Source organism: Nyctibius grandis, chromosome 21 (genome assembly GCF_013368605.1).
Source record: "Nyctibius grandis isolate bNycGra1 chromosome 21, bNycGra1.pri, whole genome shotgun sequence".
NCBI lineage: Eukaryota > Metazoa > Chordata > Aves > Nyctibiiformes > Nyctibiidae > Nyctibius > Nyctibius grandis.
The window spans coordinates 8,082,701-8,285,659 of NC_090678.1; the positions used below are offsets into that span (position 1 = coordinate 8,082,701).

The window sequence follows — 202,959 nt, forward strand, 5'->3', positions numbered from 1 at the left end:
TACTCCTCCTGAGGCAAACGGGCCATTAGAGAAGCAGGTTTCCTGCTCCCCACGAAGGGACACTACCCCATACTACACAGAGCCTTCTGCTGCTGGTCTAATGAGACCACCGCTGCTGCCCAGCCCAGTCTCACCTCCACAGCATACACAACGGCGGTCACTGCCTCCTCTGTGACATTGTCCAGCCCGTGCTCGTATGCGGTTACGATCATCCTTCCTTCTAACTGGCCACGTGTAGGAAGCATCATGGTATGAGAACACAGCTTCAAATCATCATCCTCCTGAGGATCCTTTGCCACAAACTGCTGGGCTCCAGACAGCGGATTCTGAGGCTGGAACCGGTGCTGTTACGAACACAACATTAGAGCACAGAACATAAATACTCAGTCAGACCCTTTGGTTCATCTAGCCAAACATCCCTTCTCCAGTCGGAAAGCAAACACCTATAAAAACGTATCACAGTAGGACAAGCAGAGTGATATTTCTCCCCAGGACACTCTCCCAACCCCCAACAATTTGTGACTGAAGAAATTTCTGAGTCAGTCTTGGTGTCCTTTTATCAAACAGCCCATGAACTTGTCCAGCAGCACCCTAAGCCACCTGAAATTTGGGTATCCACAACATCCTGCAGCAAGAAATTCTACAGTGTAACACCACACCACACGAAGCGTCACCTCCTCTGGTTTGCTGTCCTTCCCACCTGCCAGATTAATTCGATTCTCCTGTAAGTCTCAAATGTGGTCAGTTGTTGCCCCTTGTATCTCTGTTCATACTATCCAGGCCAGTGATGATTTTATGGACTTTCACATCTCTCAGACACCTCCTTCTATGCTGAAGGGTTCTTGTCTATTTAGTCATTTCTTGTACAGAAGGGTGTATTTTTACTTACTAACTGTACAGTTTCCATCAAGATTAAAAACCACGATCCTGAGCTTATGTGATTCTTAAGTGATTCTTACATTTCTTTAAAGCTTTAAATTCAACAACTTAGACAAATTCCAGTTCTGAATTTCATACTCTAGTCTCCCCGTGCACTTTCAATACTCTTAGCAGAGCTGTGTTACTGAGCAGCCACCGATTCTGAGATGGATTATGGCTATTTTTCAGAACTGAGTCAGTTATTTAGAAAAAAAAACCAAACATCACAGAACAGGAATTCATACCAGAAGGTGGCAACCCCCATTTCCCAGGCCACATGCGTTCTGGCACAATTCCCTCGCTGTGCTGGTGTCTGAAGCTCTGAGTGCTCGTGGTGGCTCCTGGGAAGTCTCAGTCCCCAGGTAGAGTGAGGAAAAAAGCAGATGGGAATGACTGATCCTTGGGCCCAGGCATGCACTTGGCCCAGCCCCAACCAACAAGGGAACAACATGGCCCTGGCTCATCAAGTACTCCCACAACTCCCATCCCTCAGCTCTCCTAGAATGAAGACTGCTGCCAGGCCCTTAAGGGGCATCAAGCCAAACACATACTTTACATATAAACAATGAATATACAGCAAAGTGGAGTTCTCACATCTTAGTTTCAGGAAAGGAAGGGGGGCTGCTTTATTCAAAGGACAGTGTGGCATTTAACTCAGAGTGAAAAACCAATCCACCCACTAATGATGTGAAAGCAGGTTTCCCTCCCCGTAACTGTGAAGACTTATGCTTTCATTACAGGAAAGCTACATGCCTCTATGCCTGGAAAAAAAGACCTTCAAAATATAAGCAATGCTTAAGAGGAATGTGGCTGGGAGAGCAGAAGCCAACTGGAACGAACCTGTGGTCATTCACAGCTGTTATTCTGGCCAGTGAGGGAAACATCAAGAAATATCAAGGCACTTCCAAGTTCACACTACTCAGGAATTCCACTAGTAACAGACAAGCCCATTAATCATAACATACACTTCGTACAGTACTTGCTACCAAGCATTCCAGCAACACGTGTATAAACACACACTAGAAATGTGGTATAACGTAGGGGTATCCAAGTAAACCAAATTCCAAGACTTCCACTATATCATGACGTGCTTCTCAAACACTCCTTTAGTTGCGACTGAAAAGTGAAGTTTTACACAGCCACTGCCATCAGAATTCAGGTCGTGGCTGTGAGCACTGCAAAATACTTCAGCAGTTTCTAAATCCAATGAGCCTTCAGCTGGACTCACATCCCTTTGAAACACTAGTCTCTGAAGCACACACACAAAATGCCCAAGTAAGTGCCTAGAAGCACGGCAGGCACTTTGGCTGAGCCAAGCCAACCTCTCACAGTGTAAGAGCGAGAGGTTTCACATGGCCACCTTTCTCCCCCATCCCCAGCCATACGGTTGCCCCTTCTTCCTTTGCGCTGCCTCTGTCATTCATCCAACCACAAGGAATGCTGAACCAGCTGAATAAACCAGCAAGAAAAACTTGAGGTTTGGGGTCATTTTTGCTTGGTTAATTTTCTGCCTTGTCAGAGAACTGAACACTGACAACGTGCTCAGATCCACGATAAATCTGGCTCACTAAGACACAGACATTCTCCCTTTCAACAAACTGTGAAGGGGTGTGGTTAGCAGGTCAAGAGAGGTTCTCCTCCCCCTCTGCTCTGCCCTGGTGAGGCCGCATCTGGAATATTGTGTCCAGTTCTGGGCCCCTCAGTTCAAGGACAGGGAACTGCTAGAGAGAGTCCAGCGCAGAGCCACGAAGATGATTAAGGGGGTGGAACATCTCCCTTCTGAGGAGAGGCTGAGGGAGCTGGGTCTCTTTAGCTTAGAGAAGAGGAGACTGAGGGGTGACCTCATTAATGTTTATAAATATGTAAAGGGCAAGTGTCATGACGATGGAGCCAGGCTCTTCTCAGTGACATCCATTGACAGGACAAGGGGCAATGGGTGCAAGCTGGAACACAGGAGCTTCCACATAAATATGAGGAAAAACTTCTTTACGGTGAGGGTGACCAAACACTGGAACAGGCTGCCCAGAGAGGTTGTGGAGTCTCCTTCTCTGGAGACATTCAAAACCCACCTGGACACGTTCCTGTGTGATATGATCTAGGTAATCCTACTCCGGCAGGAGGATTGGACTAGATGATCTTTCGAGGTCCCTTCCAATCCCTGACATTCTGTGATTCTGTGGTTTGAACAGTCCTATCAAACCCTGCCCATGGAAGACAGTGCCCCATCCCGATCCTCCATCACACCAGGCCCCCTCCACGCTGGTCTGGCGGCACAGAAACAGCCGCAGAGCACACATGTGACAGCACCAGATGGATGTACAGAGCTGGATCTTGCACATTTCTCTGCCGCCTAACAGAAAACAGCATCTTTGCAAAACATGTTCAATTCTGAAACAACCTGACCCTCTAAAAACATCCCACCCAAGAAACATCTTACTTCTAACACTGCGGATTGCAGAGTCCTGCGGAGGGGATCATACAACCACAGAATTCTGCCCGGCTGCCTGAATAAATAGGAAATTACTTTTGCTTCAAGAATTCGTCAGATGTGTGAAGTGAACAAGACATTACAGAGAATGTGAAAGGTGAATGAGACTATGAAAGACCTGCCCAAGCGTTACTGCAGTGACCACAGAGCTAAAGCTACTCCTCGTTGGTTCCTGGAACACAAGCTTTTGCAACTTTGACATTTAGGTGTTCTTCCATGGATTCTCTGGTGTCTAACAAAGCCAGGTCACACCGTAGCCTTTCTTCCAAGAGGCTTCCACAAGAGAGGCAGCAGCCACTAACCCCCAGCTCTTGCCCCAATCCAGAACTCAAAAAAAATATGACATCCATCATCGCACACGTTGGACTTTCATCATCCCTGGTAGGAACAAAAACTGCATGCATGCTTCACCCCCAACAGAATGTCAGAGAGCCACAACCATTTGACCGTGGACACTTACATCAAACTTTTGTCGAACCGAAGAAATCTTTTTCTTTCCTTTGGGTTTTCCAGGTTTAGTTGCAGAGCCACCCGGCCATGGCAGAGATCCAGCACCTTCTACAAATTGAAAAGAAAAATAAAAAAGAAAACAAACAAACCCACTCGATAGGTGTTGCTGATTTAGGGCCAGGATGAAACTGTCCACACAGGGAAACCCTTAACATTTGGCCCTCAGCTAAGCCTTAACCCAAAATCAACAGCCATGGCCCAGAAGGGCTTCTCAGGGGTGAATGCTTTTGGCAGCCCTTCCCTTCCTCTGGCAACCTCCTGCTAGCTTGACTCACTCATGACCCATTACTTAAATAGAAATTTCTGTCCATACACCACACACAAACCCATGGCGGAAGGAGAGAGATGAGCACAGTCTCCAAGGAAAGCCACAAGGAAGGAACAGGCCATTTGTTTCACCAGGAAGATGACAGGAGCTTGCTCGGAGGGGGATTCTCCTCCCACCAACTCGTGGATCAGGTCAGATGCTAACCAGCAGGATCGAGCAGTCTGACTCATTACATCTGTCTTCACAGCTCCCCATCAGCTTTATCAAGCTTTGTCTGTGACCCTTGTGAAATATCACGGCTGATCGTTCTTGTTACAGAGGGGAAAGGGGTGGGGGGGAGAACTGCAAAGGAGCCCAGGAGCAGGATGACACCGACGTGAGCAGTGACCTTCTAACTGACCAGAACTGGCAAGCAGCTGAAAAAGAGATTACTGTGTAGTACCAATAAACACATACGTTTGGCCACATCACCTTGAGAAGACTGCTCAAAAGTCCACTGTATGCTGACAGCTACGCCTACAGTAGGCCAAACCACGTCCTGATAATCACACAGCCGTTGGCCAGGACAGCCTAGCAGATTTCCTGCTGACGGGTTTACAGGATCCGTGCACAATTCCGTCAGGAACATTGGGGCTTAAGACAACGTTGCGTTGGATGTGCACGCGCTTGCTGCCAGTGAACAAATGCAACCCAAAGACTGGACAGCCCTCTTGTGGCTACAGAGGCAACCCCTGCTTTGTGTCACCTGTATCCTTCTCCCTTGGTTTTGCACAGCAAGTGAGCACTCTTTTTCCTTTGGAGCAGAGCGTGCCCTGTGCCAGGGCCCCTGCCCACCTCCAGGGAGCTTGGATAACTCAGCTCTGAAGGTACTTCAGCCACCTCCGAAGCAGAGGCTGGAGCTCTGCTGCCAGGCGGGGCTGACAGCACGGCAACGTCTCAGATGTTCTCTGCCCACACCTGAGCCAGCATTCATCATTTCCTCCAGACATGGAGGAGAAGTGACTGTGGCCATCCCACGACTCGCCATCCACAACTTGGCCAGCCTCAGGCACATTCACTGTGTACTGACAAACAACCAGTTCTGGTTCTCTCCTGCTACCACAGGCTGCCACAGCCCAACAGCAGCTTCACACCAACCGGCGTGTTTACCTCCGGCTCTCACAACTATGCTTAATTTGCTGTAATCAGGAATTCATAAATACAGTTACACTACAGCCCTGTTACAGGGAACAAGGCGGCTGGATGTTCTTGGTTATGTGGAGCTTCCCACACTCATGGTTGAAGCACGAGCAGTGTGTCCTCTGCTGTGAAAAAAACCTTCTAAAACATGACTTTAAGGATCAGGCTAAACCAGAGGATTCAGGTGAAGTTTATGAATGGTCAGCTGCTAAGAAAGGGTTAGAAACAACCTACACACACACACACAGAGATGGCACATTCTCCTATTAAAAAAAAGTTTATTAAAAAGTTTAGCTACATCTCATCAATGACATGAAAACCAATAGTCTACAACAAACTCTGTTGTCAAAATCCATCGGTCAATTATAGGAAATTAAAAGATAATAAATAAGCCCTCTCCAAAAGTCATAAAGCTGGTGTCACTACTCATCACTACAACATCGCAGCAAAGGCCTAACAAGGGGGTGGGGGAATGCACCGTGGACAATCACGTGAAGGACCGCTCTTGCCCTTCATCGAGATCTCAGGACTTGCATCTTAGGACCCATCAACGTAACACTACTTCTCTCACGGGATGTTTTGCTCTTTACCAATGAGTCCTTCCTTCCTCCTCCTCCTCCTCTCCTCCATAGCAGGTCAGACCCCTTCTAGGCAGGGGGGATTAGGTGTGTTAAGGACAGACAGAAATTACCTGGCCCATTTCAAAGCTTTCAGTAAAAGCAATCTCTCTAGCTCATAACGTCACCCCACCCCAGACCCTTCCTCCTTGTCAGAAGTCTCATACAGCTCCTTCGCAGCCTTGCTTGCAAAAGCATCCTTAGCTCACTGTGTGACCGGCCGGCGGAGACGGAGAAAGCAAAAGACAGAAAAAGCAAACACCCCGCTTTTATCTGACAATGTATTACAGATGAATAGGTTATAGCAGAGTCTGAATTTTAAAAGTGCTTTATTTTAGAAGTTACTATGTTGCTTTTTAAACTAAATGGCAAATAAACTTTTAGGCTTTGACAGTAGACCCTGAAAGATGCAACTTAATCAAATCTCAGCCTGCAGATTTAACAAAAACTTAGCCAGACGTCACTTAGAGCAAGGGAAAGGTGAGGTGCTATGTCCTATTCTACACTATAAAGAGCCCAGAGCAGAATGTTTTTGGCTCCTTTTCCAGGTTTTCAGATTACCAAGCCTGCCTTGCACTAGATGAAGACAGCAAAATTTCCCTTAGTATTCTAAGAAAACCAGTACTCGTCTTCCTGGTGACAAATGACAAGGCTGGGTTGGCTCAGCTGTGAAAATTCAGAGATGTCAGCAGCTTTTATTTAATCTTGCTAGCAAGAGAATGAGATGTTAACAAGCCACAGCAATGGCTGCTGATATGTCTTTGAAGATGAGCAATAGATAAGAACGTTTTTCTAAGAGCTGCCGTGTCTCTGCAGTGAAGGTACCAGCCAGCCCAGACAGAGCGTGTCAGGTTTTCCTGACGTGCTGCACCAGCAACGCACAGGAGGAAAGGACAAAGATACAAACAGAGAAAGTCACGACAGAGAAAAGCAGCCAGGCACAGGGAACATGCATTTTCCCACCCTTTTTTATTTCATCTTTAGTTGTTTGTGGGGGTTTTTTTTTATCTGCTTGCAGGGTTTAATAAAATGAACTCTGATGATCCTCCTCTGTCAACAACTCACACTCCCATTTTATTCCTTTTCCTCCCTTTCCAGCTCTCTGGAGAGAAGTGGAACACAAGCAACCTGAGCCTGTCTCACAGTTGGCAGTCCTTCAAGCAAAGCTCGTGGGCAACCCTGATGTAATAAAATGCTCCTGCTATCCCAGCAAGAGCTCTAATTTGCTGAACCATCTCTTAGTTGGCTCCAGATTACTAGTAAATAAATTAAATCTTTACATCACTAACTCACGTGCTTGCAATTGTCTCTGTTTTATTGTTAACATTTAGCAAAGGAGGGAGGTAACAGTTGAAGTGAGATATGCATTAACTCAAGAAACCTTGCTAACTTGATTGCTTGCAATCGTCCAACAAACAAGATAAGCTTAGTGAGCAAGTCCATGCAAGGTTAAGAAAGGCTTTAAACTCCAATTCCTCCTGATGGAATTTTGTGGGGAAGAAAAACCCCAGACATAAAAATTAGAAAAGCATTCTGAAAATATTGGTAAAAAGAGAATACCAAAGAAAACAATTTTCTTGTAACGGGAAGTGTGCCACACTGCTCAGGCTGGTATAGTGAACCCAAAATCATCATTATGGCCCTCTTTAGTATTTTAGATAGCATGTTTCTGGGAAGTTCCTCTCTTCAGGCACTCTCACAGCTTCCCAGCTATGTTACAGCTGGGTGCCACTCGAGTACTTATGGGCATCTGTCTCCGTTTAGCCCGCACCCAGGGCTAAACAATAACCAGATGTTCTATCACCCAATGTCCCCTCCCCAGCCAAGAAAGGGAATTGGGAAAAGGAGGGAGACTCGTGGGCTGAAATTTAAACAGATTTAATAAAACAAGAAAAAAAACAATATCGATACTGATACAAAAGACACAAAACTATACTTAGCTCATAGAGTGACAGCAAGTCCCTCCAGAGATAGTAACTGTTGATAAGAGAGGAGAATGAGGGAGAGGAGAGCAGAGCAAAGAGCCCTCCCATCCCTATCCAGCTTTCCCCTTTATCGTGCACATGTCATTAATGTTACAGAACACACCTGTGGGCCACCCTGGGGCAGCTGCCCTGGCTTTCACTGCTGATGGCCTTGATCACCACACCACAGCTGGCCACAAACTGAAACAAAATGTAACAGAAAAGTGATTCTATAAATTTTATCCCCATGAAACCAGGACAGCATCTTTACAAACGTGGCTACCATCACCCGTTTTTAAAAAGGGCAGAGAAGTCAGATTTGGGATTGCTCAGGATCCTGCTGTGCCCTCCGTGGGAGCTCAGCAGGAATTAAAGCAACTGGTCGTTCTTCATATCAGAATAGATGGGAAATTCCCTCCCTCTCCACCACCAAGTCCTAAACATCTTGTGCCACACAGGCTGTTGAACTGGGATTTGAAGTTTGCATGACCAACAGCCTAAGCAGAGGAGAGGGGGAAATGGAAAGTGTTCTCACAAAGGGTCACATTCACCCAGTGTTCCCCTATAAGCCCAGGTGGAACCACTACTACCAGAGGCAGCAAGATTTGGATCAGATGAGTTTGTTTGCATCGCTCAACATATGTTATAATCACTCCTTAAAGGTTTCCTATTCTAAATGCCACTATATCAAGTACACTTTTAACACTGACCACACAATTTTTTTTAATGCAAAATAGCTTTTTAAAGATGGTTCTTTCCCCTTTGTCCCTCTCACATGAAGGTGGAAAGTACATGCATCAGTAACCCTTGTGATGGCGTGCCAAGCACAAGTGCATCAAGCACGCTTCTTTGAAGTTACTTGTTTCCATGACTCATGAAGTAAACACCTTCTACCAAAAAGACAGTGGTGGAGACAAAAGCCTGTTAGCTTTCCATCCTTACATGGGAAAAAAGAAAAAAAAAAACACTAGCAGGTGTCAGACTGGCATCTAGAGGGAGAAAAAGCAATCTAGACATAACATCTAGAATTCTGCTCATACTGCACTTTCCTGGGCTTGCATGTACAATCCCCTACACCACACAGAGCAGACTTGCACGTAAAAGTTGTATGTAATAGCTCTACCAGTCAGTGGCCCAGAAAGAGGTATCTCAGCACAGATTAGCTCCAAAGTCCTTGGCAGACTCTGCATTGATCTGAGGAGAGCAAAACAGAGACTCTAGAAGGGACCAGCAGTATGTACTGTCAACTGCAGAGCACTAAACCATGTCTTTAAGAACACACATATGATTAAACTGATTTTTTTCAAGCTGGCTTATGCACATCTGTGGAGACAGAGCCAACAAAAGCCTGCTTGAAAACACCGGAGCTGACCAGCTGGTCAGCCAGCACTCCATTTACATGCTGCCACCGATCTGCTGAAGCACTACAAAGAAGGGTTCTTCAAGGGCTCCTAAAGAGAGTAAGCTTCAATGGGACAAGAGAAGCCCTTGCAAGGACTTGAAATTAAAAAGGTCAGGTAGGAAATGACGAGCATACGGAAGACACCCGTGGAATGCCACACTGCTTTGTGCTGGGCTCGCACTTTTAACACATTTCTAGACAGCCTCGTGAAAGGGGGTACTGGGGAGCTGACAGAGCTCACTGACAAATCCCAGCTATTCAGGCCAGGGAAGGTGAAGCCTGACCGGACAGCTGCAGAAGAGCTGCACAGGACTAAGTGACTGGATAAAGAGACAAATGAAATTCAATACAGCTAAGCACAGAATGGTGCACACAGGAGTAAACAACCCCAACTTCAGTCACACAGCGACGGGCTCTAACCTGACCACTGCCACTCAGAAGCAAGACCTTTGGGCTACAACCTCAACACCGACATCAGCCCAGTGCTGAGCTCAGAGGACACAGACACTCTCTCCCTCCCCCTCCTAATCTAAAGTCAGCTACTTCAGGTAATATTCACTGGGGAATCACTGTTCTTGTGCTTTCTTTCTATAGCCCATATACTCTAAGTCAAAAGGCAAGGAGCAGCAAGATTTAGACACAAATCTTCTGAATTACACCAGTGCAGACTGCTAAAGAGGACAAGTCTGGGACTCAACACATGTTTGTAAAGCTCAAGAGCAAACAAAGCAAGTTTGGAGGTGGGGAAGGTCAGTATTTAATTAGCACAGCTGGTATAGTTAAGGACCAGCTACAACACAAAAAGCTGTGGGCATCCATAAATTTTGCACTTTTTCCTTCCCCCAGCTACATCAGGTACTCCAATAACAGGTATTGTCTCATCACAGAAAACTTGTGTATTGGCTTTGCATGGCAAGGTTTTGGTAGCGGGGGGGTGCTACAGGGGTGGCTTCTGTGAGAAGCTGCTAGAAGCTTCCCCTATGTCCGACAGAGCCAATGCCATCCAGCTCCAAGATGGGCTCGCCACTGGCCAAGGTCAAGCCCATCAGCGATGGCCGTAGTGCCTCTGGGATAACACAGTTAAGAAGGGGAAAAAAACGTACAACAGCAGCTGGAGAGAGGAGTGAGAACATGTGAGAGCAACAACTCTGCAGACACCAAGGTCAGTGAAGAAGGAGGGGGGAGGAGGTGCTCCAGGCACCAGAGCGGAGATTCCCCTGCAGCCCATGGTGAAGACCACGGTGAGGCAAGTGGAGCAGATATCCACCTGCAGCCCATGGAGGACCCCATGCTGGAGCCAGTGGATGCCTGAGGAGGGTGTAATGCTGTGGGGGACCCACACTGGAGCAGTCTGTTCCTGAAGGACTGCACCCCGTGGAAAGGACCCATGCTGGAGCAGTTTGTGAAGAACTGCAGCCTGTGGAAATGACTCACATTGGAGAAGTCTGTGAAGAACTGTCTCCCGTGGGAGGGACCCCACGCTGGAGCAGGGGAAAAGCATGAGGAGTCCTCCCCCGGAGGAGGAAGGAGCGGCAGAGATGTGTGATGAACTGACCGCAACCCCCATTCCCTGTCCCCCTGCGCCGCTCAAGGGGAGGAGGTAGAGAACGCCGGGAGTGAAGTTGAACCCAGGAAGAAGGGAGGGGTGGGGGAGAAGGTGTTTTTTTAGGATTTGGTTTTATTTCTCATTACCCTTCTCTCATTTGATTGGTAATAAACTAATTTCCCCAAGTCAAGCCTGTTTTGCTCATGACAGTAATTGATGAATGATCTCTCTCCCTGTCCTTATCTCAACCCATGAGCCTTTTGTTATATTTTCTCTCCCCTGTCCAGCTGAGGAGAGGAATGATGGAGCAGCTTGGTGGGCACCTGACATCCAGCCAGGGTCAACCTACCACAACTTGTCTCTCAGATCTCAGCTCATCAGAGCTGTAATAATTTTCCCTCCCTTACTACACAGCAGTTTCATATCTTGAACTGCAGCTCAACTGTCCTTCCCATCAGATCTCTGGACTGAGGGTTCTTTTGAAGACCAAACAAAATGTATCTTGCAAGCCTGACGACAGCCATTCTAAATGCTTACAAAGTTAGAAGGTTAACTATCTGCAGAAGGTTGGGTTAACTGGCCATGGCTCAATCAAGACTCACTGTTAAGCATTCACAGTAAGCATTTTTCTACCAGATACCGACCTGATTTCGAGATCAGTCAGGAAAATCCAGCTCCCCAAAATGATATCCCCAGCAGAGAGAAGAACAAAGAGCATCACCAAGTTCAGAAGAGAGAGGAAGTGGTAAGCAAAGCAGCATCTCCCTTTACACCTCAGCTCACAGCACACACCCAGTCCCGAAATCAAACAAGCTTATCACGCACAGCAATCCAGTGTTGGCCTCTCATCAAGCACACGCAGCTTATTTGTACAAGCATGCCTGCTGAAATCAGCTGGATCACCACTTTGCTACCCTTTTGCCTGTGCAGCAAAACAAATGTGAATATTAAGGCTCAGAAAATTGGAGTGCATTGTACAAAACCCACCAAACACACACGTGGCAAAGCGTTCCGACCCGATTGTTTTTAATGAGGCTTCTCGGGACTTACCTGGTGCAGAAACCAAGATCTGGCATCGGGTAAGAATAGCCAGGAGGAAATCGTTGTGAGAGTGGACTGCGTAAAGACAGACAGTTCATTAGCAACACATCAGAGCCCAGAGGCACTCGCTCAAAGCAATCTTCAAGTAGCTCACTGTGCCTTTCCGTGGTCCTGTTTTCCCCATGTGCTCAGCTACAGGGGCTTAACTTTCAATTTACATTTTTTGAGAGCTTTCTTACTAGATCCAGAACCTGCTACTACCATCCTAACAAAAAGGATACTACATGACATGGAGACAAGTTAGGTCACCTCTCAGTGTGCCACACACACAGATCTAGCCCTACAGAACGCAACACGAACATTTGGTGTGCCCAGCCAGCGAGAGGAGGCTCAGCTGTCCCTCCTGCCGTGCAGACTTCTGGTAGCAAGGCTTTTGGTTTTGCTAGAGAAGGACCAGTAAGAGCCAGCCCCAGGAAAGCGAAGTTAAGTCAAATAGTTTCTAGATAAAATGCAACTTTGTCGCAGAAGGGTTACTGGAACAGAAAGTGAGTAATTACACATTAGAAATAACAAAGATGAATGTCACAAGCCAGGGTTGGAGGTTTACAGGATCCCCTTTGGCCTTTGAACTCGAGCACCGACAAATTCCCTGCCCTTCCCCACAGGGATCGCCAAGGTGGAAGTCAGGAGTCCCCACAACGCTTTCAGCAACACCCATCAATGTTTGCAGACCCGTACAGAGGTGAATACGAAGGAATCTCACCCTCCAGTGCTCCAACCTGCCACCCTCAATGGGCAGGAAGGGGATCTGCCTACTGCATAACTCCTCCAATGAATTCGGGGTTTCCTTCCCCCACTTCAGCCACACCACCAGTTTAGTCCCAACCCAAGGGAGAATGCAGTATGGAAATGGGCCTCTACGGTGACATAACAAAGTGGTTTTGGTTGCTGTGACAGTGTATTTTACTTTTTTACCATATTTACAGAAGGCCAAATTGCCCATCAGTGTGGGGCCACAAAGGGACTTTCCCCTGCAGGCCAGGGCACCCCCCACCTCTTGCTATCAGAGCCCTGTGCCTTCTTATTTCCCCCACAGCGATTTCACTGCTCAGGAAGCATCGCGCAGCAGGGAGGAGCTCCCTTAGTTCTGGTGGGGCAAGGCATCACTAGGGACAACAGGAAAACAAACACAAGATGTCCTTTTACCATTGTCTTGTGTGAGAAGCCTGCGTGCTTCCAGGTCAAACTCCTCCTTACTGATCTTTTGCTTGAACCAGAGCTTCAAGTTGGCCCAGTACCTAGGGAAGATCAGGGAAGGTGCAGACACCAAACTAAAAGCGTTCTTCCGAAATCCACTGCTTTCCTCCGGCAGCGCAGAGGCCCGGGATCAGGCCAGGCTGAGGCCTCCGCACAGCCGCGGTACCAACGCGCGGCCCTCTGAAGGCCGGGAAAAGACACCACCCTCACAGGCCCGGCCCGGCCCCGCCGGCAGGACGCGCCCACCGCGGCTCGGCCCCACCGCCTCCCCATCGCACTCACTGCTTCACGTTCTCGCCCAGCGCCTCGCTCAGGCTCTTCTTGGCCGCCTCCAGCTCGCTCACATACGTCGCCATCACCGGAGAGAGGGGCAGCAAGGCCTCCCGCCTCCCTCCCGGAGCCGCAAAGCGCGGCGGCAGCCGTAAAGCGCGGAGGGCGCCCGTCACGTGACAGCCCGCCGGGGCGGCCGCCCGAGGGGGCGGTGGCCCCGCGCATGCGCAGAGGCGGCGGCAGTGCCGGAGCGGAGCGGGAGCGGAGCCGCAGCCATGCCGGGACTGCTGCTGGGCGACGAGGCGCCCAACTTCGAGGCGGAGACCACGCAGGGCCGCATCCGCTTCCACGACTTCCTGGGAGACTCGTGAGCACCGGGCGGGGGCTGCGGGACCGGGGGCGGGGGGGCCAGCTCCGCACCCCCGGCTGGGCGCCGGCCCTCGGCGGGGGGGTGTCAGGGCAGGGGGGGGCGGCTGTCCCCCCCCGGCGGCAGGCCGAGCCGGGCCTGGCTCCCGGCGGCGGGGGGTTCCTTCCAGGTGAGCAGGACGGTGAATTCTGGCCGCGAGCCCTGCGGGCCGTGGGTCAGTGCCACGGCGTGTGCCCGGCGTGAGGAGGCAGAGCCGGGCCGGGCCGGGCCGCCGGCTTGTTCCGAAAATGTTTTGGGTTTTTTTTCCCCGTCGAGCCGCATTGGCAGCCCCCGCGGGTGGGCGCTGGGGTCAGGGAGGCCGGCGCTGCGGTGTTCCGGGGGAGCGATGTTCCCTCCGAGCGGGCACAGCCGCCTCTCCCCATCGTCCCCCACGCCCTCCTGCGGGCTGCAGGGCGAGAGGGCGAGCGGAGCCCTCGAGGAGAGGGGAGAGGTGCTCTGAAAACAGCAGAGCCAGAAGGGCAAAGCCAGGCTTGCCAGAGCAGCGCTTAGTCCAGGCCAGACCCCGAGAGCGGCTCGTGTGTCACGTACGTCCCTTGTGAGCGAGCCCGAGCGTGCGAAGGTGTGCAGTCGAGCGGTGGCCAAGGGCTCCGGTCCCGTCTGAGCCCATCATGGAAAGCCACATGCCTTCGGGCGCTGCTTCCCACAAAGCCTGTTGCTCCATTTTTGGCACGAGCAGGAGGGTGCTGGCGCAGCGCCTCTGGGCCTCCCAGCAGCGCTTGGCAGGCTTGAATCAGCGTTTGTGTCCGCTTCTGTCAGCAGTGTGAATGTCGGCAGATGGGGGAAAAGGAACTCTCTCAGCAAGAAAACAAGCTGCAGGGCTCCTTAAAACTGTCTGTTCTAGCCTGACCACCCACATGGCACCTTTCTTAGCCAGCTTCTACTTGGCCTTTTTATTCAAGTAGTGTAGTTACTGTATACACAGACTTGTAGCACCAGTGGCCGGGTAGCTGCCCTGTAACTTCGTGGTGAGCCATGGCAATCGCACGGCTCTGGCAGAGCTGCAGGGTTCCCAAATCTCTAAGGCAGGCCCCTCCCCAGCTGCTGCGACGTGCGGCTGTATTTACTGAGTGCTGGGGGCCAAGTGAAGAGCAGTGCAGTAAGCCCTGTGAATGCTGAGCTCAGAAATGGTGCGACAAGTCCCTGGCAGGGAATTTTAAGTGCTGGGGGTGGCTTTGCGTTAGCCTCTGGAAACTCCTGAGAGCCGTTTTGCCATGAGCCCATCTTGCTGCTGCGCTGCATTGCTGCCTTTCTCTGTGCGATGGCTGCCTTACCTGTGAAGTGGGGTGACCAGTGTTTGCCTGGTTTGACGACTGCAAAATCCACTGATGGGAAGCGGTGGGCAAAAACGAGGTGGCAGTGTTGTTGTAAGTGTAGCTGTAATGTCATGTTAACTTCTGGTCTCCCCCATTAGTTGATTAATTCTTATTTTTTCACAGAATCACAGAATCACAGAATGTTAGGGATTGGAAGGGACCTCGAAAGATCATCTAGTCCAATGCCCCTGCCGGGGCAGGATTGCCTAGACCATATCACACAGGAACGCGTCCAGGCGGGTTTTGAATGTCTCCAGAGAAGGAGACTAATTTTTTCATTAAGTACATTAAGCACCTCATGGCAGCAGTTGGCTTAAGGTTTGGTCCTATCCCCTTCTTTTAAGTTGCATGATATTCATGGGTGTTTCTCCTCAGGGTGGTTGATGAGGTATACAGGATAGTGAATAGCCTTGTAAATCAGTAATGATCTCTGCAATAATGTGGCTGGCAGGTTGGCATCTACATCCCCTCACACGTGTGGTCTCTGGGGTACAGGGCATATACGTGGCTCCCCTAAACTTCCTCGTATGACATGGTGTCCACCTCCACATCAAGAACCATGGGCTATTCCAGCATCCTCTGTGGGATCCTGGAGGGAGAAGGGGAATGAGGTGCAGGGAGTTTCTCCAAACATCATGAATGGGGCTTATCTCATGAAGGCTTCTAGCAATAGGGAAGGAAGAGTTCCCAGGACAGGATTTCCACTTAGCAGCGAGATGAGCTGTTCCCGCAGTAGTCTCCGTGCGGTGCAATCTGTACGGCTTTTTTTCTGCAGTACAAACTGGAATGACATCTCGCCCTAACCCCACCTCCTGCTTGCTTCTTTCAGATGGGGCATCCTCTTCTCCCACCCGCGGGACTTCACACCCGTCTGCACCACAGAGCTTGGCCGGGCGGCGAAGCTGGCACCGGAGTTCCGCAAGCGCAACGTGAAGATGATCGCCCTCTCCATTGACAGCGTCCAAGACCACCTCTCCTGGAGCAAGGTATGGGGCATGGGGAGGTGCAGAGGGAGCTTGTGCTGCTGCCTTGCTCTGAAGGCCAGAGGAAAAGCCCACACAGAACAGAGCACAGGCTCGGAACTTCATATCTCGAATCCCAAAGCATGTAGGATAGGAGGTGCTGAAATTCAGAGCAGGAATGGGAAGGTCTGTTCCATCTTCATGGAGCACTCCACAGAGTCCAGGGCACTCTATGCACTGACACTCTGAAACAAAGGGAAAACAGTATTACTGCTCTCCTACCAATACCTGAAAGGGTAAAATGTATGTGAAGGTGGTGCCAAAAGCTCAGAGGAAGGCAGTCTATCCACAGACCTCAAAAAGTTCTGTAGTAAAACAGGAAAGGAGGCATCAGAAGTGAACAGGCAGTCTTCAAAGGGTGTGATTCATGCCCAGGCAGGGAAAAGAAGTCAGAGAACAAACGGGCATGTTAAACATAAAACCACAAATAGGAGACTGTTAAATATAAAACCATCATGAGAGAGCATTAAAAAAGATGGGAACGAAATATCTCGCTGAAGGAACATAAAAGGAGCTAATGAAAAACTTCAGACGCAGCCTCAGCAGTGGTGTGCTGCCAAGGAGCTTGACTCCAGGGCTCGTAGGTGGTAGGGGTGTAAAATAAGCATTTCAGACAGATATGGCCAGAGTGTAAATATCCCTGGGTGAATTACCTGCCTCTTTGCTCTTTAAAATTGGGAATGTTCTCACACATTTTCCAGGGGCGAGACATGCATGCAATAAGAGGTAGTAAAGACGAGAAATTTCCACACTCAACCATTGTTTCATGTCTGACTGGCTTTAGAAATTACCTAATTGCCTTATTGCTTAAATTGACCTTTGTACCTGAGCGGTGCATGGCCGATGTCCCACCACGCCACAGAAGGGCCAGGGAAAAACAGCGTACAAATCCCACACCAGTTAATGAGGTTTCTGTGCTGGTCAAACTGGCTGAAACCACCAGTCAAATTAGCAGATAACATCCCCTTAAATATAACGGAAGGTTTGGGTTTTGCTTTTGTAAGGGGATCTCATCTCCTGGTTGACTAAAGCCTTTTCAATAACTATAGGGTATTGCTGACTTTTACAAAGTCCTCGAATTTCCAAGAAGCTTTTGAAATAAATCAGCTTTGTGAAGGGCAGGCTCTTTTCTTCAGGGAGACAGGAGGAAGCAGTAAGTTGGGACACATGGGGTTCAGCGTACTCAGGTGATCTGGAAAAGAGAAGAACATTGAGCTGACTTTGCTGCTGCTATTGAATTATTCAGCACAACCTCAGGTAAAACCAGGAGAAGCTCCAAGAACAGCCTCTCAATGCTGTCTGATGGGAAGCAGAGAAGCACGTTTGGAAAACCTTCCAGAACAAGTGTGGAGAAAGGCAGTAGGCAGCGGTCCAGGCTGTGGTGAGCTTTCTGTCAGGCTGGGAGAGGCCTCAGAGACAGTGGTTTGGGAACGTCAGCTCAGCACCTGTCAAAAAGAAAAATGTGAAAGTCCTCCAGAGCAAGAGATTGAATTGGTGAGAACAAATCTGTAGCAGACTGGAGTCTCCCGTGCAGCCTGTGTTTGAAATTGCCCATCTCACAGACTACAGGGGAACAAGAAAAGGTGCAGAGGGGGAACAAAGCTGCCTGCAGATTTGGGCAGGTTTGCTTCAGTGCGGAGCAACTGGGGCTCTTCAGCCTGGGAAGAGGAGGACATCTCAGGCTGCAGCACCATGAGCGGTGCGGGGAGCATGGAGGAGCAATGAATGCAGCATGAGTGCATCGTGGAGGACATAAGACAGGACAGGGGTGTGATTGCTCTGTGCTTAGACCTCACCCATACATGTGATCCTTTTCCTTTGTCCTTGATGAAGCAGAGAAGAACTTCAGATGACGTGGAGAGCCAAAGAGCTGAACTAGGAAGGGGGGTGTTAAGGGCTGGCTGAATGCATGAGCTCCTTAAGCAGGGTTGGCTGGCATGTGCTGTGCATGTCAGAGGAGGTTTCAATGCTCTCTTTGGCCACCGATGAGTGAGTCAGGGGTGAATAAATCACTCCAGCGATGTCTGGTTTCAGCTGGGACTCTGGAAAGAAAAATAGTTCATAGGGAAGTGAGTGAGTCTTGGGTGTCTTGTTGCAAAACAGGGTGGGGTTTGTGAGGCGGTTTTGTACAGAGATCCCCCGGTCATGAGATTATGTGCATTTTGGAACGAGTTACAGTCCATAGGATTCAGGATACTGCTGCTCAGAACCCCTCTTCATTCTCCAGCCCCTGCTTTGAAGAGAGGGGGGGGGGGGGTGTCACTGTCTGCCCTTCATCTACAGCCTCCTGAGACTCTGTGGGGCATTCAGAAGCATTTTGCCTGGGCTGGCCTCCCTGGCTCTGATTTCCTTCCTCGCTCTGCTTTGACGAGGCAGGTCTGCAGGAGAACAGAACCGATTCCTTCCTTCCAAGGCACGCCTGACCACAACCTAGCCGAGATAAACAGCCCCTTTTTGCAGTGCAGTGCTGACTCAGAAAGCCCTGGGGAGAAAACAAGCGAAAAGAAAAGCTGGAAAGGAAACACCTTGCCACATGCATACCACTTGACCTGCTTGCAGCATCCTGAGCAGCTGGGGCAGGGTTACAGCCTCTTATGTTACCGCCGTCAGCCTAGGAGGGCTGAGGAGTGGTGCAGGGCCTGCGTGCTCTAGCTGCCTCTGGCATGCTCTGAGCAGCAGTGGGCAGTGCCAAGGGGTAGCATTTCCAACCCTGCCCTCCCCGAGTTCCCTCTGAGCAGGACCCAGCCTGTTCCTGCACATTCAAAGCCTGGGGAAGGCAGAGAGACTTGTATATTCAAATTATCAGCTCAGCTGATAATGCACCACAGTGGTGTGCAGCAGGCTTGCATCAGTGCTGGAGTCAGTTTTGTCCCCTTGTAGCATAAAAAGGATGGAAGGAACAGGCAGCTCTGTTCTGGGGCAGAAACCTTGGATTAAACTTGCTTTAATGCTGGCAGCTGCTCTGCTTGTGCTGCCTTGAGCAGGCTTCTCCCAGCCCTGCTGTGGCTCAGCGTGACCCGTACGGGTGGTACTGCAAACTGCAAGGATAACTTGAATGCTTTGGTCAAGGCCAGACCAGATTCATAGATACTCAAAATACAGTTTCCCTGTGAAGCAGGTCAAGTTTGGGCTAGTACAAACTTGGTCACAAGGGAGAGCCTGCACAGCTGTGGAAGGGGATGGCTTTCTGTCCCAGCTGTGCTTCAGAAAGGAGCGTGCAGTGTCCCAGCACCCGCACTCAGACTTTCGCTCTGTTTTCAAGAGCCTTTAGTTAAGTAAGATAGGAGCGACTGGCTGAATGGAGCTGGTTCCTTGCACAAGACCTGTGAAGTGTTTGACACTTGACCTTTGTTAGCTGTAGAGTTGCTGGTTTGCTCTGCCACTAGATCACTTGCTGGCAGAGGGTTGGAAGAGGGACACCTCTGTTCTCAGGGGAAGGTGGGTAAATCTCCCTGTGTCACTAGCATGGGCAGGACTTCCCTACTTCTCCGTACCCACTGCCTGGGCAAAGCAGCTGGTCCACGGGCAGTTCCAGAGGTGAGCAACAGGGTATGAGCATAGACAGCCTAACAACTAACCTCTAAGAACAAGGCAGGGTCTGGCCTGGCACGCAGGTTTCTGGCTTGTCATCTGGTTTCTGGAAGCAGAAAAATTTTATGGAAGGCCATGAGCCTCTAGCTGTGCTGTCCCAGCCTGAGACCTTGGGGCCAAGCAAGTCACAAGCTCCTGTAGAGCAGCTACTGAACATGTTTCTGCATGGCCCCTCTGCAGGAGCTTGCCCCACCCATGTAAAGCCTGCGTGGAGGTCTCACTGCCTGGCCTCTGTCTCCCAAGGTGGAACCCACAACAGGGAGCATGAGCGTGCCAATGGTTTTGTTTCTGCAGGACATCAATGCATACAACGGGGACCAACCTGAGGAGAAACTCCCCTTCCCCATCATTGCTGATGCGAACCGGGAGCTCGCTGTCAAGCTGGGCATGCTGGACCCAGATGAGCGGGACAAGGCTGGCATGCCCCTGACTGCTCGCGTGGTGAGTACCTGGCCCTGGAGCACTGCTGCACGGCAGCCTTCTCAGCAGTCAGCATCGCCTGCCATCCTGCCATGTGTCCGTGGGGCTGGGCTTGAAGATGGGGCAGCTTACCTGGATGGACATGACCATCTTCAGGAGCTAGGTTGACTTCCGTGGGCTAGATCTATGGGTTGTGCTGCAGGAAGAGGCTGGGGCAGCGCTGGCCTGTTGGCAACAGCTCCACCGTGCCGTTGCTGCCAGCTCATCCTGGTTGTGCCTGTCCAAACACAGAGGAGACAAAAGTGCTTGATCTGCTGGACTTTCCCTCTCCCCTCCCATGCTTGCACAGGTCAAGGGGAAGAAACGTTTCATGTAGCAAAACAAGCTGGCATTGGAAACAGGAGCTCCCAGAGCAAACACCATGTTTCCTGTGCCTGGGCATCACTTGTTGCTTTAGGAGATCCCCACCATGGCATCTCTTCTGTCCCAACACCTGCGATTGAGCAGGCCATCTCCCAGGAAAGGGAGGAGCAACAGGGCTGAGCAGATCCTGCAGGACAGTTGGACAAACATCTTCTGCCCAGCCCCTGACCCTGTCTCCCTGTCCTCAGGTGTTCGTTTTTGGCCCAGATAAGAAGCTGAAGCTCTCCATCCTGTACCCAGCCACCACCGGGAGAAACTTTGATGAGATCCTGAGAGTGGTGGACTCCCTGCAGCTGACAGCGTACAAGAAGGTCGCTACCCCTGTGGACTGGAAGGTGAGGAGGGGAGCAAAGCTCACAGCCAGGCATGAAAATGTACATTGAAATGTCAACTGGCCTCCGTTGGAGGGGGACCCATGGGATGGGGAAAGCTGCTGAGGTCCTGGGATACGAGTTAGATCCCAGCCCAGGCCCCAGAGCCGTTGTAGTCTGGAGTCAGCCATAGGAACCTCCCTTCCCTGCCCTCGGTCCCTGGTGCCAGCAAATACTGGGCTTGGCCCTTCTGGCTATCAGTACGTGAACTTTTGGCCAAGGCAGGTTGTGCCATTGTGGTCTGTGATAACGAAGGGCCTTACCAGGTGTCAGTGCACCAAAGTGCACTCAAAGCCAGCAAAGCAGTAAGCATGGGGCACCCCTCTCTGGGCCAGCTAGCTGCTCTCCTGCCTCTCAGCCAGGAAGGGCCAGTGTGGGCATGGTCCCACTTTGCCCAGCACGTACACAGCCCAGTCCCATCCTTGCAGAAAACTACTGGTTGAAGTTGCTTAGTTGCAGCTATTACTGTTCAGTGGCATTATTTAAAACTCCCCAAAACAGTTTGGGCAGCCAAGATAAAGCAGGAACAAGCAGCACAGTCTGGCTGCTTTAGCCAGTGTTCCCTCAGCCCAGCAGAGCTGCTCTGCTCCTGGACCTGTCCTGCCGCTGGCTTTGATAGCTGTTACTGGGGAAGCCTGCCTGTCTGGAGCCAGAGGACACACTCCTGCTGTTACAGGGTGTCCTGGTGAAGTCCTCCTGTGTTGTTATGAGGCAGGACCAGGCTCCCAGAGCATTGTCCCAAACACCTGCTCCATCTGGGCAGGAAGGCCCCATAGGCACAAGCCTCGGGGGTTGAGCAACTCGGGTTATTGGTGCACTTCACTGTCCCTCTGCTCCCCTCAACACCAGCATCCATGTGCTGAGCATACGACAAACTGCACCTTCACTTCCTGGGGCAGAGCAGGTCATGGAGGCAGCCTTGCCTGTGAAGACGCCTGTCTCCTGCAGCAGAAGGTCCCAGCAGCGTGGGGCCACCTCCCAGGGAAGCACACCTTCCCCTGGGGCTTAGCATGCCAAGGGGGAGCCAGCACCGCCTGTCCAGGGGCACCTGAGCAATAAGAATGGATGAGCAGCTTGGGCATGCTGTGCTCCCTCCTGCATTGTAGAGACGCACAAACTCCCCTGCCGTGACTCCCTGTTCCCATGGGAGTGCTGTGAGGAAGAGCTGGGCTGTGGGATCCCATTGGCAGGTCTGGCAGGCGGCCCAGCTCTCCCTTTCGACATCACCCACGCCTCCTGGCATAGCTCTCAGTCCTCACTGCTGGCTCCAAGGCAGAGCTGCAGGGGACATGCCTGGGGCACTGGGGCTGAGCGTTCATGGGGAGGCAGTGTTACCTGCATCCAAGCCTGCCAGCTCCTCTGCTGCTCTCACGGTTCCCATTTGCTCCCCAGCCTGGTGACAGTGTCATGGTCGTGCCCACCTTACCTGACGACGAAGCCAAGCAGCTCTTTCCCAAAGGAGTCTTCACGAAGGACCTGCCGTCGGGCAAGAAGTACCTGCGTTACACCCCGCAGCCAGAGTGAGCGGGTGTGCCCAGCTCCCACCTTCCTGACACTGCGTGATCAGCAGCCTCGTACCATCCCACTGATGGTGCATCACAATACTAAACCGATCCTCCCAATCCCTTTCATCCCCCACATCCCCTCAAAACTAAAACCCTGGGTGTTTTCTTGCCTTGAATCAGCCCCGCAAGGAAGAGGTTAGCAGACCAGTGGGGGCTCCAGGGCTCACACTGTGGAGTCTCTCCTGTTCAGCACCAGCCAAGCTTTTCCCGGAGGCATGGTGAGAAGTGTGGTGTCAGCAGCCAGGCCCCGGAGGGGTGTCCTGCTGGGCTCACACACCTCCCATCAGGGAGCTTCAGGGGCTCCGAACTGCTGCGTGCCTTTCTGAGCAGCCGTCACTAATGCATTAACACCTTTGTCGGGTCCCATGCGTAGGGGAGGAGCTGCAGAGCCAAATCTCTCACTACTGCTTTCTCATCTCTTGCTGGAAGTTGATTGTTTTCAAGTTTTATGGAAGAGGGAATAGAGCAAATAAATAAACTGATCTTCAGTACTACCTGCAGCATCCCTTGTCTGCCTCTGCTCGTGTCCGCGGCACCCTGCACCATTTACTTTGTTCCCTGTGGTCGTGCAGCTGGGATGTGCCCATGCTCCTGGGTGGGTGGCAGTGGCACAGCTTGCCCTTGTTCTTGCTGTGTAGATAAGGCACTTTGGAAACGCAGATTGTCTCAGGGCACGTAGGCTCAGACAAGGCAGGGGGGCCCAGGGCAGTTGTGCTGCCCCTGCTTTGCAGCAGAGCCTCGGTGGTGCAAAGGAGATATCTCAGGTACCACGTGGCTCAGGAACCATTCCTCAGCCCGGCCTGCCGTTAGCTGCGGGGTGGGGGGGTCCTACCCTGCTTCCCAGGGCATAAGCAGGCATGATACAAGTCATGCAAGCTCCTCCCTGCTCTCCTGCACCTACACCTCAGGGATTTGTCAAGAGGTGAGCGATGTTTTAATATAACGCTGGGACAGAAACTCGCTCACCGAATAGCTCATAGGCTGCCAGCATCTCTCGGTGCCCAGCGCAATCAGCAGCACTCAAAATGAGCAGCTGTTAAGGGAAGTGGCTGGCTCAGGGCACAAATGGGCCCCCACAGCAAGCAGGGACTAGTAGGGTTGATGCTCATGGTAAGCAACACAGCATACAATGAGATACCCTACAGCATCCTGCGAGCCCTAATCCTGGGGCACCACCCGCACCCACCTGGGATGTGGCCCGTCAGTCCTCGGACAACGTCCAGAGCCACCGGCTCCTCCTGCCACCCATTGCTGTCCTCCTTCACCCTGGGGTGCAGGCCAGGCCACCCCGCTGAGGACACCCTTCCTCAAACATGGCTGCATTTCAGAGAACTCCCTCTTTCATTACCAAATCAAAAAAAAAGTTTATATTAATACTTAAATGCCTTCAGGACCTATACAGTGAATATTTTTCCCCAAATGACTTTTAAATGAACCTTTGTTATGAAATTCTGCATTATCCCCATGTATTATTTTTACTAGAAGATAAAAACACCTGGTCTCTGGGTTGACTTTTGTTCCCCCTCTTTCACTCTGCAAGAAGTGGGAGGGGGATCTGCAATGTCAAAGGGGAAGCATCTCTTTTCTGGGTAGTTTTTCAGCCTTACCAAGCTTGGCAGCTTCCCTCGTTCCCCACGGCTGGGCTGCACAAGCTCCTGGGTTTCTTGCTGTTCCCTCGGCACACAGCCCTCGCCTTGATCTGGTTTCCAAGGGAAAAAGGGCTGCCTGCCCCCCGCCCAGAGCTCTCCAACCGACTGCCCGATTTTCTGGAAGCTTGAGGACACGGCCCCCACGGCGAGCTTTGGGCAAACAGGCTGCACTGAGCATCCCCAGGGAAGGGGCACTGCAGGGTGAGCTCAACCTCTCTGGGACACCAGAGAAGCCACCTGCAAGTCAGGACAAGGGGGAACGGGTCCCATCACCAGACCCAGGGGCTTAAAGCCGGCAGGGGCAGCTGCTGGTCCCACCGCTGAGCCAGCCTGACAGCCGAAAGCCCACGAATTCCTGCCTGCTCCCCCCGCGCCGCCATGGCCCCAGAGGTGCGAGCCAGCCCGAGGGACTCAAGCAAACACAGGGTTTGGTTCCAGTACAGCTCGAGTGGTTTTCTTTTAATCCCAGAGAAGTGAAATGCAACATTTGTTCGAGTTGGTAATAACATCCAGAGACAGAAGTCCAAGCCCCCTACTCGGTAAAGTCATTTGTGTTTAAGGCACTCTGCAAAACCAGCTTTCCTCTTCTCCTTCTGATTTTCCCCACGTGGCAGCAGAATACCTGGTTTGGTCTCTTCTCCATGGCGACGCCCGCACGTCCTGGCTCTTCTCACCATCTCCGGGAATTGGCAACAGCAAATCCAGCGGGAGCCGAACGGAGAAACGCCGGGAAGCCAGGCCAATAAATACGGACGGGCACGGGAGGGAGCGCACGGCCTGGAGCGGTGGCACAGAGGCTTCGATCTTCTGTGGGAAGGGGACGGGCACGGGGTGTCCTCCCTGCAGGCACCCACATGATCCCCCTTCCTTTCTCCCTCCTGGCTCCAAAAGGGGACGGGAGCGCGGGGGCCCGCCAGCATCCTTCCCCAGCGGCACTCCCAAACACGCGGCAGCACCCCAAAACGCAGGGGGCTGGGTGGGGGGGGGACCCAGCTGCCCCCACCGTGCAGCAGAAATGACCCCCTCGATTTCCAGCCATCAATAAATACCAATAAATAACTTAAATAAATAAATACATAAATAAATAGATAAATAAATAAATAAATAAGTGACCCGAGGACGGGGACGGAGGGGAAGGGGCACCCCGAGGCTCAGGGCAAGGGCAGCGTGCGGGTGGGCATTTCCATGACCTGCCCCTCCCTGAGATAACGGGGTGCTGGTGCGAAAGGGGGGCGCAGGGAAGGCATCCCGCGGGGCGGCTGGGCAACCGAGCCCGGGGGTCCGGGTGCTCGGCCCTGGTGTGGGCTCTGCAGCTGGGGCTCCCGCTCGGGATCCCCATCAGTACGGCTGCAGGCCACGGGGACGTGAGCCGGACCCGGCCTCGCACACGGGAGCTCTCACCCGCTGCCTCCCTCCCTTCCCCTTTCTTGAGCATCCTGAGCCCTGTACCCAGGCTTCACTGCTCAGGGCTACCGAGCTCGGGCAGGCGCTCACCCAGCACCTCCACTCAAGCGTGAACACGCACCCTTTGCAAACATGAAAAATGCCTGCAAAAAAAGGTTTTTTTGCAAACAATTTTTGCAAACTTTTTTTAACGGGGAAATGCCCACGAAGACAACCCACGTATCAAACCCAGTTAAGTGCATCAAATCCAGCTGTCGGTGAAGGAGCGGGCACGGCAGCCCGGAGGGGTGAACACAGGCATGGCCCCGGGGCTCAGCCAGAGCCTGCCTGCAGGCTGGGGCAGCCCTGGGAGCGCAGGGACATGGCTACAGTCAGGCACTGAGCCCAACACCGGCACCAGGCAGCACCAAGCAGCACCAAGCACCTCTCTGGGGACATCACAGACACGCATGGACAGAAACGGCACCCTCTGCTGTCTCAGTGTCACGGCAGACGATGTGCCGAGGCTCTGGCCAGCCAGCACATCCCAAAAGATGGCAATGAATTCCACAGCATCCCTGCACCAGCACCCCTGCTCCCCCAGCCAGCCGGCAGCACCGCACCAGCTCCCTGGTCTGAGGCTGGCACACAGCCCCCGAGCGCAGCCCCGGCCCTTCCCCGCGGGTTTTGGGGAGCTGGCTCGCGCAGACCCTCTGGACAGAGCATCCTCTCCCAGCAGGGAGCCCATCTCAGGGCTCCCCGTTTGTTGGGGAACCCCTTCCTCTGGCTTCTTAGCTCCAATGCTGCCAGAGACGTTTCTGTCCCCCTGGGTCAAAAGTATACATCCGCCTTATTTCAAACCAAAAGGTACTTACCCCTCCTCCTCCCCCAGACATTACGGAGAATTGTATTTAAAGTTTCTAACCCCTCTCCACACACGCTTTTTGAGAAACGAAACATCGGTGACACAAAAGCTGCCGTCAATCCCATACCAGGACAAAACCATGGGCAGAGTCTCACAAGAGCGGGACACCTTCCCACGCCAGCAAGCTCCCAGTAGAAATTTTGCTCCAGAAAACACAGCAAACCAAAGCTCAGAGCCCCCTCTCCCTCCAAACCTTTCCCACCGCAAGGCTGTAGCCCCCGGCGAAACCCAGACGTAGGCACCGAAAGCAGCAGGTTCCCAGCCTGCCACGAGGCCGAGCGGGAGGAGCAGGACCGCCGGCCCCGGCACGGGGAAGTGTGCGTCGAGGCGTCAAAATGCAACGCTCCCAAAGGAAAAACACAGAGAGAGATGAATCAGCAGCAAACACTACTGAGAATAATAAGTAGCACGGGGATTTCACAAGGATTTTTGGTCTAAGATGCCTGGGGAGCCCCTTCGCCGGCGGGGACTGGGGCGCACATCCCGCCCTGGAAAAGCACGAGCCGTGGCTGAGGCTTTGCAGAGCGATGCCGCGGAGATGTGCCAGCACACCGTGGGGAGCAAAGCCGCAGGCGTCCCGACGGCCGGGCCGAGGGCAGCGCTGCTCACGCCGCAGGAAAGGCTCTGCACCGCAGTGCCGAACACAGCGACCCTGCCCAGGCTCTCCTGGCAGCGGGACAGAAGATGGGACCCTCCCAGCGGGAATCACCCGCATCCCCAGGGCAGCACAAACCTCCTGCGGTGCGAAGGCAGGGGCGAAGGACGGAGTGGAGAAAGCAGCCAAAGCTGTAACCGTCTGCCCGGGAGCGACAGAGCACCTGGGGCACCAGCAGCGCAGCCACGGCTTTCACCTCTGCTGCACCCCGAGGGCAAGACGTCAAGAACCGCAGGTCGCAGCCCACAGCGCTGCCCTGCCCCACGGACCAGACAACGCCAGCCATCCAGGAGCGAGGAGAAAGGCAAATAAAGCCCCGTTATCCCCCAAGCACCTGCAGCAGCAGGAGGAAGCAAGCAGGCAGCACGCTCGCCTCCTCCTTCCCACACAAACCCTGGCCTGCCCCACGCAGCCTCTGCTCGCATCCCTGCCTCCGACCCATGGAGAGGAGACCCCCATCCCTGCAGAGCCCAGGCAGTTACCGTCCCCTCCCCGCCAGCACCAGCGTCCCCGCCGGTAGCTGCCCTGCTCCGTGGGTGGCTGAGGAGGAGGAGGGTCTTCACATGAGCCAGCATCTGCGTGGAAAATGAGCAAGCACCCACTTCTCACCAGGGAGTTATGTCTGCAGTGGAAGCGCACGAGGCTCAGGGTACCCCCGATCTGGTTTGGGTACCACGCCGTCGGCGAGCGCCTGGGCTGGGGGAACAGGCACCGCTCCCGATTTCTCGCTTGGCTGGGAATCGGTTTTGCTTCCATAAGAGAAGGGCCGGTGGGATTTGGAGGGGGAAGGTTGAGGAACTGCAATAATTTAGTGCACCTTAAAACGAAAGGACATCTAACCTGCCCTGAGATCTCACTCCAAGGCTGAAAAGAGCTATGGCATCTCCTACACTCACAACTACTCCAAACACACCCAGACGCATGCAAAACGTGTCCCGCTTCCCCTCGGCTGGGGAAAACCCCTCCCTCAGCACCCGGGCACTGCCAGCTCCCGCTCCGCTCCGGGCCCTCCTGCCCAGCCCCAGCGGGCAGGGCGAGGGGCCGATTATCGATCCGAAATGCATAGGTATAGACACCGCAGGGACACCGCGCCCCGGACGGAAGGGTCACCGCAGGAGCCCTCCGCGTCCGGCAGCCATGGTCTCCGCTTCTACCTCCAGCTGGGTGGAAAGCAGCATTTGCCACAGGCACGGTTCGATCGCACTCATGCTCCTTGCACTGCCCTGCAAGGAAAGCAAGTCGTTTAGGTCAGACAGCCTCTTTGCCAGCCACAAGCTCCTAGAAGTACTTGATTCTGCTTCCTGGGAGATCCTCCAGCTCAGCGATCCCTCTTCCGCACCTCCGCACCAGCCAGGCTCTCTTTCTGACTAAGGAGGAGCCACGTTTCCAGCCACAGCTACAAAGGCAGGAGAACCCAAGAGGTCTGCTTTGGCTCAGGAACCCCGTTCGTTTGCAGCAGGCTGGCAGCACCCAGGTCCTCGCGTGTGCTCCCCGGCGCTGCTCTACTTGGGAGGTATCACGACTATAGGCTGGCCTCGCTTGGGTCTCCACATGAGGACTTGGGCATCGTTGGCGTTGGGTTTCACTAGTGCGTTTGGTGGGATGGGCTCCATCCTGCTGAGGATCCGGGGCTGCTCCTGCTGAGTCCTTCCCACCAGCCGTGCCCGCTGCCCCAGCAGCTGCATGGGATCAACCTCAATGTCCACTCGCATCCTCCACTTTATAGTCTGCAAGATAATCTTTTCCTTGGTGGTGGTGTTCATGGCCACCAGCCACGTGGTAAAGCTCTGGTCCCTTTTAATCCTGGTCAGCAGCGGCACGTTACTGTTGCTCACAGGGACAGCCCACGTCACGCTGGGGTAGAAATTGTCATTCATGCTCACCGAGAACCTGGAGATCTTGTTAGTGGGCCCGACCAGGGTCACAGTTTCTGTGGTGTTTCCGTACCAGGGGTAGCTCACGCCATCCGAATCGCTGATGGCTTTTACTCTGCCTTCTCGCAGGTCGGGCAGCTCCCAGCTTGACCTAGCAAACGGGAAGAGAAAGGCCAGGTTAGCAGGGAAAAAAAGCAGCGACAGCACCCAGCAAGGGCCAGGGAGGGAGGGACACGGAGGCAAGCAGTTGGGGACCCTCTCCCTGCAGCAAGCTCTCAAGGACCTCCTTCAAGAACAAATTCTTCTTCACTTCCTTCACCGAGCCAGTCATGGCTAGCTGAAGCCTCAGTTCTGCCAGCAAAACACTATTTTAATTAACCTGCAACCAAACCAACTGGGCCAAAACTCATTGCTGAGTCTCTCTGGGGCCACCCTCTCCTTAATTCAGCTCCTGCACCAGAGAACAGCCTTCCCCATCCACCAGCTGCAGCACTGCGACCATGGCACCAGCCAAGCCCATCAGCAGCCCCCCCTGTCACAAGTCTACAATTTTTATGCCTCTAAAGACATGCACCTGCACAGAGACACGAACAATAATCAAACACCACAATTATGCCTGCCGCTGGTGCGATGAAAACCCTGCAATACGGCTGGGGGGGAAATTCCAGCCCAAATCTTGGCTGCCGACCATGTTAGCAACACCACTGACGACCATGGTAGCAACGCCGCGCGGCTACGGCAAGGGAGCCCATCGCCACGTGGCAATTATGAGCGGGGAGCTCTGGTGAAACCTCCTGCTGAGTCCGAGCTCTGGCTTCAAACGTATCTGGGCTCTGGAGCTGCCTGTAAGTGGCTGGGGACACCTGCCAGCCATCCCCCCAACAAGAGGTGACCTCTGCTCGATCCAATGTCCCCAAGTGCTCCAGTGCCATGCGCAAATGAATCTGCCACGATGTGAGGACGTGGGCAGGCAGCACGAGGACCCGCTGCTCCCCCGGTGCCCACACAGGCCGCCCTGCCTGCCACCCCGTGCCGAATGGACACCTCCAGCCCCCTCTCGCATCGCCCCTTTCAAGCAGCAGAATTCACAGTGACAGAGCCAACAGCTTTGCCCCTCGGTGTCCCCCCAAATCACCTGCACACTCAGCCTTGGGAAAACTTGCTTTGTAGCCGCCATTTCTGCCAAGCACAGCAATGCTTCTCCCTTGCAACACCAGCCAAGGGGATGAATCCCCCAGCACCGCTCACGACCCGGCCCCAAGACAAACGCTGTTCAGCAGGTGCAAAGCCCTTGAACAAGCGAGCGTCGGGGCACCGGGCTGGAGCAGGAGCTGGCTGCAGGACGAGAGGAGCTGGGTGCCCGGTCAGGGGCAGCTGCGGGGCCAGGTCTACCTGCTGCGGAGGAAAGGGGCAGAGAGGGTGCTGGGGTGAGGCCTGGGCATGGCTGTGGGTGCAGCACCAGGGGTGGGGGTGCCCCTGCCATAGCCAGTGCCCGCCGCAGGGCCTCTGCGCCCCCCGTCCCCATTCCTGCCCCAGCGCAGCTAGGGTGCCAAGCCCGGTGCGGGGTCCAGTCCCTCCACCCCACCCCACCCCGGTGCCAGGGTGTCGTGCCCGGTGCGGGGTCCCGTCCCCCCGCCCCGGCCCCGGTGCTCACACGCCGAGGTCGCTGTAGGTGTTGTAGAACTCCATGTGGTTGCAGGCCTGGATCCAGCCCACCACCCAGGTGTGCCGCCGGGCGATGGGCGGCATGAGGACGCGGGCCGAGGCGCGGAAGTAGGGCGTGCGGTACCGCAGCACCACCGGCGAGCTCTCCTCGATGGCGGTGGCCGCCGGCTCGATGGTGGCCGACACGTCCGACACCACGATCTGCTCCCGACGCACCCGCGCCTTGCAGGCCACGCTCTGCAGGCACCCCATCGCCGCCGCCGAGCCGCCGTCACCCGCCGCCGCCGAGCCGCGGGGCCGGGGGGGCGGCCCGTCCCCCCGCCGCGGCCGCTGCCGCCCGCCCGCCGCGCATCGCCGCCCGCGCACCGGCGCCCGCACCGGCGCCGGCAGGGCGAAGGCGCCGCCGCCGCGCCTCTTGAGGCCCTCGCCGGCTGCCGTACGCCGGCCGGGGCGGGCACGTGTGCGGGGGGCGGCGAAGGCGGGGCGCGCCCATGGATCCCCGCCCCGGGGCGCGGCGGGTGGGACCTCCCCGCCACCAGGGGGCGCCGCAGCTCCTCCCCGGGGCGGGGCGGGGGGCGTCCTGGCTCCATGGCAACCGGCTGCGTCACGGGGGGCGGCGGAAGAGGAAGCGGGGGGGCACCGGGGCCGCCTGGTACCGGGGTGAGGGGGGAGCGCTGGCGCGGGGTGCCCTTGGGGGGGTCCCGGGCACACACCGGGAGCGGGGAAGTGGGCCCCGGCGGTGCGGTAGCGGGAGGCGGGGGCGCCGGGCGGGGCCCGTACGGTGCGGGGGGGGGAGAAGCAGGCCCGGGCAGGGGATGGCACGCGGGGTCCCGGGACGCTCGCCCGGGTGCCGGTGCCAGAGCAGGCCTGGCAGCCGGTGACCGGCCCCCGCCTGTCCCAGGCCACCTCCTCTCGCCATGCCGAGCCCGCGGAGCAGCCGCGAGCGCCGCGCCGGCAGCAGCGGCAGCCGCCCGGAGTTCCTGTCCCTGGTGAGCCAGCGCAGCCCCGGCGCCCCGGACAGCCCCTCTCGCCGTAAGGAGTCGGGCAGCTCGGCGGCGGCCCCGCTGCCCGAGGAGGACTGCATGAAGCTGAACCCCTCCTTCCTGGGCATCGCCCTCCGCTCCCTGCTCGCCATCGACCTCTGGGCCTCCAAGCGCCTGGGCGTCTGCGCCAGAGAGGGCTCGGCCTGGGGCAGCGCACGCCCGCTGATGAAGGTCATCGAGGTTTCGGGGCACGGCATCCCCTGGCTGCTCGGCACCTTCTACGGGCTCTGCCAGAGCGACAGCTCAGCGACCAGGGAGGTGCTGCTCAACCTGCTCTTCGGTGAGGCCGGGGGCTCACCAAAGGGCTCTGCAGGCAGGGGCTGGCTGGAGCCGACTGGGGAGGATGGGACAGAGCTGGGTTAAATCTCGGCTTCCAACAGCTCCGAGAGAGCCAGCTGATTTCGAGGAATTGGGGGAGGCTCATCGGGAGTGCCTGGTACCAGGGGGAGTAGCCTTGCAGCAGGAGGGCATGGTGGCATGGGTATGGCTCATCTGTCACAGCTCCAACCACACACTGTGAAACCCCTTACAGCTAAACTGCTCCTGCAGTTACACAAAACTTCCAGGGAGCGGAACTCTCTTTTAGTTTTTCAGCTTATCAGAACTTCACGTTCCAGGTGCAGCTGTTCAGTGTTGAGACACCAGCCAGCTCCCTGAAAAGGTGCTCTGGCACACAGACACCTGCACCCTTAGGCTCCTTGCAGTCAGTACCTGCATGGATTGATCTGTATCAGCCAGTGAAGAAACTTGATTTAAAGCTTGCATTTTAATCTTGTGTTGTGTAATATTCCTCCTGTAGCATCCTATTAAGTATACTTAGATTCTTCATTTTTGCCCATTTAGAAGCTGTAGTAGCTCCAGAGCAACAGAGCTTTTCAGGTTCCTAGTTCTTACTTTTTTATTAAGTTGCAAATAATTAGTATCTCACACTTATCACTTGAATTGAAATTTGCTTGGTGGGAAACATATGGGTTTGTGCATCTTTTTCATCTAGCAGCACATGGTTAAATGACAGTCCCACAGCAGAACTGTGGGAAGGGACCTGGAGGCCTCTAACCTAACCTCTGCTCCAAGGAGGTCAGTCCCAGCACCAGGGGCTTGTCCAGCCCTCAGCACTCTGGGCCAGAGCCACCCACCTCTCTGGGGCCCTGTCCCAGGGTTGCAGCACCCACATGGGAAAGGAGTGTTCCCTAATGTCCAAGCTGGATCTCCCAAACCATATATAAAAAGAGAAAAAGCAATTGAACTAGGTTTACATGTGGAAAAAAAAATATTTGTTCTTAAATGATTAACCAAAGGGAATGAAGTGACGGAAAGATTTGGTGTCCAGAAACAACCCTTAGGACAAGCAGAAGTCAGTCTCTCATGAGACGTCCTTGTAAGAAGTAGCCCTGACTGTGAGCGCTGCGCTAGCTGAGCTAACGGGGACAGAGAAGGCACCCTCTGCCCTACATGAGAAGCTGCTCTTGCCAAATACTGGCTGAACACTTCTGTGACTTCTACCACAACAGCCTTTAGCCTTTTAGCAGCCTTTGCACTTGCTTTCTTAGCTAATGGCTTTGCTTTGATTCTTGCCTTGTTTTCCATGAAGGGGGGGGGGGGGTGAAACAAAACAAAAAAACCCCAAAACCAAGCCTTACTCACTCAGTTACTGTCTCCTAGCGTTGCTGCTGGATCTTGTGCTGGTGGCAGTGGTGAAAGGGCTCGTCAAGCGGCGGCGGCCCACCCACAACAAGATGGACATGTTTGTCACCATCTCGGTGGACAAGTACTCCTTTCCGTCAGGCCACGCCACCAGAGCCGCCCTCGTCTGCCGCTTCGTTCTGCACCACCTGGTGCTCGCCGTCCCACTGCGGGTCCTTGTGGTGCTCTGGGCTCTCATCGTCGGTGTTTCAAGGGTCATGCTGGGCAGGCACAACGTGACGGACGTGCTCTTTGGTTTGCTGCTGGGCTACGCGCTGTACGGCGTGGTGGAGTACTGCTGGCTGTCCCCGCTCAGCGCGCCTGCCCTCTTTGCGCTCTGGAGCCATTGATGGCTGGGTCCCTCTCAAAGGAAGGAGCACACACCTGGTTTTCTAAGCGCACACAGGGAGGGGATACTGGGACTTGAACTCACATCCTACACCCCATCTATCCAGCGAAGACTTTAACACTAGCGGTGCTGCAGGCTCTTGGGCCCACGCTTAGACATTTGGTGCTGTCTTGCCCTCCTGGTGGGTGGTCAGGCAGGGCGTGCACTGACCAAGCAGCTGCACTGACTGTTCTCCCATTAAAAACCAGTTTCTGCAGAGCCCAGGAAGGGCTCAGCACATTCATCTGGCAGCTCACTGCTGATACTGTGAATCGGCACGCCCTTGCTGGGCACTTGTTGCGTTAGCCTGTGGTGTACGTGGTAGCTGTGGCTTTGCAGAGATTGGTCTGCGATCACCCGTTTATCTGTATGCTGTAAATACACTGATTGTGTTGCTGTCGTAAGCATGCCCTGCACAGCCTGCTCCATGATGTCTGCCTGGCGGGGACTCACTGGGCTCTGTCCTCGGGTTTATAAAGAGCTCTGCCTTCCTAAGCAGTGTGTTTCTTCCCTATTGCTCTTGATTTAACCACTGCACTGAGACCAGATCTCAGCCAACAAGGACACAAGCACCTGGCTCCCAGTGCCGTGGGGAAAGAGCGGTGCAACTGGGGGTTTGGTCTATTCGTGCCACCTCCAAGAGAGGAAGTAACTGGGGAGGCAGCTCCCAGCAGCAGCCTGCTCCTGAAGCCCTTGTGCTCCTCCACAGCTCCTTTTCCCCCTCCACAGTTCCTTTTCCCCCTCCACAGGGTTTTCAGTCTCCCAGGGGGTACAGTACATTCACAGCAATTCATGTTTGTCAGCACATGACCAGTGCTGCTGGCAGCATACAGCAGAGTAAGCCCCTTCCCCGTAGCCCAGGCTAGCAGTACACCCTCACCCAGGCTGCTGAGCAGCCCCCGGACTGAGCCTTACCTGCGGCGCTTGCAGTGAGAGGCCCTGGCTCTGCCAACCACCGCTATGGCTCCCTGTGCTCGCTCTGAGGAGGCTGGCTCTCCTACCCTGGCACTGTTGGTCCTGGCAGCCTATTTTCCCCCAGAGGACTGCTTGTCCTTGGCAGGAGGGGACTGTGAAGAGCCTCTGTAATGAGATGGGGCTGAGCCAGAAGAGCGCAGGATCCACATCAAGAGGGACCACAGCCAGAGAGGGAGAGAAAGGAGGCTCTGGACTGAGCTTAAATAGTGCTCCAGGCATGTGGGTGGGGAGGATTGGGCTCAGGTGAGGCTGGTCATGGCTGTTAAGGTCTATTAGTGCACTCAGGCCCTGGAAAGCACAGATTAAGTCGTATTAGAACCAGGCAGTGTTTAAGTGTGCTGTTCCTCTGGGTGAAGTGTGCAGGAGCAGCCTGAGGGCCGCTGGTACAAGCTCCCCACCTCTGCCTGTCACCCACCGTCAGTTATACAGGGGCTGAAAGGAAAGCGATGACATGACAAGGTTCCCCCAGAGCTGAGCCCTGACCCACCGGCATGGTGAGCCAGTGAAGCTACCGGCTGTGGGTTTGCACTCCAGTGACCAAAAATAAAATCCCCTGGGTTGCACCACATGCCTGGCAGCCGGCTGGGCCAGTCCAGCCTGTGCACGGCAGCACTGGCCCACCCCGGCCAGCCCTCCTGGCCCAAGGCAGAGACAAGCTCTGCGGTGGCTGGGGGATCACAGGCAGACAGCACGCTCTGGTGCGGTCAGGGTTTGGGGTGATCAGGGCTTGTGAGCTGTGGCAAAACATCTTAGCTCTACTTTTTCCCAAACATGGGGTGCTTTTCATCCAAGTGGTTCTTACAGCCAGTGGAGTCTTCCTCTCCAGGCCACAGAGGAGTACGGCAGCAATTCTGCATCTGTGGTTTGTTCCCACATGTCCCCAAAGTTGCTCCCGGCTCACTTGCAGGACCACCCACGAGCTGCTTGGTGGCACCCACCAGCACCAGTGCACAGCCCTACTGGGTCACAGGCTGCCCTGCCGCCCTCTCACCTCTGCTCTGCTTCTCCCCACCTCTGCCAGCGAGACCTTTGGACTCTTGTGCTTGTCACTGCTCCTCCAAGCACAAGTGCCAGCTGGCTGATAGGAAGGAGGAGAGTGGTGCTTTCTGCTTGGCTTGTCCCACAGCACCTCTGCCCACTGTGGAAGCCCTGAGCAGACATGTCAGCATGCACTGCCCACCACACTGTCCATCCTGGGGGACTGTGGCTTTCCCGTGGACATCGACAAGCTGGTCTTGACCGAAATGCCATGGCTTGACCCCGGTGCACTCCCACAGTCCCCTGTGCCTGATGGCGTGGTTCAGCTGGGCCATGAGCCCAAGCACAGCGGGGGCAAAGTCCAGGGCTGTGCAGCGTCTCATAGCCATCAAGGGAGAAGGGCAAATTCGAAGGCAACCTGCACAGAGATTTCATAGGACAGCGGTGGGGTTGAGAGCTGGGAGAAGCCTCCTGGACCTATCGCCCTTGGGCAGTCTGCGCAGGGCTTGCAACAGAGCCAGAAGCCGGCTGAGAGCGGAGCAGGGAGGTAGCACTGCCAGCGCTGCCTACTCGCCATCCCCAGGCCGATCTCCCTGCCTGGTAAGAGACGCTTTTGATGCTTTTTGACAGGCACAGAGTGTGGGTTGGTAGCTCGGCACCTCTGCCCTGGGCAGAGAACAGCCCTTGCCAACAGCGAGGGACAGGAAGAGCTTTATTACACTCACTGCAAACATACCATGAGTTTTAGAAGGTTAAAACCATTCCAGCTGCAGAGCGTGGCCCCTCCGCAGCCCTGCGCCTTGCTCAGCTCTGGGGCAAAGCTCCCCAGACACAGGAGAGCAGATTTCCCCTGCAGCCCCAGGGGCTGTCTGGCTGAGAGTGTGCCAGCAGCCAGTGGCGTGCTCTGGAGCCGCCTGGTCTGTGCCTCCAGCTGCCGCGGACAGCCTTTTCCTAACCAATCCCACCGCCCCAGCACTGATGACACGCTAGCAGCGCAGTGCTCCTTGCACCGGGGTCCCGCTGGCCCCGAGACTCCCATGGCCCGGGAGGGAGCCGCGGCTATGGGGACACTGTGCTGACATGCCCAGCCCAGGCGCACTGGGGACATGGGCGATGTGGTGCCGAGTGCCACCGGAGCAGCCAGAGCCATGTGTGCCCCCTGGTACCAGCATAAACAGGGTTGGGCTGATCCTGGTAACCCCGGAGGTAAAAGTTCAGGGCAGTGTTTTTTTACCCGGCATGCACGCCACGGGGACCAGCTGCGTCCCTGCCTCTCCTGCAGCCCCATGTCCCTACAGTGTCCCTGCACGGGGGGGGTCCCAGCAAGGCGCCTGGGACGGCTCCTTACCCCGCTGTCCGAGGCTGTGGTGAGAGCCGCTGCCAGAAAAGCCGAGCAGGCAGCCGGGAGCCAGCCCGGTGCTGGCTTCCTCTCCCGGGCGCCATGGGAGGAGTGACAGTGACGGAGGGGGAGGCCCCGCTCGCCGCCGCCACGCACCATAAAGCCAGGCCGCCGTCCCGCGTCACGGGTCAGGGCAACCCGGTGGAGACCCTCGCACTGCTCCTGGCCTGCCGCCGGCCTTCCCCGGGCTCCTGCTCCCACAGCCGCAGGTCGGTTCAGGGCTCCCACCACGCAGCCGGCACCGGGGCAGCACGACAGGCGTCTCGCCGGGGAAGGGAGAGGGCAAAGGGCAGGCGGACGGGCCGTCGCCCACCTGGGAGGGAGCCATGGGTCCCCGCGGCAGGGCACGGCACACTGGCACACCTCCATCACCGGGACGGGGCGTGGGCAGGGAGATTTCGAGGCGCCCTGGCACTCAGGACCATTTCTCCCCCGTGGCGTCCAGAGGCAACACTGCGACGGTGCAGGTCCCTGCCGGGGGGGGACTGCAGTTGCCTCGCAGCCCCGGACAAACTTTTTGGGGGGCTGTCTCTCAGCTTGGGACCTCTTTGGTGCACAGTGCCAAAATTTGACACAGCTGCACCCCTCAGCCCCGCTCTCCAGCACCATCCCCAGGCAGAGACGCGGTGGTGGAGGGCAGCATGGCGAAGAGGGTGGCCATCATCGGCGGGGGCAGCAGCGGGCTGTGCGCCATCAAAGCCTGCCTGCAAGAGGGGCTGGAGCCCGTCTGCTTCGAGAGGACCGGGGACATCGGAGGGCTCTGGAGGTTTGAGGTAAACCCTGCCAGCCACGCGTCCTGCTGCAGGTCAGCACCGTGGCAGACGGGGATCAGTGGTGGCTGGTGGGGTGGCACGCAGCAGGCCATGGCGGGATCCTGGGGGTGAGGCTGAGGGCAGGGGCTCCACGCAAAGGGCCACCAAATCAGCCCAGGCCATCCCCCCCCATCACTGTGCCCGGCCAGCGCCGAGCCGTGCCCCACTCCCGCAGGAGCACCCCGAGGAGGGCCGCGCCAGCATCTACCGCTCCGTCATCATCAACACCTCCAAGGAGATGATGTGCTTCAGTGACTTCCCCATCCCCGACGACTTCCCCAACTACATGCACAACTCCAAGATCATGGAGTACTTCCGCATGTACGCCCAGCACTTCGACCTGCTCCACCACGTCCGCTTCAGGGTGAGAGCCTGGGGGCCCGGGGGGTGGTGGCAGTGGGGCCGGGGGGCGCAGGGTGCCTGACGCCCGCTCCCCCCGCACCCAGACCAGCGTGTGCCGCGTGTCCAAGCGCCCCGACTTCGCCGCCACGGGCCAGTGGGAGGTGGTGACGGAGAGCGAGGGGAAGCAGGAGGCGGCCGTCTTCGACGCCGTGCTGGTGTGCACCGGGCACCACACCGAGGCACACCTCCCGCTGAGCACCTTCCCAGGTACCGCCCCGCACCCCGGCAGGAGGAAAGACCCCAGAAAACACGGCCGTGGCAGTCCCTATTCTCCCTGATGCTCTTCCTCCTGGCCCCAGCATTTCCCTGTCTTGCTTTGACCCCAGGAGCGCTCCCAAGCTCCCCAGGAGGGGTCTGTAGGGAACAGGGAGCGTCCCCACTTCAGTTCTTGGGGAGGTGATCCTCCCGCCCAGCGCCAGCAAGCCAAGCATCCCTCCTCCCTGCCCACAGGAATTGAGAAGTTCAAGGGCCACTACCTCCACAGCCGAGACTACAAGGACGCTCGGGATTTCACAGACAAGACGGTGGTTGTCATCGGGATTGGGAATTCGGGGTCGGACCTGGCCGTGGAGATCAGCCAAACAGCCAAGCAAGTGAGCAGCAGGAGCGGGGTGCCGGTGGGCAGGGCAGCCCCCTGTGGGACACTGCGGCTCCACAAGGACCCCAGGACCAAGGCGCTGGCACAGCCGCTGCCCCGTCCTGGCACTCACTGCATTTGGCAGTGCCGGGAGCCGCCAACCCCACCCCCAGGCAGTGGTGGCAGTCAAGACTCGATCTCTATGGATACCCCGGTTTCCAGCCCCGAGCCCCCGGCTGGGGCTGCCCCTGCGGCTCTTCCCTCCCTCTCCCTGCTAGGTGCCGACCACCGGCTCCCTCTGCCATGCGGGTCTTCGCCCAGCGCCTGGGCAGCACGAAGAGGGGCGATCTCGGGGCAAGGACATGTCCCCCCCAGGGCAGCTCCCCAGACCGCCACAGCCTTCAGGAGGCAATGCTTACCTCCCTGCCCAGGTCTTCCTCAGCACCCGCCGGGGCGCGTGGATCTTCAACCGTGTTGGAGATCGGGGCTACCCCATTGACATCATCTTCACCACCCGCATGAAGACATTCCTGAAGAAGGTGCTGAGCACGTCCATGGTGTGCGACTACGCAGAGAAGCGGGTGAACGCCAGATTCGACCACTCGCACTACGGCCTGAAGCCAAAGCACAGGTGCCAGCAAATGCTCCCCCTGCCCAGGAGGGACCCTCCGCCTCCCCCAGTGTCCAGCCCTGCTCGGCCATTTCCACGCTCCCTGTGCCTAGGCTGCAGCCAAGGCACCAGCTCTGGAAACTCAGTTAAGAGCTGTGCTGTCCCTTGGCAATGCTCGAGGGAGCCGCCACTACCGCTTCCAGAGACCCTTGGTGGCACCAGTGCAGCAGTAGCTGCCAAGCATCACTGGGGGACCAGCCACACTGACAATGAGCATCCCTGGGGATGAGCATCCCCAGAGCAGGGAGCAGTGGCTGGAGCAGGACATGGAGCAGAGACACCCCAGCCCACTGCCCTGACAGCTCCTTGTCCCTTCCAGGATCATTGACCAGCACCCAACTGTCAATGATGACCTGCCCAACCGCATCATTTCGGGCAAGGTGCTGGTGAAGCCAAACGTCCAGGAGTTCACAGAGACATCTGCCATCTTCGAGGACGGCACCAGGGAAGACATCGATGCCGTGGTCTTCGCCACGGGATACAGCTTCTCCTTCCCTTTCCTCGAGGGCTGTGTGAAGGTGGTGGAGAACCAGATCCCTCTCTACAAATTCATGTTCCTCCCTGACCTGGAGAAGCCGACACTGGCTTTCATTGGCCTCGTCCAGCCCCTGGGTGCCATCATGCCCATCTCTGAGCTCCAGTGTCGCTGGGCCACGCGTGTCTTCAAGGGTAAGTGAGGCAAACCCCCTCTGTGGCTGCTCCTCTGGAGCCGGGGCAAATGGTGCCCGGCCATGTTTGGGAGACAGCATCCGGCTGGGCCATCCTGGCTGCAGGCAGTGGCATGGCCACCTTGCAGCCACTGTGGTGAGTGGCACAGGGACAGCCGTACCCTGAGCCCCACGGGCTGCTCCTTCCCATCCCAAGGAGCTCAGACATGCCTCGGGTGCCAGACCACCCACCACAGTGGTTCCGACGGGGGCACAGCACCCAGGCAAGGGCAGCACCGCTGCGGCCACTCTTGCCAGCGGGGTGTAGCAACCCCGTGCTGTGGCTTGTCCTCCCTAGGGCTGAACAAGCTGCCCCCGCGGCACGACATGGAAGCTGACATCAAGCAGAAGAGAGAAGCGATGGCAAAACAGTAAGACCCTGCCGGGAACAGGGAGGGGGACGTTTTGGGCACAGCTGCTCGTGGTCACTCGGCCTGTCCTGTGGCTGCATCCCGGCATGTCTGGCCATGCCAACACAGCAGGGATACGCTCGGCCACACGACCCCCACCCCGCTGCTCCTTCCCCATGGCAGTCCGTCCAATGCCACCTTGCCGGTACACGGGACGGCTCCCGGCTCTGCTGCCAGCACCGTCCTGCCCTCCCTGCCCGCAGGTACGTGAAGAGCCAGCGGCACACCATCCAGGTGGATTACATCCCCTACATGGACGAGCTCGCCTGCCAGGTGGGGGTCAAGCCCAACCTGCTCACCCTCTTCCTCACCGACCCCAAGCTGGCGCTGGAGGTGGCCTTTGGGCCCTGCACGCCGTACCAGTACCGCCTGCGGGGCCCGGGCCAGTGGGCCGGCGCCAGGGAGGCCATCCTCACCCAGCACCAGCGCATCATCAAGCCCCTGCAGACGCGGCACGTGGAGGAGCAAGCATCGGCCCGTGCCATGCCCCTCGTCTTCAAGGTGGTTGGGGCTGTGGCCGTCCTTGCCGTTATTTTTGCTTACTTGTAGGTGCCCTACAAGCGTGGGAAGGGAGGCTCTGTGATGTGCCGGGGGGGCTGGCCAGTCACCCCCTGCCCTGCCATGCGGCAGCCTGTGCATCCCAGTGCTGGCAGGAGCCCTCCTCCTGCCCGGCACGGCCTCGCCGCGGCCACACTGGGAGCTTCGGGAGCACAGAGTGTTCCCAGTTGCCAAAATAACGCCATGGCACCCCCTCTGCACGTCCTCGTGGGGAGCTGACTCTGGGGACAGAGAAGGAGACCTGCTCACGCGCAGGCTAAAATCCAGTCCCCCTCGGGCAGCGCCTTTGACCCAGCGGGATGTACCGGCTTCCCTGTCGCCTATACCCGTCTGAGCCCCCACTGGCACACTCACACGAGAGCTGAGTGGCAAAGGCACAGCAGACTTCCTAACTGGATAAAAGCGTGTTAAACAGAGCCAGGCGTCCGTCCCATCACTGACACCACCACGTCCCCCTGCCTGCCGGGGGGACGCGCACGGGTTTGGGATCAGCCTCGTGCCAACGGCGCAGCTCCAGCTCCGCGGCAGCACGGGTGCGTGCACACACACGTGTGTTTATCCACAGCAAAACAGCCTCACCCAGGGTGTGCGCCGCTGGAGCGGGTCACAGCTGGCACAGCGGTGTGGCTCAGTGCCACCCTCGTCACCTGCACGCAGCCCCTCCGGAGGACGGCTGGGTGGGTTGGGGACCCGGAGCGGTGACAGGGGTCCAGATCATCACACACCAGGGCCAGCACAGCTGCTGGCCACCAGCACCCTGAGCATCCCTCGGGTTTGTTTTCCACGCCACAACCTGCCGAAATCTGGAGCGTGGCCACATCTTGGCCCCTGCACCCAGGAAGTCCCAGCGCAGCATCTGCATCGTTAAGCGCTTACAGGACTCACTGAGCCCCTTGGGGAGGGCAGGCGTGGGCAGGAGGTGTGGCAGGGAAGCGAGGGGAACCCATAGATCATGTCTGGAAGAAACACATCTTGCGACACCCCAGCTGATCTGAGTCACACACGGGAAGCACAGGGAGGGCCATCCCCAGCCGAGCGGCACCGCGCATCCCCCTGGTGTGACCCACCAGGTTCTGCACCCCCCGAGCGTGTTTCTCCCCCCGCCGAGGCTTCCCCAGCATCCCCACCACCACCGAACATGGCTGCCCAGAGAGTGGCCATCATCGGTGCCGGTGCCTCTGGCCTGTGCGCCCTGAAATGCTGCCTGGATGAGGGGCTGGTACCCACCTGCTTCGAGAGGAGCGGGGACATCGGGGGGCTCTGGCGCTTCGAGGTAAGCCCCGCAGCAGCAGCCCAGACGGCGTTTGGATCGGTCGGTGGAAGCTAACGAAGCACCGCTCCCCGGCTTTGCGTGTGTGCGGCAGGCGGGTTTCCAGGGAAAACCACAGGAAAGAAGGGCTGCTGCAGCAGCGGGAGGTCCCCGTGGTGCCAGCTGGTGCGCTGGCCACACAGGACCCGTCTCCATCCCCCCAGCAGCAGGACAGACCCTCCCCAAAGACTCTACCCCAGGGTTCACTCCCCCAGCTCAGCCTTGCCCCTTCCCGCTCTCATCCATCTCTTCCCTCGTCCCCCGAGCTTTGCTCCTCGTCCCCTCTAGCCCTTTCCAACCCATCCTGGTCCCATCTTACCTGCTGGCTGTCCCAGTCCCTGTCCTGCCCAGCCCCTTCCTGGAAGTCCCCGTTGCTCCTCTCCCTGCTTCTGTGCCACTCACCCACTCAGAGGCACCAAGAGCTCTGTGCCTTGGCTCTCCCTGCCTCGGTGGAAGCCCTGGAGCTCGTTTCTGCCCCCAACTAACGAGCCTGATGACTTTTCCCCCAGGGACCCACGCACAAGAAGAGAAGCCTCACCACCATGCCCTGATAAACGGGTGGGAGAGCGGGTGGGCACCACACCAGCACGGGGTTTGGGGTAGCTCAGTTACCATCTGCTGGTTCTGCCCATGGTGGGTCAGAACTGGGGCTGGTGGGGCAGAGCCAGGGCAGCAGCACCCGGCTGCCGGGGCACAGACCGGGTGAGCAGGAGCGGCTGCTCAGCAACTGGTAAGACCCAATGTGGCAACCTGGGCAATGGCACCATGGGCAGCTTTGGGAACGCACCGCCTCATCGGGTCTGGGAGTGGGGAAACTGAAGCACAAGCCTCCGCAACCCGCTGTCACCCCTGCATGGCCCCCACCAACCCAGAGCTTCCTCTCCCCCATTCTGCGGGGCGGGCAGCGGCACCTGCGGGAAGGTGCTGGGCACAGGAACTGGTGCTACAACCACCTGTGGCTTAATCCTGCACCCACGGGCACGGCGAGGGCCCAGGCAGGGCAGGCAGGTGCCCACTGCAAAGCCACAGCCCCAGCTTCCCACGCCAGCGCCAAGCCGTGCCCTGCTCCCGCAGGAGCACCCCGAGGAGGGCCGCGCCAGCATCTACCGCTCCGTCATCATCAACACCTCCAAGGAGATGATGTGCTTCAGCGACTTCCCCGTCCCCGACGACTTCCCCAACTACATGCACAACTCTAAGATCATGGAGTACTTCCGCATGTACGCCCGGCGCTTCGACCTGCTCCACCACGTCCGCTTCAGGGTGAGAGCCTGGGGGTCTGGGGGGTGGTGGCAGTGGGGCCGGGGGGCGCAGGGTGCCTGACGCCCGCTCCCCCCGCACCCAGACCAGCGTGTGCCGCGTGTCCAAGCGCCCCGACTTCGCCGTCACGGGCCAGTGGGAGGTGGTGACGGAGAGCGAGGGGAAGCAGGAGGCGGCCGTCTTCGACGCCGTGCTGGTGTGCACCGGCCACTACACTGAGGCACACCTCCCGCTGAGCACCTTCCCAGGTACCGCCCTGCGCCCCGGCAGGAGGAAAGACCCCAGAAAACACGGCCGTGGCAGTCCCTATTCTCCCTGATGCTCTTCCTCCCAGCCCCAGCATTTCCCTGCCTTGCTTTGACCCCAGGAGCACTCCCAAGCTCCCCAGGAGGGGTCTGTAGGGAACAGGGAGCATCCCCACTTCAGTTTTTGGGGAGGCAACCCTCCCGCCCAGCGCCAGCAAGCCAAGCATCCCTCCTCCCTGCCCACAGGAATTGAGAAGTTCAAGGGCCGCTACCTCCACAGCCGAGACTACAAGGACGCTCGGGATTTCACAGACAAGATGGTGGTTGTCATCGGGATTGGGAATTCGGGGTCGGACCTGGCCGTGGAGATCAGCCAAACAGCCAAGCAAGTGAGCAGCAGGAGCGGGGTGCTGGTGGGCAGGGCAGCCCCCTGTGGGACACTGCGGCTCCACAAGGACCCCAGGACCAAGGCGCTGGCACAGCCGCTGCCCCGTCCTGGCACTCACTGCATTTGGCAGTGCCGGGAGCCGCCAACCCCACCCCCAAGCAGTGGTGGCAGTCAAGACTCGATCTCTATGGATACCCCGGTTTCCAGCCCCGAGCCCCCGGCTGGGGCTGCCCCTGCGGCTCTTCCCTCCCTCTCCCTGCTAGGTGCCGACCACCGGCTCCCTCTGCCATGCGGGTCTTCGCCCAGCGCCTGGGCAGTACGAAGAGGAGCGATCTCGGGGCAAGGACATGTCCCCCCCAGGGCAGCTCCCCAGACCGCCACAGCCTTCAGGAGGCAATGCTTACTTCCCTGCCCAGGTCTTCCTCAGCACCCGCCGGGGCGCGTGGATCTTCAACCGTGTTGGAGATCGGGGCTACCCCATGGACACCATCTTCACCACCCGCATGAAGACATTCCTGAAGAAGGTGCTGAGCACGTCCATGGTGTGCGACTACGCAGAGAAGCGGGTGAACGCCAGATTCGACCACTCGCACTACGGCCTGAAGCCAAAGCACAGGTGCCAGCAAATGCTCCCCCTGCCCAGGAGGGACCCTCCGCCTCCCCCAGTGTCCAGCCCTGCTCGGCCATTTCCACGCTCCCTGTGCCTAGGCTGCAGCCAAGGCACCAGCTCTGGAAACTCAGTTAAGAGCTGTGCTGTCCCCTGGCAATGCTCGAGGGAGCCGCCACTACCGCTTCCAGAGACCCTTGGTGGAACCAGTGCAGCAGTAGCTGCCAAGCATCACTGGGGGACCAGCCACACTGACAATGAGCATCCCTGGGGATGAGCATCCCCAGAGCAGGGAGCAGTGGCTGGAGCAGGACATGGAGCAGAGACACCCCAGCCCACTGCCCTGACAGCTCCTTGTCCCTTCCAGGATCCTTCAGCAGAACCTAACCATCAACGACGACCTGCCCAACCGCATCATTTCGGGCAGGGTGCTGGTGAAGCCAAACGTCCAGGAGTTCACAGAGACATCTGCCATCTTCGAGGACGGCACCAGGGAAGACATCGATGCCGTGGTCTTCGCCACGGGATACAGCTTCTCCTTCCCTTTCCTCGAGGGCTGTGTGAAGGTGGTGGAGAACCAGATCCCTCTCTACAAATTCATGTTCCTCCCTGACCTGGAGAAGCCGACACTGGCTTTCATTGGCCTCGTCCAGCCCCTGGGTGCCATCATGCCCATCTCTGAGCTCCAGTGTCGCTGGGCCACACGTGTCTTCAAGGGTAAGTGAGGCAAACCCCCTCTGTGGCTGCTCCTCTGGAGCCAGGGCAAATGGTGCCCGGCCATGTTTGGGAGACAGCATCCGGCTGGGCCATCCTGGCTGCAGGCAGTGGCATGGCCACCTTGCAGCCACTGTGGTGAGTGGCACAGGGACAGCCGTACCCTGAGCCCCACGGGCTGCTCCTTCCCATCCCGAGGAGCTCAGACATGCCTCGGGTGCCAGACCACCCACCACAGTGGTTCCGACGGGGGCACAGCACCCAGGCAAGGGCAGCACCGCTGTGGCCGCCAGCGGGGTGTACCAACCCCGTGCTGTGGCTTGTCCTCCCTAGGGCTGAACAAGCTGCCTCCGCGGCACGACATGGAAGCTGACATCAAGCAGAAGAGAGAAGCGAGGGCAAAACAGTAAGACCCTGCTGGGAACAGGGAGGGGGACGGTTTGGGCACAGCTGCTCGTGGGCACTCGGCCTGTCCTGTGGCTGCATCCCGGCATGTCTGGCCATGCCAACACAGCAGGGATACGCTCGGCCACACGACCCCCACCCCGCTGCTCCTTCCCCATGGCAGTCCGTCCAATGCCACCTTGCTGGTACACGGGGCGGCTTCCGGCTCTGCTGCCAGCACCGTCCTGCCCTCCCTGCCCGCAGGTACGTGAAGAGCCAGCGGCACACCATCCAGGTGGATTACATCCCCTACATGGACGAGCTCGCCTGCCAGGTGGGGGTCAAGCCCAACCTGCTCACCCTCTTCCTCACCGACCCCAAGCTGGCGCTGGAGGTGGCCTTCGGGCCCTGCACGCCGTACCAGTACCGCCTGCGGGGCCCGGGCCAGTGGGCCGGCGCCAGGGAGGCCATCCTCACCCAGCACCAGCGCATCATCAAGCCCCTGCAGACGCGGCACGTGGAGGAGCAAGCATCGGCCCGTGCCATGCCCCTCGTCTTCAAGGTGGTTGGGGCTGTGGCCGTCCTCGCTGTTATTTTTGCTTACTTGTAGGTGCCCTACAAGCGTGGGAAGGGAGGCTCTGTGATGTGCCGGGGGGGCTGGCCAGCCACCCCCTGCCCTGCCATGCGGCAGCCTGTGCATCCCAGTGCTGGCAGGAGCCCTCCTCCTGCCTGGCACGGCCTCGCCGCGGCCACACTGGGAGCTTCGGGAGCACGGAGTGTTCCCAGTTGCCAAAATAACGCCATGGCACCCCCTCTGCACCTCCTCCTGGGGAGCTGACTCTGGGGACAGAGAAGGAGACCTGCTCACGCGCAGGCTAAAATCCAGTCCCCCTCGGGCAGCGCCTTTGACCCAGCGGGATGTACCGGCTTCCCTGTTGCCTATACCCGTCTGAGCCCCCACTGGCACACTCACACGAGAGCTGAGTGGCAAAGGCACAGCAGACTTCCTAACTGGATAAAAGCGTGTTAAACAGAGCCAGGCGTCCGTCCCATCACTGACACCACCACGTCCCCCTGCCTGCTGGGGGGACGCGCACGGGTTTGGGATCAGCCTCGTGCCAACGGCGCAGCTCCAGCTCCGCGGCAGCACGGGTGCGTGCACACACGTGTGTTTATCCACAGCAAAACAGCCTCACCCAGGGTGTGCGCCGCTGGAGCGGGTCACAGCTGGCACAGCGGTGTGGCTCAGTGCCACCCTCGTCACCTGCACGCAGCCCCTCCGGAGGACGGCTGGGTGGGTTGGGGACCCGGAGCGGTGACAGGGGTCCAGATCATCACACACCAGGGCCAGCACAGCTGCTGGCCACCAGCACCCTGAGCATCCCTCGGGTTTGTTTTCCACGCCACGACCTGCCGAAATCTGGAGCGTGGCCACATCTTGGCCCCTGCACCCAGGAAGTCCCAGCGCAGCATCTGCATCGTTAAGCGCTTACAGGACTCACTGAGCCCCTTGGGGAGGGCAGGCGTGGGCAGGAGGTGTGGCAGGGAAGCGAGGGGAACCTGTAGATCATGTCTGGAAGGAACACATCTTGCGACACCCCAGCTGATCTGAGTCACACACGGGAAGCACAGGGAGGGCCATCCCCAGCCGAGCGGCACCGCGCATCCCCCTGGTGTGACCCACCAGGTTCTGCACCCCCCGAGCGTGTTTCTCCCCCCACCGAGGCTTCCCCAGCATCCCCACCACCACCGAACATGGCTGCCCAGAGAGTGGCCATCATCGGTGCCGGTGCCTCTGGCCTGTGCGCCCTGAAATGCTGCCTGGATGAGGGGCTGGTACCCACCTGCTTCGAGAGGAGCGGGGACATCGGGGGGCTCTGGCGCTTCGAGGTAAGCCCCGCAGCAGCAGCCCAGACGGCGTTTGGATCGGTCGGTGGAAGCTAACGAAGCACCGCTCCCCGGCTTTGCGTGTGTGCGGCAGGCGGGTTTCCAGGGAAAACCACAGGAAAGAAGGGCTGCTGCAGCAGCGGGAGGTCCCCGTGGTGCCAGCTGGTGCGCTGGCCACACAGGACCCGTCTCCATCCCCCCAGCAGCAGGACAGACCCTCCCCAAAGACTCTATCCCAGGGTTCACTCCCCCAGCTCAGCCTTGCCCCTTCCCGCTCTCATCCATCTCTTCCCTCACTGCTTTGCTCCTCGTCCCCTCTAGCCCTTTCCAACCCATCCTGGTCCCATCTTACCTGCTGGCTGTCCCAGTCCCTGTCCTGCCCAGCCCCTTCCTGGAAGTCCCCGTTGCTCCTCTCCCTGCTTCTGTGCCACCCGCCCACGCAGAGGCACTGAGTTCTCTGTGCCTTGGCTCTCCCTGCCTCGGTGGAAGCCCTGGAGCTTGTTTCTGCCCCCAACTAATGAGCCTGATGACTTTTCCTCCAGGGACCCACCGACAAGAAGAGAAGCTTCGCCACCATGCCCTGATAAACGGGTGGGAGAACGGGTAGTCACCATGCCAGCACGGGGTTTGGGGTAGCTCAGTTACCGTCTGCTGGTTCTGCCCATGGTGGGTCAGAACTGGGGCTGGTGGGGCAGAGCCAGGGCAGCAGCACCCGGCTGCCAGGGCACAGACCGGGTGAGCAGGAGCGGCCGCTCAGCCAGAGCTGGCTCAGCACCTGGCAAACCCAATGTGGCAACCTGGGCAATGGCACCATGGGCAGCTTTGGGAACGCACCGCCTCATCGGGTCTGGGAGTGGGGAAACTGAGGCACAAGCCTCCGCAACCCGCTGTCACCCCTGCATGGCCCCCACCAACCCAGAGCTTCCTCTCCCCCATTCTGCGGGGCGGGCAGTGGCACCTGCGGGAAGGTGCTGGGCACAGGAACTGGTGCTACAACCACCTGTGGCTTAATCCTGCATCCACGGGCACGGCGAGGGCCCAGGCAGGGCAGGCAGGTGCCCACTGCAAAGCCACAGCCCCAGCTTCCCACGCCAGCGCCAAGCCGTGCCCTGCTCCCGCAGGAGCACCCCGAGGAGGGCCGCGCCAGCATCTACCGCTCCGTCATCATCAACACCTCCAAGGAGATGATGTGCTTCAGTGACTTCCCCATCCCCGACGACTTCCCCAACTACATGCACAACTCCAAGATCATGGAGTACTTCCGCATGTACGCCCAGCACTTCGACCTGCTCCACCACGTCCGCTTCAGGGTGAGAGCCTGGGGGTCTGGGGGGTGGTGGCAGTGGGGCCGGGGGGCGCAGGGTGCCTGACGCCCGCTCCCCCCGCACCCAGACCAGCGTGTGCCGCGTGTCCAAGCGCCCCGACTTCGCCGCCACGGGCCAGTGGGAGGTGGTGACGGAGAGCGAGGGGAAGCAGGAGGCGGCCGTCTTCGACGCCGTGCTGGTGTGCACCGGGCACCACACCGAGGCACACCTCCCGCTGAGCACCTTCCCAGGTACCGCCCCGCGGGCTGCTCGCCTGCGCCTGGACACCCCTGGGAGCACCCTCCTCCCTGGCTTAGCCCCCCACCCCACTCTGGCTGCTGCCAAAAATGCCTCCACAGGTTAACACAGCTGGTGGGATTGCACGAGCATGCTGCTGTCCCACCTGTCTTGGTGGTCTGTCCTTGGTGGCTCCTGCCATGCCATCAGCACCTGACCAATGTGCCCTGCTGGCAGGTGCCACCGCTGCCAGCTCACCTCTCCCACAAGACACAGGCTCCCTGATCTGCTTGCCATGTACCTGCTGGGCTCTCCAGCTCCCAGCAAGGCCTGAGAGCTCGGCGCTGGTGGTGGCCTTCTCCTCTGGGTGACAGGCAAAAATGCCTGGAGGGCTTTCAGCTGTGGAGACCCTCTTTGGGTGGGGAATGGGCTGGAGCACACCATCACCAGGGTCTGGCAGGATGGCACAGACCCCAGCTGCTCCTCTGCCCCTAGCACCTAGCACCAGGGAGGAACTGCAGGAGGATTTCGGGATGAGAGCATGGAGGTCTCCAGCCCAAGCCCTGCTCCAAGCCAGGCCAGCCCCAAAGCCAGAGCAGGATGCTGAGGGCCACACTCAGCATCTCCCAGGCTGGAAGTGCTACCGCCTCTCTGGGCACCATCCCAGGGCTGCATCGCTGCCACGGGTCACGCTGGTCGCAGCCTGTTCCCAAAGCACCCCACCAGTCTGAGCAGGAGTACAGCCACCCCCTGCCCAACGTCCCTGCCCGGCACAGCTCCCCTCTCTCTTCCAGGGCTGGAAAAGTTTGAGGGCTCGTACCTGCACAGCCGGGACTACAAGAGCCCACAGTCCTTTGTGGGGAAGCGGGTGGTCGTGGTTGGCACCGGGAATTCAGGCATCGACATCGCAGTGGAGCTGAGCCACGCAGCCGAGCAGGTGTGCTGGGAGAGCCGCCCGGGCTGGGGTGCTTGTTATTCGGACCCCGGAGGGCACCGAGCAACCCTCCGCCATCCCCTGTGGGCTCCCCTCCCTCCAGCACATGCCACAAGCACCCTGTCCCCTCTCGACGGGGTGGCTGTTGTGGTCCCAGCAGCTGTGCCAGCATCCCTGTCCGAGGAGCACGGCGGGGGCCCAGTCCGGTCCCAAGGATGCTGCCATGCCGCCACGTCTCCTTTCTCCCAGGTCTTCCTCAGCACCAAGCGCGGGACCTGGGTGCTGCACCGGGTGGTGGACGGTGGGTACCCCTTCGACTTCTCCTATGTCAGCCGCTTCATGCAGCTCCTCCATAGCCTGCTGCCTCCAAATGCTGTCAATTTCCTCCTGGAGTGGAAGGTGAACTCCCGCTTCGACCACGCGCTCTACAGCCTGCAGCCCCAGCACCGGTGAGCACCCCAGCAGCACCCTGGGTACCTGCCCCGATGCTGCCCATCCCACTGCCCAGGCCCCGCACGAGGTCTGTCTATGCCTTCCAGGATCCTTCAGCAGCACCCAACCGTCAATGACGACCTGCCCAACCGCATCATTTCGGGCAGGGTACTGGTGAAGCCAAACATCCAGGAGTTCACGGAGACATCTGCCATCTTTGAGGACGGCACCAGAGAAGACATCGATGCCGTGGTCTTCGCCACGGGATACAGTTTCTCCTTCCCCTTCCTCGAGGGCTGTGTGAAGGTGGTGGAGAACCAGATCCCTCTCTACAAATTCATGTTCCCCCCTGACCTGGAGAAGCCGACGCTGGCTTTCATTGGCTTTGTCCAGCCTCTGGGTGCCATCATGCCCATCTCTGAGCTCCAGTGTCGCTGGGCCACGCGTGTCTTCAAGGGTAAGTGAGGCAGTTTGGGGGGACACAGCTGGGCTCCTCTGGCCATGGCAAGGCCGAGTTGTTCAGATGGTGGCATCCCCTCACATGCTGCCTCCCTCCACTCACCTTTTTATCCTCCTTCTACTTCTTCATGGGGACAAAAACCAGCGTTGCATTCTGCAACGAGCCTCACGCTCATCTTCTCTTGTGGAGGTCACTAACAGATCCCACTGCCTGCAAACCACCTTCTTCCTTTCCTTTCCTTTCCTTTCCTTTCCTTTCCTTTCCTTTCCTTTCCTTTCCTTTCCTGCTGTTACTTTCTTCACCCATGCCTCCCACTTTGCTCCTGACGTGGTGGCACATCCTCGAAGCCCCAAAAGCTTCCACGTGCAAGCAGGGGCCAGGCTGGGCTGCAGAGCCAGACAGACCATGGTGGGAGCACAGCCTTCACTCCAGCTATGGCCTCCTCTTCTCCAGGGCTGCATGACCTGCCACCACCCACCGACATGCTGGCTGACATCACCCAGACCAAGGAGAAAATGGCCAAGCGGTAAGGACCCTGCGCAGGCATCGCCCCTGCCACCATCACTCCTATGCCAAACCCGCCTGCCCCCCCTGCCCGCAGGTACGTGAAGAGCCAGCGGCACACCATCCAGGTGGATTACATCCCCTACATGGACGAGCTCGCCTGCCAGGTGGGGGTCAAGCCCAACCTGCTCACCCTCTTCCTCACCGACCCCAAGCTGGCGCTGGAGGTGGCCTTTGGGCCCTGCACACCATACCAGTACCGCCTGCGGGGCCCGGGCCAGTGGGCCGGCGCCAGGGAGGCCATCCTCACCCAGCACCAGCGCATGGTCAGGCCCCTGCAAACCAGAGCCAGGGACCGTCCTGCCCGCTCCTGCACCGTGCCCCACATCTTCAAGGTCTTCTTCAGCATCGGTTTGATTGTGGCCACCCTTGTCTACGTCTCGCTCTCTCCTTAACCTACAGTGAAGGAGACAGCAGGTCCTCCTAGCAATCTTCCTTTCCTTTGGGCTTGGGTGTTTCTGCAGTCTCTTGCTAGGTCTGCCACCACGTCAGGAGGCACGGAGGGAGTCAGTTCCTCGAAGACGCAGCCTGGTCTGTCTCACCTTTCTGCTGTGCCAGGGCCACACCAGGTCTTGTCGGGGACTGTTCTGAGGACAGGGATCACTCTCCTTCCCGAAATCCTGGTCCGGCAGCTCTGTAAGCTCTACCCGTGGGTTACGTCGGGAAGGCACGCAGCCAGGGTGCCTCGGGAAAAGGGCAATAAAGCTTGTCCCTGTGCCGAGGGGCAGGGACCACGCGGCCTGGGCTGTCTCAGTCTCCAGTGTCCATCCTGAGGTGTCTGTCCTGCCCACGCAGGGCCTGGCCACCCCGCGGCCAGCACCCTGGCCACTTGCACCCCGCAGCCGGCCTGCCCACCTCCCTGCCACCCCACAGCCGGCCTGCCCACCTCCCTGCCGACCTCACAGGCTCCCTGCCACCCCGCAGCCAGCCTGCCCACCTCCCTGCCGACCTCACAGGCTCCCTGCCACCCCACAGCCGGCCTGCCCACCCCACAGCCGGCCTGCCCACCTCCCTGCCACCCCACAGCCAGCCAGCCAGCCCGGCCCCACGGCCACCCCTGACCCCTTCCCCGCCGCCCCCGCGCCCCAGCCCTCTCCCTGCCCTCAACCGACATGGCCGCCCGGGCGCTGACGCGCGGGTGAAGCCGCGCGGCCCCCTGCCCGCGTGCCGGCCCGCCCGGCCGCCGCCCTTAACAACGATGGGCGAAGCCGCCCTTAAGAAACATGGCGGCTGCCGGGCCGCGGGGCCGCGGCGGGGGGGCGCGGCCATGGAGCGGCGCGCGGGGGCGGGCCAGAGCGCCCCGCAGAGGCCGGCGGTGGCGGCGGGGGGTGTCGCCATTTTGGACGGAGGCGGAGAGCGGGGCGGCGGCGGCGGCGGGCAGGTGGGGCCGCGGCGGGGCCGGGGGTGACGGCGGGGTGTCACGGCTTGGCTGGGTGGGTGGCAGCTGGCCGGGCGCTGCCGCGGGGGGTGGTGGGTGAGGCTTGGCTGGGCGTCCCCGCGGGTGACAGCGTCGCCACGGGTGACACGGCGGTGGGTGGCGGTGGCCTGGACCCCGCATTTGCGGCTGACCCCAGCCCAGAGCCCCTCCGCAGGGCCCTGGCCCTTGCCGGTGCGGCCCGCTTCTCCTCGGGGCCGTGGCAGCCGCCGCTTCGCCGTGAGCTGGCGGGGAAGGGGAGCGGGCGGCCGCGGGCCGGGCGTGCGGTGACAGCCCTGTCACTGCCTCCGCCTTGCAGAGCCCTCGTCCCAGCCGTCCCCACTCGGCGGGAGGCCGGGGCAGGAGGCTCTCCTCTCCCCAGTTCCCCAGCTCACGGCTGAGCTCTGGGTCCCTTCGCCGGAGGAGGGAGGCAGGAGAGCCCGGGCCAGTCGGTAGAGAGCCCTGGGTAACCCCCGTACCCGGAGGCATCAGCCGAGCGGGCTGCGGGCAGCTGGGTGCTGAACAGAGACCCCATCTCTCCAAAATAAACTCTCTCGGGCTGGCTGCCAGGGTTTCCCTGTGCGGGTCACTGGCCGGGTGGGAGAGCCAGCAAGCGTGACAGGGGGAACCGGTTTATTTCGCGTGTCATTTTCAGAAGCAAAGTGGTTGAAACTGAAGGGACCTTGTGATCCCACCGGCCAGCACCCAGAGTCACCCACCTTACTGCAGACCGCAGCTGGCGGTGGCTTGCTGCCAAACGGGGAGCGGATGCGCTGAGACGCTGCGGAGGTTTTGCTTGGGCTTCGCTATGGGCAGCGTTTCCATCGCTGACTTAGACGCCCTCATGTCACTCCATCAGAGCATGCTGTGCTACAAGGGCTTGTCTGAACGCAGGAGGGGGTGAGCTGTAGAAGTTAATTCAGAAAAGCCAAGTACCGCAGGCTACGCTCAAAGAGCTCGCTGTCCCAGCACAGCAGGTGCCTGTGTGCGTGATGCAGGAGGTGGGGTGGTCTTGTCTGCGTGGGGTTTCAGATGACGGAAAGGAGCCACCGCTTGGGAGAAACCTCAGGAGGCGTTTGGAGAGCGTGAACTGTAAGGGACAGCCAGAGGGACTGGATTCGTTTTAGAGACAAGACAGGGAAGCTTTCGCATCTGTCAACACCTGCGCGTATCTCTGAGGTCTGTCTGGGATGTTCAGCCTTTCCTGCCTTCTTCCCCGTAGACAAGAAGTGAGGGAGCCTTAGCAGAGATACTGTGGAAGCAGCTCCTCAACAGCAGGTCTCGTGGCACAGCGGCAGGTTTTGTGAGGAGCTGGCTGAGCCTCCTCCAGGGCAGAGGGGGAGATGTCAGAGCAAGTGGTGCAGCTCATCTGACCTGGATGTTAAGGTACACTTGATCCTCACTGAGAGGGGGTTGGGATACAGGTTAGCTGCCCTCTTGAGCTGCCTTTTAACCGTCAGGATTTAAGAAACACTTTAGTAATTGCCCCGTAATGTTCTAAAGCCTGGCTTTGGCTGGCAGCCTTGCCTGGCACCCTCCATATAACTTGATCTTCTAAACAAATTCCCAAATGTCACAACTAAGTGCATGAAGCAAGGCTGGCTGTCCTCTTGCCTTGCCCTGCAGAGCCCATGATCAGCACGGTAAGCTGAAAGCTGCAAAAGAAGCCTGGGAAGGGGGCAACAACCCCGATCCATCTCAGCTACTGGAAACTGGGTGAAGTCCTGCATAGCTTGCTGTGGCTTTGTTGTTTGTCCCAAGAGGTGTGCATTTGTTCACAGCTTGGTGCTGTATGGCCAGTTCTTCTGCTTTGCCTTCTCTGAGCTGCGTGACTTGGGGGCTGACGGCCCATCTCCAGCTGCAGAGTGGCACTGGGGCGGCTGGGATTGCCCTTCCCTCGTCGTGTGCCTCCGGCGGGCCGGGCAGACGCCGGAGCGTGGTGCTGGTTAGGGTCACAACAAGCAGACCTCCTCGCTGCGCTGTGCCGCAGCTGACATGGTGGCTTGCCTGGTGAATCATCAGCGAATGCTGTCAAGAGCCGAGCTTTTTGCAGTCACCATGGCATTAGCCCCGCACCTTGGCCAAGCTCCAGCTTGGGCGATTCCACTCGGGCACTTTAAATGCTCCCTGTTGCCTTTGCCAGGCGCGAGGCTCCGCTCTTCTGCCTGCGAGCTCTTGGAGACTTGCTGGGAGCTGCTAAACAGCTGCTACTTTCACTCTCCGGCTGTTTTCTTGCTGGATGTAGGGGATTTGTCTGTAGAGCCCGACTGTGGGACTGTGAAAGAGGCTCTGTTACTGCCAAGCAATTGATTTGCCAATAAAGGTTGGCTTTATTTTTCCCATCAGCCCCTCTACTCTGCCGGCTGCTGAGGGCTTGTGTGGGACACAGTGTAACTAGTATCAGTTTGGAGCGTAACAGTTACCGGCTTAACTGGAGTGATGGTTCATAGGATATGGCTATAATTAGGGCAGGCTGTCTTGTTTGTTAAATTCTTCTTCAGCTCCCAAACTTGGCAGTGGGAATGAACCTTGGGCCTTTTTTAGGATTGCTGTCAGTCTCTCCTGGCAAAGAGCACTGGGAGACAGCGCCTTTGCTCCTTCTCGCTGCTGGAGCCCGTGGGCACAGACACATTGTTGTCCTCTCTCTCTCTCTCGCAGGGGCTGCTGAGCTGTCATGGGGAACACCACCAGTGAGCGAGTGTCTGGGGAGCGCCATGGCTCCAAGTCCCACCGCTCGGACGGCTCCGGTGCCCCCCACCCCACCAAGGAGCACCCGCACAAGATCATGGTGGGCAGCACCGATGACCCCAGTGTGTTCAGCTCCCACGACTCCAAGGTAGAGTCTGGTTGCTGCCTTCTCTGTCCCACCTTCTGGGGCCCTGGCTGGGGCTTCAGCTCACTGGCTGTATGGGGCTGCGCTCCCAGCATGTGAGGGGTCTGTGGAGAGCTGGGAGGCTGGAGGAGCTCTGCGCTGCTCTTGTCTGGGATGTGCAGGTGGGCTGGTAGAGGCCAGGGGGAAGTAAATATGGTCCCAGTTGTCTCTGCATCTCAGTCAGGCTCTGGTTTTCTTTGCTCAGATTCCTGGGGACAAGGAGTTTGTGTCATGGCAGCCAGATCTGGAGGAGTCAGTGAAACCGTCCCAACAGGCTCGTCCCACTGTCATCCGCTGGGCTGATGGAGGCAAGGAGGTCTTCATCTCTGGATCTTTCAACAACTGGAGCACCAAGATCCCGCTCATCAAGAGGTAGCCAGTCCCTCAGGTCACTCTTATGTTCTCCTCTGCTCTGTCGCAGGGAGTGTTTTTACTTCTCTGTGCTGGTTGCTGTTCACTTTGCTCACCTGGCTTTTCTCAGCTCACCCAAGCTGGAGGGTCTGAGCACAAATACGTAGTCAGCTTCTTCCATGGGTGGTACAGCGTGGTGGTGGTAAGCTGTGAAACAGAGGGACAGGACAGGATGGGCCACTTTGCTTGCCCAGCTGGGTGTCACACAGCACCTAGTCCTGGCAGCAGAGCCCTGCCCAGGTATGTGGCAGTCCCCTGGAAGCTGTCAGCTCCTCCCTTGGCTGTGGCCTTACCCCACGCCTAGTTGTGTTGTTGCCAGCGGGAGCTGTTTATTTGTCTCTCATGTGTCTTCCTGCCCTAACGATGTTCTCGCTGTTCAGCAATACATCTGTCATTTCTGTGGAAACTGTGTGTAGGACTCTGGGCGTAATCCCAGCAAATCATCTGGAATGGGTTTATCTCAATTGCAGGCTTAACAGAGCTGCTACACTTGCTGCCCCGGTCCTGCAAGGCCAGCGTGGGGTTAGATGTGTTGCCCGAGCATCCTCTCCCGTGGGTCTTGCACAGGGTGTCTGCCACGCCAGTTTTCCCTGGGCACGCAGGGCAGGTCTGCGAGCTGGCCTGCCTCCTGTGCTCCTTGCAGCTGAACTCTTGGGGGTTTGAGCCACGCTAGTGCTCTGAGCGCTTGCACCCATCGTGTCTGTGCCTCAAACCGCTGACGATGAGCGAGCCTAACCCTGCATGAAGGTGTTGGGGTAGAGGGGCTGGGCAGTGCATGAAAAAGTGCTGTTTTCTGGGACTCCATGGAAGAGCAGCATCCAGAGCATCAACGGGGTAATGCTGTTGCACGTCTGTTCTTCCTGCACAGCCACAACGACTTTGTCGCTATCCTGGACCTCCCAGAAGGAGAGCATCAGTACAAATTTTTTGTGGATGGCCAGTGGGTCCATGACCCGTCTGAGGTAACGCTCAAAGCTTTATCCCTGCAGATCTTGTCTTCTTCAGGGGACTAGACATGATGTAACTGCAGCAGAGGGGGAACAGGAAGAACAGGGGTATCTGCCAAAACGAAAGGGGCATCTCCATCCCATGAGTCCTTTCAGAGGCTGGTTCCTCAGGGCTTAGACATGCTGTATGGGGGAAGTGTTGGGGAGGTACTGAGGGGCAGGGAAACACCAGAAGGCCTTTAAGCCCCATTCAGAATTGACTACCTGGGAAGATGGGCCGTGGGGTCAGCACTCCCTTGCAGGTTCTCCTCCAAACTGAATCACAGCAGTAGCAGCATAGGAAGGAGAGGACACTTACCCATCGGCATGTAGCAGGATGGAGGATGAAAATGAGAGGTGATGTAGGAGCCTGGGAATAAAGGGAAATCCTCCCAGGGTAAGCAGCAGGGATCCGCAAGCGCAGAGCAGAGCTAGACACTGGCCACCTGGCTCTGAGTTAATGGCACAGCAAAGACAGCTTGGGCTGGGAGGATCTAGGAAGCATCGCGTGTGCTTCAGTTGGAGGTGAATGTAGGAAGACTCTTACCTCAGTTCTTTCCAGCCTGTGGTCACCAGCCAGATGGGGACGATTAACAACCTGATTCACGTCAAGAAGTCTGACTTTGAGGTGTTCGACGCTTTGAAGGTGGATTCCCTGGAGAGCTCAGAAACCTCAGGTCGGGGTGAGTTTTTGTGGCATTACAGCTTTGCATGTGCTATTTTCAACCTCCTCTGCTCTGAGACACGCTGCTCTGGGGGGGGTGAACAGACCCCCTGAGCAGAGGTGTGGGCCCACACCTGGGAAGAGTAGTGTTTGGCAGCATGTCCTCAGCAGCCCACAGCTGAGGCCTTGTCTCCATGGAGGGGCTGTGCTGGTGTAACTTGTTCTGTGCTAGCACTGTCCCAGAGCAGGGTCAGTGCCTGTGCGCAGCTGGGGCAGCCATTTCAGACTGGTCAACGCTGGGAACATCACCCCTTTCTGGCTGCTCAACTGTGAGTAAGTCATCTGATCTGGGTACAAGCTAGGCGAGAGCAGAATCCAGGTTATTTTCAGCAGACACTCTTCGTTTTGCTGCCAAGGTAATTTGTACCAGTGCTAGCACATCAGAAACCTCGCTCTCCGCTTGTGTTACAGCAGCAGGTTAGGTTACCACGCGGACACCAGCAGTGCTGGCTCGGTGTGTAATGCTGGCAGGTAGCTCAGTCGTGTTTCGGTCCATGGTGCTCTGAGTGTGGCCTGCTCTCCCTGGTACAAACCCCATCTCGGATACAGCCTCAGCCCCACATCCTCGCCCAGCCTGGGCAGGAGATACTTCGCTGGAAAGAAGCCAGCAAGCAGCAGGAGCTCCAAGGAGGTGGAGCTTTTCTGGGTGCTGGCTGTTTCAAAACAATCAGGTCAGATGTGGCTGGGACATACGGCCAGTCCAGCTTCCAGTGACCACAAGCTCCCGTGGTCCCTCACCTGGGCTGAGCAGCTGCTCAGTCTGGACTTCCCATTTGCCCTTTCTGGGACCTCCTTGTCAGGTGGTTCTGCAGCACCAAGAGCTTGCAGGTGTGCTGCTTGCTGTGCCCCTGCTGCAAAGGGTACAGCGTTGGGGCAAGCCAGCTGCTTGCTACAGGGAGAGGGACCCAGCTGTGCTGATAGCCGTGTGCAGGTGTCCTGGGGTGCATACCACAGGGTGCTCGTGTTGTGTCAGTGCACGTACCAGCTTACAGCCCTGCTTGGAAGTGCCCAGGGCTTGCCTGGCTGCTTGTTCTGCTGTGAAAAAGCTGAGCTGTTGCTATAGGATATATGGCCATGGCGCATGGAAGATGTTTGTGCCTGAAAGACCCTAGTGGGTCCTTCTCAGCATCCTGGGAGCTGCTCGCTAGTCCTGCTTTAGCCATTTCATGTCTCCTCCCATCTCTTCTCTTTAGACTTATCAAGCTCACCACCTGGTCCTTATGGCCAAGAGATGTACGTATACCGGCCCGAGGAACGCTTCAAATCCCCACCCATCCTCCCGCCTCACCTCCTCCAGGTCATCCTCAACAAGGACACCAATATCTCGGTGGGTGCCTGCATACGGAGAGCCACACTGGGGTTGGAAGGGGAGTCCTGTCTGCAGGGAGCCTGGTCTCCCCTTGGCTGGGGCCTGGCCCTTGGCATTTCCTGGCAAAAGCATCACTTTTCCCATTAACCACACTGGTTTGGCCCCTTGCTCTGCCTGGTGTGTAGCTGAGCTCTGTTCCTGCTCGGAACAGCCAGAGACAGCAGCAGCTCAGATTGCCTGAGATGGCAGCTTCCTGTGATGGCTGGGGGTGGGTCAGGGCTCTGCTGTTCCCTTGTGACACTCCTCTTCTCCTAGTGTGACCCAGCCCTGCTGCCCGAACCCAACCACGTCATGCTCAATCACCTCTACGCACTCTCCATCAAGGTAAGGGCAAGGGCAGGTCCTGCAGGGCCACTGGTTTGGGACGAGGAGCTGCTGTGGCTCCCAGGAGCCTGCAGCACCTGTGGGGAGCGGAACCTGGACAGCCGGGGGGTGCAGAAGGTGGTGCGGGATGGGAGGACCCACGTGAGGACAGCTTGGCTGCCCAGTGGCACGTGCAGGGGTGCATGTTATGGTCTCCTCATGGACCCCAGTTCCCTGTAGCTGCCTCCCCACTGTGTGGTGGAGCTGGGTAGCCCTGGGCTCTCCTGTTGCATACCAGACCCTTCCCTCGGTCTGCCCTGGCTCCCTGTCATGGGTGTTGGATGTGTCTCGCTGGCTGTGAGGCTTGGGACCGCAGGGACGGGCTGGGGCTGCTCCCCGAGCCCACAGAGCCCTTTCCCAACGGCTGCCTTGGGGGTGCCCCGCTCCCAGGTCTGCCCCCTGCTCCCACTGATGCTGTGCCTCTCGCAGGATGGTGTGATGGTGCTCAGTGCCACGCACCGCTACAAGAAGAAGTACGTCACCACGCTGCTGTACAAGCCCATCTGAGCCAGGGCCTCGCCCGCCCCCCACGCAGGACACAAACGGCCGCTTTGTCTGCACACACACTGGGCCACGGGACTGTGTGAGAACTGGCCGCTGGCTCCAGCCTCGAACCTGGCAGGGACACAGACGCCGGCGATGAGCCCAAGGCTGCAGGGGCCTGTGACACTGTCCCATCCTACTGGTGTGGTTTGATTTAACCCCTGGTTTCCGTCCACCGACAGCTCCCCTTGGCTTCTGTGAGTCTGTGGGGCCACTTTGTTTGCTGCTCACCAGAATAGCCTTTCCTCACACCTGACACGGAAGGGGCTTCACCTACCTGTCTTCTCCAGCCTGGAAGGGCCCCGAGGTGGTCCTAGCACAGCTCAGGCCTCCAGGAACATGTCCTACCTGCTGAAGGTTGCTGTGCTGTCCTGGTGATGAGCTTCCAAGGCCACCTTGATCCCTAGGGGCTGTGGGACAGCCCAGCCTGCCACCTGCCCGTTGTCCCACAGCCCTGGCTGTGGGGGCTGCCCCTCCTTGTGCTCCTCAGCTCCGGCTGCAGCCCCAGCTCTCTGCCAGGTTCAGCGTGGAGCCAGCGGGAGGAGGGGGTACAGCTGGACGCAGCCACGCTTACCTGCCGCCGGGACAGCACCGTCACGGACTGAACGCCTGCCCCGTCCCCAGCACGGAGCGCTCCTGCGGGGCAGGGCTGACCGCCACAGCCAGAGGGGCACCGGCGCACGCCCACGCCGGAGGGGGCCTGGGGAGCGCGGAGCAGGGCAGGTCCCCCAGGACCCCGGCTGCACCGCCTGCTGCCGGAGCAGTGCCATCTGACAGGGTTTTCTCTATTTATTACAGTATTTATTGTTCTCGGTGCTGGTGGCCTGGTGTCGGCGGGGTGCTCCGGAGCAGTGAGGGGAGGGAAGGGAGCGCCCGGTGGGGCACTGAGCTGCCCTTGGGGTGCTGGGGTAGGGCTCAGAGCCACCCCTTTGGGGCCAGCCGGTGCCTATGGCCCCCTGCGCTGCGGGTAGCTTGGGGAGGGGGCGTGACTGCTGCAGAGATGGGCGTGCCAGGAACACAACAACCCAAAGGAAACCTTTATTGGGGACTCTCCAGCCACCGAACAGAACGTGGCATTTCTTACATCTTCCTCCCGCGCTGGGGCCCCGACATGCCCAGGGAGCCCCGAAGCGCAGCTCCGATACCTCTGTCTATATACATATACATACATCCACGAGCAGGGGCAGGTACGCAGCAGGGTTACAAATGGGACCAAGTCCTGGGGCGAGCAGTGCTCAGTGCCGAGGGCTGTGACGCCCCGCTCTAAGCACCATGGGCAGAAGGGGGGGGGGGGAACGAGCACTGAAGCAGGGGGCAGGCAAAGCCCAAGCCAGCAGCTGCTGCTGCGATGCCAAGCAAAGGCGGGCAGAGGGCACACGACCACCACAGAAGCCCAAACCCACTAACTGTGCAGCACAGCACACCCAGACCCCCATCCACCCCGGCCCTCGGCAGGAGCAGGGACAGGGTCTGCTCCAGCCCTCCGGCGTGGCACGACTCGGCAGCCAGCGGGCTGTTCCGCAGCTGGGGCATCGCTCCCTGCCCTGGCCTAGGGCTCATGCAACGGGCAAGGGCTGCTGGGCCTTCACCTGGTGAGAGAGCACGCGTGGCAATGGGGGGGGAGCACTGCCAGGGCAGGCCTGCCCCAGGGGGGTGCTGTGCCCTGGGGACACGGACACACAGGCTGGGGACAGCCAAGGAAAATGGGTTCCTGTGTGCCCCCCCCCCCCCACGCTGCACCGAGCTGGCCCCTCAGCACCCCCATCAGAGCAGGGGGTGTCTGCCATCTGTGCCCATCCCCAGGGCATCAGGGTTCGTCAGGGGAGTGGCACCCACCCCTATCCCGCGCTGACTGCCGGGGCAGACTCACCTCCAGGTTCGTCCTGGCCTTGCGCAGCACGTTGTGGGTCCTGGTCACTGAGAGGGAGAGAAGGATGGGGTCAAGCGAGGTCCCTGCGCCATGGAGCCACCCCAGGCACACGGGGACGGGGCCAGCCTGGCCGTGCCACCCCGCAGCAGGACGCCACCCGGGCCACCTACACTGGCTCACGATGAACTGCTCCATGCTGTCCTTGAGCCGGGCCATGCTGCGCAGCCGCTCGGCCGTGCTCTGCAGAGCATCCTCCCTCTCGGAGAGCTGGGCCTGCAGTGCCGCGATCTCGCCCTGCAGCGCCTGCTCCTGGGACAGGACGAGCATGACGAGGGGCGAGTGCCCATCCCAGAGCGCCCTGCCAGCCCCCAGCCCGCTGCTCACCTTGCCCTGGCGCGGGGCAGGGCTGAGGGGCAGGACGGTGCTCCAGAAGGCGGCGAGGAGAGACGCAGACTCCTCCAGGACGCGGTGCAGGGTGCTGGCACTGCCCCAGAGGTGCCCTGCGCCTGCCCACCCCAGCGCCTGCGGGAGAAGGGTGCGGGAGCGGGTGCTGCCGGGGCACCTGCATCCCGCTGCACCCGGGGACTCGCCCTGCACAGCCCAACGGTGCAGGGCAGTGCCGGCCAGAGCCCCCAGGCCGGACGCCACCTGCCAGCCCTGCGAGGCTCAGGGCTCACATTGGGCTCAGGAGCTGCTTTACGCACGGTCCCCAGAGCGTGGTCCGTCCCCCAGCCCCCGCCTGCCCACACTTTACCTCCTTTCCTGAGAGCGGGCAGCTGGGCAGCCCTAGCGCCGGGCGCGTGAGACACATCAGCTCACAGGCCAGCGCCTTCCCCTCCAGGATGTGCTGCTCCAGCGCCCGGAAGGTGTCCAGGCGGCCAACGACGTGAGCCCCCGTCGGTCCCTCGCTCTTCCTCACCGGTAGGTCTGTCCCCCGTGGCTCTGTGGGACAAGCAGGGCTAGGTGAGGACCACTGCCTGCTCCCCGCCCTGCGGCCCTCCCCGTCCCATCCCGGGGGCTTGGCTCTGCACTGGGCTCTCCAGCCTTTCTCAGCGAGGGTGCTGGCTCTCAGCAGCCCCTGAGGCATGTGTGTGGACAGGCTCCAGTACCCACCGTCCATCTGCTGGGCCACCAACGTGTCAGAGGGCAGTGGGGAGAAGAGTGGAGCTGCTGAACTTGTGCCAACATCCCGCACCGGAGGAGATGGGAAGCAGCCTGGAACAAGAAGTGTCTGAGCCCCTGCAGATGGCTGTAGCTCTGTGCCTGGGGCTGATGGGGTCCTGCCCTCCCTATCTGCCTGCCAGCAGGGCCACCATGTCCCTCCTGCTACCACAACAGGAGAGGTGTTTGGGACCACCCAAGGGTTGCAGAAGACCAGGAGCTAGGCAGGGGGGGACCAGGAGCTGGGGGAACAGAGTGCAGGTCCTGTACCTGCACGGGTGTCAGCGGAGGGTCTGGGGAGGTTCTCGTAGACGTGCAGCTCTGCACGCAGGGTCTGCAAGAGCAGGCGTTGCTCCTCACACTGCTGCTGCAGGAGGGTCACCGTGTGCTGCAGCCTACAGAAGGATGACACGTAGGTCCAGTGCCAGCCATGCCACCCAGCCCAGCTGGCCCCAAGGCCACCGTGCCCCAAACCTTACCCGTTGTTGTCCTCCTGCAGAGAGCGCCGCTCGTCTCGAAGCTGCCGGACGCTCTCTTGGTGCTCGGTGAGCTCCTCCGCCAGCCTCCGCTGCTCCCCACGCCTCTGGCCCAGCTCTGCTTCAGCCTCCCGTGCCCGGGAGCAGGCAGCCAGGAGCACCTCCTGCACCCGCGCCAGCTCTAGGGATGGAGAGCGTGGAGGTGTCGCCACCACCCCGCTCAGCCTGTGCCCTGTGGGACTCAGACCTGGGATGCTGGTGGCCCAGCCCTACCTTGGGAGAGGTGGTCGCGCTGGAGCCGCAGGGTCCGGTTGTCCTCGCGCAGAGCCTGGTTCTCCCCTCTCAGCTGCAGCCCTGGCTCCGGCCCCTGGGCATAGACGTCACCGGGCAATCCTGCAAAGGGGGGACTGGTGCTGAGTGTCTCTCTCTCTCTCCCAGCACTCCGCCATGCACAGGGTGAGTGCCCTCCTCATGCAATGGGGTGTGCAAATGCTGGCCCCCCCAGAACGCAGGGCTCCCCAGCAGCCCCGTCCCCAGTGCAGCACTGTACCGCTGGCCTTGCCGGTGGAGGCCAGGCGGCGTTCGAGCTGCTCCCGGAGCCGGTCGTTGGTGCAGATGGACTCCTCAAGGCGCTGGCGCAGGCTGCGGATCTCCACCAAGTGCTCCTCCAGCAGATCTGCCCCTGCCACAGCCGAGGAGATGGCTCAGGGCAGGGATGGCTGCAGCACGTGCCCCATACCATCCCCACCATCCTGCCCCACACCAGAGCCATATCGTGCAGCCGTTCTGGTGCTGGGTCTCCTTCCTTTTCCCCCACAGCCAACCAGGATGCCCCCATGCTCTCTAGCATGGACCTTACCTGTTAGCTTCTGGCTGGAGGGGTACCCCAATGGCAGAGCCCTGTAAAGCGGCTGGCCAGGAGGGGGTACGTCCCAAAGGGTGCGGGTCTCGGTGGCCCCGGGGATCTCAGCCAGGCTCCGCAGCGTGCCGTGTTGGCAGAGCGATGCTGGGGCTTTGCTGCCCTCTCCGAAGGGGCCCAGTGGGGCTGTGGGCTTTGCTGGTGCCACGGGCAGCGTCACACCTGCACGCAGAGGGCAAAGCAGTGAGGAAGAACGGGGGTAACACATTCCCGCCACGTACTTTTTATCCCCTTCTCACTCTGCCCAACAGTGCAGCCCCACGTCCCCCCATGGTGATCCCCCATCATTGACCTCCCGTCCTGATCAAACCCATTCCCCTTGAAGAGCAGAGGCTCTCCCAGGGCTTGCTGATTATGTGACACAAGTTGGAGGGTCTCAGCCCCACTCCTACACAACAATTAACCAAAGCAGCCCTTTCCCAGGGGCCCTAGGATGTGCGAGTGCCCACACCAAGTGGTGCTTCAAGCTGCATCCATCCCACCCACCAGGTCCTCATTACATGAGAGCCACTTGTCCCCATCATCCCCAGCCAGAGTGATGGGACCCAACCTTGAAGCAGTAACCCTAAGCAGCAGGAGAAGGGCCAGGGCAGGACAGGCAGGTCAGAGGGGGTGGGGGGCCATGCGGCACAGCACGGTACAGCACAGCACGGCACAGCACGGCACAGCACGGCACAGCATGGCACAGCATGGCACAGCATGGCAGGACCAACCCCACGCCAGAGGCACGCGCTCACTTTCTCCCAGCTGCCGCCGGAGCACCTGCAGCTCCTGCTGCGCCTCGGCCAGGGAGCAGACGGGGGTCCCGCAGCAGCCCAGGAATGGGGGGGCTGTGGGAGCAGGGGGCCCAGCAGGCAGGAAGGGGGGCAGCCTGGGGGCCAGTGCAGGTGGGGGGGCACTAACAGGTTTGGACAAGGAGTCAAAGTGAAGGCCTAGAGACAGGAGAGAGATGGAGAGAGATGTTAGCATGGCTCTGGCTCAGCCTGGTGGGGATCCCTCCTCCCCGGGGGCACTGGGGACCCTGGCACACCCCGAGCAGCCAAGTCCCGGTGTCCGGAGGCACTGCGGGCTGGGACAGCCCACACGGGGCCGGTCAGGTCCCAGCCTTGCAGGGCTGTAGTACCATAGCAAGGCTTCCTGAACCGCTCCCCTGCAGCCCCAGGTGCTGCGTGCTCACCCCTGCTAGGCTGGCGTTGGGGCACAGTGCTCCACGGGCAGCCCCTGCCCAGGAGTGATGGGCACCTACCACTGCACGGACCCACAAGCTACAGAGGGGCTGCATGTCCCCAGCCCGCGGTTGTGGCCCCCGGGCTCCCCACGGTACCTGCGAGTCGGGCGGGCTCCTCACGGCACTGGCTGCACTCGCTGGCCACGTCCCCATCGGAGCAGGGCTCCGGCCCCTCAGACACGAAGGAGGTGCTGGTGGCAGAGCGGGACGACTCAGAGGGTGGGTGGCTGCTGCCTGGGGACTCACAGCGCTCCTTCAGCTTCGCCTCCAGGTTCTCGATCACCTTCTCCTTCTCCTGGAGCTCCCGGCTGAGCCTGCGGAGGTGGCCCATCACCAGGGCTGGCAGGGCAGGGTAACCCCCATCCCACAGCCCTTCCCTGCTGTGCACACTCCAGCATGATGCTCCACATGTCACAGAGCAGGTCCCCCAAGCACTCCCTGGGAACAGGTACCTCAGTGCCAGGAGTTCGTGGCTGGTTTTATCCTCCCCATCTTGTTGATCTCCTGAAAAACCAAGCCGGAGAGGAGCCAGTCAGTGTCTCTGTGCTCCAGGCTGCCCATCACCTAACAGAGCCACAGCAGGACAGGACAGACCAGCTCGAAGCATGAAGCCCCACATGGCACGAGGTGTCCAAATGGCCCCAGCCCTTCACAGCACCGATCAAAGCATCCCTTCCTGTCCCACTGTGCCCCATAATGTCCAGCCCCTGTGCCCCCCACCCCAAAGGTACTTACTGGTGCCCAGCTTGTCACTGAGCCTCTCGGCCAGCTGCCTGCCCTGGGCCAGCTGCTCCCGGAAGCCCTGGCCCAGGTAGTAGTCGATGTCGGTGCCACGGAGAAGGTCCTCAAAGGACCGCAGGGCATCGCGCAGGTGCTGGGCCAGGCTGCGGCTCACCCCACGGCCCTCCCGCAGCGTCTGCCGCAGGTGGGAGAGCTCCCGAGCCTGCGCTTGGACCAGCGAGTCGTACTTCCTAGGAGGGATTGGCAAGCGGGGGGTCCACGGGGCTGCCAGACCCCCAGAGAGCATGGTGGGGACGGGGTGCCATGGGGGCAGTCTGTGCCCCGTCTACGGCTGGGGCTCTGCCCCACCGTGCAAACACCCGAGGAGCCTGGCTGCAGGGAAAGCATGCAACAAGCAGCCATCACCCTCGGGCAACCCCTGGAGAACCCCGTAGCCCCTCGCCTCATACCGATCCCTGTGGCCATACCCCGGCCAAGTGGCAGATTGCAGCTCCTTGGGCAAAACCCCTCCGGGCTTGGTTGCGGGCAGCTGTGCCTCGAGGAGGGCGACGCGGTGCACCAGGTGCTGCAGGTCGTGGTGTGCCCGCAGGGCGGGCGGGCAGAGGGTGCCATGGCCGTCTGACTGCCAGCCCTCGTCCTCGTCGGTGAGACTGTAGGCTGGGGAGGCCAGGGCCGTGGGACCCGGTGGGGGCCACTCAGCACCCGAGGTGTAGCCACTGGTGATGGAGACGGAGCGGGCATGGCGCTGCAGGCTCTGGATCACCTTATTGGCATTGAGCAGCTGTGCCTTGAGGTCCTGGATGTGCTGGTGCAGGGCCCCCACGTCTGCCGGGGCCACGGCTTTCCGGGCAGCCTTGCCCACCCTGGGCATCCCTGGCCGGCATGGGGACCCTGGCTCCTCGCTCAGGCTGGGCTCGCTGAATGCATCTGGCTCCTCACACTCTGCAGAGGGGACAGGGCATGGTGTCACCTCTCCATTCCAGGTGGGCAAGGCACAGGGATCCCCAGACCCCAGCTATCCTTACCGGGGCTGGTGGTCTCGTCCCGGTCAGCCTCAGTCTCACTTCGCCCACACGTCTCATAGCCCAGGTCCTGGAAGTCCACCTGCACTTGCTTGCTGAGCTGCTGGGCGTGGGGTTCACCTGCTGAGCAGCCCCAGCAGAGCTCAGGCTCCCACTCCGGGCAGTATTCACCACCCCTGCCCCACGTACAGCACAGGGCTTGGCACAGAGCCCCAGTCCCACCCGGGCTTTTAACTCACGGAGCAGGACGTGGTACTTCTCCAGCTGCTCGGCTTGTGCCCGCACCGTGGCCTCCGAGGCGGCAAGCTTGTCCTGCAGCTCCTGGCACTGCCTTTGGCCCTGCGCCACTTGGGAGCGCAGCTCTGCACCCAGCCCCGGCCAGCCCCCACTGGGGACCGTGCCCTCCGCCTGCTGGAGAGGACATGAGCTGTGAGCCCCTCATTTCCATCACCATCTCCATCACCATCCCAGTCCTCTGTGCCCAGGGCACTTACGTGGCTCCCATCCCCTCCACCCGCAGTGCCAGGGCAGGGTCTCTTTGGCACGTCATCCTGTGATCGTGCTTCCAGTGCTGGGCGTTTGGTGGGCACAGCTCCCCTCTCTGCCGGGACCCCTTGGCCATCCCTGCTGCCACCGGCCGGGTGGTCCCCGAGGGTGCCGCGGCTCTTCCGCTGCAGCCTGCGGGGCTCAGGGACCGGGGAGCTGCCCAGCCCAGCCTCCTCCTGCTCCCCACTCTCCAGCAGCGACGTGGCTTCACCCATCCGCTCCTTCAGCTCCGCGTTCTCCAGGCACAGGCTCAGCATCGCCTTCCTGGGGGCACAAGGCACCATGAGGGGCAGGCAGTGGCCGGGATGCAGGGTACCCCCTCAAGCCACTGCTACCCACCGGCTCCAGCATCCCAGGGCTCTCACCTGATGTGGGAGACAGAGGAGAAGCCGGCTTCCTCCAGCTGCGCCTTCAGCTCCCGCAGCTCCTCTTCTGCCTGCAGCTCCCGCTCCAGCACGGTGGGTGCTGAGCTCCCCATCAGGGCCCTCTCAGTGCCTTCGCTTTCTTTAGGGGCCCGGGGGCTGCTCTAGAGAGACAAAGACAGAGTGTGACAGGGATGTTTCTGAAGGGGCTACGACATGGTCCAGCAGTGGCGCAGTACCCAGCTCTGCCACCTCTGTTCCCGGTGCCACACTGCCCTGACTCACATGCTGGGTTGCCACGCCGTGGACTACCTCCTCCTTGATGCTGATGGTGAAGTTGGTGCTGGCATCATCAGCATCTGTGCCTGTGGCCTGACCTAGGGGACAGCACAGCACAAAAATGCACTCAAAGCAGTGGCAGTGGCCACACTACCTCTGTCCCCTCCTGCCTGGTGGTGCCCGTGGCCACTGTGGGCAGCCCCAGGGTACTGCTCTCATACATACCTGGTGCTGGGTCACTTCCAGCAGGACTGAGGTCTCCCCACTGCCCCTGTACCCTACCACCCCTTCTCCACATGCTGCAGCTCCAACCCAGCACCCCTGTGCTGGCCCTGCACCGAGGGAGGGGACAGCCCCAGGGACAGCACCCCAGCAATGGCACCTGCCCCATCCACATCTCTGCCTTCACACCACCTTGCACTTGCTGCCCCAGCACACGTACACACACACCACCCACCCTGCAGCCACTTCACAAGCCACAGCCAGCAGCAGCAGCACGTGCTGGGGCAGGGACCCTCTTTGGCACTGCCCCAACCCGGCAGGAGTGTGGGGGTGCACCCCACATGATCACCTGCCCAGGCAGGGGCAGCTCAGGCAGGGAACTAACAGCCACCCTGCCCATGTCACCCAAGCCCTGCTGTCATGCATGGCACTGGGCTCTCTGCAAGCCCTGCAGAGCTGCAGCAGAGCTACAGGGACGGGGGGCTTGGGCCCACCCTGCCCCACAGAACGGAGCTGGGGACATGCTTTTCTGCTTGCACGCAGCTCTGCTCCTGGCCCCTTGGCACGGAGCTCCGGGCCAGGGTTTGCACCCCTTGTCTGGGCTGCTTTCCTCCCACCCAGCTGCAGGGCCCTGCCTGCTCCGCTCAGCTGAGCCTGCCTGGGCTGGGACATGGGGGTACCCCCCATCCCTCTTCTCCCCAGGGTGAGGGGAGCCAGGACAGGCCCCAAGACCATCCCCTGGGGCTGCGCAGGGCCAGGTTTCACAGCTGCCTGTGCCCCACAGGAGATGCAGCTACTTTGCCCATGGTCAAATCCATCACCATCAGGTCTGGAGCTCCCCGGCAAGGCTGAACACGGAGCAGAAGAACACAGAGAAATCCTGGCAGGAGAAAGGCCAAACGTCGCTGGTGAAGAAGAAGCCAGGAGGGAAGCATACAGCTCCTGGGAGGGAGAGCCGAGGACCAGCCAGGGGCACGCCTTGAAGCAGGGCAGGTGGCAGCACAGCACACTGTGCACATCGATGGTGGCACACTCAGGAGACCCACTCGTGACAAGCGACTGCCCCGAGGCTGCAAAAATCAGGGGCACCTCACTGCCCAGCCTGGGCAGACGTCACCCGGCGTGGTGGAGCCTGTTCACCGCAGCAGCCGTGCCCCAGGGATCAAGGACAGCGATCATGGAGAAGTGCTGCTGCGGGAGCAAAATGCTTAGAGGCAGCTGGATGTGGCAGCAGCACCCCAGGGAAGAAGCAGCTCCCGTGGGTGGCAGTCAGCATAGCCAAAGCACAGCCCTGTGAGCCCCTAGGGACACAGCCTGCCAGGTGACAAACCCTCTAGGGCTACAGCTCAATGTCTGCAGGGTGAGGGGATGCAGACCCTCAGCTGCAGGCTTTGCTGGGGGGCTGAGGGCCACGTACACATGGCTCTCAAGCTGGGTCACCATGGCTGAGAGGCCAGGGCAGGGTGGCTCACAGCCAGCACTGCTGCTCTAGGGCCATGGGAGAAACACCTTGTGTGCCAGGACACAGCACGCCACTTCTCACCATTGCCCATGTCTCCCAGCACTCCAGGACTGGGGCAGAAAAAGGGAGTGGAAAGCTCAAGGGGAAATAAAAACCACAGAGGAAGAAGAGGAAGGTGGTGCTGAAGGAGCAGAGAAGTGTGCATGTAGGCCAGACTGTGCCCAGGCTGCTCTTCACCAAGTGCTTGACCCCTCCATTGCAGCAGGAGCACACCAGGGTGCAAATTCAAAGGGAGAGGAGCTGCCCAGCTCTCTGTGTATCACCAGCAAAGGAGACAAGAAATGCAAACGCAGCACTGTGTTTTTCACACCTAGCCTGAAGGCAAAGAGAATTAGTTGCATGGCATGAAAATTGCATATAGCCCACAGGCACAGGACACCCAGGTGCATTGGCTGCGCTGGAAGTCTTCACACTGCTGGGAAGAAGGGAAGGGAAGCAAGGTCACCAGGGAAACAGAGAGAGGAAGGAGAGATGTCCACAAAGAGCTACAAGACAGCACAAAGCACTGCACAGTTTGACAGAGGGGGCTCTCAGGCATGGGATGCTCAGGCTGGTCCTCCTGTGGGGCAGAGGAGTGCACAGCCAGGGATATCAGGGATGAAAGGAGGCCCTAAAGAACAGAAAAGTTGGGACAATGCTCCCCTACAGGACACTTCAGAGCAGTGACACTAGCAGAGGCCAGGGACAGATCTACAGCAAAACACACACACAAGAAGAGATGGGAGCTGCCAGAGCACCGGCCAAGACTTCCCTCATGCCATGCCGATGAGTCTGTGCTGGGTCCTGGGCTCCGTGGTACCCGAGGGAGCAGGGAGCCAGCCAGGCATCAGAGCCAGGATGGAGGAGGGAAGGTGGAAAGATAAGGTCAGGGACACAAAGGCTCCTACAAACTGAGAAGCAAAAGGAGAAAGATGGTGCTACGCAGAGAAGTAAGAGGAAGGGAATGAGATGAAAGACAAGAAAGGAAAAGCTAACCAAGTCTCAGAGCTGCCCAGCAGCCACCAGCTGTGTCCCTTCAGGCCACATGAGAACTGCTGAACTCACCACGCAGCTAGGTGTGGACCCAGAAGAGCAGTGCTGACCTGCTGCATGCGAAGGGAGAGCTATGCTGCCTCCTATCCCTGTCTGAAGCAGGGAAGAGAAGCCTTCAGCATTGGTGCAAGGCATGGGATAGGTGATGCCACGTGAAACGGTCACAAGGAGATGCGCAGCAGAGCAGTCACAGGTCCAGGTGGTGCAGCCCAGCAAGATGAAGCTCTTCTGCTCCACCCACTCCTAGTTCAGCTCCCCCAGCAAGCAGAAACAGATGCTCAGGGGTACAAAATTTGCTCCTGACACCTTGGGAAGTGAGGGAGTATGAGACAGCTGATCCATAGTCCATTGTGCGTGGGAAGCACTGGTCATTGGAAAGCTATTGCTGTTGTTTCTCAGCTCTCACACCAGCCCCAACGCTCTCAAGAGGTGAAAGATGGCCCTAGGAAAGGTATGCAGTGGTGACAAGTGGGACCGTCCCCAGCAAAGCAGAAACAGGGCCCTGCCCATTGCCCAAGGGGCACGTGGAGCCCGTGAGATGTGCGCATACAAGGGAGGGAGCAGACCCAGCCCAGACCCTGGGAGCAGGGACAGGTCTCAGTCGCCCCAAACCATCTGTCAAAAAGAGGAGGAAGCTCTCCCTTGAAGGCACTCACAAGCCAGGCTGAGACAACTTACAATTAGGGGGAGGAAAAAAAAAAAATTAAAAAGTCAGTAAAATCATTAATACTGGAGTAGGATTTGGTTTAAGCATAAAATGAATCATTGGTTCTACACTCAAGACTTGTGCAAGAGCCCCAGGAAGTGCCACCAGGTCTTGCAGCCTTTCTCAAATTCTCTGGCTCTGCAACCCACTTTTCCATATACCCCTTCTCCTTTTGGGCCAGCTGCCATCAACCCAAGAGGGGGATGTCACTGGGCAAGAAAAACGTGAGGGAATACAAAAACTCACACTCATGCACTTGGGAGATGATAGAGAACATTTGGTGTTTCCTTCAGAGAAAGGGAATCTTTATTTGGCCCATGGGGGTGGGAGAAGAAGGGAGATGAGGGAAATCAACTAAAATGGAATGATTTCAATGTGCAAATACATGAGTGGCCACCAGGGTGGGTCAGACAGGAACATACACGAGACACAGGTGGATTGCACTGATCACCGTTTCCAAAGCAGCTCAAAAATAAAACAAGAAAGCCCTGCACCAGTTCTACCGTACCATTACTAAGTACCAAAGCAACCCTCCCAGAGTCAGTGAGACAGGCTCGCTCGGTTAGTGAACCGTGTCCGTGGCAGGCGGGCGAGCGTCAGTGCTCAGAAGGCATGCTGGGGTAGGACTCTCACACGCTCCTGTTCCCCACCTCCTATGGCGCCCTGCGTCTCCAGCCTGCTCAAACGCTCCAAGCTTCTCTCAAGAGCTTCTTCCAGCTGTCCCCGGAGCTCCTGGACCCCCTCCAGCTCCACCTGCAGAGTGTGATCTCTCGCAGCGCTAAGCAGGCACGCCGCACAAAAGGGAAGAAGGTTAGACAGGCTGCAGCACCAAGCGCACACCAAACTGACCCCTCTGTCCGGGACTGCCGCTTACTCCAGGCACAGGCCCTCCATGCTCCCCAGGCAGCTCAGCCACCTCGTGCCTCACCTCTAAACCTCCCCAGAGCACAGCCATCCCCAAAAAATGCTCCAGCCCATGGTAAGGGACTCCTAGTCACAGCTGTTCTTCAGTACTTACCCAAGCACTCCACTTATGTGCTCTCTTGCTATCAGGTAGCTCAAATATCCCAGAGGCTGCAGCCCCATGAAGGGCAGGGGATTAGTGCAGAGAATGCAGGCCATACTGCACTGTGGGACAACCGCCTGGATAAGCACCTAGACAGATTCTTATCAACCCAACAGTTGGTTGGAAATTTGACAGCAGCCTCTGAAAGGTGTCCAAGCGTGGGTGGGAAGCTGAGCCGGGAAGGGACAAGCCAGGGAACAGAGATGGAAATCCCAGGGCCTGCACAAGAGGTGGCAATGGGGGGAGCTTGCGTAGCATTTAAAGCTGGCCACTGCAGCCTCTTCAAGGGAAGAGGGCAGCCTAAAACTTGGAACCTCAAAGCTGCGTTCGTCTGATTCTAAGCCTAGGCTCCCTCTTTCCCACTGAGGGCTGTCAGACTTGCAGAACGATCACTGCTTCAGGGATTGCCCCACTGATCCACCCACGCTTGCCCCAGCAGCGGAGCAGGCCAGCACAGAGCCAAGGCAGCCTCACTTACCTGTCTGGGTGCGTGTGAAACTTCACCAGGCTGCCGTAGAGCTGCCTCTCTGCCTGGAGAGCCTCATTTAACCGATTCCTTTCAGCCACCAGCCCTTCCAGCATCAGTAACAACTGGTTAGAGAAAACAGAAAAGATGCAACACTTAGAGACAGAAACTGAAAGAGGCATCTGGCTGCGCCAGAGAAACAGGGGCTTCTTCTTCCCCTCTTGCTTGTGTCCAAGTGATCAAGTTGATCAGTGTCGCTCCCGGACTCCCAAAAGACTCTGCCCTCGAGACAAGCACTAAAGGGAACCAATCCTCTCCTCCTTTGTGCTCCCCCTATTGCACACAGCCAGCTTCCAAGAAAAGCACATCTCAGCATATCCAACGGCTGACAAGAAAGCCTCATAACTGAGCACCAGCAGAAATATAAACACATCCAAGCTTGTCCCACATGGCACACTACCTGCTGCCTTCTGTTTCCAGTAGCCTCCTCTCCCTGTGACTCTGCTATGGCCACTTTCTCCCGAAGCACCAGCACTTCTTGTGTCAGCCTTTCCACGGCTGGAATTTCTTCGGGATCCACCAGCTGCATCTGCAGATCCTGAAAACCAACAGCAGGAGGGCTCAGTGAAGAAGGGATCAGTAACAAGGACAGCTGGACCTTCGTAATCCTCCCTGGAACGCAACTGCCAAAAGTTTCCAGTGTTTGGGAAGACCCAGGTCTCCTAAGAAATGCCAAAGCACCCAGAGTGTATTAGGCACAGATAACAGCCTAGAGCAAGAACTGAGAAGGGACAAAATGCACTCTGTTTAAAGGACCTGAAGATGATGTTTGGTACACAGAGGCAAAAAGCCAAATAACGACACTCCAGGGGTTGGGGCCTTTGCCTTCCTGGCCAAAGTAACACAGGGCTGTAGGCAAACCAGCAGCAATACCATCCATGGACAGCCAGCCACACTGCTCTGAGGATGTGGGGAAAGAAGAGACTCCTCTGCAGCCTTCCCAGGTGGAACTGACCCAACAGTGCATTATCTCACCTTGATGAGGTCCTCTTTGATCTGGATGGTCCTGGTCAAGGCCTCTATATCCGAGGCCTGCACCTGCAGCTCTTCCTCCTGCGTGGCCATGACAGACTGGAGAGCAGTGAGCTCCCGCTAGGGAGGGAAAAGAAGTCCGTGAAAAGACTTCAGAAAGCCAAAACTCCACTGCAATCTGCTGCCCCATTTCTCTCACTGGGGGAACCCTCACAATAGGGGGATCCAAAACCTCCAGTAAGGAGCAGCCCAATAGTCTCCTGTAAGCAAGGAGATCAGCACAGGCTCCACCACAAGCTCACCCTGCTTTCCCTTTCCTTCTTTGCCATTAGCTCCAGCTCCTCTTTGGCATTAACAAGATCCTTCTCCAGTTCTGCTGCTGACGTCGTAACTGCAAAGACAGTTTGGTTACTGCAGGGTTTACTGTGTGTCAGCTCCAACCCTAGGATCAGACAGAATCCCTCTTTGGCAGGACAGGTCTACGATGCTTGTGCTCCCCGCCCCACTGCCTTGTAGTAAACACTCTTCTTCCCTGCTTGATCCCTAAAGAGCAGCTCAAGGCAACAGCAACATCCCAGGCCTGCTATCCCACCCCGGCAAAGTTCAGGTGTCCTGGCCGCAAGGTAAAACCCAAACCAGTTGTACTTGTCTCAGCCCAGCCTGAACCATAGTCAAAAACCCTTCACTGGACAGCATCAGCTCTTCAGTAGAAACACCTCACCTCAAACCCAACACAAGCCTCTCTTTCCCATACTCCCATCCCCAGACATCCCTGAACCATTACCCAAAGGGGAGGCACAGCTTTACTTCAAAACACTCACTCTTGCTCAAAGCTCTTTCCTCTCTCTCATGTAACCACGTTTCCCCCCCAGCAAAAAGCCCTGGTCATGTCTGGAGACCTTGAAAGAAGCTGTCACTACACTCACCTCCCTCTGTCCTGCAGCTGCTGTCCATCTGTGGGGGTCCGGCAATGGCTGTAGCTCCACAAGCTCTTTGCAGTATTTCCTGAAAACACAAAAGCCACCAGGTTTGCACCTTTATGGGGAACCTAGCACTCACAGCTTCCCCAGAGCTCCAGGATGGCAGCAAAGCTGCTGGCTGCTTTGTTGATGCTCTGTGAGAAACCAATGAAGGGGATCTAGCCAGGCAGTGGGGACAAGTGAATTGCACCCAACCTAGAAGCTGTACGTGCAGGCAACAGGGCTCTGGCCTTGTTTTATTTGGCACTAGGAGGTTCCTGGCAGTGAGTGTCTTCATAGTAAGGATTAAACAGGTTTCACTCAACTGCAGCAAACCCATCTTTCAACTGAGACTCTACAGAGACCTACATCTTCATCCCAAGACGTGGCCCAGAGGGATCATGCAGTAAGGAAAACACAGAGCTTGGCCCATTTACATGTCCCTGGAAGTCTCTAGAGCTCACTTTGATCCTCAGAATAGAAATAAGCAACCTGTTTACAGCTGCTTAAAAACGTTCAACATGTCACCAATAAACCATTAACAGCTGCTCAAGTAGGAGCATGGCATATGTAGCCTCAGAGTTGTGTTCAGCCTCAGAGGGGTTTTCAGCAAAGCTGCTTTAAAAATACCCACTCCAATCGTGGAAGAGACAGCAAACAGCCAGCAGGCTCTGCCAAGAATTAGTGGGACCTAAAATTAGCTCTCTTGTCCCCTCCAGAATGTGACAATGTCAGGGAGGGGATTACAATACAGCGAGGCAGCCCAGCCCAAGGAAGGACTGGGTCAATGCTGGAAGGTCAGAGGGTGGATTTCTTTCATACTCTCACGTGCCCAAAGGACTCAAATACTGCCTGATCAAAACGAAAGGAGACACTGAACGACAAAGGCTGATGGAACCAAGATCAGAAGATCCAGGCAACATTGTTGCTCCTCAGTTTCTTCTCTTCCTCCTATAGGAAGTCTCTCCCCTAATCCCACTTTCATTTCTATCATTCTCTGTGGCGCTCCCCTCTCTCCCATTTCCTCCTGCAGCAATCAGTTCCCCATGGAGCCCCAAGGCCACATGCAGAGAAACAGTGCACAATTCTTACTTGTATGGGCTGCTTGCCCTGCTTCAACAGCCTGGCACCAGCCAACTGGATCCTGACAGGCTCCTTCCCCAATACATGCTGGCGCAGGAGTTGTAACTCGCAGCTCCTTTCAGCCAAAGCTTGCGCCATCTTCTCAGCAGCCATCTGATTGAGTAGGAAAAACAGGGTAAGACAGGGCTGTGATCAGGGTGGGACAGGGATCCTCACATTCCTCAGGGACTAAGGGAAACATCTCAGTATTTACCTGCCACTTGAGACTAGAAGTGCTCTGCAAACCAGCCTGGGAGCTACTGCTCCTGGCCACTCAAGAGTGGCTCCACTGCAGCCCTCCCATCTCTACTTGCCAGACAGCTGCAGCTCACATTTGCTTAACACAAGGCAGAGCCATCCACCCCAGCGTCCCCACTGCGGCACTACACACAACTCACTCGGCTCTGCTGCTCCTTGGTGCTCATGGCCTGCAGCAGCTCCCGGATTTCAGCATCATGCTCCATGGTCTGATGGTTCCTGTCGCTCAGGAGATCCTGCAGCATTTTCTCCTTGTGCTGGAGACGCAAGCACAGCTCCTCTGCTACCTCACTCTGTCCTGGGCCCAACTTGCACAGCAGAGTTGCTGTAAGCTCCTGAAGAAGGCAGAGGAAGGGAGAGATGGAGAGACATTTCTACCATCAGACTGCAAGCTGTTCAAGGACAAACAGCTCTTCAGCCTGGGTGTAGCTGAGAGCACAGTGTCTCAGCAAGCACAGGTATTTACAGGTGCCAAAAGCAACCAGCTTCCAAAGCACGGGGCACAGGTTCAAGTGCCTTCCTCAGAGGCAGGCAGCCAGGAGGCTCTGGTATGGGACCACTGTCTCTGCAGACAAACTGGCTGAAGGCTCAGGAAGCCAAGCCAAGGCCTTACCTCCACTTCCTTGTTCCTGTCATGCAGGCAGGTCTGCAGCTGCTGGATGATTCCCTCCTGCTCCTTCTGCCTGCTGCAGGATTTGGCCTCGATCTCCTCCTTGAGCCAGCGGAGGTTTTGGCAGGTTGCTGAGACCTGCTCTAGTTCCAGGGTTTTGGCTTTCAGGAGGCTCTCCAGGCTCTGGGGACCACAACAGAAGCAGCTCAACCAGGGACAGAGACTTTATCCTGAATTAAGCAGAACTGGAAATCCCAGTCTCTCCTGCTAGTGGAGTCACATAAATTCACCCCTGTCCCCTCCAGACACCACACTCACCTCTACACCCAGCCCAGAAACACAAGTGACCCAGGAACTTGCCACGCACACAGGGCCAGAGGAGGCCCAACACTCTGCATCCGCTCTCCCCAGCAACAACCAGAGCATTCACAGGAAGGTTTGTCTAGCACCACACTGCAGCCAGGCTGGACTCCGCATGCTCAGGTACAAGCACTCACGTGAATGGTGGCCTCATTGCTGGACAGGACGTTGCGCAGTCTCTCCAGGTCACTTCCACGCTCCCTTATTGAGAGATGGAGCTGTTGCAGCTCTTGCTCCTTCTTCTCCAGGGCACAGAACTTCTCATCTACTGCTCGCTAGGGTGAGAGGGGGTGATCGCTCAGAATGGGTAGTAGGGCTCTGCAGCCCACCACTCACTGTGTGGGGCACCTTAGCTCTCCCTTTCAGAGGACTCCTCTGGAAGTCTGAGCCATGAAGAGCATGTAGAAGATGTGGTCACCCCTGGAGTCAGCCTGGGGCTGCACCACTAACGGTAGCCCAAAGGCTGAGCCTCAGGGAAAACCGAGATATCCCCAACAGACTGTGCTCACCTCCAGAGCAGCATCCCTGTCGCTGACTCGCTGCTGCAGTTTCTCCAACATGGCATTCATAGCTGCAGGGCTCTTGTCCAAGCTTTGCTGGCATTGCAGAAGCTCTCTCGATTCCTAGAGGTCACACACACACACACCAGGTACAACTGTCAGTCCTGAAACCCCCCAGAGAGCAGCACAGGAGAATCACGGCTAACTACCTCCACCCTACGCTTGCTCTATCCCCTACATCGAAGGGTGGTAGGGTCTCGGCACCTGGGGCTGGTAGGCTAGCATCTACCAGGGCTCACTAGGCATCGCTGCGGGCTGAGGTACTCAGACACCTGTACCTTCTTCCTCATCTTGGGAGCCCATCAGCATCTCTTTCCTTCCCTTCTTCGAAGGGCACGCGTGAAAGCTACAGACTGACTTTTGCACTGCCAAATACCAAAGGAGGAGCAGGGACCCTGACTAGTTATGCTCAACTTGAATCTTTCTGCTTCTCACCTGCAGAAGCTGTTCCTTGCGAGCCAGATGATGACTCAAACGCTGAATTCTCTGCTCCTGGGCCTGCAACTCACGGCATTTCTCCCACTCCAGGGTCTGGAGCCGCTGAGCCTTGTCCTGCAGCTCTGCCTGCAGCTGCTGTACCACAGCACGCAGCTCCTGTGAGGAAAAAGCACATACCTTGGCAGTCAGTCCTCAACAGACCTGTAAACAGCAGACCAATCTGAAGAAGCCAAGAACAACTAGGGCTGTGGGAACAGCCCAAAATGCTCTGCAATACTACAGAGCAGTTTCACATCTCAAAACACACTTCCGTGGTGATGAAGTTTGAATTTACTTCATTTCCCAGGGTATCCATCCATCTAAACTCCTTGCTCTGGCCACAGGCAGAGCTTTACAGTCAATCACAGCTAACCTGTGCAGCAGCGGACATTGACTCTGTAATGTCACAAAAAGAGATGGGACAGTTGCACCAGCCAAAGACATACAAGTGACAACATACCCACTATCAAGTGTCTTTGCTGATTCTCAATCCTCAGACATGAAGCTAAAGAGGCTGGAGAATTCTCCCTGTCACATGTGACAAGGGGTTAGCCAAGCGTGCCCAGACTGGTGTAGGCAGAAATGATGAATGGGAGCAGAGTACTGACTACATCAGCGCTTCTGAAGTCATGTAAACCCCGAGACTTCCAGGCTAAGTGCTTGTCATACCTGGTTGTGTTTCCAGGTTGCCTCTTTCTCCTGCTCTTCCTCATGCACTGTGGTCTCTAGGAGCTGGGTTGCTCTCCTGGCTTCAGCCAGTTGATGCTCTTTCTGGCGCTGAGCTCTTTTCAGTTTCCGCACCTCCAGCTTAGTGCAGAAAAGCGTGTTCTGAAGACCTAGCAGTGACATTTGCTGCTCCTGGGATGAGAGTGGGCTCTCTGACATCTAACAAGAGTGGGAAGCAGAGAAACTCAAAGATTCACTTCATTAGAGAAATTTAAAAATCAGGGTCCCTGCAGAACAAAACCTGATGTATTTGAGGCTTTCCATGGACATACCTGCAACTGTCCCAGATGGCTTCTGTGTAACATGTCCTGCAGCTTGGCCATTGTCTCATTCTGCCCTTCAATGATACGGTACAGCTCTTCCGTCTGTGAGTCAAAGGATAGGAAGCCCGGTCAGTGGCAAACCCAGCACAAACCCTCCTGTCCCAAGCCTCCAGCGTGGATTATGACAGGTCAGCATCACACAAAAGCAAGAGCTTCGCACAAAGTAGTTTAACGAGATCCAGGATGCCTAGCAATGGCTTAAGCACTCCTTTTCAGTCACAGCCTACGGCGCTAGCACACTGTCCTCTTTCGCTGAGCACCACCCTGTCCACCCAAAATGATTACCTTACTCTCTTTGCTCTGCAGTGCCTCGTTCAGACTCTGGATTGTACGATCTTGCCTCTGCGATGTTTCTTGGACAGATTTTAATTCAAAATTCAATTCATTCAGCTTTTCCTGTAACAACTGGAGACAGAAATATGTTGTTTTTTTAAATCCTGACTAACGCTCTACATAAATACCCTCAGGACTCCTTCCACTTTACTCAAGCCCATACAGCCCACGTGTTCACCAGATCAAGATCAACACGGCTCCCTCTAGAGTCTGTAAACACTGTTTGAGCTGGGTGGAGACTGATGAGTAAACACAAAGCCTTCAGTCCCTCCACAGGTTTGTTCCAGTGCTTCTGGTCCCTTCAATGCAGCCCCCATGTGCAGCTCAGAGGTTCCAGGCTTGGTTTCACCTATCATACCGCCTCCCACATACTGCAGGAGAGTCTTGCTCAGACTGCCCAGCAGCCTTCCCAGTTTCTATCATTTGTTTCTGTTCCCTTGAGGGAAGGGCTGCTTCAGCCCAAAAACCTCCCAAGAGGTCTGAACAAAAAAAATCAAAATGGAGAATCTAACATTCAACATTCTAAAAACCATTCCCTTTGCTTCTGAGGTCCTCCAGAGCATTGCAGCTGCCCCTTTACAATTTTCCAGCTCCTTCTCTTACTGCCTCCTTCAACCACCCAGGTAGCCTTGCAGCAACAGCTGGTCTAGGTAATTCTACATTTGATCAGACCAGTGGCTTATTTAGCTTCAAGTTCTGGCTTCAGCACAGAGTCTAGCCAGTGCCAGCACGCCAACAGCACGGCTGCAAAGCAAAGGGGAACGTCTCACTAGTCTCCATAGCTGGTTTATAACCTGAGAAAGTTTTGCCTTTGACATTCTCACCCGAAAAAGACAGTTTTAGGACAGTTCTCTGCTTTTACCATAATGTTCATGACACAGTGCATGCTGTGCCTTTAAGCAACTGCTTGTTAGCATTTCTAAACATGCTGCCTGTTGACATTCTTAGTCTCGGATGATACGCATCTTTCTCAGAACTTACTCAAGCCTCAATTTCTTCAGGAGCTGGTGCTGCCACATGATTGCCTCTTGCTGCTCATTAGTTTACACACCTGTCATGTTATCTCTTCTCTAAGAGACACTCCCCCCTACACTGTTTAAACATTTCCAACTGCGTTTACTGGGCCTTGGGCCTCTTTATTTCCCTGTCAACCTTTGTGGTCCAGGCAGCTCCAAGAGCTTACAGCTGTCCCCAGATTTCAATAAATATCCCATTCCAATGTTTTTTCCCCATTTAATCCCTCTGTTTTCTCATAGGTATAATTTACCTTAGAGTTCAAGAGCATAACTAAGAAAATCAACCCCTCACAACATGTGCTAAATTCGATCTGCCTCAAGACAACTCAGCTGCATGTTTCTTCCCTAAGAAAGCCTTTAAATCAAAATGAAAACAAGACCCCCTCTACGCTGATCTCCCCGACTGCTTGCAAAAACAAGGCAGCTGTCTCAAAAGGCAGGTGCCCTCCTCTCCTGCACCAGGCTCAGCCCATGAAACTCCAAGAGACAGGGAAACAGCCCTGTGCATCTCTCCTTCACCAGCTCCTGGAAGGCTCACCAGGCAAGGGGGAAGTTATTCCAAAACAATGGTTTGCAAAAATAAATATGGAAAATTTACACAGGACAGCTGCAGAAAAAAGTAAATGCTTTTAACTCAGGCTGGCAGACAACAGCACTAAGAATCACATATCAGCACACACACCCTTGCTGGAACAGAGGTGCAGATGCCTGCCTCCGGCTAGGCTAGGAGGCACCCTCCAGTGCTAACTACACCAGACTCAATAGGCACTAAATTTGCTGTTCATGAAGAAATACCTTGTTGGCAGCTTCAGACTGCTGGATTTTGCCCTGCAGCTCTGCAGCACACAGATCAGACACATGCTGCCCCACTGCAGGGTCACCTGGAGCCAGCTGCTGACATTTATCCTGCAAATTCTGGGAGGGGAAAAAAAAAAAAAAAAGAGAGAGAAATGGTTCAAGTCTTGCATTGGCTTGTTCTATTCAGCTGTCAGCCCTCAGAGACCTCGCAGCATAGGCTTAAACATTCCCCACACTGCCCCAAGGCTCTGGTTGGGCTCCCTGTCTCTCCTCACTCCCATACTGTGAGCCCAGCAGCCCATCTGGCTCTAACCACTGTCTGCAGGCTGATGCAGATCTGCTCCCCACACCCAAACCGTGTCTCTGAAACCTCCCTCCATCCTACATACTCTGCTGGCAACTTCAAAACAAAGCCAGCACCAAATCAAACTCCTTCCCATGTTCTGCCAAGCTTCTCCTTAATCAAGCCCACAACCTTCAATCCTTCCCACCAGCTACCCTCCTGCCATGAGCTGGCAGTCACACCCCACTCTGAATCCCTTCACTTGTGATCCTGTGGGCTCTCCTTCACAGCTCCCCACGCTCCAGCACCCACGCCGTGGGCAATTCCCTGCAGCTCCACAAGCCGTAGCAAATTCAATGCCACAGCTGAGATTTTTTTTTTTTTCACGACACATATCCATTTATTGAGAATGGAAACAGCCTTTCTGACACACGGCCTGCCAGACCCTGCTGGCTGAGCACACACTAGTCCCTTGTCATCCCTTCTTACTCTTGTGCTACCTCGCGCCTAGTGAGTTGTTAACTCCTGAGAGCAGCATTCAAACCAGCCGCCCACCCCAGCCCTCACAGGACTCGTTAAGTACTCCTGAATATTACCAGTGATATGAGATCGATTGTAATGGTGTCTATGCCAAGGGGGAGCCCTGGCAAGCACAGGGTTGCAGTGCAGGGGCTATAAGAACATGGCAGAGCTTTTCAGAGCACACACACAGGAGCACGAGCCCCAGGCAGCACAGCACAGGGAGAACAACAGCCAACTCTGATTAGCCCTGTCAGACTGAATCCTCATCTTCAGCAGCCACAGAAACACTGTCTTGGGTAAAGGCAGGCAGCGCAGGAGAGCTCCCCCAGGCCTCTGCATTGCCTCTCACATACAGAAGCTTCCATATAGAAGCAATGCTTCTCTTTATCCTAGTGTTTTATTAAGATTTCAGTGAAAACTTAAACAGTCATAGCAAGTAATTTCAAATTTGCCCAGCCAGAAGGCTTTGGGTAAGACAGGGAGAGCTGCTGGAATCTGTCACACAGCAGCTGTTTTGAAATAAGGTTGATGAAAAGAAAACAGAAAAAAAAAAAAAAGGAAAACAGACCTTTCCTCATAATTTGCACATTCCAAAGAAAAATAAGCAGAAAGCCTGCAAAGAGCAGGGAGGGGAAAGGCAGAGCCAGCTCCAGAGTCCAAAGTCCCAAGCTACCTCCCATGCTGCCCTGCAGCCACGTCAGGAGCATTTCACTGACCATCTCTCCTCAGTACAGCCCCAGCAAGGTCAGCACACACCAACCTAGACAGAACACTTCTTTAAAAATAATAATAATCATGGCATTATCTAAGCCTGCCAAGCTCGCATCTGCCCAGAGCGGTGGGTAAAAGACTGTCTGTCAGCAGGGCAATGCTTCCCTCGCTGCCAGCACGGCACCGCAGGCAGCTGCAAGAGCCTGTCTGACGAAGGCTGAGTTTGGCGGCATTTTCCTGGGGCTCTGGTGATGAAGAGGAAGAACTGTTGGTTCAAGAAAACGCCCAAGAGGACAGTACCTACGAGATCACGTGCCCAAACACCAGATCTCTTGGTCATTGTAGCTTACAGCTGTAAATTTAAAGGAGAACTGCAGTTTCCCAACGGTAATAAGTGAACTGTGGTCCTATATATTCCTTTCACGTTACCAGAAAGGCAATTATGCATATGAATCACTGGACAGCAGTACCTGACTGTAAGAGTGTTGCTCGTACAAAGAGAAAGAAAAATCATTTATACAAGAGCTATTTAGTGCACTAGCTGCCTCCAGCTTTCCATTTTTGCTGTTAAAGCCATCCGAAGAATTAAGTGCTTTCCCACTTCTGCCAGACCCTGCGCCGAAGCGTGCAACTGCTGCTGCCACCATGGCAAGAAACAGACAGTAAAAAAATCCCACAGGATGAATTCCTGGCAGGGACGGCCGGATGGCAGAGGCTGGAGGTTGGAGAACCTCCTCTAAAGCAGTTCCAAAAGGAGGATGGGGACGTGTGACACAGAGCCAAACCGTAAACACGCCACGTTGACTATGCCACGTTAAGAGAAAGCCTATTTTTATGCTGTAAATATATCCCTAGCAGTGAAAATTAGTAGCAAGCAACACAGACTACAGGAGCAGCAACGCCCCGCTTCACATCTTCAGTCGCTGGCTGCCACCACGATGCCTTTGTGCACCAGATGAAAATGAGTTTTCCTACATTCCTCCCGAGCATCATCTCTTAAGCAGGTTTTTATGGGAAAAGCCCACAGCTCTGGGAAACGCAGACGGGACATCGAGCAGCGCTGGCTGCCTAGGAGGTGTAATTCAGCACAGCTACCGTTGCCATAGTAATAAACAAGCATTTTTCTAATCCCCCAGGCTACCTAGAGCATTAGACAGCACTAAGGCTGCTAATGGGAATGCAATTAGGCTGACATGGATATTCCTGAATTGAAGCTGACTGAGGCCTTCTATTCATTATGGAAAGTGGTAAAAGAGTTACAAGTTCAGCTTTTTGACTGCATACTAATGAAGATTTCATTAAAGCCAGCAAAACAGAGGCAATCTGGAACTACGCATGGACTACCATCGAGGCAGATAACAGCACCAGGAAGGCCCACGAAAGCAGGAGCTTTCATCACCTCTCAGCAATACCTGCCATTAATCAATGAATCTTTTAAAAGGATCAGAAAACAAACCAATTATCTAGAATACCAACCCCAAAGTCATCCTCTGGCGCAAATCCACCCGCAAGGAAAACACCTTTTCCTCAGGGCACGCGCCACAGATCCCTGCGCAGATCTGCACGTTAGGCAGGTTGGAGGCCTGATCTGCAGAGGCAGGGCTCTGGAGGCAGGCGTTCCTGATGCTGAACAATTACCCAGGCACAAAGAAAACACATTTGCTGGGAAATACATGCCCAGAAGCTTAAAACACTCCCTTTGGTTGTGGGTAAAAGTCAAGCTGACTTCTTAAACAGAAAGCTGAAGTGAAACTGGTGTTTTCTCAGCAGAAAAATGACAAAGCATGCAAAGACCTTAGACACACCTAGCAGGCTGCACTGACATAGAGAGCTGATGGGGGGGAGGTTAATTTCCCAGAACAAAAGGAGAAAGTAGACGACATGAGAATGACAGAGGAGAGAGAGTGGCACACCTAAAAAGGATCGAGCTGCCTATTCTTAGTCCTAGGTTCAGTGACATGTGGCTATCTATTATCTCAGCACAGAAGAATCCCTAGCGGGCTCAGCGTCAGGCCACAGGGACGCTGCACAATCGAATGGCGGCACAATGACCTCTACCTGTACCCGCAGCGGCATATAATCCTCACAGAGGTCGTCCCACAGCTCCTGAAGTTCAGAAATCTCCAGGGAAAGACCCAAAGGAGCTCTGGGAAAGGATTTTCTGTCTGCGTTCAGGAAGGCAGAACCAGCACACACTAAGCCAGCAGAAGCACTGCCATCTGCCAAGTCACGGCTGAGCTTGGGAGGGGGCAAGCTGGACTTCACAGGAATAGGTAGCCTGCTGCCTCGGGGGCTCTGAAGGGGTTTGTAGTCCAAAGCCTTGATCAAGCTGAGGGCCAGCTCCAGCCTGTTCCCTCTCAGCGAAGAGCTTGGGGTCATGCGATCATCTGAGAAATCATCACATTTCCCATTCCCTTTCACCCCCTTATCTGCATCTTCGTCCTTCTGCTGCAGAGGGCTCGCCTCCACAGTCGTGTCCAGGGACTCAACAGAGGATGCAGGCGTGCCTTCCTCCATGCTTTCCCCATCCACAGGCCCTCTGGCGCTGGCGGACTCTGCTGCATCGCACACGGATGACTCCTCGTTGCCCATGCTGGCCGACCACCGGCTGGACATCCCGCAGGAGATGCTTCTGGCCACCTTTCGTGGCACTTTGCAAATCGCTTCGTAGTCGGCATCAGCCACCCGCAGCGCAGCGCAGCCACGGCAGCGCCGTGGACGGTTACTCGCTCCCTCCGAAGCGTGGCAGCTGTGCGGCTCCAAGCTGTGCTCTTCTTGATCTGTCCAATATTCATACCCAGAATAAGCAAAGTCCTCCTGAAGGAGGGCAGCGTACCGTACATCAGGCAGGTTAGAAAGGTCCACAGTCCCATCCCCAGCTCTGTCGTCCGTGCTAGAGTCTTCATTGTTCCTGCGGTACATGCTTGCGATGCAGAACTTGAGGCGGTCTTTCTCCAGCAGCAGTTTCTGCAGGCGCTCGATAGAGAGGGCTTCGATGCGTGCGATGACTGTGTCGAACCTGTAGATGCGGTCCAGCATGAAGGCACACTTGCTGCAAGCGAACTCGGATTTGCCATCCCGGCACAGCTCCCTGCCCAGGACGTGGGAGAGCAGCACCTGGAGGCTCAGCTTGGCCGCCGTGTGGAAGATCCATCGCCGCTGGTTGCCACACAGCTCCCGGGCACAGATCCGGCAGGTTTCCTTCATCCTCCCTCCCGACCAGCACCCAAACTTACTTCTCGGGGTTCTCAAGAGACCTTCCTGAGGCCTCTACCGCTCACTCAGCACATCTGCCAGGGCACAACTCCCTCAAGCCCTGAGCCCACCAGCACTTCTCACCCCACCAATCCCCCCTTTTTAAGAGGGTGACGTGCTGGGACCCCTGGTGCTACAGAAACACCCCACCCTACAGCATCTTCACACCTCAGCCCAGCCACACCAGGGCTGACCCCTCTCCTGGCTGCCCCCCCGCCGCTGCCCCCCTCTCCTCACAGCTTCCCCCCCCGCTCCGAGGCTACCTCCTCTCTCCTTACTGCCTCCCTTCCCCGGGGCTGCCCCTCACCCCGGGCTGCCCCCCTGCTCCCCAGGCCCCGCCGCCGCCACCGAGGAGGATGAGGATGCTCCTGCCACGGCGGCGCCCGGCTTGTGGCTCAGATTTCAAGATGGCGGCGGACGGTGGCGCCCCCACACGCATGCGCGGCCGCCGCGGCGCCTGCCGGGACTTGTAGTCGCCGCGGGCGGAAGTTGCGCATGCGCGGTGGCTGCGCGCCCCCGGCCCGGGCACAGCAACAGCAACAGCGACAGCTCGGGGCCAGCGCCGGGACCAGCCCTGAGGCCGGTGCCCAGCGCCAGTGCCCCGCACTGGGGCCTGTCCCCAACGCCAGTGCCACATCCCCGTCCCTAGGAGGCAGTGCCGGGCGGGGGGGGCATGTCCCCACAGCACAAGGCCACCAGCACCCATGCACCAGCATGGCACCCTGTGCCACCCAGCGGGCACACACCAGGGTCCACGGTGGGGCCACTGTGTGGGCACGGTGTGTAGCTCACGCACCGATGTCCCATGGCTGCTGGGGACAGCGCTGTGCCACCGAGACACAGCACGACCAGAGCCGTGTGGCTGCCAGGAACACACTGCTCTGATCCCTCACCCCCCCGAAATCCCTCCTGGCACCGTGCCGGGCTGCCGGGGGTATTTTAAGACCTGGGATTTAATCCGCAGCCAGGCGCAGGCGGCACCGACACCAGCAAAGGGCTGCGCAGGCTGGCTGCGTCTCCCCACGCCACGCACTGGGTCCTGCCCGGCTCCCCTGACCCCCAGCACTGTGGCACAGACGGGCAAGCGCCCCCACGCTGACAGGCTGGACATGGCACGGCCCCGGCCACAGCCTCAGAAAGGGACAGAGACAACCACCTGGGTGGACATGCTCCTCCCCAGGGTGCCGGGCAGGTATCCCCCCACACTTGCCCACCCACCTGCCCCACCACAGCCGGGGGCTCCTCCAGGCGCTGCTGCAGGTCACGGTTCTCCGCTGACAGCGTTTCCACAAGCTGGTTGCTGGCGGCCAGCTCTCGGGTCAGATCTTCAATCCTCCTGAGAGGGAGGGAAGGGTGGGGAACACTCAGCATGGTCCTTGCCCGTGTCCCACAGCCCAGCTCTCTCCCCTTGGCGTGAACCCATCATCCCCCTGGATGCCCGCAGTCCCCCAAGCACCACACAGCACCAGCTCCTTGTTGGTCCCCAAGGACCGGCACAGAGCATGGGCTGGCAGCACAGAGACCTTGGGCACCCACCTCTGGGCCACAGCTCCGCATCCGTCATCACTCCTGCCCTCCTCCTTCGTCCTCACAGCCTCCTTCAGCTTCCCTGCCAGCTCTCGGCACCGCTCCACCTCGGCTCTGGCCAGCGCCGTGGCCTGCTCAGCCTCACTCCGCGCCAACCTGGCCTCCTGTGTGGCAGCAGGGTGAGCCCCCAGGCACCAGCCCCTGGCCCCCTCCCGGTCTCCACTGCCCACCAGCTCACCTCCTGCAGGAGCTGGATCTTGTTCTCCAGCAGCTCATAGACGTGCTCCGACTCCCGCTGCCGCTCCTCATACTGCTGCCGGAGTGCTGCCTGGCTGCGGGACGTCTGGTTCTCCGCGGCCACCCTGCCAGGCACAGCATGGCATGGCATGGCATGACATGGCATGACACGGCACAGCACGGTATGGCACGGCATCTCGCAACGTGACATGGCATGGCACTGCATGGCATGGCACAGCACGCTACGATACGGCATGGCACATGACATGGCATGGTATGGCACAGCATGGCATGGCACAACGGCACAGCATAGCATGGTTTAGCACAGCTTAGCGTGTCATGGCAGGTCCCAGCATGGCATGGCTTGGCACCATGCAGTGTGTCATGGCAGGACACAGCATGGCACAGCATGGCCTCCTCTTGCAAGAGCCTCCACCCCAAACCAGCTGGGCTGGCTGAGCTGTGCCACCCCAGGTGCCCCCAGCTCAGCTCCCCCCATGCCCTGGCTGCTGTTTCTGCAGGACCCCGGGCAGGGCGTGCCATAACCTCCCAGTGCCGCTGCCCTGGGGACACGGCTCCTCTGGGAGCACCACGTCATGCTCGGGGTGCCCAACAACCAAAGCCATCCCTGCATGCTCCCAAAACCCGGGGCTCCCTGGCTGCCATGCCCCCGGCCCCCCGCCCAGCGGTGCCCCGCTGAGGGACACCCGTGCCATGGCCCCCGGGCACGGCGCTGCCCTCCCTCGCCAAACAGGTGCTGCCCTTTATTTTTGGCTGGCGCCAGGGCTGTAAGAGGAGCCCTGCGGGTGCCCGGCCCCATTGCAAACCCCTCCACTGCCCGCTGCGGGCAGGGTGCAGGCAGATACCCCCTGTCCGCCATGCCCATGCAAGCATCGCAAACGGCACATGGGTGCCGTGTTTATCCCGGGGTGAGGAGCTCGGCCAGCCCCACTCACCATGTGTTGTCCAGGGCTTGTTGCTTCTCCTGCAGCTCCCGCTTCAGGCTCTCCACCTCCACCTTCAGCTCGATGTTCTGCAGGGCGGGAGGCAGGTGGGTAGGATGGCCCCACGCCTGCCTGGACTCCCCAGTGCCACTACCCATGGGGATGCATTGAAGGCAGTGTGGGGGGCCCCCACCCCACGGCAGGGCTCCGGGTGCTCCTGACACCGAGCAGCACAGGCAGTATTTTAGCCTGCTGGCACTGGGACGCGGTGTACCCGCTACGGTTGTCCGTCTGCACCCAAACTGGCACCGCATCCCACCCCAGACACCCAACTGGGCTGGGGACACCCTCCCCGTCCCTCTCCCCACTCCTGTCAAAGGTAGCAAGGGGCAAACTCCAGCACAGCAGCTCCCCCAGCCCCAGCGTCGTGCCCGATGCCCTCCCCCTGGCATCCCCACCGGCTGCACGCCCCCGGCCCCATCTCCTCCCAGCAAAGAGAGGGCATCGGGAGGGAAACCCCCATCGGGCACCCCCCCCCGTCCCCTATGGGCACTCACCCGCCGGTAGACATCGTCCCGGCTGTCCTCGCCCTTCTGCTGGACGCGCTCCTCCAGAAAGTAGATGCGCAGCTTAAGGCTGAAATTCTCCTTCTTGAGGTCGTTGAGGTGCTGGGAAAGCGTGCGGTACCCGTTAGCCATGGCCGGCACTCCATGGGGGGGGCATCCCGGCACCCCTCACATGGCGCCGCCGGGGACACGGCCCGGGGTCCCTGCCCGCCTGCAGCTCCCGCCGCCGTCCCCACTGCGGCCCCTTTCCTTTTTTTTTTTCTCCCTCCTCCTGGAGCTATTTGAGGCATCGCCGGAGCGGGGACGGCAGGGACGGGTGGGTGAAACCCGAGCCCCGGCGGCCCCCGGGCGCCTCAGCCAGGAGCACGGCGAGGGGGAGCGCGGTGCCTGGGGGGGCTGAGCCCCCTCATCCCATCCCACCGCTGCCTGCCCTGCATCCCCCTCCTGCCCTCCACATCCCATTGGTGCACCCAGGGGATCCTGGTGGTGCTGGGGGGTCCTGGCAGTGCCACAAAGGGGGTCCTGGCACCCTGCGGTCTCACCTGCTCGAAGTCCCGCAGGGTCTGCGTCTGGGCGAGGGGACCCATCTCCAGGTCCCGGAGGAGACACGTCTGCACCAAGGGGCCAGGCTGGGGCTGAGCACCCGGGGGGCCATGGGACCCCCCTGGCTCAGCTGGCGCGGGGTCCTCGTCACCCTCACCCCACGGCCCGTCTTGGGAAGCTGGGAGGGAGCGAGGGCGCGCAGCGGTCAGACAAGAAAAGCGGCTGCTCCGCACACCACCTGCTCCCAAGGTGTCACCGGGAGGGGCACCGGGATGCCCTGGGGCCCGACAAGCCCCTGGCCGTCCCCTGAGGTGACACACGCTGCCGGGGTGCTGAGCACTGGCACAGCAGCCTCAGCGGGGCGGGGGCTCTCGGGGTGTCTTACCCGCCATGCGGCTGGCTCCGGGGGTCCCGGCCGGCCCGTCACCGCTGCGGGGGTCCCTGCGGAGGGGAGCACACACCATGTCACGCACAGCACCGGGGGGTGCAGCCCCCAGCCGCCGTGCCGGAGGGGCCGGGGGTTGCACCAAGGGCTCAGCGCTCAGACCCCGGCTGCTGGGTCTCCCCCAGCCCGGGGGATCGCGGCGGCTGGCGCGGCACCGGGGCGAGCTCCGGCAGCGAAGCCGGCCCGGGGTGAGGGAGGGTGAACTCCAGGCAAGGCAAAACCCTTGTGCATCCCTGAGGGTGCGGGGGGGGGCCCACGGGCGTCCGTGCACTCGTGGGGGTGCCCGTGGGCGCTCCCGCAGCCGGGCGCCATCTGCTCTCAGTGCGGACAGGCAGCCCTGGGGGCCGTGCAGATGGCGGGGCCCCTCCGGAGCCCTTCAGCCCCATCAGCAGCCCCGGCAGGGCCTCCTGAGCCGCCGCCGCCGCAGCCCCCCGCCGCCCCGGGGGCACACAGCCAGCAGGGGCTGCCGGAGGCAGGGCTGGCCCGGGCGACCCCCCAGGGCCCCCCCTGCCCCTGGGCTGTCACCGCTCACCAGCTCCCCACCGCAGCCGCAATCGGGTTTATTTTCAGCAGGGAAGGGTGAGTCATTTCATGACTTAAAAGAAAGAAAAAAAAAAACAACCCACAAATAAAAAAAACCAGATTTTTTTCCTTAAAAAAAAAAAATCAGAGTACTTATTTTCTAATCCCAGCATGACAGTGTTTTGTGCTGTCCCACAAGGAGAGCAGCGGGCACTCGCCCCCAGTGCCCCAATGGGCACAGTGCCCTGCCTACACGCATGATGCTGAGCCAGCTACAGCACAGGCCATGGTAGGGGCCCTGGGACTGTGCCCCCTCAGCTGGGGACATCACACTGGCACTTCATGGGCAGGGGACACAGCACTGCCAGCCTGGGAGGGAGCAGGGGGAGGCAGCCACAGCCCCTGCACCAACAACCTGCCACAAGGGGAAACTGAGGCATGATGGCTTTAAACACACCAGCACTGACCAGGCACTGCCCTGCCAGGCACCACAACCAGCATGATACCCAGAGGCACGGTGCATGGAGGTGTGGTATCTGGAGGCACAACATCCAAGGAAGCGCAGCACCCAGGAGCACAATACCCAAAGGCATGACGCTTGAGGGGACCCCATACCCAGAGGCACAATACCCAAGAGGCATGATCTCTGGAGGCACAACACCCCAGGAGGACCGATAGGCAGGAGGCATGATACCCAGAGCCACAATACCCAGACTCAAGGCGCACAAGGATGCACAATACTCAAGGAAGCGCAGGACCCAGCAGCACAATATCCCAAAGCACGTGTCTCCATTTAGCGCACACCCGGGGCTGAACAATAACAGTTGTTCTTTCACACAATGTCCCTTCCCCAACCAAGGAAGAGAATTGGGAAAAGGAAGGAGAGTCATGGGTTAAAATTAAACAGATTTAATAAAATAAAGAAACCAATATAAATGATAATACAAAACACACAAAATTATACTTAGCTACAGAGCACTAGCAAGTTGCTCCAGGAATAGCAATCATTGGGAATACAAAAGAGGGACAAGAGGAGAGCAAAGAGAGCTTTGCCTTTTGTAGTGAACTTGATGTCAATGATATAGCATACACCTGTGCGCCAGCCTGGGTCAGCTGCCCTGGATTTAACTGCAATGGCCCTGATCACCAGTGCAGCCACAAACTGAAACAAAATCTAACAGAAACTTGATTCTATAAATTTTATCCCCAGAAAACCAGGACAGCATGATATCCCAGGAGGCAAAATACCCAAAAAGGCACAATACCCAGTGACATGACATCCAAGGAGGTATGACACCCAGAAGCATAACCCAGAGACACAACAACCAAGGAGGCATGGCAGCCAAACGCCTGATACCCGAGGAGACACGATACCCAGAAGCACAATACCCACAGAGACACATCACAGTACCCAAGGAGGTGCAATACCTGGGGATGTGACACCCGAGGAGGTGCAATACCAGAGGAAGCACAACACCCGCGGAGCTGCAACCCCCAGAAGGGTGATACCCAGACAGGAGGGTGGCCAACCCTTGTGGCTTCAGTGCCATGGGGGCTCTCGGGGCCACTCAGAGGTAGGGCCAGCCTGGCGAGGTGGTTGGCCATGGGGTCTGGGGTGAGGAAGCAGAGCACCCACTTGCCTGCAGCCCAACTGCCCGCTCAGCACCCCCCAACACCAGGACTGGGAGCCCCGTGCTGGTCCACAGGGATGCTGGGCTGGCAGGAGTCCTGGGCTTGGCCACGGCCACGGCCACGGCCGGCTGGGCTGGATGGGGGCTCCCCCCTCCCCGCCTGTGTGCCCAACACTGGGAATTTGTTTGCTGCAAAGGGGAGGCCGCCACAGTGCTGCCGGGGCTGCAGGAGGACAAGAGCCCTTTCATGCTGGCCATGTCAGCCTGGGGCACGGAGCAGAGCCACCGGCACAGCGTGAAGCCAGAGGGGGGCACAGCCCCAGGGCCCCCCACCCACTGGGCAGCACTCCCCACCTCTGATGTACCTTCAAGCCGTGGCACGAGAGGTGCCACGCGGCCCTGACTCAGAGCACCCGCTGACTCACAGCATCTCCATAGCGTTGCACCAGGGCCACCGCAGCTGCTTGCCGGCACCAGCGCTCCGGGGTGCCACCGGGGAGAGGGGACAGTGCAAGGGTGGCTGCCAGAGTCACGGCACATGGGCTGCGTGAGGGTGGCCGCTGGCCCACGGGAGAGCATCCCCAAACGACCCGGCACCGCTCAGCACACCGAGACGGCCACTCACCTCCTCCTGCTGCCAGATCACCTGCTGCGGACGGACAAAGGGACGAACAGAGGGATGGACGGAGGGATGGCTGGCAGCCCCCAGCCCCGTGCTCAGCCACAGCCACTCCAGGTGCCAGTGACTGTCTCCGGGCTGGCAGAGGGGCCGTGGCGAGGGCCGGGCAAGGCCAGGGCGAGCGTGGCAGCTTGGTGCCGGGGACGAGATGCCGAGCGTGGCACAGCCTGGCTCCCCACTGACTTGTCGGCACAAATGTCTCAGCAGGGGCTGAGTGTCACCGCGGGGGAGGTGGAGCCTGGGCGTGTGTGCAGGACACACGGCACACGGCATGGCCGCCCACCAACCGCCCACACGCAGGGCACGGCAACAAGGTCTCCATTGAGCACGGCAGGACGGGGGGAGCTGGGGGCTGGCGTTACCCGCACTCCTGGCGAGGACGGCTCCTAGGGCTGCACCGCAGGCGTGGCAGCCGGCATGGCTCCTGGGGCCCGGCAGCCCTGGCCAGCTGCTGGGACAAACGGTCTGGCCGGTGGCTCAGGCTGGAATTGGGGACGGGCAGAGCCAAGGGAAGGGCAGGGAGGATGCAAACGGGGCTGGGGAGACGGGGCAGGCAAAGCTCCCTGTGCTGGCACCCTGAACCACAGTCCTTCCCGCAGGGCCACCCTTGGCCCAGCACCTCCCAGCAAACCCCACGTGCTCGGCACCCCGAGGAGAGCCCAGTGCCGGTGCTGGTGCCAGCCCAGCCCCGCAGGACCCTACAGCCCCTGCCCTCCCGCTCGGCACAGCACTGGCTGCCCTGGTACCCCAGCTCCTCTGGGGTGCAGCAAACACCCGTGTGCCCCCAGTGCTGGACGAGGGGCCCCCGTTCCCTTCCCGCACACCGGCAGCTCCCCCGAACCCCTCGCCTGGGTGCCCAGCAGCGCTCCCGGGCTCGCCCCGCGCAGGGCCCGGCGAGCCAGAGCCCGCCTGGGAGCGGGGTGTCCCACGGCCCCGCCGGCAGCACCCACCCGCGGGATCGCAGCGACGGGCAGGGGACACCCACGGCCCCAGGGGGATGGGGCTGGGGACAGGCAGCGCCCGGCCCCACGCAGCCCCGAGGGAGCACGCCCGCATCCCGGCCGCATCCCGGCCGCATCCTGCCCACACCGGTGCCGGTTGGTGCCCGGGCCTCCGCCTGCCGCGGCATCGCCACGGCCCTGCGTGGGCACATGCAGCCCCCACGGGCGTCCCGGGTACACACAGCCCCCACGGGTGCCGGGGGCACACGGACATCCCGACCCGCATCGCCCACGGACACACGCACCCACGGGTGACACACGCGTGCACGGACACGCTCCTCACCTCCGCCGCGGGGCTCGCATCCTGCCCCGGGCCGGGCACCGCCGCACCGCGCCGGGCAGCACCGGGCCGGGCACCGGGCGGCACCGGAGGTACCGGGCCGGGCACCGGCGGGTCTCCGCAGGCGCTGCCGGGCCGCCCCAGCGTGCGCCGGGAAGGCGGCTCTGCGGCACCGGCCGGCTCCGCCCGCCGCTGCATTCCCTCCTCCTCCTCCTCCTTTTCCTCCTCCTCCTCCTCCTCCTTTTCCTCCTCCTCCTCCTCTTCCTTCCTGCCTCCCTCCTTCATCCATCCCTGCCTCCCTCCATCCTCCCTTCCCCGCTCCATCCCTCCCTCCATCCCCTCCCCGCTCCCTCTCTCCATCCTCCCCTGCTGCTCCCCAGTCCCCCCGCCCAGCAGCCAGCCTGCCCCGACTGACACAGCCACCCCCCCACCCGACACAGCCACCCCCGGCCCTAACCCTCCACCCCACACAGCCCCTCTGGGCTGAGCCCCAATCCTTCCCCACCCTTTGGTCCCCCAGGCACAATCCCTGATCCCTCCCTGACCCCCCCAGTCCTTTCCCCAATTTCCCAGTCACCCCAAAAGGCCCCCAATTAGCCAAGATCCCCCGTGGCATCCCCAACCATCCATCCTGACACCCCAGTTACCCCCAGTCCTCCTTCTTGTCCCCTACCACCCCGGTCTTCCTTGGATACCTCCATCCCAACTGGACACCCCCAATCCCCGTTGTCACCCCCAGAGCCCCATGAGCCCCCTGGGTACCCATCCAGCCCCACAACACCCTCAGTTGCTCTCTGATCTTCCATGACTTCCCAGTCCTCCACTGGGACACCCCCCTCACCCTCAATCCCCTCTGACCCCACCATCATCCCAACCCCCCTTGGATACCCACCATCCCAACCTAACACCCCCAATCTCCCCCACCCTTGCCTCCTTTGCCACCCCCCCATGCTGACCCCAATAACTCCAATCCCCTTTGACTCCCGCTAATTCCTTTCCTTGCTTGATACCCCATTTCCAGTGCTGCCCCTGTCCTCTCCCCCAGTCCAATCCCCTCTGCAGGGACCACCCCCCTGCAACACTCTCCTCCATCCTGCACCCATGGCCCCTTGGCCAGCTGTCCCCTGTGGCCTCCCACACCTGCCACCAAGCAGAGCCCATCCAGGACCCCAGTGTTAATGGGGTCAGCAGCAGGGTACAGTGTCCCCATAACCCCCAGACTCCATCCCAGTGGTTCATTGGCCACAACAGCCCATGTCCCCCTCGGCACTCATCCCGCTGTCCCTGCCAGCTTTAGGGTCCCCAACAGCCCGAGGGATCTTTCCTTGGGATACAGTCGGGGGCCAGATTCAAGTCTCTCCAGCTGGCTCCCTTGGAGGGCCAGGACCCAGGGGACATGCCTGCTGGCACCGCCACTCCACCAGCACCCCCTGTGTCCCAGCAGGCGCCCGGCGAGGGAGATGCTGGGGTGCCGTGGGGCTGTGCCTCCAGCACTGCTCCCCAGGAGAGGGCACCAGCCGGCCGTGAAAAGCTGGCAAATATGACGCCATGGCAGTGGTGGCTTGGCTATGTGTGGCCTCCACACAAGCGGGCCACAGGCGTGGGAGAGGAGCCACAGAGACGTACGGAGGTGTTGGGCAAACCCAGGCGGTGCTGGCACGGGGAGCAGGGCGCCGAGACACCGGGTCAGCGGGCACCTTGAGCAAGGTCTTAATGGTTAATGGAGGCTGGTGGCAGGGCTGTGCCAAGGGCCAGCAGGGCTGTGGGGCCGTGTCCCAGCCATAGCATGTCCTGCAGCATGGGTGCCACCAGCCCACGCCACGCACGAGGCTGTGCAGAAGGAGCCCTGTCCCTGTCCCCAGGTCACACAGCCGTGCCGAGGGACTGTTTCAGGACCCAGCTGCAGATTTCTCCAGCGGTTGCCCTTGATCCCGTCTCTCACGCTGTGTCGGCTGCCCTGGACTTTCCCCCCTCTGGCGTCACGGTTGTTCCCTGGCCGTGGCTGCGCTGTACGTAGCACCGGGGTATAGGCAGTGCCAGGGTGTACGTAGCACCGGGGTGTGCGCAGTGCCAGGTGTATGTAGCACTGGGTTCTCACACCTCGGCAGTGCTGGTCCATCAGTTGGGCTCTGCTAGGGCCTCCCCGGGTCTCACACGGAGCAGCTTAGTCCAGCGCTGCAGCATGGGGCACACACAGCCCGGGGAAGGGCTCAGTCCCCTCAGGACCTTAACCGGGAGCACTGTGTCCCTGCTGCCCACCCCCAGCGCATGGAAAGAGGTGGGCAAGGAAGGGCCAGATCCTGACTCCCCCCTGGGCAGGACCCAGGGTCTGTCTGGTCCAGCTGTGCTGTGAGGTTTTGTCCCCATGAGCAAGGGGACATCCTCCATCCCTTGCCATCCCTCATGCCAGGCTGTGCCTAGCTCCATGGGATCCCCACACTGTCCCTTCTCGAAGGCCAGCACTTTTCCCCACAATGTCACTGGACATGGCCATGTGGCTCTTGCCCCACGGAGGGCGTTTGCTGGGCGTCTCCCGTGCACCCCACGTTATTGGGAGCTGGTGGCCAGGGCTGGCCCAATGCCCCTGGCCCCTTATCGGGGGCATTGCTCAAGGGCGGACGTGACGCCGGGGGGCGGGCAGGGGTCGTGGCACTGCCTCACCTCTGGGCTGTGGGGCCTGGGGAACCCCCATTCCTGGGCGAGCTGGGGGGATGTGGACCAGCTTGCCATGGGCTGGGAGCCGGGCTGCCCCCCTGCCAGCAGCACCCCCAGCTTTGCGGGGAGCCACCCGCACCACCGGGGCTGCCACCGCCCTTCCCCTCCTGCCTCGCTGCGCCGTGATGTGCGGGGCGGGGAAACTGAGGCAGGGCCGCGGAGCGCGGGGCTGGGGACACGCTGTCCCCGCTCCCCTCGGCCTCGTGGCTCCCGGCCCGGGGGCAGCGGGGTCCTGCCGGGGCACCCCCTTGCCCTGGGGCTGCTGGGGGCCCCGCCACAGCCCCGGCCCCGCTCCCCCCCGCCTCCTCCCTCCCTCCGGGGGCCGGGGGGCCGGGCGGGCCGGGGCGGGGAGGGGAAGGGAAGGAGGTGGGATTATGGAGACGGGACCCAATGAGCCCGAACAACGTGCCCCGCTCGCAGCCCTTTTAGCGCGGCGGGCGGGCGGCAGCAGCCCCCGGCGGCGAGCGGAGGGACCCGAGCCCGGCCCGGCCCCGCCATGGCCCTGGGCAAGCTGCAGAAGGTGCTGATCAGCGACAGCCTGGACCCGTGCTGCCGGGAGATCCTGCAGGCCGGCGGGCTCCGTGTGCAGGAGAAGCCCGGGCTGAGCACGGAGGAGCTGCTGCGGGAGATCCGGGTGAGCGCCCCGACGCCGGGCGGCGCCCACGCGCGGGGGGTGGGGGCCGGCTGTCCCGGGTGGCAGCACGGGGGGCCGGCTGTCCCGGGTGGCAGCACGGGGGGTGGCAGCGGACCCCCCGGACCAGCGGGGCCGGTCCCCGCCTCCCGTCTGATGCAAGAGCCCGGCCGGTTTCGCACGGCCCCCGGCAGCGGCTGTCCCCAACCCGCCACCCACCCGGGGACCACCCCGGGATCGCCAGCCCCGGCCCCGGTCCCACTCGCGGTGTCTGTCCCCCCTCCCAGGACTGCGATGGGCTCATCGTCCGCTCGGCCACCAAAGTCACGGCCGACGTGCTGGAGGCGGCGGAGAGGCTGCAGGTGGTGGGCAGAGCGGGCACCGGCGTGGACAATGTCGACGTGGAGGCGGCCACCAGGAAGGGTGTCCTGGTCATGAAGTAAGGGCAGGAGCATGAGGTCATCCCTGACTGTGCCCCTGGGGAGACAGGGGAGGCTTCAGCAGGGTGCCCTCCCCAGCCACGGCACCCCCTGGCACCCCCCGTGGGTCTCCATCCCCATGGGGTGCAGACCCCCACCAGCCCGGGGGTGACACACCAGTGACACCACTCTCCACCCCCAGCACACCCACTGGGAACAGCCTCAGCGCCGCCGAGCTCACCTGCGGGATGATCCTGTGCTTGGCCAGGTGAGCGCGGGGCAGGACGGGGGGACGGCTGTCTGACCCGCAGCCCCCTGACCCCACGCTGACCACAGCCTCCCCTTTCAGGCAGATCCCGCAGGCAGCTGCCTCCATGAAGGAGGGCAAGTGGGACCGTAAGAAGGTAGGAGGTGGGCGCAGCACCCCGGGCAGGACAGGGCGGTGGGTGCCTGTGTGGGGTGCGCTCACTCACTCTCCACCTTGCACCCTAGTACATGGGCATGGAGCTGAATGGGAAGACGCTGGGCGTGCTGGGGCTGGGGCGCATCGGCAGGGAGGTGGCCACCCGCATGCAGGCTTTCGGCATGAAGGTAAGGAGCCAGGGCAGGGGGGAGCGATGGGGAGCGTGGACCCCCTCGGCCCGGCCACGAGCACCGTGCCAGGCTGCAGGAGCGAGCACCCGCTCTGCCTCAGACCATAGGCTACGACCCCATCATCACCCCCGAAGCCTCGGCCACCTTTGGCGTGGAGCAGCTGCCGCTGGAACAGATCTGGCCCCGCTGTGACTTCATCACGGTGCACACACCGCTGCTGCCCTCCACCACGGGTACGGGGCGGGCGGTGGCACGGAGGGGGTTTTGGGGGAGCCAATGCAGCCCCCGCCGCTCATGGCGCTACCCCCACCTCGGCAGGGCTCCTCAACGACAGCACCTTCGCCAAGTGCCGCCGCGGCGTGCAGGTGGTGAACTGTGCCCGCGGCGGCATCGTGGACGAGGGTGCGCTGCTGCGGGCGCTGCGGTCGGGGCAGTGCGGCGGGGCTGCCCTCGACGTCTTCACACAGGTGAGCGGGGCCACAGGGACCCCCTGGGCTTGGCTTTGGCTCAGCGTAACCTTAACTCTGCCCAAGCCAGGCCAGGGCAGCCTGGCAAATCCTGCAGGACTGGGGCTGGGCACAGCCCTCCCCAGCTTCCCTCCTTGCAAGGGAGCGGGGGGAGGTAAATGTCCCCCCCCGGGCTCCCAGGTGGGTGCTGGGGGCTGATGGTGGGACGGGGCTGTGTTGGCAGGAGCCCCCGAAGGACCGTGACCTGGTGAACCACCCCAACGTCATCTGCTGCCCGCACCTGGGTGCCAGCACGCGGGAGGCACAGAGCCGCTGTGGCAAGGAGATCGCCATGCAGATCGTGGACATGGCCACGGGGAAGGGGCTGGCCGGCATAGTGAGTCCCCCTGCCAGGCACCTGACCCCTGTGCCTCAGTTTCCCTGTCTGTAAAACATGGGTGCCTTGGGAGCAACCCTGTGTGCTCGCTGGTGGATTCCCATCACTCACCCTGCTCTTCCTCACAGGTCAACGGGCAGGCTCTCAGCAAGGCTTTCGTGCCCCAGACCAAGCCCTGGATAGCCCTGGCCAGAGCCCTGGGCACGGTGCTGCACACGGTGGGCAAGCAAGCGCAGGGCAGCGTGCAGGTCTGCACCCTAGGTGAGCCGGGCAGGCTGCGCCCCATGCCCGGGCGCAGGGCCCCCGATGGGCGGGCAGCGCAGTGCGGTGCACGGGGCACCCACTGGGCTGGGCAGAGGGGAGGAGGGATGGGAGGGCAGGTGGGCAGGCGACCAGGAGAAGGGGTGGAGAGGAGGGTGGTGGGATGGTGGGGTGGGAGGGTGGTGGGTGGATGGGGGGGTGGGAGGACGGATGGGTGCATGGATGGGTGGGAGTAGGGGTGGGTGTACGGATGGGTGAGTGAAAGGACCAGCCCCAGGCTGGCTCCTCCAGCGTGGGGTTGACCTCTGCTGCGGCCCATCCACCCTCTGCCTCCTCCCTGCACCCCAGGGACACCCCTGCGGGAGGCTGGGAGCTACCTGACGCCCGCCGTGGCTGCGGGCATGCTGGCCGGAGGGGCACAGAAGGAGGTGACCCTGGTGAACGCCCTGCTGCTGGCCCAGGAGGCTGGGCTGAAGGTGCGTGGACACCCGGGCTCCGCACGTCAGCCTGGTGCACCCAGACCTTGTCCTTCCTTGCCAAGCAGCATGAGCCTGGGGTCACCCCGTGGGGCTGCTAATGGTTGGGGGGGCATCCCCTGGGGTGACCTCAGAGGACATCCCTTCCCCACACCCTGCCACGAGCAGGACCTGGGTGCTCAGCGGCCACTGCTCTCCGTCAGGTCACGACCACCCACGGCGACGTGGCCCCTGAACCTGACGGCAGCGCCGGCTTGCTGCAGGTGGCCCTGCCGAGCACCCCGCACCGGGTGGCGGGGACGGTGCAGGGCAGCACGCCGGCACTGCGGGAGATCAATGGGGCCACCTTCAAGCAGCCGGCCCCACTGGCTGGCCCTGTCCTCATCTACAGAGCCAAAGCCTCCGAGCCCAGTGCACTGCCCGCGCTCACCGGTGAGCCCCAGCTGCAGCAGGGAGAGGGCAGGTGTTGCATGGAGAGACAGGGATGGGGGGGCTTGGGCAGAGGGTTGGGGGCTTGGGGCAAAGGACTTGGGGTGGGGAAAAAAAGAGCATTGTGGACCTTTTGAGGGGGTTGGGGTGGGCAGAGCCGTGCTGGGGCAGTGGGGCAGCCTGCAGCCCCTAACCCCTCTGCTCCTCCCCAGGGCTGCTGGGGAAGGCGGGGATCCAGCTCCAGTCCTACCACAGCTCCAGCATGGTGGCGGGGGAGCAGTGGAGCGTCGTGGGGCTCTCGGCCCCCCTGTCCAACCTTGGCGAGCTGAAGCCACATGTCACGGAGGTCTTCCAGCTCCATCTGTAAACCCTGACTGCTGGCAAGGACTTTCCCCGTGGCTGTAGCACCTGGAACCCCCGTAGCCAAGGGACCATTGCACCCGGCCGCCCCTGGCCCCCACGCTGGGCTTGGGGTGGCCCCGTGCTCAATAAAGGGCCCAGGAGGAGAGAGCGTGTGATGCCTTGTCTGTGCGGTCCCTCGTACCCAACCCCAAAGCTCCTGCAGGTCCTGTCCCTCCTGCCCCCAGCCCCTCCTGTCGCCCCGGCCCCGCTGCTGCTTGCTCAAGGGTGCAAAGGTCCCCGTGGCTGCTGCAGCCCCGCCGAGGTCCCATCCGGCCACGGTCCCGTGCCAGGGCATGGCCCAGAGAGCAGGCAGCGCTCCAAGGGGGCTGAGCCCTCCCGTGAGCCCCCGTGTCGCCTGCCCCCTCCTTCCCCCCGGGGATGTTTCAATTTGCTGGTGTCATGGGGAAAACAGCACCTTACCGTCCCCAAACTGGAGACCGGGGAGCTGGGGTTTACTTGGCTCCCCCAGAATGTCGGGGCACGCTCCCATCCCTGGGAAATGGGGGGTACTGAGGCACGTGTCCAACGGGGCAGGCGCCTGCGTTGGGTGCCCACGGGATAAATCCTGTAAGGGACCGTGATCCAGCCCTGCCATGGCTGAGGGAAGGGCCCCGGGGCGGGAGGGGACCGCTGGTGACCAGGAGCCAGAGCCGGGCTGCTGCCCCCTCTCATCCACCCGTTTATTCCCCCATGGCGCCCGGGGCATCGCAGAAAACACCGCCAGCTCCACCAGCTCCAGGGCCCGAGGCACCACCGGCTCCTTCCCGGCCATCCCAGGTGAGGTTTCCCGCAGAAGCCAGCCCTGGATTTGGGGGTGAGCAGGGACGCTGGGAGAGAGGAGAGCATCCCCCTCCCAGGGGCTCGCCGCTCCGATCCCCCCTAGATGGGCTTCCTGGCGTATTCCCGGCGGTACTTGGCATCCACCCGCGTCAGGTACCAGGTGCCGGGGAAGAGATCGGCCTGGGAGCCGTGGGGAGCGTGGTCGGCTGCAGGGAGAGGGCAGAGATGCTCAGCGGGGCCATGGGGCACCAGCGAGGAGGTGTCACGTCCCCCCAGCCCTGCTCACCCAGGTGATGGGTCTCCTCCCGCCGCTTCATGATCTCGGCGAAGTCCTGCGGGGCCACACGCTTGCGGGCGTCCAGGCGAGCCGGCAGGTCAGCCAGGCTGGAGACCAGCTTATCCAGGGGCGAACCTGGCGGCAGGGACCCCCCGGGTGAGACGGCACTGCCGGCGGCCCTGGCCCCGCGCCGCCCGCCCCGCCTGGCCCCCCTCTCCCGTGGGGCTCACCCGGGGCCGCGTCCTGCGAGACGCGGAGGGAGAACATGCTGGCGGCCAGCCCCGAGCCGTAGGAGAAGGCGCCGATGCGGGAGCCGGCCAGGTCCCGCGCCGAGGATCTGCAGTGAGGGGTTAGGGGGGTTAGAGGGGATTGGGGGCTATGGGGGGGGCGTAAGGGGCTGCCTCCTGCCCCCTTCACAGGCAAGGGCGTCCTGGGACTTGGGGCCAGATCAAATGGCAACTCGTGGCCACACTGCCAAGGACGGGTGGCCCCAGAGCAAGGGGATGCCTGCGGCAGGGGCTGGGGGCCGGGGAGCACCAGGGCTGCCCAAGGAGGGGCAGTGGGATGAGGGTTTTGTCCCCCCTGGTGCCTGGCTGTTCCCACGGCTCTTTTGCCGCTGCCGGGGGCAGGGGACAGCCATTATCCCGCACGACAAGGGGGTTTTCATCCTCCCGGCGCTGACACAAGGGCTTTATGTGCCAGCCCAGCTCCAGCAAACCGGGATGAAAAGGCTGGCTGGGAGACAGCGCGGGGTGGGGGGGTGAACGTGCTGGGGGTGACGTGCAATGAAAGCATCGGGTCTCTGCTGCAGTGGAGGGGGGTGAGTGCTGGCGCCTGCCCCCCAAGGCAGCTGGGCCAGGGGCTGCCCTCCCCAAAACGAACTCCCCCAGACCCCGAGCCAGCTTTTGGGGGCACTCACTGCGCCAGGAGGGAGGCCAGGCAGCCGTACATGGACGGCGTGTACATGTTGCCGTTGCGGGAGGAGAGGAGCAGGGAGGGCTTGGTCTTCTGGTTGAAGATCTCCTGGCTGGCTGCCTGGAACGCCTTCTCCACATCCTTACTGGTGTAGGTGTCCTCCAGCTTCACGCCACTGCCCGGAGAGAGGCCGGCTCGAAACCCGCACAGGCACGTCCCCAGCTGGGCTGGGGGACGGGGGACAGGGCGCGCGGACCCACCGGAAGGGCTGCAGCCCCTTGTAGAGGCCAGTGGCCGTGTCGGGGTTAGGGGTGGCCAGGAAGTCGTTCAGCAGCAGCCGCCCCACCGACTTCTGCACCAGCTTGCAGAAGGGCGTGTGGAAGATGACGAACTTGAAGTCGTCGAGGGTGAAGGGCCGCTGGATGCCATCTGGAAGGCAATAGGGGGGCTGTGGGCATCGGGCGGGTGGCATGGGCGCCCCGGGGGTGCCACCGCTTACCCTGCTGCCACTGGCTCTCCGCCTTCCGTCGGTACACGGCGTAGCAGCGGTCCAGCGCCCGCAGGTAGCACTGGATGGAGAGCTGCCCGTCCACCACTGGGTACTCGGAGGCCAGGTCCGGCTTGTAGAAGTCGTAGGCGTGCTCCATGTGGGTTCCCCGCAGGCCTGGGGGCACGGGGAGAGCTGGCTGTTGGAGAATGCCAGGGGGTCCCAGCCGGATGGCAGGCACCCACGGGTGATGCCTGCCATGCCAGCCCTGGCACACGCCAGCCTCCCTGGGTCACTCCGAGGTGCCCACAGGGATGTGGCCAGCCAGGATCCTGGGGTACCCAGCACCGGGCAGCCACCGGGGCCGGCAGAGCCGCTCCAGCCTGGGCTGGGACACGGATGTACAGCCCCCAGGGATGGCACCCATCAGCTCGTTGCCCCGGGGCCTCGTGGCACTGACCTCTCTCCAGCACCAGCGGGGCGTTGGGTCCCACCAGCATGGCAATGGCACCAGCACCTCCCGTGGGCCGCGCGTTCCCCGTGGCGTAGACAGCTATGTCCCCGCACACCACCACAGCGTAGCGACCTGGGGGAGGACATGGGGGCTGGTGGGGCCGTCAGCGGGCGGGACCCTCCATCCTCCAACCATCACACATCTCCATCCCCACGCTGATGGCTGTGACAGCCAAGGCAAGCGAGAAACGGGGGTGATGGAGAGCATGGAGGGGCAGCAGCTCCTTTTGAGACTTGCCTGAGCATCTTTGGGTTTCAGGTCACCTCCTGCCCCCATCCCACAGCACCCACCCCATGTCCAGCCCCCCTGTCCCCACAGCATGGTCCCTGCCTGCACCCACCGTCCCAGGCGCTGGATTCCACCCAGGCAGCTGCGTTGAAGAGCGAGGCCGTGCCCCCGTAGCAGGCGTTGGTGGTATCGATGCCCTCTACGTCAGTGTTGCCCGAGTCATGGAAGAGCTGCATAAGGACGGTCTTGACAGCCTTGGACTTGTCGATGACGGTCTCAGTGCCCACCTCCAGGCGGCCGATGGCATCCCAAGAGAGGCGCCCGCGCTCCACCAGCCGCTGCACCACCGTCAGGCACAGGGAGTTGATGTCCTCATGGGCGGCGCAGAAGCCCATCTGCTGCTGGCCCAAGCCCCGCGTGTACTTGCCGGCCTCCACGCCGTCGTATCGCTCCAGCTCCTCCTGCTCCACGTACTGGGCGGGGAAGTACACCTCCAGCGCCAGGATGCCCACGTCCTTGGGCCAGGCACCCGCCCCAGCAGTGCTGGAGAGGCTGCGGGGCAGAGGGAGCAGTGACAGAACCATGGTGGCCTCAAGCCTCAGGGACAGGTGGTGGCCCCGGGGAGATGCCACCAGCGAGCACCCCAGGCCATAAGCACCCCAAATCCCTGCTGGTTCCCTGTGCCCGGTGGCACTGCAGGGAGGAGGGCGAGCATCAACTTCCCCAGTGACACTGTGGGGAGGAGAGAGAGCATCCCCTTCCCCAGCAAGGTTTAAGAGCACTGCCAGCTCCCTAACCCCCCTGGTTATGCCTCCACCCCGCCCCACCCGATCCACGAGGGTGCTCACCATGCCCTCTGCACGGCCATGGGGTGCTGGGCCCCCTGGGGTGCCCGCTCTGGCCCCGCCGGCGCCCGCCTCGCCCCCCAGCAGCGCGCAGCACGGCCGACCAAGCGCAGCATCTTCGCCCCAGCCGCCGCACTGATGGCGGGATGGACGGACAGACGGCGGGACGGACGGACAGGCAGCGGGACGGGCCTTGAGCGGTGCTTTATAAACTGCGCCGGCAGCACGGCACAGCCCTCCTGGCCCTTATCGGCTCGCTGGACCCCAGTGCTCAAAGGTCACCGAGCGCCAGCCAACGCGACAGGGACAGCAGAGCAAGCGCTGGTTTTGGAGGGGGCACTCAAAGACGTCTCTGTCTTGTACCCCAAAGCCTGGGGCCGTGCTCGGCTGGAGCTGGGGCCAAGCAGCAGGACGGGCTCTCCCGCAGCTCCGGCTCCCTGTGCTGTGGGGTGGTGGCAGCTCCGGTGCCCGTGGCTTGCCGGCACGGCGGCGGTCACTGCACGGTGTGTGAGGGGCCCTGTGGCCTCTCTGACTGCCCCCGCGGTCCCATGGACGGAGCAGAGGGCGGACGGGAGTTTGGTGCTGGCACCATCCGTGCCGCCCAGGACGTGGTCCCACCTCCGTCACATGCTGCGGCTCCGGGGGAGCAAAAACCCATGAGCTGGGTGGGGGCAGAGCCATCTTCAAAACAGCAAACAGCCACGTGATGCCTGTGGCAACACTGCGGTGACACAAGAGGGGACCTTTGGTCCTGGTGCTGCCGTCAACAGGGCCATGGGGCAGCATCGCAGCCCCCGGACCCCTGCGGAGCCATTTGCCTGGGGGAGGGCACCCATCCCCACACCTGCACACCCATGACAGCTCCCGTCCCCACCCACATCTCTGCCCCAGATCTCTGTGCCTGCATCCCAGGGACACTCCTGTCCCCACCACCTGCACCCTGGGGACACTCCTGTCCCCCCACCCCTCCTGTTCAGCACCAGAGGGCTGGGCAAGAGCAAACACGAGCACCCAGCAGAGACAGCCGCTGGCCCCACAGCTCCTGGGCACTCACCCCCAGATGGCTCCGCCGGCACCGGCAGCGCCGAAGCCCCCGGCAGCCGGGAAGCTGGAGGAGCCGTGGCAGCGCCTGCTGCTCCCTCGCCCAGACGCCCACGGGTGGAGCGTACCAGGGCTTTGCACCAGCACCAAACTCACGCAGCGCTTGCATGCTTGTTTTTTTTATAGATGTATTTTTAGGAGTTGGGGAGAGAGGAGCAGAGGGGGCAAGGAAGGAGCATCGCCAGCATGGGGTCCTCCATGGGGTCCTCCATGGGGTCCCCTGTGGGCCTGGGGTCCGTGCTCAGTGTGAGGGGGTGAACTTGCAGATGTAGTGATGCTGCTGGGCGCAGTCGGCGCTGGACCACAGGGTGAAGCCTGCCGGAGAGACAGGCCGGGGATCAGCGGGGGCCACAGCGAGGACAGAGCACCAGCTCTGCCCCAGGGTACACGAGGAGAGAGGGAGTGGAGGGGGGATGCTGGCCAGGATGGAGTGAGGGAGGTGGCCGCGGGGTCCGGCACTCACCGCTGAGGTGGGTCAGCATCCCGCAGGTCCCCCCGTGAGCACCGCTCCCTGCCAGCCCGCTCCTGGTGGCACTGTACTTGTTCCCACTCGCCCACTGCCAGGCCCGGCTCTGTGCAGGGAGAAGAGGTCAGAGGCACGGCCCCGCTGCCCCTCAGCCCCCCGCCACCCGCCATCGCCCCCCGCCTCACCTCACGCCTGTAGCGGAGGCCGAGCCAGACGGGCTGCACGCGCTGGTAGTAGGAGATGACCCTCTGCAGGGTGGCTGCCTCCCGGGGCTCCTCCACCCAGGCCAGGTGGGCGCTGGGGTGGCTGGCCTGGCACTGCCTCTGCGGGGACGGCCATCAGTGCCGGGGCATCCCCGGGAGACGGGGTGTCCCCGGCCACTTGTGTACCCGGCGGGCTTACCTTGGCCTCGTCCCAGCTCCGGAGCTGAGGGAAGTACCTGAAGCAGCTGAGCTTGTAGTAGGACCAGCCCTCGGGGCAGTAGGTTATGTACCGGGCACCTGTGGAGGAGAGCCACAGGGAGGGATGGGGGACAGCTGGCATCACCGGCTGGAGAGGAGCGTGGCTCCCTCCCGGCCCCGCTGCGACAGCAGCTGCCCCGCGAGCCCCTGGGACTCACCAGCCGGCCGCAGCAGCCCCGCGCAGCCCAGCAGCAGGAGGGCGAGTCTGGCCGCTGCCACCATCCTCCTCGCTCCTGGATGGGTCTCCTGCAAGAGCTCGGGGGGTCACAGCATGTCCCTCGGGGACAGGGGATGGCACCTGCACCCACAGGGTGCAAACCTGCCCTGCTGTGGAGTGAATCCGGCCCCTTTCAGCCAGCTGGGGAGATGGCAGCCCCGGGGTCTGTGCCCTCCCCCTCCCCTCTCTGGCACAGGTCGCTGCCCCGTGTCCCCACCTCATCCCCCAGGCACAGCTTGGGGTACCCAGCCCACACTGGCATCGGGGTGTCCCAGCCCCACCAGTCCCAGCCTCGGTGGGAGGCATCTGGGTGAGCCAAGCTGTGCTGTGGGGACATGGGGAGAGCCCTGCCACGAGCATGGGTGGAGGGACCCCAGTCCTGCCCTGGCATTGGGCGGCAGCAGCAATGGCACAGGCAGCGCCGGTGCCCGTAGGGCTGCAGGGACTACGTGCACAGCATCGTTCTCACCCCCTGAGCTTGTCGTGGTGCCAGACCCAGGCCAGGGAGGCAAATCGGCCACATCAGCGCAGTTCCCCTTTATCTGGGCTAATCCCTGGGCACCAGGGCCAATTTGCAGACTCAGCTCATCTTCCCCTCAAAGAAGCAGCAACAAAAGTCAACGCGGGGCTGAAAATTGCATCGCTGCAGCCTGCCCCATCCAACAAGGGCAGCGCTCAGCTCCCCTGGGAGCTGCCGGGGCTGGGACCAGCTTCTGCTCGCCCACAAGCCACCTCAGAGCATCCCGAGGCTGCAGCCCGCCCCACGAGGCTCCCCTTCCTCACCTGCCGTCCGGAGATCAGGAGGGATAACGGCTTCTGGTGGGTCGCCGAGAGGAGAGGAGCTGCCCTTTATAGCCCGGTGCTCACCAGCATCACTGTTTGCCCAGCTCAGGTGATTCCCACCATAAAAATCTTACTGCTGACTCCCCTCCATCCCCCCCGCTTTGCTGGAAAGCCGCCCAGATCCCCGCTCTGTTTACATTCAGTGTTTCTCCAGAGAGGACAGGAAGAACCTCTCCTAGTTGGTCAATAAACCCCCTGCAATTAGCGTTAATAACACAAACACAGAGATAACCTTGCGGCAGAGAGCGGCCTGGCACCGGGCGGGGATGCCCGCTGGCCCAGCCCTGGCCGAACCAGGGGCTGGCGGGGATGAGCCCCAGGGGATGCTGCCCTGGTCCCAGCCGGAGCATCCCTGTGGCGAGCGGCCGGGCCATGGGTACCACCCGCCGGCATCGCCCGCGGCCCCGGCTGGGGGATGGCACCCGGCCGGGCCGCAGGCCCTGCCCAGCTCCGCCATGCGTCACCCACACACCGCCCTTGTTTGAACTGCCGGGGGATGTTTGCCAGCACGATGCGGGACGCGGGGATGTTGGAACAGCCTGCGGCCGGGGGCCGGCGGGCACCATCAGATAGAGGTGGGGGTGCCGGGTCCCCACGCCCGGCTGTGACGCAGGGCTTCGTCAGCTTGCGTCCCTCCAGGAGGAAGGGGCAGGTCCCGCAGCTGCAGCCCCCGCTGCCCCTGCCCCACAGGGGGAACCTGCAGCCCTGGCCCCGGGGAGGCTGCTGCTGGCATGGAACCGCAGAGGAGGGCTGGCCCAGCCCCAGCAGCCAGAGCCCTTTGGCACAGTCGGGCACAGCCTTCTCCATCATGGTCCTCACTCCTCACCCCACGGTGTCCTCTTGCACTGGTGGGAGGTGTCTGAGGCTCTTCTACCTGACTGCTTCAACCATGCTGCTCCAGAGCATCACTTTGGTGGCTCCTAACATACCAAAGCGGCTTTGAAAGCTCCTCCCGCTGCCTGTCCTGTGGCCTCCTGCAAAGCTGCCAGCTCCTGCCCAGTGCCCCAGCTATGGCCAATGCCCAGCTCTCCTTCCCCCAGGCCTCTCAAAGGCCCTTGGAGGCGGCCACTGGGAGCCACCCAGGAGGCAGCTACCCGCAGAGGATCCATCCCAGCGCCAAGCCCCTCACCTCCCAGCACAGAGGGCTTGTAGCTGGCTGAAGCTGTTACTGCTGGCTGCCAGGCTCCAGCCGTGCCCTCCCGCCCCAGGGCTCTCCCACGGCCCCTTCTCAGCAGCGCTGCCCCAACGCGCAGGGAGTGCTGCTACGCCCATGGGGAGCAGCTCCCCGCCAGCGTGCACAGGCAGGTCCGGCTCATGCCCCGGGGAGGGAGGAGCATCAGGCCCGTCTCCTTTCCCCCACACAGCCAGGATACAGCTGCTGCTGCTCCCTGAGACCTCTTAAGGCTCGGCCAGCTTCCTAGGCACCCGCCAGGATCAAAGGGTAAAGCCTTCTTGTGTCCAAACACAGCTGCTGCCTGCTATCATCTCTCCTGAAAGAAACAACCTTCCCAGGAGATCAGCTGCTCTCACTAACTGGGAAACTCTTCAAACACAGCACACCCCCCCAGCCCAGAAGGCAGGACTCCACCCTTGTTTTATGAAAAACCATGAAAGTGTTCCCCAAAGGAGCGTGAGGCTACTCCATTACTCCTGGGCTGGATAAGGGATACCCCAGCTCCCTGCTTGGCTAGTTCAATTAGGCTTATTTGGATGCAACACAACAAGTTTTCACAAGCCCCTCGTCATCCCGGGCAGGGGAAGAGGCATGCGCAGTCCCCAAGGAGACAGAGCTTCAAGTCTCAACCTGAGCACCGGCAAACTCGACGCAGCTGTGCCAGAGACACAGCAGAGCTCCCTAAACTGAGGCACAGATGTGCAGCCTGTGGGAGAACACGCATGAAAGCCTCCCGGAGGTTTGGGCTTGCCAAGCTGGCTCTGCCAGAAGATAAAGGAGCTGCGCTGTTTGTTAAACCCTGCAAATGCCCCAGCAGCTTCACCCCTGCGAGGCGTCACAATTCAGCTACCGGCTCCGTCCCGAGCCCGCAGCGAGAGCTGGGAACTGGCCAGGTGGGTGCTGGCAGAGCCCACAGCTTCAGTGGCACCTCCCTGCTCAAAATACAGGAACGCAGCCGTTGTCAACGTCTTCTCAAGCCCAACTTTTCAAGTCTGAGAACAGCACGGAGGAGCCGCGATTCCCCGTTCCAGAGGCTGGAGAATCGCACACCTTCGTGCACCAGCTGCCACGCCACAGCCAGGGAGGCAGCCCCAGCTCCAGGGACGAGGGTTCTCATCCCAGTGCAGGAACAGCAAGAGCCCAGGGAGGCAAGCAGGACCCGAAAGGGTGACTGAATCCACGGTTCCACTAACCACCGCCTGACCCACGCTTGCCCACAACCTTTCTAACAGCCACACAAAAGCCCCAGCCCTTCTCCAGCTCCCAGGCAAGGGAGAGCTCCTATTTAAAGCATCTCAAAAAGGCCCCATCCCAGTCCCTCCCTGTCCTTCCCAGTATGCCCAGCTGCCTGGCTGCTGGTTACTGCCCCCTTCTCAGCTAAGTGGTGGGGTTCATGCACTGCTGAGCCACAGCTCAGAGCACCCTTCAATCCCAAAAGCTCTTCCCTGACCTGGACTGTGGAGGTCCGAACACGCCCTCCCTTGCCAGGGGTCTGAAGCAGCTATCAAACACCGATGGTTCATTTCTAATCCTGTCTTTACAATCCAGCAGCTGTGCCACAATAGCTGGGAAGACAAATGAAAACAGCAGCACACAGACACCGGGCACATACTCTTTATTCTGGGGATAAAAATTGCTTATACATTTTGCAGCAACTATTTTCATAAAAGACTTTTATAAAAAATGTAAAAATAAGCAAGTATTTTCCATTATTAATATAGGAAAATGCTGCTGTGTGAATGGTTACTCTACAACTTATGAGAAAATACCACCTTAAGGAGATATTATCTTTACAAGTAGTTAAAAAAAAAGAAGAAAGGCAGAGGGCCATCGTATTAACAGGCCAGGCACGAAACTGGCTTCATTCCACAGAAAGCACTCATCTTGTAAAAGGTAGCCACATACATAAAAAGGCACTTGGTTATTTGGGGCTAATGAGGAAAAGCCCTTTGTTTCTTTAGCATCGATGTAGCAACACTTCATTATTTGCAGTGAAACATGTACCTGAACAGACCTCCAGGAGCTTGCGGGCTCCTGCCTGGAGGTCTGAGTCGGCTGCAGCTAAACTTCACAGGACACGCTGCGGCGAGCGTGCCGGGGAACGCTGTGTGCGTGCGTCGTGAAAAGCAGTAACTTCAGAGTTAAAAACTTCAGCCCCAAACGACGGCCCCGGGAACCAGCTCCTCCTGAGGCCCTGCCTTCATGTACCATTGAGTCGAATCGGAAGAAAAAGCTTTTACTCTTGGTTAGAATGGAAAGAAACATCAGAAAAAAATACTGTACATGGTAGGATGCTGAATGGCCACCGCTCGGAGGGGAGCGGCCTTCTGTCCTTTGGCAGCAGCCGACAGCCCCTGTCTCTTTGGAACGCATGTCTGCAGGGTTCCCCGGAAGAGGTAGGAGCAAACCGTCCCCAGAAAGGTTCCCTTCGGCTGCTGACCGGTTCAGAGCCCGTCAGGGAAGCGTTACTCTTGCGGACAGAGCAGAAAGAGCGGCTGTTTGTCTAAGGTCAGCAACAGTTGGCTTCCGTAACTCCAAAAACATCGGAGGAGCTGCAGGACAAATGGCACTGCCGCCCCACAGAGCACGTGGGGCACCTCAGTTGGGAAATCTTGATACAGGCTGAAGGTGAGAGCAGGGGACAGCCCCAAAGCTGTTACCTGAATGCCATTAGGCAACGGTTTCTGAGCTGTTTGGTCTGCCGCCTAAGCCCAGCTCCTGGCTTCAGGCACGCTGCTGCTGCTGGAAGCCTGCTCGGGGCTCAGTGCTGCAGCCCCCTCGCTGGGAGGGGAAGACAAGGCAGCCTTGTCCCAGGGATGGAGCAAAAGGGACACTTTTCAAAGGGCTGGATACCGTTCCTGACGCAGAAGGACAGACACTGCAAACACGTAACAACGTCCTCGATGCTTCATGATACCACCATAAAGAGGCAGCATATGGTATCTGGAGGACAGGACACATAGCTACCCTTGCATGGAGGGGAGGGGAGTACCGTGCAAGAACGCTGGGAGCTTGTGTTACCAGGTTTTGAAACACTCGTGCTCATCCCAAGAGTCTCCCAAAAGGCCTGTATCAGTTGCAGGGCATCTCTTCCGGCACGGGAGCCCGTGAAGGCGATCATGGACACACCTGGCAGGACGGGGGCACAGGGAGGGTAGTGTGTCAGAACAGTCAGGTGTGTCTCGGGGAAGACATACAACACGGGAGAGATGTGCCTACAGGCCACCGCGGAGGGAAGACCAGGTCAGACCAGCGTTTTCAGGAGGGGGGAAAAAAAATTAAAAAAATAAACAAAAACGACCTACGAGAGGACTACATGTATATATAATCTCATAATACCTGGGGGGCAGGCAGTGAGAACGCTAAGGGGTGTTAGTGGGTCTGTACAAGACAAAGGCTCTTGAAGAGGAAAGGGCGAAGCTGCGTGACAGAAGGTGTCACTTGACCTGCAGGTGTTTCGGGAAGTCCGGCTCGCTTGCTGAGCAAGAGTGGCCAAGGGAAGGAGGGGTCTGTGAACGTGGGTGCAGCTCTGAGCTGTGTCAAGACAAGGCAACTTGAACTCGAGGAGAACTAGTAGAAGGTGCTTCAGAGAGAGGTTATGTGGGTAACAAAAGAAGTAACAAAATAAGGATACAAAGCTGGTTTTGGCTATATTTCTGGAGAAACGACCATGAGCTGCATTAAGCTGAAGAGCTGTTTCCCCAGAGAAATGGTGGAACATATTTAAGAGCAGTCTGGAGAATCCAGTGCAGACAGCAGTCACACCCAAGGTGCACGGGAGTTGGTTAGAGGTGACCCAGCTGGTCTTCTCCATCACCAGCTTCTACAGTTCTCTGTTTAGCATAAAAGCATACAGGCCTACAGTGACGACAGTCCCTCCAAGGAAAGAACAGCCTGGGCTCATTAAGACTCTTGGATACTAAAATGGTTCTTCATTTTCATCCTGGAAGACCTTCATGAGTTCTGGAGTCCGCTTTAATCGGGCTTCACCTTGGCCAGCCTTCAGGCATACACCTGCATGTTGTTCCGCTGCTGCTCTGTCATGTGAGCGGCCGCCGGCCCGCGCTGGTTGTTACTGGGACTGGTTGCCACATCAGACCAGTCAGAGGCAGAGTGTGGGGAGGAGCTTGACCACTGGTCTGGAGATTCGGGCGACGGAGTCAGGTATGGGTGCTCCCCTTGTAAGTGCCGGTTGTGGCTAGGAGTCCGTTCTGTGGCCGAGGAGTAGCAGCTGTGCTGTGACGGAGGTGTGGGGTACTTCCCCATCGAGCTCTGGAACTGGTGGTAGGCCGGGAGGACCGTCTGAGCCACTTGCCCGTCCTGCTGAGGGATGGCAGCCACGGAGAATGAGGCGCTGGGCAGCTGAGCTAAATCCGGTATCTGGTACATGGAGCTAAGAGGACCAGCCATGTTCTGAGCGCAGTTTGACTGGGCCTGCTGTGGCAGTGCTTGCTGGTTTATGCCACCCTTGGGAACCAGCTGGAAAGTCATGATCGGGGGCAGAGACTCCCTGGACACTCCCATGTGCTTTGTATCTGCTTGAACCAAACCGCTCTGCTGAGAAACATTGGGGTGTGAATGCATCACCTGCGGCACCATGCTGAACATCTCGTTGTACTGGGACTCGTTCACCTCCATACGGTTCATCCACTCGGTGGAAACGTTGGCCGGCCGGAGCCTGCCAAGGCCGCCGTTAGGAGGGGTGGTTCTGTGCTGCGAGAGCAGCTGGCTGACGGATGGGAGCACGGTGCTGGATCCACGTCCTAAGGGCTGCATCTCGTGGAGGCTGGAGAAGGACATCGTGTGTGCAGCCTGCACTGACGGAGCAGTCAGCAGTGAGCTGGGCGACGAGTGTAACACCCCCGGCGACGGCATCACAGGAGACGACGTTGGATCAGATGCAAAAGCGTGGGGCGATTCGAGGGAATCAACTGGTGACAGGGTCACTGAGCTCTCCGAAAACTGCCCTTTGCTCTCACTGAGGGACTTCTTCCTTCTCCTCTTCGCATCTTTGGTGAGGTTTGTGGGCATGATGCCTTTGGCATTCGGTTTTCGTGACTTCTTGCTTAACGAAGCGTGCTTCAGATTGAGGAAGGACCTATTCGGGCCACAGATGACCGGGGAGAGGGCAGAGTTCAGCATGGCGCCAGGGTGCCCAGCGGGGCTGTGTGCCACGTTGTACTCGTTGAGAAGCTGCACTATGTCGTGGTGCATGCGGTCCTGGGCCACATCTCGGGGCAGGCGGTCCATGTGGTCCGTGATGTCTCGATTGGCAAAATGGTCCAGCAAGAGTTTTGCTGCTTCGAAACTGCCTTCCCGAGCGGCAAGGAAGAGAGGGGTCTCTTCCTGAAAACACAGACAATAGGTATTTTAGTGGCTTCACTGGGGCGGGGGGCTGACTTACAGCTAACACTCCTTTAATGGTGCGGCAACACCTGGAAGCACTGCTTAATGCAGTGTTGCATTGTCTCCAAGAAAAACCCACCCTGAGGCGCCCGTTGAAAAAGGCACATTACAGGAGATGATTTCACGCATGGCAGTGGAGCACACAGGCTAAATGATCCCACCAGGAAGTGCACTACTCTGCCATGGGTCCCTGGAGGAACTGTGAAAGCACCTGGTGCCTTTCTCCCACTGTCCCGTATGAGGGAAAGGTACAAAGGACTAAGAGAGCCCAGTAAAGAACTGCAGCTTGTTGGAAGCTCTAAAATCCACTGAACAATACATAATAATCCCAAAAAGAAACTCTAGGCAGAGCAAAGAAATCAAGGACTAAGACACAGCAAAAACTAACAGTGAAGTTACAGGAGGTCTGCACAGTGCAGTCTGTTTCTGAAACAGAGGGGCTTCTCTCCCACATCCACCCTGCTACTGAGATCCCTGGAAATGTGACAGGAGGTGACTGCTGCTGTGCTGCCAGATCTGGCTCTCTGCTAACCCGAATCCAGCTGCTTGACACCAGCAGCACCTCACCCTGGTGCTCTCACACACCACTGACTGTGTATTGCTTTTCTTTTCTGCAAGAAAAGCGGGACAGCATTGATGCCCAGGACTTGGTCAAACAAGGAAGAGACCTGCTCTCCCATCTCAGAAATCCTACAAGACATCCAGCTCTTGGGGAGAGTTCCAGTCACGGTCTGAGTTTGGAAGATCTGCACTGAGCACCCAGTTATAGCAAACCTGAACTTACCTCACTACCAACAGCAAAGAGATGCTTTGAGTTAGGAAGCACAGCCATGCTGAGCATGCCCAAACTGTACCTTGTTATCCTGCATGTCTCTGTTGGCTCCGTTTTTCAGCAGCACCAGTGTTGCTTCCACATTGTTGACGGCAGCAGCCCAGTGAAGAGCAGATTTACCTGCAGGGAAACCCAACAACTTCAGTTACAAACCGAAGAGCCATTTTCTGAAGCACCAAGATCGACAGAGTACACTGAGGGAAGAAAGCAACTGCAGCACAGCTCACAGCATGTGAACATGTCCTGAAGTCACGTTTGCACTTTAGAAATCACCATGCTGGGGCATACCCCTATGTTACCAAGATGCAACGGGACTTTCAGCACCTGCTCTGGGATTATTTTTTTGTTTTATTTTTTAAATAACCTATCCACAGAGTCATGTCTGCAGTCCAGAAAATCCCAGCATACCCAACCCCATACTTATCCTGCTTCTCTTCCAGGACTGTCTAACCAAGCCACTGTGCAGCAGCCTGCAGTCTCTTACTGCTGGGAGGACGTCTGCAGGAGGGCCTAGTGTCTGATTTAGCTACAGAACTTATGAGCAGCCCACACTCCGGGAGAGCAGAAGCCCACCCCTCCTTGCTCACACCATGACAAACACTTGCCCAGCCCAGTACATCAGGTTCACATTACCGTGGTCATCTACGGCGTTCACATCTGCCTGGCAATTAATTAGCTCAGCCACCATTCCCTCCACAGCCAGGCGTGCAGCCAGAATTAATGGAGTTGTTCCATCATTCATCCGAGCATCCAAGTCCGTCACTCTGTTACGGATCAGGATCTGGACAACAGGGGAAAACAGATTTTTTCAATACCACTACAGACCAAACCCGAGGATTTGGCAGAAACTCAAGAGAAACTTTGTAATGAAAAAGCAGCCTGAGCACTGAAATGCAAGGACCCAGATAACAGGTGACAGAGGCAAGCAAACCAAATAAACACATGCCAGATGATTCATGCATGCTGAGTTCTTCAAGCTACGAATACCTGAGGAACCTGGATGTAAAATACAGTTTTGCCTGGCCATCACGCTGTGGAAGGCATGAGAGCAAGGCTGAGGGAACAGAGCACAGCTTGGGCAGGCTCATATAACTACAGAGCACAGCTAGTCTAAAATTGCTGTACCTGGAAGACACCCTGGGCATCAGCAGCGACAGCTGCATGCAGGGGAGTCCGTCCCATGTTGTCCCGTGCATTAGCATCCGCACCAGCGTCCAGCAAACGTTTCGCAGCATCTGCTCTTGAGTAACGGGCTGCTAAGTGCAGTGCCATCTCCCCAGTGCGGTCTGTTTGGGCCTGCAGGTTGGCGCCTTGATAGATCAAATCTGTTATTATATTTGCTGAGGAATCTTCTGCATCCTCATCATCCTCGCTGATATCGGAGCTGCCCACACGCAGAGATGCCAACATGAGCGGAGTACAACCATCTGCAACAGAAGAGATACCATAGGAATCTGATGGTGACAGCAAAGGAAAGGAAACCCTCTCACAATCCTCTCCCCTTGAGCACCAACAGCTACAGACAATCCCTCCGGTCACTGTAACCCAGACCTGCTATCTTATCTCAAAGCCCAACAGAGTTAGCAAGTTGTTTTCCTTCCAAGCAGGACTTAGCTACTGCAACCCCAACACAACTTAGATACTTCTCAAATAAGTAAGATCATGATAAAAGAAAAAAAGTTTGCTGCTAAGGTGGAAAACTTCCTCAAAATGTAAAGGCTGGCTAAATTCCTAGAGAGAAGCAAGGGCTATTATTGTATATATACACATGCACAATGCCTTGTTCCCCACGCACCCCTCTACCGTAGCATGGACTGCCCACAGATAGAAACTGCTGGAAGTCTCACACAGTTTTCGTGCTTTGGAAGATACTGGGCCCGTGACTCTCCACAAGTCTCCAGTGATGGGCTCACACTGATGGGACATCCACAAAGGCTAAATTCACATTTGTCCAACCAGGATCTTTGCATTGTCACCGGAAGGAGAAAGGCCCCTCCAAACCTCTAACTTGGCTCCCTTGGATGAACCTCCCTGTCTCTCTGCTGATCAGAGAGGGTGGCCCAGGAAGAATACCTCATGCCGCTGACTTTTCACCCTTGTTAATACCCCCCTTGATGCAGTGTAATTAAGATTTAAAACTTCTCCACATATTTTCAGCAACCCATCAAATGCCAAGTGTTTCAGTTTCAGCAGACTCTGAACATCACGAGATATTCACCACCTAAAACCAAAGACTTCAACTGCAGACGCTACTAATGCTTGCTTACTGATTTTACTGCTTTACTCCACACACACCATATGCACTTAGAAAGTAAGAGGGACTAAGATGGCAGCAGGAGTGAACCACTCTGTCCTAAGCGCCCCACTAGAGCTCTGCAAAGGTGAGCACAAATTGCAAATTTTGCTTCTCCAGTGTGGCTCGCTAGCAGAAATCCAAGATAATCTTCCAGCAACTGCCTGATTTATTCCACGGACAAGCAAGGGACCCTATAGACTTCCCTGTAGAGCTTCCCTGCCTTCACAAACTCTCAATCTACAGTGCACTATCTGCGCTGAATGAAGTGTGTGAGCCCTGCAGAAAGCCATATGGCAGAATGAGGGTTCTGTGCAGGTAAACAACGTGATGATCTCCTATTGAAAGAAATATACACAGCTCTCATGCCCTGCTCCCATTTCCCAGCTTCTCATCACCTAGCTTTCCTGACTCTCTGTTCTAGGGCAGCTCCAAAACTTTCTAGAAACCCATCGTCCTACCAGAGGGCACGGCGTGGAGCACCGCCGAGACAGGGCTGCTCCCCAGCCCGGCTGCAGCAGCAGCGTGCACACTCCTCCTAGTGGCTCTCACCCACAGGACACACAGCCTCTCGCCCAGCTGCTTTCGCAGGATTTGTTGGACGGTGGCAAAGTGTTGATGTACGGGCCTGGGTTCAGTTCCAAGATCCAGTCCTGTCTATAGACCCTCTTGCCCGTTGTCCAAGGCTATACCTCCTTTTGTGTTTCTCCCTCCCACTGCTGGCTCTGCTTCCTTGTCCCAAATGAATACTTCTCAGTATTCCAGTCAGGCTATGGTCTCCTTCGTACTGCCCCAACACAAAGAGCAGAGAGACGGAGCACAGAAAGGAGCTTTCCTTTTCTCCAGCACCACAGCCCTGGAAAAAACACTCGCAGGAAAGGTTTTGCTTGCTCAATCACTGCAGTAGTCCTGGACGGATCACGCCCAGCTGCTCTATAAGGACACAGCTATAACATGCATTAAAACCTTAGAAAAATTAGCTGCCACCCTCCAGAAAGTCTCCCAGGTATGTACAGCTCTTTTCAGAGCTTTGTAAGTTGGCCACACACGAGTAGTTTCATGAGGTTAGCAAAAAGCACATCCATCTAGACCATTACAATTAAGTGCTTGATGGACTACTAGAAAAAAAGCTGTGGACACAATGTCTTTTTTCCTCCTTCCAGCTTGTTCTCTGAAATAGCTGGAAAAGAACCCAAAAGGATCCAGCCGGAGGCAGACACACAGCATGGAAAATTCCAGTCTGAACCACTGAAGTTTTAGTAACTGAAAAAGAGGGGCAAATAATAGGGACAGTTAATCAGTTTTAATTATAAGTGGTGTTACCAGTTATGCCTATAATTGCATTACCCTGGTTACACACTCACAATAAGTCCAGTGAAAAGAATGTCCTCACCACTCTGGGGGACACAGAGAAAGAACAGCATGGGGAGACAAAGGTGACAGCAGCATTTTATAAAAACTCTTCTGTTTGCTGTCTTTCAAGGAGACAGCCCCCGAGCAAATATAAAACTCGGAGCAAGAGGGTAAAGCCAGAAGTGTAACAGATAGGTACAGCTAAAGGACTCATACCGGCACAAAGTGAGAAAGCTGGGATGTAGAGAACCCACTGGCAAATTCTCTAGGCAATACTTCTGTAGAAGCCTGGACCTCTTGGATCCCCCTAAACTTGAGAGGCCACAGAAGGTACTGGATTAAGAGAGGGAACAACCCCTTGGTACACCGAGGCGTTTCGACTTGCCTCTCCTCTCTCCAGAAAAGATCTCTACCGTTCTACCTGCCACCTGGACCCGTGGCCAGGATCTAACTCACCCAGCTTCAGATGGCTCCAGCCCAGACACCTGCACCCAAGTCAGTCAACCTCAACACCCTTTGTAACTGGGGGCAGCGAGGCATTACTGGAGCATGAGCCATCTAGACTTCAAGAGACTTCTGCTTGAGACAGAGACGAACTACCTCTCAGAAGTGCCTATTTCTTCCCTCTGCCTGCAAAGGAAGAGGAAGGTGGCCAGGGCAGATGAATAGCTACATTAACTGTGAGGAATCCTACCCCTGCTTACTAACCCATTACTCCAACGCTTCTCAGACTTTTTAAATGATTTCTTCCCCATAGTAACTCAGCTGCTTGCTTCTGATGTCGCAGAGTGGGACAGCTTACAGCAGCTTGCTGCAAGCTTCACAGTTGCATCTGAATGGCAAGAAAGCAACTCACAGGTCAGTATTATTCCATTGCTATTGCTGGACAAAGCTTTGAGTGAACGTGAAAATAAGCAGTCTGGAGCTTAAGAACACTATTGCCTGCATTTGGAAAGCTTTTAGCCTGCCACACAACTAGAAGGTTCAATAGGGGAAATAAAGAAAAGCTTAAATTTGGCAGAAACTGATAGTTTATGTTCTCACACTCATTACAGAGAAATCCCTCCTTCCCTGTGCTTTGCATTTAGGAGAGCTAATGGGTCAAGGAGCAGAAAAGACAATAGAAGGGAATTGAGAGAACGGGTCCAAGTCATCATTAAATTGCATGGAAACGTTCCCACAAAATCCAATAAAAAGCAACTGCAGCAATATTATCAGAATCATTTCTCTGCATATGAACAAGAGCCATGCTTGCAACTCTTCCAACCAGGATGAAGTTCTTTGGCAACCCTCTCCCCTCAGAACACAGGAATCTGTTATTACCAGATGACCCACCCAGCCCCTTACCAGGTTATACAGCCTTAGTGCTACACTTAGAGAAAGTGGCAGAGCATTCTTACTGCATCTAGTCACTTGAGACTGAAAGAGAGCAAGCCTGTGTGCACGTGTGCATGTTAAAGAAGTTTCCTTCAAAGTTCACAGTTGTGTTACAGTGATCAACTCATTCAATTCGTAAGCTGAGGATATAAATCAATGAATAAAAAAAAAAAAAAAAAAAATCATTAACAAGCTTGCTGCACTGCTGCTCTGTTCCAGCACAGGTGCCTCACACACTGCTAATCAGGGTACACTGTCTGCCAGAAGTCATCTTATTCAGGAAAAGGCCATCCTTGCTTCCACCCCTGATAACAGACACCTTCGGGTATAAACCCTGCTAAGCTGGCCCTTAGTGAATTCTGCCACAGATCTCTGCAGTGACCCAGCTGGAGAAGCTGGGGGTTATTTCCAGCACAACTATGCATTCCAAATTTCTGCCACGATGGCATTCTGACAATATCTTTTAGGCACGCATTGTTATGAAGGAGATCCTACAGCTTTAGTTCCTTCAGGTGCTTGCTAAGTGAACTCTTTTTCTCCTGGTTACATGATATTCCATGTGCTACAGACCATGATCCAATCTCTCCAGCTTTCTTTTCTGGAGTGCACATGAGCTTTCCTTGAGTACCATAAAAGTTCTGCTGGCGTTCCTGTATACTCCATATAATTTTTAAACGTTAGCAGTCCCAGCCATTGGAGACAGAGGAGGTCGGTGGCGGGCTGGCAGAACACATGGACACTCAGAGTACTGACCTGGCCCTCTGACATTGACATCCAGAACATCCACTTCTTGATCTGCTTGAGGCGGTGTAAGGGCTAGTGACGTGCTCCCACAGACGTCTGCTGCCTCCAAGTGCTGCTGTGTCCACTGGCGCTGATCTATCTGCTCATCACCTTCTGGAAGCAAGGCTTGATCCTCAGCCTGAGCACAGGAAATAAGCAGTTGCTTCAAAATGCTCATCAAGTGGCCAAAGACACTGAAAGTTCTTGGGGTTTTCCTAGTTTTGTTGTTTGTGTTTTTTTTTGTTTTGGGGTGGTTTTTTGTTTGTTGTGGGGTTTGGTTTTTTGTTTGTTTTGTTTTAAGCTAATGACAGTCTCCATTTACCTCTCCTTGGCATTCTCAACTTTCACACTCTCACCAGATGTTATCAGACCTGAACAGTAAGACATTACGCTACTGTTAACCTTCTCTTCCCTTTGATGCAGCAGGGCCTGGGTAGGGAGAGGACACTGGAACCAAAGTTACCTGGTTTCTTCTGCTGCCCTGTGGTGGCAGTGTTAACCTGAGGATTTGCTCCTCCGATATCGTTAGTTATATATTGCAAACCCCTACACAAAGGGAGGTTTAGAGCAAGGGGCATACTCTGCAAGTTAATGCAGCTGTTTTCCTCACTAGCGGTTTCAGTGGTAAGCATGCAATATTCAAGTCTTGGAGCTCTTTACCTTTGCTCTCTTTGGCTGAGGTCCACCATCACCTGCCCAGTGTTCAGTTGGTCCAGAATCTGCCAGGTTACCCTCTGGTATCTGGACCGACAGATTTCTAACAAAGAAGGAGAACACATCACTTTGCAGGCTGACCAGGTGCTACTTACTGCTTCTTATACTAGCCTGCAGAGACCAAGGATGGGATGTTTTCAAGTGTGATAGCTTGCAAACAAAGGCACCAAGGAATTAGAAATCTCAGCCACCCAACAGTGGCATTAAATGCATTTAGAACTGCAAACTTGGTTAATTCAGTGGAAAGCCAAAACTGCATAAAATAGTTATTCTTTTGAAACTTTCCATTATTTCTGAGTCATGTCTTTAACGCATTGAGCTAGATGTATTAAAAGTTCGTCGTCATCTATGAACCTAAAAATGTCACACCTAATCCAGGAGGAAATTATGCAAACAGTACCCAACCACGAAACTAGTGTCAGAAAACCAAATATAACCAGGAGATTAGATTCCTTACTAGCATTTTATATATTACAGCTAATTAAGGTTCTTTTGTTCAAAAGAGATGTATTAAAATTTAGAGAAATAGCTTAAGTAGTTTTAGCTTAAAGGGCAGCTTTCTCTATGGAGTTAAGTGCCTTTAATGAAAGATTTATATACCACGTTCTCAAAATCCTCTAACACACTGATAAACACACTATCAGTGGCCTAAATGCAAACTTACTTGAGTCCAACAGCATCTTCCCCAACCGGCTCTCTGCGCTTATGATTACTAGGATCCCTGCGCAGAATAAAGCCCTCTGGGAGCCACAGCGAACCATGTTTGCGCTTACGCTTTGCCATCATCACACCCAAGAGAAGGATTAAGAGGATGATTAAAGCTGCCACAGCAAGTAGGTAAAGCAGCTGGGTCTTCGGTGGTAACAAGGGTTCACCTAAAAATTCCAGTTAAAATACAATGAGATTAACAAAGTGGAGACATCAATTGTGAATCTACATACTTTGTTTTCTCACTCAGGGTCTTCCCTGCAGAGAGTGTATGGTCTCTATAGAGTGATCCATTTAGAGCAAAGGCTTGAGGAAGTTTAGGCTTTGCTGCAACTATTGTAAGAATATATCCTGTCTTTCTGGCTTCCCTTGAGCTTGCTTCTCAAAATATTTTTTAGACTATATGACTGCTGAACTGAAGATCTTGTCCCTTCTTCAAGAGTCCTACTGGCTGAAGACAGCCACCACGAATCAGCGTAGAGAGAGCTGATCTACGTACAGATATGAGCATGACCCAACTAGGAATAGTAATATTGCCAGTCTAGTATGAGGTTGCAGCCAAGCCTCATACTGAGGGAGAGGAGCAGAAATCAAAGGGATTATGTATTGCCAGAGAAGAAAACACCTGGTAGACTAAGGAATGCCCCCCACCCCTTCTCTCTAATGGTACCTTTTTCATTGAATTCATGGCTTAGAGCACGTGAATGGTTTTTAGTGCAGACGAGATATCTGTAGTGTGTGGCACACTGCTGCAGCACATGAGAGATTACCGTGAGGGTGACCTCATTAATGTTTATAAATATGTAAAGGGCAAGTGTCATGAGGATGGAGCCAGGCTCTTCTCAGTGACATCCATTGACAGGACAAGGGGCAATGGGTGCAAGCTGGAACACAGGAGGTTCCACATAAATATGAGGAAAAACTTCTTTACGGTGAGGGTGACCGAACACTGGAACAGGCTGCCCAGAGAGGTTGTGGAGTCTCCTTCTCTGGAGACATTCAAAACCCGCCTGGACACGTTCCTGCGTGATATGGTCTAGGCAATCCTGCTCCGGCGGGGGGATTGGACTAGATGATCTTCTGAGGTCCCTTCCAACCCCTAATGTTCTGTAACTCTGTGACTCTGTTTCTACAGGTATTAAAATGACTAGGCTCCAAACTTAAATGCCCATCTGCCTTACCAAGCAGATGTCCCCTCGGAGCAGAAGCAGCATATTGCACATACGTACTTCTACAACCAGGGATGAATAACTTAGCTCCCAGAAACCACACTGAACAGTGAGACATATTAAGATGATGATCAATAATCTGAGCGTGAATTTTGCAAGTCCAAGTTTGCTGACTGCCTTCCTCCACAAGCAATTTTCCCTCTGCAATTGCTTACTTTGGACAGACACGAAAGGATAGGGCAACATGCCCTTGATGGCCTGAGCAGCTAAGAGAGCTGCAGCAGCTTCTGTGTTGTGAAAGCATTGCTCTGAATCCTCCGCACACTGACGGTTGTCAATCTCCAGGAACACCCTGGTGCTGCAGAAACACAGTAAAAGGGCACAGAAGTTAGCAACAGAAACTTTTGCCAAAGCACTAGGATAAATCGTGACCTTTTAAGTAAATTCTTCCACCCCAGCACTGAATTTGGCAGTTGTAATAGCTTTACATTTTCCCATAAAAAAACCCAAGACTACAGCCCCAAAAGGCCCAGAATACCCCAGAGAGCTACCAGCATAACAAGACCAGAGGAACACAATGGCATCCACTCACCCAATGACTTCTTGCTCTAGTTCTCTGTGCTTGCGAATGACCACAAGTGACCGCCGACTCCGTGCTGCCGATTTCTCCCCATAGTATGGAAATACCATGGGGTTTCCCTGAGAGTCCAGCTTGATTCTCAGGTTGGTGTGCAGGAGAGTTCCCAAAGTGCGCAAGAAGCTGCGAACATCACCCAGCAGCTCATCAGGGGGCATCAAGACCACAATGATTAGGGTCCCTTCTGCCAGCTTCTCAGCTTTGTCACCAGCACAGTCCAGACCGTCCCAGCCACACTCCTCACTGTTACAGCCCTGGTCACAGCGACCATCTGCGTAGTGATCTGCACAGTATTTGTCATACCTAGGAACAGTGAAAGGGTTACAGGCAGCATACAGGACATCCACATTCTGTACAGTACACCTGCAGTTCAAGGGCCAAGGCCTTACACTCTTCATAACGACTTGAGGTAAAATAACACTCATATTCAGGGTATAAGGAGAAGAAATATAACCCCAGGATAAGCTTGCAATCTGGCAGGGTGGAAGTAGGAAGCATAGAACACCCCAAGAACACGTGGTTCAGTTCTGGTACCAGTGGAAGAAAACTGCTTATTCTGTTTACTAAGATAAAGCTGTAACACCTCCTGCCTCACCAAGGGAGAATCATCACAGCAAAGCTGTAGCACTTATCACACATAACTGAAGAGAAAGAAGCGCCATAACAAACAAGCTGGAAAACACATTCAGAGGCAGCAAATACAGCTGGGATAAAAATACAGGTATTGCAGATATGCAAAGAAATTCAGGATAGGAGGCAGTACTATTAAAACCCAGTACAAGGTGAAACGCCTCCTATCTACACTTCCACAGAAAGGAGGGCACATCCATCAAGCAGGTTAACACATCACCATTGCTCAGGCTATCAGCTTAGTTCATAGCATAGAAATTACAGAACTTCTTTCCAAAAACAGACAAAAAGTACACAAACCAGCAGAAACTCCTTGATGCCAAACTTTAAGCGAGAGCAAGGACCAGCAACAGAAACGATGGAAGAGATGGGAGCAGCAGGCACAAAGCATACCAACTACTGAAAGCGCTAGCAGGAGAGAGATCAGTGACACAGAGAAACCGTTCTCAGGATCAAGCCTTACTTGCATGTTCTGCTGTTTTGCTGACATTCGAAGTTGTCAAACAGGCACTCGGGTGTGTTGCAGAACTCATCACACTGTCCATTGAAAAGCATCCAGCAGCGCAATGAAGAGGAGCAGTTGGCCCAAGGATCTTCCACTGTCAGGGAGCAGTCGCCTCCATCCCACTGGCAGGCATGAGTGTTGCAGTCCTCATCACAATAGCCATCTTTTGCTTTTTCCGCACACTGGGAATCCAAACATCCTCGGGGCTCTGGGCTGAAAGTTACGGGCTGTTCACACTGGCTGCCTTGGGTGTGAACAGGGCACCGACAATAATAGTAAGGAGGCTGAGAATGAGGGTGGCAGCTGCCACCGTTCTGGCAGGGGGCACTGGCACAGCCCGTGTTTGTCTGGCATTCCTCTCCCACAGACAGCTTGGGGCAATAGCACCGTGGACCAGAAGATGTCTGGATGCACTGCTCCCCCTTTTTACATTTCACTTGTCCGCAAGTACTGTGGCTGCTGAACTCACATTTTGCTCCAGAATAACCCTATGGGGGGAAAAAAAAAGCAAAACAACCAGGCTCACAAACTTATTCTTCAACACTTCGAGGGCTGGAGGCAAGATGCCACCTGCAAACCCTTTCTCCCCTGTAATTCCTCCAGCCTCGTTGCAGGAGCCATGATTTTCTGGATTCAGCCTCAGGGATAAACTAGGAACTTAGAAGCCTCTGTTACCTTTTGCAATGGACTTAGAAGAGCCATGAACAAGGGGAATCTTGAAGTAAGCACAGAGAACACAGGATAGCAAAAAAATTGTCAAAATATAGTGTTAGGTTTAAGACAGAAAAGCCAGCCATCCTGCCTCAACAGCAGAACTGTCTGGGGTAACAACAGGCAGCATCACTCTCCTAGGGGACCTGGAACCCTGGGTTTCCCAGCTAAGTAGATAAACTATAGGATGTGCGTAAAGAGTATCCAAGGACACAGTTTTGCAAGTAGTACAGGAAAGATAATCTTCACCTACAGTGGACCAGTGAAACTAATGAGACTGTAGCCAGAGAACTCTACAGCTGAGGCAGGCAATCCAGTTCCAGGATATGGTGCTTACCGGAGGACACTGGCAGATGAACCCATCTGGCATATTGCTGGCAACGGCACAGGTACCTCCGTTCTGACAAGGCTTCCGGGGACACACATCTATTACACTCTCACAGTGACGACCTGAGATGTAGACACACAGGGAGAAGAGAGCAGAGAAATGTGTGTGTGTGCCCATCAAAAAGCCATCACAAAGCAAAATGCTCCAATGAACAGCCAATGAGCCAAACACTCCAGTGAGATCTTCCCCTCAGAACAGGTAGGGAACATCTCTTCAGATAACACAGGCTCTCTTAGTAGCTGCCAAAGTAGTGGTAGAGGAAGGCCCAAACCCCAGAATCCACAAGGTGTATTTGGAGACAGCCTGCTTTGTCTGCCTCCTCAGGAATGAGTGCAACCCAGCACAAGACAGAATTTGCTACTGTCACCCCCAAGTCAGCCAGGCACAGAGGCTGAAGGTGCTGTACCACATCAACTTGGGGGTTCCTAAGACTTCTTTACTTTTGGGGAGATGCTCAATGAGTCCAAAGGCAAATCACACTCTAACCATGAGTGAAGAGCCCTCAGGACCAGATGCAACATGAGTGAATAGGACAAGCAAGAGGACTCTCCTCAGACTGATCAGCTAGACAGAGGTCTTACTGCACTGACTAGCATTTGCAGCAGCTCCCAGAGTCAAACTCTGACAGCAGACTTTAAAAAGATGAGGATGACCTAAGCATGACTTGGACCCCCTAGGAAAACATTAATAGAAGTCTCCACACATGTGCAGCCAAGACTGACTGCTCGCAGACAGGAGCAGACAGGTCAGGATGGCCCACAGAGTCCTGGCATCCTATCAGTCACAAACCACAGCAAAGCCATCCCATCCCCTCCCAGGCAGAAGGGTCAATGTGGAATGCGCAGAAGATGAACAGCTAGAGGAAGAAGCATGCTCCCCCTCTGTGCCTAACATTTCCAGACAGATTTCATGTCTGAGACACAGCAGCTCTCCCCACTCCTCCTAGGGTGCCTCAGGTCTGCACTCCCCACGCTGCAAGTTCCAGCAACCCTTCCATGAGAGCCAGAAGCAACATGAGGCATAATTCATAAAAGCAAGCTTAACAGACAGGCTTAAATATAAACCTATCTGATGGCCTGCACCAGTGTTCCACTAGCTCGTCTGGCTCTGCTTCCCTCATATGTTGCTCTTTTAGAAACTTCTTGTGTCAGTCTACGTAAAGCATTTAAAAACTATTACATGACCTCTTCAAATGTATGTCCTTGTGATTTCTTTGCATCTGAATCACAAATTTAGTGGAAAAATCACAGCATCTTTAAATTTTAAGAGTGGAAAAAAACGTAAAAACTAATGGTAAAGCATGCAGAGAAGGTCACTGGTAAGCAGGGAAAGTGAAAGGTTTTAACGGAGGAAAACTGAATACATAAGAAGTTAAACTGACATGTAAGCTGGAAAGCTGAAAGTTAAGACACATCTGGAGACTATTAGCCCAAACTTACACCCAGTGGGAGGCAGAAAGCAGAACAGCAGCAATACTAACAAAGAAGAGATCTAGAGAGAGTGAGACATAAGTTTGCGTAGTGTGAATTTCTTGCGAAGTTGTGATTCGAAGTTGGATTGTGGAAGGATCACATCACTAAGCTAGGAATGTACAGCCTGTCTATGCACAGAGTATTCCATCCTGACCACATCACCAATGTAAGGAAGAAAGGGAGCGAGGAGGAGAAAAGGAAGCCAACAGCTAATAATGGATACCATGACACTGATTTATAGAGAAAATTCATATGCTGCTTTGCAAAAGCCGTGGAGAAGCTGACATGTGAACAGTTACACTTCTAATATTAGAAATGTGAAACTATGGAGGATAGAAAAGTACCACAGAAAAAAAATCCTGGCAGCCAAGTTTCTCAGGAGATTCCTTTGTCTGAGACAACTCTGGAAGCCAAATTTCTTAGAACGTTTAAAAGAAATATTGGTTTAAAAACTGAGACATAGTGCAGGGAAACAATCAGATATTGTAAAGGGAAGAGACTAGATAACACGGCTGCCAGAAGGAGAAAGAATGACCATTTTTCAAGGTATCACGCTGAAATTGGAAGCATGTTTACGACTACTCACCAGTAAAAGCACTACGACAGATGCATGTATAATCATTTATCAGCTGAACACAGTCCAGACTTCCACGAGGGTTACAAGGATTAGAGAGGCATTCATTGATATCTCCCTCGCATCGCTCGCCTGCAAAGCCTGGGAGACAAATACAGCTGTAGCTGCCGATCTGGTCAATGCATTGGCCTCCATTAAAGCAGCGGGGTGCTCCTGAGTCTGAGACACAGTCATCGACGTTCTCCTCACAGAAACGGCCTGTCAAGACAGTAAAAAGTAACAATTTGAGGATATGGTGTCATGGCCTCATTTCTTACACTGCTCATCAAGTTTTAAGACTACTTCACACAGAGTCCCAAATATAAACAGGTAAAGATCCCAGCTTAATGCAATCCATACCCCATGCACTCAGCCAGCCTCAGATCAGACCTAGGGAGCATGTGGTTTAGATCCAGCCTATTCTCAATGGTAGGTCATACTGGTATTTAGCAGCTTTCATGCTTTACTTAATTTAAGGGCATAATTAAAAACACAAAACCAAAACAAAACCAAGCTAAAAAAGATGCACTCAATTTAGCACTGTGACTGAACATAGCCAGAGCCCTGTGCTGTCCTCGCAAGGCTGCGAGCTTCCCACCATTCATTTAACTTGGTGGTAACCCTGAAACTCGGCAAAGAGCATTTGTAGCAACAGCAGTAAAAGCAGCAACAACAAACCAACAGAAAAGCAACTGTGATAAAACCCAGACTCCTGGCCAGCGTGCCATTCCTGCAGTTTGACTTCTGGGGACCTACAGTAAGCTCTCAACACCAGCTAGGGACGGCAGTTTCTCCCTCTCCCTACCGAGTTCCCTTTCAAGAGACCATGTCTGGTACTGGTTCTGCCTTCACCGCACAGTGTAACAGCTAAAAGGGGACAGAGGGGGTAAGCTGAGCAAGTACTTTTGTCTGTTAATACAGTTGATTCATCCAAAGCAAGTCAAGTCATTCACCTAAACGTGGCGGATGCTTATACTGGCATCAGTAAGGTATTAATTTCAAACTGGGCCAGGGACAAAAGCGACGTTTTAATATCGTAAGTAATTGTATCAATGTTTTCTAATTCCTTTCATTTACCAAAAAAAAAAAAACCCAACAACAAACTGCCAGATCCAAAAAGTAATTCATCTCAACAAATACAGACTGAAGAATTAAAAGCAGTACATTCGGAACCTCTCAGAGGAGGGTGGGTGCTTTAGTGCAACACAGAAATTCTGGCAATGCAGAAACTGGTACATAAATGCACACTTCGATGTACAGACATAAGAAGCAACTTTTTTTTTTTTAATTGGAGAACCAAATTAAGAATAACACAAGAAGAATTGCTAACACAATGATTTACAATGAAATAAACACTTATCCAGACTGGGGAGACGTGCTGACAGCCATGCGAAAGTGAATGAACTGGTAATATGCATAGGCAGGAGCCAAACAGATTAGATTATTTTATAATTTTACTTAAATTTACTTTATGGACCAAGAATTCAGTTCTATCTGACACACATCTGGAGATTTTGCCTATATTGAGATGACACACTTCAGAAAGAAAAAGTAAGTTCAGAGGAATGTAAGATCTTTAACTGACTTGAGAAATAAACTTAAGTAAAAAAGTCAAGTGAGAAAGCATTCACTGACAGGTTAAAATGTGCAATCCTGAATATTTTCAAAGGTAGGAGTCAGAAATAACAGGGAAATGGAAGGTTAGGTTTCAAGAAACATGACATTAAATAGGCTGTGGAATTGTACTTACCGAAAACCACCATTATGTAACTGTGAACTTTTTTTAAAAAAAAGAGAGCTTTTAATAAAAAAGCTCAAATTTGCTGAAATAGTTTAAGTTATCATAGAGGCACTGGACTTCTTTTCCACAAAAGACTCCAGGACGGAGGACAATACAGGGCCAAAATTTAAACAAGTAAAGGACATTAGAAATTATGCAAGAACTAAGCAAGTTTTCTGTATATTTCATAGTATCTTAGCCAAAAAGAAACCTTGGATTTACTATATCAAAACAGATAGGGTTGGGAGAGACCTTAACGGTAATCTCATCCATCCCCATTGCCAAAGATGCATCATACATTCCCAAAGGCCACTGTCATGACCTATTCCTTTAAAAGAAAAAGAAAAAATAAAAAAGGAAAAAAAAAAGCTGCATTTATTTTTAAAGAGAAAATATGTATCTCAAGGGATTCAGTGCACTTTGGGAACATTCTTCAAAGAAAATAATGCATTCCCTTTAGACTCTGTGTCATGAAACCAGAAGCCAGAAAGGAAAATTCACTCTTGTAACATTCACTTAATTGCTGAGCTGCATACCCCGAGTTCCTGGTGGACAGGAGCACTTGAAATGATTGACGAGGTCTATACATGTTCCCCCATTCTGGCAGGGCTGAAACTGGCACTCATCCACTTCATATTCGCAGTTGACACCCTGGTATCCAGGCACACACTGCCAGTATAAAAATAAGTGTCAATAATCGCCTTCTAACAGATACATTCGTAGACATCTGAGAAAGGCTAACACAGAGCAAACGAGCCCTCCGTGGGACAGATTATGACAGCCTTTGCAGCTATACAACTGCGAGTGATTTCAAGGGCTTGCACAGCCGGCCAGCTTAAGCACACAACTTGACCATGTGACTACTCTGCTGCACACTGCGTGTTTCAATTTGAGTGACTTTATTCCTGCAAAATATACTGATGAAATCCTGACACCCTTTAGCATTGAGACTGGCTTAGTAGTTTTGACTTAAGGTTTACATAAAATTCATCCTTTCCTTCTGGGCACGAGCTTCCAAGATGTTCTACCATTCTGAAAAGCTTAGGAAGGTTGATATACCATAATCTCACGGTCTACACTGCTCTCTACATCAGCTGCAGGAAACAGAAAGCGGTGGAAGGCATCTCCCACCCTGAGAGGCAAGGGATACTTTGCCCATCTAATGGGGAGAATACAACATTCCTTTAATGCATTCTATATATATTTTAATATAAACCACACCTTGGGCAAAAAATCTTTCAAGATAACATCTTCAAAGAGTCAAGGAGTTCAAATGCCCATCAATCACACCTCCTTATGATCACACCTCTCATTCAGTCTTAAAAGCCTCTCAGGAGCACTGCTTCTGCTACAGCTAAATTTAAAATTCTTTCCAGATGCAGGTTGCTTTCATGCCCTCCTGGATGCTATTCTACCACTTGCACATGTTTCTGATTTCTTTCGACTCCTTTGCATTACAATGCTCTAAGTATCTAGACCTCTTCCTACTAAACCACCATACATTACCTCGCACTGGTATCCACCCAGGTGATCCCGGCAGGTAGCACCATTCTGGCAGGGGCTGGAGTCACACTCATCCAGCTGCACCTCGCAGTAACTGCCAGTGTAACCCACCTGGCATTGACAGTGGTGCGTGTTTCCAACGTTGAGACAATGACCAGAGTGCTGGCACAACTGGTCCACTGTGACTCCTGAAACAAAGTTAAATCAAGTGAGCAAACATGTACAACACACTTGCCGCTAGCGCTGGTAGCTCAGCCAGGAATGAATACGGCTAGACCCAAGGAACTGAAAAGCTGAACCTCAAAAACTGAAGAGTTACTCTTTAAATTACAGTGGGTCAGAACCACAACTGGCTTCCAAATGAAGTCACTGCTCTGTCCTCTTTGGATCATCAGCATCAACACGGGCATGAAGTATTTGTATTGCTGTATTATTTTACCACTGGCCAGTGAACACACAGCTGAAGTACTACTGCTGCAGTACAAAGGTTCAATGTTTGTACCTAGAATGTCTGCAAAAGGTATGGGAGTTTGACAGCCTTCTCATCTGACACTGAATCTGTTGCTTGCATTTTCTGGCCTGAAAATGGCATTACACTGTCCATCAATCTGGGCTACAAGCCACCTTCCAGGAAGAAATTCACTTAAAATCCAAACCTTTCACATGTACATCATCTGAAGCAGTAAATTACTACTTTGGGGGGCCATGGTATTACCTGTATAGCTAAATAGCACACTTAGTAGCCAGTATTCTCTGAGAAAATACTTACAAAGATCATGAATTACAAGATACCTTTCTCGTCCAAGGACGACATGTCTTAAACCTGCCCTGCCTGGAATTTAGCAGAAAGGCATAACTAGGTGACGTATTTTCCAAAAAGGCAGTCCACATAAAACAATATTACTGAAACTCTGAGACTCCATAAAATATTTAATTCTTCTTTTCTAATATTTTTATGGCAGAAGCTAGCTTCTTATGTCAGGGAGAATTAAGAAAGCCTTGACTCCCAAACACAACCTTGCAGAGAGTTTTTTAGCTTAGAAGTGATCATGATCAACTACCTAGAGGCAAATGCTCTGGGATTTCCAATGCCTGCTGTGTTTAAGGCGTATGGGGAAAGGAGGCACAGATCAACGATGCATGGGAAAATGCTTTCAGTTAAAGCACAGAGGGTGCTTATTTACCCCTTTGTGAAGCTGCCACTTGACACGAGACATTGGGCACATCGCAGTAAGCACCAGTCCAGCCAGATGGACAGACGCATCGAGTCTGGGCTCCACTCTGGACACACGTGCCTTTATTCTTACAGGGAGACTTGCTGCACAGATCCATAAGTGTCTGGAGAGGAGAAAAAACACAACACAATACATAGCAAGCACAGCAGGAAACACTACTCAGAGTACCACTTCAAGAAGCGAAGAAAGGAAGCTCTGCAAAACTGGTTCCATGTGGCACTAGAAAGAAAGGGACAGTACTTCCCAAGTCTAAGCCAGGTGCTTCACTAACAGTCTCAAGAGCTCATACGCCCAGGAAAGTGCAAACGTACAGAGAAGTAACCCCAGGTGGCAGCACCATTTCAAGAGTAAGCTGATCCTCACACCTTGCTATGCAGAGGGATCATGGGCTGGCTGGGTTTCAGAAAATTTCATTTTATCTCAGACTAGGCTTCTAGTTCCACATTAGTAGAAGGCTTCCAGCTATCAACAGTAACAGGTGCCTTTTCTTCTCCCAAACACCCCCCATCTTCACTGCTTTTTGAGGATGACAGATGCGTTCTACATTTTGATTTGCTTTTCAGCATTAGCTCACCATACCTGCTTTCGGCCCTATTTGCTCTAGAATGGTCTGAGTTTTCCTGTCTTCTGAGATTCCATTGAAAGCCCACAACTGTTTTATGAACTGAAGATGGGCCAAGATGCTTTTCTTGATTCCTTATATAAAAAAACAGTTGCCAAACAAAGAGGCTAAAACTCAGTAAATAATCATATGAAAGCGGAGTGAGGGCCCAAAATAACTCTGTCTGTCCTAATATAAACCAGCCACTAACCATCATTTCCTTTCTGAGCACTTAGTCTTCAAAGTAATACGTCTATTTGATTGATTTCAAGCTGACTTGGAGGAAGGATGAGGTTTTTAAAGCAAGTAGTACTGAATTTTGGCTATAAAATGCAATTTCAATTGCAAAAAGTTCTGCTTTTCAGATGCAAACTGTCTCCTCACAAAGATTAAAGCAGAAAAATCTGTGCTTTCACAGGCAACCAAAAAGAAACTTGGAATTAAGTTTTATCACATGTAGCTGAGCGTGAAGAAGAAAAACACCAAGCCTCTTGCTTCTGCATTTGTAATGAGTATCTGACTGTTTTACATGCAAATTCTATAACTTATGAATCATTGTCTGATTTTGTGCTGCTTACTTAGCTTTGCTAATTAGGTCAAGCCAGTTTACCACTAAGACAAGAACTACAGTGTAGCTGCGATCTATAAATCTCTCCAATACAGCTTTGAATAGTACTTATAAATTTAGAAAGTTCTGATTCCTTGTATAAAATGAGTAATTCATTATGATTAAGCTTCTCCGAACATAAAGCAGACTTTCTCAGAATCCGAAACACTTAATCTGGGGACAGGAACATTAATCCTTTTCTCAAGTAAAAACAAAGCAAATACAACAGAAGAGGAACTACTGAACGTCACAGTACTTTACAATCACTCTCCATGCTAATTCTCCCAATGAGGTTTAAGTGGTGTGCCCAGAATGCACAATTAGGGCGGCAGAGGAGTTGCTTTTTTAGATCACTTCATTACTTTGCATTCACTTCCTCCATTAGCAATACCTAGAAGCAGACCTGACAATTTGATGTCTAGCAACACACTTCTGGGACAGCACCTCCCCCACTGCCACTAAAATGCTGCTTCTAACACCCACTGCTTTACCAAGACACATTGGCACGAAAGACAGTTGCAAAATTCTTACAAAATTGTAGTGTTTTCCAGTAGTTTAAGAAATTCACAGATTTTTATTTCTTAAATGGCAGCACTCAGACTTCTTATGAAGGAAGCCAATATAGTGTTCACTGTTCCAAAGCCAGAAACAGTCTCAAATCATTCTTGCTGGTTTGATAAGCATAGAATAAAAAGAAAAAACTGCTTTGAAAAATTAAATCAGCATTGTTTCCATTGTGATATGCCAAGATTAAAGTTTTTAATAGGTACTAGTCAGTCATTTACAGTATGGGTTTGCAGCTCCTATGCTCAACTGTGGAAAACTGTAAATTGCCTGAACTTAGGTCTGCAAGTAAGGCTAGAGCTTTTTATTGTGGTTCTGAACACGACAATCATGTCAGTGACCGCCCCAAAACATTTTCTGGCTTCTTATGGAAAAAAAAAATCTACCATCAACCTGGAATAATTACACCTCTCTGTAAAAAGAATAAACCAGTTAAATCAAAGTCCTGCTAATCAGGCTGATATTCTGCTTTTTGTTTTGTGTTTGGTGTTTTTTTTAATACAGGACTCTGCCTTCAATCAGGACAACTTTATGCTTCAAATGAAATGCAGCCATTTCCAAAGCTAGCAGCTGTTTTTCATTTAAGAAGAAAACTAATCTAGAAAGTTCCAGTGACACCTGTCCTCATAAATAGCCAAGCATTTTTCTCCTCCTTGCAAACAGACACTTTTGATTTCCAGAGTTTCGAACGGGGGCACCTGCTCCGTTACACAAAGGCGCTGGACTTATTTTTCCTGGGGCTAACGGGCCAACCACCTCACCAGGAACAAGAGCTCTGCCACGTTTAGTACCTCACATCTAACCCAGTCACTTCTGCTGTTGGGACAGTCCAAACAGCAGTGCCCTGTGCAAAATGGGCAAGAAAATGTCACCCACCTTACAGTTCTTCCCAGTGTAACCCAAAGGACATATACATCGGTATGTGCCTAGGCTGTCCACGCAAGAGCCTCTGTTCAAGCAAGGATGTGAATCGCACTCATTAATTTCCGTGAGGCAGAAGGGTCCTGTAAACCCCACCGGACACTGGCAAGCAAAGGAATTGATCCCATCCACACAAGTACCTCCATTGAAACAGGAGCTGCAAGAGAGCACGAACAAAGGTAAGCTGAGACAAAACGCAATTAGCTCACGGCCAAAACAGTGCGTAAACATTACTGAAATGAGAGAGAAAACCAGATTACAGGATCTTCTGACCACTGGTAAGTTCCTGCCAAAGAAGCGTAAATCAGATAACAGCAATTCAAGGGGACTCCAGCTCATTGTCTTTTACCCTGGCAGGCCAAGAAATTAAAGCAGGGTTTCAATGAGTCATTAGTGATGGAGGCAACATATTTAATGAAATCTTCCCAGCTTCAATGTGACCACAAGCAGTACTGTACCGGGCAGGCGTGTGGCTTGCTCAAACTGATAGATTTTATACAAATTTTATTACAAATTACAATTGTATTACAAATTATGAGAAACAAAAAAATTTGCCTTTTTTTTTTTTTAAAGCTTCAAAGGAGTCACAGGTATCTTTTCTCAAGGAAAAAGCTCATAACATGCAAAATATAAGCATGTTCTTAATTGAAATTATGTGAAAGTATTGGTATTGCTAAATCCCTTCCTCCTCTTCTCATGAGAAACTTAAGTCCTTGATTTGTAAAACTCCTCATACATGCCCTGGCAGAATTCAGATCAAAAGAATTATCCCCTTCCCCCCAACCTTCTGATTATAAGAAACTCTGCCAGATTAGGTGTCCTGTGGAGAAGTGACTGGGAAAGTTAGGAGAAGTGATGCCTCATGCAAAATTGACTCCTTTTTCCTCCTAAAGAAACGCCTGCAAGGAAACTCCTGCTCCTCTGAAAATAACCCTAGATCAGACTCAAGATAATCAGTTTGATAAAGTACACAAAACGAATTCATGCTTCTTATCTGTTTTGTGCACTGTCACAGGGTACTTCCATGAGAGAAGCCACTGACTCACTGCCTTGAACTTCCAGTGCAAGTTTTAAGTATCTAGATTATGGTAGAGACATCAACACTAACCTATTTATCAGAGATGTTCCTCTGACTTGTGGGCTGAATTCTGTTTTACAGGGAGCAGAAACTGCTGTTTACATTCATGGCAAAACAAGGAAGAGAAGACAGAGAAACTGTCAACCACTTGGCCTGTTTCACTGAGATCAGGTACCCATCTCCAAAAGAAGACGGCACTCTCTCATAGGCAGCTTCTCACACAAGACACGGAAGAATTATTTGAACTGAATTCAAATTAGCCAACCATCATGGAGCTCTTAAGTATAGCTCAGTAAATTTTGGCTGAGAAGGTGTGACTGGTTTAGCTTGGCAGAGCTTGAAAATTGCTACATCCTTCATTTGTACCTGCCAGACTGGTTTCTGTCCTGAGTGATAGCGAAAACAAAAACAGGATGAACCTCAAGGAAGAACCAGGCGTTCTGCTAAAACACCCAACTTACTTCACTTGATTAAACAACTGTTGTGCAAATTAAACACACCCTCATCAGTGACACAATCCTGTTCTTAAGCAAAAGATGTTAAAATCCTTCCTCCCGCACAAATGCAATTCTATAAAAGATAAAGATCGTTGTGTGCAGAAAACACATGTGAGTACCAAGAGTTTTGCATTTAGGCACCTGATTTGTTTCTGGTAACTAGACTAGAACAGATCATTTTTTCTTTTTCTTTTTTTAACCTTTTCAAGCTTTATTAGAAATTGTTTACATTTGAGAATCTGAAGTTACCTACATCGATCCTAACAAAGCTTAAAATAAAATATGCAGGCAGACGATGGATATACAGGGTCAACTCTCAAAGAGCTTTTAAAACTACCAAGCAAACCATTTGATGTAAGGACCAGCTGTTGAGCATTTTAACTCAGTTCCACACCTCCCCCTTAGAACAACCTCAGGTTTTATTTCAACACTGCTAAACCACATCCAACTTGTGAGCATTAAAAGATCTTTGATGATTAAACCTTTCCAGCACAGAATTTGTGGATTCAGTGTTCCTCCTGGTTGCTTCTTCATATTATTTGCTGTCAATAACTCAGGGCTAATTTATTTTTCCTGCCTAAGAGTTGGCCATCACTTCCATTTTTGCAGTTTTTGTACTTCTCAACACTGTTCATAACCAATCAATTATTTCCCCTCCCCTATATGACAATGGTCTTATAAAAATATAAATTATTTATGTTTTAGTAAGCTAGCATCTGTTACTGTCTTAACATTTGTTAAATGCTGTCATTCTCCTCCTATAATGGAACTAAGCTTTTAACTAGCTGTGCAAACTGAAGACTAACTTTGACAGGCAGCTGTCTTTCAGCTGGTATCCTGCACAAGGTAAGCAAGTTTTCCTTGCATGAATCACACGTATATCTCAGTGACAAAAGGCAGGAAAACAGATCCTCATCGTTAAAAACAGCTTCTGAGTAGGACTCGCTTCAAGCCACCAGCTCACATCGTGTGGCTCCTTAGTGCAGCAGCACAGGGAAGTTCTCTCACCTTTCAGTGCATTCATCGATGTTATTCTCGCAGTTGGTTCCCTCAAATCCAGGCTGACACTTGCACGTGTAGCTGTTGACATAGTGGGTGCACGTGCCTCCATTCCTGCATGGTTCACTCAGACATTCATTGGTATCTGTTTGACATTTATCTCCATGAAATCCAGGTAGGCAGATGCATGAGAAAGAGTTTACCCCATCCACACATGAAGCTCCGTTTTGGCAGGGATCTAAGACAGAAGCATTACAGTAAGTGTTAAAAAGGGTAATAGTCAAAGGCCAGGCCTAGAGTAGTAGCTTTTGGGAAAAAAGCTATTACACAGCCCAGAGCATGACAGACTACGGGCGAATCTTTCTGAGCCACTTTATGGAAGAAATAACTGCATTATCAATAGCAAATTCACAAGAAGGTGTGGATCAAGACCAAGCTTCAGGGTCTAAAGCTTTCTCTGCTGGGATTTGTCCAGCCAAAACCAAAAAACCAGACACAAAGTCACTTGGTTTAAAATTCCAGCTCTGCTTTCTTGATAAATGTCTACTGAGAAAGACAATACAAACAGCACAGCAACTGTTTCTTCCTCGTTATAAAGCCTTACTCATAAGAGAACTCAAGACCGTTCTCTCTTTTCCAGACACTGCTCAACACACAAAAGAACTTGTGTGCTTCATTTTAAGCAAGAAACTAGTCCAGTCAAATCAAATGTGTATCTGTAAATTAATATATATATGAGCACTTATGCATTACCGAGCACTTAGCATTTTTCCCAGTATCAAAGGCTGACTGGGGAAAGGCTGGTAGAAAAGCTCACAAATTCATACACAACCTCAGATTCTCCTCACCTCTGCATTTCTTGACATTTTCTTTATCCCTACCATGATCTTGCTACTTGTGTATCCCCATTTTTTGGTCAAAACCAACCCATTACTACTGTATTCCCTCTACTTCCACAAGTACCAATGTGCCTGAAAGAGCTCTGCCATTCAGTAGTTTCTTCCTGCTTTGCTCCTTCCAGTTTTGGATTTAAGACCCACATTTCTCTGTTGGATACTGCCTCTGAAGCCGGTTTCCTTTTCTACTCTGCAGTCCCTAGACCAAAAGCCTATGCATACGAAGGCAGGGAGGGAAACTGGGAGAGGGGAGGAAAAGGGGAGACAAGAATGGGGATGAAAAAAAGGTTACAGAGCAGTTTTTTTTCATCTATGACTATCTTTAAGTACTACTAAAATACAAATTTTAAAATGCAAATAGACTCCACCAGAAATCTGCAGTTCAACGTAAGTACAAGATCATTCTGTTCACTGGTGAACAAAGAAAACATATGTGAAAGGTAATTAAAGCTCATTTATTGACTGAGAAATACGCTCACGTGATAAAAAAATTGCATTACAAGAGACAAACCTGCATCCATTTAGAGGTCCTCTGACTACTGCAGAGAAAAAGCCCACTCAAAGCGAGACCCCTGGCAGCTATAAAATGTTGTGTCTATGGCAGCCAGCCATTTATGACTGAAGCCAAAAGCTGCGCATTAATTTTCTGTGCTGCACATATACTGACAGAAAAAAGGAGACTCAAGTATCAACTTTTCAATAAGTTCTTGTTGTTGGAGGGTTTGTTTGCTTCATAGATTAAAGACATTTGGCTCAAGCCATGGAAGGTTTTTGTTACGCTAAATGAAATCAGCTGTAGCAGTAATTTTAAATTCTTCTTCCACCTCATGGGTGTGCTGCCTAACAGACAACACAGGATGAATCTCTCAGCTCTCAGAACACTTAGGAACAGCGAGAGATTTCCCAGCTGTTCAAGACAGAGAGATGAACACTTTTAAAAACATTTTTGTCTTCAGACACCCACATAAAAACTAACAGGACCAGCAATAATTTTGTTGGCTTCAGTAAGCAAAGCTCTGGGTCAATGCACCAACGTGACATTTTCTGTACTGTACCTGTTTGCTCAGACAGAGGCAATCAAAAGCTCAGGCTGAGCCAGATGTCTTAGAAGTTCTTTCAGCAGTGCTGTTCTAGGGTCTCCCACGGTAACTTTTGCTAACAGACTTGTTTGGATCCTTCTCTACAGCAGCCACAAATTTAAATTTTTTTCAATGCAAACCACAACTCTCTAAATTCATACCTAAAGTCTTTAAGACTTCAGTTTGTTTTTAAGCTGTTCTAATAAAAATCAGAGTTTGGGGTTTTTGATTTTTTTTTTTAAAGAGCTAGCCAATTCAAAAGTTACAATATTGTGAACTCCTCCAAGGTTTGATAAAACACTCTTCAAATAGTACCAGATGAACTTTTAAACACTTGACACTTCTCAGGAGACTCTGATTTTATCTGATTATGATACAGAATATACCCAGCAAGAAAAAAGAAGTTACTATGTATTTGGTTTCCCTTGTAAACAGCAGTGTCAAGGGCATGAAATTAACATTCACTTTCTTGTAATTTAAACAATTTCAGTACTCGTCACTGTACAGGCTATCCTCCTGCAACTGATACGTATTCCGGAACAGAATGCCTTCCTGCTGCTTAATTTGCTTTCAAACATGGATTAACTGGGACAGCAACAGGACCTACTCTTTCCAGAATATTAATGTCAGACAGAGACAATGCAGCAAAGACTGCCATACTCCAGATTCCCACCACACCCCAATCAAGCTTAACGTTGAAATACAGGTAAGCCCTGCAGTGTTACTTTAACTTAGTGTATTAAGATTTCAGGCAAATATACTTCTTCATTTAACAGTGCTCCTTATTACAGTATGTAAACTCTAAGGACCTTTTCAAGTTAAGAATCTGGGAGCAACTCCTGCTATCAGTTAGAACACTGTAGTCCATTTCTAGCAGCTGAATGTGACGGATTTTGACCGCCTCAAACATGCAAGTCTTACAGACCTGAGGTTTGGGGGCTTTTTCTTTTTGGTAAGAGATTATAAAAGAATTTTCAGCATCTGTCAAATGGCAGTCATCAATAGTTCAGCAAAATTATTTCTAGGAAAAACTGGAAAACACAGAACAACCTGCTGATACTCACTTGAAAGGCAGTCATCAATGTCACTGTCACAGTCTCCTCCAGTGAAGCCTGGCCGACATTCACACAGGTAACTGCCTTGAATATTATGGCACAGAGCATGATTTTTGCAGGGCTTTGAGAGACATTCATCAATATCCACTGTACATCTCTCCCCTGAAACATGGAGAGTCCGGAAGTAAGCCCCCTCATAAGGCAACAGTCAAAAGGCTCAATGCCAATACCGCTCAGCATTGGAAGTACAGCATGTTCCCCATCCACATTACCTTCCCAGCCAGGGGCACACTGGCAGGTGTAGCCTTCAGCGTCAGGAGATTCTTGGCAAATTCCCGAGTTCTCACAAGGATCAGGGGAACAAGGAGCAACCACTACCTGGCAGTTCACACCTGGAGAGCAGAAGGGGAAAAACCAGGAGAGTATGCTGTTAAGAGCTTGGTGCTCCTTGGAAGAATGAATAAAGAGATTTTAACTTGCATGATTATCCTATGCAGCAGTGGACAGCATTTCCATATTTGAAAGATCTCAGCAGAAGGAAAAGGAGATCAGAGCATTCCTCACAGGCTCAGTGGGTACAAGCAGACAGCAGCAACATCAATTCTGAGTTTAATGTCCCTTCAATTCCCATCCCAATATCTCAGTCTAATTTTCTTACAAAGAAAATCAAGCTGAGCTCCCACCAGGATATTTCTTATTGAGTCCAAACAAGGCTTAGATATGGTCTTACTAAATATTCTACTACTGTATCATGTCTACATGAACTGACTGCAATTTAACTTCATACAACCATGGCATTTCCCCTCTTGATTCCTATTTCCATGAAGTTTAATGAAAAGATTAAAATGGCACTAGGGGTACAATAAAGTAGAAAGGAAAAAGAGAACAGAAACTTCTCTCTGAACTTTCACCTTTGAATCCTTTCCTACAGGTACATCTATATCCATTCAACAGATCCTCACAAGTTCCTCCGTTCTGGCATGGGTTTGATTTACACTCGTTCCCTTCTGTTGAACAGTAATCTCCTATCCAGCCTGGGTCACAGACACACTTGTACCTTTAAAGGCAAAAACAACAGTAATTTTAGAGCATTCTGAAATAACTCCCGTATCAGTTTCTCCTGCAGATTCATTTTGGAGAGAAAACCAGAAGACCTCTCTTTAGGAGAGCCCTTAGTTATATTTAGATTGCTTACCCCAGCTGTATAGCTTTGAAAATACTGAAAATAAACCCTCCCTTAAAACCACACTTCCCTCCGTTACAGTTTTCACAAAGCACTCAGTCAACCAGCAACGTGTTTCTGCTTTGATAAGACCATCTCAACACATTTAAACAAAGACAGAAAAAAAAGATTAAAAGAAGTGGAGGGGAACAATAGGTCCCAAAGATAACTAGACTGATTTAATACAAAGCAGTGGTTACAAATGAAAACAGCTGGCTGGAAGCAGAAGTAATCTTCTCCATCATGTTTCAAAATCTGAAGTAGAGCAGCACTCCACCCGTACGACGTAGAACCAAGTACTTGGTGAATCACCCTGGACTCAGGCCACACAACACACACACTGGCCTCCCTCCCTGTCAGGCAAAAAAGACTTATTTTATCTGGCATTGAGTGTAAGGTGTACATGGGCAGAAATACAGGTGACAGATGATAGACAAGATGAACCAAAACATTTGTTTTCCAAGCTTACACGGAGGCTGAATTAGCAATAAAGGCAGCCTTCCTGCCAGCTCCAGGGAAAGTGCTGAATCCTGCCCTACAGAGCTACCCGCAGTGGTAAATCACTTCCTTGCCCAAGTGCTGACAACACTTTCCAGGACGCAGCACACATCTGGGAGCCACTGCTATTCCATGTACTCTTGGGAAGTTTCACAAACACAAGCCCTGCCTCCCCACACCTGTTGACTCCATAGGCCCTTTGCTCCCAAATTCATTATTACCAAAAAGAGGTCTGATCCAGGGCCCCTGAAATCAGCATTTGGTCTTCCTGGATGGGAAAACTAAGAAGCAACTATTGCCATCAAAATAGCCCAGAAGAGCTTTCCTTTTTTCTCTCACGCATGCAACAGTGTGATAAAGCTGACGAAATCTCAGCCTTGGATAAACACTCTGTCTCTAGTGTCAAAAGTTGTCTGCCTGTTCCTTAATACAGAGTATTGGGGTAGCAAGAACAGCACTAGCCACAAAGATAGTCTCCATGCTCAACATTTTGGAGTTTGATGGAATAGGTAGCTGCTGCTCCCCAAAGACTCAGTTTGGAACCATTTCTTTAACTGAATTCACTACTCACTTGAATTGCCAAACCCTCCCCATTAGACAGTGGCAGTCCATCCTCTGCTACATGCCCATGCAAAGACAACAAAGAATACAATGCAGGACAGAAAAACCTATGTTGAAACAGTACAGACTGCAGCTGGTGACTAAAGGTCTACACCTTACTGTGATTATGTCACGGGCAGCAGATAAGTCTGGATCCTAATGTGAGAAATCAGAGAAAAATCAGAAAGCTCAAGTCAAGATGTAACTCTGGGCAAAGCCAAAAAAAAAAGGAAAGAAGGCAGAAGAGAAGTTTAATGTGACAGTAAGTACTTACCCACTAGTAATATGTGTGCAGTTGCCATGTACACAGGGATTACTAAGACAGCCATCTGCCTGTGACTGGCAGTGAGGATGATGGTAACCTTCAGGACATACACAGCGGTAGCCATTGACTTCATTTATGCATGTTCCACCATTATGACAGGGGTTGGATGTGCATTCATCAATGTCCACATTACAACGCGGACCTTGGAAAAAAAAAACCAAAAAACATTATTTATTAAGTAGCATTTTTTAAGAACATTTGCTTTGCCTGGCTGCGACAACACAACTCAGTAAAGCCAATGCAGCGGGACAGATCTTGCATGCCTCCGTGCTTTAACTGCAGTCAAGAGAAGCATTTTTGAAAGATGCAGCACTTTTCTGTGCCTGGAAAACAGCACTTACACACAACAAGTATTTACAAACCATTCAAGAATCTCAACAGAATTCCACTAAAAATCACCAGTTAGTATTCATTAGGAAGGCAAAAATCATTCAACTGTATCATGCTTGGAACAAACCTCTTGAGCTCCACTTGTCATAGCCCTGCTCTTCTGCTTTGAAAGTACCTACCCTTTGAACAACCAATACTGCCATACTGTCTGCAGTAAATACAGTTCTTGTGGCTTATTGCGCAAAAGGGACTCTAAAAAACACCGCTTCCTGTTTTGCCTGCCTCTGATTACGACTGCAAGATCCTTCAAGGAGTGACCGTAAGATCTTGTGAGGCTGGAAAGCTAAACAAAGTGAATGTTGCAGTAAGTTGAAAGTATTTTTAACATAAGAAAGGACAAAGTAACAAGACCCCATGTGAGCCAGCTCTTTAAATACTGGAATATGCCAATTCATCATATTACTGAATTATTTTAACAGCATAACGGTAAGAAGTCCAGTAGGATAAAAACTATGGTATGCCAGTAACAAAGACAACTGAAAGGCAAGAGTGATCAGGATCATGCCTCTTCCTCTTCTGGGGACTAAAGAGTACCACCACGCCAGAGCCAAAGGAAGGAAGGAGCGTCACAAGTTTAGAAAGATGCCAAGAGAAAAGCACAAGACACATGAAACCTCTTAGTGCTATTTCTAATGCATTTCAGATCAATCCTAATTAGAATCATTCAGTAATAAACAGTAACAAACGTAATGAGAAAACTGTTATAAACAGTACCAACTGCCTTACAACAATTATTTTATGAGCGTATTACCCTACATGGCTCAAAACATATTAAGGCCATTATAAACAGTGCTGAGATACGCTTTAGTCATCAGAAATAGTTCTGATGTAGATCTACAGTTCTAAGCATGGATCCAAATGTGCCTAAAAGCTTCCTTTTTCAGCCCTACTTCTACTGTATTAGGTAAGTCTTTATAATTTAAAAAGGAAACAGAGCAGACCACACTATGAAAGAGAAGTACTGAAAAAAGCAGGTTATTCAGTTGGAGACTTCAGAGTGGAGAGGAGCTCACGAGAACACTGAATTAATGCTTTGCTTTCACAGAAAGAGAAATACTGTTCATAGTCAAAGCCCAAGGTACTGTCTTATCAAACAACTCTCTATATTGTCCACAATCTCTCTGTCCCTGGAAAGAAGCTGTAAATAATAAACCAAAGTCACATGGGTTTATTTGTTATAAAACCAAGAACCATGAATTGGATGTAATTACCTAACAAGAATGGCATTTCATAGCACAGATCAGGCCATTTATCTGCTTGGTAGAACCTGCTGTAATGTAAGATGCTGAGATTCAAAGATTAGAAGGATTTACCGAGATACTAACTGAATCCCTTGCAGTCAGTACAGCTACCTTAGCTACCCGGATAACTATCTTCAAAACAACTCAAAGCTATCGGGTAACTGACTTTACCTGTAAATCCAGGTTTGCAAGCACAATTGTAGCGATTAATGCCATCAATACAGTCCCCATGAACGCATGGGTTACTTGCACAGTCATCAAAGTTATTTTCACAGTTCACTCCTGAAAAAAAAAAGTTAGAGGAATAAGGAGGCCACATCTTACAAGGAAGACAACAAAACTATTTCCCAGAAATAGCCAAATTAAGAATCCCACCTGCTTCAAAGTTACATATGCATTGGTGCAACCTAAACAGGTGATGGTACAGAAGCACTGTGACACCAAGAAATGTCACGTGGGTGCTGACTGAATATGACCCTGAACTTGTGCTAAATGTTTAAACAGAAGAATAAACTATTTTCAACACCATGCCTATTTTTTTTCTGCATCCTTAATTTTGGGAGTAAAGAGGAGGTAAATTCTTCCAAGACCAGCTGCAGTACCAGCGAGGGCTACGCAATCCACGCAAACACAGTACAATTCAGCAAGGAAAGGTAATGTGAAAATGATACTCTCATATAATAAGCTTATCTCTGTATGCAAACAGCACACACCAGAGCACACGTAATAAATAATTAAATGCTTGAATTCTGATAGAATCCAACCCTTCCACTTGTGCTTTACGTACCTGAAGTGCCCAGCAAACAGTTGCATTGGTAGCCGTTCACCAAATCAATGCAGCGCCCTTGATGGAGGCAAGGATTGCTGTGGCATTCATCTATCTGCTCACTGCATATGGCACCCATGTAGCCAGGATTGCATATACATGTGTATGAATCAATTCCATCTTGACATTCCCCATGGTGGCAAGGATCAGGATCACAGTTGTTGATATTCTCCTCACACAGAAGGCCAGTAAAACCTAAGGAAAAATGAGGAACAGGAATCATTAAGAAGTTAACTGGTATGATGCTGGAGTGAATATAATGCAAATATAGAAAGCATCCCATTAAGAATCAGCAAAGTGGCAGACAGGACAAAGGGTAACTGGGCATCTCAACTGCTGCCCATTTTCCAGCCCTAGAAAACGACACACTTCCACTGCTCACAGCATTCCAGAACAACATCGTGCACGGAGAATCCTGGCATTGGAAGCGGTTACCTTCAGTTTATTCAGAGCAGTAGCAATGAGAGGAAACATGTAAATCTCCATGAGAAATATTTACTCGCATCAGTATAAACTATCTGAAGGCACTCTCCTGTGATCATTTCCTCTACTCAATACCAGGGGGACTGACTTTTTTAGTATGAGAAATTACTGCAAAGATGCTGCAGAAATCTTCCCAAGGGAACTCCCTTGGCTCACGTCAAAGCTTCTGCAGCTCTGCTTATTAAAAAGTTTCTTGCCTCTCTCATTGGGAAACCGTTCAGTAACTCCAATCAAGCAGCAACTGCAAATTTATGAAAGACTGCATGCAACCTCTTCAGTTAGGAGCAATGAAACAAGCAGCAATTTGGCCTGTTTCATTCCGCTTCAGCTGGGAAACATCCTGAGCAACAGAGAAGGACAGAATCTATTCACCAGAAGGGCTGAAACAACGGTTCAGGAAGCTAAGAGCAGCAAACAACTCCCTCAAGAGCCCTGTGTTCCATGATGGAGCAGAGCTATGTGAAACAGGGACAATTTAAAATAAATCGTTTTCAGAGATGAGGTTTTGGAGCAACAGCTCACACTGCCTTCCAGCAGCTGAAGATCAGGAAGGTAGAACTTCAAATTTCAGACACCAAGTGGAGACTGATACAAACCAAGCTGCAGGGAATTTCAACAGCTGAAGAGTGATTCTCACCTGAGTATTATAAGCAGATAACAGGCTCCCCATTTTTCATACAGGTTTGTGGTTATTTCTCTGGTCAAACATACCAGGTGACGGCTAACATTTCCAAGTTCTGCGAACGTATGCATGGATGAATGGGTGTGGAGGTAGGTGGGGAGAGGGAAGGGAAGCTAGTTAGAGAGATGGATATAAAAAGATGTTAGGGAAGGAAGAAAAACAAACCGATAAGAGGACGAACAGTGGCAAAAAAAAAAATAAAAGAGGACAGAGGCAAAGAAAAGAGGGAAGACCTAAGATAACTCAAGAAAAGAAAAGCCATGATCTACCACTGGGAAGGATAAGTGGAATAATGCCAGAAGGGAAAGAAAAGACAAAAAGCAAGCAGTAAATAGAGCTATCTGTACAGCATTTGGCCAAACATTTTGCAGTTTTCAATCACTTCGGCAGCTGGCGATTACCATTCAGGGAACATATATCACTCATAACATGAGATTAACAGAGCAAGAGCATACTCAAACATTATTTTCCAGTAACTGACCTACTCCAATGATGAATTCCAGATTTCAGTCTTACAGAAGGCTGTCAATATTAAATATAACACTTAGCATAAATTGTTCAAAAAATTGTTACTTTGCCTCCTACTGTAGCTCAACTGAGCCACTCAAAGATCAGATGTATTTCTCGATCTCTTAACTGATTATACCTTACTGAGATACGATTTCCATCTTTGCAGACAAAAGTTAAGACTAGAAAAAAACCACACCTGAATATAGAACATAAGAATCCCTCAGATAGGACAGGGAAAAAGCCCTAGTGCAGAGTAACTCTTCCATTTTCAGCCAAAGTACTAGCCAAGGATTTTACTAAGAGCTGCTGCTTCAGTAACACACATTTGATTGCTTTCAGCCTGTTCCTTGAAAATGCTTCATACATCGTGTGCCTTCATGGAAGCAGCAGTCTTCCCTCCTCACCTGGGAAACCAAGGACTTTTGTACTGAGGTGGTTCTAGCAGTTTAGTGCCCAAACTCAGAACACGCTTTTCAAGGCACAGCTCTCCACATTGTCCTCCACTACATGACCCAAAACCCTCCTAGGCCTGATAAGCTCTATGCTCTTAGTGAATGAAAGCAACCAGACCACGTACCAGCTTGAGAAAGACTTTCTAAGATCATTTCCAAGTTTGGAGAAGATTTGAGCTTTTTCTTCTTTTTGCAAGTGTCAGCTTATTCTGTCAGATGCAGTAATCAAGAGGAGAATTCTGACAACAATAATTATTCCTCTCCGATTAGAACTACTGCATTCCCCTACTTCCAACAAACTCATTGTTTCTGCAGGCACTTGGGGGAAGGGGGAGAGGAAGTGTGTGAAAAGACCAGTGAGGAATTTTTAGGCTAATCTCTGCTATATTCTGTACAGTGCAGAATAAATTAGTGAAGTCAGATTTGCCTTAATAATTTGATTATTGAAATGATTCAAAATGAGAAAAATTGCACATACATCTAGCCAACCTAACAGCACATTTCTGGGACAAAGGTAGCTCCAGGAATTGTTCAAGCCTCTTCCCTAATGGAAGAGCTACAGACAATGCATTCCATGCCTGAATCTGCCATCGTGGGCAACGCATCAGGCACCATTAACTGAAAGCAACCAAAAGTCATTCCTTACTGAGAATTCCAGCGTCACAGCTCTGAACTGCCCACACTCTCTTATTTAACCAGATGTAAAAAATAAGATAAAATATATCTACATCTCTCCTAGAGGTCTGAAGACAAGAAAATCCCATAACTAAACCTGAGGCTTACGAATGTGTAATTAACCAAGTAGCAAAGGAATTTAGTGCATTCAAAAAAACCACCTCAGTTCCATCCACAGCTCTGTCAAAATTTCTGTATGATGCTTGACAAATCATTTTAACTACATTCTGGCAGGCAGCTACTGTGTGGTATTTCTTCCAGTAGACATATTTTTACTGCATTTCAATCTTCCACTTTTGACATAAAATAGCCTGACGCACCAGAGATCAGGATACACAGTAGTACTGCTCTGTCACCTCTTGTTCTTCAACTGTATGCTATGTAATCTGACTTGGAAGAAGGAAAGGTAAACCCCATGTAAAAGGCTTCACACTGCTGGTTTTCCACTTGTGGATTCCATAGTCAATACAGAAGAAGCTGTCACCTTCTGGGAAGCAAGAGATGGGGCTGAAAGAGGGAGGCTAGAACTCTCATCAACTGTGAACTTACTGCTGGCACAAGTGAAAGGCTTTCTGTACTTAAATACTATGCCACAAAGGAGTAGACAAGGCTTCACAACAAACAAGCAGTATTTCAGAGAAAGCAAGCAAGCTAGCTAGCTCACTGACACTTTGACAACCCTTTTATGTATTTAGGTTACACGCGATCTCCAGTGCAGGGGCTCTGAACACAAGACTAACCTGTGGCGCATTGGCACTCATAGCCATTGGGATGGTCGATACACTTGGCTCCATTGAGACATGGCGTGCTGGAGCAGTCATCTATATCAATCTGACACACGGCACCACTGAATCCTGAAAGGCAGAAAAAAGATGAAAATCCAAAAGTAATTTGAAGAGTTAAATCCAAACAGCTGCACTGTCACGAATTATTTATTAGCAAGTCCTTAAAACCACCCAAATATAAGTTCAGTAAATCTAAACTCAGTTGCATCATTAAGCACACACACCACACCCTGGGTGGATTGGTTCCTCATCCAAACCACCAGCCAAAACATAGTTTCTATCCTCCAGGTCAAAGAAGCCTCAGCTTGAAAACTGACATGGCCATGTCAAACAAAAATAAAACAGATGGAGTACAAGTGGTGTCCACCACTGGACAGTATGCCTGTCTATAAAACTGAGACAACACCAATAAAAACTTTCAAGTAATCGAAGCAAGTAACTTAAAACAATAATGCAAATATCACTAGAGCCTTCAGACTAGAATTACTACAGCAGTGTGGAATGTGGTACAATACAGCACTGTATCTTTCAATATACTTCTTGAACTAGGTAACTAACTATCAACAGGTTATGTCAGATGATGCAGATCCTTAGGCACTTCAAGGAAAAAAAAAAAACCTCCAGGAATATTTCTTGGGGAAAGGAATCAAAGGAGAAGCCCGGACATCATTAATCAGTAAGAAGGGATGCAGAGCAGGCTTTTGTCAAGTATATTCTGAACTCAAAACTTTTTGGAAGCCATCAGGAAACCAAGCGATGTTTACTCTAAAGCTAACACTGATCCCTCAGCTCAGCACTTATCCTTCTTTTCTAAAGTGGAGACCAAATCCACCTCCCTCCTCATGCAAGCAACATCAACTATACTGATGCAAAAATGGCTTCTGCCTAAAAACCTCAGAAAAAGACAAACAGCATGCAGAGGCTCTGATTTTTAAAATGCATTTAAAATTATTCATCTATATCTCACTATGATATCCACAATAACAGAAGTTCACGCTGCCAACTACCCTTTAAGGTGAGACATCCAACTGTATGTTTCTGAACACTTCTGTTCAGTTACAGGCACAATCCTACTGCAACCAATACATGTCTATTCTTATCTACCAGCGATTGCAACTCACTCGTTCAGATGCTGCACTAAGACAACAGAAGCTCACAAGAAATGCACCACCTGCAACCTCCCGCTGGTTATCTGTGTGAAGCAGGAAAGCTTCCAGAAATAAGTCCTTACCAGGAGGACAGACACAGAGGAAGCGGTTGACTTTATCAAGACACTCTCCGTTGTTCACACAGGGATTACTTAGACACTCATCAATATCCTCTTCACAGTGAACACCTTTAAAACCTGTTTAAAAAAAAATAAAAATAAGTAAGAAGAGGTGACTGAAGGCCTTAGAAAGTGCCCTTGAAAGTGTAACTGCCTCTTATGCTAGCGCTGAAGGTCTAAGCCTAGTTTCATTGCAAATTTGCAGTTTGGACAGAAGCCACGAGGTAAGAATATACCCCAGAGGTTAAAAAGGGATGCTGAATGTGTATTTTTCACCACTGCTGAACATGCTCCCTTAATCAGCGGTAACAGGAGAAGTTTGTGCTGAATTCACACCTAACGTTTTCTTCCACTTCATGAGAAGGGGTTATGTTTTAACACTTTGGAACATATCAACATATTTGGGTATGCACCAATATAAGGTAAAAGGTAAAGAAACGAATACAGCAGATAATTTTAGCTCAAGGCTTTTTAGCTAATCACAGAGTAAAAGAAAAACATTCAGAAGTGTGAAATACTTGGGACTATAGTTCCACCTTTCCAAACAGATTAGATATTAACAAAACATTCTAGTTTTCATGATATGAGCTGATCACCTGCAGGGGTCACAATTCTGTCATTATACTTTATAAGACTATGCAACTGGCAACCTGCACCCTTTTTTTTTCCCGCTTTCTAGGAGAAAGCAAAATAGCAGACTACACAGGTCTTTGGTATGCTAGACATAAATTTTACAAGCACGATTTCAATCAAGTAACTTTTTTTACAGTTATTTCCTCAGGTCAATGGGAGCTTACATCATTTCGTGTATTTTAAGCAGAGAAATAAAACAAACGCTATTATCCAGAATCATCATATACATAGCTCAAAACTCAGTCACTCTTTTAAAGTCTGCACCTGCTTTGCTTTCACAAATGTAAGTTTCTGCACGTGCACTTTACCAGGTATAGTAACAAATCTGTTCCCGTATATTCCAGCTCAGAACGCTAACTTCCTTTGCTGATGTAGAGATTGGTTTCTTTCAGTCCTCTAATTGCTTTCTCCCTTCCCCACACAAATGCCAAGTCCTCCTGGGTGGTGCCGCCACAGAAAGCTCTCTCTCACCATTTCATTTAGCCTCACCCCTTTGCAATTTTGTGTTCCACCTCAGCAGAGCTGGCAGCCTTCCCTGTGCTTTGCCTTCTGAATTTTTCCTTTGCTGGAAACCTTGTCTTTTTCAGAAACTCCCCTCACCTGGCATACAGAGACAAGTGAATCCTCCGATTTTATCAAGGCAGGTGGCATCGTTTTGGCATGGATTTGAGTGGCACTCATTGATGTCCATTTCGCAGCGAGGTCCTGTGTAGCCCTTCAAACACTCACAGTGGAAAGAGCCTTCTGTGTTTACGCATTTCCCAGCGTGTTCACACGGATTGCTGTTTGCTGCAAGAAAAATATGTACGTGTGAGTGTCAAAACCTCTCCTCAGAGCAGGAAAGCCACAGCATTCTTTATTAGTCATGGTCTTTTCCAGTGGTCATTCCTTTCTGGCAAGTAATACCGGGGAAAGACCATTCATCCTTCTGGGGAAAGGCTACTTAGATTGAAGAAAACACGCGGCAGTTACTTGCCTGTCAGAGGCAAAATGGACCAAAGGAGCAACTCTGGTCTGTATTACTAATGACAGTTCTTAGAGGAGAGTATCAAGTGGCAAGGATTAGAGAATTAATGACGCTTTCAAGGTCTTATCTCTAGATCATCTTTTACATTTACTTCACTGCTGAGGCTGACAAGATGCCACCACAGCCACAAAACAACCAAACTAGTCCTTCCTGTGTTTTCAAAAAGGAACAGCACTCTTGCCCAAGGCAGACTGAGGAACGAAACTGAAAGAAGTGCTTCTTTCCAACACTTCCATGAGTGCTGGTTAGGTATTACCTTCATGCATCACACTCTAGAAGCATGAACTAGCACTCACAAAACTATAAGCAAGTCTGTGAGACCCCAGCTAATCCCCAAAACAACACAACAGCATGATATCAGAGATCTACAGCTTTAAAAGCCCACGTGGTCACCAGTCTTGGAAGGCACTCAAAAGATCCAGCCATATTCTGGCTGTCAAACATCCTTGATATATTTCTACCAAGGCAGAGGCTGCAACAACTCCCACACAAACTGTGGTACTTCCATTGTACACTGCAGTTCTAAGGGTCAGCTTAATTACCGCATCTGTTTGCGTGCACTCCTCACACCATGCTAAAGTCCTCCTGGACAATGAAGAATGGTTAAGCATCTTATGGCTTTTCACATCCCAGAGGCTAACAGTTCAAACACGGACAGCTATTGTGACTCAGTCCTTTGCCCCAAGTCTCACACAAGATTTAAACCTCATCTAAAGATACTGAAACAGAAGGGGGAGAGTAGAAAAAGTCGCACTTCTGTTGAGAGGCTATGACAAAATGTGTATTCTTGCCCCTCTGTTAGTTCAAGGTCCTTTCCAACCAAAACAATTCTACGATTCTATAAAGCAAACGACCGAACTCCCTGTTCACGTACTCACAAATAGCAAATAGAAACTCACCCATTGCACATTCATCCACATCCTCAGTGCAGTCTGCTCCCTTATGGCCTTGAGGACAGGTGCAGATATAGTGTCCATTCACAGGATTGGTATCACACAGAGCACCCTTCTGGCATGGATTGCTAACACATGCATCATCCAAGTGGCACAGAAGACCTAGAGAGGCATACAAGAGTTCATTCAAAAAACTGAAATATAGCAGTCAGACCGTATGCTACATAATCAAATTCTCCATCCTGATATTTCAAATATAGACTTCCACAGCCAGAAGGTTGAACAATTTCTTACAGGCTTCAACCCATGAAATCCCTGTGATAGTCTACTACACACTTATAAAACATTATATGTAAATATAGATTCTGTGACTTCAGAGGTGTCTCCAGGACTTTGGGAGTGGTACAAGGGCTTACCATTACCAAAATTTCCTCCTTGGAGCAGTTAACTAGCTCTTCTCTCTAACCAGCATGATGATTTCTCTGACAGCTGAAAACACGTGCACATGAAGCTCACTTTCTTAATTCAGATATGCTGATCACTTGTATTTCTGGGTAGTAGTTAGGAGACCTTCACATTTTTACCTACCCTACAACAGCAAATTTTCCACTATACCAATAAGGGCATCCTCACTCATGCAAAAATATCCAAATTTGCCTTCTAGAATTTAAGTGCAACTATCATAAGTGGCACAGAGCAAGTCACTCATATATAACTTCTCAGGCAAATACAGGTCCTACTAAGCACTAGAAAAAGATCTGCTTTCCATGGAATCTAAACTGTAGTAAGTTAGCCTTCCAGCCTAATACAAATACTTCTTTGTCCTGAGCTACAGAGGTTTTTGCTCGTGGACAGCACATGCTTCCTTTTGTTCTTCCTAGTTTGGTAACAAAGTGTGTAAAATAAACAGATCACTTTAAGTAAATGCATGAATGTCAGGAAGTATCTTCTATTAAGTGCCAGACCTATGCAGTTTTCTGCCCTTACCTGCCTTTCCTTCTGGACAAATGCATGAAAAAGAAGCCACTCGATCAATGCAAGTAGATCCATTAGCACAGGAGGCAGTGAAGCAATCATCAATGTTCTTACTGCAGTCATCCCCGCTCCAACCATTGACACAGACACAGGCATAGCCTCCATTGTGGTTGGTGCAGGTACCTCCATTCTGGCAAGCGTTGGGCTGGAGCTGACATTCATCAACGTCTTCCGTGCAAAACTGGCCTGATGCACAGAAAGGAACAAGTTCAACAAAAGATCAGACACAAGACTGTTCTTGCACAGACAACATAACCAAGGGAAACACCGTAGTCCAACTTGATTGCCACTTCTTATTTCTAGGACATTTGAGCCTGAGAACTTCCAACAACGTTGTCAAATTAGGCAAAGATAACTAGCATCCCTAAATGACCCCAAAGTAGGAGCTGATCTGCAAATAACTTTAAAAAGGCACGGTATGAGAGCCAGCAGGCAGCCTGCAGTATACGAAGATACGTCTGCGAGGACGTGAAAAGCAGAAACAAAGAGGGCCTGCCTGCAGAGCGGCCAGAGGGACTAAGAAGAGAGAAGATGGCCTCACAAGAAAATCTCGGCCAAAGCAGTGTCAACAGGCCAGCAGCAAAGTAACTCGTCAGGAGAACTTAATTCTCTCCTATATAGTTATGCAATGAACATTACTTAATGAAGAAGAATAGAATTTTTGAGACTCTTCTACCTAAAATACTCATTTTCCTTCCCCCAGGTACTTCCACAGACAACCACAAACAGTTGGCATTTTCTTGGTTAGTTTTTGTTTGTTCGTTTTTTAAGAGACAAAACAAACACTCTAATAAAACACTTTAAGGACTGGAGATATTAGAGGGAAGAAAACAAATGTACACTGCTTCAGGGAGTTTTAAGGCAAAGGACCACTGGACCTCTAAGTACGAAATCAGTTTCACAGGATACTGAATTTCACAGTCACATCTATAGCAAGCTCTGCAATTCACATTTACTAAAGTACTTCTTTATGCAAATCCATCTTGCTTGTGTTTCAACACGTATTCATCTTCCCGATTAAAGATGCATGGTTTATTTTTAAGCTGAAATTGTTTACCTTAAGTTTCAAGTCATTCATTCTTATTTTGATTTTCTTCAATGGATAAAACCTAATGACTAAGCACCAGTTAATTTCTTCCCAGGCTGGCATACAGGTGCACATTTGCCACCATGAAATACTGGTCACAATCCACAATCTTCTTTTTGATAAACTATTTCTCCCCTTTCTGTTATGCTAAGAACTCTCTAGCACTGAAAGACTGCTTTTTTTTTTTTACACTTCCTTATAACTCGCTTTTACCACCCTTCCTAAAATGTTGATACGATGTACGTAGCACCAAAAGACTGCCCTTTATCAGAGAACAAGATTAGATGTGTTTGATGTGACCTTTTTTTTTCCCCGTCCAGCTGACATCACCTCCCTCACTAGTTTGCAGCAGCTTTCCATTATTCGAGTCAAGACTCTTAAGTAACTGCATCACTGCTACCAAGATCCTCCCGTTTGTCATCTCCAGCTACTGTATCAGCTGCCCACTTGCATTTGCCTGGAATTCCCCCTGTATTCCAAGAATAAGAAATTCAAGAGCAGGCCACAGATCTTCCCTGCCGATTTGCCTGGGCTCCAGTTTATTCAGGTTTGCCAATTCAAAAATACTTATTAGATGTTGCTTAACAGTCATCTTGTTTATTAATGGCCCAGAAATTATGATGCAAGTGCACACACACACCCTTCTCCAACACACAGAACTGAAACATTTATTGTTGACAGGAACGTAAAAATGTTCGGTCTAAACCATCTCCATCTACTACACTCAAATCACGATTCCTTTTGTTTTCAAAGTACTTAAATAAATCTTAGCCTTTGGTTCTGTGAGCTCTGGATTTTTTTCCCTTAGTGGCAAAGCAATAAAATGATTAAAAAAAAAAAAAAAGACGCACAACTGACTTTGTTCTGTGCATGTGTTCCTTCCTCCAGCAGGACTACTTCAAAACAAGGATTTTATCACTTGAAAAAATGTAATAAAATTTTAACAGCAATAATAATTACAATAGAGTTTTCAGAATTAATCCTCTCTTTCCAGTTTACTTAGTAAAACAGTTGGGGGGAAATCTAACACTTCATATTGTTATCTGCAAAACACAGCTCTTGACATTATGAAAAAACAAACCCATGCATTTGTCATAACAGAAGTTGATCGTTCATTAGCTTTCGATATTAGCTTATCAGTAACCAAACTGAAAAGAGTCAGTTATCTCAGACTGGTTCCTAGTAGTTGTGCGTATCTCACAACTCAACACAACTGACTTCCTTTTAAGAAAAATAATCAAGACGGTATTTGCTTATTATAAAAGTGATTTTCCTTCTTTTCTTGGAGGGGGCCCAACCCAGATCAAAGAACGTACTGACGAACACCCATCCGCAGCGCAATCGTGCTGCAGAAGTGTTCCTGTAGCACTCACACCCTCTGTTTGATCGCTGCCAGGTTGAACTCGGTATCACCAAAGTGTGAACAGCTTTGAGCGCTGAAGTTGCCACACCACTCCGGATTGTTATGCCTCTCTCAAAATCACTTCCCTTGTGACTGGCTGAACAGAACTCCTGAAATATAACGTTCTGTGGGGGTTTTTTGGTGGGATGGGGGTGTGTGTGTGCACACATTTGGGTTTTTTTGGTTTGGTATTTTTGTTTCGTTTTGTTTTTTTTAAAGACCAAAACTACTCCCTCATATAAACTCTCTGGGTTTATTTTTACCTTCCCCTTTCAAGTGTCACTAGTAATACAACACTTCAGGATTTTTTTAAATTTTTTTTTTTTCCTAGCACTTATTCTCCACTTGTGGAAAGGACAGGAACAAGTGATATCACTGATGTGCTTGCAATAACCCTATGTCTTTGGCTATTCCGTATTTCCGCAGCCCTAAACTAAAAACAAACTTAAAAGTTATACTAATGTCTCCACGATAGGAGAATAGAGCAGAGTTTAAAGTTCTTTGAGCAATTCAACCGTATTTCAAGAACATACCATGTTTGAGCTCCTTAAATTTGATCCTCACTTAGCTTCTCAAATTTCTAATGCTCCTTTTGCAGCTACCAGATCACAATCATATTTGTGTTTAATTACGAACATGAATCAAGCACAGCTCCATCTTAATGCAGTTTGTTTTAAAAACAAAGGAAATTCAACTCAATATATGAGGGGTGTAAATGAGCAATTAACTATTGCATTTTACTATTGAGTATTTTAATGAAAAAAACTTGTTCTTTATTGAAGTTGTAATTGAAATCCAGACTCAAAGAACTGCTGGGCAAAAATATAGGAATCAAAAGCAGCGTAAGGCAAGCAGAGCATATCAATCTAACTACATTCATAAGTACACAGTCTCATCACCATCAGGCAATATAAGTGTAATAGTTTTGGAAAGATTTTGGATCTATGTTTTAAAATACGACAAATCCCAGACTAAAGTCCAAGGTGCTCACATTTCTTAACTGGAGCTGGTGAATTGGCAAGAATGCAAAGCAATTTCAAGTTCACTGAAAATGCTTGAGCTCTTATTGTTGAAGTGGGGCTTGAGTGGCTTGGAAATGCATTCTGTAGCCCAAAGTCTTCAAAAGAAAGAAATAAAAGGTTTTCTAGGTGGGGTTTGGGTTTTTTAGATACCCTGTGGTTGCTTACATGGTGTTGTTTTTGAATCTTTAGGTGTTAACAACATGGGATTAATGGTCAATATTGTAATTCTTCAACACAGGTTTCTGGAAGAGTGTTTTTTGTCGTTGTTGCTGTTTGTTTGTTTGGGGTTTTTGTTGTTTTGTTTGTTTTTTTTCCCCCAGAAACCAGCATGCACATTTGTAAATGACTTAAGACTGCCCTCCCTCAAAGCAGCAGCACCACTTAATTCTTAGTGGGACTGCAGGATGGCTACAACCTCTCATTCTCCTGAAAGGGCTGGTTTGTCCCCAGTGGAGACTTCAACTCCTTGTGCAAATGAGAGAAATAGATTAATATTTTAGGCAGGTGCTGCAAAGAAAAGATTTGATGCTTCTATTGTTAGCAACCTAGGTCTTCGATGTAGTGTCTGTCCTGGGAGCTTCCTGAATGACTTTTTCACAGCAGAGACAAAAATCTCTTTCAGTGTCTGACATAAACCAGGATTTAATTCTAAAACTTCTCAATGAATATTCTGCACAACACTTCTCTCTGCCACAATAGTCAGGTAGATTTAAATCAAATGAGACCAAAGATCTCAGTTTACTTACGGGATGCTGCTTTGACTTAATTGTAACTGAACCAAGTATATTTATTTGTAGCCATGTACTTGGTAAGCCTGTTCTCTGCTTCTTAAGAGTTTTAGGAAGAATCAAGCCTTTCATTCACAGAATTGAAATTCAACTTCCAAATGCAAACTCCATTATGAATTGTACATTGTAATACACATCTTCATAAGCCTGGTGCTTCTGAATAGCACAACCACTTCAGCTAAACATTAATTCATTTCGCTGGAAGTTTCTGTACTATTTCTTTTCTTGTGCTCATGCTAGTTTCAATTACATTTCTAAAAGAAACATCGTAAATATAGGGTGAACTAGTGAAGGCAAGCCCAAATGCACTAACTGCGCAATATTTTAATGGAAATGTAGAAACATGCATATAAAAGACAACAAGAAAGGAAACACAAATTACTCCAAGCAGCTAATAAAAGCCTAACCTGACCTTGATATTTGCAGAGCCTGGGAAATCAGCAAAATGCCAATTCAGGTTCTAAGTGACCTTGTACAAAGTAAACAGCTAGTCCATGTGGTATTTCAAAATTGAAAACCAGAAGCAGAAAAAGGGAACAGCTTTCAACTCTTAGCACTTTTTGCCCACTATGAAACTCAGTTACTTCCTGCATATTTCCCCTCAGACAAGCCATACGAAGTAAGACAGACATGTTTGTCGCTTTGATTGCTCCCATTTTCAGATCAGCAGGAACTGGACAGGCACTCTGGGAGCTTCTCTTTAGGCAGACACAGGATGCAGTGGTTCAAGGCCCCTCAAGTAGTTGTACTGGATTTAATTTATGAGAAACAGCCAGCCCCTTCTCCTAGAGCTCTTTATGTTAAAAACAAAAAATAAAGTCTGATTTACAAAGGTAAGGCAGATTGCACTCATTTTATGCGCTATCATATGCTGAAAGAGTAGAGCATTAGCTTGAGCAAATAGGAAACCAAAAGAGTCACCCGGGGAAGCAGCAACAGATGCCTTCAAAAGCTGATCCTACCAAACCACACAGTCTTTGCATAAATCCCAATTCCAAGACAGGAAACTGGACTGATCCTACAGCTGAATGCAGGACCTTCAGTCAGTTCAGTCAGAGGTTTTAGTCTTTGGCAGAGCAGACTTTCCAAAAAGGATAGTTTTCTTGGCTTCTTAACAGCCCTCCAGCAGGAAAGACTGCTGATGCACAGCTGGAGGCCAAAGCTACAGGGAGGGCATCTCACGTGCAATTTAAGCACTAAAAACATTTGGTAAGACAAAGGATGCAGATACCTTCCTGTGCCTTGAAAAATATCAGTTTCTTGATAACTGAGCTGGGAGGAGATAGCAACATCCATTTCTCTCAAAATCATGACCACCACAGTACTGGACTCAGACTGAACTGAAAGTCAGAGTATCTTAAAGTTTAGTGATACTGGAAGGGAAAGATAATGCAGTGAGAATCACAAACTGGTCCTCAAGGTCCTTAGAGACTCCCTGGAAGAGGAACATCAGGTTTCAAGAAGTTCTTATGCCCCCATCCTCTCAGTACCTCACCAGAAGTTTGTCACTTATCTCAGACTAGCGTTCCAGTACACAGAGAAGAGCTCACTAGCTCTCTTGAAAGGGCTATCTGGGAAGCTATAAACCAGATATAGACAGAAACTCTGAAAGAGTAATTTAATTCATAAAGTATTTCAAAGATTATTGTACAGTTTTTAAACACGATCGGTGTACTAAGGAAAGCGTGGCTCATTAGAACTATTTACATTTTCTCTCCAAGTTTCAAAGGACTACTAAGTGAGAAGGTGAACAGCATCTTATCAAGACTCAAGAACAGGCTAAGAGATAAGAAACAGTATGTGTATAAATGACCGAATCTAATTGCGGCAGAGGTTAGCAGTGCCACACCGCAAGGGACCATGCAGTTTCTCCCCCTCTCTAACCACCTGCGTGTATATTCAGGATGCCAGCTGGCAGACCACATCTGGCTGGAGAAGGACACTTCTCTGGCCAATTCTTCCTTGTAACACAAGGAAAACATCTGCATTGTCTGCGTAACCCAGTGCATGTTGGTCAGGTCAAAGCTCAGGTTCCTCAAGTTGATGTGTAAGTCTCCTCAGCAAATGGAAAAGTAAAGGAAAAATTGTGTGGAACCATTGGGCCTTCTGGTAAAATGGTGTTTATGAAAAATACTTTAACTCTCATGTTTTTGATTTGTGTGTTTGTAAAAACATTCAATTAATCTTTAACCCACAGAATTATCCATACTCCTTGAAAGAACTAAGTTAAACTAATGAATACATACAGGCACTGGAGTATTTAATTAATGGCCTAGAAGGAGATGAACAGTAGGCAGTGATATCTTTAACAAAATAATATTTATATTATCCAAGAGGAAGCCAGGGAATTTCAGACAGATTCAACCAAGGGAGGTGGCTGGGCAGTGCAACAGCAGACAAGGCTTGACACACAAATGCCAAATAAAATACAAAGGCAAACAGACTGGTTGCAGAAGGTTTTGGTTAGACACTCCTTAAGGAAAGACTTCAGCTTCCCTGGAAGAGTTCAGTGGGGACCTTTGCTCAATCACAGCTTTAATCAACAAAATAAACATCACTGACAAGACATTTGACTACAATGAAGAATAATTAATGCAAACAGTTGTTGTGTAATAGCAGTGGCAAAGCCTCCGTGTGGAATACAGTTTGCAGCACTGAAGCCACCACCTGTGAATAAAGACACTGAAGAGGGGTAGAGTTCAGAGTCCGACAGACCGATGGAGAGAAGAATTTCGTAAGAGACTTACAAAGCCATTGTTACCCACAAAGGGAGAAAGACAGATGAGAAAAAGTATAACACAACAGTTATTGCAGGGAAGATACAGCGCATGGTGAAGTATACTAAAGAAAATATTTGATCATTTATATAACTTGCTTTATCGACACAAGGTATCTCAATGCAAAGAACTTCAAATTTCTCTGAAAGAGGCAACACCTTTATACAGACAAGAACGTCCAGACCAATAAACACGTAACACTGAAAGGCATCTCAAGTGTGATGCCCAGATCAGATCCAAATTCCAGACCCTCCGACAAAGCCATCTCCTCAGCTCCCTGCAGGCAATCCAATGAAGAGGACTGCTGCTTTCAGCTCCAAGGATGGCTTCAGGCACACACAGAATTCAAAGAACCACACTGTTTACATCTGCAAAAAGTGCCCCCAGTTGCATGTGTTTAGTAAAGGTCTCCCCTGCTTAAGTATTACAGTAGTTTCCACTGAATAAAAAAGGACTGAAGCCAAGTATTTTTTCCCTTGCAGGAGTTTTCTAAAGAAGTGAGAGGCATCAAGCCCTCAAAATTGCTCCTGCCCCAGGATCTCACCGCGTCTCTCTCCCATTTGAAGTACAGTGCTGCAGAGCAGCAAAGCGGTAGCAGCTATTCCCAAACCTCAGGTGTTGGGGTTTTGGTTTTGTTTTTAAAAGATCTACTGTATCTTGGGCAATGTCAAATGCCATCCAAGATATCATAAAATTTAAGAGCTTAATATAGAATTTGAACAATTGAAGATGAATCTACAATTGTAGCGAGCAGAGTAAACATCTGTGTTTATTTTAGGCTAATATGGTGGAGAAAAGAGTTTAATTTCATAACCACACTGGGAAGCATGTAGTGGAACTAATGGGCTTTTACAAGGGATTTTACAACCCCCAAATACAAAACTCTGGGCTTTAAGAGACTTATGCACGTCCTGATCCATTAAATACTGCCCTAAATCACTCCCCACAGACTACTGGGTAGAAGGGGCAGTCCTGACAGAGCTCTTCAGCGGCAGTAATACAGACAAACTGAACAAAATTCATTAAAAATTGTTAGTGATGCACTAACAACAGACTGGTTTAATATGGCGGTGGTAGATGAAATGACTGGGGACAGCAGCAGGATAGAGAAGTAACCAAAAGGAAATACACATCACCAAGCTACCCTCCATTTTGCCCTTCGCTTTACCTCCTCTGGAAAATCCAGTGAATCAGGGAAATACCTAACAAGTGAAGAGATCTGCAAGGCAAAAATGTAACAGTTGGAGCCAAACCTTACAATAAAAGCTTCATATTCTCAAGCTATCTCAGCAACACATCTTTAGTAATTACCCAAAGACAAATCACCTCATTCTAAGTACAAGGGAAGCGACAGAAACTGCCAGAAACAAGTCAGCTGCAGATAAAACAACTGTTACCTCTTAGCCCAGTCTCACAGCACACATCCACCAACACACCCTTCACCAGAGTGGTCTAGCCTATTTTGTTTTAGTGCCAAACACATGCAAGATGTACTGAAAACTTAAAAGACAGCTCCACAAGAGATTATTTGGCACATTCGATCGCAAAGAGTATTTCCCGGCCTGGAAAGTCACCAAAAGCGCAAGGAAAGAGGCAGCAGCGTGGTCTAAATTGGATGCTGTCATTCTGTCATCAGATCAGTTCAGCTGTTAACACCTCAGGTGTTTTACTACAGCTACCTCCTAACCAAGGCTTGCTGGTGGGAAATGCAAAGCAGCACGAAACAAATGGGAGGTTGTGGTGGGTGTTCCAGAACCCACACGGGATAAAGTACTAACCCATGGTGTAACTTTCAATGCCTGTGAAATCAACCCGCTCTGCACAACACTGGAATCAAGTACCCCAAGAGAAACAAACAACATCCAGGATAAAGTTTGTTTATGTCCGATGCTTCAAATCATTTGTACTCTCAAACTCGGAGCTGCCAGGTCTGGAGCCTGCCACACGCTCCCTGCTCCCTTTGTATCTGCCAGCTCAAACATGAAGGAAGAAAAAGAATCATAATCCCTCTTGGCCTCTTTCAGAGAGCTGTCTCTTGGAGATATCACTGTAGTGACAGCAAATCACCAGCCAACTTGCCAAGTGTGGCGTAGATGGATCTCAGTTAGTACCAAAGAGGCTACTATGCTTTTTAATAAAGCCTGGAAAGGCACCAGAAAGTCTACCATTGCCACCCCACTGGGAAAGATGACGGCACTTCTCAGCTGACCCAGTCTCCCTGTGCTACCACCAAGGTAAAGGCTGCTCTCTGCGTGTTATGTAGGCGCATGATGCCAACCAAGTGCACCCCTGACAGTGCGCTCTGGCAGGTACAGTCAATACTCTATAGAAAGTAGCAAGGGTGTATATTCCATCATTCAGGAGACTGGCATGTTCCACATTGCTGATCCATGGCATCTGTCAGAGTTGGTTCCTCTACATTTCAAGCCTCTAAGTATTCCAACAAGGCAGGATGTTTTGAACACTAAGCTGGCACGACTTGTTACTGTATACTCTGTGATACAGAAGCTGAAGAAAGTGGTATTTGGCAAAGAAAGCTTTAAAAAACAAAATACCAGAGCACACGATCTTACATAAAAATGTTAAACATTAGCCTTTTGATGTTTATCCTCCCTTCTTAGCAAAGAAAAGTCACGTCTGCACAGAGTTTAAGGCTGGGATTTTTAAAGAAAACCAAAGTAGGGAGCAAATATTACTCTAATTAAATAGGAATCGAACCCTTAACTCCCCCCTTTGAAAATTCATGCCTAAAGCTCTGCAGAAAAAGTAATCCTTGTGCTAGTATTTAAGAGCATATGACCAAGCTAACAGCTATTTTAATTAAAAAGCACAGCCCTGCTGCCAGAAGAGCTTTTCTGCTCAAGTCAAACATTTGCTTCTTAAGCTACCTCCCGATGCTGGAGTTATTTGGTGGAGACAGCTGTTAGCACACTGTGCTTCCCTTGAGACAAAGGTCTCCTAGATTTTTAAAATATACAGTTCACTGGAGCCCCCTTTTCAGGGGAAAACAAAGCTTAAATAAATACAATTGCCATGGGAGTCTCGCCTTGCCAGCCACAGTGGTAGAAATAATGAAAGGAGGCAAGCAGGCCAAGCTTGCAACTGAAGCGCTATAACGTAGGTCTCCCAAAACCCACTTGAGCGTGGACATAGCACGTCCCCCAAACCCAGAGACTCATCCCACAGCTCCTGATACAGCACTTCAGGAGCAAACCATGCAAAGGACTTAACTCAATGGAGGATACAAATCTTAATCTCTGCTGTGCGCCACTCCTGAAAGGTGATTTGGGCCAAACACAGGTTCATGATGATCCTCTGAAGTGCTGCAAACTTTCCACAGTGAAGTAGGAGTCCTCAGCCAAGATAAACAAAAGCATTTACAGCATTTTATACTGGTAATCACTTTAGTACCCAAATGCTGAAGTCATCTTTCTTGACACAAAGCTGCACAGGTTAGATCAACAGAGTTAACAGGTGCATTTTAAACAAAGTCTTGTTTATATGAATTGTAGTCTGGAACAACTGAGCAGCCTTTAAGTCCTCAGATGGTTTCACTGTGTCCCGTGGAAGGACACCCTAACCTTCCACATGACTTTACAGCCCTGGACTGCCATCATTTCCTCTGCATCCCCTCACCCATGAGACCGCTCTGTGAATTTTAATTCCTGATCCCAGAGCGAAAAGAAAAAAAAAAAAAAAAAAAGCAGCTGGACAGGATTTTTTACTAGATTAGTGATTTAAAGTGACATACTCCAACAACTACCAGAGCCAGCTCAGGGGAAGGGGAAGAGTGGTTGGGAGCAGGCAGAGAAGGCAAAGACACCTTCCTCCTCAGACTGCAGTGAGCCCATCAGGCTGGTTTAACTGCTGCAAAACAGCAGCATAAAGCAGAGTCTTCACACGGCACAGACATTAGCCAGGATTTTTGGCTAATCTTGACTCAAATCACACTTAAAACACACCAGATTCTCTGGCCTGCCACGCACAGAGGAACAGACTTCAGCCTTTCACAAAAGCATCCTTATCTATTTCCAAGAAAAGGTGAGCTTCGTTACGCATCTGCAACATTGTGTGCCTTGAAAGGACCCAACAAACACTGGTGCTGACAAAGGATTTAGCCTGGGACAAGACAAAGTCATCCTTAAACAAACAAACAAACAAATCAGTTAACATTCAGCAACAGGAAAGATCTGGGGCAGTTTCACCAAAACACATCCAAGATTGTCTTGCCAGTTACAAATTTATGAGGTTGACAATCATTATAACCATATGAAACACGAGAACTTTGAAGGTGACAAAAACACTAGTGACAGCAGGAATTTCTCGTCATTGTTTCTGAAAGGCAAGATTTTATCTTCCCGGAAAAAGCAGCAAAATGAGAAAGAGAAGGCACGCACTTCAACAAAAAAGGGGCGGCGAGCTCTGTTTGAGGAGTGGGAAATTAGACCAAAAGCAAACAGTCTCTCAAAAGCCAGAGATTCTAGTAGCAAGCAGAGAAAATATTTTTTTAAAAAAATGCATAGTTATGTAGTCCAGCCTACCACCTGTCAGGGAACTACAAGAGGCAGATGGTTACCAAAAGGAATCGGGACAGATTCTGTTACAGTAAAGGATGCTTCAATATTACTTTACACAAAACTATTTTTCGTTGGATGCTGTACAGCTTCTGGATTTTTCTAGCAAGGAATGGGACTGGTTCCTCTGTGCCATGAAGCACAAACTATATTAACAAACATGCTGGATCATCATCCGCAGCAGGAAGATTAAGTAAAGACTAAAACTGCAAACAGATCAATTTAAAAGTCTCTAAGATGACTTGATAAGTAAATATTTGAAAGAGGAGACTGCAGAAGAACGGTTATGAAGGCAGCACATCTACACTGTTAAGTATTTTTAGAAAATTTAACATCCTTTCATTTTTGGCCGACATTTACTTACAATCACGCATGTTTGGGCCCTTTTTTTTTTTTTTTAAGCAGCACACAATGTCCTCTAACCTCAGGGTCTCATTGGAAGCTTTTGATTTCCTGCAGTGTTCACTCTCACAGTTCCACACTGCTGGGCTATAAGCATTTATCAGGACAGACTCTGAAAGAGTTGTTTGCTCAGCTCTCCCCTCTTCACTTACCTTGGAGAGATGATTTACAATGTTATAAACCATGTCTGTGCAAAGGATGGACCTGCACTTGTACCACATTTCCTTATTGCTGAGTAACTAATTTTTTATTGTAGTTTACTCCTGTCAGCATTAGCTGCAGTTTAATCTCAAAAAATAAATCATATCTCTCTCCAAACTATTCCAGCAGTCCTCCATCTACCTTCCCCATTTCGTGCCGTGCCTCAATGTTACACCTCGTGTCTCCAAGCTGGATGTGTACTGTTATCCTGCACCTTCTTGGTCAGTAATTGAAGATGCAGGAAAGGGACTGAAGTCCATGCAGAGAAACAAGCTGCTTTTAAGAAAACGCTACTGAGATGACGGAGCAGGCTCACTGCTGGGCTGAGCTGCAGAACCACATTAGAACAAGAGGCATCAGGTGACTTGCAAGACGTTTGTCCACTCGCACCACATGGCTGCATTCACTGCAGAGCTGGACAGGATTTCAGGGCATCATGGGGCATCACTTGCACACACATTTATTGGGCAAAAGGAATACTACAGATACAATAAATGAATTCTTAAAGGCCAGCTGGCCAAGAGCTCTTCACTGCACAGACTTTCAAGCAAAGCAACATAGAGAAGGCCCCAAACACAGCCCTCCATTGCCATCGTGAGCCTTCAGCCTCTGGATATGCTCAGATCAGCAGTTACACTGCAGAGGAAAGGCTATCACTAAGGCATCCTGTGGATGCACAAAGCTACTGCCCTACATGTGTCAAACATACACCAACATGAACATGCTTAGCTACTTCTGAAGTTATTCATGTTTTAGTTTGAACACCAAAACTGGCACTGTTCATTTCAGACAAGACAGTTCAGTTCCCCAAAGGCTCTTACGTTCATTGTTCAAACAGCCAAGCTGCTGTTTCCTCAACGGTGAGACCAGTTTTAGTTCCAAACTGACCTGATTCTTGAAGCCTAGAAAGTCAATGGCCTTGAGAAGCCGTCATCTAAAACCACTGCTGCGCTGATAACCTTAACTTCATCATAAACAGAGGAAATTCTCAGAAAGTCCATCCCATTAAATTGTTTGAGAAAGTCATGGGAACATAAGGCTGGGGGAGTTCCTCTCTCTTTCCAGGGTTTCACCAAAGGAAAGCATCCTTCATGCACACAGCGTTTTCTGGAGAGGCTGCCCACAGAGAAGAAAGATGGCACAAGACTAGGCCACAACATGGGTCTAACGATTTTTCCCAATGCTAGTCAGTCAGAGCCCATAAGAGGTTCAGAGAGGGAACTACCACAACTGCATTGCAAAGAACTTCAGTGGTTAATCAGAGAGACAATCTACCACAAAACTAAACAGAATCTCAGCCTATTAACACCAAGGTCTCTTCAGGTGACTCGCAAGTCATCCCTAGTTGACAGCAGCCATCCACCCAAATCCTGTAAGTCAAGCTAAGTTTACAATGCCTCTACAAAGAAAAATAATCCCTTGTAGATCATATACTCATACTGTACATACTTATGATCTATCATACCCTCTATGCTTCAGGAATAAGCCTGAGATTAATTTACTACTGACAGACACTCGAAGCCATAAAAAGTTTTATAATTTCTGCGGTGTGGAGGAAGATTTTAGGGGTCATTGAAGGGTTGTTGGCTCCATATCCAAGCTCTCTCCATGTTTTCCTTTGCAGGTTTCACTTTCTGCAGGCTTTAAGGACATACAGACAGAGAAGCAGTATAGAAGCAAGGGTACTTGCTCATTAAAGGGGAGGACTAATTTTCTTCTGTTTACACCTAGTTTCAAAGCGCTACGCAAGCAGTGGTGCATTTCACTCTTACGTGGTTTTAACTTCATTGAAGAATATATAATTTTTTTAAGTTAATGAGGGTTCTGAACTGGCAGCCTCCTTTGCAGCTAACGACAACCAGTTTACAATGAGAATGATGCTCTCTGAGGAAAAAAGCTGGAACAACATGACACCTCTGGTCTCTAGTAGTCAAACTCCTCACAGCGCATTTGTCTGAACTACCAATCACTGCAGATGTTCTGGTTTCAAATATAGTATTTTCTATATACAGAGAAAAATGTGCTAAAGTTTCTTCAAAACCTGAGGAGCTAGTTCAAGCTTAGTTCCAAAACAAGTATCCCAATCTACTCTATGAAAGGAAAAAAGCAAATTGAGTCCATACCCCAGTTTTCCAGTTCTAGAGCTGTTCTTTTACCTATGATTTTAAAGAAGGGCGAAACTATACTCAGCTGAAAAAGTGTGCCAGCTAAGAATGACTAGTATGACTCAAAAAAAACCCCCAAAACCAGAGGTATTTGTTTATTTTTGAGGTATGGAGACATTTTGTGACTAAAGAGGACACTGAATTTCCTGTAAGCTGCTTCCTTACATCATGCATAATACTTTCTTGAAATTCACACTTTTTCCCCCTACAGACTCAGAGTAAAAGCAGACTCATTTATGAAGCAAAAGTAGCTTTGCTAGTCAGAGAACTCCAGATAAAAATCAGTCACAGCACGAAAATAGTAGCAAAAACATAAGCTTCCCATACATATGCTTCTCCTCTTCCCTCCCTTTCTCTCACCTATGCCTTCTTTCGGATTTGCCCCGTTCTTCAGCAGTGTTTCCATTATCTACTTGGGGACTGTTATCCCAGGTTAGAAATACTTCCAAGATGTATCAGCAAAGCACCATTAATCACAGAATCACACAGAATCAATCAGGTTGGAAGAGACCTCTGGGATCATCGAGTCCAACCATTGCCCTGACACCACCATATCAACTAGATCATGGCACTAAGTGCCATGTCCAGTCTTTTCTTAAACCCCTCCAGAGATGGTGACTCCACCACCTCCCTGGGCAGCCCCTTCCAATGTCTAATAACCCTTTCTGAGAAGAAATGCTTCCTAATGTCCAACCTGAACCTCCCCTGGCAAAGCTTGAGCTTAATGCACAAACCTGTAACGGCAAGCCATGCTTTGTACTTTTGTAAAACACATATCCTCTTACAAAGTAATCCATACAAGCAGATGTGCCACTCTGGTAGTTGCACGGTATTGCGGCTCAAGAATCACGGTACCCGTCTGTCAAACCCATGCGCACATAAGCCTGTAACACTGCCTGGTGCAATGGCAAATTGCCCTCTGTTGTGGTGGCTTTGATGCAAACAACTTTCTTTTAAGGGTTCCACTGACATCTGCCCCCCAGACTGCAGAACAAGTCACAGACGTGAGCTGCATTCAGCCGCATACAACTCCAGCTGTACATTGGGTGAAGGCCAGAAGTCCTGCATTTCATTCCCATAACGTGTGCCCAGCCCATGCAGGGATGTTTTCCATGCTACGTACCTGTCCATTGCGGTGGGCAGCGGCAATTGTACGTGTTCACACCGTCCACGCATATACCCCCATTTTGGCAGTTGTGATTCGGGCAGTCGTCAACGTTGTGCCCACAGACACTTCCCTCGAAACCTGGACAAAGCAGAAACACAGCACACTGAAATGAGCTTCCAGCCTCTTTTGAAGAGAATTCACCCTTCATGCAGCTTCCCCGCTTCTTTTTTTCTTAAATCCCAATGTAGCACGATGACCAGAGACTTTGTTGAATGCCTTTGCTGACAGCAAGCAGGTCAGATTACACAGTTAGAACACTACTAACTGTGGGTAGGTGGCCAGATTTCACCACCAAAAAAAGACAAGGGTATTTTTTTTTTTTTTTAAGTGACTAATGAGCACTGTCATTCAAAGCAAACAAAGTGAAGACCAAGAGATTCAGTTTACTATGAGGTAAACACATCACTGCCCACCAAGCAGCAGTCTGAGCACCACCCAGGACAAGTTTTTCCCATGGCAAAAAAGCGCCGGGTGTTCACTTCACAAATACCTCAGCATAGTTCATATGCCTTGGCTACGTCAAAGAAAGACCTTCTATGCTTTGAAAATGAGCTTCCAAATTCCTGATTGGGCCCTCTTCAGCATTAGACAAGTCAGTCAATCAACAAATCGGCCACCACCCAAGCGATGCTTACAGACTAAGCCCTGACTGAAAAGCAGAAGAAACCAGACACCCTTCTCCAGTGAAAATCAAGGCTCCTAATGAACGTAGCCACACTGGCAAAATATCCTTGCTAGATCTCCCTCTCCTTTCAAATAAGGAGAAGTGGGGACATTAGGGAAGGGAGTCATCAATAATCCATCTTCCCCTCGATTTCCCCTACTGATTTACTTCATGCTTCATTAAGTAAACCTGTCATTTCTGCTGGATGAGAGCGCTATTTTTCAAAGCACAAGTGGATGCATGATAATGTGGATGAAGTAAACGGTTCCAGAACACACACATTAATTTAAAACATCAGCTCTGTCTGTTCACTGCTTTGGAATGTAATATTAACATGACACAGTCCTCTCATCCAAAATTATGCTTTACCCCCTCTACTTTTGATGCCCTGTTCCAGACACTTCCATAACATCTGTGTCAAGTCACACGGACCCTCTAAGCAACATCTGGTCCAACACAGATCATGCTGTGTGGCAGATGAGACAGACTGTAAAGCTCTGAAGCAGCTTCTCCAGACTACCGCTACTCTCAAGGGACTTGAGATGATTTGTATGCATTCCTGCCTCTTGAACCTCTCCAATACTACAGGTAGAAGTCAGAAGCAGAGAGGAGTGCTGTTGTTAAGCTGTATCAAGTGCATTAGCATCCATCAGCAAGGAAGAACAGACTCAACACACACACACACAAAAAAAAAAAAAAAAAAAAAAGAGACCATCCTGCATTATTACCCTCTCCCTTCAAAGCCCTTCCCACCTTCACCCAAGATCCTGCAAATTCAGTGGCAGTAGGGAAGGTTACACCATGGTTAGTTTGAATCCCAATCACCATAGCAGTGCCTTCCTGGCAAAAGGTGCTGAGGAACAACTACCAAGGAATAGAGTTAGTATCAGATCACTATATCTAAAACTTTGTAAAGCTACCATGCATGACCAAAGGCTCGGCTGTAAAACACAGGGGTGTCCTATCAGCTTGCTTTTCAGCTTGAGGAGAATCATCCCACAGACCACAGATTCAGCTCATGCCAGCAACACGATCAGCGTGGAAACGCACCCAGAACTACAAACTCAAAAGGTTTAAGTTCCTATCCTTTCAGCTCGGACAAGATGAAAACCTACCTTACTTTCTAGTAAACAAATTTCTCACCGCTGGCATTGATTTTGAGTAATAATAAAGCATGGAAGTCACCCCAATACTAAAACTTCACCAAGCCATTGTACATTTTCACATTTTAATCAGCTATATTACCATCTAAGAGCTGGTCCTCAAGCATCTCATGCAAATGTAGAAAACCATTAATCCCACACTAAAAGCTGGAGGATACCACTAGTGACAGTAGAATAAAAACAAAAAAGAGCTGACAAAAAAAAGGCAATGTAGTAAAAGGTTCAAGAGAAATGACACAAAGCCAAGTATGCTCAGTTGAAAGACATCTCCAAGGGAAAGGGAATCAGGAAGGGTTGAAATGGTGAAGACGACGCTATTTTAAGTGCACAGCTGAAGAAAACACGTTTCCTTTTTTGTAACTTCCCAACTCCCAAATTCCCTTTAAATTTGTCTTACTCTGAAGAACAACTTTGGCTTAGTTTCAGAACATCTAAAAGCTGTAAAGGCATTATTTTTGTGTCCTCTTCAAGTCAAACTTACACTGCAATATTGCAATCTCCTTAATTCGTAAATAAAACCGTCCTAGTGAAGTTTAGCTTTTGTTCATAAAACTGGTCCTTTACAGTCATGGTTGTCTGGGCCAACGCACCTACATCTGAGCATGACAAGCATGAAGTTGCTCTGAGACACGTGAGCTTTTCTTAAGCTGGGTCCCAGGACCTGATTTTGCAGTTGCATAAGATGACTCTTTTCCAGAAAACCAGAGTTCACTGTTTTGATGTATTTGGACACCTGACACTGTTTCCTGTTCCCCCCTGTGCTGGGACTCACATGTTGTCCTTTGCTTTCTCCCTCCAACAGAACAGTTTGCGATACATAGCCTGACTTTTGCTCCGTATCTCCAAGCACAGCAAACTAAGGAATGAGAACCTCAAGGGGAAAAGTGTTCCCACCACTAACAGCATGTTGTTCCTCCTCGAGTACACAGAGGGATACAAGTAGATAACTTCACTCCTATGTCATCTGAAATCCCCAGCCCATTCCAGAGCACTATATCCAATTCCCTCCAAATCTTAATCCTCAGCCCTATTTCAACCTACAAATGACACCTCAGACTCTCTGCAGGACCAATTATGTACAGAGGCAGGAAATGATACCTGCATGAAAATGTCAGGTTATTTAGGGCCTGCTGACAAGAAATTAGGGATCTCGACACAGAGTGCTAAAACTGACCTGCAGCATTTTAACACAGAAGTGAGTTTCTGCATACCAGGTACTCAACAGCAGCTGCCTGTGTGCAACTCCAACAGTTCAGCGTCTTGAAATAAACGTGAGATGGGCTACTCCCCACCTAAGAGGGCCAGATCACCTGGAGCAGAGAGGCACGCACGCTGTCTGGCACCCCAAGATGGCCACCACGCAGAACCTCACACCCCACAGGCAGCAGCTCATCTCTAAATCCCAGCAAGCAGGGTCTTCCCCACCACGGGAAATTCAGTATGTCTGCTAGACCCCGCTCCCGCTCACGATGCTCCCGGCACGGGGCAGTGTGACGCTCCGCTACAAACCGGCACGAGGTTACTTCCTCTTCCCAGGAAGTGTTCCAGCTCTCATAAACAGCCTGCTCCAGCCTGACAGATCGTTTCCTGAACAAGCCCTTGGAATTCCCTAGGGTCCTTATCTTAGTTAATGGGTAATTATTTTGATGGATAACAATGAATAATCACTTTCCCAGCTAAGAACTTCCTCTATTGACTTGTTTAACATTCCATTAAAGGTTAGTTGCCAAATGAACTCCTTTTTTGTCAAATATTTATAACTACGAGCTCATTCTTATATTTAAAGGAGTTGCTAATGCTTCAGGTTAAGTCTCTTTCACAGAATTTTTTTTTTTTTACTACAACTCTGTTATGATTGACCTAACATGCTCACTTGTCTACAATCTTTTGATCTAAATCAAAGCCCAGAGGAAAAATGATTACGCTAGATGGATGGAAACTAAGTTACCTTTCATACAGATGTAATACTGACAGTATATATAAATCTTCACTCACACTTGCCACCAAACGCTGACCTCTTTAACACACGACTTCATGAATTACCTAATGCAAGATTTGTTTGTGTAAATCCACAAGTGAAATGAGAACCTGAGAATTTAAAACAGCAGCTTGACTACACTGTGGATAAACAGTACTTGCACTACTGCAGAAAAAGCTGCTGTGACGTGTAACTCCAGGTTGCAGGCTTTTTCCATCTTTTCAAGCTCTCAGTTCTCATGTAGCTATATTTACAAAAAATGAAATTGACTCAAAAGCAAAGAAGAAAACACCTACAGGAAACAAGAACTTATTTTGGGGCCAGTCCAGGAGTAACCTAATTATCCTTAAATTGCTGCTTGGGCACAATCAGTTTCTTCAAAGCAGTTTCACAGGTCACAAGATGCAAAAAAACATTCCAGCAGCTCAAGATGTAACTGCGTCCTGCCTCTACGGCCATAACGCTGAGCCACGGTAACATCTCAAGGCAGTCCAGAAGGAAGGGCGAGAGCAGTTCCATTTATAGTCACAGTATCCTCGGCACTGCCCCAATGCAGAGAAGGAGTCTAAAGAGGAATTTCTCGTCCATGCTCCCGGCACTCTCTTCCAGATGAGCAGGCCTTGTTCACATCTTCCCTGGGTGTGACAGACCACAATCTCTCTGCTCTCTCTGCTGACCTTGCCTTCCCAGACAGAACCCTTTCCAACACTTCAGAAACTTCATGCTGCATGCTTGACTGTAAGGCAGACGAAATGGCTCGGGGCCTTGCCTTTATCAAAGAGTTTAATGTAAGCATTTTGGCCTCTCCAACCTCTTTTTCTGCTGTTTTTCAAATGACTAGTTTTAAAAATCGAGCTAGCAAAACAACATAGCCAACTTAAATAAATACAGGAAATACAGAAGTGAAGGCTCTCAAAGCTGCATTAACTCACCCTCACCATACACATTGTGTATCAAGTCCAAAAAAGCAGCTAATAATCCAAAACTGTGTGTGAGCAGTGTGGGTGTGTAACTGTTACTACAGTGATCTCATTTTCATTTCCTGACCATAGTTTAGCCAGCCCACACGCTTGTCTAAGGGAAAATGTGCTCCTACCCAGTCTCGTGCCCCTGTAAGTCACGAAAGCAAACTGTCTTATCAGCTTTACAGGATCAAGTCCTTCAAGCTTCATCTTCTTCTCCTCTTTCCCCTACCACACTGCTTCTGCATGAGATCTTCAACTTCTTAAACGGGCTAAAAAGATCTAAGAAAAGTGTGAACTTCAGATCAAGCCTGTTAATCCAGAGCTACTTAGTTTACAATTTCCTTTTAAAAAGATGCACAGCAGAAAAGCAATAAATTCCCTGAGAGCAACCATTCATTAAGATACAGCATTTTCGAAGACCCTGTATGTACAAGCACTGTTTCTTCAATCCCAGTGAGAAATGGCTGCTTTCACAAAAAAAAAAAAAAAAAAATCCTTCTATTTTAAGATCGACTTTCCTAAATTCTTCAAAGTCACATGCTTGCTCAGACAACCCAGAAAGTTGTTGTGCAGGCACTAGCTAAGGTTGGCAATGTACATTTAAGGTCATTTGAACCAACACTTCAAGACAAAGGTCTCCAAAAAGAGAGTATTCTTCACGAGTTAAGTTCTAACTGCTCTTTCCACACATACCTATGACTCCAGATGATCCTGATGAGAACATAGTCACTCTACATTCATCCTAAAGAGTATATGGCAGCTCCATCTTTCACATAAATAACAACACAGAAATGCTTAAGGGAAGAGAGTTTACTTTTCTAGATTACCACACACCAAGTGTTCATGTGCCAAACTGCAATACACTTAAGTAGGAAGTCTAGTCAAAAGCATTTCCAAACAATCTGTTTCCCATGGACTGAATTACTTGGTAAAAAAATATCAGCCTAAAAAAAAAACCCTGACATGCAAAGATGACTAGCACTGCCTGTGGTCAGTATGACAAGTGGATGGGGAGGAGCAGGACAGGGTGAGACCACCAGGGTCCCAACCAGGTGATAGATGGTCATTTGTAGAGACAGGTGCCTTGGTGATTGAAGTCCAGCTTGACACACAAAACCAACACAGCCCAAGATCCTGAGTAAGCATGTCACCTCTGCTGTGGATGAACTCAGGGCAGCTAACAGCATCACAAAACAAGCAAGAATGATTTACCCAGAGGTATTACAGGACAAAAAGGGTGTGGTGAGTTGGAAATGATATCTTGTAAGATTTGGAGGAACTGGAGGAGAAAAAGGAAGGGAATAGAAACTAACATGTTTTAACAGTAAAGACTGAGAAGGAAAGAGACAAATGTTCATCCTCATTCAAGCACTGAAATTAACTGTGGCCTTTACTGACACAAACTCACATATTTGTAGGGGTTTATATTAATGGAGTTTGGCATTCCAAATGGGCATCAAAAGATACCACCCTAATCTCCTTGAACCTACCTTGTAGTTCTTACCTATTTAATTCTCTGCCTCTAACTGCGTTCCAAAGAAATCTGTCATTTCTAGCCTTCTTCCCTTTTCTTCCCTTCCACATTATGAAATTCTGACACACAGAAATTAACATAATAGTAGAGCTTTCTGCCTTGCTAAGATTTTTCCCTTCAACTTTACATTACACTAGTATCACACAGAAACTCCAAGAGAAGTTTTCAGAACACAGACAGGAATGCAGTGACAAGACTACAAAACCGAGCACTTTAAAGAAGCATCATTTACCTGGCAGACAGTTGCACTCAAAGGTGAAGTCACTCGTTTGATGACAAGTTCCTCCGTTCATACAGGGTGATGGGGAACACGGCACATAGACGCTCTCACAGCGGTGCCCTGTATAGCCTGGCTTGCACTGGCATCGGTACGAACCAGGCAAATTGACACAGGTCCCACCATGCTGACAAAGGCCTGCTGTGGCACATTCATTCACATCTATCTCACACTTCTGGCCAGTGTAGCCAGACAGACAGCTGCAGGAGAACTTATTTCCAGATACAGTACATGTACTTCCATTGGCACAAGGCTGAGATGTACAGGCATCAATCCACTGGCAATCCTTTCCTGTAGGATCAAGACAGAGCACTCCATTAATAAGAAGTTATTTCTATGGAAAATTGTATTTCCTTCATGGTACCTCAAAATGATTGGTGTACTAAATCTTAAAATTATTACAGGAAATTTATGTCTGCATTTTACAGTATTATATTTGAAACAAAAATCAATTTGCTGGTTACTGTACAAAGTCATTTTATTTACAGGGTAGCAGCAAGATACAGAATGTTGTGATTTATAAAAATAACCCATGACCTGAAATCATACTATACACTGACAGTCACTCTTCTTCTAGGTCCCCTTCAAGAATGAATGGAGTGAGTTTCCACGCTTCCCCTCAGGCACCCAATTATAGTTTTCCCATAGAAAGATTCTGCTGGCCAAATTTACTTGGTAGACTCTGAACTCAAAGGGCAACAGCCACTCTGGAGTAGCTTCTGCAGTCAATCTTCCCACGCGGACAACCCCACAAGATCTAAATGTCTTTCTGCTTACGTGTGAAGGGTAGGGAGCCTGATTCCCTGCCTCCCTTTGCTTTTTTTGGTCATGAAGTCATTTAGATTTCTTCTCATTTCCTGTGCTGGAGCTAGTAAATTTGAGAGCATATTATGACTGCCCCAGAACATGCCAGGATGAAGTAATTCACGAAGGAGGGAGTCTAGAGGTACAAACGCAGAACCCCACCTGTGTAACCTGGAGGACAGACACACTCATATGTGTCCTGGCTGTGGGGATGACAAGTTCCTCCGTTCAGGCAGGGCTGGGATACGTAGCAGAGGTGCGATTCAGAGTATTGACAATCCTCTCCCGTGAACCCTGGAGCACATTTGCAGTTCGCCTTTCCTATCAGAGACGTAGTTTCACAAGTTCCCCCGTTCTTACAGGTATTGCTTTCGCAGGGGTTTCTGTACTGACAGTAGTCTCCAAGAAAGCCTTCTCGACACCTGCAACAGAGAATAAATTACTTGTGGCACATTCACCTGAAGCCTTGCTGTCCTGGGAAGATACCAGGAATGAAGTCCCATCACCACCGCACGTCTTGCAATTTGCCATAATTAGCGGTAACACTAACAGTCCAAGATGCTAACGTCATAGATGTAACAGGGCCCTCCTCTGGGACTGTCCCAAACGAGACCACTGAAAACTTAAGTTCAAATTGTGAAATTGCACATTACAAAATACATAAATAAATGCTGCATACAGTCAGAGTTACATCAAATGCAGGAACAACTTCTTGGCACTTCCCTTCAAAACTTCAGTAAAAGCCTAAGTGTTAAAGAACCGCTGATTAACAATTAGTTCCTTGCCCCTACTCCCATTCTAATAAGCACCCTTTTTTAGAGGGAAATGAAGCAGTTTCAGTAATAGGTATTAACACCAGGTATTATCAGTCTTCCAAAGTATTTATAAACCTTGTACAAATGCAGTGTCTGAGGAAGATCTGTAGCAGATCTTTCTCCACAACGCTCCCGTGAGACAGGAATATACTGTTATCCTCATGCTGATAAGTGCATCTGGGACCGCGACATGCCGAAGGCTGTGCTCAGCCAGCAGCGCCAGCCCTGGAGTCAGGTCTCCCACGCCCCTGCCTAGCACCCTAACGACAAGGTCATTGTTCCTCTGTCTCCCACAGAAAAATGAGTACACACACACTATCTACAGCTAGGGTAATATTTTATACAAAGATCTGCGATTGCAGAATAATTGCAGTTATTTCTCTCTAACCTAAACTTATGTCAATACAGCCTGACTACACTTGTCAGCTGTAATCCATCTTTTAACTGGCCTTTGTACTACAGATTTTCCATTTAACTTCCAGCGATACAGGACCCAGGCAAGCAAGCCTGCAAACCCCACCTTTATGTCACCCACAGTTCCATTTGCTTCTTTCAAGTAGCAGAAAGCTGCAAGATTATATGCTGGAGAAAAATAACACCTCACATACGGAACAGGACTGTCCACACGCAGTTTTTTCTATAGTGGACAGCTGCATGCTTTAACTGGTAAGTAACCCAAGATACACACAGTCTGAGACGACTTGTATTTCACTGCAAAAATTCAGAGCTGAACATTAGATGTGCTTTTTTCCAGAACAGGATAGGTGCAATTATTAAATCAATGTGTTACTCAAATCCAAAGGGAGGAGATTCCGACTGCAAGAAATACACAAAGTCTCTAGCTAGCCCCAAGACAAGAGTGTAACAGTAAGAGACTGCCTTTTCCTTATGCATTTAGAAGTGTATGATGGACTGAAAAAAAAAAGCAAACCAAAAAAAGCCCCAATAAACCAACCCAAACCCCACCACCTAACTGGACAGGCCTGAAAATTTAGTTTAAAAATCAAAGACCGGTCATGAAGCTGTGTTTTTAACAGAATACTACAGGGATCTGCCTTTGTTCCTATGCCATTCCACACTTCTATCAATGAACAACAGAAAACATCAATGCCGGTCAAACACGTAGGTAAGAGAGAAGACAAGTTCTCGATAGAGAGTAGTAACACGAACTGCTTAACAAGGCAGTCAGCACGCAAAGTGCACTTTAAGCACTGAGAAGTCACATATCTAGAAACAAAAGGTATAAAGTATCCTCCCCAAAACAGGAGACTGATCCGGGAAAGACAGGCTTGCTCTGGGGGTTCCTAACAGTCAGCTGAACGTGAATTCCTAGCGTGACAGTTTGGGCAGGAATACTTTAGTTGTACAAACAGCAAATATCAGGCAGGAGTAAATGAGATTATGCTACACCTGATACCTGCATGGCACAAGCATTACATCAGTTCTGGCATCTGCTCTTTAAGAAGGAAGAGCTGAAATTAATTCAAAGAAACCAACAGTAATGATTAATAGAAAACTCCTGACACAATGAAAAGCTCAGGTGGCTCAGTCTATTTATCAAAGGGAAAAAGAGAAGCAGACAGTTAATCAAAAGCTCCAAGTACCCACAAAGAAACTCAGATTTAACAATAATTCCCAACCTAGAAAGTACAGGGATAACAGGACTGAGCAGTTAAAAGTTCAAGCTAGATAAATTCAAATTAGAAATAGGGTAGTATCTTATCTTCAGACACAGACTTACACACAGTCTCTCAGCAGTGGAGAGAAACAACTGGAACAACGCATTGAAGGTTGCAGTGGAATTTCTCCATCACTCATGCTTGTTTGAAAGAACACCAGGATTGGCTGTTTCAGAAAGAGTACGCACGCTAGTTCAAACACAGCTATTCAGAGAGGTTATTATTCGAGTTACGCAAGGGTCATTACTAGATGACCACAACTGTTTTTTCTCATGTTAAAAATGTATTCACTAGCTTTAGCCGTATGTCTAAAGCAGGAAAGTCATATAATAGATGTGCATAATCGTAATTTACCATTCCCCACACCCAAATTAGGCTCCTTTCACCATACCTTAATACTTTCAACTTTGTACCCAGGAACAGACATGAAAGAAGAGTTTTTGCAGGGCAAGGCAGAATTAAGTTACAGAAAGCAAATCCTGAGACAATGCCATTTGCAGAATATCCTCTGCCCCTTGTGCCATCCTCACTATAACACCTGAAGGCTGTCAGTCAGCGTGAGCTGCTGCCACATCACACGAGAAGCAACCTTTGGGTATTCTGGGCCTAATCCACGGCAGGTCTATAGGCTTCCTTTAACATCCCAAATCCTCCCTCGATATGAGCTAGAAATCAGTCCAAACGCCAGCGGGCTACAGCACGGCTTTGTATGAGCTCGATCACACAGCAATCTGGCACCCAGCAAAGTCAGCCGTGCCAGAAGCTGGAGGACTGCTCGACTCCCACGGCATGCAAGCCTGCACACGGTGCACTGGCTAGCTCTGCTCCGAGACCGTCTGCATAACTACAATTAAATCATGTTTCTGGACATCTGTATGCAGTTGATGAATGTGTAAAGTCAAACTGAACTTCAGTCCCAGAAGGCTTACAATATTCCATTATATGGATTTCTTCTGGTTTTCTGGGGGGGTTCGGCAGCTCAGACGTCTTCAGTGTCAGCAATACACCAAGCTCCTCAGGCTAACAGCAGCAGACACAAGCCATGCGCTGCACTTGTAGTTCTCTTTATCAAGAAAGAGTGAGCAACAAACCAGAACTTCAGAGAACCCCATCTAGGGCATCTCATCAGGCAAACAAGAGGCCCTCCAACACCACCCACCACTCCAACAAGTACAAAATAAACCAAAACACACCTAAAAGAAGTCCTAAAGTGCTTTTTCATTGAAAGGCTGTAAAACAAACTAGAAAGTCCAGAGGAACATCTCGTGTTTTGTCCACAATCAAATAAACCACCAACATAACACCTTCTCTCCCACCTCCCCAACATTCAGGGATACTGGAAGGTGCATTTAACCATTGCCCCTAGGTAACTGGGAGGAGGGAGCCTAAACACTGATTAAGAGTATTGCTGGTATGATTTAAAACGAAAGCCGAGACCTGTGCTCTAAGATGACACTCACAATCATCACCCACAGACGGCCCAGCGTTTTGTACACAAATCTCTTGGTACAAAGGTGAAGAGCACTCCAAGACCGGGCTTGTTCCGCTATCTTCTGAGGCTAATCAGAAAGACATGAGGGAGCACTCCAGCTGGGAACAGCAAAAGCTTTTAACTTTAGCTCTTCATATTTGGAAGGACAAAGCCCTACAGACTATGCCAGAGGGAACATGCCTGCCTGTGGAAAGATGGTAGGTCAGGTATACACAGCCCTTGTACCCACCATTTTGTTCTCCTCCTGGGGAAGTGCTTGGTCACACAGTTATGCAATTTTCCCCTCCAGCAGTTCAGCACAATCGTTTTTGAATGTTAAAGAACAAAAAACCTACAGTCCAGATTTTCAGCCATGTCTCCTGTCATCAACATTTCCAGGCACAAACACTAGTAATTTAGTTCTAAATGTTGGTGTAGACAAAACTGCAAATATTTGCCCCTGATTCATGTTGGGCACCGCATTGTTTCTCTAAAAATAGAGGCAAACACTGAAAAAGTGGGGTCTAAGTCCAGATTTCTTTAAAGGATATGATTATCCTCAGCAGCAACTCCAGCTTCCCACCACCCCTGCTCTGCTCTCACCCCAACCTACTCTTCCAAGTTCTCTTTAGGAGGAAAAAAAAATAGCCACTTGTCTACAGAGCAGCTTAAGATTGTAGCAGCTTGTGTCAGCTCCAAATGACATGCTCAGAACAGGAAACCGAATCTTTTCCAAATAAAAGCCACTGTTTCTCCTCAGTTTTCCATCTAACACTCAGAAACAGAAAGATGAAGTTTGTTCTGGCACTTTCTGGAAGCACATGAGTTCTCTTAACCTACTTCAACAGGAATTTAATCTTTTAAGAACAAGTTTCACATACGACTTAATTCAAATCATGATTTCTGAAAGCTAGAGTTTGCAATGAGAAAATGTCCTGTGGGCTGCATCAGCTATGCAGCTGCTTCTAATTAAAGCTTCTCCTTTACTCTCTCTGGGCTACTTTCCAGCACAAATACTTTAGTCAGAGCTCAGCCCATTTTTTTTTTTCCTCCTCCTTTTCAGTTCCAGCCTGCATTTGCCTTAGTTCAGGCTCTCACGGAGCTAAACAAGAGACGTAAAAACAAAATGAAGGTATTTAACCAAATCTGAAGTATCCACAGAGCTGCATTCACTCTAACAACCTAACGCTAGAAAGTGAAAGTAGAATACTCACAAAAGCTGCATTTTTGGGTCTTCTGCCACAAAACTACATTAACGTTACCTCCCAATACTTAGTTCTCTCTTGCTTTCAAGAGACTTCTGGAAAATATGCCTGGCCTATTGGAAAAAACTCCTCATCTGCTGTACTATATTTGCTTGGGCACACTCATAGGACAGCCTCTTCAAATGCACCTTATAGACTGCTTTAACCAGTCTTCCAGATGTTTGATTTTCATGGGAGTTTCCTATTCAGGCCTAGTGATATCATCTGGAGATGCACAGAAGGAAGCAGATGGCTTTAATTTAAAACGCGAAAGGAAGAATTTCCTAGTAGTCTTGCTTCTCCCCCCCCCAAGCCAACACTCCCTTCACTTTGATTGGAAGATGCTTCAACAGAGGGGAAAAAAAAAAAATGCAGTCTGATGACTAACGTGAGAAGGGTCCCAGCTTTTTTGCTACAGATTTTAACCAGACTTCCCTCTGGCTCCTGAGTTCTGACTCCCACACCTACACCTCCTCTCAGGAGGGAGAACAGGATTCTCTGGTTCGCTCTACAAACGCTCCTTCCCATGTCTCAAGGCTCCCATTTATGCGTCACACTTCGAATGCAAACTATGGGATGGGACGGCCTCTCTGTTGTGCGTTTAAAGCAGTACACAGCTATTGTTTCTAGTCCTCAGAAAATGCTTCCATAGTGCACTGCTCCACAGCATACCAAGGAGTAACAGCAACCAAAGTCTGAACGGGGAAGATTTAGTTCAGCATTTTCTGACCATCGGAGCTCTGAACAGCTTTTGGTCTGCACAGGTAAATCACAATAGAAACTTCTGATTGATTGACTCAAATCACTGCTCTGTTCCCAGATTTGAAGCTAAAAGTGTGTGCACTCTCCCCTTTTTCCTCTGCCCTGGTCTCTAGGGTCTCCTTTAACTTCTGAAAGGAGAAGGAAACAGGAAAGGGCAGCCCATTCTCAGAGAGGGACAACTTTTCAACTTTTGCATTTAAGTCTCTTCTGGAAAACTCTCAGACCTCATCCTGCTACAAGGTCTCCTACGGGTATTCCCCATTCACTGGTCTAGGAATGATTAGTCTCTCGAGATAGATACCGAGAAGATATCTGCTGCAGTCTGAGAAGCAGTTCTTCAGTCTAGGATCTTGCCTTCAGCCCCAGAAGTCCTCTTAAATCCGAGTTAAAATTAACTTATGAAGATCCAGCTGGAAAGAAAGGCACGTCAAAAACCTGGCAAGGGGCTGGAGTTACTGGGGGTTAGAATTGGGACAGAAGCCCCTTGCTGCCATGCTGTTGCTGCTTTGAGGCCCTCCTGTTGCCACCCTGCAGATAAGAGGTAAAAACTGTATCATGCAACGTAAAAGTGTGCACAAAATTCTGCACAGAGTGAGAAAAACACAGCTCACCGAAGAGGCACAGGAGCACACAAAGCTGCACAGATCCTGACAGCTTTGGGCATGAAAGGATGTGCTGAAGGAGTCTGTCCTTTTGGAATCAGCCAACTTCATCAGGCTCCACTTTTGACAAAGCACAGCAAACAAGCCATAGTTGCCACTGTACTTTCCCCCCCTCATTATTTTTTTTTTTACCACCAGGACCCGACAAAATACACCAGAGTTAAAGCAGTACTTTGGTTAATACAGAGGTACCGATACCCCTTCTGGGCACACAACGTGTAACAGTCCTAAGGTCAAAAAATCCAATCTTACAAACCTACAAAGCACGAGACGAAGCAAGCCCAGTTTCCTCCCTAAACCTTGGAGCACCCCTACCCCAACTCACTCGCTTCTCACTTCTGCTTCTCCCCCTGGCATGGTCCTGCTTCTGCTCCCTGTCACTGGGGCACAGGGGAGGGAAGTTGGGAGAGGCCACAGCTGCCAAACATGGGGAAACCAGTTAAGATACTCTCCACTTCAGGGCCCTGCCCCGCTCCAAGCACAGAGGGACTGCCCAGTCCTGCATCCACCTGCAGCAGAGCAGACTCATGCTCAGAAAATACCAGGCAGCGTTGCCAAAATCTCTGCTCTGCTTGTCCTTGAAACAGCTCCCTGTACCCACACCTTCGCAGCCTGCCTGCAACAGCAGAAATACTGCAAGTTAGCAGTACTATCCCCCAGACTCCTCCTCCTACTACTTTCCCACTCATCTAGCAGCAGGGAGATGAGAAAGGGTTTTCCTGTGATGTGCACAATTAGCATTAAGCAACAAGAAACTGTTACCCTGCTTCTCTGCTGGATATGAGAGTACGCAAGAAAGCTCCTTCGTGCTTAACACCTCAATGTGCAAAAGGCTGCCAGAAGATGCTTTGAGGGGGAAAAAAACACTCTACAATAACAACAAAAAAACCCACCACAGTGCAACACAAAGCCAAACCCCCCAAAAGCCTGGAATAACAGGTCACCTTCATACTGCTCCTGCAGATACCACATTCCTTGGAATTAGGTCTGCGTCCTCACCATGCTAGTCACTGAACGGGCGCAGAAAGGGCTCTCAAACAAAAATTCTGACCTTGGAAGACGCAAACACAGGAATGTGTAATTTTCTAAATATAAAATCAAGGTCAGAGAAGGTCAGTAATTCTATCAAACAGTGCCACAAAATGACAGCCATGGGCCAGCAGCGTCACCAGGGGAACAGAGCTACTTAAAGGGCGCTCGCAAGAGCAATCTGATAAAGATCCAACTCCGATTTCCTTACAAGGGTCACAATCGCTGTTCCCATAACAGAAACCAGATGCACCAGAATAAAGGTTTCTTAGCAGAAAACTAGCTTTCTCTTTTAATGGAGTAGACACTACAGGATTTTCTGACAAAGGAGGCTGTTTCGGCACTAAGCTGTCACTTGCTGCTTTGCCAAATACCTAGTCTAGATGTTTTGCTTATCAGTGCTTACGTTACTCATGTCTTATGCATCACATGATTATCTCTGATGCAGGTTCTCCCTCAGCTGTTCGCTTGTTTCTTACAGACAGCAAGATTAACTAGATGGACTGACCACACGCTAGAACAAACAACTTGGCCGAGAGGAGGTACAGAAAGAGAGCCCATTATAATAACTCACTGCCCAGCAGAAAACTTGGAAAAAGTGGAAGGGGTGGAGATGCAGCTAATCAGTGAGTGATCCTGCAGAGCTAGAAGCCAAGTCACTTGCTTTAGTAATGGGTTCAGTTTCCTGAACAAAACATTTCTACTGCTACAGCCATCAAAAATTCAGAAAGTCATTTAGGTTACTACACCAGACAGAAAGTTCCCCTATTCAGAGTTCCTCATAGTGCAGGAAAGAAAAAAAAAAAAAGTTAAAACCAAAACAGGATGCTAAGAGTCAGCCTGCTAAAGGTAGAGTCTCCACAATTGAGTTTTTCTTGCTATTTTTTTTCCTTCCCTTCTGGAAAAAAAAAAAAAAAGAAAGAGTTCTTGAGCCAGAACTAGAAAATAGACACATACTAATCTCTGTATACAGGCCTCTATTAGCCTTTCCAGTTACTCTGGCACCTGGAAAGGGACCGAGCTGTTACTTGAAGGAGGGGTTGGCTTAAGACCTGCAAGACGACTTTGCACAGAAAGGAAGAAGGCAACATTCGAATTATAAATAACTCTGTGCTAAAAAAAAAAAAAAAAAAAAAAAAAATGTAAGAGTGGTCAAAGCTGCCACTGTGATAAGGGAAATGTGTCAAAACCTGGACTGCATTACAAATGCTGAACGGAAGTTAATCAGATGAACCAACTAAACAATTTTTTTTTTTTTTATTTTTATAGTCTAAGACATGGTTAAGAGGAACATGCAAGTTGGAGAAAACATCCTTAGGGAGGTACAAGCAGCACCAACACCAATACCAGTCTTGTTTGTTACCTTCATCGTGTCACACATACTTTGGCTCCAGACGAACATGCTTAAGTGTGGGTCAGAAAGACCTACTAACATCACACCATTTCTTATTTCAGTCTTAAAATACAGGTGAAAAGCAGGAAAAGTTCCAGCTTTCTTTTCAGATGGGCAGCTTGTTTCTGTTGATAGCCATGGAAAGGACTAGGAAGCAGTAACAGTTACAAATTTGAAAAACAACAGGGAATAACAAGTTACATATTTGCCTTTCTATGGCCTTTCTGCACACCAGGTATTGATTTGAAACTGAGAAGGACCTCAGATTACACTATGATTTCCCCTTTGTGTGCCACAGGTGCAATTTAAGTATATCAAGTTTTATGTACCACACTAACAGAAAGAACTAAAGGTTGAGAATAGGGAAGATGGGTGTGTAGAAAAGGGTGAAGAGTGGAGCTGTGTGTCAGCCAAGCTAAATCGACATGACAAAATTCACTTAATACTTAACGTTAGCATTAAGAGGTATTTAGCGTGCTAGAAAATGGCACAACTTGCACTGATGAAGCAAACAAGGTTTAGAAAATAATCCATTTACTACAGATGTAGTAAATTAACCCTGCCAAACCAGGAGGACTTATCTTTTTGCAAAATATCACTTCATTTAAAAAAAAAATCTAACTACTGCAGTTTGAAAGGTGAGCCACATTTAAACAGATGTGATATCATTCTCCAGACACCACACACACTACCAAAGCTCCTGCTGATAAGCTCTCCACACCGCAGCAAAGCGAAGGCGCCGTTGAAGATGGGTGTCAACATTTACCAAAATCAATTACATGATGAAGACAAATGTGGGTGTTTGTTTGGGGTTTTTTGTTAAGTTTGCTTTTGCAACTCCTACATACTACTTGCTCTCCAGCATGTGGAAGGGAACTGGCACGCTTCAGAGTGCAGAGTAGTTCTGAAAAACCTCAAAAATACGCAATTTGGGGCTGAAGCTTTATAAAGTAAGGCAAGCTATAAGATGGAGAGCAAGTTCCAACTGAACCTGTGGGTCTGGAAGCAAGGTACAGCAAGGTACTCTATGATCGCTTTGGCCTTGCTTCCTAACCTAATGCAAAGAAATCAAACTGACAAGATCCAAACCTGAAAATCTGAACAAGAACTCCAGATTTCTTACATTATGAAAAGCCAGCACAGAAGAACTGATGCGTTATCAAGAAACACCAACTGTGCTAAAACCGTTAACGCTGAATGTGCCCAATAAGAAAATCTTAACCATTCACATTTCCTTTCTGGCTAGGACCCTGAACAAAAGCTCACTGGCAATTAAATTGATTAGAAATGAAACTGACTTACTTGCAAAATCCTGTACCATTTTGATATGGAATGCACTTTCCCTCGTTAACACATGGCCTGGAATCATCCATACACTGCAAAGCTGAAAGAAAAGAAAACGACAGTCAAATCAGTAGCCATACATGTCAAGTCAAAGCTTCATTAGCATATTTGGGGGAACGAAAAATCTTATAGTAGAAAATTTCATATGACTGGAACAAAAACAAAGACACTATCACATAGTTTAATTTAATCTCTGGCAGCATAAAAAGAGCCAGACTAGAAGAAGAATCAAATGCAGATTTATTCATCGGGCAAGTAAATGTTTCCAGAATTTCTTTTAGGTAGATTTTCAAAGCAAAGCATGCAGTAATTTCAGCAAGCTACAAAGACGTTCGTGTCAGCACTTGCGTATTTTAGGTTAAATGTCACCAATTACTACTTTCTGATCAAAATTCTGGACTGAAATTATCTGAAATAAGAGGCAACTACTCCTAAACCTTCCTTCACAATATTTTGTCTCTAATTCTTTCCCACTTTTCTACTATCTTGAGGGACACTTGCCACTGAAATAGGGGCACCTGTCCCTCACAGGCTCATACCTGCTGTACATTTCTAGCAATCTAGAATTTGCTGCAATGTCACTACTATTGTGGCACTCTAGAACCACAAAAATTTAGCCAGTCCACCTAGACCACAGCCTGCCATTTGCTTAGCACCAAACTAATGGATAAAGCTCTCGGAATCAGAAGATCTAGGTCCTGCCCTAAACTGACCCACGTACCCAGAAGTCACAAGCTCTTCCCAGCCTCCAGTTCTGCCTCCCGGCCCCCAAACACACACAGTTCTGTGCCTTTACACACCCTGTTTCCACAACCTTACTGCATTTGGGAAAGCATTTAACCAATCTTAGTTAAAGGCACCTAGGGGCATCAGTAACATCCAGCCACCTACACTGCCCGCTTGCGTACCAGCTGCTGTAGGGCAGATTGCCTTTTTTTTTTTTTTAGGATGGTTTTCCTTTCCTCAAGAGGTATTAAATTTTCAATACAAATTTGGCAAGGGGCATCAGGGAAACCTGGTCCAAACCACCACCAAAGTTTATATACTGGTGACTAAGGAATGGGGCTCAGAACCAGAAGAGTTAACACATCTGTCCCGCTAAGCTCTCCCTGAAACCAGCCCAAATTCAGTCCAGCAATTAGACGACTTGGAACAGGCTCCAGTTACTGCTATCCAGGGCTTGAAGTATTATTTCTTAATAACCCTGGAGCACGTAAACAGGTCACGTGCACTACGAGGTACTACAGGAGCATTTCACGCTTGCAATCCCTATAGAGAATACAGTTAAATTAAACCCAGTTGCCCAGGAAAATTATCAGTATTTCCCACAACACAAGTGTGCCTGTTTCTGTTAACTTGATTTCTGAAAAAGGGGCACTTGGATGGTGCTGCTTCTGCAGAGCTCTCAGGAAATGAACAAAATTCCACTCCGAGCCCCTCTCAGATAACCCCTGAGGTCAGGGTTACTAAGCGACAGAAATATTACCACGGATTTTGCATGGCATTCCCCCCTACAGCGGTCAGAAACACTTACACTGATTTGCACCTGTTTGACAATTTTTATCCTATTTAACAGCAACATCCACCAGGCTTCGACTCCAAACTTCATCTGCTCCTAACACCACAGCAGCTTGTTTTCAGGGCACAGATTAGCTCCAGTTAGCACAGTTCAGTTACGCTGCGTTCCAGAGAAACTGCAAAAGGACCTGGAACGGTTCAGCCTTCTCCTACCACCTCTGCTGCTCCAGGGAAACGGAGGAAGGTTAAAATGAGCCTTACCACATTTCAGAGCACCGGGAGGAGAGGCAGACTTGGTATTCTCATCTCACCACCTTGAATTCTCATTCTTTTCACACCAATCAAGCCAGCGAAGCAAGTACTCGGAGGATTATTTCTTTTGTGCCCATGCTTTCACACACAATTTTGTAATCTCTTCGAGCACCCACGTCCCCAGTGAGAACTGAGCAGCCAGTTGATTTTGTAACCCACATAGTAAAAGCTTAACTAGCACTTGGCCAAAAACACCTCCCAGCACGACTGCACGGAAGGGAACACGAGGGCGACGGCTTTCGGGGTCGCAGTAAAGATCCGAATCAGTGACTCCTGTTTAGTTTGCAAGGCCAAATACAGACACAGCAGAGAGGCTTTAGCAAAGTAATGATTAATTTTCTCCTGGTTTTTGACAAATTATTCCTGCCTTGAACTGCTGTTTAGCAAGTCATTAAACTACTACTAGTCCTCAGAATTCTTTAACAGATACACAGTGAATGGGGCAATGCAGGCAGCTAAATATATATTTTGTATATAGCAATTCAGAAGTGAAAGAAGCAAAGAAAACAAAAGCAAAAAGACTCTTTGCACTTTTTCAGCTTAAGACTAAAATAGACTGAACAGAAATACACTGAAATGCAACTAAAGCTAAAGTGAATGTAAATGTAACCATATTCTATATTAAAATGTGTATTAAAAAGTAACATGACCACTTCTCTTTAAAAGAGAAATCACAAGGGAAATTGAAGACTACAGTTCTCACAGTAAAATTAGCATTTCTGTGCACAAAGCACTGTCTTCCTGTATTTCACTACATCTTTGACAATTTCACAAAGCATGCAAAACCATGGCATTTCAACATGATTTACTTCAAAAGCTACTTTTCTGATACTCTATCATGTCCTGCTCAAGAGTAAACAGTATCAGAAACTTTACCTCCTACCCCAGCCAGCACAAAAAGTATGTTTCTCTACATCCATTATGTTAACTGACTTTGTTGTGCACAGCATGAGAGAAGACAGCCTTGTCTTGAAACCATAAAGCCACTTTTCCAGAAGCCATATATAGATGGCATCAGGATGCTGTCAAGGCTTTGAGTCTAACCCGCTGCTTTTGACAGTTTTCTGCTGTGTTTAAAAAAAACAAAAAACAGCAACAGTGAATTGTTTGTTGGTTTTCTGGACTTGCTCTAGCTTGCCAAAACCACCAAGACTATCAGAAGCTGGGGTGGCCCAGACCAAGCGCAAGCAGAGAGGTCTCAAGTCCTCACACTCTCGTGCGGTGGAGGGCTCGCTCCGGTGTGCCAGCAGGTCTCCACAGGGAAATCCCACGGCTTTTTAATGTATTGAACCACCTCATGATTTTTATCAGTCCTTTTTGGACGTATTACAGGAATATTGGGAAGACACCCCACAATTATCAAAAGAGTGGCTTCTTACGAAGCAGGCAGGCCACCACTTTGTGAAAGAAGTACCCGATTTCTAGCACGCATCACAGCCAAGGTCAAAAGACTTCTCAGACAAGGGCTCTGAGTGCATGCGAGATGAATGTTGTTAGTTATACTACCCAGCCTAGAGTCCATACAAACCCTTGCACGTGCCTGCATTTAGACACAAATTCTAACCTGACGTTTTAACTAGCCTACCAGGACTATTTTCCAAGGCCAGAGGGAAAAAACAGGTAGCTGCTGCTGTAAAATGAGCACAAGCATAAAGCATTACTCACAGACACATTATAGGAAGTGCTGTGATTCCCAACATCCGAATCCACCAAAGCTCACAGTTATCTGGAGTACAATTTCACCCAGGTTTAATCTTTTGGGCTAAAGAGACCGTTAAAGCAAATCTAGGAGGAGAAGAAAAGTTGTGTTTCTGCCTCAACGTTCTTTAGGATGCCAAGATGATCTGGAAGTCGTGATTTGGTTTCTATACTTCATCCACCCACTATAAATTCAGATACTTTCTAGGCTAGAAAATTAAAAGAAATAGTGAAGGATTAAGATCAGAAGCTGTAAGTGTCAGAGTTCAGCTTTTAAGAGAGAAGACTGCTATAGGGAAACAGAGCCATAACCAGAGAAAATCTGAAAGAGCTTTGTTGTAAATACTAAAAGGAAAGCAATGCCAATAAAGTCCTCACCCACAAGTTCAGAAAAAGTCAAGCAGAAATAAAAATGCAGAATACCAAAACAATTAACGCTCTGAGGAAGAAATGTTATAAAGCTGGTTTCCTGTAGCTCTGTGGTTGATTATCCTGCATCAAAGAAGGTGAAGGCTCTGACCAAAGGTTTTACTTTAAATAAGGGGAGAGCAATTTCTGGCAGAGAACACAGCTGAGCTGGTGGTACAGCTTTCTCCTTGGGAGGACACCATATGGGTCTGTCTCCTCTTTCTGTCCATTAATTTTCCATTAAATCCATAGAAACTCAGTATCTTTTAAGAACCTAGACCTCTGTCATATCTGGTTGAAACTTGTCCATAGGTTCAAAAGCTCTCCTGTGGGAGAGGGTGGCAACCAATCTACTTAAACATAGAAGAAAAGTCAGGCTAAAACTACACTGAGGACTAGAAAGAAAACTAAAGGACAAAATGCATTTCAATAACCTTTACGTAGTCAGTGGATTTTCTGTCTCGATTCACACTCATGAGAAACAGCCTGTCATTTCAACTGTGTTACCCATTACATATGAAGAGAAAGCAGGAAAAAGGATTCAAAGCCCTCAAACAGGGTTTGAACATAGGGTTCCTGTGGAACCCTTACGCAAGCTCAGGGTGCTCGCCAGAGGTGGATCAGCTCTGAAGAGGACAACCACCAGCATGGCCAGGAACACCAGCTACACTACAAATCAAGGGGTCTCAAGGTCCAAGGGAGTAAAAACCAGCTTCTGATTCCCTTCAGGAAAAACAAGAGCATGCAAAAAGCAGCTAAGAGAAAACGCTGAAACGTGAGGTGCAATTCTGGAGGAAGAGCAGCAGGTCCTCGCTGTGCGGGAAAGGACAACATACTCCCACGGCAGCACCTTGCACGGCACAAACAGCTGCCGAAAAAGCTGGTAAGGAGTAAGAAGCACTGCACGAATGGAAAGAATACCCAAAGATAACCAAATTTTGGAGGAGAACCACAACGGAGAGATAACGAATTACACTATTTAACCTCAACAGATTACAGCCCCAGTGAGATTATGTACCAGGGAAGAACCCAATAGTAAATAAGTGCTAGCTGAAAATATGAAAATAGGTTTTTTCTTTTTTTTTCTTAAGAACAGATCACCCCACGGCAGCCACATGGCTGGGAGTGAGGGGGGCAAACTACGAAAAATCCTTACTGAGAAAAAAACAGTAAAGCCTTATATTTAGCTCAGATTTAGAAAATGTTAACATTTGGGGAATTTAAACAAGCTGAGCAGTTTGCACTTCACAGACAGAGGGTAGTAGTAAAGGACAAAGCTTGTCTATAAGGCATGGAAATTATCTGTAAAGTAAAAATGCTTTAATTGGATTATTAGGACATCTCCACTGTTTTTACACACAAAAGCCTGAAATCAATTGGATAATGCAAGACTCATCAACTGAGAAGCTAAGGAGAGCTCAGAGGAGAGTGAAGGCACTCAGCCAACGTCCTGTACCTTTTGGGAGAGAAAACCTCAATATCTAAACTTATTTCCTTCACTAACTTCTCTAGACAAGTGTAAAGAAATGGCAAAAAAATATTTAAGTGGATTTCAGAGAAACAAGCCTGTAAGAAGAAGAAATTTTGCTTTAGAAGTTCATCAAGTTTTTTTTAATTCGAGAGTGCTAACAGCAAATCTGACTAATTAAGCTCTCAGACACACAAAACGGCATGCCTTGCCATCATCTGTTTCAGATCTCTCCTCGGAACGTCTAGGAGCTGGCAGGAACCACTGATGTGCCCTCCTAAGAACAGAGCTGGGAACTGTGCGAATTCATAGGTGGAGTCGAAGTCTTTCTGTCCTTGGAGCCTTAGGCCTAGGAACCGCAGGAGGACTGTTATTTCTATCAGACACAGCTACAGTCCGTGTGACGCTGCTCCTGTTGAAGAACCACAAGTTATAATACGTATTGGATTCAGGACTAACTCGTCGTACAGTTCAACAGTCTGTCAGTCGCCATATTCTCCGTTTCCTTGCACAGCTACTCTTCCCTGCCTTCCCCTATTTTCAGTTTTCCAAACAAAGCCAAAACGCCTACAATCCAGAACTGCAACATAAAGTGTTTAGTGTGGAAAAAAAAAACAACACACCAAGTTTTCAACAAAAAAATGTAGGGAAGGCAATTAAAGAGCTGAGAAGGTATTGGTGTTTCCATGGCAATCTGGCAGATGGGAGCCACGCTCGCGTCTTCTCCAAAGTTTTCCGTCGTTCTCCAGCACTAAATCTTTATTAATTTGAGCGTTAAGCACGTTTGCCTGTGCAGAAATGCCAGCCCGCTCCCCGGGCTGAGCAGCGCTTCCGCAGCCGTCCGGGCTGACGGCAGAGAAACGCGATGAAGACTCGCCGCGCGGCACAAACAGCAGCCGCCCGTGCCATTTTGAGATACAAAGCTCTTTTTTCATCCTTGTAGCAGTCTAAAAAAAGGACATGTGCCCTAGGAACAGACTATTTTCTAAACAGAACAAACGATTATTTCTGCAGCTCTCAGATGACCGTGTTTAGAGCGATGTAAGCGCTGCTTCTTCTAGATGGGCACTGACAGCCCTTGACTTCTGTTGGCAAGATGATTTCAGAGTGAATGCGTAGAAACTAGGAATATAACTAGAAAAGAACTTCCTAACAGCCACTAAGGAAGCTCTTTTTTCCCCCAACATGGATGACATTTCTCTACCGTGTCCCAAGGGAGGGGTGAGAATTAATAAGCACTGTATCATTCCTCCACTCAACAGTCATTAGCCAACAGTACAAACTTAAAGGAAACAACGTTACATCTGGAGTTACAAATTGTGACCGTTTGGTTTTGCTGTTAAGCAAGATTCCCAGCTCCAGAAGAATCAGGATGCCAAAGTCCTGCTGCTGCTTTTTCACCTACCCTTGCCCCGGGGTTCAAACCTGAGCCACCCGTCCCCTCTCCCAGCACGGATACCACTTCTGACAGCGGGAGAAGCCGAACAGGACCAGAGCATATTGAAGAGAATTACCTAAAAAAAAAAAAGGGGGAGGGAGGGCAACAGCTGTGGAAGCTGACAAAAACCCAACCCACCGGCTGTAAGAGATCTGAATGCCAAATGCCAGAGTCCTCTTTTCCCAAGAATTCAAGTCCTGAGAACATCAGCACGAGGACCTTCACGTATTCCTAATCTGACTAAGGGATGCCCTGCAGGAAGCGATGCGAGTCAGCCAGCTTCTCATCACAGTCCCTTTTGAAAGTCTAAATCAGCATCTTTGATAAGGACAAATTTGATAGACATTGACGCCTTCAAAAGATCAAGTAAAACTTGCTCTTCTGTAAGCAAATCCCTATCAAGCAGACCGGCATTGTCAGCGCTACCTGAAGTCCTCAAGTCACACTGCTGGAACACTAAAGATCTCCAACTGCAGTCCACATAACACACTACCTTTGTGCTGCTCTAGATTAAAATGTTTTGCAACCTGTTAGAAATAGGGGCTGAGAGTCAACAGCAACCTGGTGAAACTGGGCTTAGCAAAACAAGTGCTAATAATGACAGGGTAATTAGAGTGGACTTCACTAGTGAGGATTCCTGTTTCACCCATTGGTGCCTGATCAGAAGAGGAGCGATTCGTTGGCAGCAATTATCAGGAGAGTATCCTCACCCCGAGCGCAGGTGTTGCTGCCCCACCCCAGCTTACTGCAACTTCACCTGCAGCCTTTTGCAAAACTCCACCACGGCTCAACTGGAAAAGCGAGTTGCTGCACCATGGGGCTTGCATGATGAGGCAGAGCGGAGCAGCCCAAACCACAGCGCTCAGCGCATCCAGGAGCCTCCTCTTTATTGACCAAGAGGGCTGACATCAGATACCTGCCCTCTCTTGCACAAGAGCATCAAGACAGTTGAATATGCACCTGAAAATACCCTTTCGGTGACTTCATCTTTCCTTTTCCCATTAATTCAAGCCACAGCTCCCACTCCCAAGAGCCAGATGCAGGTCAATATCTCATGAATAACAGGAGTCACTTTCAGCCTACATTTGTCATCTCTGACAACCAGCCCTTGTTTAGTCCTGGGAAGAGATTTCACCCACAATGCCAAAAAACTTCTGCAGCACGGGAGGACCTCCACCAGCCTGGTAAGTACCCATACCCAGTCAAGGGACAACAAGCGATACCACAGCTACTTCTCCTCTCAGCCCCTGTCAGAGAAGGAACTGGCAGGGCTAGCAAGAAGCTGAGAAGTTGCTGGTATGAAGGTATGGTTTAACTAAGCAGACATGGCATTTAGGCTTTGCAAAATCTTTGCAAAAATAGTATTTTGCTGTCTTACTGGACTGTGTAAGTCATTTCCAGAAACAACAGTCCAGAAAAAAAAAAGCACCACATCTTACCCTACCAAGCAAACATATTTCTGAATTTATAGATACCTACCCTTGGAAGAGCTTTTATTTTTCCAGCCCCTTTTGAGCAAAGCTGGCCAAAACACATTCAGGAAATAACTTTTGACTCCAACCATTTTCTTGCAACATATTAGTAAAACTAAGCAAGTCAGATTTCAGAAGGGGTTAGTGGAAAATAAAAAAAAAAAAAACACCACCAAAAGAACATTTCTCCCATGAGACAAGAAAATGACCATTTCAACGTCAAAACAGATAGACTGATTAACCCGACTACTCTGTATCCAAGACAGCAGTTATTGGTCAAAACTCTGCAGCCAAGTTTCCACTCCTAACCATACCATGGAATAAAACTGCTGAAATTATCAGGGTCTCACTTGGTCACACTCTAAACAACTTCCACTACTACTTTCTCCCATCGCTGCGCTCTTCACAAGTCATCCGAAGAGTGATTTGGCCTCTCAGGAGCAAAAAGGAAGAAAAAATGAGAAGTCAATGTAAGTAAATCAATGACTGCTGGTCCTTGATAGCTTTAACGTGCTGCAAGGCTGCACAGGCTTTGCTCTAGGAGCAGGACTGCTGCTGGGAGAGGCATGAAATCCATCAGAACCCACCAGTTCAGGCTGTGGACCGTGTTCTCCAGCCCAGCTGCAAAACATATTGCACATGCCAACATGTACCAGGGAACAGTGACGGAAAGCAGCAGTTCCTTCAGATGCGCACACATGGCTCCGTCATGCCCGAATCGATTAACAATTAAAGGAGGAGGGTACGCAGAGATTCCTTCAGTGTGCGTAGGTATTTCCTCAACCAGGAGGCCACAATGGACACGACGCACGGGTATTTCATGCGATGGAAAGCGGTAAAACATTTTCTCCCGGGTTTTGAAATCAGAAAAACCTCAAGCACTCAAGCCGTGCTTGCAAGAGCACATACATCACTGCCACCCCACTGCCAGCAGGGAGGGGAGGGCTTCCATTGCAGTGCTCCGTTAGGTGTGAGCCCCCACGGGGGAGAGAGCAGCTCCCACGGCGCGGGGGGAGCAGCCCCTACGTGGGGGGGAGAGAGCAGCTCCCACGGTGGGGGAAACAGCCCCCTCGGGGGCAAAAGCAGCCCCCTCGGGGGGGGGGAGCAGCCCCCGCGCCCCGTGGAGCCCCCGCTCGGCGGGCGGGCCCCGGCGGGGCGGCCCTCGCAGGTAAGCCCGGCTCGGGGGGGGGCCCCCGCTCCACACAAAGAGGCGGCGGCCCCCGCGGGGCCACCCCCCACGCGATGACACCCCACGCGCGGACGCTGCGGCCCCGCCGCGGGTCCCCCTCCCGAGGCAGGAAGGCGACACCGACGCGGGCAGAGCGGCCGGTCCGCCCCCGCGGCGCCGGGCTGGGGCAGGGGCAGCCCCCCAGCCTCCCGCCGAGCAGCCGCCCGCGCACCGCCTCAGCCCCGCCGCCCCCCGCCCCGTCACTCACCGGCCGCGGGCTCGGCGCGGCTAAGCACGGCCAGCACCAGGCCGAGGAAGGTGGCGAGCGCTGGCCCCGCTCCACGGGCCATGGCCACGGCCGCTCCCGCCGCCACTGGCACGGCGCGACGCGACGCGGAGGAATCTCGCCCGGTCGCCGATGGCGCCTGCGGCCGCCCCGCGCGGAGGGACACTGTCGAGAGCACCTCCCGCGCTTCCTCCGCCGCGCCGCCACGCCCCGCCCGCCCGCCGCCAGGGGGCGCCCGCCCGCGGAGCGCGGGGCGGGGCCGGGGTGGGAGGGGGAGAGCGGAGCGGAGCGGCGAGGAGGGGGCGGTTGGCGGTGGGGTGGGGGCAAGGGCAGCGGGGAACCACGACTGAGCACCCCACGGCTCAGCACCCCACGGCTGAGCACCCCACGGCTCAGCACCCCATGGCTCAGCACCCCACGGCTCAGCCCCCCACGGCTCCTCATGCTGCAAAAGCCCAGGAGGAGCCGGGGGTTCCCAGGGAAGGGGTGTTGGGAGGGCAGCAGCTGAGCTGACCCCCCAGATCCCTCCTCCCAGCCCTCAGCCGTCCCTTGAAGCGCTGACATTCCTCCTGCCCCGGCCCCAGCTCCCCGGGACCGAGCACGCTTTGTGTGCGGTGCTGACACGGCAGATCGTGCCGGGCTCGGGGGGAGAGGGGACAATGAACGAACCTCACTGTTCTCCCCCTGTAACTCACCCGATCCCAGAGCTCCTCCCAGGAGCGGGGCTGGGTGGTCACTGCCCTCCCACCACCATGATTTTTCCAGATGTGCCAGTGCAGCCTGGGTGACGAGTCCCCCGGAGCTTCCCACGGCCGCCCCGATGGCCACCCGTGGGCAAACGATGGTGCCTCACGGCCACGATGGCCGTCCCGCGGCACCGTCCCGGCACATCTCCCTCCCCGCAGCTCCTCGCCTGCTGAGGCAGGGGACAGACCCCCAGTGTGCCCCAAACTTTCCACATATAATATCATGGGTGGCAGCGACCAACGCTTAAGTTAAAGCGATCACAAAGCCAAGCTGGGAGTTGAGGAGGGACAGGCAGGAACGTGACTGGAACAAGGAGGGCTTGGGGATGCTCTCCCGAATGCAGCGAATTCAGGAGGAATTCTGGTGTCTCACCAAAAGCTGCCACTTCCAGCTCTGCTCAGCGCTGAGCATGACTTATCATCCCCGAACTTGAAGCAGCCAGTCCTCCTCTGCCTCACTTGGCTCCCGTGGGTCTGGGGAACCTGCTTGTTGCTGCCGTCTCTCCACTCTGACCCTGCTCTCATGGGAGCACGTGGGCTCAGCTGCCCGTGGGGAAGCGCATCGCACAGCAGCTCTGTCAGAGAACAGGGGTGAGAGCAGCCACTGGCAAGGGAAAGGTTTGGAGGAGATGGACCTGGATGGTCAGCACGGGTTTTGCAGCTGGGGAGGCAAGGGCTGAGCTGCCCACGGCCGCCCTGGCCAGGCAGGTTGCCCGTGCCAGCAGGGAATGTGCAGGGCAGAGCGGGAAGGGGACAGGGGCGAGTGCCTGCTGCACCCCCACGCCAAAGCTCCTCAGTTAGTTCCCCGTCAGCCCCCCGGGTCTGTCACTAAGCAATAAGCTGTTTGCAGAGGTGTTAAAAATATGTTTCAGCATTGATTCATCTGATGTGCCCTGCTACAGTCCCATGAACAGCACCATGTGCAAACAAGCACAGGTTCATTACAGAGGCCACCCACAGGCAGAAGGGACCCCCCAGCCCTACCACACACCATCTCACCCCCAGTTCCCCACCCAGAGATGACCAGCAGCCAGCACTGGAACTGGAGGGCTCTGGCAAGGTTTTCCATAGTTTCCGTATGGTTTCCACCGTGCCTTGCCCAGCTTTGCCCATGGAGCATCTCACCTGGGTGCAGGAGTCAAGCCCTGGCTACCCCGGGGTGGCGAGGGGAGGTGGGCAGGGTAGTGGGCAGGGTGGCGAGGGGAGGTGGGCAGGGTAGTGGGCAGGGTGGCGAGGGGAGGTGGGCAGGGTAGTGGGCAGGGTGGCGAGGGGAGGTGGGCAGGGTGGTGGGCAGGGTGGCGGACAGGGTGGTGGGAGGTGGGCAGCGTGGTGGGAGGTGGGCAAGGTGGTGGGCAGGGTGGCGGTGCCTGGCAGAGGGCTGGGCGTGCTGTGGCGCTGGAAGCGATGCCAGCTGAGGGATTAGGGGAGCGGAACAGACTCCATATCCACAGCATCGCTCGTTAAACGGCCCCGGCGGTGAGGGAAATCCTAGCACTTTGGCTGACAAAGGCCGGGGGATCAAGCCCTCTTTGCAGCTCCCCGTTCGCAGCCTCCCCCCGCAGTGGTTTGGGTTGCCTGCTCCGCAGGGCAGCAGCACGCTCGTTTTGATCTCGGCGCACACAGACTGCTCCCCAGCCCCAGCACTTGCCAGGCTTCCTGCCCCGCTGCTTCAAAGCCAGCCCCATCTGCTGGCCCTCGAGCCGTCACCGGCGGTGTCAGGGTCCGGGTCCCCCCGTTCAGCAGGGACCCCCCGGGTGATGCCCAGCGGCTGATCTCTGCAGTCGGCGTGGCTGGCGGTGGGTAGAAGGGGGTGAAGGTGTCCTGCCCTCCGCCTGCGCTCGCTCTGGTCGGGGAGGTGGCCCGCAGGGACAGCACATCCCCATGTCCCCTGTGCCTCATTGCTCTGCAACCGGGGGGACACTGCCAGCGTGCCCGGGGGCTCTCCTGTGCTCTCCCC

General features: G+C 52.6%; 13 protein-coding genes across 21 annotated transcripts; 7 read left to right on the plus strand and 6 right to left on the minus strand.

Moving 5' to 3' along the window:
• Positions 1 to 8,068: 8,068 nt before the first annotated feature.
• Positions 8,069 to 13,595, minus strand: TADA1 (transcriptional adaptor 1). Of its 2 annotated transcripts, none has more exons than XM_068416915.1 (4): positions 13,473 to 13,595; positions 13,140 to 13,231; positions 11,943 to 12,008; positions 8,069 to 8,145 (listed from the first exon to the last, which is right to left on the minus strand). In XM_068416915.1, the coding sequence occupies exons 1-4, from the start codon at positions 13,544 to 13,546 to the stop codon at positions 8,102 to 8,104; spliced, it is 276 nt and encodes a 91-aa protein (XP_068273016.1). In that variant the 5' UTR covers positions 13,547 to 13,595; the 3' UTR covers positions 8,069 to 8,101. The 2 variants fall into 2 exon arrangements, with proteins under 2 accessions (XP_068273016.1, XP_068273017.1); XM_068416916.1 differs by lacking the exon at positions 8,069 to 8,145 and adding an exon at positions 11,565 to 11,814.
• Positions 13,596 to 13,672: 77 nt separating this feature from the next.
• PRDX6 (peroxiredoxin 6) lies at positions 13,673 to 23,092 on the plus strand. Its single transcript, XM_068416914.1, has 5 exons — positions 13,673 to 13,827; positions 16,030 to 16,186; positions 20,108 to 20,254; positions 20,845 to 20,991; positions 22,420 to 23,092. Exons 1-5 carry the CDS (start codon positions 13,736 to 13,738, stop codon positions 22,549 to 22,551), a joined length of 675 nt encoding a protein of 224 aa, XP_068273015.1. The 5' UTR covers positions 13,673 to 13,735; the 3' UTR covers positions 22,552 to 23,092.
• Positions 23,093 to 24,680: 1,588 nt separating this feature from the next.
• On the minus strand, positions 24,681 to 30,995 carry FAM78B (family with sequence similarity 78 member B). The gene is made up of 2 exons (XM_068416896.1): positions 30,733 to 30,995; positions 24,681 to 29,229 (listed from the first exon to the last, which is right to left on the minus strand). Exons 1-2 carry the CDS (start codon positions 30,993 to 30,995, stop codon positions 28,707 to 28,709), a joined length of 786 nt encoding a protein of 261 aa, XP_068272997.1. The 3' UTR covers positions 24,681 to 28,706.
• A 361-nt stretch (positions 30,996 to 31,356) lies between these two features.
• On the plus strand, positions 31,357 to 34,321 carry PLPP6 (phospholipid phosphatase 6). Its single transcript, XM_068416961.1, has 3 exons — positions 31,357 to 31,403; positions 31,645 to 32,066; positions 33,449 to 34,321. Exons 2-3 carry the CDS (start codon positions 31,661 to 31,663, stop codon positions 33,817 to 33,819), a joined length of 777 nt encoding a protein of 258 aa, XP_068273062.1. The 5' UTR covers positions 31,357 to 31,403; positions 31,645 to 31,660; the 3' UTR covers positions 33,820 to 34,321.
• Positions 34,322 to 37,265: 2,944 nt separating this feature from the next.
• Positions 37,266 to 41,761, plus strand: LOC137672530 (flavin-containing monooxygenase 5-like). The gene is made up of 9 exons (XM_068416784.1): positions 37,266 to 37,418; positions 37,800 to 37,982; positions 38,197 to 38,385; positions 38,468 to 38,630; positions 38,874 to 39,016; positions 39,432 to 39,631; positions 39,990 to 40,339; positions 40,676 to 40,748; positions 40,991 to 41,761. The coding sequence occupies exons 2-9, from the start codon at positions 37,851 to 37,853 to the stop codon at positions 41,334 to 41,336; spliced, it is 1,596 nt and encodes a 531-aa protein (XP_068272885.1). The 5' UTR covers positions 37,266 to 37,418; positions 37,800 to 37,850; the 3' UTR covers positions 41,337 to 41,761.
• A 353-nt stretch (positions 41,762 to 42,114) lies between these two features.
• On the plus strand, positions 42,115 to 47,287 carry LOC137672543 (flavin-containing monooxygenase 5-like). 2 transcript variants are annotated; one of them, XM_068416803.1, is made up of 8 exons: positions 42,115 to 42,618; positions 43,729 to 43,917; positions 44,000 to 44,162; positions 44,406 to 44,548; positions 44,964 to 45,163; positions 45,522 to 45,871; positions 46,202 to 46,274; positions 46,517 to 47,287. In XM_068416803.1, exons 1-8 carry the CDS (start codon positions 42,298 to 42,300, stop codon positions 46,860 to 46,862), a joined length of 1,785 nt encoding a protein of 594 aa, XP_068272904.1. In that variant the 5' UTR covers positions 42,115 to 42,297; the 3' UTR covers positions 46,863 to 47,287. The 2 variants fall into 2 exon arrangements, with proteins under 2 accessions (XP_068272904.1, XP_068272905.1); XM_068416804.1 differs by having other exon boundaries at positions 42,484 to 42,618; positions 45,522 to 45,875; positions 46,191 to 46,274.
• A 534-nt stretch (positions 47,288 to 47,821) lies between these two features.
• LOC137672667 (flavin-containing monooxygenase 5-like) lies at positions 47,822 to 52,465 on the plus strand. 2 transcript variants are annotated; one of them, XM_068417034.1, is made up of 8 exons: positions 47,822 to 48,142; positions 49,261 to 49,449; positions 49,532 to 49,694; positions 50,475 to 50,617; positions 50,864 to 51,063; positions 51,154 to 51,503; positions 51,960 to 52,032; positions 52,108 to 52,465. In XM_068417034.1, the coding sequence occupies exons 1-8, from the start codon at positions 47,822 to 47,824 to the stop codon at positions 52,463 to 52,465; spliced, it is 1,797 nt and encodes a 598-aa protein (XP_068273135.1). The 2 variants fall into 2 exon arrangements, with proteins under 2 accessions (XP_068273135.1, XP_068273137.1); XM_068417036.1 differs by having other exon boundaries at positions 48,008 to 48,142; positions 51,939 to 52,032.
• A 906-nt stretch (positions 52,466 to 53,371) lies between these two features.
• Positions 53,372 to 61,567, plus strand: PRKAB2 (protein kinase AMP-activated non-catalytic subunit beta 2). 4 transcript variants are annotated; one of them, XM_068417037.1, is made up of 9 exons: positions 53,401 to 53,451; positions 54,707 to 54,870; positions 56,143 to 56,320; positions 56,562 to 56,728; positions 57,636 to 57,729; positions 58,316 to 58,436; positions 59,671 to 59,804; positions 60,102 to 60,170; positions 60,639 to 61,567. In XM_068417037.1, exons 3-9 carry the CDS (start codon positions 56,159 to 56,161, stop codon positions 60,714 to 60,716), a joined length of 825 nt encoding a protein of 274 aa, XP_068273138.1. In that variant the 5' UTR covers positions 53,401 to 53,451; positions 54,707 to 54,870; positions 56,143 to 56,158; the 3' UTR covers positions 60,717 to 61,567. The 4 variants fall into 4 exon arrangements, with proteins under 4 accessions (XP_068273139.1, XP_068273138.1, XP_068273141.1 ...); XM_068417040.1 differs by having other exon boundaries at positions 53,402 to 53,451; positions 58,316 to 58,430; XM_068417038.1 differs by lacking the exon at positions 54,707 to 54,870 and having other exon boundaries at positions 53,372 to 53,451.
• Positions 61,568 to 61,774: 207 nt separating this feature from the next.
• Positions 61,775 to 91,252, minus strand: PDE4DIP (phosphodiesterase 4D interacting protein). The gene is given in 43 exon segments (XM_068417033.1): positions 61,775 to 62,341; positions 62,623 to 62,669; positions 62,793 to 62,931; positions 63,007 to 63,269; positions 63,272 to 63,355; positions 63,358 to 63,564; positions 63,736 to 63,837; positions 64,054 to 64,178; positions 64,263 to 64,440; positions 64,533 to 64,652; positions 64,810 to 64,941; positions 65,119 to 65,340; positions 65,916 to 66,110; positions 66,503 to 66,720; positions 66,859 to 66,910; positions 67,142 to 67,377; positions 67,615 to 68,089; positions 68,173 to 68,292; positions 68,409 to 68,580; positions 68,664 to 68,979; positions 69,081 to 69,241; positions 69,363 to 69,454; positions 73,489 to 73,616; positions 74,383 to 74,495; positions 74,831 to 74,968; positions 75,406 to 75,522; positions 75,705 to 75,793; positions 76,329 to 76,407; positions 77,454 to 77,597; positions 77,882 to 78,076; positions 78,355 to 78,534; positions 78,849 to 78,986; positions 79,221 to 79,334; positions 79,707 to 79,865; positions 80,418 to 80,633; positions 80,747 to 80,839; positions 81,083 to 81,202; positions 82,942 to 83,061; positions 88,934 to 89,051; positions 89,252 to 89,406; positions 89,481 to 89,604; positions 90,436 to 90,512; positions 90,981 to 91,252. Coding segments are annotated over 43 exon segments (6,447 nt in total). The 5' UTR covers positions 91,122 to 91,252; the 3' UTR covers positions 61,775 to 62,308.
• An 8,034-nt stretch (positions 91,253 to 99,286) lies between these two features.
• Positions 99,287 to 102,964, plus strand: PHGDH (phosphoglycerate dehydrogenase). The gene is made up of 12 exons (XM_068416962.1): positions 99,287 to 99,439; positions 99,724 to 99,875; positions 100,058 to 100,123; positions 100,205 to 100,259; positions 100,348 to 100,446; positions 100,550 to 100,682; positions 100,768 to 100,916; positions 101,140 to 101,292; positions 101,421 to 101,553; positions 101,902 to 102,029; positions 102,233 to 102,461; positions 102,671 to 102,964. The coding sequence occupies exons 1-12, from the start codon at positions 99,302 to 99,304 to the stop codon at positions 102,823 to 102,825; spliced, it is 1,590 nt and encodes a 529-aa protein (XP_068273063.1). The 5' UTR covers positions 99,287 to 99,301; the 3' UTR covers positions 102,826 to 102,964.
• Positions 102,965 to 103,667: 703 nt separating this feature from the next.
• On the minus strand, positions 103,668 to 107,022 carry HMGCS2 (3-hydroxy-3-methylglutaryl-CoA synthase 2). Its single transcript, XM_068416758.1, has 9 exons — positions 106,910 to 107,022; positions 106,174 to 106,613; positions 105,780 to 105,905; positions 105,332 to 105,496; positions 105,093 to 105,261; positions 104,837 to 105,007; positions 104,148 to 104,254; positions 103,927 to 104,052; positions 103,668 to 103,846 (listed from the first exon to the last, which is right to left on the minus strand). The coding sequence occupies exons 1-9, from the start codon at positions 107,020 to 107,022 to the stop codon at positions 103,740 to 103,742; spliced, it is 1,524 nt and encodes a 507-aa protein (XP_068272859.1). The 3' UTR covers positions 103,668 to 103,739.
• Positions 107,023 to 108,248: 1,226 nt separating this feature from the next.
• Positions 108,249 to 109,156, minus strand: REG4 (regenerating family member 4). Its single transcript, XM_068416749.1, has 5 exons — positions 109,093 to 109,156; positions 108,876 to 108,973; positions 108,659 to 108,796; positions 108,471 to 108,579; positions 108,249 to 108,322 (listed from the first exon to the last, which is right to left on the minus strand). Exons 1-5 carry the CDS (start codon positions 109,154 to 109,156, stop codon positions 108,249 to 108,251), a joined length of 483 nt encoding a protein of 160 aa, XP_068272850.1.
• Positions 109,157 to 112,776: 3,620 nt separating this feature from the next.
• On the minus strand, positions 112,777 to 200,374 carry NOTCH2 (notch receptor 2). 3 transcript variants are annotated; one of them, XM_068416756.1, is made up of 33 exons: positions 200,239 to 200,374; positions 190,447 to 190,528; positions 180,252 to 180,511; positions 179,241 to 179,576; positions 172,660 to 172,782; positions 157,071 to 157,304; positions 156,090 to 156,245; positions 154,764 to 154,952; positions 153,495 to 153,608; positions 152,219 to 152,332; positions 148,638 to 148,871; positions 148,022 to 148,132; positions 146,169 to 146,361; positions 144,486 to 144,631; positions 143,847 to 143,966; positions 143,584 to 143,736; positions 140,554 to 140,782; positions 137,926 to 138,127; positions 135,227 to 135,380; positions 134,046 to 134,230; positions 133,076 to 133,208; positions 130,733 to 130,978; positions 128,624 to 128,736; positions 127,534 to 128,063; positions 126,396 to 126,743; positions 126,019 to 126,161; positions 124,591 to 124,801; positions 123,873 to 123,969; positions 123,183 to 123,351; positions 118,532 to 118,833; positions 118,040 to 118,187; positions 117,429 to 117,526; positions 112,777 to 116,514 (listed from the first exon to the last, which is right to left on the minus strand). In XM_068416756.1, exons 1-33 carry the CDS (start codon positions 200,318 to 200,320, stop codon positions 115,171 to 115,173), a joined length of 7,299 nt encoding a protein of 2,432 aa, XP_068272857.1. In that variant the 5' UTR covers positions 200,321 to 200,374; the 3' UTR covers positions 112,777 to 115,170. The 3 variants fall into 3 exon arrangements, 2 of the variants coding, with proteins under 2 accessions (XP_068272857.1, XP_068272858.1); XM_068416757.1 differs by lacking the exons at positions 112,777 to 116,514; positions 117,429 to 117,526; positions 118,040 to 118,187; ... (16 more) ...; positions 144,486 to 144,631; positions 146,169 to 146,361 and adding an exon at positions 146,736 to 146,892; XR_011049590.1 differs by lacking the exons at positions 112,777 to 116,514; positions 117,429 to 117,526; positions 118,040 to 118,187; ... (17 more) ...; positions 146,169 to 146,361; positions 148,022 to 148,132 and adding an exon at positions 149,797 to 149,954 and having other exon boundaries at positions 148,785 to 148,871.
• Positions 200,375 to 202,959: the final 2,585 nt, after the last annotated feature.

Excerpts from the sequence above, each read along its gene's own strand:
- TADA1 (XM_068416915.1), bottom strand. The coding sequence starts at position 13,546 with ATGGCGACGTATGTGAGCGAGCTGGAGGCGGCCAAGAAGAGCCTGAGC. Across the intron at positions 13,232-13,472 it reads CTGGGCGAGAACGTGAAGCA|GTACTGGGCCAACTTGAAGC; the intron begins GTGAGTGCGATG and ends GATCTTCCCTAG. Across the intron at positions 8,146-11,942 it reads GATCTTGGTTTCTGCACCAG|TTTGTGGCCAGCTGTGGTGT; the intron begins GTAAGTCCCGAG and ends ATTTTGTTTCAG.
- REG4 (XM_068416749.1), bottom strand. The coding sequence starts at position 109,156 with ATGGTGGCAGCGGCCAGACTCGCCCTCCTGCTGCTGGGCTGCGCGGGG. Across the intron at positions 108,580-108,658 it reads GCCTCCGCTACAGGCGTGAG|AGCCGGGCCTGGCAGTGGGC; the intron begins GTGAGGCGGGGG and ends CTCCCTGCACAG. Across the intron at positions 108,323-108,470 it reads GATGCTGACCCACCTCAGCG|GCTTCACCCTGTGGTCCAGC; the intron begins GTGAGTGCCGGA and ends TCTCTCCGGCAG.
- PHGDH (XM_068416962.1), top strand. The coding sequence starts at position 99,302 with ATGGCCCTGGGCAAGCTGCAGAAGGTGCTGATCAGCGACAGCCTGGAC. Across the intron at positions 99,440-99,723 it reads AGCTGCTGCGGGAGATCCGG|GACTGCGATGGGCTCATCGT; the intron begins GTGAGCGCCCCG and ends CCCCCCTCCCAG. Across the intron at positions 100,124-100,204 it reads ATGATCCTGTGCTTGGCCAG|GCAGATCCCGCAGGCAGCTG; the intron begins GTGAGCGCGGGG and ends CTCCCCTTTCAG.
- LOC137672543 (XM_068416803.1), top strand. The coding sequence starts at position 42,298 with ATGTCTGGAAGAAACACATCTTGCGACACCCCAGCTGATCTGAGTCAC. Across the intron at positions 45,164-45,521 it reads GGCCTGAAGCCAAAGCACAG|GATCCTTCAGCAGAACCTAA; the intron begins GTGCCAGCAAAT and ends TGTCCCTTCCAG. Across the intron at positions 45,872-46,201 it reads GGCCACACGTGTCTTCAAGG|GGCTGAACAAGCTGCCTCCG; the intron begins GTAAGTGAGGCA and ends TGTCCTCCCTAG.
- PLPP6 (XM_068416961.1), top strand. The coding sequence starts at position 31,661 with ATGCCGAGCCCGCGGAGCAGCCGCGAGCGCCGCGCCGGCAGCAGCGGC. Across the intron at positions 32,067-33,448 it reads GCTGCTCAACCTGCTCTTCG|CGTTGCTGCTGGATCTTGTG; the intron begins GTGAGGCCGGGG and ends ACTGTCTCCTAG.
- PRKAB2 (XM_068417038.1), top strand. The coding sequence starts at position 56,159 with ATGGGGAACACCACCAGTGAGCGAGTGTCTGGGGAGCGCCATGGCTCC. Across the intron at positions 56,321-56,561 it reads TCAGCTCCCACGACTCCAAG|ATTCCTGGGGACAAGGAGTT; the intron begins GTAGAGTCTGGT and ends TTCTTTGCTCAG. Across the intron at positions 57,730-58,315 it reads GGGTCCATGACCCGTCTGAG|CCTGTGGTCACCAGCCAGAT; the intron begins GTAACGCTCAAA and ends AGTTCTTTCCAG.
- LOC137672667 (XM_068417034.1), top strand. The coding sequence starts at position 47,822 with ATGTCTGGAAGGAACACATCTTGCGACACCCCAGCTGATCTGAGTCAC. Across the intron at positions 49,450-49,531 it reads TCCACCACGTCCGCTTCAGG|ACCAGCGTGTGCCGCGTGTC; the intron begins GTGAGAGCCTGG and ends CCCCGCACCCAG. Across the intron at positions 51,064-51,153 it reads AGCCTGCAGCCCCAGCACCG|GATCCTTCAGCAGCACCCAA; the intron begins GTGAGCACCCCA and ends TATGCCTTCCAG.
- PRDX6 (XM_068416914.1), top strand. The coding sequence starts at position 13,736 with ATGCCGGGACTGCTGCTGGGCGACGAGGCGCCCAACTTCGAGGCGGAG. Across the intron at positions 20,255-20,844 it reads TGCCCCTGACTGCTCGCGTG|GTGTTCGTTTTTGGCCCAGA; the intron begins GTGAGTACCTGG and ends CCCTGTCCTCAG. Across the intron at positions 20,992-22,419 it reads CTACCCCTGTGGACTGGAAG|CCTGGTGACAGTGTCATGGT; the intron begins GTGAGGAGGGGA and ends TTTGCTCCCCAG.
- NOTCH2 (XM_068416756.1), bottom strand. The coding sequence starts at position 200,320 with ATGGCCCGTGGAGCGGGGCCAGCGCTCGCCACCTTCCTCGGCCTGGTG. Across the intron at positions 143,967-144,485 it reads CTGTAGGAAAGGATTCAAAG|GTGTGAACTGCCAGGTAGTG; the intron begins GTGAAAGTTCAG and ends TCTGCTCTCCAG. Across the intron at positions 138,128-140,553 it reads ATCGATGAATGCACTGAAAG|CTCCTGTTTCAATGGAGGTA; the intron begins GTGAGAGAACTT and ends GCTCTCTTGCAG.
- LOC137672530 (XM_068416784.1), top strand. The coding sequence starts at position 37,851 with ATGGCGAAGAGGGTGGCCATCATCGGCGGGGGCAGCAGCGGGCTGTGC. Across the intron at positions 38,386-38,467 it reads TCCACCACGTCCGCTTCAGG|ACCAGCGTGTGCCGCGTGTC; the intron begins GTGAGAGCCTGG and ends CCCCGCACCCAG. Across the intron at positions 38,631-38,873 it reads CCCGCTGAGCACCTTCCCAG|GAATTGAGAAGTTCAAGGGC; the intron begins GTACCGCCCCGC and ends CCCTGCCCACAG.
- FAM78B (XM_068416896.1), bottom strand. The coding sequence starts at position 30,995 with ATGGGGTGCCTGCAGAGCGTGGCCTGCAAGGCGCGGGTGCGTCGGGAG. Across the intron at positions 29,230-30,732 it reads ACCTACAGCGACCTCGGCGT|GTCAAGCTGGGAGCTGCCCG; the intron begins GTGAGCACCGGG and ends CCCGTTTGCTAG.
- HMGCS2 (XM_068416758.1), bottom strand. The coding sequence starts at position 107,022 with ATGCTGCGCTTGGTCGGCCGTGCTGCGCGCTGCTGGGGGGCGAGGCGG. Across the intron at positions 105,906-106,173 it reads GGAATCCAGCGCCTGGGACG|GTCGCTACGCTGTGGTGGTG; the intron begins GTGGGTGCAGGC and ends GTCCTCCCCCAG. Across the intron at positions 104,255-104,836 it reads CTGGCCTCCCTCCTGGCGCA|ATCCTCGGCGCGGGACCTGG; the intron begins GTGAGTGCCCCC and ends CCCTCACTGCAG.